This window comes from Symphodus melops (assembly GCF_947650265.1).
Source record: "Symphodus melops genome assembly, chromosome: 17".
NCBI classification, from domain to species: Eukaryota; Metazoa; Chordata; class Actinopteri; order Labriformes; family Labridae; genus Symphodus; species Symphodus melops.
The window spans coordinates 4,913,267-5,171,844 of record NC_136707.1 but is presented as its reverse complement, the minus strand read 5'-3'; the positions used below and the strand labels follow the sequence as shown (position 1 = coordinate 5,171,844).

Sequence of the window (258,578 nt, the reverse complement as noted above, 5' to 3'; positions counted from 1 at the left end):
TGGTGAGCGAGTATGTAGGATCACAACGACCATGTTTGTAGTGTCGCATGTGAGTAGGTGTGACAAGTATCTGATTGGCAGCTGATTCTCCAAGAGTCTGCCTCAGGGAAAGTTGCAAAGAGAAGTTGATCCAGGCATCATACAGGCCTCTTTGACCTCTGAGAGTCGAAAAGACATCTGGGTAGGAGGTCATATCAAAAGTAAGAACTGGGTGTGTTGCTTGTAAATTAGGACTTGGTTTGGGGGTATTTTTTGCTTGCAAGGGAAATGTGAGGGATGCAGGGCCTTTTGAATCACCATTGTTTACACTTACAGATGTGTTAATATGCAAAAAGTTCAAGTCAACAGTTTCTGACAGATTGTATACTTGTTCTGTCACAAGTCCAGCCACCATCCCATCCACAGCACTATGCTCAAACACTATCCCAGCAGTGCTGTCCTGAAAAACCACCAGGTTCACCACCTGCCAAAAAAAAGAAAAGAAAGATGGTTTTTACTGAGGTGTAACAGATACTGATAATTTATATTGATATAAAAAAAAATGCTGTGCAAAGATTGCAGATATTTAAATGATTTTGCTCTTTTGATTGATCAATTTGAAAATTTAAATAAAGATTCAAGTACAAGTGTAAATCTATTAAATCCAACTTTGCCAAACTGAAATACTGTCTCATCCTTAGTATAATGAGAGAATGTGTCAATGCAAGCAATAGTTAAATAATCTGAGTTCAGAGTATTTTTAAAATCCATATTTATCCATATTTGTTCTTCTACCTTGTCATAGTGTCTCAGACATGGATTGTCTCCTCCTCCTCCAAGTCTCACTGCATTGAGAACATCAGCTAGTTCAGAGGGTGCCTTGGAGTCTTCCAGACAGAGTGTAAGCACTGCACTCTCCATTTGAAGCAACGATGCTGCTGCTGCCCCTCCTTGCCCAAGGATCTCTTCTCGTGTCGCAGCCCAGACTTTGCGCTCAAGACTTGAGAGGCTGCAAATGATTGAGGGATCATTCTGTTTCCCTGCACTTGGTTGATCTATCACCTGAGCCAGCTGGTTGTAGATATCAATGAAAGGTCTGGCAGAAACTGGCCCACCTGTGCTGGGGCACCACAGTATGTCAACAGGAAATACTCCTCCAACACAGGTGATAATGGCGTGGAGGCTATCTGGGTAAACCTGGAATTTAAATAACAAAGAAGGTCAGATTTTTGTGTTCAATTGCTAACTTGGAATTAGACCAAAAAACTGTGATTTTGCAGACCTGTCTGACTTGATTACTGAACACACACAGCAGTGGTTGTGTGCTAAAACTAATCTCACCTTGATCTCATCTTGATTCCTGCCAGGAATCCGGCTGGCAGCGAACACCTCGGACTGCTGTGTGCGCTCCATTGGCACATTGCCCTCCAATAACAATGGCTCACTGTAGAGCTTTGCTGCTGCCCAGAGTAGAGCAGCTGCCCTCCCCAGCTGGGAACATGTCTTAAGCTTTGTTGGAAGAAGGACAACAGGGAGAGCTGTAGAGGTGGGTAGAGGGTCAGCACAGGACAGCAGACCTCTCTTAAATTGCTCCGTCACCCAATTCTCTTGGCCTGCTGCAATGGTTATTATTTTTTCCTGGGCCTCTTGAAGGAGCTCCCTCTGGCCTTCAAGTGTACTTTTGAACTCAGGATAAATATCAGGGCTTAGAGTGAGCTGCAGAACACGGCTAACCTCTTGCAATGTAACATCCAACTGCGGAACAGGGTAGTCGAGAAGGGCCATCCTGTTGAGGCTTGAGGAGGCTTGAAAGAAAATTTGAAAAAGGGGAGGGGGGGGGGGGGGGGGTTACACCATGTAATTCATTTGTTGTTTACTAGTCACTGATGTTATATATTACCTGCAAAAGAAATGCATTAAAATTACAAGAATGTATTCAACAAGAGACTGCTTTGCACACTTCCATCACACTGCCTTTGGGCAGTCCGCTTTTTTTTCTCTCCAGGTGTTATTTAAGCACCCTACCAGATGACATTGAGAACTGCATTTTTATCGGCAGCTTTAAAAACTGAAAAATCTGCTGAAAGATACCCTGTAACTTTGTAAGCCCTAGTATTGTAGCTCTGCTTTTAACTTGAATAATATAGCCTTGATGTGTTTGTGGGTTTTTATGATGTACTACACAACTGTGACTCAATGCTGAAGAAGGCCTTGTGCTAAAACGCGACTGTTGATGATCTGTATGCTGCTGCTCTAGCCAGATAATACACATACTTTGAAGGGAATTTAGTGTGATGACTTTTTCTTTGTCTCTTCTTTAGTCTTTTTGCAGTTGTGCACCTGAAATATTGTTTATTGTTGAGGTTTTCTCTTTTTGCCGTTTTGCAGTTAAAATTGAACCAAAGATGTACATTAGCCTTGAGCTTACTCTAGTACAATGCGAGAAGAAGACACTGACAAAGTGTGACATAACATAGTGGTCCATGGTCTATGCTAACTGGCTAACTATATCAATAACATTTTAATATATTTAGAAAGCACATTAAACTAAAGAAATCTTCAAAATGACATGTTGTTTGACATTTATGTTATGTAGCAGTTGCTTTGTAGTATAAAGACACTTTATGAGGCAAAAGTGAGACACGATGAAACTATCTTCATTTTTTTACTGCACTCATACTGCTAGCATGGCTCCATCACAGTGAATCTGTTTATCTAATACATTAGAGAGAATGAAATATAAGTCCTAAAATCTGTAATGATCACATCCTGTGCCACCATGATGTCAGCAAGTTTATTATCTGAATAAACTGAGAGTAAACCACCCCACATTTACCTGCACATGCACACACACACACACACACACACACACACACACACACACACATACACATACACACACCCATAGACACACAGATGAAGTACTACACAATATGTTCCCCTTCTCATTATCATTTACTGTATGTTTCCTTCACATGATGTCTTTGTCTCACTAGTTAAACCAATAAGTCAATCATCTGATTTATGGTAATGGTACTGCTGACTGCTGAGTCTAACACAAGTCTCTTTGTGGAAGCTTATAATTAGGGAAGCAATGGAATGTATCCACCTTTTGCTTCCCAGTTGGACAATACCGTCTGGATTCAGCGTGTACAGACCCTGTAATGACTGATAATAACTCAGCTCATCTGCTTACACGTGAAACCTGTTACTCCCCTTTTCCTCAGCAAAAAAAAAACAACTTAAGCTTGGTAATTTTTTTGTTCAAGCAAATGTATCCCTTGCTGTTGGAAAATTAGATTTCTCTAATGTCTTCTCATCAGTTCAATTCATCCAAACAATGTTGGCTGTCTGTTTCCTATCAGCAAGGATAGCCAACAGGTCTTGTGATTCTAATTGCTCAATTATTGGATGCCACCATACTACCAGCACTACTCCTAGCCTCTTAGATTTAACATAGATATTTTTCTTGTAAAAAAAAAAAAAAACTGGGATATTTGGTGTGGAATCGTTTCACACAATTTTGACAAGACACATCAATTATGTAAATTTGGAGCCTTATCTTCATTCAAAGGGTCGGTACACTTAAATCACAACAAAATGGTATTTTCCTTTTGGCACTGCGGTGTCAAGCCACACAGAACCTCTCTTTCTTCTGTTTAGGTTTTGCAGTACAAAACAAGATAAAGTTGACCATATTAGTCTTGCCTAAAGATTTTTTGTAAAACCACATCTATGAACATTTATGAGACAAGTCCCCAATAACTTGCAACTACATTCAAGAAAACTTTTTTTTTTTCAATTAAATCTTGATTTCTTTCCTTCATAAAATGTGATAGTACGAATCTCTCTGTATTTGTTCAGTTTGGGTACACTCTGAAGAAATGATCTTGATGTCAGCAGACTACAATCTATTCTGAGTAGCTATGGCCCTTCTTGAAGAAATGTATATCACATGTAATGTCTCTGAAGCAACATGGACTGACTCGACCAGCAGTGTAATGAAAGATTGTTCTAAATAGATGCTTGACATTCAAAGAGTAAAGGCAATATGATTCTCTCAACCATGTATAGAGGAATCTAAAGCTGGAAGGAATTTATGACGCATGCTGTGAACGGTATTTAACAGATGCACAGTGATCATTAAACTTAACTTGTAAATGCATTGTTATGAATATCTTTATAACATAATTCAAGTTTTTTTTTTTTCCATTGTCTTACCTCAACCTGGAAGTTTCGCTCAGATCAGACCAGTTGGTAGGACTGGAGAAGAGTGAATGGGAAGAAAATTTGGTTTGACGGAAAAAATAAGAGTTTCTCTCTAATATAGAGGCAGTGACTTCAATTATGCAATTCAGTTTCTTACCTTCCTCCCCTAACTCTCTCTCTCTCTCTCTCTCTCTCTCTCTCTCTCTCTCTCTCTCTCTCTCTCTCTCTCTCTCTCTGCTTCTCCTTTCTATCTGGATTTTGGGGTTTTTCCTCTGTGATTTCGATAGCATGTCATTTACAGCTCTAAATCACCATATGCAGGAATACAACCGAATGTTAAGACAACAATATGGGGTCAGTCTGAATACATTTGCCCTCATTTTACCTCAGCAATCAAAAAAATGTCTACTTTCCCTTCTCTCTACTTTATTGTCAGCTATTATTTCTACCTCTTTAATCAAGTTGTAGGAGACAACTGTTGTCAAAACGTAGGCTCGTAAGCATCCAGCCACTAACTAGCTAAAAGTCTTGGAAGCCAGGAATGGCTGGACGATAATATTACAGTTACAGTGCTGACTTTGCAAACTACTGTGAAACTATCAAACTGTAAAATAAGCATCCAGCCACTTACTAGCTAAAGTATATATTTTTTAAAAGTAGCTAAATATTAACTGTCGAGGAAATTATCAAGAGTTAACTCCACACAATAAGACTCCTGAGACTCAGATGGCTCACGTTGATGAAAGTTTATACATCATATGAATACTGCAGGAGACATGATTCAACATCACACTTGTGGTTCAGTGTCATGCTCAAACATAACTACCAGACACTTCCAAAGACTCCATATATTCAAAAGACTTTACCATTATCAGGATCATGCCACATTGACCCACCTAGACTAATCTATGATGTCAAGAAACCAGATTTGTATTTTATGCTTTCTGTTTCTTATCTTGTTTTCTTGACTTTGTAATGCCATCTTTGCCCCTAAAATAAAGGGTTTGTATATCAAGGACAACCTGCACTTTATTGAATCCATTAATGGAAATCTAACCAGTAGCAACAATTTCTCATGTTATATTAATAGTGTATATTCTCCAATACGGTAGAATACTAAGGAAGTCCGAAGCGTACTCAGGCCGTATTCACTAGTGAGTAGTGTTTTTTTTTTGTTTTTAACCTCCATTGATCATCTTAATGAGATGTGTAAAGATCCATTTTCCTGTGAAAACAAGTACATGTCTGTTGTTTTGTGGAGATCTCATCTTATTTTTCCATACATTTTATTGTACCCTTTTCCTGTGAAAACAAGTGCGTGTCTGTTTTGTGGAGATCTCAACTTATTTTTCTCGTTATCTCAGGATGACTGGTTTTACCATGATAATGAGATAATTTGTCAAGATCTGGATCTTCAACTTAAATGCTGGCCTCACTGTAATTACCGGCAGCATATGGAGCTGCACATGTCTCTATTTGAGGCTCTAGTTTGATTTCTTGTTTAATTTTAACAATGTTGTACAAATCATCTAAACCTGGGCACACACACACACACACACACACACACACACACACACACACACACACACATACTCAGTGCTAAGGCTTTGCTGTGAGCTGTGATACTCAACTGGTGCTCTCAACAACATATAATCTTGGAAAAGATAACATCCTGGTTTTTTTCATGGGTTTCTGAGCAAGTTGTTGGAAAGGTTTCAAAGGCTTTGCTTTTAAAAAAATAGGCATATCAGAGGAAATGTTTTGTATGCCACAAAGTATTAGAGGGAAGTTTTATTTGTACTTATGCATTGTTGAGTTCCACTCGGGAAAGTGTCCATTAACAGCTTCATATACTGCAGACTTTAGTCAGAGTTTTTGTCTTTGAGGCCTAAGTGATAAACCATGCTCGATACAAAAAAAAAATGTGTCATGTGACTCACAAGTGTCCTCATGGTACATTTCTCGATTGAATTCTGTATTAAGTTGTGCTCATGATTTTTAAAGGATCTTATCAAGGGCCCATCCCAGTTGCAGCTAACAAATGGGACACAATGTGCATTTCATATAAGTTACCAGCTTTTAACACTGAGTCTTCTTCTGAGTGCTCACAGAGTTAAGGTAAAGTGGATAATATGAGTAAATGGGAGGGAAAATCCGAATGCACCCAAGAACTATTAGGGAACTACAAAACTACAAAATAAAACAGGAAACACCATACACCAAACAAGAACTCAAGAATAAAACAGTAATCGGAACTGTACTCACAAGGAGTGAGAAACACAAGGGAAGGATCACAGAAAATCCACCGAAACAGAGATAAACAACAAAAGCAAACTGAACGAAAAACAAATACAAGTAGAGAGATTGTTAAGTAGATGTATAGGCCTTTATGTGCGTCTAAATAATCTCATTGTTTAATCACATTAGCCTTGCATAGGCTATTTGTCTTTGCATATTTTAGGCCTACATTTAATTTTGTACATTGAGAGCACAGTTCACCAAAGCCCCATTCCTTGTGCAAGCATAGCCTACAAGGCCAATATGGCTGATTCTGATATTGACCTAACTGGGTCACCTATTATTGGCATGTGTTTCTAGGCTATTTTATTAAAATCTGAGTTTTTTCTGCTCTTGTGAAGCACTGTTTTTTAAATATGTTAGACACAATTGTACTTTTACAGGAGGCTAGATGGCAGTTATTCAGGGTTTTTTTTTTTTAAAAATTTACGTATAATCTGCTTGATCAAAAGAGGAAACAAACACAGTTGTATCAACTTGTTTGTTTACACAGACAAATATGTAGGCGGTTGCTGCAGAGGTTGTTTGAGGACGGCAGCACTCATTCCCCCTGCTGCAACTATGGGCATGCAGGCTCAGGCTCTTGTGTCAGCTTCATGGCTTGCAAATTTGGTCAAACGAAATCTTGTCGGTCCGGGTCTTCGGATCCTGGATACGTCCTGGTACCTACCGATGATGAACAGAGACGGGAAGAAGGAATTTGCACAATCTCACATCCCAGGAGCGTCTTTTTTTGACATCGACGAATGCTCGGACAAGACCTCTAAGTTTGATCACACACTGCCATCCGAGCAACAATTTGCAGACTATGTTGGAAACTTGGGCATCGGGAATGACAGTCATGTGGTTGTGTACGACGCAAGCGACTTCGGGGCATTTTCCTGCACCCGAGTTTGGTGGATGTTTCGGTTGTTTGGTCACCCCAAGGTGTCGGTGCTGAACGGGGGTTTTAGAAACTGGGTCAAAGAGGGTCATCCGGTATCAGGGACTTATACCAAGCCTGACGCAGTCCGCTTCAGAACCACCATGAACCACTCGTGGGTGAAGTCATTTGAGGACGTGACGGAAAACGTTGCGTCCCAGCAGTTTCAGGTGGTGGACGCGAGGCCCGAGGCGAGATTCCGCGGAGAAGAGCCAGAACCAAGAGAGGGTAAGGGAATAAAGTCAGTCAATATTTTAGGCTCAGATAGGCTATTTGAATATTTTACATGTATTTTTTTCTGGCTTTAAAAAAAAAACAAACGCATGTAGCCTATAGTATTAAAACATAAAAAAAATAGGTAGGCTAAACTACAGCGTGATGACGTAATAAATCGAGGCAGAGGCCGAGTGGCTCTTCATGCTGCAGGCAGAGCTGAGCATATTAGATTAAAAACGTCAAACATTTATCAAAAACGTTATAGAGGACATATTGTGCCAAATTTTCACCAGTCTGGCCTATCAGCTAAATCTAAGTAGGCTTCTATTAAAAAAACAATTAATTTCAGTAGATTGGAGAATTTAAGTGGCGATGCTGAAACCCTCAAATTTCACAAATCTGTATCCACAGATTGCTTCAACATTTCTGCTGGCTGCCGTTCAATTGTTTTTTTTTTTCTTCCTGCACTTAGGCCTATTTCTAGACTGCATGACCTTTTGACTGTCTGTCACATCATTTGTCAGTTCAAAAAAAACAAAAAAGTAATAACATTGGCAGTCTCATCTCTTTGGAGAGTCCTAAGAAAATGAGAGCAGCTGACTTGAACACGTTTACTGGAAGTGAAATGTTCCTGCAATCATTTTTCAAATGACACTCACGTTGAAATTAAAACAACATGTAACGCCAATAACAAACGGTCAAAGAATTAACAGACATAACCCTAGCTGTAATATTTTTTGGCACTATGTAGAACTTTTTCTTCAGGCCTACCTTTTACTGTGACTTTTGTAGATATATTATTTTAGTTTCAGGAAAATTTATTGCACAAATGTGACTTTTGGTTTATGTTTCGGCCCTTAAACCAAACCATGGTGAGGTTAGAGATTTGTCATGGTTTGGATTTTTTCACAAAGAACCATGAAGTTTGTTTTCCAGCAGGACTCAAACTTCGGTAAAAATCACAGTTAAACTGCCTTTTTATCTTGATGCTACAGTTGAACACAAACTGCACACTTTGGAAACAATGCTCTCCTGACAACGTTACATATGTTGTACTACAGCATATGTAACATCTTCGTATACAGAATCAAATGAAACTGTTGTTGGGGGTTGTTTCACATTTATGTGTACTGAGTCTGTGAACATTGTGCTCGTCCCACAGGTGTTGATCCAGGTCACATCCCTGGCTCTAAATGCATGCCTTTCTTCAACTTCCTCAATGATGACGGCATGATGCTCTCCACAGACGAGCTGAAAAAGCTCTTTGAGATGTCACGAGTGGATCTTAATAAGCCGATATGTGGAACATGTGGCTCCGGCGTGACCGCCTGTCACATGGTGCTGGCTGCTCATCTGTGTGGCTTTCCTGGGGCGTCCGTGTATGTTGGATCCTGGTATGAGTGGTTCACCAAAGCCCCCCCAGAGCATGTTGTCTCTGAGGGAAAAAACAAAATTAGAGGAGGATAAAGACACAATCAGCACTCCATATAAAATGTTAATCACATACTTAAGTTTTATTCAGAGATATTTGAGCCTGAGGACAGACAGACAGACAGACAGACAGACAGACAGACAGACAGACAGACAGACAGACAGACAGACAGACAGACAGACACTTTATTGATCCCGAGGGAAATTCAAGAAATCTTTGCTGTAGGAACAGGAGTGTTTCACGAGAGCTTGTTTGATGATTTGTATTTATCACATAAGGTCACTTTATAAACAAGGCATGAATGTAGGGAACTTAAGTACATAAGTAGATCTGAAGATGACACTTCTAAAAGTAATGGGACAAGACATCAAAGTTTCATGTCAGCCATTAGATTGACCTTTATACTCTTTAACATACTCTAACTACAAAACAGTGTTCGTACCAAAGTGCTTTACACAAATTAATCACATACAGAAATAAAATACCAAAGCAAAGTGTCAATAAAGGTAAACAGAACTGCACAGAACTATCTCAAGCATACAGCAACAGCATTAAACATGCATACACAGACACACACACGCACACATTTTAAATGAGGTGTGAGGTATTTTTTTAAGCAGTTCACATGTGTAGCTACAGGTTTTTCCACAGTCTCGGATACAGAGATGACCCTGCCTCTAAAAATGTTTCTATTTGATTGTGGGATGGTTAGGAGTCATTGATCTGGTGATCTGAGGGGAGATTGGAGCAATGCCATGTTGGGCTTTGAACACAAAAAAAAGAGGATTTTGTAAGGTATTCTCTCCTAAACTCAGAGCCAGCAAGGATGCCCATAGAGGTGTTATTGTGATATGACTCCCTCTTGTGCCAAAGAATTCTGCCAGACGCTGCATTTTGAACGATTGTATGTGTACAGAGGCCTGATCAACATGATACAATGAGGTGCAGAATTCGAGTCAGGAGGATATCAAGGCATGGATGACATTTTCTAAATCTTTATGTCAGGGATGACCTGATCTATGAACCAGAGTTGAAGAAACTGGATTTGATGACTTTACTAATTTGTTTATCAAATGTCACAAGTTTGCCTTCAAACGATTGTGCAAACATTATCAACTGTACGAGGAGTTTTCCCTCTCTAATACAAGGGGGACATGTGTGAACTTTGTCTTCTCTGAACTCCCTTGCTTGTGATTTTGAACAAAATGTTCTTGGCATCACCTGCTGGTGCTCTAGTGTATGTGCACTTTTGTAAAAAAAAAAAAAAAAAAAAAAAAAGAAAAGAAAATAATAAATTAAAAATTAAAAGGTGCCTTGAAACTTTAAAAGTTCTGATTTGCACTTGAGTGTATTTGGAAGCAAACATGTCTTTAGATATTGCAAATACATATTTCTAATGTCTTTATTGTTTAATGTCTAGTTTAGTTTCTCAATAAAAGCAAGTGTAACAATGTATGCATGATATTGTTGTTTTACTTGTAGTTTGGAAGAAAAAAAAGAAAAGAAAAGGTTTTTACATTTAAACATTGAAAGTTCAAATAGTGGGGCGGATAGTTGGCAAATGTTGAACAGAGAGAGAGAGAGAGCTCACACAGGATCATTATTCCCTCTAGTGCTGGGAGTTTGTACTTCTCATTCTCCCGTCATGGCGGCTCAGACACGGGCTCTGGTGTCAGGTCAGTGGCTGGCAGATGCTGTCAGAAACAACCTGGTCGGTCCAAAACTCCGCATACTCGACACTTCTTGGTACCTTCCGAAAACAAAACGGGACCCAAAAGCTGAATTTGCGCAGAAGCACATCCCGGGCACCTCGTTCTTTGACATAGACGAGTGCAGCGATAAGACCTCTGCCTTTGACCACATGCTGCCAACTTCCAGCCACTTCTCTCAGTATGTAGGACAGCTGGGCATCGGTACCGACACACATGTGGTCGTTTATGACACCAGCGACTTCGGCTCGTACAGCGCACCGCGGGTGTGGTGGATGTTCCGCTTGTTCGGACACAATCTGGTGTCGGTTCTGGACGGAGGCTTTAAAAACTGGCTGGCGGATGGACATCCCGTGACATCTGATTATTCCAAGCCGGAGCAAAGAGAGTTCAAGGCGACAATGAATCAGTGCTGGGTTAAAAGTTATGAAGAAATATTAGAAAACGTCCAAACCAAGCAGGTCCAAGTGGTGGATGCCAGGTCTGCAGGGAGGTTCAGGGGGACAGAGCCGGAACCCAGAGACGGTGAGCAGGGTTCAAATGTACAAACATGTCTGTTAGCCTACTTCACTTAAAGTTAGTTAACCCTAAACTGAAATTTAGCTATTTGAGTATTAAAATGAGGAAAAAACATCAAATTTCTGGTCACAACCAGCTATAATGACAATGTTCTGGTTAAAGGTGCCATAAGAGTAGTTATTGTTGGGGGTCCACAACAGTGACACTGTAAGTCTCCTGGTTGCTTTTTATTTCCAAACAGTGTTTAGGGACTCATATTTTCCTTTGAATAAAGTTTGTTTATTTAGATCTGAAAATATAGCACTGAATTGTGTTACTTTTCCAACATTCAAATTCCACTACCAAAACTTTATAGTGCACCTTTTGAGGGTTTTTTTTTTTTTTTGTCTTTCAGGATATGCTACTTACTGCAATATGTACAATGATATTATTCGCCCTCAGATGCCAGTGTGATCAATTTAGGCCTTACAGTTTGTAGAAAGCCATTAATTTTAGCATCAAACAACCTATGCTGGGTTTTGTTTTTCTTACCTCAAACATAACCTGCTGCAGACCAGCGCTCGGTATGTAAGCAGCTACCATGACTATAGCTGAAAGAGGTGAAAAACTTTCAGGTACTGAAAACTCAGTCAACCATGAACCACCAAAAAGAGAGTAACTTTCACTCCTGAAAATATCTACAGTACATAAATATATTTCAGGAGGACATCTCCTTAAATTCTCCTGACTTGGCTGTTCATTATGCACTTCACAGTGGGAGAATATCTCTGACAAATGGGAGTCGCTTTAAAAATATATTAAAAATATATATTTTTAACTTGAATTTACTTGTCTTTAGTTTTCTTTTTTCTCATCTCTACTGTGTTTACAGCTTCTGTCTGGTTGGTCTAACTTGATCTTATCTTTATATAGATAACGATATCATTACTAACCTGGCTGAGGCATAAAAAGGTGCTACTAATAGTGTGTAAAAAGCAATAAAACATGGCTGAAATCTTCAGAAGAAATCAAGAAGCTTGATTTGTTTATCTATTTTTCCACAGACACGCTGCCTGGACATTTCCCCAATGCTATCAACATGCCGTTTCCTACGTTCATGGATGCTTCTGGGAAAGCGCTTGGATTGGACGGCCTGTCTGGACTGTTCAGAGAGGCCGGGGTGGACCTGGAGAAATCTTTCTGGGCTACTTGCGGGTCCGGTGTCACAGCGTGCCATGTTGTCCTGGCTGCTCACATGCTTGGGCATCCCGGCGTGTGTGTTTACGATGGCTCCTGGTCGGAATGGTTCAAAAGGGCGTCTGCAGAGCTGATTATCTCGGAGGGAGAGGGAAAGAAAGTGTGAAAGAGAGAGGAAATGATTTGAACTAGAGGATTGTGAAAGATTAAAAGCCTTATAGTGCACTTTGTATGTATACTGTGAAGTCACCCGAGATATGTTGATGGGCTCTAAAGCCAGTGTCTTTAATTAAAGGGGGGGACAACTACTGTTTGAGACCCTGCTTCTTCTTTCCTTTTTTCTTGTTTTTCACTAAATAAATACAATGCAGGTAAAAAGACGTAGCTCATATTGCAAAAGTTAAAATAAACCTAGACGTATTTGCTAATTCATTAAGAGGGAAAGCGGTAAACTGTGTGATTCGCAGTTTGTTTTAGAGGTCACTTGTAATGAAAACATGTCTGCATGGAGCAGCAGAAGTGTTTGTTTCAGAAGATATAATAAACATTAAAATACTGTTGTGTCCATAACACAGAGTTAAGTAATTATTTATCAAACATATTATTCTTCTGTGTGTCATTTTTGTGTTAGACAACTGGGGTAGTTATTCTTATCACAAACATACTGTCAATTTTCCAGTGTATTTCAGTGTTTAAAAGATATAGGATTCTTGCTGATTTAGGTCTTGCAGCAAATAAGAAATAAATTGATTAATCTACCAATTTAGTGAAGTGAATGTTTAAGGGTTTTATACTTCACATACTTTAAAAAGATGGAATTCTGAAAATAACAGCATATATATGGTTAAATTGAATAATCTGAGTGGTGTATGTACAAACATATCAAACATTTATTTGCTTTATATTATTCATTGAAATTATGTGGGGGGGGGGGGGGGGGGTTATTTGACAGCTGTTTGGGAGCAGAAAGAGAAAGTTCTTATTGTGCTTAAAGATCTGGCTACCTTTAAACTAATCATTAACATGTAACTCTTTCAACTTGAAGCTACTGGCATAAATGTTTAATATGCTGTGATTAAACTGCACTTTTCTCATTGATTCTTTAAAAAGAAAAATGTGCGCTAAGTTTAAAGAGTTTTCTCGGCATGTCGGCTACAGATAGTTTTAAATATGTTTCTCCCTTTTGAATGTTTAGATTTCATGGCCTTCAAGTCCTTTACTCAGTAACCAGAACAGTAAATATTTAGCTTTATGTGGGACACATGAAGGACACAAGGTCAGAATACAGTAGATGGAAGAAATATTAATCAACAGAATTGAACGTCTCGGTTCATGGAATTATTAAAAACTAATTCAATCTCTGTTTTCTAGACATAAGCTGAAATATAAAGGTTGTGATGCAAATCACAAAGTTCAGGTATTAGTACTGATGACTAAATATGTTTTAATTGGTGCAGAATAAAATTTAAGAAAAGTTTGTGAAAAGTGTAGCAGTTAAAGTACACACAAAGGGAGTGAAGTTTTTCCTGGGAAATGATACAGCGTATATATATTTAAAAAAAAAAAAAAAAAAAGGGATGCTGACGCAGAGGAAATCAAAACCAGTTCAGTCCGGTTCCTGTGCTCGATTTGAGGTGTCTGGCAAGATGCCCGATTTTCAAAACAGAAAAAAGTTTGTATATTTTGGCCACAGAAGTACCATGTGCGTCATTAAAATGTGAATTATGTAACTGGTGTGGTACCAGAAAATAAACATAAATGGGGAAAATAATTTCAACTTCTGTGAAAGAATCCTGTTTTGAAATGTTTTAAGGTTGCATTCAAAACAAATGCTTAATTCAACCTGTATCATCATAATCTTTTTACATAGGTAGTTTGGCCTTTCTATTTTGGGATTTTTAAACACAGGAGGAATTAGTTTTTTATACAATTATTCATGATGTCAGCTGTTGCTATGTTCAATTTAGGCAAAAAGAAAACTGTAGAGGGCAGAACAAACGAGCTCTTCCAGTGGGCAAACTGGAACGACTATTTCACTTCGAACGACTCATTTTCAACAATTGATCTGGAGCTGTGGACTTTGTGTCTGCAGGGGGTAGGTATGAAACCAAAACTCATATTCTCAGAGTGGCAGAAGCTTCATTAGTCTCTCTTATTCTTTAGGTGGGTGATGGTACTGTTATTCACAGTATCATGGTTCAAAGCGTACACTTTAGGATACATAATTGTACCTCACATAATGTTGCTATTATTGAAGATATTTAGATAACCACAGCACCTGCTGTAAGGAAGAATTTGGGATTCCATTGCCCTGATTCAAGCACTGATCTTTTTGGAGCAGCAGCAATATGTAGGCACTGTAAGCTGATATCCATGCATCAATATGTTTATCAAATGCATGGCATATAATAACATCACTAAATACATTAGTACTGCCAAATTTGAGTTAAGCCTCAACCTTCAATCTTGGGAAATTAAGCAAAACATATGTGTCTACCTGTGGCTGGCTGCAAAAAATTTATCCCCACAAGTGTTAAAATGCAGAAATAAATATATGTACAGCCTAGTTTAAAAAAGGCTTCTGGTCTTGATATATTGATTCTTCAATGTTAATAAATGGTATATAACAGTTATATATACATTTGCATGATTACATGGTGGCAGTGCTGAGTTGACAGTAGGCGAGTTGGAAAGTAAGAAAGTCTGGCACTAAATTTCTTCTGAGTTGTTATTCCCATTTGAGTAGATGTTCATGTGCATTTTAAAACCTGGAAACTGATTTTTTATAACGTGTCTGACACTACATGAACGCAGGGTTAGCAATGCATTAGATCCACCTCTTCGTCTTTGTGTGAACGATAGAAAACTAGTTGGAGATGCCATCGTTGGGCTTCAGAGAAACCGTCACTGAGATGTCTATATTTAACGTCTTAAAGTAAAAAATAATGACCCTGCTTTCTCCTTAAAGCATTATGGAAACTTCCTGACTGTTTCCTTTACCATATCCTTCGCTCATGTAGACTAATGTTTTCTCAATTTCACCCATTAGGGTTAGACTCTGAAGTTATAGTTTTTAGCCTGGGAGTGGGTCAAAAGAGATGACTCACTCCAGGAACGTGAACTTCTCAGCGCGAATGCCACAACAAAGATGGCCGACCACCCTTGCCATAAGTTCACTCGGCTGTCCCGTATGTGCCTGAAGGTCCTGACGAAAAAAACAAATTGGGGTCCTTTTTTCTTGCGAATAGGCTAGCTAGTCGAAAACGGCACGAAGAGAGTCACTTTGTTAAACACAACTGTGATAAATCCCCATAAAAAACAACACCAGTGTGTGTCGATTGGAGTGTTTGGGTGATGTGGTTACCTGCTCCCTAACTGACCAGGTAGTTTGTTGTTGTTTTTTTTTAAACGTCGGAGGGTGTGTGTTTTTTTTTTCTCGGAGCAGCGTTGCCGATATCAAGCTCACAGTTACCCCCCAAAACCCCACGCCACTATTTCTGATAGTTAGCTGAAAGATAAAGACGTAAGTACAAAGGAAATGAGACCATGTATTGTTTGTCAATGTGATGGAGTTTCTCCTTCTTTTAGGAGATTGACTGGCTTCAATAACTCTTTATATAACATTTACAGATACAGCTAAGTGATGTCTGTGATGTAATGTCAAGTCCCAATATGTGCTACTATTTTATTTGAAAGAAACCAGGCTTCAAAAATCCATCTATCGATACTGTGAATTTAAAAAAATTAATGTGTGTTTGGGTTTTTTTTCCACCACAGGGGGGCGTGAATGAGCAGCAATGTCTGGCATCGCTCTTAGCAGACTGTCCCAGGAGCGCAAAGCTTGGAGAAAAGACCACCCATTCGTAAGCTCCATTTATAAAGTATCAATATTTTGTCCTGGCACATCTCCAGACTTGCATGTGTAGTATTACTATAAGGTCTCATCCCCCTCTGTTGTTTTGTGTCACCTATAAACCATACAGGGTTTTGTCGCCGTTCCTACGAAGAACCCCGATGGCACCATGAATCTGATGAACTGGGAGTGTGCCATCCCAGGAAAGAAAGGAGTGAGTTACTCTCTTGCATTGACACCAAAGCGAACAAACTTCTTACATTACATGTCAAAAGCTACTGATTTATTGAGTTATCATAAATCTCAATTAATTGTTACACTGTATAATCTGTTATAGCATACTAACTTGGCATTAAGAATGAATGCAGATGATTACAGGCAGTTTGTATGTTACAGAAATGTTGATACAATAGTTCTACACCAAATCTAAAACAACTTTAGCTGACCAATAGTCAAGTGTTTCTGCATGTGCACATTAATACTACTGTACGCCTCTTCATAGTGCATTTCTTTAGCTTCAACATATCAAAGCATCACCTTCATTACTCCTTAAAACGTTCTGCCACAATGAAATCTTGGTGTCCCAGTCTGTGAATTCCTATTGCTTCACAGCACTGCAGAAGTGCGAGAGAGTCGGGCACTGTGGAGGCTCCGCATACACACAGAGCTGCTCTCGCCTGCATGCTCGCCAATCTCGCCCCTGTAAAATCTCGACTGCGGCTACATCGTTCTTTGCAAGTCACAAAAAAAAAAAAAAAAAGTGGGACGCTTTTGTCATTTATTCTACAAAATAAAAGCAACTACAAGTGCAGTTGCAGTGTGGTGTAGTGTTACAGTCAAAAGGAATGTTCTGCTCCCACACTCACCTCCTCTCTCCCTCTTTGCCAAAACCACTTGAACAGGTGAGTGTGGCCGACATAATAACCACCATCACCACGAAATTTCTGTTGAACACACACACACCACAAGAAGACCGGAAACACTAAACAAATCAGTAAACAAACCGTGAAACAGAACACACAATCAACATACTGACATACTCCTACAACCTCTGTTACTACCTCCAAAGTTGGCCTTAAACTCAGAAGGAAGACGTACTGGCTCGCACTTTATCATGGCATGTTTCATTAAAGTTCGTTTTCAGTTTAATAATTGTACAAAAATGACCCCCTCCCCCCCTCATATGTTTCCACACAGTGTTTCGTGTTTTGTTTGTGTGGTAACCTCTGTCTTCTATTCTTTCTTTATTCACTCTTTAGACCTTATGGGAGGGAGGACTCTACAAACTCAGAATGCTGTTCAAAGATGATTACCCTTCCTCACCACCCAAATGTGAGTATCATTCAAAACCTCCTATAAAGAAAGAAGAAAAGCTCTGAGGAACAAAAGAGTCGGGAAACGGAATCATCAATCATCTCGATCAATTTCTCACATGTTAAGCACGTTTTTTTTTATGTTTGTTCAATGGGAAGGAACAGATAATTTTGCTGATATTTCAGGTGGATGTATTAAAAAAAAATGCTTTTATGCTGATTAAATGCTTGCACATCATAATTTGATTGTTTTATTTAGCGTCCATGTAAACGGTACAAATTAACCCTTTTTAACAAATCTTTCCCTCAAGGTAAGTTTGAGCCCCCGATATTCCATCCAAACGTCTATCCATCCGGCACCGTGTGTCTGTCCATCCTGGAGGAGGACAAAGACTGGAGGCCCGCCATCACCATCAAGCAGGTGTGAACACTCGCTCATCCCCACTGTCTTAATCGGCCGCAGAGGTGATAGATGCACTCGTTTCTTTAGTTAATCATGTCTGTTCCTTGAATGAGCAGTCTAACGAGTCCACCACAGAGTCATTGAGGAATCACAACACCCACAGGCTTCACATTGACTCTTTAACCGTCTGTGCTTTCAGATCCTTTTGGGAATCCAGGAGCTGCTGAATGAGCCCAACATCCAAGATCCAGCACAAGCAGAAGCGTACACAATTTACTGGTGAGTGAGTCAGTCTGCATTATTTACAGAGTGACTGTTTTTAAAACAGGTTAAAGAGACATTACCAAGTGAACTATTTCAAATGTACCCCACGTTGACCCGCGTTTTAAGTATCTCTCTGTAATTCGTTCTCACATCAGATGATCTGTGTTTAAGGAGGCTTTTTGATGCTGACGCGTATAATAACGACATCCTGCAATACGAGTGCAGGACTGCAGGAAAAGCACCGAATCAAAGCGTCTGTTTGGACACATCGTCGTGTTTACAAGAGGGACAGACAGGCAGCGGAGACTCTCTCTCTCTCTCTCTCTCTCTCTCTTTGTGAGGCTGATGTGATTCTTCCCTCTCTTATTGCTGCGTCTTGCTAGCGAGCCTCTCTACAGGACGCCCGTCGGTTGTGAAAACAGAGTCGCAAGTGAAGCTTTGTTTTGAAATGGGAGTGGTGTTGTCGGCAGTTTGCAAAAGTGAACCCACAGTTTGCAACTTCATGCAACAAACTGTGGTCATTGTTTTATAAACTGTGCACACGGCTTTCCAATGGGAATCCTTGCTCTCACTGAGGTCTGGACGTCGATAATTTCCAATCCCAAAAAAATATTACCTTCTCTTGCCGTCTCTCTCGTGTGTGTTATTTTTACGAATACATAAAAGCAGATCAGTTATATACTTGGGCGGTCATAAATACTCCTGAGCGCTCCTGTCCATGTATCACCCATGTTTGTGTAGAAACTCTGCCTCATGTAATGTCACGATTACCTCGTCCCCCTAGTGGGAAATGAAAGTACTGCAGGCAACACAAGGTCATTTTCATATAATCAATAGAAATGTTGGCATTTTTGCCATTTGTAACAAACATGTTGATGTATAATTGATCAGCACTGCTGAACTGTAGGTAGGACTTCAGGTTTATAAAACACACATAGGGGAAAGTGACTGCGTAATTTAGTCTGAGGTGTTAAATCCGTTTGTGTATTTCAACATTTCAGTGGTTCTGAGAAGGAGTTTAGATTTCTAAGTGGGCCGCTGCAGTTTTTTTCTAAAGAAACGTGTGATGTGGTTAAAACTGGGTTTTTTTTCCTTTTTTTTCTTCTTTGACATCACAGTCAGAACAGGATGGACTATGAAAAGCGCGTACGGGCACAGGCCAAGAAGTTTGCCCCGACATAGAGAGGAGAGCGGGCCTTCACCCCGCCTGGGCCGCCTGAACTGATGATAGAGGTGACGATGAGGAGGCAGTGCACTCGAAGGACCACTCCAATATAAGAATCAAGTTTAGGTATTATTATCATCATTATACAGTCACGCAGGTGAAAAGTCAGCCTGTTTTTTTACTTCTCTTTCTTTTTGTTTGCAACAAAGAAACGTTCATGATTTAACACGTCTGCAACGAACTCTTGTGCACATTTGATGATCAACATGGTGGTTCACATGACCATTGCTTTAAGTAATCTTGTGTAGTCCATATCTCCTGTATTTTCATCATGGGCCATGTCTATATTACTACTTTAAGTTATGATAATGTAGAAACAGCGCTGTAGGGATAAGGTTTTATGTCCTAAATGCTTTCTTTTTCAAGTTCAGTACATTTTAGCAGAAGTAGAAGTTTCACTTTTTAATTCATTTAGTTTTCATCAATCCATCAAATCCCCCACGAGTATTATAGACAGTGTTTCATGTCTGCAGGACAAAGCAGTAAGACAATAAATGGAAGTACATCCTTGTATTGTTGCTCCCTTGGTACCTTTGTTTGACGAGTTTACAGAAAAGCTTCAAACGAGTTCAGAGAAGCCCGTTAGAAAGACCACATTGGCTCGTGAGCAATATCACAGATAGAGGTTGGAAGCTCCATCTCCTCAGAGTAGGGAGGAGTTGAAGATTTTTCTCTGAATTCAAGCTATATATCCGTTATAGTGATGAGGGAAATGCAGATTAAACACCAGCATCATCACCATCTGCTTCACATAGTTTAAAGTGAAGGAGTAGTTTAGAGGAAAAATTTTTCCTGTGTTTTCTATCGGCTCTGTATTATGAGTATCATTTAAAAAACAAACAAAAAAAAAAACCCATCTGTTTCAATAATTTCTCCTACATTACTTTAAAAAGTCAAACATAGATTTGAAAAAAATGAAACGTCTGTTACAACCGGGCGAGCAGAAGCTGAAGGATCTTTATTGGAATGGCCTCTCAACCAGCAGATGGAGGCAGACGAAAAGTGCACTTGACAAGTAAAGCAAAGGCTTGACATTGTTTTGCCTCTGAATAAATGAGTGCATGTACATAATATAAATAAAGACAAATTGTGGAAGTTATGTTTTATATTGTTTTAGCCAGTTGACATTTATGTGTGGTATTATAACAAAAAAAAAACATTAAATGGCATTGAATTGTGAAATAAAGTTGAATAAAAGGACATAAGAAATGTGTTTTGTTGTGAGCTTATTGTCATAGTCATAATAAAATGTTACGACTTAAACTTCCTGTTGTAGAAGGAGAAGACACAAGGTAAAACTTCTCGATGTAAATCTAGCACATTAGCTCATATTTAGGGGGAAGAGTACAAAGAATATATTATGAGTAACCCAAATCTGACATGAAAACAATTTAAATTTCTCGCATCTAGCAATTTCATTAACTTTATTTAATTTTGTATACACGTGGATAAGCATGAAGCAAAATGAACCTCTATAGTGTTTGTAGTGCAGGCTTATGTGATGTAACTCAAATGAGATTGTCCTTTATATTTATTTAAAACGTTACAAATTCAGAACAATCAAAGACAAATCATACAATAAAACCTTTAGTAAAGGTACTGAATTCAGACTGCCTGACCCTAATTCATTGTACAAAATTTAACTTAAAGGTCACATACAATCCTCCTCAATTTCCTTTTTTTTAATTTTTCTTTTAGGTTCTTGTGCCACAGTCAGGAGGCACCGTTTTGTGTAACTTTTTTGTACTTAAAACGTCTCAGAGCTGCCCTGAACATGCCTGAAGTTTCTTTAAAAAAATCCATTCTGACCCTGTTTTTGATCATGCTGATAAAACCCCCTCTATTTAAGCCCTGCTCAGAACAGGCTGTTTCTGTGTCTGTAGCTTTAAATGCAAATGAGCGGTGTCTGACCACGCCCCTTTAGAAGGGCTTGGGTGGCTCGGGTTTTCCTCCCCACACCTAATTGTTTACAGTAAAGGCCCTGACACACCAAGCAGGCGAAAAAGAATAAGTAGGGTCAAAGTCTGTGGCCTCTTGTCACATTTGTTCTTCGCCGAAAAGTTGCACTTGACCAAAACACAGACTACAGCCGATGGCCATCCGCCTTTTACATTCTGCACATACGTGGAAGGAAACAACTGTCCATGCCAGCAGGCAGTGGTATTCCGTTGTTATGATACGAGACAATCATTTTCACACCGCTGTCAGTCACCGCTTAACGATCTCCTTGGCGTGTCATTCAGAAGAGACTCAGAGGACCGAAAAAACACAGCGCTGTGAGAGAGTCACCCACCTGGGGGAGGGGTTACTGCCCTTTGTGATGTCACAAAGGTAAACATTTTCAGACAGCCTGTTTGAGCACACGTTTTCAGAAAAGTGGAGCAAATTTAGTTATTAGCTGTACGGTAATTACATCAAATTTACTCGTTATCCTGTTGCCATTATAAACACAAGTGTCTTGGATTCATTCGAGATGCTTAAAGTAAATCTTGAACTGTAAGTGGTTTACTGTGTTGTAATGGTGACTACGTTGCCTGATGGTCCTTTCCAAAACCGACCACGTACAAGTCAATTCCCCATTTTTTTTAAAATTCTTTTACATGACAAGCTCCTAATTCAGCCAGTAGATGATGGCTCTCTCAGGTTCCTTATCAGGGATTCCTGATGGGTACAGAAAACGTCTTTCTTCTTCTCTACAATAGAAGAGAGGTTCTTGCTTATTCAATCCAAGAAAGTTGATCGCAGTACAAAAAACCCCAAAACAACCAACCAAAGAGTTATTCTCATGTTTATTTAATGTATCTTATTTTGGAGGGTTTTGATTTATATTTTGTACTTCTGTGCAACAACTTGTAAATAATCTTTGGATTGTTTGTTTAAAACCAATCATAACATATTTATCCATGAAACTTAATAGTATGAGTAAGGAGTATTTTACACAATAGGCTTTACTGAGTTTTACTTTTGTATGTCATGTACTGTGTTATGTTTTCATATGTTTTGCATGACATTCTTCAAAAATGTAACACTTTTTTTAGTCTTGGAAAGTTTTTTTTTTTTTTTTTCTCAACATGACCTCTTTTAGCCAAAACCACACAGAGCCAGCAGTGACACAGGTTAGTAACATTAAATGTTTTTCCTTTTTTGTATCTGTTTATTTGCTTGTGCATGCTAACGTAGTGGCATTGTGGTTTTGTGTTTCTGAACATGTTGTGCTGGAAGTGAGTGCAGTAACAGCCCATCAGGTGCTGCCCCTGTCGCTGCCTCTGCATCTTGGGTCAGTCTGTTCAGGTCTGCCCTGCAGATCTATCACAGTTTGGGTCAATGTCTTTCCAGGTGTGTATTAATGTTTATCTACACTCCTTTGATTCTGCAGCAGCTCCTCCTTGGTTACACACTATATGTCATGTGTTGTTTTTTATTAAACGGCCAGGTGCAGGGAACAAAAACATTAGGATCAGGCTGGCATTAGCAGGCTCCAATTTGTACACTCTCAATTATAAATTATCAATTAAAAATGTTACAATGTATGAATTCACATCATTTATTTTGAATAGATAGAACATAAGTATATTTAAGAAAAAAAACTAAAGTCTAATAATAAGCAGGAGAGTTTCAAAAATGTCTCTTTTCCATTCAACTCATGGATGAGAAAAACTGCTCCTTTAAAAAAACATTGAAATCCAGATGTGGTTTTAGAATTTGTTGGAGGAACTCAACCATTTGCAAAAACTTTCTTTTTTTAAACCAGAAATATTTCATAATCTGGAGGGGAATAATTATTTATTTTAGCAAATACTATAATTACCTGATCTCTCATTAATTGTTTAACCCTCTCCTGCTAGGAGAATATCTGCTAATTTGATATTGACATTTTTAAATTCAACACACTACAGTATGTATTAGATATATCATTCTGTTAATCCATTGACGTTCAAACAGATAATAAATCAAGGAAATACAAAAAAAAATAAAAAATTGCGGACACAATTTGTCCACCCTGCTCATTAAGTTAGCTTAGATGTTGTCATATAAATTTAGCCTACTATTTGTTGTTGGTTGTTTATTTCATCTATGAATTTAAAAAGAAAAAAAAACCGCTTGGTAAGGAATAAACAACATTTTCCTGAAGAATAATTTCATTAAAATTTGGGATTTGGCAAAAATTTAACAGAAGAGTTTAAAAATCAAATTTATTCTCAGTGAATTATTATCAGCAAGAGAAAAGTTTGCCTTCCAGCTTTTAATAAACATCTGTGAAATAAATTTCTATTTCTTAATTATTTTGCACATAAATGATTGATATTTTTTTTACATTATTTGTTTCCCTCTGCTGTTGCCTGCCATGTGCAATGCATTTTTGCTACTTTTGCATTTATTTAATATCTGTACATCTAGACAGACACTGGTTTTAATACTACCTCATGTAAATACTCTGCACATACTTTGTTCATCCTTAATGAGAGTGTTTGTTGTTAATAATACTTGTTTTGTTTGACTGTATGTGTGCACTTAAAAGTTAAGCTTTAATTTTGTTGTACAATTTTATAATGAGAATAAAGACAGTCTATTATATTCTATTATATTCTATATTGTTGAAAGATCCCAGATGATTCACCTCACTACACCACACTGAAGCAAGGGACTGCTCATTGTCAACAGCTGAAAGCTCGGCTGACACTTTTACCCCCTCACAGGGGAATTTTCACTCAAGCTGAGTTCAGGCTTAATTTAGCTAATCACAATAGTAATTTTTTACTTTTATAAACCTTATCATAAAAAGTTGATATGTGTTACATGCATAATGTGTACTTATAACATTGTAAGGAGTGTCATATTATTATGTTTTAGAATAGTTGGCGGTCATAAAACCGCTTGTGTAAGTGCAGGCTGTAAATCTTATTGGGGGTACTGGACTGCTCACATAGTGGGGTGTGTATAAGTGCCCTGCAAGAGATAAAGGAGTGTCCTGCAGCTGCATGAGAAACACACATATAACCATATGTGTCTTGTTTTTGCTACATTCCTTTTGACGTAACCCAAGATAAATATTTAAATTTTCATGACGTAAATGTAGAGTCAACCATAGTATATAGGAGGGAAGCACAAGCTTCTCTGGGGGTTCAGTCTTCCTTTTTGGGACTTGACTTCTGCTCTACACTTGTTCTGCACCTGTGATCAACTGATTTATATTCTCTTTTATTTAGCTTTAGTCACTCACTGGGAGAATAGCACTCTTTTGTAGGATTTGTATTATTTTGTAATCTCTGTATTTAATCAATTGTATTATTATAAAATAAAAGGAAACCTTCCATTGTAAGGACTTTCCAACAAAAACCCTTTTCCTTTTAGATCTTATATTTTCTTCTTGTTGGACCACGACGGACCAAAGGGATAGAAGACTATGGTAAGAAGCTTTTTGTCCCCATTGTTCCAATACCAGAGAGGGAAGCATAGACTGGGGAGGGACACTCCGCTTTAAAGTGGTTAGGACCCACTAGGGTGTGAGAGACCCAAGGAGAGTCCCCTCCAGGTAACGGCTGCGAAAGAGGCCTTTCCAGTATTAACAGCCTATGATCTGACCATAGAGGGGAATGACTTCAAAACTGTAATAACTCAATAACTTTAAAGATAAACTGAAAACTGTGTATTTCTTTAACCGCTCCTAATAACCAATAGTGATGTTCTAGTTCAAGGCAGCAGCAATATCTTTATGAAAGGCAGTTATTGGTCCTCCTGACGTCTCTCCATTAATGCATGTCCACAGGTCCTGCTTGTGCAATTGTGTGATTTAGGCCTGTGTGTGCGAAAAGCATGTCTCTGCAATAATAGAGAAACAGAATTTCCCCTCAGAGGATTAATAAAGTATATAAAATGAAATAAAAATTTAAATTAAAAAAATTAACGTAATATATTGTGCCAGGAACAAGACTTTGAATAAGTCCAATTACAAATAATTTTAATTTAAAGACAAAAATGGGCATCAAGCGCTGTTGCTCCATCAATGGTCAGTCCTTGTCTCTTTTTACGCATGTCTTGCCTCATTAGACCAGAAGGTCCATATGTGACCAGGCAACTTGGGAACATTCATTGGCAGGTACGGGCACAAGACAGATGAAACAGTTATCAACCTCTGTCCTCTTGTTCCTGTCTCTCTCTCCTATCATTGTTGTTCTGTTGTTGTTCTTTTGTGGTTTTTATAGGTTATCTCTCACGGTTTATAAAATGTGTTTTTGTGGCTCATCTGCAGCTCAGTGGGCAGAGAGAAACTTCATGAACCAGAAGCTCACCAAGAGGCTGACAGAAATTGTAAGTACAAATTGCAAAGTGAGGTCTTGCTTCCTACCTCAAGACCACAACACCCCTCCCTGCCCCCCCCCCCCCCCCCACACACACACACACACGCACAAACTTACACTATGTCCTAAAGATGAAACACAAAAAAATAAAGTGTGATCTGAAACCAAACACTTTTTAAAGTTGCTGCTTATAAGGAAACAGGATGAGATGAAGTAGAACCATATTGTGTGCACATGTATATAACCTAAATAGACTGTGTAGACTGTACTACAGAGAGCTAAGTAAGCTATCTACAAAGGTAAACATGGTCAACATGTAACCTGCAAAATATCAACGAAAGCAATTAATTGCCCCTGGGTCCATGTTTTATACTGTTAATCATCTGCGAACAAAATATCCTGTCAGTTGTGCTCAGCTATTAAGTGTTAAGCCAATTACTGTTTCTTAAGTGCACAAGCCCCTTAAACCTTTTGATATCAAAAAAACATTTTTGGAACATTAAGGAACAAATTGCAACCTTTTAATTGAATTTTCGGAGGCTTTTGATATTGTTGACCATATCATTATTTAACATAGCCTAAACAGTCTCACATTTTCAGAACAATCTGTGTAAAAAATGTATCAAACAGATCTCAGTTTGTGCAAGCTGAAGGCAATAATGACCTTTTTGATCTCTGGATATGAATTGTATACATTTATATTTGGTGTCATTTTGTAAAATGAAATTCCCTTTTGCAAATTCAACTTAAATCATCTGACAAATTTTCTTTTTCTTAGTTTAAACCTAATATCAAAATGTGTGTTCCAAGCTAAGTATGCTATGGTTAACATTAAGCCTGCTAAACAGCAATATGCCAGTTTTATCATTGAATTCACACGTTGACATTACCTTTTAGCTTAAAGCCACACTGTGCAACCAGTTTTTTACGATTTGAAATTCCCTTTTACCCAGCGACAGCAATCCATAAAATGCTCTAATTATAAGACAACGATGTGGCTGCAGGTCTGTGACTATCTGGATACCAACACTGATCTTCTCACCAGTATTAAATGTTGGGTTGAGTGTTTAAGATCCTTAAATGAAAAAACTTGGATGGTGAACATCGTGAACATTTAGCATTGCCGAGACTTCAAATATTTTAGCCTACTAGCATTAGCTTTAGCTCAGAGCACCACAATACACAAGTCATAGCCCCACAAAGACTTGCTAAAGCGTGCATTGCTGTAGACGAAACGTTTTCTGAGATATAGTTTTTGTAATTATTAAAAGTGTGCATAAAACATGTTGTGGCATTCTAATACACCCTTTTTTACCACAGGATGTTCAGCTTTTTAACTCTTGCCCTTGATACCAGCATTTAACTTCTATATCTGTTTATGTTTCCCACTATACCTGAGTCATTAGCTATTAAATGGAAAGCAGATATCTAGTGTCAGTTAGTAAACTTTCTTAAACCTGTCATACATATACATATGGCTACATATGGTTTATTTAAAGAGCCACAGGTTTTATCGGTATGAGTGTGCCCTCACTAGTTACTGTTGTCACTTCCTCCCCACTGAGCACCTTCCCGTTGTTGCATACTGAGGATGGTGACAGTTTACTCACACAAACTCCTCTGTGGTCTCCACAACACCTCCCCACCTCAGGCGGACTTTGACCTTTCAAATAAAAAGAACACACTCTCTTGCTTACTCTACATCCTCTGCACTCGTAAGCGGTTGTCCCCCCCTTTCATTGCTGCTGATGCTGACACCTAAGTAACTGCAGGAACTTGCTTTAGGGGGGTTTGGGGGGAGGGGGGGTGAACCAGACTGATCACCTATGGCCTTGTGCAGATCTGAACCCGCACAGGGGCCCAAGCCAGACAGCTGCTGACTGTTGAGTTTATGCACATTGTGTTGCAACAGTTGTCTTTTTTATGTGTGAATGCTTTGTGAAGTGTGGATGACTGTTGCACAATGGCCCTTCATTGACCTTTAAGACTGAGATGAGCAAGATAAAAGTATGTTCGCAAAATCCTCGAAAAGATCTTAACTCTTCTGTCTGCTGCAATCGTAATTTCATTCTAAAAGTTTGACAGTAAGTCAGTAAAAAATAAAAAGAATACAAATGTATTTTTCATAAACCTTTTTCCCCCACAGCCGCAGCAGCATCACTATTCATATTGAGTATTATTCACATTTATTTTCATGGATTTTCTTTTTAAACTCTCCATAAGCACGCATTCATGTTCAAAGGAAAAAATCTTGCACAACACAATTTCTTTGTTTTTGGACCCTCCTTTTACCTTGGCCAAAATAATCAAATGTTACGGGTCTAAAAAAAAAAAAAAAAAAGCAACCCCAAAATGCAGACAATGTGATGTTGGGATTTGGTTTTATTTTCACAAGTAGTAGCATCCAGCATAATATGGCTAAATGTATTTGAAAGTAGTGTATTGCCCCGTATATCAAACTAAAGATATTAGTATGTTGAAGCTGTGTTATCTGCAGTTTCTGGCAGCTCTTACTCTTATTACGAAACTTTAAAAAGTAAACCTGTTACTCTTATTTTCTCTCTTAAGCTTTTTGCCACAAACGCTGCCACATGTACGCAGGAAGATGAGACCTGCTACACCCAGTTTAAATCGTATAAGTGTCAAGGCAGGTCGCTGTCAACCATTGAGTCTCTGTCTGCTCAAGGTTTTTGTCTGTTTGAAAGAAGTTTGTAACAATTTCTCTCCAGGTTTGTTTCCATTATGAAGTCCAGTTCTGAATGTGAAAGGAAGCGCCACCGATGGCTTTCTGTTTTTGCGAATGAGTCAGGTTTTTCATCTTCATCTTGTTTGTTTCTTGCCACTGTTGCTAAGTGTTACGTCTTAGACCTGATTTATGACTTTGTTTGTGAGGACCGTTATAAATACATGGCCCAAATTGAACTGAATAGTGGTTAAATTTTTATTTTCAAAAATAATGTCAACAAATGAGCATCTTTTTAAAGAAAACTTCAGCGATGTAATAGCTTTTTTTTTTCAGCAAAAACAAAGAGGACACATAGTTGTGATATAGAAAAAGTAAAGACACTTTTGCACCCTTTCCTTAAATAACGCCACAATGCATCTAACGTGAATTTAGATCACATTTGTCCTGATTTGGCGCTACATAAAGACAAATTGATTGATTTAAGCAACAAAACAAAAAAAAGATGTTGCTTTAATTAGAAAGTTATCGAAATGCATATGGGCATGTTTTTTTTTCCAAAACTTTTTTGATGAAACTATTCAGTTCTTTTCAGTAAGTTGTGTGTATTTTTTAAATATGAAATTGCACAATAGAAGCATAAAGACCCTTTATAGAGTTTAAATTAAAAAAAAAAAATCCTCCTTTTCGTCTTCTCATGAATAGTCTTAAAATGTATCTGTCTCCATAACCAAGGGTACTAACAGCTCATAGTAATGGCCAACTAACACTCAGAGGAAGTCTCTTGAGGCCTGTGGCTACAGAAATGAGAGGCTGTGTGACCTTTGAGTGACGAGCAGGCTGCAGGTTTAACTTACTGCCTCATTTCCTCTATCTCTCTGTAGTATCACTGAGGTAGGACTTAAGTGTCTGCAGTGGTTGCAGCAGTAACAGCAGCGGTTTTATCTCTGTAAAACTCTTTCACAAGGTGTTTTGCATCTTAAATAACCCCATGGTGCTATATCTGGTATCTTTAGCCTAATTTTCACTCTGAATCTTTAGTTTAAAATGAACTCCATTGACGTAACCACTTCATACGAAAAACCTCCCAGTTTACCTTTATACAACCACTTTGCGTTGTGATTGAAACCGGATGTGGTGTGTTTTGTATTTCTTGTTTTCTCTGCAATTATCTTTAAAGCTGTGATGGTGGTGAGGTCCAGGTAGCTGTTTCTCTACAACTGAGAAGTCACCCCCCCCCCCTCCTCCTCCTCCTCCTCCTCACTGCACGGGGTTCGTCCTCTGTCACTACAGCTCACAGCTTAATGAGGCTTCCTGTTAGCCTCAGACGCAGGCTGGCTGTGGTTGCAAGTGGAAAATGTCATTGGGCACTTAAAAAGAAGAGAGAGGGGGGGGGAGTGAGGAGACAGAGGGATGAACTCGAGTGACATAAAGAGAGAGAGAGAGAGAGAGAGAGAGCAAGTAAGTTATGAGCAAGTAGAAAGAAAGAGACAGAAGACGAGGAAATCTTTTAATAATGACTTTGACTGTGTCCTCTCTGGGACCTCCTGCTGCCCCAAGTGACTAAAACCTGTGAGGTAATGTATTTGTTTCAAATATAATATATAATAAATTATATATAATATATAATTTACCTGTATCCTAGTTCTAGTATGTTTTTTAGAGTCTCTCCATACAACCTGTTGTTGTAAAGTTTGATTTAAAGGAAACAATAGTTTTTTTATGCACAGTTAATATTAAAAACAAGTGGCTTCGTTTGCACGTCAGCGTGTCAATGCGTCAGACACGTCCCTATTTGATCTAAAGTCCTACACAGTTGAAGCATGAACGGAAAAACGATCAGCCTTTGACTCAATCTGACTCAGTGACTCAAACTGGTGACAAATTTAGCGACTTTACAGTGAATTTTTGGGTCAAACAATCAATCCGAACGCTTCGACTTTTGCCTGTTTTTATTTTCTAAGAGCAGAAATGCATGTTCACAGAGACTAAACATCAAGACATCTAGATGAAACCAAGAACAAATGTGCCATCTTTCCTCAGCTTTCTTTGTCAGCTGAAAATGTAATACGAAGTCAGTATATTCTCTGTTCTGCACTAGTACAGGTGTTTGCAGTCCAGTTTCACTCATAACTGCTTTTTGCAGCTGCTTCTCAGGTTGCGTGTGGATCTGGTATTGTTTTGAGTTTCATACCGAGGTAGAACATTGTTTTGGCAACGAGTTACTATGGAGGGAAAACCACCACTTTGAGTAGAATAGAATAACTTTGAGTGAAAAAGTCTATTTGCGTTATAAATTCACATAGATTCTGTTTTTAAACATGGAGGAATGTAAACTGTACAGCTTTTATTTTCCTAATGTCCACTCATACTCTGAATATGTTATTGTATTTAACAGCATGGATTCAGATGTTCCGTACTGATCTTCTCCGTTTACAGTAATATGGCGGTCGTGGCCTTGATGGAGCTCTTCTTGTCCTCTTTGGTTCTCGAGGTCCTCTTTCCTGCAGCCCATTCTCACGTCAACCTCACTCAAGGTTTGATTAATTATGTTCAAAGTTTTATTAACCCTTTCATGCAGCTTTTTTTCGTTTTGTTCTTTTGTGAAAAAAATCATTCAACTGAAGCTGCACGGTCTCTTTTCTCCTCACAACCAAAGTGTTGCTGTAAGTGATATCATCGCCTCCTAAGGATTTATGGACCAAGTTTTCAAGTTTCGATTCAAACGCCTGTTTTAACCATTTTTAAAACTAGAAACCCTGTAGTGCTGTGGTACGATCGTATGGACTGGCTGAGAGGAATAACCTCATAACAAGCTTACTTTGCCGGACTTAAGCTCACAGCCCCTATGAATGTAATAGTATGCACAATCCTTAGTACAGTTCAGTAAAGGCCAACAGACAGGATTTTTGAGCAGAACCAGAATCAATGGTGGACAACCATCTGCTACGACTGGATGAACTGAGAAAGTACTTAAAGAAAGAGAGATGCTGAAATAGTTGGATAAAGACAGAGTCAATCAAACCTCTCTATACATGTATATATACATATACATATACAGCACCTGTCATAATGTGTTGATCTAAGGATAGAAAATTATTTAAACAGAAAACTAAAATCCTTCAAAGGGGGATTTTTATGATAAATCTCATATATGCACATTGATCAGTAGTCTATCTGAATGTCCCAGATGAAGGACAAGTCCAATAACACTGATTAAGTTTTTTTCTTCTGTTGTGTCTGTCTCGCTCAAGGTCTCTCCTGTGTGAACGACTTGGTCAACAATGTCAGCTGCACCTGGTACGACTCTTCCCTGGCTGCTGGTGTGGAATGCTGGATCTCTGGAGTGAAGAAAGTCTGGATTAATCGAGTTCTCCAAGATAAGATGTAAGATAGCACAGATATGATCATCACTCGTGCTTGTAAAGTTCTCATACATGATCATATTTTCTCCATCGTCTTGAAGAATTCATCAAATTAAAGAAGCTGTTGTTTTGTTTTGAGGTTTAAATCTGACATGTGATGACATCAGTCCTGTCTGGTGGTCTAATCTGCAGCATTTAGTTATTAACAGTCCTTTTCTTTTTTTTAGGGAGAAATGCCAGATGAAACAACATGGGAACTCTCCTCCAGGCTGCAGTTTTGTCTTTGAAAATGAAGTAAGTCACCAATATATATAGATAAGCATATCTTATTTTTAACCTAATTTGCCCAGACAAACAAATCTGTCTGCACTGTTAAACTGCCTACTGTCTCCCTGCAGGAATTTAACTGTTATAGAACCATGCCTTACATTCAAATGGAGTGCGATGATGCATTGGTGGAGAAACTCACAAACTATGATGCATGCAATCACGGTGAGTAGATTTTATACCTATTCAGAATTACTCAGGTGTGCCAAAATGTAGTACATCTGTAGCACATCTCTCTGTCAGATGAGGGTAAATGGACTTGAGCTTAAATAGCGATTTTTCTAGACTTCTGTCTGCTCCAAAGAAATTTTCATTTTAAATTGGTGAACATTTTTAAAGCATCAGAAATGACTTAATTGTACACTTCTCTTCCCCCCCCCCCCCCCCCCCCCCTCCCCATATGTGTGTTGTGTCCCTGTATGATTGTGTGTGTGTGTTGGATTCAGTTCAAATGCATCCTCTCAGTGATCTTAATGTAAGCAGATCTGCCAATGAGACCCTGATATCATGGAGTCTTGGCACTCCTCACTCTATCTTCATAACTGTCATGACCTTTGAAGTTCAAATCAAACAAAAACACGAGGCATGGAAGGTGAGTGTTTTAAGCACATAGATTTATTAATTAACATTTTATAAATACATAACATATTTACTAAACTTACTATCATAACATGCTGCATTGGCATGATGGTAAATATGAGTCTGAATATAATTCAACATAAGTTGCTCTCTATTGAAATTAATTTGTCAAATAACTTGAGTTTCCTGTTAATATACACCCTCAACATTATCAGGAGGCCAAGAGGTTTTTCACAGAATACCAAAATCTAAGAATATGGTCTGGGCTGCCAAAGGGGCACTGCCAGGCCAGGGGGAGAGTCAAACCCTATGACTATAACGGCCACTGGAGCAACTGGAGTCCAACGACGTCCTGGCTAGAAGCGACTGACAAGGAGTCAGGTAAAAACAAGGAGTCAGGTAAAAACAAGGTTATATTTACAAAGGCTTGTATTTTGAACCAAGTTCGACATACCCAAGCTAACGTTTGTACATCTTGCTTCAATAAGCCTAAAAAGGCAATCGTGCTGAGGAGTCACACACAGCTGGTACTCAATCTAATTAATCAACCCAGAGTTTTCATGAGCTCCTTCACAAGAAGGAACAAACTTTTTTTTTGTATAAAAATTAAGGCAAAAAGTGTACGGCATGTACCGTTTGACGAAAAATACAATTTAGAGTTGCAAATATGCTTACTTTTATATTTTAGTAATACCACAACTACGAGACATTGGTACTTTTATATGTCTGTGTTGCAAGATACTATCAGTTCAGCATAGCAAAATTTACTTTCACATTTTAATACCTCATAATGAAAACTCAAATGGGAAAAAAATCTGGTGAGCAGTTCATTTAAGGTTTTTAATAAGCACTTTTTTCTTGTTTGAAGAAGTTGTAGTGGTGAGACTATGTAAATGAACGAGGCAATAGATCAAAGGGAGAGTAAACTTTATACATTTTACTTGTATAATGACATTATGCACTGTCTGTCTTAGATCAGGTAACGTGGAGAGTGGTTGGCAGCTTGGTTTTCTTCTTGGTTGTAACGCTGGTCCTTTTCCCATGTTGCTTGAGAAGAGGGTGAGTATAATGCCCCTGTGTATTGTCCAAAAATACTTGGAGTCATAGTCCCCTTTTAGTAATATAAATCTGAATGTGTGTGTGTACACTGTGCAGTGCGTCTAAGCTAACTCTCCTCTCTCTGTTGCAGGCTCCAGAAAGAGAAGTTGGTGCCAAACCCTTCGAAATACTTCCACACTCTCTACTCCGTCCACCAAGGAAATCTGAAGGTAAAAAACAAAGTTCTCAGAAAACATTAAGCCTTCCTAACACCATATCCTACCACATTCAATACGTACATTGACTCCAGAGGCTGTAGACGTTACCACAAAAACCTATTTATACATACAGGTAGTACAACATTCAGGTTGGATGTTTAAGTTACGTTGTTGCTCTGTGGAAGTAGGACATAGTCAAAGTTTCTTTAAACTACCTTTAAGGACATATTTTAATTCGCTTTTTTTCTGGAAGACAGAAAATGTTTTCTAACAGCTGCATCAAAAACTGTGATGTCATTCTTCTTTGTATGGGAGGGAGGGTGGCCAGTGCATTTTAGTAATAGACATCAACGTGTGACTGTGTTGCAGCTGATTTTCATGGCGTTGCACCAAGATTTCTAGCTAAGCTTGATTAAATGTACCCTTTGTTTGCACACATCTTATTGGATAAATGTACAACAGTAGACAATATTCTATGGAACAAATTCTATGAGCAGATGTTTTCACATTTTATATATATTGATGTTTTGGGAAAAAAATCGTCTACATGCACAAATACAGTTTTTTTGTTGTCATCTTGATGCAGTATTTTACAGCTGAATGTCAGTGTAGTAATCTTCAGGAGTCTTTCAGGAGCTGTCTTAATGGTGTCATGAAGGTGACTGACTTGAGCTCGTTAACAACTAAGTTGTAACAGAGTTTGTATCATTAAGAAAAAGGAAGGTGACAATAAAATATGATACTGATTTTATAGTGGCATAAATTACAAGGGTCCAAATGTCTGTGAAACTTCAATTACCTTATTTTAAGGCTTTCCTCTGTGTTTCTATCGGTCAATGTCCTCTAATGGCCATAATTTCTCTACAAGCTTCGCTTGCCGAACAAGCAGGATTTTGCCTACTAAATAAATTACCAATATTAAAAAGTAAAGGAGGAATAATCTTTGCTGTGAGGGGCTCTAAGTCATTGACTGACATCCTTGCACATTTTCACTTTGCTCTTTTCTATCAGACTAATGAGGGAGTGTCGGTGTGTGCCTGCTCCCCACTGAATATAGGAAAAGGATAGAGTTGTTATATCATGCCCCACATACAAAAACAAACAGTAAAGTTAAGATACCCCTTGCTGAGGTTTATCCTTTTGCTTATATTTAATCAAAACCTTAGATAAGAAGTGGATGATTTTTACAAAATCAAACCAATGGGAAAGCCCTGAATCTGTATTCTTTGTAATGACCAGAAGGGGGCAATGGCACTGGTTGCAAAAGACCAATTGCCTGGAACCAAATTATAAAATGACCAGACATCTCAGTCAGTTAACATCAAAGTAAATATTTTTCTTTTGAATTATTTAAATAATTGCTAGTTTAAAGTCTTCATATATGCATCATGGCTTTAATCTTCTAAATAATTCTCCCATTAGAAGTAGACTGAAGGGCATGGATAACTGAGGTTATCTAATGATAGTTATAGGTACAACAAGCAACCAAACATGCACTCACTGTTTTTAAAAATGTATGGCATAGTAATGATATGTTTCAAGAACACACATTACTTACAGTATGAAGTCATAGTTTAGCTGTTCACGAAATCACTGTCTTTTCCCCTAGAAATGGATGAACCCTCTCTCTGCCTCTGAGTCCTTCTTCACAGCCCTGCCCCGCGAACACATCTCCCCGGTTGAGTTGTGTGAAAACTGGGATGTTGTCTCCTCCATCTCTCCCTCATCCACCTCCACCAGTGCCCTGCTACATTTCCAATGCTCTGCAGGGTCAGACACCAGCGGGGTCAGTGAGAATACAACATCGGCTTCTTCGTCCGGCTTCTTCAACATGGGTTACTTCTCAACCTCCTCCAGGGGCTCAGCTCAAAAAGACCCCAACCCTGCTTACTTCACCTATCGGGATGACTTACACAATCTGCAAAACAACCACGCTCTCCACCTCTCCCTCTGCCCTTCATTTGACATCTCTCCAGCTTATGAGAGCTTAAAGAGGGAGCCGCAGAGCCCAGACTCTGGCTTTTGCATTGGGAAGGAAGATGAGGAAGACATAGATGACAACAAATTAGCATTTGTGAAAACAAAGGAGGAGTCAGGTGATCACCCAATCGCTCCTTTTCTCGTTCTCCCTCTTTGTCGGCCCGCCACAATGTGCCCCGCTTCGTCTCCTCAACCCCCTCCAAACGCTCCGAGTCCCGTTCAGGTGTCTCATGATAGCTTACAGGTGGGTGAACCTGTGGAAGCTGCTGCTGGTGGTAGCTACACAGCCTGGCCTTTGGCTGGTGCCATGTGCAGGTCATCGTCCATGCCAGTGGAAACCTGTAAAACAGGGTATCTGACCCTCAAAGAGCTGCAGACAACATTCAGCAATAAATCCATCTGAAAAAAAATTCCTTATCATGTATCTATTTTACATTATGGTCTGATCATGTGTGGAAGCCTTAGCATTGCAATGTGGAGGGTTTTGTACAATTTCGTGTTTGAAAAATTACTTATTGAAAATTCCAAAATTTGATGCTTTAATCCTAAATTGACAAATGTTTTGAGAGAGAAACTGAAGGCCTGCAGTGTATTATACAATTATCATCTCATTTAGTTATTGTAACAAATAGGTTCAATATAAAAAGTTGACTATATAGATATAACTAACAGATACGGAACCATATCCATGTGCTACATAACACCTTCTGAATGTAAATATCACACTGATTCTTAAAGCAGAATAACACATTTTCTTTTTCTTGCAAGCATTTCTTGAGAGTTAAAGCAAAACAGGAGGCTGGTATTAGTATGAGTGTGTTCATACCTAAACAAAAACAAATACATTTTTTTTGTATGTAAGTAAGTTTTTTTCTCCAGCAACATTTGAGCATTACAGTTGTTGATTCAAGTCTATGGCTATCTTGAGTCAAATAAAAGGTAGTTCTTTAACTTATTACCTTTTTTTTTCTGTCCTCTAAATAATGTAAACAGTGGAAAGATCTCATTTATATTTTGGTGCCCACTGTGGACAAATTGGTACCTTTTATATCTTTGCTGATCTGTAAACAAAATATCAACTTGCTGTCTCTTAAATGTGAAATATATCACTTACTTTGAGTTTTTCACAAACTACAAAATGGAAGAATTACTTATTCATTTTATTCAGTGAGGTTTGTGACACGTGTTGATTTTCCTCTCACTTTGTGTTTTTCAGTGTATTTCCGTTGCAAACAGTGACATCTGTGCAGGGACCGAATATAATAAAACTTCTGGTAGAAATGGGTCACCCTTTGACTTCCTGTCGTTTTGGAACAAGGGCTGATGGGTGGGCATGTGAGCGGACGTGAGAGAGCATGTGAGAGCCTGAGCTCTACGTGTGTGATACATGCGAGCGTGTGTGTGTTCTGAGTGTTTACATGTCCTGTCAGGTGGTCCTGGTGGTGTGCGTGTGTGTGTGTGTGTGTTCGTGAGAATAAGCGTGTGCATTAGAGTGTGGTTTGACATTTAACTCTGACACAACCAGCAACATCTGTTCAACTCTCAGGATTTACAATATTAAGCCATGTCAGTAAGAAACCACATAATGGGGTTTCTTGTCTTCTTTCCATTTCTCAAGAGCTGTTGTTACATCATACACACATTGTAAAAACACTTTGATGATTTAGTCAGAAAAAAATAAAGATGTTTTTAAAACAGAAAACATGTCTGCTTAAAAACTTTCCAGGTGACCTACTACGTTGCTCCAATTTTGAGAACAACAATTCACATCTGGTTAAAAACAGCAGAAGGACATTTTCTCTTGATGATTTAAATCTACGATACTGTAAATGTGTTTGTGTACTTTGTCCTTGCATACCCTTCTGTAATAAAACCTCCTATGTTAAATAACATCAATACAACACTAAATTACTGTGTGAACTTAACAGTTAACATTAAACCAAAAGATAATCAATAACAGTAAAGTGGGAAGCGATGACTCAATGATAAAAACAAAAGCTTCAATTTCACCTTAACAGTGTCACGTTTCAGAAAATTCTTTTTCAGTAAATATTTTACAAAACCAGACATGATTGACAATGAACTATCAATCATGACAAGTAAACAAACATCCAAAACAGCCTTAACACAGCTAAAACTTCATCCTTATTTTAAACTTGATCTCTTGTTACAAGTTTGTCATTGTACCACATTTGTTCCCAGATAACTACTTAAGCTTCTGCATCTTAAAGTCTTACCCATAAATGTACATGATAGAAAACCTTGTCCAATTTTATAGCTGAAACTGTTTTTTTCATGTGAAACACTACTTTTATTTAAATATAGAATCCTCATTTCCACAACATTTTTAATTGCTAGCAGTAAGTCAAAATAAATACCAAACAAAACAGTAGGCATCTGAAGGTCATTGAATTGCCAGCTCAATTTGATGAACGTGTGAGTGTGCATTAGTTTGAAATGACCAACCTTGAAGTGTCTTTGTTACACCATGTCTCTCCTGCCACTAGGTGTCATCAAAATACTAATCATAAACCCAGGGCTACATAACCAGGGATTCATGACCCCCCTGTGTCAGCAGCATGTCGAACCAATTTACATTCATTCCCTTTGGACTGCTTTAGTAAAATTAGTTTGTATCTTCTGAGTATGCTGGCAGCTCGATGGATCTGCAGTCTAAGCTTTTTTTAGATTTCCTCTGTGTGCTCTGCCAATCACTGAGAAAGCCTTGGTCTAGCAGGGCAGAGAGGGGGAGACATAAATCAAGGAGAGGAGGCACAAACTTGTACGTTCTGTTGAAAAACCACAGAGCTTGTTTTGGATCTGAGCCAGAGGGAAATAGGAGGACGTGAGGTCGGCATGACTGACTGTTTCACCCTCATAATGTGGAGAAAAAACAGAGAGCCAGACTGCTGTCAGGAGGAGGAGACATACTGGTGGGGGAGAACACAAGAAAGAGATTTCACTGTGAGGACAGCCAGAATGCTGATGATGGAGGATCAGTATATAAATAAAATATAAACAAACACTAGAGCCTGGTACATTCTACTGGAATGAGTCCAGCTCCATTTCAATATGCTGGTTTACATTACCTTCATCATTTGGTGAAACATGCTTATTTCCTTTCTTGCACGGATGAAGATAGAAAAAAACAACAACAGTTTTTCACATTTGTACGCTAAATGCTAAGCTAGCACCAGGAACATATTAGCTTAGCACAAAGCCTGGGGGACTAACTCCATACAGAAGCAATAACAAATCCATCCTTCTGCACCTCAACACGTCATCAGTCGAACAGTTGTCACCATGCCATACTTTTATAAGATTCTAGTAAAATATCGAAACTGCAACCTGCAGTGCTGAAAAATTAATCAAATGTGGAAGTGCAAAATCCTGCATTTCATTGAGAGATGCGTTTTATTTTTGTATGTCCATACTGGTCACTCATGATGTAAGCATCATATTGTTTAGTAAGCATAGCCGTCCCGTCTTCTGGAAAGCTAGAAGCTACAAAGAAGCATGCATCTTTTTTTTCCTCCTGAGCTCAACCACAAAAATGCTCAAAAATGCCTGAAGGTTTGATTTATCTCTTAAATACAGCCATAAATGCCATTCCCTGATGATTATGTCAGACACTAAAAAAAGAGGGATCAGGTTGCAGGAAGGAAAAATAAAATCAGCTGCAGTTCCAAAAAGTCTCTTCAGCATGTATTAGCTCTGCTGCTCCAGATTACATAAATATCTGATTGCCTTCATCTCAGTCGGTCAATAAACTTTATAAATGAAGCGTCAAATCAAAACCAATATTTTCCCATGACACTTTAAGGAAATAACAGCTCTCAACTCAACTCTTTGAAATGTTATTTAAAAAACCCAACATTAATCCACCAATTAGCACTTGGCAACAGTGGCAAGACACTTTTTTCGTTTGCTGGGTGGAAACCTATAGCAGACCCAGACTTGCTGTACAAATTAATTCCAATCCAATCACACTTCCACTCTGTGTTTTTCTTTAGGCTTACGTACTACCTAGCAGTCCCCACACCTACAAAAAATAATAGCTCACCGCAGGTCAAAGTTTGCAATGGGAGGGGGCAGTTGGTATTCTATAGTAAGATGATGCTAGTTCAGATAATTCGTGAGAGAAACTAGACTCACCCTTAAAAAACACCAGAGGAGCATTACTGAGCTCACACTCACCTCGCAGAGTTATGACCTACACTTAAAGATCCCATGAAACAACAGGTAGTAAATGTTTAAAGGCAGATGGCAGGAACGACGTCAGGTGTAATAGTTAACATCAGCCGGAAAGCCCGAGGAATCTTCTTCTGATTAAACTACCTAACGGTCTACAAAACTTAAACCTCAGTGAATCAACAGCTAATGTTCAACAGCTGTGCTCATCTTACACGTGTACACAAGTTCTTCCTTCACCTCTTATTGTTCTCTTAAAGCACTACGTCAAAGATAAAACACTTCGACTTATCTCATCTACCACTCCTTTTGCAATCATCAACAAAGGACCGTTAAGTCATTTTTCCTTTTATATGGTGTAATACTATTTAAGCGTACTGTTCGATGATGCTAGCTAAATAGTTTGAAAATGTGTTTCTTATAGGCCCAATGTCTGTTCAGTAATGAGCTATCTTTTCAGTGACTGATCAATCCGAACGATGTGAAACGACAACTATTTGCCAGATTGACTACATTTAAAGGGCTTGCAATCAGGAACACAGCAATATTCCTAACAACAAATTGAGGCTTTCAATCTTTCGTGAGTTTTATCTCATAAAAAAAGTAAAAACTCTGTTCTGTCTCAATCCTGTACTCGGTCCATAAATTACACTGCTCTTTCTGGAATTTTTCTCTGCCGTCGGCCTCTCTCCAAATCAAACCTGTGTTGGAACGCGACACACTTAATTACGGTCTGGAAATATAGATTATACTGTCTCTTTCCCTCCCTGCCTGCAGCTGCAGAAAATGAGGAATGGAGGAATTTAGCACAGAGAAAATGAGGACTCTTGGGAGGAACAACCAAGGAGTTCAGTGACTCTGTAAATAGTCCTTAGGTTCCTCTGCAAAAGAAAGAAGATTTAGAAAGACAAACAGACAGACAGATGGACACACAGCAAAATAAACAACATCTGAGACTTACAGTCAAGAGGACAGCAAATGTAGGGTTATCTGTAACTGTTATTTTGAGCTAGCTAGCTAGCTAGCATAAGCCTACTTGGATAAGTAGCCTCGCCATTTCAGACAAAATTTGGGGTTAAAGTTTTTCTGCAATCTGGTAAAAATGTACCAAGTTTGCAGCTAGCACAAAGTGGTGCATTTATTTCTCAAGAAAGTTTAACTTGTTTAGTATCCTGGAGAGACAACTTTTCTAGCTTCTTCTTTGAAGCTGTAGTAGGGTGTTTCAGTTTATTGAACATATGCTCTAGGCCTAAACTTGTGACATTTAGAGCTAAAGGCATCTCCTGGTTGTCATAGCGACAATATTTAGCTGTCTGTTTTTGTTGAGTTTTTGAGCTAAATGAAGACATTTGTGAGGAGAATATTTTTACATTAGTTGAAAAGAAAATAGGCAAGACGCATGCACAAGAAAACATGTTTTGTTATCAGTTAACAGGGTCACATAAGCCAACACATCTGCTTCTTTTTTAGGGGAGGGTGGGGGGGCTGTATAAGTGGCTGTATACTGCCACCCTCAGGTGCACATCGGTATTACAGCACCAAACACAACTTTTGTTTTAACTTCAATATTTTAAACTACTCATATTGCATTGTTGTGACATCCATGAGACTTTAAGGGATCACTAAGAGGCGTTGACTGCCATCTCTCAGGTGTTATTGCCAAATTAAAATGCGCATACACTTGCTGCCTGCATGAAACTAAAGCTGGGATCGTCAAGAAACAGCTCAGCTCCCTCCCACAGACAGACCGGGGGAGAGAGCCCTGCCGATTTAGGAGTCTCTCTCTCTCTCCTCCGTCTCCGGCGGATCAAGCTGCTACAGAGACAAGAACGAGGTGAGTTTCATTCAGGTCAAAGTGTCAGTTTTCAGTGGAAAGATCGCTGGATGTGATGCTTAATCTGAAATTATTTATCCTTTTAACATCATGAAGCATGAAACTCGTTGAATGATTGCCGCAACCAGAGGGCTAATGCATGATAAACTGCATAAAGAAAACGTCCATTTTCATGCAAGACATGCAAAATGCTGACTACAGGTGTAGTTATGTCCCAGTTGTGTTAGGGCCAAATCAAACACACTGAAGGGCTCTCTGAGGTCCAGGCTGGATTTCCTGTGTAAAGTTATTTGACATTAAAAAAGGCTCCTGATCTTCTACACTGAAGCAAGACCCTCAGACCAAAGAAAGTATTTGTGTCTCTAGAAGAATGTGGTGAATCTTTGAAATCTCTTATCATCTTCAAGGGTTGTTTTATGTTCTCCATGTTTCGCTCAGCATCTCTTTTGTGTTTTATTTTTTGTCTCTTTGCAGTCATTTCTCCCTTTGTCGTCTGTATATTTTTTCTGTGTTGGCATTCTGTCTTGTTGTAGTTGATCAGGCTCTATTTTGAATCACATAGCATGTCTTTGTGGTTGTTTTTGTGTGTGCATATTATCATTCCCACCACCAGTCTTTTTTTCTATTCATTGAGGTTTTATGTGTGGATTAAGTCATTTTGTGTTTGTGTGTGAAAGCTATATTATTGGGCTTTTATTCCATTTGACAGGGCAGTGGAAATAGTATAGCAGACGAGAGAGAATAGGAGGACAGGAGCCAAAGGTCTGATTTGAACCCAGGCAGTCCGCTTGGAGGACTATAACTTCTATACATGGAGTGCAACCTAACGGCCATTGGCGTGTCCTTTTTTTTTGTCTCTTTTGAATCAGTATGCATATCTTTGATTTGAGTTTAAGCAAGAATTAAAACAGTTATGTATATCTATTTAATTCCCTTAAGTTATGCAGACTTTACTTATTCTTCTGATGGTAGAACAACATGCAGCAGCTGGTATGAAATGTTTTAAGATTGAGGTCTGTTTGGAGTCTTTTTTGGGCTGCTGAGTCCAGTTGTGTAAAAAGGATGTAGCTATCAGTGTGGATGCATGCAGCTGTGTTGTATAAACACAGCAGCACACAGTGTTCCAGTTACAGTGCACAGAGACTGAACGACCAATAAGGGCGCGTGTGTGTGTGGCACACAGCCATTGAGAAATTCACATTTTGACATTCTGTTTGAAAAAAAATCCTCTGAGTTGGTTTCTTTGTTTTGCACAGACCGTTAAAATGACTCATTGCTTCCTAGGATAATTAGCGGTGATTTATGAGCTGCCTGCAGGGTCATTTTCATGTAATTTTTGTCCCTGTACCCTGGTCTTCTCCCACTATTTTACCAGATTCTCTTCTAGTGATTCTTGGATGCAATGTTTGACCTTTTCATAGTCAGCTATTGTGAAAGTATTAGCACAGTTTTTATATTGCATTTCGTTTTTGAATGATGGCTTCCCATTATTTGTGTTCCCACATTTCCTGGCTCCTGTTTCCAGTTGGAGGGGGTGGGGGGTGGGGGGGGGGTTCTCTGGCTCAAAGTTGAATTTTCCTTTCTCTTTCGCTGCTGCTCTGGGAGTGACATCAAGGACACATAACGGTCTGACTCTCTAAGCAGCTGCTTAACAACCAGTATTTTGAATACACATGTTTCACAAATCAAAGGAAACGGTCTTTGCTGCTGGTGTTTCCCCTCTTTCTCTATCGTTTCTAAGCAGTTTAAATACAACAAGAGATCAGAGCAACAGCATAACATGGCGGAAGTTCATCTTCTCTTTGTACCCTGGCATCTGCTTCAATACTGTCTCCAATTTTTAGCTTCACACTACCTGCGCTGGTGATGTCTCAAATTATCTGCTAGCATCACCGCAAGGTTGAACTTGTGGTCCAGTGGGAGTCATACCATGAACTGAATTTAATCCAATACACTCATTTATGTTCTCCACATGGTGAACCATCGTGAGTTTTCATCAAGCACAGACATCAGGAAAAACTTAAAAGCAGTCCAATATTTTGGTTAATGACTCAATCCCTGCTGTATTAATGGTATGCCCATAAGCAACAGATGCACTTGCATTACTTAAACCAGGACTTTAACTGACCCCCCCCTTCCAAAACAAGTCACTGCAGATTGAGCTATTCTCTTTATTTTGTATATTAATATAGTTTTGTGTCCCCCTTTTTTCTTTTTTTTGTATTTTGTGTGCATTTGTGATGCGTTTGTAATGTATTAAAACAACCAGAGGGTTTGTTTTTTTTCTCATTGTATTCTTTAGAGATCATAGCATTGCTTTCTCTTTTGTCACTGCAGGCACAGTGATGTTGGGAGTCCTCCTCTTCCTGTCCCTCACCTCCATGGTGGCCCTGGTGCCCCCTCCCAGCGCTCCTCCTGCACCCTGCAGGCGCTGCTGTGACCATCTGGAGCCAGAAGAGGGCAGCGGAGCTGAGCTTCCAACAGGAGGCTTCAACCATGTGCCAGAAGTACGCACCTACATCAACATGACCATCCTTAAAGGTATGTTATTCGACATCAAAGTCTCTTTGTCTGTACAATTTAAGCAGCTAATTTTGACTTTACAACACTTTATTTAAAGCAGCTTTTTCACTTTAGGCTACATGACAAACTTTGAAGGGAATAAAAAACTTTTAACTGAAAAAAATGCTGCTGCATTTTAGGTAAAAAGTCCTTATCAAAGCCTGAGAAATGTGATGACTGACCAGTTTTACTTCGTGCAGGTGACAAAGGAGATCGTGGTGACAGGGGAACACCAGGTAAACTTGGACCCGAAGGCCCTCCAGGCCCCATAGGTCAAACAGGCTCAAAAGGCTCCAAGGGCCAGGCCGGTCTTCCAGGAGACCCCTGCAAGATCCAGAACTCCGCCTTCTCAGTCGGACGTCGCAAATCACTCCACAGTCTGGAGTCCTACCAGGGTCTTTTGTTTGACACGGTTTTCGTCAACCTGGGAGACCACTTCGACATGTTCACGGGTAAATTCATATGCCATATCCCGGGGGTCTACTTCTTCAATGTCAACATCCACACGTGGAACTTTAAAGAGACATATCTGCACATCATGCAGAACGAGACGGAGCGCGCCATCGTGTACGCGCAGCCCAGCGACCGCTCCATCATGCAGAGTCAGAGCCTGATGCTGGACCTGCAGCTGAGTGAAGAAGTGTGGGTCCGTCTGTACAAGAGGGAGAGGGAGAACGCAATTTACAGCGACGATGTAGACATCTACATCACCTTCAATGGATACCTCATAAAAGGGAGTGCTGAGGGAGAATGAAGAAGAGAGGGAAGGCTGAGGATTGGACTGAGCCACACCATGCAATTCAGTGCAAAAAAGAAGTTCTCCCCTTCCTTATAGTAAAGGAATTCAGCATGACACACTTTGGTAGCTGAAAAATAAGCAATATCTCTTGAAAAAATGTGAAGGATGATCTCTGTCTGCAATCGTCCAGAGTAAAGTTGTCAAAATGCTCAAGTATCTAATGCAGAAGGAGGTTCATACTGTGATACTGCAAAGCAGCTGTGGCTACAAACATGATTATTTGTTATCTTCCCATGAGTTAGATGACCACTTCTGAAAATAAGTCCAAGCTTGAACTTGCAGCTAGTTAGCGTAGCTTAGCACAAAACCTGGAAAACTCCACACAAAGGTAACAAATCTGCCCATTGGCACTTTTCAGGTTAACTGAGGTTTTACTTAGATGGATTTTCTTTTTAATCTATGGTTTTGTTAAAACAAAAGAAGACACAAACTCAACTGTACCATTTGTTGTCCGTTTAGTTTTAATGAAGAAAAAGATTGTTTGTAAAAGCTAAGTCATGATTTATGTTATGGTTAGAAAAAGTAAACTCAATCAGGCAAAAATATCACTGGTACTGTCAACTCGATTGGAGTTTTGTATGTTGTGCTAAAAATGGTGCTAACTGAATTTTTGTTTTGTTTGAACTGAAAGTTACTAAAAATGCAAAAAATAAAAATAAAAATGCATTAATTACATTGTTTTAAACTCACTTGACTGTTGTGGGAACAAGCTTGCCAGAACCTGCTACCTATTAATAATGTGTACAACATTATATATTAATGTAGGCTTAGTTCTTCACATGACCACTAGAGGGCATTAAAACCCTAATTATCAAGTGCAGCAGGTAAAGTCCTTAAAGGATGTTTTATTGATGTTTCGCCTTAAAGAAGGGTAGAGATGTCAACACTGCAGCACACTCTGCCTCCAAATGAAGTCACATCAAAAGTTTGATATACATTTAAAAAAACAAAAACCTGTATATTTTGTACAAAAGAATTAACCCAAAGGCAGTAAGACGACACTTGATGGTGCGAACATGAACATCTTTAGTAACTTGTAGAATAAGGTTGCACAGACCATGTCCATATCACATACAGTACAAACCACAGTTATCCTGTGTGTTAGATGACAGACAAACAAATCCATGAGTAGACACAAGCGAGTCCTCACAGAGTCATAAAGACAGTTTGATCATTCGGCTGACACGTCTGTTTTTTTCCTTTTCTCTCCTTTTTATAACCACACATGATAAACAAAGCTCGGTGTGTCCAGTGCACCTCGAGGTGGCCTCACACAGCTCTCACTGCTTCGTGTTTCAAATAAAAATGTAGTCCTTCTACAAAAATACTTTTTTTTTTTTTTTTTTTGCTGTGTAAACTTTTACACCCAAAGGCACTATCTCATCTTTTCTGCTCTATGATCATGATGTGATCAATCCTGACCGTCCAACCTCAACTTCAAAACTGACAAGATCGCTGACCACAGCCTTGTTTTGCATCGATATAGAATACTGGCTGAACTTGTCGCATTGCATCGCACATACTGAAAACACTCCTTGTAGGCCTCGTAAAATGTGTTCAGCTACATGCTACAGAATAACTGTGTGCCATAAAAACCTGTAAAAGCGTTCTGCGTTTTTAGTAAGCAAGAGGAACAACACTGTCTCCTTCCTGGATTAACCAAATGTAGTTCAATGTTAGTAAAAAAAAAACTGTGTGTCAATACACATACATCAAAACACCATCATGGTAACAACAGGTAATAAAAGGACATGTTCCCTTTGATAAGCTGGCCTTTTAAATGCACACAGTGGCGAACCTGTGTACATCAAGCTGAGTTAAAAACACAAGAATGTCGAAGCTCCGGTTGAAAACCTCAAACACAAGCTGAGACAAATTCAGCTATGCAGAGCCAGAGCTGGTAGCTCCCCCCTATGACGAGGCGCAGGCTGTGAAATGTTAAAATAATGCAAGCAGTTAAAGTGTAGCCTGAAATGCTCCTATTCGTGTGATCCAATGCAGTTCATTACATCTGACATGCCAGGTGTGAAAAAGCTCACAGTGAATGTTGTGCATTATGTGATATGTAACATATAAGAATAAACTTTATGAGGTATGAAAAAATACAACCTTTTTTTTGTTTTTTTAAATGAATAGCTGTCATCATGAATATATCTGAAACATAAAAATCCCTTTCATGCAAACAAACATTGCATGTAACTTAACGTGCAATAAGTTAGACAGCCAAAATATCTAGTGCATTTTAAACTAAAACATGTACGCCTTGTTTTGACTGAATTTCCCATCTGCTAAATTTGGTTTGGTGTGTGCTCTTCTAGCGCAATAAAAGCAAATAAAATACTTGGGGGCGGGGGGGGGGGGTAATTTCTTATGGCACTGGATCAAAACATTGGTACCATTATGCTGACTGATATCTTATTTCAGGCAGTATCAGACAGCGTTGTATCTGTATTGGAACAACTCAAGTCAAAACGATGTGATGTGTGTGAGCATGGATATCTGACATCACTTCACCAATGCTTTTACCAAGCATGCGTTTCACTGTGGGTCACAACACAACTGTGACAACACAAATAAGAGGCGAGGCGTGATGACTAAAAATAGAAGTGCAAGGCCTCAGATCAGACAGTTCTTGGTTTCCCCCCCGAGCAGTGCGCCAACAACCCCAAATAAGTTTACTTCCCCATCGGCTGATGAAAATGTTTCTAAGGCGTTTAGAAACAAACTATAGAGGGCTTTTGTTGGATACCTGGAGCTACAGGACTTTAACCAATAAGTGCTAGACGAAGACATGAAGGGATAGAAGAATGTTAGTTTGGGGGGAGAGAGAGAGAATCTACATCATCTTAGAGGCATACTCTCAGAAAAATCCTCCTCATGTTTTCCCCTCAACTTGTGTGCTTTGTGTAATCTTTGTGATTCAACATCAGTAATAAAAGCTGCAACCTGGCGTACGTGTGCTTCCTCAGAGCTTTCCTGAATGTGCACATTCAGTGAAGAACAGATGTGACAGGAGGAGAGATGGAGGTGTTGCTGTTGAGTGTGGGGTTATTCATGACATGGATAAAAAAAAACACTGCGTCTGAGTTGTGTGATCAGCTTTGTAGAAACACGAGTCACTCGTTGAGGATCCAGTCTGGTCTGTCGTAACCGAAGAGCCTGAAGTCGGGCTCGTACAGCTTGTAGAGTTCTCTCCTCACCTCGACAGGCACTGTGCTGAACCAATCAGCCTCCCAGCTGCTGGCTGTGAGGTTCCTATGGGAGGTGGGGAACTCAACCACATTGTCCACCCGAAGCTGTCGCAGAAGGTGCTCCGCGTCCTCCTCTGCGGTCTCCAGATGGCCCACAAAGTCGTACTGAATCTGGCATGGGTGGCAGAGTCGGTACACCTGCCGCCAGTGCTCATTAAAGGGCATCTCTTTTTCTGTCTGAGGGTCCAGGAGATACTGGATGAAGTTGGAGAAGGAGGGGTGGACACCCACGTTGAACGCCTCGTCCACCGAGGCAGGAGGTGTTGGCTGGTTGGCGTAGCGGCGCAGCATGACCTGTGCGAAGCGCCGATAGAAGTCTTCGTTGCGTAACTCAAATTTATTCCTGTAGGCGGAGATGAGGCGCACAAAGGGGTCCCGCACAAAAAGAAACTTGGTGTACTTCTTCAGCTTCACCTTTAAAAACAATTAAAAAAAAGTGCATCAAAACAACAATACATTTTTAGCACACAAATAATTGACAATGAATTGAGAAGTCCAAAGAAAATAAGCAATCTTAAACACAGAACTTGTAACATGTTGTGTAAGAAGTGACTTCCACAGCACTCAGACTTTTTTTGTGAGGAGTCTGGAGCGGTTCCTCCCACAAAAAATAAATAAATGAATACAACTGATGTGGTTCTTTGTACTGTGTGGGAGGCACAATATCACCAAAGAGTAAATAAAAGCAAGCAGATTGAATAATATGACATTGATATCATGATGTGAAACTATCAGAGGATGAGTCTCCACCAAAGCTGTGCTCAGTAAGGAGCTGTGAATCTCCAAAATGTTGATGATATTTAAGCTGTCATTGTGTCGTTAAGCGATCTATGTAACAGAAGTGAAAAACAAAGAACTGTGTCATGGTCCACAGCACTGAATGTGTGCAGCTCTGAAGCTCTGCACCTGAGGTCTCCTCGTGCACCATCTAGCACATTTATTAAGCATTTATCACATGATGTGTTTAGGGTGTAGAACACAGTGTGTTATTCAACAGACCTTCATTAGGTGCTTTGCAAACTTGCCGTAACGTTTCCAGAACTTGTTGAACGTAAAGTGCATGCTGCTGTTGTGGACCAGATCCCTGGGGATCGCCAGCGGATCTCTCTGGGGAACGCCGTCCTGCAGCATGCTTTCACTGAGGACTATCATGATGCGCTTCCAGTTACTGCACGCTACCTAAGAGAGGGAATAGAAGAGTCAGTTATTATAGTGATATAGAGCAGGTCTAGGGCAAACAGAGACCCAACATCTAATCGCCAATGAGCGAGCACTTGTTGAAAACAGGCAGAAAGCTGGAGATGAAACAGACTAACAGTCATCTGTCGAAACAGGTCTGACAAAAATAATGGGATAGAGGAAGAGAGAGGCCAGAGAGAAATGTAATCTTTCGTTCATAGAAAAGGCGCTCGCCTGCCCTTTGTTGTTGTTAAATGTATGTCCTTGACGGTGTTATAAAAAACTCATGTCTGAGTGTCTGTGTGTGTTTGTCTCAGCATACATTTGGGGACATAACTAAGAGAAAAGACCATTTAATAGAGGACGTTGAAGGTGCGTCTTCAGGATATGAATTGAAGCTTTTCTATGAGGTACAGTATGTCAACCCCAAAATGACCCACTGCTAAGTAAACTTGTCTGCTTGTGTTTATGCTTTGGACAAGAACTGTAAACAGTAAGAAGCCTATTAGAAGCTTTTACATAAATATAAAATAAAATACGCCAGACTTGGACCATAATTAAACAAAATTCAACAAGAAGAAGTCAAAAAGATGAAGGCGTTTGCGTACCTTGGGAACGTAGCAGTAGATAATACCATGCCTATCGTCCACTATAAGATGATCCAGCTCCTTGTTGGGGATGTCATCAAATGAACGGTTTTTGCCAGGAAACACCACGCTGTCATTTGCACACATCTCCTGGAGTAACTTCCTCCGCTGCTCCTGTGATACATCGCAAACAAAGACTTTGTCAGCTTCAAATGAATTCAGAGAAATGCTTACTGGATCAACTCTATAATTAAAAAGTCTTTGCTCTACAGTTTAGACACAGAGTAATCCATAGGTCCTGACTTTAAGGCCCTTGAAAAGTGCAGTGGATATTTATGGGCAGGGACATTTTTATAGACATTGATTATTAGAGCTCTGCTAATGATGGAAGCAGGAGGAACTCCCCTGGAATGGAAAAAGGTCACCAACCTGCACAAACCAATAATAATGAATCAGGGGTAAATTCCCCTGGTCACACAAGCCCAACAAAATCAATAAGAGGCTCAGTGAGACTACCAACTCGCATAATTCACACATCCACATGGAGACGAGAGGGGAGTCATATTAAAGACAGTAAGTGGCGATAACTGTAACTTTTTTTTTTTTAAGTTTTAGACTGTAGTTTAGACTATTTATTATTTTTTGAAAAGTTCCTCATTTCGAGTCTCAATATTGTTTCGACATACATTTAATGATAATTCATATATCTATCATTAATACGGAGTTGAAGAGCTCAAAATCAAAACCAATCATATTCTGGATCTGCTCTCTTGAATAAACGTAGAGCTGCTACAGCTGTCACCCAATCTGGGTCCACGTCATTATTACCACTGAAACACAAAAAAGGCAAATATGGTAGTAATGACATTTGTGGTCTCGATACACATTATTTAAGCTCAACCAGTGAGTCAGCATGCAGCTTGGGAATGCTTTGAGTAAATAACAGCTGTTTTGAATTTGTTTTTCACTCGTCAAAATGTCTTCAGTGTCCAAGTCAATAATCCAATAAGACAAGCTCAACACACACTCAGTTCTACTCTGACTTTCATAAACAGCAATAGAAGTAATCATGATAATATCTAACATGAACCTGTCTTTCACGAAGCTCCGCTGCCAATGGAGTCAGATGAATCTTCCACTCTCTTCTCGGTATATACCGCTCTTCTGCTTTCTCTGATTGGTTACTTGTGTCCGGAGGGGCGGGGTCTGTGGGCTCACCAGTTCCTGGCTCTAAGAACTGGTTCACGAAGGCATCAATGTCAGACAGAAAGGACGGCGTTCGGGAGGTTTGAGGATGCTGCGGCGGAGGGGCGTGCAGGATTTTGGGGCCCGGCGATACGGGAGTGTGCAAATACAGGTGTGAGACTCCGACATCGTCCCAGTAGATGATGATGAGGAGGATCATGAAGGCTGAGCCCAGGACCACAAAGATGCGGAACATCCTTGATGTCCCCATGGCAACTGTTGTTTGCTACAGGATAACCATTGCAACTGATTTCACAGAGCGTCTCTACAGCGTCGACAGGGTCACCATGGCAACACAGTCAAGGTCCAGGAGCTCTTTCTCTCACCATGGTGACGGAAAGATGGCAGCTATAGCACAGTCTGTGTTAGGACGGGGCTTTTCATGATGCTGGTGCACTGCAGGTGTGAAACTGACCATCCATTGAAAGACTCACCTCTGGCTGATTCCTGCAGCGTCCTGCAGACAGAGATAACAGAGAAATAGAAAAGCACCGTTAGAACTGTTTAATATTCAACAACCACCTGCAGCTCTAAAAACACATTGTGTGCATGCCTTTTTGTTGTCAAGCTGAAAACAACAACTACAGAGATGACTTCATAAAAAGCCAGATCATTTCTTTATTTGGAACAAGGTTTAATATGATTAAACAAATACAAGACAGGAGGAGGGATTCAGCACTAAACAAAGCTAAGAATAATAATAAAAAGGCTAAAATTAAAATACAATATAAAACCAAAGCTGTGGACCAACACTGAAGTCTTTCCAAGTGCTGCTGAATTCCTTAAAATTGCTCCCATTCGAACGAAAACACTCAAGGTAAAACTCTTTCTTCAGAGCGCATGGCCGAGGTCTTTTTGCTGTCCTGGTTATAAAAAGAACGGAACATTTTGAGCAAAGCTGGCAAGTCTGAAACTTTAGTGCCATGAACTGAATTTGTTCTTCCCCTCTCTCAGTTGACTCAACTCCCACTCTCAGCAGTAAAATCACAGGTGTTTGTTAAATATCTGCATGCCACAGGGCTCTGCATACCATACTAACTTTTTTCATTGCACAAGTATCCCGCTGTACCAATACTAGGTTTCCTATGGAGTATGGTACAAGCATACTTAAATACTGAGTGCCTCTGAAGTAATAGAAGCCCCTGTGTAAGCAACCTTTGAAAGAGCCCCAGCAGCAAATATTCTACACACCGAACCAAGACACATTTTGCATGTAGAGAAACACACTGAAGCTCACTGTGCTCATGCAATGCACCAAAAAAGCACATAACGTTACTGGAGAGCTGCAGAAACACAGCATGAAGTGTGTGTGCTGCCTGCTCGTGGGCTTATCTAAATCACAGTTTGTCTTGAACTCCATTCCATCTCTCGTCCGTTGTATCATTTCTGGGCTAATTTAAAGTCACACTGCATCACTTCTCCGTTTACAAAAAATCTTCTACATTTGAGCTCTTATGCAACAGTCGTCATATTACTTCCTCTTTCCTGAAGCTTAGAGGGGGACCACTGACATGGAAAATCCTCGTTCCCCTCTCCAGAGGCCGCAGACAACTACACTCCTCTTCCTCTCAGCACACAAATGACTTTCTGCTGCTCTTTAATGTACACCATATCAGACATCAGGGGCAGATTACCCTAACAGCTTCTGTCAGGGCTGGATTATGGAATGATAATAATTGCTCTATTTTAAGAAGCGCATATTTACATTTTAAATCCTCTACATCGAGTTCACCACAAATCAGGATATATTGTGCAATTTACTATTCTATTTATCTCTTACGAGGTTGAAAAATTAAGATTCAGACAAAATAACTGAATCAATGCATAAAATGTGAAACTCTAAATGAAATATAGAATCAATGCATATAATGACTAACACCCTAAAAGTAACACAGTCGAGCAGTACACAAAATAGATAAAGCAAGCATTTCTTGGCTCCTACTCAACCAACAACATTATGACAATGCCTCTAACAAATTCATGTTGACAATTAAACATAACTAGGGCTGCAACCAAGATCTATCTTACATTGATACGTCTGCTGACCTCATTGATAAGCTATTAATACGATCAGAAACACATAAATAAGCATTGTGTGGTGTCTTGTTTAGCAGAACTTGTCTTAAATGTTCAAATACTAACCATTAAAAAAACTGAAAATTGCAGAACCTCAGTTTGTCACGAGAAAATTGCGACACTGAATCTCTTATTAAAATAGTTTATGATAAATTCCATGTAGATGCAGAATTGCTCAATTTATCCTCTTATAGTTCCATTTTTAATCATAAAGCACGCCCAGTATTACAATATCTGAATGATTTGCTTTTAGGGATTTGCAGAGATTTGTTGTCCGCTGCTCTTGTCAGTAGAGTTCATGTGCTCTAAGTCCACACAGGTTACGGTACTATACTCACAGCAGATGTCACCTCTTTTTTTTCCAGACCCAGCTTTTCTCTTTTATTACTCCTGACCAAATGTTCTATTTATTTATTTACAATGTCTTTACTAGAATGGAAAATGCATGACTCAAATAAGGTATCAATCAGCACAAATGACCAATCATTAATCTCACCATGCAGTGCAAACTATAGAAAATAAAGAACTATTTTCTTCAATGCACCACAATGTTAAGAGGGTATTATCTTGGCTTCTTCTAAAAACTCTGAAACAAATTATAGCCTATTAAATGTTTTCCACTTTTGCATTATCTTATCTACCTCTAATAAAGTAGACTATCTGACGAACACACTCCAACACTCTGCACAGCTGTTTCACCAATATATTCGTTTAGGAGGATACAGAAGATACAACGCTTTGTTTATACGAGCATCTTTCCTGTTTGACATTATGTCGGCTTCTGCACTACAGTGTCAAGTATGTCATACGGTAAAATTCTGCGAAGGAGCCTTGTGAATTATGTGTGAGTTGCTCCATCAAAGTGGTCAAAGCTGGAATAAAAAAAGAGAGCAGCACGAGCTCACCGGATGAATGATAAATCACACCGTCCTGTCCGCTGCAGCCGCCAGCGGATGCCAGTAGACCCGGCGGGGACACAAACACAATGTAGCCTTTGACTGGGAGCAGCACCGCGGGAACGGGCTGTTCCTCACCCCCGGATAGGCTTTCTGCTCCGTGGCTGTGGTTCAACAAGGTGTCGCGGCGTAGAGCCGAAGAGTCAAATGTTCGCGCGAGACAATGAACAAAGCAAAGAGAACAACAAGCTTCACGTTCAGCCTGTGGTTATCAAGACACGCTGTCAGTCACTGTGCATGCAGCCAGAGTAAAGGTGTCAAAGTAGTGTTCAGCATTTTCGCAAAGGTGCGTTAAAAAAAACAACGTTGTTGTTAAAATGTAGAAAATAATAATAATTATGGAATACGAGTCTAAAAACAACAATAAACCTTACCGTTTTAGGAGCCCGCGAGCTCTCAGCGCCGCGTCAGCTGAGCCTGTGATGAGAGAGAGAGAGAGAGAGAGAGAGAGAGAGAGAGAGAGAGAGAGAGAGAGAGAGAGAGAGAGAGCGAGCGAGAGACCCCTGTTTTTTTTCTCGGCGATGGAGCGTAAGCCACGCAAAACACCGCGAGAGTTCGCAGATGATGGTTCTGCAGAGTGAGCTCATGAAGGGAAAATTCACTTTCTGGGTCAGCTCCAGCATAACATGTCTCCACTCCGGGATGATTTATGTAGACAGCTTCCTCCCACTCCCAACACCCCCCCACCCCTTTGCCCCATAGGAGCAGCGTGCTGGAAATAACCTGCTGTACCTGCAAAAACAAATGTCACCTCCACTAGAACATCAAATATCAAAAAGAATCACAGTGAGGAACTGTGTCCGTGAGGACCTGTCTATTTCTGTTGCCTCAGGCTGATGTGCTCAAAATCCTGTTATTTGTAAACTCTTTTCATCCTGTGACATCAAACATAGCAAGGAGCCCCTACAGAGCAGCTGATTCGCTTTGCAGCACATCCCCACATACACACACACACACACACACACACACACACACACACACAGAGAGAGAGAGAGACAGACACACACACATACCAGCATCTGCTTTCAATCAGCTTCACACTTTTCACCCTGACCCAGGATTTCATTCTTAGCAATGTGTTTTCATGAATTTCCTTAATCTTTATTCACCGGCGGCAGACATCCTGTGAACACATTCAAACATGTACTAAAAACACAACGAGTATTAACAATGTACTAAAAACACAATAGTCCACAAGAGAAGGGAAATAAAGTGCAAATGAGAGTATTTGAGGTTTCCATTAATTACCTGAGGGAAATATCTCGTGGCCTATTATGTACTTACCAAAGGCCTTCATTTTCAGTTTTAGTTGATGATTTCTTTTTCTAGTATGCTGTGAAGATTGAAATTCTCTGCCTTTATATTACACCAATCGTGTCTCAAATGCAGGTTTAATGACTATAGTTGGCTGTCACTGTGTTTTCTTAAGCACACACATTTTTCATTTAGCATATGGCTGACATGATTATTCTGGGAATATTGCATATTGCTTGGTGCATGTCTTTCCTCCCAGATGGAGAGATTATCTCGCAGCCTTATGAAAGAGGTCTAAATCCCCCTCTGGCCTGCCCATATTTGTCAAATTGAACCTTCTGGTTGCGTTAACACAGATTTATAAGCTGTAATCAACATTGACCAAAGCCCAATGTGAGTTTACAGATTTAGATATGCAGAGTAAATTTAGAAAAAAACATTTCTCTAGACACAGGCCTGTGTCTCAGACTTGAAGGAGTTTAACTCAGCTGAGTTTTTCAGTTGACTGATAATCAGCACTGTTGCTCTCGGTACTTAAAAAGCCATGAAAATGTAAGGTTGTTTATTTTATTTTGTTCGTCTAACTGCTATCTTTAAAAGTTTAAAAAGTGTGAATTTGCATCCACTTTATTTACACATCTGGGATATTCCTCTGACGTTATTCATTGTTGGGGTGGCAGTAGCTCAGTTTGAAGGTAAATGGGTTACAAAACTAGAGGGTTGCCGGTCCAAGTCCCATATATGGTAGATGGAGAGGTGGCTCAACCCACCAGTGACAGTGGGTTTCGTCTGGCACCCCAGTTTTTGTCAACCTGGACGAGACCCCATTTGTTATGACCAGCTCGTCTAGGCCATAACAGTCATGGGAGTGAACTTGCTTTTAAGGTATATTTTTTTCAAGTTTAAGCTGTGGAAGCTCGGCTTACAGTATATGCTCTTCCACTCAGGTGAAGCACATCTGTAATCACAGGTAGGTGGACGGGATACTACCACCAGGGGAAGCCAAAACTCTAAAACACAAAAGAACAAGAGTACCAAGCAAGACACCAGGGCTGCCACATCAGCTGAAAAGAAACCCCTGATCTAGAAGATACCCAGTTAAACTGGCGATTAGGGCTCACAAGAAGGCCCTTTTTCATAACAACTAAACAAAAGTTTGAGTAAATTGGTTTACATCAATCATTTCTGTGTTTGACTTTGTCAAAGAATAATGAGGAAACTTTTGGGCGGCAGAAGCTCAGGTGTGCCACGCTCCCCGCTCTGACATCTCTCCATTAATGAATGTCCATAATGTAAGTCATATTTGTGTATGTGTGCATTTGTGGGTATGTGTGTGAGTGTTAGGTCATTTAATAACAGCGTGTGAAACTAAATTTCCCCTAGGGGACTAATAAGGTTCATAAAATAAAGAAAAAATGTGAATTTGAAAAGCTTTCCTGTTCACTAAAATAGACGCTAGTTATGTTTTCAAAAACTCAATCAAATATTCGGTTCAATTGTACTTTATCATTACCTAGATCCATTGAATAATACATTAAGGGAAAAATCATTGTCAAATAAAAAAATAAAATAATTGGATGGACATGAGTGTCTACAGTTTGAACACTAGATGACAGTATGATATAGATTAACACTGTCCAGAATGAAAGTGAAACTATAGCTTGGAGGAGTAAACATTTAACATTTAACTCATAATGTTGCTCTATTTTTATTTCTTATGTGTTACATTCTTTTCAATAAAAGGAAGCCACACGTCTATTTTTTATATGCATTTAATAGGGGCTCAGATACACCTTTACTTTTCATGTACAAATTGTTGTGAGTCTACAGGAGGTCCTGCTCCACCCACACAGTCTTCTTCTGCTCCTCAAGTATTCTGTCTTTGATGATCTTGATGAGGTCATCTGGCCCCGTCCAGGACTCGGGCTCCAGGCTGGCGTAGAGGCAGGGAATGACCTCAAGCTCCTTCTCCTTTGCTCGACACGATCTCACGAACTCGTCCTCCGACTCCACACGCAGAGGCAGCTTTCTGCGTGGACAGGAAACAGGAAGGAAGCAGGTGATTGTGGTAACTGTTCGTAACCATGTTGAGATCGTGTAGACACTTTGCAGCAGAGGTTTATGTGCTTTGTTGTTATTCTCAGAAAGATACCACTCATTGTCATGGGTTCAAAGAAGTACAGTATTGTCTGTTTATAGGTACTAAAAATATAGTCATCCCTCAAATGTTTCACTCACAAGTGATAACCAGTAACAATCCACTCATTATTACCAACACATCAGACATTTTCTATTTCCGAGAAGGCGCCAAATAATATAAAGAAAAGCTCTTCTTAGTTACTCCAAATATGGTTAAATGTTTTGTCTGCAGTCTTCCGTGTTTCCTCAAGCAGTAATCATATTAGCCAAATGCTTAATTTAAAAAAAGATAAACTCTGAAACTGTTCTTTTGCAACTTGAATCTTCTGTCAAATTGAAAGTTGCTGTACAAGCCTTGATGTGTACCTGCATTTGGAAAAAGGGTTGAGGTTTGCAGCTGTGGGTAAAATGTATGACAGTGGGTGAGATTTCATAGACCCACCGTAACTTCTTGACATTCTTCTCACAGATCTTGATGTAGATGATTATCGGGTGGATCTCTCTCCGCAGAAGGTCTTTGACACAGCTCAGCTCGGCCTCCAGCAGGCAGTGTTTACCCTGATGATGGATGGAAGAAAAAAGATTTCTCTACACAAACCTGTGTCTCAGTACATATGCTGCTGAATGTTTTCAACCCCCCATTAGCCTACCTTAGCAGCAACAGCTTCTATGTTTTCTCGGGTGATGCATTCAAATGTGGCATGTTTCTCTTTGTAGTGAATGAAGGGCTCCACGTTCTGCTTTAGATGAAACTCTTCTTTGGATAGAGTGTCTAAAGTATAAAAAGGATCAAACAGTAAAATACAAAAGAAAACTATGGACTGAATGTATATTATGTAATAATTGCAATACACATTTGTACAAAAAGAGTTTGTTAAAGTTTACAATCAACACAGCACGTTTGATAAAAAATAGGAACTGAAACATTTGACATGTGCTCTGGGGAACGTCAACCACATGTAGACAAAATGTAAAACCTGTTAACAACTCTGTGTGTCTCACTTGAATATTACGGACTATCGCCCTGGATGGGAAGCTTAAATGCTGTTAGAACATTTTGCTGATGTTTTCCTCATCATAAAACAAATGTAGTAAATCTAACAAATGATCGTCATTCCAATGCTTTCTTATCGATTAGCAACTACAAAGACAATGGACTTTGAAAACCTCCGCAACAGCGTGCCTTTTGTTTATATTACCCCACATGTTTAATAACCAATAAGCTACCATCAGACAAATGCTAAAGTTAGCATCTAATCGATTTCGCTCGCTAACAACACCATTCCTATCGGATATAATCACAAAATAATGTCAGTGTTAAGCCACTTCCTAGCAAGAGGCAATGTTCCTTAAGAAGTAGCTTGGTGCTAACATTGACTAATTTCTGATGATAGCTAACTTGTAATCAAATACAGTGTTGTAAATTATGTCCAATTGTCCCTTTGGAGTTTCTCCTTTCACTGTCTATTCTGAAGCTGATCGATCTGTATGTGATAAGATGATTTGTGGGATTTTCCTGTGGTTGTATGACTATCAATAAGACAAATTCCTTGGATGTGTAAATGTACATGAAAATAAAAAAAACAATTCTGATTCTGATTGTGAACATAAATACGTCACACTGCAACATTCAAAGTGCGTTTGATGGGTCAGCCTGTGTCACGTGAAATGTGGTGTTGACAGCTCTTGAAACTTTCTTACATTGTATCAAAGTCAGGTCATTTACAGTAGTTGTGGTCTTTAAATGGAGACTTAAGTTCCTCTGTGTTATTGCATCAACAGGCATCACTACCTTATCAACTAGGCCATCTTGCCCCAGCTGTCTCTCCGGTTACACTCCTTAGCGTTTACTTCACAGTGCAATACAATACCTGACCTGAATCCAAATAGTAGCTTTCTTTATTCTCCCTGCCCTCCTTAATTACTCTGCCTGGAAAAAAAGCTAACAAAGTGGACATGTTCCTTTGTAGAGAGGTTGCTTATTTCTGTCATATACAGACCTGGTTTACAGATATTATAGTCCATGGCTGCCCCCATGTTGAGTATTTTCTGGATAATAGTATTGGCGAGAGCAGTGGGAGTGAACAGGACTGGTCTTTTCCTCTGAGCCCGCTGAGGGGTGACGGTACTGTAGGGAATCAGGTTCAAACTCCTGCTTAGCTCACTGTCTGGGTCGCTAGCGTCTGTTTACAGCACACACACACAAAAGAGGAACATAGAGTCATGCATCTGTGGGCACAAGGTGCTGTGGTTTGTTGACCATGATAAACATACTCGATTATACACTGCTGTTTCAACAAGCAAGAAAAAAGCTTTTGCAACTTCCTTAAACAATTTAGTTTTGTACAGCTGCAATTTTCTTTCAGTTTAAAACTTCATTTTCTTTCAAGACTTAAACATCAATCTACTCTTCCAAGTTTATTTAATATTGATCTTTTGACTGTTATTTGGATTTTGTGGTACGTAAACTCAATTTTTATTCAGGTCTCGAGTACTGACACAGTCTGAAGACCCTATTTCAATTACAGAGTTTATTCCGCTTTTTCTTCGTAGTTCTCCATTTGTTCCCCCGACTTGTGTTAAAGTCAACATTTAAACTGAAACCTTCAGCACTCCTATTTAAAACTCAAAAATCTACTAAAGTCTCAAATAGTTTTCCCACTTTACAACATGTAAAGCGTCTTTGAGTTTTTGAAAAGCGCTCTATAAATAAAATTATTATTTATTATTATTATTATTATTTTGATCTTGTTTAGTTTTGTATTTTATGTATTTCAGAGTTTAAATTTCCTCGTTTCAATTTCTAATTCTTCCTGGTGTTGCTTAAGTTGTCATTTTCTGTCTTATTTGATAATTGTGTGTCCCAGTGTTGCTTGTTTCCGTTGTATGTTCATGTGTCCTAGTTTAGTCTTTAGTGTTTCCTGTTTTATTACGTCATTTCTTATCCTTCTGTTTCTCTATGTTCTAGTGTGTATTGTTAATGTTACATTCTTGGGTTCTCTGTGTCTTTAGTTTTATCTGATTTTATGTAGTTTTTATCTCCTGTGTATCATGTCTCTAGTGTTTCTTTCTGCCTGTGTGTTTCCCTCCAGCTTTGTCTCCACCTGTGTCTTGTTAGTCTCACCTGTGTTTGATTATCCAGTCTGTGTTCCTTCCTTCTTGTTGTCGACTCAAAGTCAGATTTTTTTCCCAGTGTCAATCATCTACTTCCTTTTGATTCCTCATGCCTCCTTGTGTTTTTTGTGCCTTTTGTGGGAGGTTTACAGTTTTGACTTTTTAAGAAGTAAGCTTAGTTTTGGCTTTTTTGTTGAAATAAGTCATTTCGCTTCTGCAAATGGGTCCGTTTTCATATTTTCACCTTTCAGCACTTCAACTGTCTCAATAATTTATTTTATTTTATTTTCCTTTTTCTTTTTTTTTAACCAGAAATGTTGCATTTTGAAGATGTTTCTTCGAAATCAGGTTGCGTTATGCCTCACTTTGTACTCACCCTCTGGTTTCAAAAATGTCTCAAAGCCTTGTCGTGGAAATGTGCCGCTGCTTGAGTTGACAATCCTCACGCGCTCGCTGCTGTTCATTCGTTTGTACTTGATATCCACCCTGCTGACAAACTGCAAATCATAACAGATAAAGTGAAGTGTTATTGGATGTTATGGCATGGTAGTGGTTTGGTTAGGTTATGTTTTAACAGAATGAATCTGTTTGAAATACACATGGATGAGAATACAAAAGTGAAGTCTGAGTTGTGAACATTTTATAGATGTTTGCAGTTTCAAATTCAAAATTAAAAAAAATAAAACCTTATTTGTCCAAGGGGGGCAATTCAAAGGCACACAGACCAGTAAATGAACGGCAGTGCTTGTTGTTTGTTATGCAGTTGCAAAAAGGCATGTGGAGGTAAAGCAACATTGTGAATTTGGCTTAAGTCTTTTTTTACCTGCAATATTTGAGTGAGGAAAACGCTGGCTCTGGACATCCGTGGGCTGGCCTTGGGATCAGGAGAGGGGCTGGCTTCTTCCGGCTGCAAATTGTTCTTCACAGACACATACAAGCATTTTAAATTTATCAAAGAGGCAAAAATGTGGACAGTACTTTTCTGAAAGTAACACACAGTTTCAACATAACAATTATGCAGACTTAATGAAACTATTTAAAGATTAGTTGAGATAAAATAAATAAAGAGGATTGGGACAAGAGGGCAAATGATTGAGGTTGTCAGAAATTAGAAATTAGCTAAAGAAAACTTATGGGTGAAAATATCAGCTTGATACAAGAAAAAATAATCACTTTGTAGTTTTTGCTTGCTGTGTTGCTTTATATTTCATATAAGTCAACTGTTGTCAATTTTGCTTTTTAGTTTGAGGTTTCTTACCCTACTGTTGCGGTGGATTTCATTCTCTTCTTTTCCCCCTCGACACACTAGCCTTTGAATCTTCACCAGCAGCAGCTGCCGGGCCCTGCATTCACACACATCAAATCAAACCAAACACTTTAACACACTGAAACAAATGCAAGAGCAAAACCCTTTCAGAGTGTTTCATATACAAGCATCTTGCTGTGCTCCTTGGTGACATCAACAGGTTGTGGGATTTAACTGTGAAAGTGGTATGAAGTGTGATTGTGATGGCCCTTTTTTAACCTTGATGCATTTAACAGATTAGTGAAACTGTGTGTGCTAAGGCCAGGTGGGCCAAAAACCCTGTGAAATTCGTAGGGTGGTTCAACAGTTACATTTTTTTTACATCATGCTCTGAATCCTGAAGCACTGAAGCAGAACAGACATCATTTACATCAGCTGTTTAAGGTGTCTTAAACACCACTCTGCAGTTGTAACACTCTCAATGTGCATGCTTCTTAACTAAAACAAGCTGTCGTTGTAAAAGGTCTTCTGGTTACCGTGAGTTGCTGGGTATGGTTCCACGGTCGGCCAAGTCAGAGCCAGTGTACGGGTCCACACGTGCGCACAACCATTCACAGCGGCCCTGGTGCCAGGTGTCCAGCACATGCACCACCTCATCACAGCGCACGCTCAGAGAGCAGCTGTCAGATTGGCCGGAGATATTGAGGTTGACCCGTATGTAAAAAGAGTCTCCAGAAGCCAACGTTTCCTCTGCTAAGTCTCTCTGAAGACGACGGAAGGCTGGAGCAAACACAAGCAATACATGTACTGTTAAAGAAATCTTATTTGAATTAAATCTGACTGGATATGAGGCATTCCACGAGTGCTGATATGATATACAGCAGTATGGGACTTTAAACATTATGTACCTCTCTACTACATGTGATTGAAATACCAGTACTTATAATAACAACAGCCATCTAAACAGACCCACACTTCGCAAAGATTTACATCTTTTTTTTTAGATAAGGAGGAAAAATGGACAACCTGGCTGATCTGTTGTATTAAAGCTGTCTCACGTTGTGCTGTTGTAATGAATGTAAGAACAACTGGGACTCATGCCTATTACTGCATCACACCGACACTGATATTCAGAACAACAGCCTCCCGCTTGCGTGAATTTTCTCAAGTGAAAAAGAACACCCACAGTCAAAGTTGGCTCGATAATGCAGCGTGACCGGTCCAGAGCAGTGCTGCAGTGTCCAATGGGCCTCTTCCTGAGTGCTGGTGTCCAATGAAACGCTTTGGTTCTCCCCACGTATGCATCCTTCGAGCTGCTCGGCCAAGTCACAGAACAAACGGCTAAAAGTTAACATTTTCATATTTTATATGACAATAATAATAGTATTTCATGCCTCTAAAATTTTACATATTCTTCTGGTAATGATCCTTGCTCTTACTAGTTGAGTTTAATGTTAGAGTAAAATAGTGAACCGTTAATCATCTCACAGCTTGCGTGAACCTAAAACTTTTCAAAGGCAGAGAGTAAACTACGTACCAACAGGAGGTGGTGGCCCTCTCGTAGCCCAGCCTTCTCAGCAATAGAGCCTGACTGGACAGATGAGATGAATATCCCGCTCTCATTACCTCCGACTAGAGTGATGTCCTTCATCAAGTTATCACCTTGCAGCGACAGTTCCTGTACTGGCTTCAGGGAAGAGCTGATCCTCGAGAAGGAGGACAGAGACGGACGAAACGGCCTGCATGCAGACATGCACAAGATTCACACACAACATGGTCAACAATGGAAGATGCTTCTTAATGAACTTGACTCAATGATTCCTGTGCTTTTGCTTTCCTCCCACATTTCACACAGCGGCCATTTTCCTTTGTCGTCATGCTCAGCTTCATAAGCTAAAATGCCCGTTTAATGATGCACTGCTATGTGCCAGGATGTTAACTGTTACATCAAAGGTGTCGTAACAATCATTAGTCCTAGACTCTCCCTGATTCCAACAACTGCAAAGACACATCAGCATAAATCTGATAGTAATCAAGCTTCATTTGAAAACCAATTAGCTGCTATCAGACAACAGCTAACTTTAGAAATCAGCCAGCTTGTATTACTCTAAGAAATGTTGCTAAAAGCTTATAGGCTATCATCATTTACCAGTACAATAAAAGATAAGTTTATGACTAGCAATCATTATATTAATTAGGAAGTTGCTGAATGCTAACATAAGATATTGGCTAATGGTAGCTAATATGTTCTTTTGAAAAATGACTTATATCCTCCCAGATTTTCACTTTCCCCATTAATTGAGAAACAATCAAATGTGTTGTCACAACAGTATGAAATCGTAAGAGCATTTCATCTCACCCTGAGTGTGACATTAGAGAAAAATGACTGCCATTTTTTTCAGCTGTGTAAACTGTACCTCTCGAGAGAGAGTTTCCTGAATATGCTGTTGACTTGCTCTAGGTCGTAGGTGTCCATACTTTCTGACTGATAGGACGAGGAAGATGAATGGAGAGAAGGTGGACCCTGCTGTACTTCATCCTCTAAGGGAAGGGAACAGAGAAAAGTTATCAAGAGATGATTAACTATTTAAATAGTTATATTTTGGAGGGTGTAGAAGTATACTTTACCAAACTCCATCTCAATGTTGTCACTATCAAAATCAGAGAGGCTGAAAGAGACAAAACGTTAAAGTGTTTAGGAAACGTTAGGAAATAAATATTAGTCTCATAACTTATTATGAGTTATATCATTATATTCACCTATCAAAAATACATCAACGATAACAATAGGAATAGGGATGAGAAAAACACGGCAAAAAATGATGGCCACCGATGAGGTAAAAAAAACCTCAACAATCAGAGCTACATTTTAAACATTCAGAAATAAACAAAGTGGCATGGACTAAAATTTTCAAAGTCGATGACATTAAAGGAAATCCACATAAAAGCCTTTTCGTAAGTTTGCATTATGAAAGGATTTAAAGGAGGAAACTGAGTTTGCATGTCTACTTTCCTACACGTGTAGATTAATCAACTCTGGTACTGAGTCTTAACTACCTGCGGAGATGAAAGTCGTTTTCCTTCTCCCTCTCTCTGCGGTAAAGCGATGATTTATCTGGCGGCTCAGGGAGTGTGGATTGGATGCTGGGATTACGGTAGCGCAGCTGAACAGTTTAAATGGAACAAAAACACAAGTTACAGACTCAGAAAAACAAAATGTGTTTCAATGCCTATAACCATTCATTCCAATACATGAATGGTTTGTCTTGAGAAAAACATACTTTAATAATGTGTTGGAGCTTTGAAGGAAACAGTCCCCCATCAACATGAGATACAGTTCTGTTTGTTACCGGTCCCAGTTCTGGAGACATTGGTACAGATTGTTGTGGGTTTTTTTTTTTTTTTTTTGGGAGGGGGGGGGGGATTTTTGCCCTTATTGGATAGGCGCACCAAGGAGAGACAGTAAACGTTGGGAGGAGAGAGTGGGGGATGACATTCAGCAAAGAGCCAAGGTATGTGTTTGAAACCATGGCTGCGGTGACGAGGACTACAGTCTCTGTACATCGGGAGTGAGTCTTAACCGCTAGGCTATCTGTCGCCCAATTTATGGACTTTTATTGTCCTCCTACTACTTTTAATAATACATTATGAAATGCATAGTAGAATACACATACAATACACACAGACAATACTGCAATTAACTGGTAAGTATTATTCATGTTTTTCTGTTTTAGATTGAGTGTCGAGCTCACCATATTTGGCCTGTTGGACGGTTCCACAGCAGAAAAGGGAATTGGAGAGGGGGTTGAGGGGAAGGAGGAAGAAAGGGGTGGAGCAGAGGAGGTAGGATATGTCGGGGACATCATGAAGCTCGGGGAGGGAGGGAGGGAGTTGCAGTTGATGTGGAAGTTTCTTGTCTGGATTTCAAGACAATCTCCGCCATTGACTGGCAGAACTGAAAGTTTGGGACGAATGTGCAGAAATGTAAATAAAGGAAGTGTGATGGTAACTAAAGAGGAAGCAATAAATGAGCTTTGACTCTATGTTACCTGCAGGTTGAGAAGCCTCTGACTCGATTTGAAGGTCTTTGGGTACACACACTGGAGACTTCACTCTGATCTAGAATGTGAAACATTAAGAATATTTTCAAGTCCATTCAATAAGTAGCTAAAAGGCTAATCCAACAGCAGCCATTTTGCCATTGCCTTTGCAAAGTGAGAGACCATGCACATTGGACCATGTTTCAAGATAAATCACAATACTTTGTTATAGTATAAACTAGCTAACATTGATTACATGATTCCATTGGTGGACTAATGAAAACAGAAACTCCTAATTCAGATATCTATACATATATATGATCATGATGGTCAACTATCTGAGCCAAGCTCGGCTAAGCTTCAGTTACAGAGAACAGTCTTAAGGTTATGGCAGCCTCCCATACAGCTATCAAGTTAAGTTTAAAAAATATTTTCTTTTTCTGGTAGGGTATAGCACAAGAAGTCAGGAATAGTATGTTGCTAAAAGGCTTTCAGTGTTGCCCTTGTGTCTAAATGTGAACGTTGTCCACCAAAAGGGGGAGGAGCTTGAGATAATGGGGCTTAATAATATGTGCTGATTTGATGGCAAAGTAGTTTGTCTTTGAACTGATGTACCTGTTATAATAAGATGACTTGAGAATGTATCCTCAAGGACCAACCTTAAACAAGTGCTAATTAAATTTGAGGTATTACTTCAGAACTAGTTTCATTCTTGGCAGTTTGGTAAAATATTTCGCAATGGCATAAACAGTATGCAAACATAAAAGAAGTATGAGTATTGGACAATGTCTTACCACAGCTTTGAGGTTCGGTCTACGTCTAAGGCGAGGCTCCTCCGGTAGGAACTTGTCCTCTGGTGACTCATCACTGGACCATTCTGATTGGCCAGGGGCTGTTTTTAGCTCTTCCCTCTTAGAGATGATGGCCAGAGATAAATCTCTTGGTAGACTCTGCAAGATCAGGTGAAGAAAATAACAGGAAACATTGGCACCTTTTTGAACATTATGGACACTAAAATGAAACTTATGATACCTATTAACCAAGTGGCTTTATTTACCCCAAGTTGGTCCAAAACAATATCTTTGGACATTCGTCTCAGGCGGGACTCTAATGTGACCAGCTTGGCTTCTTTTCGAACAATCTCTATTTGAAGTTCATCGCTCTTTTCCTCCAGCTCTCTGATCTGTTTGCGATACTTATCTTTGTCAATAAGACTCTGGGAGAATTGATGCTGGGCTTCGTCTCGGGCTCGAAATGCCTGCAGCCCCCCCCCAAAAAAAATACATTTATAAACACACCAACAAAGGAAAAGTGTAAAAGTAACAGTACACAAGTGCAACAACCTGCGTGTCTGTGTTTGCGTGTGTTTTCACCTGGTCCCTCTCCTTCTCCACTTCGTCCAGCTGGATGGTGATGGTGTCCATGCGATTACGATACATCTCACAGTCCTTTTGCAATGTAGAGCACTTCAGCTCCAAATCCTCCTTCTCTTCAAGATACTACACACACACAAACACACACACACACACACATGCGCACACACACAAATATGATTGATGGTTGTCATAGTTCATTCAAAGGCAGATACAGGAAGAGAAACACAGAGGTGGAAAGAAGAAAGACCAGATTACATAAAAAGAAAGGCTTGTGATGGGGTTTTTTACACAGGGTGTGTTTCACAGATTGTCTCATGGGTATTTGAAGCTCTGGTCATGTGTTGTGTTTCTCTGGGGAGTTTCTGTAACCTTTGTTGGTCAAGAACAAAAAGAGAACTTTTTAAGAAAGTGTTTCACGAAGGAAACTAGAAAATACACTGCCACTGTCTGTGGCAGTGTAGCCAATAGGTTTCAAAGCAAAACTACTAAAATTATTAATACAAGACAATAATTCATCTTTGGCAAGAATTCTTAAAAAGACAGATTAAATGCAACTAGATACGTACGTCGATCAACCCTAAGTATGCTTTGAATTAATCCACTTCATAACAGTCACACATGAACAAAGCTTACAAAATCCAACAGACCACCTCTTTGACCTCGGCATACTCTTTTGTATTTGCTTGTGTTTACCTTATCTCGAAGTTCTTCTGCCTGTCTGACTTCTTCTTGGAGGTTGTACAGGCGGTTGACAAGATCTTGTCTGTCTTCTAGCGCTTCCTGTCTGTCGTGCTCCAAAATGTCAAGAATGGCCTTGTCTGACGCAGGTAGGGGGCCAGGCTGTGTATTAAGAAACACACATAGTATTGGGTATGGGTCTTGTGTTCCAACTTAGTGGATGATTTGCATTTAAAGTCAAAGGGCTTCTCTGAAAGTGAAGTAAAAAAATCCATCCCATTATCTTGCTGGTTACAATGCCAACAAGCATTATCCCCTAATGCTGTGTTTCCACTCAGCTTTATTTTTGCTCTACACCTTTTTTCAATTCATTGTTTTAGTTTATTGCATGCAATTTACCTTTTTCTGTGACCAGGGGGCTGGCAGAATAAAATCCAGACAAAGTTTGGGGTGAAAAACTTAGCATGTTAGCATTCACACTCACCTCCCCCAGCCAATTTTTGGGACATTTTTTAGGGGTGTGTTAAAAGGTGTTGAATGAGCGGGTTTTAGCGTACTTGTATGATGGACTGCAGGTCCTGTAGTTTAATCTTAAGCATTTTGTTCTCTTTTTCCAGCTCAAAGATCTGCTCTCTCTTTGGCCGGTTCTCCATGTCATTCTTCAGCTTGAGACTCTGCCTCCTCTCCATCTTACACTCTTCCTCCACCTTATTCAGCCTGTGCTTCAGCTGATCAATCTAAAAACACAGAAAAAGAGAATGAAGAGCGACATTTTGACACTGTAAACCCCATATTTCTTTCTTATTATTTGTATCCGTTTGTACCTCAAGCTGCAGGTCTCGGCTCCTCATCACTGCCATGTTCTTCTCTTCACTCAGTGTGGCGTACCTCATGGCCAGTTTGTAGTTTTCATCTTTTACTCTCAGCAGCTCGTCACTGTAGGTATTTCTTTCTTCTCTCAATTTATTGTACCCTGGAATCACGTTCAATTATACTTTATCACACACGCGACGATTTTCATCAGTTCAGCACAGTAGAAGGGAATTAAATTGGTAACTTAAAAGTTTGTCATTATACACAAATCACATAGGTACAGGGCTGTGCCAAAACAGCAGACTGAGGAAGCTTTTTGTGGCATTTGAGCAAGCAAATCTTCTTCCTAAGCTTACTTAAAAGTATCCAATACCAACTCATGAAAACTTACTCTGAACTATAAATAGTTCAGAGTAACATATTCATAACTTTGTAAAATAAATAATTGAATGAATTTTGTGAAATATTCAAATTCACAGATTTGAGAAATACCGTAAATTCCGGACTATAAGCCGCTACTTTTTTCTCACACTTCGAGGACTGCGGCTTCTACTCCGGTGCGGCTAATGCATGGATTTTTTATGGGGGACAATGAGCTTCTGCCGCAAAAACATTTGACTTCGTCACGTCGGATCTTAATATCAGTCATTTTGCGCTTCATGCACGCACCCTCATGATGGAAAACACACGGAGAAATACATATGATGCAGCTTTCAAGTTAAAGGCGATCGACCTGGCTGTCAAATAAGCTAACAGAGCTGCTGCACGTTAAGATGACACTGACAGCGACAACAGAGACTGAGGAAGTGAGTAATGAAGTCATTCTGAGGCAGTGAATGGATGGACTTTTTCTTGTGAAATATATTACGGTCATCTTTTTCATCAGCCGTGTTACAGACACCGTCGGCTAGGCTTCGTATTGTAACGGTTCATGTTGTAAAGTCAGTAGTTGATAATGTGTTCATAATTCCGATTATGTGGAGAGTCAGTGAATGCACCAGCGAGAACGTGTTGAGTGGCTGTATGAGAGAACGCTGGGGGAGAGAGTTGGATTGTTACGGCAAGTTATGTGTTGCTCTCTGCTGTAAACGGCGTGGTCACGGCCGACAGTGATCGGGTTATTAAAAGTTATTATTTGAACGCTCTCGCCGTCCTTTAACGTCCGTACGGACGCTACAGTATTTGCGGATGTTACCGGTAGCCTAGGTCTGTGTAAATAGCTCTTGTTATAGCGTGGACACCTGCGGCTTATAATCAAGTGCGGCTTATATATGTACAAATACATTTATTTACTTATTTTTAGCCGGTGCGGCTTATATCCAGGTGCGCTCAATAGTACGGAATTTACGGTAGTTGAAGAAATTACGTTTTGATGAAAGGAAACTGATAATGTGTTTTTATCACACTGTTCTTTCTGTCTTTACAAAAACATCTATATTTAGCATTAATGCTGATTTGTAGTCAATAAAGTCGTCTTCTTTCTTATGCTATTCAAGCTAAAAGGCTGCAACCAAATGAAGCCAGTTAGCTCCTGTTAGCTACACAGAGCAACAGCTACATCAAACTTGTTTTTAATTAGCCAACCTGCTTCTATAAATGGAAACAGTGCACAGCAACTCTAAACCTCTTTCACCTCTGGACAGGCAAACCAAATTTCTTTTGCTTTTTCTTTGCTTCACAAAGCTTTTTATAGTCATACGCCAAAGCTTTTCTGATGTTAGCAGTGTTAGCTAGCACCTGTTAGCTTTAGTACGCATAAGGGGACAATAGTGTGTTGGTTGGCAACAATGCCTTAACCCAATTGTGGTGCACCGAGCATTAAAAACCCTCCTGTGCGGTGGGTAGCAGTTTCATTATAAGTTGGCAAGCTTTTTTGTTTGGTTTTATTCTGCAGCCATTTGAGACACTAAGCAGCACTTTAAGCTTGATCATTAACCATGGTCTGAATGGCTGCTGACTGTATGGTTGTAGCCTACTGTCTATTATGATTACAAATATGCAAACTAATGTTGTTGGTTTTTTTTTACTGTGTTGGAAGGTCTGCAACTCTTGATTGGCCAGCCGAAGTTTCTTCTGTTCGTCCTCCAGAGTGCAGTTTTTCCGACTAAGCTCGACTTGCTGCAGGGTCTTGACTTTAGACTGCTGCTGCAGCTTCATCACTTCATTCATCAGGAACTGTGTGAGACCCTCATGACCCTCCTCCACTGTAGTGAGGAAGCACACAGAGGATGTGAAAAAAACAAACAAACAAACATTGTGTCACGGGTCTCACTTCACACTGTACTGAAATCCTAAGATTGTTCAATAAATTAAAAATAAAGAGTATTGTCCATGAAACTAGCCGCAGTGTAAAGTAAAGACAACAAAAAAATTGCATGTATGTATGAATGTTGGTGAAATCCTCACCCACTATGGTGGAGAAACGTCGGGTGGGATCTTTCCCTGTGACCAGCTTGTACAGGTCTGGGTAGTAAAACTCCAGACTCTCCAGAAAAGCCACATATCCTCGCTCTCCTTTAGTGTGGAGGATGTCAAGTAGACGGCCTGAGGGAGGATAACAAAGTAGGACACATAAAAGCAACTACTGATGGCATTTGTGTTAAGGACAAGATGAAAAGTTAAGTCAAGTCTCATTCACTTAGACGTTCATTTATGAAGCCCTAAACTAACTCCATGGTGCTTCTCAAACTAGTTGCATGAACTGTCTGGGGTTATATACATGGAGATATTGGTGGGGGGGGTCAAGGCTAAATAACAAAATGCAATCCTTTTTGCACTGTCAGCAAAGCATGGAAAATGTTGAGGACTTCCAGCTAAATTAATCTACACCAGACATCACAACTACAAAACCAAAGTCCTATCTCTCGCTCAGCTTTACCTGTGAAACAGTGGGTAATGAAGAGAGCCTTTTTTTTTCTTTTGCCACATCCTACCTGTGTCAGAGAGGTTCCTCCGCAGTCAACACAATCAACACAAAATACAGATCAAAGCAGGAAATTGAAAATAAAGTAAGAGTGGCAGTCTCACAGCTGCATCACAGACTTGAGAAAATCTGTTGCACATAAGAAGCCCAAACCTGTTATTGATGTGATTGCAGGACTGAAATAGAAATCTTACATCTGTTTTTTTTTAAGGGGAGTTGTTCCTCTTGAGGAAGTCTGGTTTTAAATCTTAAATATTTGGAAATTTCATGTTGCAGTATCATTTTTAATAGCTTCCTTTGTAAAGGCCTCTTATTAGTCTTTTCACTTCGCTGTCACACACTGAAGTTCCTTTTCCAAATTGTGACACACATTTTTGAGATTATTTATAAAAATAAAAGGAATTTCATAGCATGTTTCGATGTACCTATTAATGATTAGTATGATGAGAATAAAGAGGCTATCTGCCAAAGGTTGTGTGACAAAGAGGCTGAGAAGCTCTTTGTTGGTGAATTAGTCTTGACAGAGAGTCAAAGCCTTTAAATGTAGGCATAGCATGGACTCACACTATTGCAATAAAGATAATAACAAGTGGATGAAATAATCAATCATCATATATCTCTTCTTACTTGTGCGGTTTGCTTTGGAGGGGAGCAGCATGGAGTTGAGGATCTCGTCTTCATCTTGTTCGTCCAGGACTTTGCACTGACGGAGGTACGGGGTGAGTTTTGCTGGGGAGATGATACGACACAGTTCATAACGTTTGCACTCCACCTTCTCCCACATGGCCTCCACATCGTTCTCCATCTGACAGCCTGAAAAGCAGTTAAATAAAATCTGTGTCATTTTACTTTTGAAGAACTGAATTAAAGGAGGCCAACTGTAAGGAAGGCCAGCTTTAAGCTAAAGCATCTATCATAGTTCACTCTTGATTGAAAAAATGGCATGTGGTTGTGTTCTGGTGCATTTCTCCTAAAATATATTCAGACCTGAGCACAAAATGATGCATTTCCTTTCAATGTTTAGGGAAAGTACAAACAAATGAGCTCATTTATTTAATCTTCTTAAGTGTTTAAAATACATTTCTTTGAGGTTTAGCAAGAAAAGCGTAAGTAAGAATTATCACGTATTCTCAACCACAGAAATGATGGCAGGTTTATAATGAGGTCATTTTCCTTGTAAATTGAATCATTGGTGTAGGGTAATGCCAGCCTTCTATCCGTTTTAAGAAAATATAAAGCTTGAGGGGCGTGTGTGTAAAAAAAACACCTATCACATAATGTTCTAAAATGAAAGCGGGGAGAATTGATGAAATTCAAATCTTTTGATGGAAAACCAACTGACTCCACCCTAAGAATACTTAAACCGGTCTCACATGATGGTTCATCGAACAGAAAAATTAGGAATAAAGTATAAACAGCTTTGTTTCACTATTTTGATTTTGCACTGAAGATTCCGGCTTTAAATAGCCTCCACTCACACAAAAAGCTACCTTCGTGAGAAGCGAAACTAAAGCCTTTTTTGGAGGGGAAAAACACAAAATGTGATCTGTAAAAAACATTAACACAATGGCCACTGATTATGAATGCTTTATCACTTGTCTGATGTCAATGCTAAAATATAAATACATTTTTGACTGATACATCCCCCCACTCCTGTTTTATGATGACAAAAGCATAAGAGGAGATGCGAGAAGGACAAACACGTAGTCTGATAAACCAACAAACTTCAACCAACCGACATCTTTCCATTCACCTTAAGTTTGTTTTTATTTTACTTTTTGACAATCATATATACAATCTCTATGTTCCTCTCACTCCTACATGTTTTCCAGTCTCTCTCTCTCTCTCTCTCTCTCTCTCTCCATCTCATACACACACACACACACACACACACACACACACACACACACACATACACACACACACACACCTACACACACAAGAATATGCACACTGTCCGTGCATCTCCTTGATTTGCATGCTGTGGGGTCAGTGGGTGTAATCCCACAATCCTTCTTTGTGACTTGCAGCCTACACTTAGGCAAATCAGTGCTATCAGACCCTATTCCTCATGTAAACACACACACACACACACACACACACACACACACACTCACACACACACACACACACTCACACACACACACACACACACACACACACACACACACACACACACACACACACTCACACACACACACACACACACACACACACACACACACACACACTCACACACACACACACACACACTCACACACACACACACTCACACACACACTCACACACACACACACACACACACACACACACACACACACAGTGTCACAAACAAAGTTTTGCATTTAACTGTCACCTGCAGCGAACAAGTGTCAAAGTTAGTGGTAGCAAACAGACAACTCAAGGTTACTGTCAGTGTGCCGCCATTATACTTTTTTTTCATCAAGATTTTTAATCTTAGGAAGTCAGAGATCCAAATCAATGATAAGCATTTTTTTTACATACAGCCTGCGACAGAAATATCACACCTTCAACACTTCAGCCAATTATTCTTGTCTTCAGTCTCAGTAAGTTGAAGAAACCACAAGTGCTTGCACTATCACACACCCATGCTCATGCACAAGAAGTGCACGTTGACAGAATACAAACACACTTTACAAGTGCACGCACAGAGCCCCCCTTAGTAACCACATGCATGTTCTCTCTTCTCTTATTTTGGAGCTTATTACCGAGAAAGCTCGTCCCTGCTTCCTCCTTTTCAGACCAGATGTGTAGTAGCTCTCTTCCTGTGCTCTCTTTTAGCCCTCTCTGTTGCATGCTTGTCTTTGTAGTAATGTGGTCAGGGGAGCCAATTGTGTTTTTTTAGAGCATTGTGTGTGTGTGTGTGTGTGTGTGTGTGTGTGTGTGTGTGTGTGTGTGTCTGTGTGTATCCTTTAAATTAAACGCAACACACAAACACACTTCTCACAGCTCGGTATCTGAACTTTATAGGACAATCATGCTTTGCCTGCATGTCTCTCACACGTTACTTTTAAAAGCGTTAGCTCTCTGTGGACAAAATTCAGTTATCCTGTTATTTTCACTCTAAACTGTCGTGTTTCCACTTGGAAATGTCAAACCACATGTTTCCAGTTCGGTTTTTATTCTGAATTTTGTTGACCACAGATTTCTTCAAAATAGGACCTTCCACCACCAACATTATATTAAACAAACTGCACTTTATGTATACAATGCAAGCATGTCATGTGTGACATCATTAAATTAAAACAGGACTGATTCCTTGTCAGAAAATGCACTTTTCTTTTAATTCACTGTAAATCAAAGCTTTGCTCTTCAGAATAAAACTACATTTAGAAATATAATTATATCTGTCAATCATGAAAAATAAATCAAGGATTCTTTTCACACAGTGTGTATCAGTCTGAGAGATCACGTTGGTTTTTATGATTTCTGTTGTTTGAAACCATTTCTGGTATTTCAGGCTCTCTGACCTTCGAGGTCAGTGATTGGATGTCACAAACTGCTTAATTTTCTGCCAAAGGCAAAAGTTCAGCCAACTTCTTCTTTTTTTTTTTTGCATTCTGCTCTGAATCAAAGATGAACATGAAGGGAAGACGACAGACACACCAAGTGGCATCTTCCCTTTTACCTCCTGTTTGTTTTTCTTTGACTTTTTTTTTTTACATTTTTGAACAGGGAAACTAAGTCGAAATCATGAGAATGTTCACATCATGCACATACTGTATATGAGAATATTCAATTTGATTAAACAAGGTGTATTTAGTTAGTGACATCTATTCTCCTTGTGCTCAAGAGGAAAGAAAACAGAACAAAATAATGAGGATCGACAGACAATTTCAACATCAAGAAAAAGAAACGTATTTCTCCGCTTGTTAGCAGTTAGCTATCCATGCTAGGCTTAAGATGCCTTCAAAGAGTATCCACTTTCACAAACAGAATGTCCCATAGCCTAAACTGATCTCATTGCAGTTCTTTGTCTCTTTATAAAAGTAGAGAGAGTTTGCTTGCTATCAGATCAAAGCCCTTTGTCTTCTCAAAGTCTGTCATTAGAGCTGATCCTGTACAAACTTTTCATGTTCATAACATAAACCAAAGACATGTAATGCACATTTTTAAATCAAATTATTCTGTATTTATTAGGGTTGCATCGATTCAGTATACTTGAGGGGATTATAACCTGCCTGTCAGTGTGGTTTGGGCTTATAATGTTTTTTGTCTCTCAACAAGCAGAGGATATTGGAGCTTCTCTTCGTGGTGTTGATTAAATGCTGCATCATTTTGGTTGTTTGTTTATTTTTTGTTTATTTAAAAGTGCTCTTTGTGTACTTCTCTGCCTCCTTGCATTATTTGCACAGTTTTTGTCTTGCCTTATCTTCTCACCTCTTTCATTTTCTGTCTTGGGGGAAGCCAAAATGCTTCCACACCTCTGACTTAAAAGACAGTGATGTGTCCTCAATGTCTAAATCTTGCTCTACAGCTGCTGACTGTTCATCTTGCCGATGTGAATCTTGACATCTTTGAATCGATTTATCACAATTTTACGATTCATCTTTACACACCAAGCATTTATAGCCTCCTGTTCCTGTTTTTCACTCTATTTTCATTTCTAATGTAATGCACCAAAAAAGACAAAGTCCTAATAAGTATATAAGTTTATATAACCCCAGACAATAAGTTTACATCTGTAGTCCCTGGACAGGAGTCAGAAATAAACGTCAGAAATAATCTGCACAATAATACACAACCACATTACAACAGTCTTAAATTCATCCACAGTCAGATTCACAAATGATATTTAAACTTGAAGAGGCTAAAAGCACTACACAAAACGACATACTGAATAATCACGACACATAGTTCCTCCACAATGGCATCAACCATTAATCCATTAAAACCCTAAAAAAAAAAAAGCTACACTGCAAAAACAGCAGTACCACAATATCAAATATCTCCATAGCAACATATCAACACTACCCTACTAAAAACATCAATACACTATACAACATTATCAAACAGATGTCATGAAACGTCAAGTGTTTATGACGAGTTGATGGACGAGTTGATTTCAGCCATGATTTAGTCATGATCTCTGATTTTACTTGGTTTGAAGTTCCAAGCAGATTTATTTCAGTCTCAGCCAATCACAATTACAGTCTGCATAGATAAACGATTCAGGATTGATGCGTCCAGCGTGTGGAGTGTAACTCTATGATTTACTTACATACAACGGTCACTGATCCAGGTTACAAAGACATTCAGATAATATTTGAATCCAAAGTTCGTCTGTTGCTGTGACAGAGAAATAACAGTTTGGTTTCTGTGTTAAGGCTCAGTGATCTATAGGGGCTGACTGTCGGTGTATACTGGACTGGGATTGGCCCGCCTTCTGCGCTGATGGTCAGATATTACTGGTTCAGGTGTGCGAACCATCATAGAGGCTCCATTGTGAAGCAAAAGAGCTGAAGCTTATAGGAACCTGATCTGCATGTGGGCTCAGAATGGGACTAAAGACGGAAAAGAGGGGCAGAGATTAACTACTTCTTTCAGTGGACGGCATGTGTGCACACATGTTTGTATGGTTAGATAATTCACTCAGCTTCCTTTAAAGATCATACAAAAAATAAGTATTTTGATTCTTTGGACTTCTGGACTAAGATCCAGGAGAAAGCATTGTCTGGGCAATAAATCTTAAAATGTGATATTATATTGACTTACAATTTCTAATTTTACTCAATCCACAGACTTTAAATCAGGACAATATAATGGATCTTTTTTTGTTTATCGTTGAAAATTATGGGTAACTGCATGCCAGAGCAAAAAAAAAAGGGGATCACGAGCAAAAAACAAATTCAGTTAAAACATAAAAAAGTATAAAAGTGTATCTCAGCCCATCAAGCATTAAGTAGCATTCAACTACTGGAAACTGTAAATGAATAAAAACAGATGCTTTGTTTTCACCAGGCAGAGGAGGAAAGCTTTAACAAAAACTTGTGAATTTGTTTGCTTGTAGATATATAATTAACGTTCACATACACAAATTCATCTGTGCTGTTGTTGATCTTTTTCATATCTTGAATTTCCCTCGGGATCAATAAAGTATCTATCTATCTATCTATCTATCTATCTATCTATCTATCTATCTATCTATCTATCTATCTATCTATCTATCTATCTATCTATGCATTAACGTACTGTTACATCCCTGCTTTTATTATATTAAATTCATAAAAAACCAACAAAGGACAGCATTCATTATTGTGTAACAGAAACTATTGCCTTTCTATCTTTGGCTCTGATGAAGAGAGGAAATCTTCCTCCTTCAACAACGTTTTTTTTTTTATTTTAATACGAACATGTGAAGGAATAGCAACAAAAAATAACAAAGTTGAGAGCAAACAAACAGTCTCAGCATGTCCTGTCATCACTCTACATGCCCTCTCACCCCTGCATGTCCCTCACATGCTTCTCATCTCGTTTTCTCTGCACCTGCTGGAATCCCAAACATTTTTGGATATAGCCATTATCTGGCTCTCGGGATGACAACCACTGAAAATGTCTTTATTCAGAAGCCAAGAAGATGTCGGAGCAGGTGTAACGCCGGTGCAGACTCTGATTTCGTGGAGATAAACAGGGTACAGGTGCAGACATGATTCAGTCAGAGGGTTCTCTGAGCAACTAAACGAGGGCTGCAGCTTCTCTCATATCACGTAAAAAAGCCTAATGACGTTTTCGTTCACAGTGGTGGACGTTTACAAACCTGCTTCGTGTGATTGTTTCCATGTATCTGAAAGAGTCAACACTTGTGCAGTCGAGTTTGTGTTTTTTTTTCCTACCTGAGATGTGACGGATTAGTTGAGTCCAAAGAGTTGCAGGCACACTTCGAAAGCTGTAAGGTGTGGTAGCAGGGTTGTTTTTTTGTTGTCGTAAAAAAAAAAAAAAAACTGAAATGAAGATTCAGAGCCTCAGGTTGTCTCCATATCTCCGACAGAGAGAGGACTTTTAACCGGACTGAAGATAGGATGCGACAGTGAGAGAGTGACAGAGAGAGAGAGAGAGAGAGAGAGAGAGAGAGAGAGAGAGAGAGGCGGAGGCGGGCGGCGAGTGATCGGATGGAAATCACAAGTTGAGAGGTGAGGAAACCTGTCTAACCTCCTGTCTCACTCTGTGAACACACACACACACACACACACACAATCCGCTGCTTCACATGAAAGGAAGGAACTATTCATTTCGTGCATTTTTAATGAAAGGATTCAACAACATTCACAAGCAGGGGTTTCACCAGAATTTCTGGGCCCCTTGAAATAGATTTCAGTGTACGGCCCCACTACCACAGCCAAAGCCAATATAATGGTGACTCTTCAAAATAAATCCATCAGGATAAAAGAATTCAAAAAAAATTTCTTTTTTTTAAGTGCCAACATTGGCTTACAAGACACTTGCAAATGCAGTTAATGAAAGAGGAGTAAAAGAAGAGATCCACTGTTACAGTACATGTCAAACAATAACAGGCTAAAGTTGGACATAAATCAGTTTCACCACTTGTTAAGCGCCTTTACTGTGACTTCAATTAATAAGGCTTAACGTGTCTTCCTGCACCATTCGAGAGTGAAATTGAGCAAGCTGAAACACCTCATGTGTGATTATTATTATTATATTATCAATACATGTTATACAATTTTCTTGCACTCTCAGGGCATAACCTGATTTGAACCCTGAACGATCATACTCTTAAGGCAAATAAAGCTCTGTACTTTCAGAGCTTTATTTGGAGACAGCCGGTAAAACTCTCGCTCCACAGGGTAATCTTCATCCAGGATTCCAGCCCCACATCTGGTTGTGGGACCCAGTGGGAGACAACCTAATCATTGTAGCTCAACATGGGTACACTAGGCTCTTTCTAGCTTTCAAACCTGGTGCAAGCATAATGTGATGTGTCAGTGCTATAACCACCAGAGCTTAGATGTTATGTTTTCCAATAGATTGTGGTAGTTCACAAATCATCACGACACCACTAGTCTGGCTTACGCTGTTCACCAGTAAATGTTTTTACTCTTTCCCTTTCTCCTCGAAGAAATTACATGAAGGCTGCCTTCTTGACATTATTTTACAATAAAAGATTTTCATGTCCCAACTCTGTACCTCTTTAATATTGTTTTTATTTGATGTTAAATCATTTATTCCTTCCTTTGGGCGATGGCAGGTTAGTGGGTCATGCTTCACCTCATATCATCCATGTGAGTCTGTACCATGGATTGTAAATAAACTTTTACGAAGCTTTAGTTAGTTACTGGCGCTTAAAGCCTAGATCATATTGGTCAATATGGGAAATGCTGTCTCAATATATTTTTATTCTCGGGAAACAACAGACAAAGAGTTGGAGCTGAGGCAGGTCTTTAGCCCAACAGTCCACCAGTCTCTCTCTTTGTGTGTGCCATTAAAGACACAAGCTATTCAGACCAATTTCTATTTTTGAACTAGGCAGTCTACGCGTTTACTTCTGCTATCAAAAAAACCCAAAAACAAGTATAGCACTTTTGAATGGGTGTGTATGTGCTTTCTGGGGCCCGTACAACCTGCCCCAAGTGGACACTTTAGGAATTGCATTTTTTTTTGTTACTTCAGCATCAGCTCCATTGTTCAACACAGGAAGTTACATCTTGGTCTGTACTTTCAGATCCTCTTAATTTCTATCTGAATGCATCTGTGTAGCAGTATAAAGGATAACCGAATTTATTAATTTTTATAAAATGCAGCTTTCTTTAGTGATAAAGAAACTTTAAAAGTGTTGGCTCATTAATACATGTCAATAAGGACTGGAAAGACATAATACAAAAATAATCATTTATATGATTATCCTGCACAGCCATTTATTTGGCTTTGTGAATGCCTTTAAAGCAAAATATATATATATATTTTCAAGACAATATTGATTGCACTATTTGCTAAACATAAGGGTCAGTGATCCACTGTGTGTTTAATATTTATGGCATTGGCAGCTGTTTCTTTTCTGAAGGCGGAACTCATGTGTTGCTCATGTGATTCCAGTCCGGGCCTGATTCGTGTGCGCACTGTTTACCTTCCGCTGCAGGCAGAACAAGAGGAGGAATGACAGACTGTCTCTTAAAATGTATTCGCACGGCTCCGAGAGTTTAATAAAACAAGCAAGGTAAGAGACAAAAGAAAACCGAGGACTTAGTCCACCTTACTGAACCAGTTTACTGTCCCTTTATCTACAAAGTCTCCCAGAAAAAAACTATACAGAATAAATGATACTCGACTCTACTGAAGTAAAAAAAATCGGTTTCTTTTATGTCATTATTTGGTCTCATTCCCTGAGTGCTTTCAGATCCCAAACATGTTTATCATTAATGATTTACGTCTTCATATATTTATTTACACAACGTGATTTTAAAATGTCTTATCGGGTTGCTCAACATTATATATATGTCGTGTTTTACACTCTACACTTTTTAAAGAGGTTTTCAAAGGTTGTTTTGGGTTTAAGGGTTTTCTCATACTGTTTGTACATGTCAATAAGAAAAATAATCCGATCTGATCTCAAAGCCTCTCAGTAATAACACTGTCTGTCTGTCTGTCTGTCTGTCTGTGTGTCTGTGTGTCTGTGTGTGTGTGTGTGTGTGTCTGTGTCTGTGTCTGTGTTCTCAGGGAGATCCATGAGCTCGAGCTGCAGAAGTTTCACAGCAGGTTGGTGAAGCTTCTTCAGGGGAAGGAGCTCGGTCATGAGACGGTCGACTCCCTGCAGAGGCTGCTCCTCATCCTCTCTGCAAACAAGGACTCCAAGACGTAAGAGCTCCAGCCTTCATACTGTATCAGTGAATATCTTCACCAGCACATTTTTATTTCACCGTTCTCTACATTTAACGACAGCACTTTTCATACTTGAATCAAATAATTACTGTAATTTCTGTAATGAAAAAAAAAAACAAAGTTAGTGTGAGCTTGTTGATACTGTACAGTTAATCTAAATATTCTTAAAAGTAAGATAGTAAAAGTCCTGTCAGAACCTACTTTTTAAAAATATTTTTTATTTACTGAATACACTTAAACCTGTAAAATATTAAAACGGTAATAAAACTTTGATGAGCTCTTAAGAGAGTAATGACCCGTATTCTTCTTCTTGACTTTATTTTACAATAAAAGGTTTTCATGTCCCAACTCTTTACCTCTTTAATGTTGTTTGTATTTGATGTTAAATCATTTATTCCTTCCTTTGGGCGCTGGTAGCTTAGTGGGTCATGCTTCACCTCATGTACGGATACCTTAGTCCTCCGAGCGGGCGACCTGGGTATCGAATCCAACTTGTTGCTCCTTTCTCACATTTAATTATCCTCTCTCTCTCTCTCTCTCTCTCTCTCTCTCTCTCTCTCTCTCACTCTCTCTCTTTCTGGTTTCTGACTCGATCCACATTCCTTTTGTGAAACATGATACTGAGCAGATGTCTCCAATATTGAACGTTGAATATTGTTGTATAAAGAGAAAAACAAGCCTGTACATATTGACAATAAAAACCTTCTTTTAACCCTTAAAGTATATGTCAGAGTGGTTTAACACCTGCTGTTGTGATTTACCACAGGTTGCCTCCAGAACTTCAGAGGAGACTTGTATCTCTACTCTCATCTTCTGCAGAGCATCTCCAGGTGCTGAGCTCAGCTGTGCTCAGAGAGACACTGCCCCTCTCTGGCCAGGAAGTGAACTACAACAAGGAGAACATCTTCCAGCTGAACAGCCATGCTGCTTCCCTCCTGCTCTCACAGGTGTGCACGAATGTAGACATCCAATTCAGATTTATTTTGAAACTTCTGTCCATCCTGATTGTTGCCTCTGTAGGTGTTGGAAACCAGTTTTGCCACAGGAAATGTGGAATAAGGAATACATTTAAAAACAAAAGGGCTGGTCAGTTTTGACATTAATGACATAGGAGAGACATTTTTGGCTAAACTCACAAGTTGAAATATATATATATATATATTTTTAAAATTTTTATCCCCACCAGGCTCAATCCAGGGCCGATCTGTCGTCCCTTTGCCCTCAGATCCTCCGCGGCCTCGAAGGCCGCCAATCAGAAGGATCCCCTCACTCTCTCACACACGCGCTGCCCATCCTCAACAGCATCCTCACACACAGCCCCGAGAGCCTCAGCGAAGGTAACGAGGGGCCGCCATTCCTGCAAAATCTAACACAAGCAATGGAGAAATTCTGCGCGCGCATGAAACCTTCGCAAGATCCTCGGCGTGCGAAAGAGATGATTTAACCGAGTTGTTTCTTTCCACCTGACTCATGACAGATCAAGTGACCCTCCTGAGTAAAAAGCTTGTGGATTGGCTGCGTTATGCCAGCATCACTCAGGGAGGAGGGGCTTCCTCGGGAGGATTTTTCATGGGGCAGAGGTCACGCCAAGTAAGCCAATTATTTCCAGTATCAGCAGTGAGGAAGTGGACTTTAGTTTCTTTATCACCCTTAAAAAAAAATTCTATTTGTGTGCGTGGACATGTGAAAATATCATACACATCCTTTAAAAAAAAAAAAAACTTGAATTTTTATTCTGTAGAAAATGCATTTCTTTTCTGTTTTCATCATTTCTGTATCAGTAACGAGAGAAGCGCTTTAAAAAAAAATCTGTGTCGAGATCATATTCAAGAAACAGTATGATGCCCTTTTTTTTCATTTGTAACCAGCAGTTTGTTCAGAAAGCTTGGAGTTTTTATCTGGAATTGAATACAGACGCCTTTCTATGAACTGAACCAGCAAATGAGATCACCAGCATGCCTCTTGCCTCTGCCGCCGGGTAAATGTCAGATGAGGTGATTGATAGCAACCTGGTGGAAGAGCTAAGCACAGAAAGAGATAAGAAGCACACGGCCAGAGTGTCTGAGACTCACCTGTTAAGCAAAGCATTTTAACTTAATATCTTTTAAAAAGGCACAATCCCGGTCACTACTTTTTCGAAGTATCATCATCAGTTCATTAGAAAAAAAATCCCAACATTTTGATCCCTCTGAACTTTTGTGATCGTTTGTCGTCCTCCGTCCTCCCTTTGTGTTTCTGCCAGCCGGTGCCGATAGCAGAGCTCGACGGGACGGTGTCAGGTGATTTCTTCACCGTGCTGTGTGTGGGTCAGGGATTCACTGACGACCAGTGGATGAACGTTTACTCCTTCTCCATGCTTCGCCACTGGCTTCTAACCCACCACTCCGTCACCAACGGCAACGCAGACACAGGTACAGTACGACCGCTGACGACCCCCCCCCCCCCTCCCTCCCCGGGGTCTGAAGACGCTTCATGTTTTCGATTTATTATTTAAGATTGGAGCTCAAAGCATCAACCCTGTAGGGCTTCATTCATATCAGGTGACCTGCTCTGTATTTTCATCGTCTCCAGCTCACAGGCTGCAGCTCAGCCTCTCCCTCTCCCACTCCTTCTCCAATGGTAAGGTTTGTGTGTTTGTGGAGATTCCCTGCATGCCTTCTAAGAAGCTGTGAAAACGACGCTAAATGAACACTTTGCATTTAACCAAAGGGTGGTGTGGGCCAACTCCCAACACCTGATCTCCTAAACTCATCTGATCACACGTAATCCTTTGTCTTAATCACACATCCATGGGTGTGTGCGTGCTCGGAAGTCTTTCTTTAATCTTCGGTGACTCTGATGTTTTTGTTTTTTCCTCTACACGCTATTGTGTGTCTTCTTTTTTTTAAAGGGATGGGATTGCATGTGTTATTAACCAAACGTACTCTAAACCTGCCTGCTTATCTCTCATGTTCACCCCTCAGCAGGAGGGTTAGCTCAGCTTGTTAGTTTTAAAGCTTGTCTTTACAGGTGGAGGAGGCTTCACAAAGCTTAAAGCCACATCTTGGTTTTAAAGTTGGCTTCATTCTCAGGGCAAATGATTTAAGAGGTACAGGGGAAAGGAAGGAGAAATGGTATCAGAACATGGAACATAAACCTAAATGACTGTTGCAGTTCAGAGTCACGTGTTGATACTGTCATACTAACATTTGTTCTTTCATTGCTGCGTTTCTAAATGTTTCTGCTGCTTTCTTCTTCTTCTCCTGGATTCTTTGAAGAGATTGACCTATGGATGCTGATGAAACTTTATTTAATCAGTGGGCGTGTTGGGTTCTCTCGTGTCTGACCTCTCTGCCTGCAGACGATCGGTCCGAGGTGGATGGATCGGTGGTTTCTATGGTTTCGGCGACTTCCTCCTCCAGCCGCTTGCTGCCTCCGAAGGAGCGACTGAGAGAGAAAGCTTTCCAGTACTGCCAGCGGCTCATCGAGCAGAGCGATCGCAGTGAGTGTGTGCGAGGTCAACGAGAGCACATACAAGGGTTTTATATGCTTTTTGTATAAACATGCAGTGTGTTTTTTTTATACCCTTCTGCTTGTCTCAGAGGCACAAAAAAGGATCGATGCAGATCTGCAGAAAATGGTGAGCCTGTGTACTCGTTCTCTTTCTAATTATAATATATATACACACATTTAAGCACCGTGTATGAAAACAAAGAAATACATCAATTCACTTCATGCTTTCATCAGATGAGCAATAATGAGTCAGGATCAAATTTACGACCTCAAAGCAATTTCTTTCTTTTTTTTGAAGGTTTATTTTGGGGGCTTTTATTTAGAGGTAGGACAGTGGATAGAGTCAGGAATCAGGGAGAGAGAGAGAGAGAGAGAGAGAGAGGTGAGTGACATGCAGGAAAGGACCCACAGGTCAGATCCGAACCCGGGTCGTCCACCATGAGGACGACAGCCTCCATAAATGGGGCTCGGGCGCTAACCGCCAGACTACCGGCGCCCCCGACCTCGAACCAATTGCAACAAAGTAGTAAAGGGCCGAGCTCAATCTCATCAATATCCACTCTAATAATCCAGTAAAGATTAAATAGAGTGTCACAGCGTGTCATTTTGAATTGTGCCCTTTTTGATTGATTGATGAAATCCTCTGTCAGTGTCTGGTGGAGGCGGTGTGTATCCTGGACCATGTGTGTGAGGAGGACGCCTCGCTGGTCTTCAGAACGTTCCCGTGTATTAAGGCGCTCTTTGGCCGGCTCAGCTCAGACCTGTCGTTTGCACGCGTCCTCCTGCCCATAGCGCAGTTCTACCTCCACCATGGTGCGTACGACCCACATCAACAACATCTACACTGATGGCACTCTCTTTCTTTCATTCAAACATGAACATTAGCCTCGTGAACCTGGAGCCAGCTAGCCCATTTCAACTGTTTCCATGGCCAACTATTTATGTCATAAGTACACCTGTGTTCTCATACAGTGTCTCCACAGCAGACACTGTATGTGGTTTAATACTGCATAATGTTGTGTTAACGTGTTCAGGTGAGACAGCTGCAGTGGACTGTGAGAGTGTCTGGAACCTGGTGTTTGGTCGATTTCCTGCCGAGCTGTTCAATGACCTCTTCCTGGCACACGAGCTACTGCGCTTCATTCGGCTGAACCTCGAGAGCCTGCAGGCCTGGGTCCCACAGTACACCCGGTCCTTCCCGAACCTGCTGAAGGTAAGTACCAGAATAACTCATTGACATGCTTTTTTTTTCTAAAATGAGGATGTAAAAGCACTATGCTCACTAAGTTTAAGTTCAGCTGTCGCTCTTCAGCCACTTTCACATGATGCAGACTGCCCCTGAAATCTTTTCATTTACATGACATAAAAAATCAAGAGTTTTTTAGCATGTGTGAAATCACCATTTCTTTGTTTTCTGTAGTTTTTGGCGTGGGACAGCCCGTCTGCGGTGGATGACTTTGTGGATCTGCTGCCCTCTCTGGTCACACCTGGAACCGCGGTGGAGCTCCTTCACACTCTGTTGGACCTTCCCTGTCTGTCTGCCACTTTAATCTTACAGCTCAGGTGCATGCACACACCCGAAAGCAAAACTCTCTGTGATTTGGCTTTTTCCCCTACCAACTCTTTGTGTTTGTGTGTGTGTGTGCGTGTGCGTGTGCGTGTGCGTGTGTGTGTTGCTTGCTGCAGGTCAGCTTGTCTGCCCATCTCAGATACAGGCGGACGTCCCCTCCTCTCCCTGGATGCTTTTCGCAGCCCGTCTTACAGGGGGCTTTTCCTCTTCCTGCTTCGAGGGGAAGCAGGTTCAGGTAATTGGAGGAAGCAGTTTTGCTTTGTTTATGCTAATCTAACACACTGCTGTTTTTATTTTATTTTTAACTTTAAAAGCAATTTATTTTACCTTCTTTATTTTAAAACGCACGTTAAGAAATATATTAATAATTTATTTGAACGTCGCTCCTTCATCCCAGGTGACACTATCGACCGACTGAGCACGCTGCATAAGCTGCTAGCTGAGGCTGCTAATTGGCCGAGGGTTGTTCAGTGTTCCCAGACAGTCCCAGTGCTCCTTCACATTTTTTTCAACACAGTCGCCACAGTGAGGAGATGAAATATTATTAATAATTTAACACACTGAACTGCTTGATGTTTTGTTTCAGTTTATAAGACTGATATGATGTTTGTGCCTCTTTTTTTTTTTCTTAGGTTGCCAACGATGAGCTTTTAGCGCACTTGATTCTGGTGATGCTGGAGAGAAGCAGCCTGCTGCTCAGTATCCCCCAATACATCAAAGAGACACACAGGTAAACACATGCAGGGGATTAGAAGTGTAACTGCTGCGTCTGATCTCTTGACTCACTCCATCTCTTCCTCCTCCTCTTTCTTCTCCGCAGGGTGTTTAGCTGCCACCTTTTAAGGCTGTGCAAGCTCCACCCCTCTCTGGTCGTCGACCAATCCCACGAGCTGCTGGAGTTTGCAGGGGCAACTGCCAATGTCTACAGCAAAGAAGACATCTACACACACGTGGTATTAAAGCGTTGTGTGTGTGTGTGCGTTTGCGGGTGACAGAGAGGAAGATGGCGTTGATTTAAGGATCAGTGTTACAGTATTTCTCTCCCTGTAGATTAAAATATGCTAAAAGACTACTTTTTGTCAGAAGTATGAAATGAGGCCTCACATGACACCACAATAATCTTGGTCTTTTAGGTGTGGGTGCTCGGGGAGTACCTCTCCGTTTCGCGTGACTCCCGCTGCTCCGTGAGGCTCATCACTTCCTGTTTTGAGACGTTAGAGGCTGTGCTGTTTGAGATCACTTCCTCTGCCCCAACACCTGGAGCTGTTTGCCCCGCCCCTAGAGTCATCACCACTTTAATGAGCGCTCTGGCTAAGCTGGCGTCCAGATCACATGACCTAATACCACGGTGACTGCTCAACGCGTTTTTTTACAACCAGAAAAAGTAGATAAAACTTAAAACTTAACCTTATTTCACCATTTTTATCTGTTTTAGGGTGTCTTTGTTCTTCTCCAAGTTGAGAACAGTGACCAGAGGAGGGTCGGTGCCCTGGTGCACCTATGAAGAGGACCTTGTTGCCATAGTAACAAGAGGAGAGGAGCTGTGGTCTCTGCTGAAGGCACCCAGTGTGGCTCAGAGCGTCCTGACTCCGCCTACTCACATCACCACACCCCAGTGGCACCAGGACACCAATGTGGCCATGCCACTGCAACTGCGTGCTCTCACCAGCCTCACACACCCGCAGTGACTCTCACACACACACACACACACACACACACACAGACTGATACACAATCAATCAGTATGCACTTGGATCAGAAATAAGCACGAATCTCTGATCGATTCCTGCACATCACTTTTGTAAATAAATGAAATGATTGGATAGAAACATTTTTTTCCCCACCAAAAAATACACAGATTCATCCAAATGAAATATAGACTCTTCTTTAATGCACAGAAAATAAAATCTGACAAAATAGATTCTTTGATTAAAAAAATAAAGACAACAGAAACACTAACTTCCTGAGTATTTGCTCTGTTTTCTAAGATTAAAAAAAAAAAACAGAAACGGTCAAACTACTTAATGTTGGATAAAACCCAGAAAGTTAAAACAGTGCTTTACAAAGTATTCAAATTAAATCTATAAAAGTAGAAATTTGCATATTTCATCTGTGATGAACACCTGTGTGTTCATTTATTCATGTTCAGAAGATTTTCAGAATCTCTATACATCACGACAGAGAGAAAAGTGCTCTGTGTTAGAGAGGTGAATCACTTTAACTAAACAGCTGGCACACAAGAAAGTCCTTTTAAACAAGAACATCTCTGAAATGTAACATCAGACCAGACTACACTGTAACATTAGCTCAGGTGTTCATAACGGTTCAGATCACATGAAAGTCAATCAGGGAGATGACCAGGCCACTTCTACAGAGGCCTCGTTTACTTACCAGTTAAGATTTTATCCGCTCCATAAGAGGGCTAACTAGTTGAATTTTAATTAAAGTTTGTGTTTACGCTGCAAGTTTGTTTATGAAAGCAGTGTGGATAAAAATATAATTCACTGACAATTTAAAACAATGCATTCTGAAGAACATCAAATATATCAGCCTTAAAACTGGAACATTGTTTGTTTACTGTGGTGCCAACTCTACATCTTGTATGTTTTGTTTCTGTGCAAAAATGGACAAAACTGAAATCAAATTAGAGTAAATTCAACAGGAGAGGTTAGCACCAATAAGTTGGAATGTGAGTGAAGTAAGTTTTGGCACATTTATGGATGGAATATTTGAAAAGGCTGAAGGTTTTGTCGCAAACTGTTTGTTTTTAGTTCAGTTACAAAGATTTGTATTTAAAGGAACAGTGTCACATTTTATAAGATTATTTGCTTTCTTGCCAAGAGTTTAACGACAAAACTTATACTTCTCCAAGACCAGAATAACAAATGGGAAGCTTCCTGTTCAGCCGTGAATTAAAGCGCTGACCTCCCAGAGTCTCCAGTCTCAATGAAGGCAAGAATCCTGGAAGTCACTGACCCCGGCTAAAGACAGTCCTGTAAGGGTGACCTGGTAGCTCACCTGGTGGCAACTGGCTGTGTCATTATAGCATCAGCTTGATTAACAGTCTGTTCACCTCCTCTGTTTACCTTCCCTGATTTTTTCTGACCCTTTTTTAGGATCACATAAAGGCCAAAAATGAACTTATCATTTATACAAATTTTCACACCCTGTGCTAAGCTAAGCTAACAGGGTACATTTTCACATGAAAGTCTTGTCACGTTTCTGGGGGATTGGTTAAATCATACTTCACTTGTGCAGAGGCGGTAGCCCTCAAGGGGACGGCTCTTGGTTCAATTCCCACCCACAGTGATTAGCCGCACGTTATCCCCCCACTCTCTCTCCTCCTGGTCTTCAACCCTATTCACTGTCATGTCCTGTCAACAGAGGCATGAAAAGCCCAAAAGCAATCTTAAAAAAAAAAAGAAAGTGGTGTCAAAGTTCTTATGAAGCTCTTGGCAAGAAAGTGAACAACGTAATTTCCCAAAATGTTTTTAAATCAAACATCTTTCAACTACACTTTCTTACACATCCTTTGTTGCCCTCTCTGCCGAAAAAAAAAAAAAAAAATCCCCCATGTAGTGATTATGTTCAAATATATATCCAGAGCTGCTTTCTAGTTCACTTTTAAAATGTAGTAAGCTGAAATATGTTTTTATTATCACAAAGAGTGTTTGGTCCCAGAGTTTAATCCAACCTTTAGCATGAGCACTGACGGATCATCTCAGCAGCATCTCTTGAGGTGTGGCCTCATAAGTTGGTGAGTTGTAGTCAGAACACGGCGGTCTCTCAGTGAGTATTGCGGTAAGAAACGATGTGGTCTCGGGTAAAAGCCACTAGTCATCTTGATGTCTGCAGCATTGGCCCAGGTAAATACAGGTACCTCCAGATGGCGTAGTAATGAATGCACGCTCCTGCTGCGACAAAAAGATGCCAGATGGCGTGGGCAAAAGGGACGACGCCATCGCTCTTAAAGAAGACCACGCCCACCACATAGAAGACTCCTCCCACTGCTAGTTCACACACACCCGCTCGCTCCACCTGGAACATTTCAAAAAGTCGTATCACAGGTCTGGATTATAAATGTATATACAGCTTGAACAAGTTTTTTTCAAAAATATGTTTGTTCAATCTGCAAAGAGAAAATGTTCCTCAAAATTATTTACTCTTTACCTGAACAAAAAACTGAAGGGCTGCTTTAGTAAACAAGTTTAAGCTTTGAGCTTAATGCTAATGCCATCATGCTGAAACATGCTAACAATGATACAACTAGATTTTTTTACAGTAATAGGCTAAGGAGTCCAAGGGTCACCATAGCGTTAGCACGTTGACGTATAAAGGAGCATCAAATAAGTGTCAGTACATGGAGCTTGGGCTAGCTCAATCCCCTCAGAGACCTATGCAGCAGGAAGAACTTGTTTACTCTTTTACACCTTTATTTAAGAACACAGTGTATCAAGCGATATCAGGGAGAGAGAATGGGAAAAGAGCCAGGACTCAGACTTAAACACCGACGTGCGCTTCGAGGTCTTTAACCAACGTATATTAGGCAACGCTAGGTTACCCGGCACACAGTCTCCTCTCTCATGACAACAGTACAGAGATTGAATTGTTACATATCCAAACAGTCTACACTAGTCTAGAATTAAAGTTATGTGTAATTTATAATAATACATATGACTGTTCTGAGTGACAAAACAGTACAATTAGCTGTTCGCTAACCGTCCTCTCAGCTACTCTGAGTCACTGAACTTGATCTCTCGTCCATGTTTTGTCACTTCATTAAGAAACAATAACACATGATGGTGAGGAAAAAAGTTTCTGCAAAACACTTGTCTACAAACTAATTACTCATAGTTTTTATTCCCGCAATTTTTGGTATGAATTTCATTCATTTAGCAACAAGGAATTCGATTCATTAAAATGTGTCCAGAATACCCAATTCACACTTGGTGTGAAAATGTTATCTGCAGTCCAGGTTTTGCAAGCAAGTTGTATTTACTTAACAGAAACTGATGAATCTGTGGAGAAAAAGGAAGTCAAGCTAAAAATACACGCTTTGGGAAATAGTTGTCAGTAACATTACGGTAAAAACACATGGTATTTAGGTAATGGACTAAAAAAAAAGTGTTTCTTTCAATGCCGACAGCGCCTGAGAGGCACACAATAGCAGGAAGCCTGTTTCAAGGAAAGAAAGACGGTTACACAGTTGTGGTTGGTGCTCACCATAGACAGGATGACTAAAGCAGGAACAGCCCCCATGGCCACATATCCAAACAGCTCAACCAGCTTGTACCTACAGGTATAAAAAACAACTTGATGCAATTGCTTTATGCTTCAAACAGCAGTTCAGTGTTTGCACTAAACATTCAAGGACAGGAGTTTGGTATCAGGTTAATTGTGTCACTGCGAGACACAAAGAGAGACTCTGTCTTTACCTCTCATGGAAAAGGAAGACATACATGGATCCAACACAAGCCATGACCCATATCAGCCAACGCATGTGGCACGCCCAGGGTCCCAGCTCCCTCAGCATTAACCTGAGAAAACACATCAGCAAGTTCACTTTCTGATTTCTTAGCCATGTGTTATGATGAGTGCAAATGATTTCAGTAATATGACCAACCAGGGTGAGTAGGAGGAAGCTATGAAGAAGTAGATGGCCATCCTATCGCACATGTGGAAACGCTGCTCCACTTTCCTAAATATGAAAAAGCGGAGGAGAGATGGGAGTTTGTTACTTATCATTCAGTCAGTGCCTAATGTTAATTAATTATCATTTAACTCGACAAAAAAACTTTTGGGCAGAGACTTCCCTCCATTCCCACAGGTGCCATTTTACTTCGCCACTTTAAGGGTGTAAAGCCTTAATTTTATTGATTTATTTTTCATTTTGCTTTGATGCAAGTCATACTGCTCTGTTCTGGGTTGTAAATAGCATGAATATAAAACATTTGATCATTTTGATGCTGCTCAATTGATTAGTAACTGAAAAGACGAGTGATAATGTCTTTGATTGGTGAAAGTACAGCCAGCTCACAATTGAACAACTTTCTGAGGAACTTAACTTTAGAGGATTTCTTCACTTCATGTAGAGCTTATAAAGGAAATTTAGCCACATTAACATATTTTTGAGAACTGAAGCCATGAGATGGGAAATCGACATGGCACACGGCCTCAATGAAGCCCTGGCCTGCATTCAAAAACTGGATATACAAAAGAGCTGCTCTCCTGGCAGAACAGTTAAAACTAAATGTGGAAATGAAAAATGTTGAAAATTGTACAGTCTGTGCATGAAAGTGTGTTTCCCTGTTTTGTCTTAAGAGGATTTGAGTTGAAGAAGATGTTAAGTACATTCATTACCAGGTCACATCTGTTCTTTGATCTCTGGCCCACTAGCTGTGCCGTAATTAACAAACTGTAGGTCTGAGTGGGAAGTAAACCCATAAAATCCTGATGAGTGTTTTCTCACAGAAACACACACACACACACACACACACACACACACACACACACACACACACACACACACACACACACACACACACACACACACACACACACATACACATACACACACACACACACACACACACACACTTATACCGGAGGTGGCTGATTTTCCAGGCAGCGGTGTGGAAGAGAGTTGATGTGACAAACAGGCCAGTGAGACCGCTCCCATAGAGCCAGGCAGCAACACAATGCCATTGGTCCACAGACAGGAAGTAGAGCACAGACCCCCCCACAAGACTAGGGAGAATCCACAACTACAAAAGACCAGAAAGACACAACATGATAGTTCTATTATCTCATTATACATTTCCCAATATATATAAAACTATTCCTTTAACGGGTATTGTATCTCATAATGTAATACATGTTTGCTAAAGATGGCTGAGTGGATGAATGAAGAAAGACAGAAATCATTGAAATATTTCTCAATAAAGCCTCAGCACTTTTGAAGCTTGACAGTCATTATTTTCATGTTCACTTTCATCTATTTTGGTCTGTTTCATTCACTGTCAGAAGCAGAAGCCCACGGGGATTACACCAGATTAGAGAAAGCTACAGGCACAGATTTTAGCAGACTGCCTCTACGGCCCAGCCAAAAATCCTTCGTTTTCCACCTTTGTTCGTACCAATCCACCACATTTTTTAAGGCATCTCGAAATGGACAAAGTCAGTTTAATTTAAACATAATTTACTGACTTAATTTTAAGATAAATGACTGGACATCCCATCGATTAAATGACATGTAAAAGCAGAATAAGATTGCATGGTCTCATGCTAAATAAAAGTAAATGAACTTGATGACTGCACCAATCCAGAGCTAGGATTAGTAATTCATTTTGCATATGTTTGCCTATGTTTGAATAAACTAATGGGATTTAAGTTGCAGTGGCATTAAACCAGCATATCGTGATGTTTCTTGGAAAGTAAGGTTTCATTGACTCACAAACATTTCCCTTATACTACACTTTCCAGGTTAGTTTTGGACACATAATAGCATCATCATAAATTACATGAAAACACTATAACATTGCATCATTGTTGCTTGGCCACAAATGAGCCTAATACAGAGATTCACAATAAACCCCAAATAGAGACGTCTTAATTCAATCTGTACACATACTGTACCTAACCTCGATGATTATTAGAGATAATACTAATAATAACACTAATAAATTAGCATAGATGCTGGTATTTACTCTGAAAGTGTGTTCCTACTTTGTTGAATTGTGCTTGTTTTGCTCACCCCATGTGTGGCACAGTTCGCAGCATGTTCGTATTCAGTGGGCTGGTATCTCTTACTGGCCGGTACCCTCGAGTTCATAAACCTGAGAGTTAGGTAAAGGGAGAGAGAGAGAGAGAGAGAGAGAGAGAGAGAGAGAGAGAGAGAGAGAGAGAGAGAGAGAGAGAGAGAGAGAGAGAGAGAGAGAGAAAGGAAGGAAAGGGAGTTACTCATGTGGTTGATGTAAAACTTTACGTAAAACAATCAATGCTTTATAAGTAAAAATGTCACTGTGCGTGTGTGTGTGTGTGTTCATGTGTGATGGTCATTCTTGGCGGATTTACAGGTCTCTAATCCACATCATGCTCTCTGAATTATTGTGTTCCTCGTCGTTTCTGGGGTGACTGTCTGTGTTTCTATGTCAACCGATGATGTCACACTTCCTGTACTACAACAACAGGATACCACTGACCACTAACTATTAAATGCATTTGCATTATTTGTCTCATTGTAATACACTACCGACGATGTCACATCTGTGTGTGTGTGTGTGTGTGTGTGTGTGTGTGTGTGTGTCTGAGTGTGAGCATGTGTGTTATGTACGCTATGTAATCAGCAGTAAATCTCTCAATCCCGGCTTACAGCAGGAAAAAACACACATCTGGAGATGTTACGAAACCACATTTTATACGTCAAGATCGGGCACACATACACGAACAACAAACACACACACACACACACACACACACACACACACACATTAATTTGCATGTGTGATTCTCATGCAGGGGCCACAGGTGTGTCTGTTTCAGTCAGCTGTGTTATTTGATTACACATGTAGGCCGACAGCTCATCATATCACACTTGGCATCACGGCTCATTCACATCTTTTACACACAAACATAGCTGTTTGTTGTAACGGTCTGTCTGCACCATCACAGGGGCATTCAAGAGGACATGAATTAGAAGAATAAAAAGCAGACGGTGGTCCAAAAAACTTAAAGTCAATAAAATAACAGGTTTCCAAAAGTCTTCATCAATTCAACATCCTGCGAACAGCTCTAAAATTAAAAACCTTTCAGTTTTAGTTAGCTAACTGGGTAGACTGTGTACTGTAGGCTACAAGTTAGCTTTTCCAAAAGATAAATGATTGGAAAAGTATTAAGTCCTGGCTTTAAAGGTAACATAAGACTTCCTTATTATATGGTGTTAAGCTTTTTAACTGTAATCTTTGCTGTCGTCTCAAGTTAGCTAATGAGTTAGCAGATCTGTTTTTAATGAGGCCATCCACCAAAGGTTTTCACTGACTAGTTAATTTACTTTTACTAATGTCATTCTTAAATATTAGTCTCATGAATGAGCCATAGATAATGTTAGTTGCTGACTCATTAAAAGAGAAAGTGGCTAAATGAAAAAGATGACTCCCTGGGTTTTAATATTGGATTAATACTAGCATATAATTTAACAAAATACTGGTTTATAATATATGTTGAGTCCTTTTGGCAGCTTTTTGCTATTTGAGAAGCTGAGGGTGCAAAACCAAAAGTAAATATTTTCAACATTGAGCGTGCACGGTATGTTTTCTTTTTCCAATTGTCATCAACAAGAAAAAAAATTGTGTAACTTAACCACATCTATTTCACATATTCATCATTTTCCTTTGAGTTTATTGGTTTGTAAATAATAACAAACAAAATCGAGCGTGCACGGTATGTTTTCTGAGAAGATTAAATTCTGTAGTAATGCCTGTGTGCTGTTTGTAGTTTTTAGTATGAAAACATAAACAGTTAAAATCTGGAATTGGGCAATATTTATGATTCAAACAGCTTACCTGTTGACCTTTGAGTGACTGTCTGACAACATTAGCTAACGTAACGTTACTGAATTTAATGTCCATTCAGTTTTTCATGACAGATAACCAGCTGGAACACAGCAGTTTAACATTTTCAAAATCACTGAGCCTCCCACCCTTCACATAATATAAGAAGAAAATGGGCTGGCGATGTAAAAGAGGTCAGGCCTGACTTTTGTCTTGTTCTCTCCTTCAGATCAACCATGGCCGTGCAAACTGCACAACAAGAGAGCAGTATCTTCCTGAGCACTGTTGTGGTATTGTCGAGCTATCAATGGACCTAAATGTACCAGTCTGATGTCCTCTAATCAGTTATGACAGTGTGTGTTTGTGTGTGTCTGAGTGTGTTTGTGTGTGTAATGAGCTGAAAGGAAGGCACAGGAATTCTCAGGCCTTGATAAAAGAGAGCATTGTTGTTACTTGTCATCTCCTAATTTTTAACTATTTTCTCTTTCCTTTATTCAGGTTTTCCCTTTCACACACTTTTTTTTCTGAACATTAGTGTCATTTGGTTCTATAGAGACTTACGTGTGTGTGTGTTGTGTGAGAGTTTAAGTGTATGACTAAGCTAGTGTTAAGTATAATAAAAGCTCATTATCGTACAGCACATTCCATACATAAATAGGATCGATTGCATCTAAGAGGATCACAACCTGTGGGAGGATCATGGATCATCTATAGGAATGTTTGTGTGTGTGTGTGTGTGTGTGTGTGTGTGTGTGTGTGTGTGTGTGTGTGTGTGTGTGTGTGTGTTTGGTGTTTGTATCCTTCCTGTAGCTCCAGGGCAATTCCTTGTACAGCAAAGATCAAGTTCATTTCTCATGGGACTCAAACTCCAGTTCTCACGATTATCACCAACTCCCGTTTACACACACACACACACACACACACACACACACACACACACACACACACACACACACACACACACACACACACACACACACACACACACACAATACACAGGCAGGCATACAGGAAAATACAGGCCAACAGGCTGACGAATCACGGTGACAAGCAGCAACAATCGTTTAAAAAACTAATTCATACTGAACTACAACTAACAAGGAACCTGTACAAAAAAAGTTCAAAAAGAGAAAGAACTTGGTGCAACAAATGACTGATTCTATAATTCAGTCATTTGAATCACAGTGATTCTGATATTAAAAATGATCATAAAGTGCTTTTCCTAGTTAATTTAAGATGAATGGTCGTGGCTACAACAAACATCAGAAGCTATAGCAAAGACAGACAGATTTTTACATGGTATGATTGCTGAAAAACCAAAGTGACCTGTGTGCCATTTCTGTCTGTTTCCAGTTTTGGCAAAAGAACTTTGGTTTACATGTCAAAATACAAAAATGATACAGTTGATCATATTCATCAAGTTTTATTACATACACTGTGGAAATGATCCCTGTCAGATGAGATATAAGGTGCAGGTCTCAGGAGACAGGAAAAAAAGGCGGATGAAGCAAAAGAGTCCTTCGATGGATGACAAGTTTTCACCTTTGCATCAATGCTGTTTATTGATTTACCAACAATATCAGCAAAAGTTAGAGAATGAAAAAAACAATTTGTCTATGCAGAAAACAGAATGAATCTGCTTTATCACTCCCATCAGTTGCTCACTTGTCATCACCCCCTCTCACTTCTTTATGATTTGCCTTAATATTTCCAGCCTCAATATTCTCTCACATAAACACGCTGGATAAAGTTAAAAAAAAAATCCAGGAAGTTTTCAGGAATTTTTGTGCATATGTGATGTGAAAACAATTAGCTTTCTTCTAATTCTATGCGAGAATTACAAAATCCTGATATGATCTCAGATTTTTATAAAAGGCCTTTCAGAGTTGGACAACTTACCCACTCTCCCCTATTCAAATACCTTTATACTTTGATAAGACAAATAGTGTCCTGGGTCAGTGCATTTCTCTCTCTCTCTCTCCCTCTCTCCGTCTCTCTCTCTCTATCACACGTACACACGCGCCCACACACACCCACATGCGCCCACACACACAAACTAATCTATAACATCCCTGTGATTGTCCTGTGCCAGCTTGTCAGTGCGCATGGATGAACAGGATTTGTGAACTGTGTGCCATATAATAGATGGAAAACTTTACTGTGAGATGAACCCCCGGAAAAAAAAACGAAACAAAGATTACCTTCCGAATTTTGTCTTTTTAAAGTCCATCTTGTGCGTGTAGACTTCGTGTGCAAGCCAGCGAGCGCGCATGCGACGGTGCGCTCGCGCTCTATTTACCAACAGCAGTGTCTCCTACGGATTCTCCATTCCGGATGTCCCACCGCCGCGTGTCCAAAACATGAACACATAAGTCCGACAGGGGGAAGCAACCCACAGGGTGAACTGCACAAACAAATGGACTAGTTTATCTAAAGTGTCGGGACTTTTTCTTAAGTCGAAAAGCGAGACATCCTGGTAAAGGCACGCGAGTTGCGGTGTGCGCGCGCTGCTGTTAGTAGTGAGGGGGGAAATGCACAGAGCTTAGTTCCCAGCCTCAGTCAGATGTGTTTGCAGGATGTTCCGCGGGACTGGGTTTGTAACCCCTCCTCTCCTCTCTTCTCCTCTCCTTCCCTCCTCCCCTTCCTTTCACTTTATCCTGCCTGATAACACAACAGCAAACAGCCAGCCCTCCACTACACAACACGGCTACACTTTCTCCTGCCTTAGTTTACTCTTATAACTGGCAAAACAGGTGTGGCGTTTAAATGTAGTGAGAAAAAAAAAAAAAAAACCAGACACCAAGGTCATAACTCAACCTCACTGAAGCATTCAAAACCTTAAAAAAAACACTGCAGTTTTATACCATCGGAGAACATAATGTAAAACAAAAAGTAAATAATAATGATAATAAGCGACATGTAGGCCTATTAAAGCCTTTTTATAATGCCAATTATGGTTTAAAAGGAATAGGCCCTAAAAACAACATTTATAGGGCAGAATCATTCTCAAATGTATACATTTTATTTATTTTTATTTGAACTTTATTTATCCAGGAAAGTCCCAATGATGTTAAAAACCCTCTTTTTCAAGGAAGTGCTGCAGAAGTTACACTGACAACATACAGACAGCTTTTTAAATGATTAAAAAAAACAGTTAAAAGCCATTGAAGTTATTTTTTAAAAAAAACAGTTAAAAGAGGAGGAGGTGGTCTCTTAAAGGCATTTAAAGAAATAAAAATACATAGTTTATAGGCGTATTCCGTATGATGTCTTTTTAAGCTTTATTTTTGAGTGCCACATCACTGTTTTCTGTATCTTTAGGTGTTCCGACTTTGTGACGCAGCCCATGTCACAAATCCAGAATCGCCATTAGACATTTATTTTTATTTTTATTTTTTTTTAAATGTCCGGTGGCGATCCTTGAGTCTTTTAGGGGCCCTACGCAAAAATGTATTGGGTGCCCCTCCAACCAGCGTTCATCACCATTATGTCTGCCAGTGTCCCAATAGTTATTCCTCCTCTCCTCTACCACATCTTCATTTCCTATTCATTTTCTCTTTTTTCTGAATTTCATTGGCAAACTGGTTTTCACATTAGAACTGCATGCTATGCTTAGCAGGGCATTGTACTATTATTGTTATTTTGTGTTATTTAGTTGACTGTTGAAAGATTATGTTTGTGCATTTTTATCGGTGCTTGCTGTAAAATCGCTCAAGTCAGGGTCCTTAAATACACTTTAAAGCTACTTGTATTCTAAATGTCTCCCACAGTAGTGTGTGTGACCATCCAGTTTGTTTTCAGATTAAGACTTTGTATGATACGTTTGTAAAATGGAACATATTGTTAAAGATTAAACCAGCTCTTGGCTTGCATGGGAAGCAATTCAGTAAAGCCGTTTGGGGTTTTACTTTCCAGATGTTTAGGAGTTCTTAAATGATTTATAAAGCTCTGTTTTTTGTTGTTGTTTTTTTTGTTTTGTTTTCTTTTGTGGAAAATGGATGCAATGGAAAACCTTCAGACCTATTGTCGGACAGATATCTTCTCCAACTGGATATGTTGAGCTGCATATACAATCCACATACAGTGTGCCATGAATTAATGTTGAAGAAGACGATTCTGTTCGTTACTGTTATCTCTGAATCTCTGAAGTGAGTTTGTACCCTTTGGCCGAAGTCATTCTCTTTTACATTGTTATTTTGCAGGCCTAATTCTGTTCCCAACAAACACAGACACAAACACAGACACAAACACAGACACACACACACACACACACACACACACACACACATCGCTCAGACTGAATGGAAAATTAAATATTCTCCAACAAAAACATCAGCAGCAGTGGCCCTGTGTGGCTCTGTGCAGCAGCTGTGTGAGACAGGACAAATACATCAAACAAACACACACACACACACACACACACACACACACACACACACACACACACAAACACACTTGTAACAAATGTGTGTTACACATTTACCCAGGCTGTGTTTGGAGATAAGAGTCCAAAATATTAATGACAGTGGTCAGAGTGTCACGTGTGCTGGTGAATAACAGTGGCCATCTGCCATCCAACTAAAAGTATAAAATGTAAAGTAAATATTGATAAGTATTATTTAAAAAACATTCAAACATTTTTTGTTTAAATTTGAATTTATGTTATATCTTCCATTGATTTATTTTCAGTTTATTTGTCAGCAAGCATGTAGGCATTGTTAATAAAGGTGGGAATCACCAGAAGCCCCGCGATACGATTTTATCACGATATTGAGTCACGGTAAAATATTATTGTGATTTTGAACATTTTGAGAAAGGTTGACAATCACAACTCGTGATTCCTTCAATGGAGTATTTTTATGTATAGTATATTCAAACGCTTAAAAATAGCTTAATAAATGAAACATTTCTGAAACTGATGAAGCTCTAAAAATTATTCCTTTGTTGAGTTTTGCAATAGGCTTTTGATTCAGTGTTTTTAGGGTTTGTTTGTGTAATGACAACATAGGCATCTCTGATGACTGAGTGGCCTGCCTCCAGGACAGTTACACAATACGAAAAAGGTGATAACATCATAGTGTGCATGCATAGCTGGGGGGCCTTAATGAATTACAAAATGTGATTTTCAGTCAAATAATGATGAAGTTCTATCACAAACATAGGTCATTTCGTTGATTTCACATTATGACACTATTGTTTTCTTTGTTGTTGTCGTCAACTAAAAAAAATTTGTATTTAAAATGTAAATTTTTGTACTTCCAAATAAGACTTTTTTTTTTTTTTAATCCTCTCATGCTCCTTTCCAGATAGTTAGTAAGTGATGTAACATGTCCATGGCTGACCACCATACCATTTAACCATCATCATTATCAACATAAACATGAACTTTTCCTCAAACAAAACAAGGGATGCATGCAGCTCTCCCTTCCCCAAACCTGGCCTCTGTCTGCCTGTCATGTTTATTTGGAGGCTCTGTCTTGTGTAAATCTAAAGGCCAGCAGCACACAGTGTGTTGGACCTCTGCCTGTGCTGACAGAGCTCTGGAAGAGAGGCAGTCACTCGGCCCTTCGAAAAACAGTGAACTGCAGAGGAAAGGACACAGAAACACAAACGCACAGGGACAAAGAATGATATTTAGATGTTTTAAGTTAAACAAAAGATTTAGAGTTGGATTATTGAAGGGTGACCCTGTAGAAATGTTTTCAGATTTCATAAGTTGGTTGTGTAAATAGTTCATCTTTGTCTGTTTGTTCTAGTCGCTATGTGTCTCTATGTAGAAATTTGCATATCTTTGAGGTTGTTAAAGTCTATTCTTAGAGGTTTGTGTATCTTTGTCGTTATTTTGGTCTCTCTGTGTGTGTCTCATACAGCGATTTGTGTATTATATGTATCTCTGTAGGTAATTGTGTTCCTTTTCATTCAGGCAAACACAACCTGTTGGTCATTTTTCAGCTCTGCCTCTCTATTGTCGATTTTATTTGTCATTGTTTACTTTCCGTCCACGTTGTTGTCTTGTGCGTGTTTTTTTCTGTGTGGTTAGATTTCACTTCTTTGTTGTGTTTTGTGTGAGTTCATGTGTGTACCTCTGTAGTTGTTTTTGGTCTCTGTAGTTTTTTTTTTGCATCTTTTTGCCAACATTTTTAGTTATTGTCATGGAATTTCTGTAATTCCTCAGTTAATGTGTAATGTTAATTCACTGTTGCTGATATCAGTCAGAGCTCAGCTTTATCTAGACACCAAGGACAGCGGAGAGAGTCGTCGGCTCTTCCCGGATATCTGCAAGGATGTCTGGGAGAGTTGTTGTTCGCTCCAGGGTTCTTGACGTCATAGATTAGTCTAGGTGGGTCAATGTGGCATGATCCTGATAATGGTAAAGTCTTTTGAATATATGGAGTCTTTGGAAGTGTCTGGCAGTTATGTTTGAGCATGACACTGAACCACAAGTGTGATGTTAAATCATGTCTCCTGCAGTATTCATCTGATGTATAAACTTTCATCAACGTGAGCCATCTGAGTCTCAGGAGTCTAATTGTGTGGAGTTAACTCTTGATAATTTCCTTGACAGTTATTTTAGTCATTTTTGGCTTTTACAATCATTTACAGTATTCTTGTCTGTGTGTCTACTTTTTGGTCATTTTGTTTTCTGAAGTTGCTTTTTAATATTTTTTTTCTGTTATTTCAGATCTACCTGTTTTCAATCTTTTGGCTGTCATCTTAACCAGACACTTTGCAGGCTTGTTTAGAGATCCTGGATGTGTATTAAAAAGAGACAGTATAGTAATTGTATAACAAATATTGTGTTTGTTTTAATTAGTTATTATGTGTTCCTTGATTCATCACTATCATGAAGACAACAGCAGGATTGATAAGACTTACCATGGTGGACCTTTTTATTCTCAGTGCAGTTTAGCTCTTGTTCTAATCTGTGTTTCATTTTATTCTTCCTTTCGTTTTTTCTGTAGTGCTTGAGCCATTAAGCCGATATCCTTTCTCTGTATTCTCTATTTTATTATGTAACTTCTTCTCACAGGATGAACATCCATAGTCAGTTTTCAGTCAGTCATTTAACAGTGCTGCTGGGCTGAAGATGTTAAGTGGATGATATCCATTACAACCTGACATGTTCAGACTCACACCCGAACAGGAATGAAACCATAATAGACAGAAACTATGACTCACATGTTAATTACACAGGGAACACATCAGCTCACTGACTGTTCTCTTCTCATCTCATGCATCAGCCGTCCCTTCTACAACCACAAGATTCACTTTTGTATTATGTTTTTATTCTCATTTCATGCAAGTAGAAAACATTCACTATGGGTTCACAATAGTGATGTTGTGACAAAGAAACAAACTCCAGAAAATTAAAATGAATCTAAATTATGATTTTCATTTCCCTTTGTTAGCTTTTGGCAAATGTGTTTCCAAAACGCAATTTAAATATAACAAGTCTTTTTAGATAGAGATACAGATTTTTTTTTAAAATTATTTCTGATTTGTGGGGGCACAGATGTTTAAAAGTACATACATGTATATAAGTATTTATATTTCTTTTAACATTGCAGTATACACCACGATTAATATTACAGAAAGTACACGTCTTTTGATATCTGTTGGTTGGTCTTATGGGTTAATTATTATGATTATTATCATAACAAAAAACATTAAAATGTATTAAAGCATATAGGCCTACACCGTGTTTTTCTTCAAAAAAAAACAAAGAGTGTATCATTATAAAACTTTTTGGCAATAATATCAGGAAATGGCTATGTTTTGTTTTCACAGTTGTCCTAAAATGAGATTGTAAAATAGAAACTTAAAACTTTCAGTTCCGTTTTGACAAGACATGAGCCTATTTGAACAATGGTGCTGTTCTCAACAACTGAAAATTAGCTTTAAAAAGTTTATTTTTTTGCTATATGAATGAGACAGTGAAATAAATGTAATTGAGTAAGAGTGAGGATAAAAAAAATAAAAATTTGCACGTTTATCTTGCATGTTGTTTGTGTATATTGACGGTGGAGGGCGCTGTTACATCAAACCAGGACTACTTTTAGTGTAGTTTAGTGTCTGTAGAGGGAGCGTTCAATGCATAGTGGTTAATCTATGTTGCAAGCCAAAATATCATACAAACATATCAACTAACAGTCGTTAAAGGTAGTTTTAAGGTTTTTCTTGACGCCTACTAAAAACTTTGCTGGGTCTTTAAACGCACCACGCGCTGCGTCTTCGGAGCATGCGCAGTAAGGGGAAGCAGCAGCAGCAGCAGCCCCCTATGAAAAACAACAACAATCACTACAGGCCAGAAAAGAAGAGATGGCTCCGTGAAGCTCAGCACGTCTGCCCCACTCCACACCTGTAATAGCAATCCCAGCCCGACTGCTGCTATTCCCGTGGGATTAATAAAGGTCGATGGTGCCGAGCCCATGAACCTGGCCAGTCTAAGCGGGGACGCCGGCGGAAGCCAGCTCCTCTTCGCCAACTTTAACCAGGACAACACGTAAGTCTGGCCTGTGTTGTCAGGCTAGCTGACGTTAGCTCAGGCTTCTCTGTGCCGCTTCGCTGGGTGACAGGACTCGATATGAAACGATCTGCATGTTGATTCTGACTTCAGGAAATGTCTACCAGAAAGCCCAAATGTCATCTAACTGTTAGTTAAAACTGAAAGTCCCGAGGGTTTTATTTCACCCGTTATTATTAGCATAGCTAGTTCCAGCTAACATGATGCTGTGGCTAACTTAAGCAATATGTACATTTATAGATTTAGTGTCATGTAAGCTTGACACTAAGTGGATGGTAAAGCAACACTTGTTGTGTTCAGTAAACTGACATGACTGGTTTTGAAGTGGTTTTGTGTTTATGTATTTATTGGACCAACGTTAGAGGAGGTGAATATGATGTAAAAAGTCTGAAACTGGGTCACACTGTATTTCTTTTTGTCACTAAAATACTCTTATAGTTCAAGGAGTGTTCAGACCCCCTACAGCAAAATATCTGTCACAGTCTAAAACAGCACATTCAGACCAGTGAGCCTGTGGTGTCCTGTTTAAAACGCCCCTGTGAGAGATAACGTGACTGTGTGTGTATGTGTATGTGTGTGTGTGTGTGTGTGTGTGTGTGAGTGTGAGAGTAAGTGAGTCTTTATTTATATAGCACTTTTAAAACAATTACTTACATGGTGGTTCACAAATGCAAAGGAAAATGTAAACAGAAAAAAAACTCACAAAAAAGTAAATATGAGTGAAGGGGGATTTGATTAAATGAAGGATTGTCTGTACAAGTGAGTTCTTAGTGTGTGAGTGTGTGTGTGTGTTATATCTTGCTGATACAATCATTGTGTTATGCTGTTCTTGTCTCTTTAGGTCTTTGGCTGTTGGCACCAAATCAGGATACAAGTTTTTCTCACTGTCTTCTGTGGACAAATTGGAGCAGATATATGAATGTAGTAAGTATCACCCTAAGTAAAAAAAAAAAAAAAAAAAAAGGAGACCTTTTTGTGTTTGAAATAGACTTTAAAGCGATTTGCTCCTCATGAACAGTATCACTTCTCTGTTATATATTTCCTGTCATATTTCTATTGTAGACAGGACTCACTGCGCCATTAGTGCTGCACTGTCGCTTTAAATATTTATATTAAGTTTGTCAGCACTTTTTCCCCACATGCTAATGCTCCAACAATACATTTCATCTTTACTATCGTATTCACTGAAGTTAATGTCTCAGCCAGGTATGCTAAGCTCGCTTACTCCTACCTTTGGATAGGCCTGTTTGATTTTGAATAGCCCATGCAAAGCAGGTCGTTGAACACTGACGTGAGTTAAACAGAGCTTCAGATGATTCTACAGGCTATGTATATGTAATTACACATAAATAAGTTAAAGTTTTCTATATATGAGAAACACTAAATTGCACACACACACAATATGGCTGCACTCTTTGGCTCTTTAGCTAAACATACTAATGGACAAGCATTGTTTATTTAAGGTTTCCTTTTTCTGTTGCACCTCTTAGCAAGTGGAAATTGTTACCACAAGGGTGACAGTGAGGAAAACGAATGTAAGATGAAGCATCCCGCTGAGGAAATGCTGTGGGTGATGACGACTTGTGTTTGTGCGTTCCTGCAGCGGACACAGAGGATGTGTGCATCGTGGAGCGTCTGTTCTCCAGCAGCCTGGTTGCCATCGTCAGCCTCAAGGCCCCCAGGAAGCTCAAAGTCTGTCACTTCAAGAAAGGAACCGAGATCTGCAACTACTCCTATTCCAACACCATACTGGCTGTCAAACTCAACAGACAGGTAGCTGAACGGTGCAGCCAAAGACGCGTTTGCACATTTTCTCCTCACATACTGTACATACTGTTATCTCGCCGTGGTGTGCAAATACATCAGTTAGAGTTACAGATGTACCCGACCCATCATTTTGTTATTTGAATCAGATGTAGTTAATGTTGATCTTGTTTTATTTGAAAGAAATTATGTTGAAAAAATTGTGTTAAAAAGTGCTTTTTAAACGTTTTGGATTTGTTCAGTTTTCTTGCCTCCATCACACATTTTGTGTCTGCTGCATTGAGTAAATCTGATTGGTTAAAAAAAAAATGGTAAAGAAAGTCGGGTCTCGATGTCTCTCGGAGGAGTCTGCGGTGCATCCTGAGGCTAGATGAGTTGAGAACCACCACTTTAATCTGTTTCACCCACTGACCAGAAGGTTTCAGAGAGTCGAAGTCCTTGAATATAAAAACCGTGTAATCAAAGAACGCTGCAGGGGGGTGGTGAAGCTTCAGACCAACAGAGCTGATGGGTTGTTGTTTTTTTCTGAATCACTTCGTATTCAGTGATGTGGATAAAAAAAAAAAAAAGATTTTCAATTTAAAAATCCCTGCCAATTTAAGTTGTCCTCCACAAAAGCTGAAGACATAGTCAGTGTTTTCCCTTCAATGTGATGTGTGTGATGTTTCGTCAGAGGCTGATCGTGTGTCTGGAGGAGTCGCTTTACATTCACAACATCCGAGACATGAAAGTGCTGCATACTATCCGAGAAACTCCCCCCAACCCTTCAGGTGAGTCGGATCTCCAGGCATGTAAGGTTCAGGTCGAGCAACACTTAGAATCCCTTTAGATAAAGGCTAGAGATGTTTTTATTACACTGTACACGATGCACACTCGCAAAGCTGAAAATCAGCGATCTGATTTTTCCTCGAGGCTGGAAAACTGTCTCAGGGATCCGAACAACGGCAGCGATATTTGTAGATTGAGTACATCCACAGAACAAACACCCACTCACTCACTCACTCGGTCAGCGCTGGTGCAGTAGATTTTTCACAGTTGTTCTATTTACCAGGCATTTTTGCAGTTCCTTTTATCCTCACACAAATGGAGGAATGTGATTAAACTTCATTCTTTTCTTTCACTTCCTTTGTTTTGTGTCTGTGATCAGGATTGTGCGCCCTTTCCATCAGCAACGACAACTGTTACCTGGCCTACCCCGGCAGCACTACAATAGGAGAGGTTCAAGTGTTTGACACAGTTAATCTGGTAATTGAAGCCAGCCCTTTTATATTCCATCGTTCACAGCAGCTCTGCTGCTCCTCCTAACTCTCCTCACTTTTTTTCTTGCTGTCTCTGTTTATGTGCCTTTATTAAATTGTTGTGTAACTTGTACATGGAAGCTAAATCCTTCCGTGTGACTGCTCATCCTGACAGTCACTTCTTCCTTTCTTTGGTTGAAGCTCTCTCTGAACTCGTGTCTGTATTTGTTTCCCAGCGAGCAGCGAACATGATTCCAGCCCACGACAGCCCATTAGCAGCACTGGCTTTTGATGCTAGTGGAACCAAACTGGCCACGGCCTCAGAGAAGGTAAACACTTTCTTTGCAGTCCATCGGCCATTTCATCTCTGCGGATTATTTTTGCGTGGGCTTTTGTTGATTTGATACTGCTTGAGTAAGTGTTGTCCTCTCTCTTCCTCTCAGGGCACGGTCATTCGTGTCTTCTCGATTCCAGAAGGACAGAAGCTCTTTGAGTTTAGAAGAGGAGTCAAGAGGTAGATTCTTTGGCGGTTCATGTACTGTACTATCTTTTGATTTCTTTAAAGGGGACATATTATACCCCTTTTCCACCTTTTCATACAGTCCCTCTGTGCTCTAAATGAAACATCTATGATGTGTTTTGGTCCAAATATAACATGAGTCAAGCAGCAGAGGAGTTTTGTGACCCTGTAGAAAACAGCTCTCTCAGAATGCTCTGTTTTGGTGTGTGTGTCTCTTTAAGTGCAATGATTCCCCCTGAGTTTTCCCAGTAGACATCACTCATCTCAAGTGAGACTAAAAGTGAGGGACCTGCACAAACGTTTGGTTGGAGGTGGAGTCTATGGGTGAAGAAAACAAGAGAGGGGAGGGGATTTTTTTTTTTTTTTCTTACCAGAATCCAACTTGTGATGTCACAAGTTGAGTAAATTTGAAACAACGCATTTTTCTCTGCATCGTAAGACTTATTCAGACCACAAACAAAGGACTGGATGGATTTATTTTAAATTTTGTGGCTCGATAGTCACTCAGGTTACCCAAATGAATGTTCAAAAAACACTGTAGAAGTAGATTTTTAATAATATGTCCCCTTTAAGACAAACATCCGTTCGTTTAAATACTGTCCTTGTGATCACTGTGATTTTAATTCAGGGTGTTCTATCACTTAGCCCCAGATAAAGTAGCTTAAATCTGTATCTGTATATACTAAATATGTGTGTTTTTGACCTCAGGTGTGTCACCATCTGCTCATTGGCGTTCAGTATGGAGGGCCTGTACCTGTCGGCCTCCAGCAACACAGAGACAGTCCACATCTTCAAGCTAGAGACGCAGAAAGAGAAATATGTGTACGTACCTTTCCGTCTCAGTTCACATTTAAAGAAGCTCCCGAGCGCTCGTGTTACCCGCTCTGTCTTGGAGACACACAGGCCTCTGAACGTTCTGTGTCTGTATGCAGGCCGGCTGAGGAGCCCACCACATGGGGAGGGTACCTGGGCAAGGTGTTGATGGCGTCCACCACCTACCTGCCCTCCCAGGTCACAGAGATGTTCACACAAGGGCGAGCCTTCGCGACTGTCCGTCTGCCTTTCTGTGGACATAAGAACATCTGCGCCTTAGCTGTGTGAGTACACACAAACACACTGTGGCAAACACACTGACACAGAAATGTTTGATCTATGTTTGATTGTTAGCTGCACTTTTATGCAGATCATCAAAACACAACTGATAGAAGCCAATATACCGTTAGTGCACATTGTATACTGCATCTTTCTGTAGAATCTATACATAGAGTTAAGTTGTTTGTTTGTTACAGTTTAAAGTGTAAAATCTTTTGCAGCACAACATGAAACAAAGGGGGATTTTATGTTATAACATCAAACAAAATATGGAAGCCTAAATCAGTGTTCAAAGAATCATGAGAGCAATGTTGTTGTTGTCTTTTTCTATTTTAGGATTCAGAAGATTCCCAGGTTGTTGGTGGCAGCAGCTGACGGTTATCTGTATCTTTACAACCTGGATCCACAGGAGGGAGGGGAATGCACGCTCATGAAGCAGCACAGGTAACGAACACCTCAACAGAGGAAATCCACAAATGATGTGCACGTCTCCGAAGACTTTAGTCGGACTTTTAGAACGCAATCCAAACCCTGAGCGTTGAGAGTGAGACTTCAATCTCTGCTGTCTTTAACTTCAGGTTAGATGGCAGCACTGAGCCACACAATGAGATCCTTGAACAGGGGACACATGAGCGCCCACTTGTGGCCCAAACCTACAGTGCTGCTGTAACTAAAGGTATGCCTCAGACACATTCACATGAAGTTTATTAGCTGATTTATATATCAAATTAACTTTATAAATTTAATGATAAATAAACTGATACTTTGAGGGTGGATATCTGTTCATCACCAACCATGAAGTTGGAGAGAAAACTTCTGACTTTGTAACAGAAAATGTCCTGTTAACTATTCCTTTGTTTCGGCCTATGATCTTTGACCTCTCGTTACCTAGGTTACTGCGATGAGCAAGGTGCCGTGGGAGGGGCCGGGCTAGAAGATGACCTCAACGACTTGCGCTTAGAGGAGGAGAACGAGCAACCACCGCTCATCCTGGAAACTGACTGACTGACTGATTTAACGGACGGGTGTACCCACCGATCAGAGGGCTCCTCTGGTGCTGCTATGTGACACAGAGGGGGCGGGGAGGGGGGCAGGATCAAAAACTGGGAGTGTTTTTAAACGCTCAAAGTGTCCACGAGCCTGTCTGTGAGTCCGTCTGTGCGTTTGTCCGTTCACATACATTTCGACCCCCCCCCCATCCTTCCTGTGCTTACTTATCCCTCAGTTTCGCCTCGTAGGCTGAGCTGACGCTTTGCATGTACATGTGCCAACCGCTAAAAAAAACATGCTCCAATGTGAATTCAAGTATCCGTGAGTGTGTGTGTTGGACATTTGATCAAAAAAAAAATGTAGCCGTCTCCACTTGAGACACACACACACTCTTGACGCAAGCACTGTGTTAGATGAAAGTGATGTGTAAGTGCCTCAATGCCCCAGTGTCAGGGTTTCTTCTGTTTGAGGGGGGGGGGATCTCTTTTCATTGGCTCAATAAAAAAGTGTTTTCAGTTGTTGGATCTTAACCGAGGGTGTGTTTAGTATCTTTCTTGACCCATTTCTTTTCTTACACACATTCACACAGTCTGTGGTTTGAGTCATCTGGCTCTTCCGGACCCCTCAATAGAATAATATGAAGCCTTTTGGCATGAGGCAGATGTGTTTGCGGATTAAAGTGTGTGTGTTAAAGTGTGCGCTCTGGCTGAGACCTCATTTGTGTGTGTGCGCGCGCGCTGGGCATGTACATTAGCAAACACTGCATAATTAGCCTTCACGTTCTCCCCTCCCTCCTCTGACCTCTTCCAAAATCAGGCTCAGTGGAACCGCCTCCTCCTCCTCAGGCCTGCAGTCATTGGATGATTTCAAACACTGATATTAATGATCTTTTAAAATCTACATAACCAATCATAACCAATGATGTGTCATGAAAACATGCATGGTGGTTTTGCCATGGTACTTTGTACATACATCGAAGATGTTTGGGTGGTGATGATTTACTCTGTACATTATCAGATGTGGAAAGATATCGCTGTACCATGTTATCAGGTTAGGACCGTGGCTTGTACACTCTCTGCGACGATGTGTGTGTCATTGACCCTGGAGCTCAGGCTGAGCGTCATCAACTGGTCCAGGATGCTGCATGGTTCCCCATTAATCCTGTGGCGTCTGAAGCTGCACCGCAACGATTAGCCATGGGAGTTTGGAGTGTCAGGCATTTTCTAATGATTTTGTACAAAATGTGAAAGGTTCATCTGAAACAAATGAAAATAAATTCCATGTTGATGTTTGAGATAGATGCCTTTTTATTTTCTTCTCACACCCTCACACATTTTAATATTCATGGCTAAAATTTTTTTTTTTTTTTACACAACTAATTCAGCATCAAAGCGAGTACAAGTGGAGAGGTTGAACTTAACGAAAACACTTTTCAATTAAGTGGCATTCAAACTGAAGAAATAGCACTAATACGCTTTTTAGGCATTCTGCCCAAGGATTTTTACAGGGATAAGTGTCTCACTCTTTATCAGGTAAACTGTTTGAGAATGTCTTATTTTTGTGGTTCACAGTTGTGACAGATGGCTGCCTCAGAACCACAGAAGGCTCACAAAGGTTTACACTGTGGCATTTTTCTTTAGATAAAATCAATAGTTGCAGATTTGTGTACCTCGGGTTGCTTTTTGTTTTCATTTGTATATTACCCTAAATCTCTCTTTAGGTATTTATTCTACCACTTGGGGGAAGTGCACCGAGGTTGAAATACAGCATTGGCAGATTAATTTAATACAAATCTCACTTCAAAGATCTCAAACCTACTCATAGCAGGCTCTCACTGGAAGTACAGATGCTGCATTCAGGTGTCCAGTGTGTTTAAGTTGATGCAAACTACCGTCAACTTAAACATGCAGAGGTTGATAGCCTTTGCCAGAGCGACAATAACATCCAAACACACGGCCTGGTTGTAAGCTTGCATTTTGAGTTTGGAAATTGCACAATGGACAAGTGCATTGTGTACACTTCACTTTAGTTGTAAATCATCTCATGTCTCTTCCAATACCTTTGGTCAAAACTTGTTGCTGTCCTCGACCTCTGGGACAGTCTGTTAGGCTGTTCTAGCCCAATAGTGAATTTCTATTATACAGGGTGACTTTGTGAGCCCCTATATGAAGGGATAGAGAGAAAGTACAGGAAATAAATGAAAAGATTTCCAAGACGTTAGACAAGGCATACTGAGGAGATTGTTCAGAACAGATGTGCCAAGGTTGTAGGGACCAATAAATGTTTGGACCTTAGACGAGGTGGACTTTTTATAGCCACAGTACAATGTTTGATATGACTACAGTCAGCCTACACATGCTCACCTGAAGGCTTTACAGAATGACAGAACACACAGAGGACAGACGAGCGAGCATCGTGAATAAAAAGCAACAGCACCATCAACTGGCCATGAATGTTCATGATTTCGCATAGAAATCAAGAAGGTATGTCATCCTTTTTACTGACTGAAAATCAGAGTATTGCATGAAACACTCAAGCAAGGCTTCTGAAAAGCTGAGTATTTTATGATAAAATGGGAATAATGCCGTACCATATGCCAAGCAGTATGTGGCACTGGATATAAAATACATTACTTCAACATGGGGCTCTTCACATTTTTTTATAAAACATTGACAGGTGAAAACAAAGTTGTGCTTTAAATATGTTTATCTGAATTGTGTTACAGTTATTCAATTCCATTCTGACAAATATCCTAGCTTTTCAAACAACTGAGCTTGAATTAAAACTTTAATTTAGGAAAGTTTGCCTACTTTTACCTATTCAGGAGGAAATACAAATTTGCTTAAGATATTTGAACTTGGGATTTTTGTTATTGTTGTTTGTTATTTTAAAGTGTTAACATTTTATTATTTTTCAATCCTATGTAGGCTACTTTTCTTTTCTATATATTCATTTGGCCAACTAGTTGTTTCAATCGATTTAAACATCATTTTCAGCCCAGGTATCATCGGATAATCTGTAATTCATCTGTGATCCCACACAAATTAACGGTTCTTCTACCCAAACCCTTAAACAGACATTGAAAATAATATTAAAAAGACTTAAAGATAAACATCATCAGGTTCCAGGTGATGTAATGTGAGGATCTGACAGAGCTGTAAAAGACAAATACAATCAAATAATGCACATGCTCACCATAAAAAATCCAGAGGAGAGCATGACAAAGTCTTCTTTATAAGTTTGAACTGGGCGTTTATGTTAGTAGAGGCTTAACTAAAACGGCCACTTTGATTTATCTATGTTGACACACTAAGTTAATGCAGAGGGATCCAGACACATAAAAATAATAGAATAATACACATGCACTAAAAAAATCATTATCATACCAACAGATGTACATGAGTATTTGTGTGCACACACACATGCATGTGTTTGTGTGTGTAAACATACACAATACAAGTTGGAGTGAATAGATGTATTGCTGTTCATAAAGAAGACACTACGAAAACTCTAATAACACAAAACCAATACATACATGTGTTTCCTGTCAATTTCTGTTTGTTTTGTCTGAGAGAAAAAACAAGTTTGTGGAGCTCAGCAAGCCGTTTCCCTGCTTATATGGATTTACTAAGTCCTGTAAACAGACTGCTGACAGGGTCTATTGTTCTGCCAGCTAATAAAGTGGCCATGCAGCTAACCCCAATGCTGCTAAACAGCCAAATCCCTCAAACTATTATCCACCACCCACCCAACTTTCCTTAACCTTAAATGGAGCATACCTGTGTTTTAGTATTCTGCACATTCTTGACAAAAGCACAGCATAGGAGATGTGTCATCTTCAACATGATTACAATGCACTGACAACAAGTGAAAACTCAGGTGATAAAGGCAAATCAAAGAATGTGATATCTCAAGTACTGTTAAGGAGTTAAACATTGTAAAACTCTGAATTTAGATTAGAAATGGAACAACACAAGTGTGTGTGTGGGTTCATGTGATTTTGTGCATTTTTTTAGATTATGTGGGAGGAGAAAAGAATCATTAAGATGCATACATCTTTAACATTCATGCATTCTGACAAACTCTGTACATCTCTCTTCTTGTATGAATACTAGTATTTTCTGGAAGGCAATGTTTGGAGAGCTTGAATTAAGACAGATAGACACTATTGTTTTGTCTTTTAACAGTGTTTATACAGGGTATAATAAATAATAAAGTTGTCTATCTATCTATCTATCTATCTATCTATCTAGTAATTGGTTGATTCTCACGGGCACGCCCACGCTTCTAAGACGCGAGCACGTAAGGTTATACCCGTTAAGGACATGACGTCAGTACGTGCTTGAGCGAAAATGTTCTCTCGTGTTGTCGGATTTCGAGGGAGCGCAGGACTTTGCGATGAAATAACACGTTTTAAACCGTGAGGGAAAAGGAATCAACAAAATAAAACCGCATGTTTTTAAATTGAAGTTCGTCGTGTTCCCATTTAGTGGTGAAACGGTGTTTTTTTGGAAGCGGGGGGACTCCCAAAAGGGGAAGTTTGTGTGTGATCGTTTCTCCCGGAGTGATGTCGAATCCTGGGACTCGGAGGAACGGGTCCAGCATAAAAATCCGACTGACAGGTAACAAAAAACATTGCTTACAGGGCATGTTTGAACCCTTAGCTCTTATGTTACACCTGGTATAACTGTTGTAATGTCTTGATGTTTAAACACGGCATGATGTCGTTCAGACTCTCAGCTCTGCCGTTTGCCCAAACATCCGGTTTTTGTGTCAGCAGTACAAGTGCTAGCTCGTTAGCTGGGATGCTAACCCAAAATTTAAACCCAACAGAGCTGTCGAGAAGCGTTCCACTTTCCTTTTCTGCTTTTACAGTTTCGACACACCACATTTGTCCATAGTCTTGGTGACATTTTAAAGCACTACCTCTGGCAAAGTCAGAAACTTTTATCTGTTGTTAACTCTTCTCTAACGCTTGGCTAACAGTAACACCAGTGCTACCAGTGTTGACCGCTATCGCTTGCTAGCTACACCCATTTTTTTTCAGCAGACCACCAGTCAAACTCATCGCTCGACTTGAATGCGACAAGCTCAGTACCTTGTAAATAAAGGAAATATCTAAACACAGCCTGTCTTAAAAAAGCAGTAAGTCTGTAGATTTGACATGCTAGCCTAGATTAGCTGCGGCAGGATAAATGTCTTACCCGTTCAATTAAAAAAACCTTAAACACCTTTTTTTTTTCTTTTTTACCCCGAACTCGTCTCTAGTATTTTGATGTTTTTTTACGAGTCAGATTCGTTTCTGTGAGGCACATATAGGAGTCTCTTTCTTCTCACACACACACACGCTCACAGCTGGAACAATGGTTCTTACTGTAGCTAATGTTGCTCCACTGTGCACCCAGGGGCGTCTATTCAAATGGAAATGACCTCCCTGTGCTGCTGGGCAGACGCCATGTCCTCCCTCCTGATCCAAAGCGACGCAAACACACACACACACCTAAATGTTCCAGCTGGAAGACTAGATGTCTCCTAAACAGAGTGATAGCGCATGACATGTTTGATTTCTAAGGCATGTTTTTTGTTTTTAAGTAAAATGCTCAGTTACTGCTCTTCACACGTCTGCCACATGCTGTTTGTTTTCACACTACTACTACCCCCCCCCATTTCTGAACCTGGCTTCGAAAAATACAACACATGCAAACTAAACCCCATAATAATACTATTAAACACAGTAAGGGACATGGGTACAACTAAAAATTGGCCTACACGAAAATACAGAAAAGAAACTCAAGCAAGAAAACAGACAAGATGTTTTTTTTATTTTTTATAAAAAGCTTGGATAGATAGTTGGATGAACTTTATTGATCCCAAGTAATAACCCAATCCCAAATAACCTACGACATTTGTAAGTCTACATTCAGTTTCACTGAACGTAAACATACATTGAGTAGATTAACATGTGCAAAAAACAGTGGTGTTCTAAATTGCAAAAACATTTTTATCAACTATTAAATTGTTTGGTGGGTCAGTTTTACCAATGAATATAGTTTGTAGAAAATGGAAAACATCTTCTTTTTAACTTGTCCTGGGTTCACATCCCCCGCTCACATTTACTTCTTAGAGAGTGGCTCAGTGGGCCCAGGTGTGAGGTAACCAGTCACATTGATTTGGCTGAAGTTTCTCTGCCTCATCTTTTACTTTTGCTTAAGTTTATATCGCTCGCACTTTAATCCTTAAAAAGAATTGCAGGTTACTTTATTCATCCTTGAATGGTTTGCTTTGGTTACGTTTTATTGGGGGGGAAATGAAAGCAAGACTTGTTTTTAGTCATTTGTAGTTTCTCATGCAAAGAAATCTAGTTTAACGTCTAGCCGTGTATGAAAATGATTGAGGGTTTTTTTTTTAGGTCACATCGCTCATCCCTAGGTGAAATCTTCTGTCCGTGTGCTTTAAGAGAGCAAATATCAATTCTCTTTGATGACACGGAGGTGTAAAGAAAGGATACTCACCTTTATGAAAATGACATCAGAGAAGATTAGTTTTTTTCTTTGTAAATAACTGGTTTTGACAGAAGTTGGCATTTAATTGTGCACACTTCCTGATACTTAAACTGATATTATCCTCCAAAGCGTTTCAAACAGTCCACCGTGCTCTAAATAAACATTTGTGCTGTGCTTTGGTTCAAATATAACATGAATCAAGTACCAGACAAAGTTTCTGACCCTTTACAAACCAGCTCTCTCAGAACGCTCCTTTTTGGTGTGTGTCTCTTTAAATACAATGACCCGCAGTCACCCCTCTGTAGAGACAATAAAAATGGCGGACCTGCACAAAAGTCCATGGGTAGAGATATCAGGGGAGGGGAATTTCGTACCAGAATTCAACTTGTGATGCCAGAAACTGAGTAAATTTGAAACGGAGCATTTGTCTCTGTGTGGTCAGACTTATGCAGACCACAAACAAAGGTCTGGGCAGATTTATTTCAAATTCTGTGGGTCAGACACTCTGGTTACCCACACTCTGGTAAAAGTAGATTTTTCATAATATGTCCTTTTTAAGAGTAAACTTAATGGATTGTGTCCACATCAGTGTTAAAGAGACGACATTGGAACAGAAAGTGCTTAATTTAGAGTTTTCAATTATGGGCAAACAAAGCTTTATATGCAACACATCTTAATCAGTTTGTCTAATTAAATTTACAAGTAATTAAGAAAATAATGAATAAATTAATCAAGCAGGAAAAAAAGTAAGTGAACAAAAATCAGCAGTGTAATAATTCGGTCAGTGCTCTAACAGAGTAAATCAAAGATTTAGACTCTGGAGCCTCTGGTGAATTTATCAGACACTTGTGTTTGTGATGAGAGGAAACAGAGAAAGTGTTTGGATGTCTTAGACAGCTGTGTGTGTGTGTGTGTGTGTGTGTTTAAGTTATGTATTTGGGAGTAAACCTCTCACTGATTATTTCAGCCTGGATGCAAACAAAGGTCATTACCCCTGACTGTGCCCCGCCCCCTCAGGTATGAGTGGAATTCTAATTGGGTGAGGAATGTGCGATGAGCCAATGGGAGTGCAATGGTGCCTGGCTGGCCTGTGCTGTGTTTAGTCTGTCAGTGTGAGGCCTTGTTTGGCCTACATCAGAGAGGAGTGTGTGTCTGTGGCAGGGACACACACACACACAGACACACACCAGGAAGGTTTCATACTGGTTGAGACTAAATGGGTGTACATGGACATGCTTTAGCTGGCCAAGAGGTCATTTTAGTGTCTTTCTGTTGTTGAGCTTTTTGAGAGTTAGCATTTCTCAGCTTGTATCATGAAGAAAAGTCACTTTGAACACTTCCCAAACACTCGCTTTTAGTAAGAAATCATCAAAAAACATGTTGTGATTCCCTGTTAGAATCCAAGTGTTGTTTAATATTTGACATAGTGTTGCTCTTTTCAGTGGATATTAATGCTGGAATTAATGTTTTTTGCTATTGATGCTGTTTATATTACCTGTTTTACTGTTTTTTTGAGCTGCTGTAACACCTGAACTCCCCCCATGGGGGATCAATGTAGTTTATCCTTATTCTGTTTTATATATGCTAAGTTTTGATTTAAGAAACCCTGGGAATGAACACAGTATGTCTTGTAATGATATAAATAAGGCATGGCTCATTTCTTGGTCTAGCTTCAATCTTCATTTCCATGCTGCTGGTAAAGTTTGAATCCCAGACTTGTGGACGCACATTGTGGATAAAGGGCATGGAAAATAGAAAAAGAGTGTTTTTGTTTGGAAAATGAATGAGCTTTATTGTGTGTGTGGGGGGGGGGGAAATCCTGTCTAATGAATGAAAGTCTCAGTGATTCAGACGGATAACGTTGATTTGTTCGTGGAAGCGACACGTGCGGCGCGCGTTTCGATGCCAGGTAGGCAGATTAAATGAGTGACTTGTGAAAGAGCCCAACAAAGAGGCTACGTCAGGTACTGAAGTGACCTGGAGACGTATACGGACACAAACGGCAGCTCAGAGTGAAAGAGAAAGAAAAGAAGGGAAATCCCTGTTACCAAGAAAGCACCAGAAGCACTTTTAATCCTCTCACTTTCTGATCCAGCAGCATGTCTGCCAACGCACACAAACACTGTCACTAAAAGCTCATCGGACAATATTGCTCGTAGAAGCACATGAAGAAGAAGCGCACACCAGTCTGCTCCTTTTTTTTTTTTTAAACCACTTCCCTGTTAGTTCCCTGGAACTATTATACGTCCCCTTTTTTTCTTTTTTTTTTTGTGTGTGTGTGTTTGGCAGCGGACACACCGATCCGTTGGTCATCCTGCGTGTGTGTTTGGATGCCGGTGCGGGCCTTGTTATTAAGTAGGTGAGATATTTGCTCACGTGCCCCGCCGGCTCTCTCTCTCTGTTTTTTTGGAAGCTGAGAGGGGAGATTACATCGCAGTAAGATGGGGATCTTAGTTGCTTTAATTCCTTCCATCAGTTCTTATAACTTCAATTAATCAGTTCCACATGCAGACAGGACCATAGTATACAAAGTTTATTCATCAACGTAAAAGGACAAGAACAAAACCTTGAGAAGGAATGAAGAATGGGATGTGCAGAACAAGTGCAGAACAACACTTAAGATGCCGTGCATGAAATGAATCAGGGCTTTTAACACTTTATAAACGGCTTTAAAAAGTCACTTACAACGCCGAGGATTCAAGGTCTTTGGTCGAGTGTTTGGAGGGAAACAAAACGTTCAGTTGGAGCTGCTTTACTCTTTTTTTTTTTTTTTTTAATTATTATTTTTTAACAAAACCGGGACAGAATCAAAACGTTAAAACAAGACGAAGCGCGTAAAAAAACAACCCCCGACTCACTGAACACGAGGTGCAGCTCAGCTCGCAGCCCCCTCACAGACGGGCTGTTCTTAAACCCCTCACAGCTCGATGTACGATCACAGTGCAGTTTGCTGTGTTGTTGATGAACGGCACTTTTGCTGACGCGGGATTCTGTGTTTTTTCGGCAGAAGAGGAAGTTGTGGGTATTTAGATTGGGACAACTTTACCTGAGAAGCCCGCTGTCTTGCAGAACGACTTCATGTATCAGGATGTTGTAATTCATCACGTTGGGAACAAAATGATTTCATCAGCACTTCAACAATAAGGAAGCGGTGGTTGTGGTTCGTCCCAGAAGGATGGAAGTGTTCATGTCGCTTGTCTACACTTGTCGATGTGTTGATGCAGTGAGCAGAGAGTTTGTTACATCCTGTTTTGTTCTCCTAAAACTCGAGCGTTACGTTTTCAACTGGAGCAGGTTGCTCATGTGCCTCTGAGCGTTTTATAGCTGCTGTCATCACCAGACCAGCGTCCAGTTTGTCTCTCTGCTTAAAATGCAGGAGAAGCTAAGTAGCAACCAACCTCCTCAGAGAGTCCGAGGGAGCCGGTTGATTGTGCGAGAAACATGATGTGACTTTAAATGTAGCAGAGGAGCTGCTAGCGTGGCACAGAAGCAGCTCAGTGTGTCGTCCCCCCCCCCCCCCCCCCCCCCCGAACTGTTTCGGCTTGTTCCCCTCAAGATTGCATGAAAAGGATTCTTTCCCCTGCAGGCTCTGTCCAGCTCTCAGTTTTTTTTTAAAGGAGGGGAAGTAAAATGACAAAAAAGAACAACAACAAAAAAGAACAGTGCAGTGGGGTAAATTGAGGAGCAGCTGAGCTGTATCTCTCTGTGTCTTCACCAGGCACGACCTTGGCAGGATGAGGTCTTTCCTGAGACGCTGGGAAAGGCTCGGTCACACACTCGATGCCACAGAGGAAGCTGGTCAGGCGGTAGATAATGAAGAGAGAGAGAGTCCCTCATTTCTGCCAAACAGATTGGAGGGGTGTAAAGCAATGACAGTGGCAGAGGAAGTCATCCTTTAAAGCGGATGTAGGGGTAAATTAGAACCCCCCCCCCCCCCCCCCCCTCTGTGTGTCTTTGATTGTGTCTGTGTAGACACGGTGAGGTCTCGGTGAGGAATGTGTGAGTCAGGAGGAGGAGGAGGGACCCGCAGGGTTTTGATGAGGAAGAGCGACGGATATCCTGCAGCCAATCTAAACGGGCTTAATCACAGCGAAGAAATGCCAGACGAATGCACATCACCACACCAGCTAACCACATCCTGAAGCAACACCTAACTGACTAACTTCCTCAGTGGGCGTCCGGGCCCGACCAAATCACTGCAGATCAATGAGAGGGGGGGCTGTGATGGAGTGTGATCAGCTGCGTCTCCACCCGCTGAGACAGGATTTGAAAGTGGCGGGTTTATTTATTTATTTATTTATTTTATTATTATTTTAGTTCAACATCTGACTCTGTCATGATGGCCGCTGCCCTGCCCTCGTATCCTCAGACAGTTTTCACCTCCACAGGACATGTCCGCCTCTTTCCCTGTTAATATCGTGAGCTCTCGTAGCTCAAGATGTCGTCATGGGAATTATTCAAGTCGACAAAGAGGCTCGCCCGTTTAAAAAAAAACCCTAACGGACAAAAGTTGTGGCCAAGTCGAACTCGATTGCTGCTTCTGTGAGATCAGACTTTACACCAGAGTGCAAGCCGGACACAGGACCTGTGCCGTTAATACATGAAACCCTATTTAAAGCCCTGGCAGATTAACACAGGAGGAAACGGAGACTTTAATAATTCAACCCATCGTGGGGACAAACCCCCCCACCACCTCCTCCTCCGTCCTGCCTCGCCTCTTGCTCTTCTTCCACCTCATTAGTCAGCCTCGTCTTTAAAAAGAAGAGCAGGCGAATAGAGACGAGAGGTTTTTTTTTTTTTTTTTTTTTTTTTCTCCTGTCACATTTCCCCCCTCTTGTTTCAGACCACTGTACGAGTCCATGGACTTCTACTAAACGTGACCGTGTGGAGCTTTAAGGAGAGAAGTGACTATAAGTGCCGGTGCATTCAGTCCCACGCTCCTCACTGAGGCATCGCTTCCGACATCAGTCATCCAGTCGAGCGATAAAAACAATGATCAAGAGGCTTTATCATCGGAATACTATCTTCACCCAACAACACAGGAGTCACAGCTCTTAAGAAGAGTTTACACCCAGAGCTCATTCTTCCACATGTTTTTGTTTGTTCTTTGACCATGTTCGGGCTCCAGTGGAGGCGTCATCATTGTGATCGCTCAGATGTTTGAACACAAAAACACAAAGGTTGTTTTGGCTCAGTCGGCACACCGCAACTTATAATGACGACTTGTGACCGGCCGGACTCGGCTGTGCTTCATTTTTTTAAAAAGGGAGCGTGCTGTTGGGGGGAAGCCGCGTTCGCTCATCTGCTTCCAGAGACACGTGACGCCACGAGAACACAACAAAAAAGAAACACGCACACGACAGGCCCGATACTTTAGCACACTTTTACATGTTCACAAAGTGTTGGTCAGTCTGAGTTCGGCTCTCTGAAGGCACAACGATGATGTGGCAGCGGAGGCATTCTGCCACTATTAGTGGGCGGCTCGTGTGTGTGTGTGTGTGTGGTGCGTGCGTAAGGATCCTGACCTCAGCCTCTATACTTTACTGCTGTCTCCTGTCTGCATGTCACATAACTTCTCCTGCTCGTTTCCATCTTCTGGCATTCAGACGTACTTCTCCTCACACACGTTCTGTGTTTGCACCGCATGCCTCTTGTAGCAGCCTACACACTGCGACCAACATTTCCATATTTCTCTGTGTGGCATTTTTGTTCATAACCGTTTTCTCTTTTTACAGTATTATGTGCCAAAAACCTCGCAAAGAAAGACTTCTTTCGTAAGTACCTCCTTTTAATATGTGCACAAATCTTTATGAACATTTCCATGTTGGGTGTACATAATGAGATGATGGGAGTGGGTCATTCAGATCTTTCCGCAGATCTGAAGCAAATTTTTGTCGAATGCTTCTTTGTGATTTAATGAACTGGATGCAGACGGCTAACGTGTGAATGGTTTTCCCTGCAGGCCTTCCAGATCCTTTTGCCAAGGTGGTGGTGGACGGATCAGGTCAATGCCACTCTACAGACACAGTCAAGAGCACACTGGACCCCAAATGGAATCAGCACTACGACCTGTGAGTCTCCTGCACCCCCTACATCTGTAAACATGTCATTACTGAATCCGCCCTGTTACTTTTCTAAAAGCTGGAGTTATAAGAAAAGGATTGAAATTCAAAGTGAAAAACAAAAGTGAAACGTGCTTGGGGTTTCATCGTGTGAGTGTGCCCAGACTTTGTTTTGAAACAGACCTGTGAGAACTTTTTTTTTTTTTTTTTTCCCCAGTTACATTGGAAAGACAGACTCCATCACCATCAGTATATGGAACCACAAGAAGATCATAAACGACAGGGGGCGGGCTTCCTGGGCTGCATAAGACTTCTTTCAAACGCCATCAGCAGGCTAAAAGACACAGGATGTAAGTGTGTCTTCATGTGTGTCGTTTTAAATGAACACACAAACACACTAACACAAAAGCTGACTGTTTGCTTTTTTATTCCTTCCAGACCAGCGTCTCGATTTATGTAAACTGAACCCCTCGGACAGTGATGCAGTCCGGGGGCAGATTGTCGGTAAGATTTGACACCAGGACACACGGTTTAAACTCTTCTGTTTGCATTGTTCATGAGTCGATCTGATCCTCTCTGATCTTTACTACCGGTCTGTTTCCAGTGAGCTTACAAACACGAGACCGCATCGGCAGCGGAGGTCCGGTAGTGGACTGTAGAGGACTGTTGGAAAACGATGGGTGAGTGATGTAATAAATACAAATCATCCATTGTCAGCTAAAAGCAAGTGGTTGGTTCTGTAGCTATCATTATTACTTGTGTTATCATTTCCTTATTTCTGAGCTCCAAATCTAAAATTAGTAGTTGAGTAATTATTTCATGTTTGTGTGTGACTGGGTATGCAGGCCTGTGTTCGAGGGATGCTTCAGTGAAGAGCCGCTTCCCTACTCGGACCCCACCGGTGCAGCGGGGGGCGGGAACTGTCGTCTTGACTCGCCCAGTCAGGAGAACCGTCTTCAAACGCAGCGAATCAGAGGGCAGGACTCGCGAGGCCATGGCCACACACCACAGAACAGACCCCACGGGCACCAACCGCCTGACCTCCCCGAGGGATACGGTAAGTCAAACAGAACTGATATGTTACACCATCTTCTGATTCTTGCTCTTATATGAACAGCTGGTCTTTTGTTGCCTTTTCGAAAAAAGGCCCATTACGTCTGTTCTTTTTTTTTTTTTTAAACAGAGCAGAGAACAACAGTACAGGGCCAGGTCTACTTTCTTCACACACAGACGGGTGTCAGCACCTGGCACGACCCCCGGATACCACGGTATGAACACACAACCACTTCACCTCTGTCGAAGCTAAGCAGCACATAGAAAGGAGACGAACCTTGAATAAACTCTGTTGACAAACTGGGTCATTGCAGCAGCAGAGGAGCGGGTCATAAAGGAGAATTTAACACAAAGACAGTACATTACACAGGGTCCCCTCTGTTCTGCACTCTGTTTGTGTTCCTGTTTGTTTGGTCCTTTGCATATTACATCCTTGTTTCATTAAATTTAGGTTAAAAAAATTGAGTTCAAACGTGATGAATTACAATTAAAAATAGAAAAAATAGGATTAAATGTCATAAATTAAACATACAGTGTATGTGGGTAAGCTGAGTGTCTATCAACCCACAAAATTTGAAATAAATCCATCCAGTCATTTGTTGTTTGTGGTCTGCATAAGTCTGACCACACAGAGAAAAATGCTCTGTTTCAAATTTTGTGACATCACAAGTTGGATTCTGGTAAGAAAATCTCCTCCCCTCCCCTGATATCTAATCCTATGGACCCCACCTCCAGCCTAGAGCAAAACTTTTGTGCAGGTCCGTCATTTTTATTGTCTCTACAGAGGAGCGATGTCTACCAGGATAACTCGGTCATAACATTTAAAGAGACACACACACCAGAACGAAGTGTTCTGAGAGAGCTGGTTTCTACTGGGTCACAAACCTCCTCTGCTGCTTGACTCGTGTAATATTTGGACCAAAGCACAGCACAGATGTTTCATTAAGAGCACAGGGGGACTGGTTAAAAAGAGGTATCATATGTCCCCTTTAATGGAGAGGTCTCAGAGTGAGGGGGCTGCTTACAGCGAGTTTTGGTGTTTGGGCCCGGGACTTGGCAACTCGGGTTCCCAACCCAAGTCCCTTCAGACTGAGCTACTGCCGCCCTAAATATTGATATTTTAATTTAATGTTTGCCAAGCTGCCTCTCTGCCTCCTTCACTTGAACATCTGTAGATTATTTAAAACTTTAGTAGTACTATCGGATGTTATTGATCATTTCAATAAAATCGATTGTGTCTTTTAAAACCCATTGGATTGAGAAGTGTCTGAAAGCTTTGACAGCCTCAGCCTGTGTTGGAGTCTCACTGTGGTTACGTATCACCCGAGCAGGGATCTGGCCAGCGTGAGCTGCGAAGAGCTTGGGCCGCTGCCAGTTGGCTGGGAGGTCCGAAGCACCGTGTCTGGCCGGATCTACTTTGTGGATCACAACAACCGGACCACTCAGTTCACAGACCCGCGTCTACACACTATCATCAGGTACAACTTTCCCACGCTCTCGACCTTTTGGAACCATCTCCTGAACCCTCCACTAACAAAAAAAAAAAAAAGAAATCCACCTACACCTGAGCGCAGACATCGCTGCTACATCCAAAATAAGTGGTTTCAAGACTAATCTGTCGTTAATCTAATCTCTCACTGGACTCATTCTGCTTCTAACATGACCTACTAACAGTCGGCGCTGTTAATGATGCACAATTGTGCGATTTACAAAAATGTGGCTTCAGAGTACTTTTAACTGCTGTGGCTAATCCTGCCTGCTCTTTTTCTTCCCCTCACTCTCTTCTCTCTTCCCTCCTTTTAGCCAGCAATCCCAAGCAAAGGATTCCTCCCAAGCCCCCCAGATGGATGTTGGGGGCGAAGAGGTGGGAGGTGGAGGTGTGGGCGGCGGTGGAGGAGGAGTAGGAGGGGGAGAAGGAGACGTAGCAGCGCGATACGAGAGAGACCTAGTCCATAAGCTAAAGCTGCTCCGACACGAGCTGTCCCTGCAGCAGCCTCAGGCAGGACACTGTCGCATCGAGGTGTCGCGAGAGGAGATCTTTGAGGTGAGTGCAAAGGTCAAACCGGGAAAGGAAAAAAAAAAAGAGAAATCACAACATTAGTCGAACATGGTCAGTACATAACACAGATCCACATCCAATGTTAGTTCCAGTGTTTACACTCCAGGGACCCCTCGTATGGATGAAGAGTAAATTTATTCGGGCTTTTAAATCTCAGAGCACTGAAATGATCATTGACAAACTGTTCGAGACTTCTCTAGAAAAACAAGAAAAACTCCCCGCTGGGAGCAGCAGTTCAAATGCCACAACTTCAGTTCCAAGTTAAAAAAAAAAAAAAAAAAACCTACTGAATGGCCTACTGTTTTCCATTCGAGTGTCTGATGAAGTCAAAAGTTTGTTTTTAAAGTCAACACGACCATGCATTGGGAAAAAAAGGCATTTATTAAAACAGTTTAAAAGAGAGTGCCTTGGTGTTTGTCTAATACTTTTTTATTTTTGTAAATTAATAGAAACCGTAAAGCAAACAGTTGGTCCTGTATTCAGATATACTGTGCAGCGAGATGACAGCACAACAAAGACATTATACTCTCCATAATTTTTTTTTTCTCTTTTTTTTTGGGCTGACTTTCTTAAACCTTAAGTATTTGAAGTGTTGCGTCGTCTTTTCTCCATCAACTCTCACCCCGTCATCGATCGTGCAGCTGGTTTCTGCTCCACGTTAGTAATGTTACAGCATGCTGTTAGTCTGCTGCTGTAAGTTCCTGTTCGTCCGAGTCACACTGAAAAGTGCGCCGCAACATTGCACCGATAAATCGTCGAGGAAGAACAGTCAACACATTCATCGAAATGTTTTGTTACCTCAAGAGTTTTTCTACGATTTCATGTTTTTACATCGGAAAAGATTCCCGAACACTGACTTAAAGTTTAGGAAGCGCTCCTTCCTGCAGTTTTGTGTAGCAGGATTAAAAAAAAAGAAACAGAACGTCTGTAAAATCAGAACGTCTGTTAGTCGCAGGTCGTTGTTCTGTACTTCACTGCCCTCAGTGTTACTGGATTGCAAACTCCACATGTTGAAAACAGATGTTACCAGAAAGAGCTGCACAGAAACTGCTGTGGACTGAACGCTCTGGATTTCCTCAAGCAGGAAGACCGTTAAACCCTCTCAGAGACCCCCGAAATCCAGACTGCCTCTGACATTGAGGATTTTCAGGTGCTTATAAAACATTGTAATGTTAAAAGGAAGTGTGGTGTAGGTGTCCATGTTCCTTTCAGAATTCAGGATTATGCTCACTGGAGGGAATGGAGCAGTTTTGGCAGACTAAATAAAATTTTTCTGAACTTGTTCTGAAGTTTTTTTTGGAAAGAAGAAGAGGAGCGTTCAATCTCAGGAACTCTTGACCTAAAATCTGATTCCTCTACAATCATTTTCTACCTCATTGCCGAAAGTCTCAGTAAAGTCGCACGCACCCTTTCAGGATTTTACAAGCACAAGTTTAAAAAAAAAGATATAGAATAGAGATCCCCTTCATCAATTTAATCACCTCTCTCCACTCTATGGATGAAATACTTCAAAAGAAGAAGTGGGAGGAAAACGTTGGGGAAAAAGAGATTGCTATAATCACATAGATTTAAAAGTATTTTTTTGTTTGTCTGAGTCTCTCTGCAGACTTCATGTACTGTCCCCGTGTTTCTCCTCTTCTCTGAATATGCTGACACGTCCTCGCTCTCGCGCGCTCTGTGGAGTCAAAAAACAATCAAAGTGTTTGCACAGGAGCTATGAAAGCAGTGTGAACTAAGTGGGTAGTTGTGAAAGTTTTCCTTCGCACAGACGCATCCACAGTGTTTGACTCACACAGTCACAAACACCTTTTTGAGTCACCTTCTCTCTGGAGCAGCAGGTTGTGCTTCATAAACAATAACAGGACATCCAGGGGTCTAAAGGGGCCGGGGGCGGGGTTTGCTCACAAGGTCTTCATTTGTGGTGTGTTTTCTGTGTTAGGAGTCATATCGGCAAATAATGAAGATGAGGCCTAAAGACCTGAAGAAGCGCCTGATGGTGAAGTTCAGAGGAGAGGAGGGTCTGGATTACGGGGGAGTGGCCAGGTAAGAGTTCATCTCCCGTGTGATGTCATCGCCGTTGAACGTCTGTAAATCTGGTCACTGTACTTAACTTACTCTGGAGGGAAAGTTCAAATGGATGTGTGCTGCAGGCGTACATTTACGTCATAACCACGACTTTAGTATCACTGTAAAAGATCGACAGTGATTCTCCCCGGACAGCTGAGGATGAAAACAGTCCACGCCTTTAGATTCTTATGAAAGATGCGGTTATTAAGCTTTCCCCCGGTTCAGGCTGTGATTGGTTGACTGCGGCTTCGGCCACTCCAAAAGACACAATGAGTAGGTTTTCTCACACTAGGCCCGAGTTGTCCCGTACCAAGCTTCAGCGTGATTGGATAATATAGTTTAATAAATAACAGTGTAAAGAGCAGTGACACTTCAATGGATGCTTCAAAATATTTTCCAGAGTCTTAAATTGATCAACTGAAGGATTTGGCTCCCTCTGTATGCATTCATGTTTAACTTCTACTCCTAAGAGTTAGTCAGTTTGTCGTTGCAGCTCCTTTTCGTCTTTTGTTAACATGTTTTTGTTTGGTTTTTTTTCTTCAGGGAGTGGCTGTACCTGCTGTGTCATGAAATGTTGAACCCTTATTACGGCCTGTTCCAGTACTCCACAGACAACATCTACACACTACAGATCAACCCCGACTCGTCCATTAACCCTGTGAGTACACGCACCAACAAACACGGCGGACTAAAGGAGGGACTCTCTCCTGATCACGCGCCTCACTTCTTCCTTTCTTCTTTCAGGACCACCTGTCGTATTTCCACTTTGTGGGTCGAGTCATGGGCCTGGCAGTATTTCACGGTCACTACATCAACGGGAGCTTCACTCTGCCCTTCTACAAACAGCTACTCGGCAAACCCATCCAGCTCAACGACCTCGAGACCACCGACCCCGAGCTGCACAAGAGCCTCGTCTGGATACTGTGAGTGAACGCGCGCCTGACCGCACATGAACTGTTGCTCATTCCCCCCCCCCCCCCCCCCCCCCCCCCCCCCCCCCCCTCCGCTGTTCCCTTTTCAAGTGTTTTAAGTATTGCGTTTCATGCTTGTGCAGAGAGAACGACATCACTTCAGTCCTCGACCACACGTTCTGCGTGGAGCACAATGCCTTCGGGAAGTTTTTACAGCATGAACTCAAACCCAACGGTCGCAATATCCCCGTCACTGAGGAGAACAAGAAAGAATATGTCAGGTAAGAACAGTTTTTCGGTTTGCACACAGATTGCAAACACAATGCTTTTGTAAATATTTGTATTTAAAACTGCATTGACTGTGTGTCTTTCAGACTTTATGTGAACTGGAGGTTTATGCGAGGAATTGAAGCCCAGTTTCTGGCTCTACAGAAGGGATTCAGTGAGCTCATCCCCCAGCATCTCCTTAAACCTTTCGACCATAAAGAACTGGAGGTACGTGTGCCGTCACCCCCAAAAATAAAAACAAAAAAACAAGCCTTTCTTTTTCTTCATCTTAACACCTCCGCCCTCTCTCCCTACCAGCTCATCATCGGCGGTCTGGGGAAAATCGACCTGGCGGACTGGAAGACGAACACCCGCCTGAAGCACTGCACGAGCGAGAGCAACGTGGTGCGGTGGTTCTGGCAGGCAGTGGAGGCCTTCAGCGAGGAGAGGAGAGGACGCCTCCTGCAGTTTGTCACCGGCTCCACCAGGGTCCCTCTACAGGGCTTCAAAGCGTTGCAGGGTGGGTCATGGACTTTCTCAGAGAGGTTTAAATGGATATAATAAATGACAACAGCGTATAAAATAATGAAAAATTAAGCCGAGATATTTAAAAAAAAAAAGTATATTCTTAGACAGCCTTGATAACACGAATAAATGCACCTAAGATGAGGTTAGAATTAGAATGCCTTTATTGTCATTATACAATTTTACAACAAAATTATTTGGCGTTACCTTAAAGTGCACACAGCTAAAAAACAAGAATATTAAAAATAAAAAAATTAAGTAACTAATAAATGTCAGATGAATTATGTATGGTAAAGTTATTTACAGGTAGCAGAATAATAAATTACAAGTAAATATTGTGTAGTGTGAAATGTAAACTATCGCAGAAATATGAAAATATAAATATTGTACGATAGAAGTAAATAGTTGAAGATTTATAAAAGTATAAACATTGAACAGAATGAAATGTAGAATATTGCAGAAATATAAAAGCACAATACAAAGGTTGGTGGTAGATTAAGGCTTTTGCCGTTTAACAAGATACATCTTCAAGCATAACTCGGGCAAATGCAAAACACATCAGAATCTTAACTATGTTAGACTGGACGCTACAGGGAGGGCGCTAAAGATGCTAATCAGGGTTTGACTTAAAATACTGAGCGCTTTGGCTGATGTATGGGAACCTTTAGAACCCAGTGTGTGCTTTGACTGTACAAAGACTGATGTGAGTAGAGCAGTGATAACTAGAATGTATGTGTGTAAGGTTCTACAGGTTCTGCAGGACCAAGACTCTTCACCATTCATTTGATAGACGCCAACACAGACAACCTGCCCAAAGCTCACACGTGGTAAGGACACACTCAAAACGATGCTGGAGTATTTAAGAGCCTAAAATTGTGTTAACAAAAAAGCAGAAAGTTTCACCTTTTCTCCTTCTTGGTCTGCAGTTTTAACCGGATAGACATCCCTCCCTACGAGTCTTATGAGAAACTTTACGAGAAACTGCTGACGGCTGTGGAGGAGACCTGCGGCTTCGCTGTCGAGTGATGAATCCAACAACCGAAAACCTACATACACCAGTTACACTTGCGCTTGCACTTGCACACAACTATTTGACGTTTTACATACAGTATATAGACAAAAAAACACACACACACATCAACAGAATATCACGTATACACGGAGTATACGGAGCAGCCAAGCATCACAAGGACAAACAAAAAAACCCTCGCCACCTCTTCACCGCTGAACCTTGGGGGGTTACGGAGGAAGCACAGCAGGAGGGGGAAAAAAACCCAGAAAAAAAAGTTTTAAAATGTTTTCAGATGTTTTGAAGAAACATTTTTATCCTTCAGTTTTAACAAGCTATGATGTCATTCTTCAGAATGTCCGCCCTGGACGGAATCGGCCAATCACACACAAGCCTGTGAACATTTAAAAAAAACAGGAACATGTGAAGAACAAGGCGGCGATCGATTGTCTTTCTGTCTGACAAGCTGATTGATTGACCAGTATTCATGCATCATGATTAACCACTGTTGTGTATCAGAATGTGTGCATGTTTGTTAGGTTTCAGTATGAAAGTGAGACTATTTGTGTGTGCGTGTGTGTTTGTGTCCGTCTGCGAGCGCCCGGTTACGCTGTAAAAATGATCAAATGCTCCTCTGTTTGTTAGCTTTTTGTCTCCTCTGTTTGTATCTGCGACCACTCTGATCCACTCTGATATTTTTATTATTTATTACTAAGTGATTACTGACCAAGCTGCTATATGCTCCACAGAGAGCCCACACTAATCTCTTCATCCCCCTCCCTCAAAATAATTAAAGGGGTCAAATTCACTCAAAAAATCAAGTAATCCAAATGAGCATTAATGCATCTTTTAAACATTTTAAGCATTCATATTTTTATAGAGAAATACTCTTGTCAATGTATGAGAACTGTATGTGTTTTGGTGTTTTAAATGCTATTTTTGCATTTATTTCACGTGAAAGGGATTGATCTCCCCCAGCCCTAATTTTCAAAATCTAACTCTTAAGTTATGGAGACGGAGAGGTCGAAAGGTTTTTTTAAACAAAATGAGCCATGAGGAAAAGTAGAAAGCAGTCACCTTCAGGATTTTTTTTTTTTGGGGGGGGGGGGGGGGGTGTATGTGACATGTATGATAAAATCTCAGAAGCCTTTCATACACGTATCATGATCCATTTCATCCATCTTTTTCTTTTGTGGCCCTGATGTTTCATCGCCTCTCTCTTTTTCTCCATAGCCTGATCGTTAGAGGAAGTAGTCTTTGTTTGAGACCACCATGAATGAACAAAATTCTCTTTGCAGTCATTAATTCCTCCGTAGACGTGAATGAAATCAAAGAAACAAAAATGTGGAAGGGGTTATGATCTGTTTTCGAACGAGTATTGAAGACTGTTACGCAGTATCGATTCAATCTGCATTTTATAGGTTCTGAGTTCACTGTGTAATGGATGCAAGAGTATTGTAACTTACTATGTACTAAACATTTATGAAAAAATACAATGTAAATAAGATTATATTAAAAGAAATTGAAAATACATTACTTGTTTTATGTGCATTATTTTGTATCGATGTCATGATAAAATTGTCCAAATGAACTGTATAAAACTGCATGTAATAAGTGTTAACTTACTTAATAAGTGCAGTGTGAAGTTGTGGGTTTACATTGCTGGATATTATGAATTCTTCCTAATATCTCCGTTTATGTCAGGGTCTTCTAGGACTACATTTCCCAGAGGGTCTTTACGTTGCGGAAGAGATTGTACGCGTGACGTAGCTTCTGTTCTTGTTTTGGCAGTTTGTTTCGATATTCACGGATTGCTAGTCCAACAACAAGACGCTTTGTACTGGCAGTCTACACAAAGCTGCGGTATTAAACAACTCTTTATGCGTTATTTTACACTGTTAACTTTTAGACTGTGCTCGTTTGTTCCGACGCGTTGTTATAGATCCCGACGAAAGGCAGCTTACTGTAAAACCTGCTAGCCAGCTAGCTCGCAAGCCTAGCTAATTACCATTAGCTTAGCTCAGAGCTTTGAGAGGTTTGTTCTGTTTGTCAGCGCGGAAATGATCGATTGAGGCTCTCATATGTTGTTATTTTTATCCATAGCATTTTAAAGGTTTAGCTTATAAAACAAACTTGATGCTGATGTCACGATCACGAGTTAAACTTGCATTAATATAGAAAGTATTTAAAGCTATGCAGTGTTAGCGTCGACTCTTTTACATCCAGTCAGATTTATACAGACTTCCTCCCAGCTTTAAGTACATTTAATAAGAGAAGTAGGGCTGCTTTGGCGTTTCAGACACCTCGAATTAACTTTGGGTAAACAAGATATCGTCTTTTTGTCAAGTTGGTTGCACACGTTCATTCTTCTAAACTCTGTTCGTCAGGGTTTAGTTTTCTGTTTTATAGTCAGTCCTCCTCGTTCACTGTCTTTTTGTTTAAATTTCTGTTTGTTTGTTTGTTAGTTACAAGGAACCACTGACCTTTCTCTTGTTTGATAAATGTTATGACGACTGATGGTTTATAAGTGAAACTGTTTGTTGGTACTCCAGTTGAATACCTGTATACCTGTTCTAAGTGTGTGTGTGTGTGTGTGTGTGTGTGTGTGTGTGTGTGTGTGTGTGTGTGTGTGTAGATGATATTAAATGAGTAGTGGCTGTATGTCTAAGTGGGCTGATTCAGGGAGCTGGTAGGTTGTGGGTTCAACATGGCAGATGGAGGCAGCGACGACGAGGTCATTCATCTGGCAAGCTTCAATGTCCACCGCAGCCAAGGTGCGACACAACCTCATATCCACACAACCTCATATACACACTCCCGTTCAAAATCGATATAAGCCATTTGCTTCTGTTTTAGAAGAAATATGTCATAACAGTCATGTTTGCCCTTATAAAGATTCAGTTCAGCCACAGAACGGGATTTTCTGTTTTTCCTTTCATGACTGTGTCTGCACAGGTTCTCGTCCCAGGAAGAGAGAGCTCATCACCATTTCTGATGATTCTGACGAGGAGCCTGTAACGTTGGTCCCTGGCAGCCCTGTTTTAGTTCCAGACGACGCAGATGATGATGACGTCAGCATCCTGGAGGTAAAAACTGTTACTGATTTGACACTGTTCAAATCTGTCGTTTGCCTGACACAGACACTTTCCTTTTATTTAAACAGAACTGTCAATGTTGCTTTTTGTCCTACAGTTTAATTCATGCCTCAGTGTGGCGTCAATAGCAGCCACTGCAAAGCTGCAGAAGTATATTTACAAGTTTCATTCATGTCCATTTATTTTTGAATGTGTTTTTTATTGGTTTTTCTTTTGTGTCTTCCTGCAGGCGCTGACTCCTGCACGCAGACATGTGATTCGCCCAGCAGCAAAGTGGAGCGGAGCCTTACACAAACCAGTTCATGATACAGGTCATAGTAGCGCAACTTCTGGGGTTCCCACGGGGGACCCTGGTGCTGCCCCCTCTACCTCCAGAGATGCCAAGGCGGCCTCCTCCCCAGTCAGGCCAGCCGTACGAACGTCAGTTCAGCCCAGCAGTTCTGCACACACACAACCACAGGCGGGCTCGTCGTCACACGCACTATCTCAGCCAAAACTTCACGCAAACTTTCAACAAAAGGACGGTACATCTGCACATGCAAAAGTGGAGCCTCATGCAGTTTCTTGTTCGGTTCAAACCCCGTCTACCTCCACACATGCCAAGGCCAGCTCCGTCACATCGAGAGCGTCTACACGAGAGCTCATTCAGCCTAAGCCCAGCACATCCGGAATCATACAGCAACAGACTGGCTCTTCAGCACACTTCATGGCGGAGCCCCAAGCAGGAACCTCCACCTGTGCCTCGCGATCTTCTTGCGCTGCCGCGACAGCTGCATCAAGTTCTTCTACACAGACTCAAGAGAAGGCTGGTACAAGCACTCATTCACAAGACAATCCTCAGGCCAGCACTTCTTCTGCACAGTCCCACACACAGACTCAGTCTCAGCCCGGTACATCGACACAGATCCAGTCCAGTGGGACGGCAATCCTACAACAACACCAAGTCATCAAGGTGAAGGGGGTGAACCTCGTCGTTCTCCCCCATCAGCCGAACATTCAGGCCTCTGCTCTAATAACCCAACCCCAGCTGCAGATCAGGCCCCAAAACCTGCTGCATCCCGTGTCCTTCAGTCGCACGCAAGGAAACCTCATTCAAATCGAACTTAAGCCCCTTGCTCATTCCCCGTCCCAAACCCCAGTCCAGGCTGCCCAACCCCTTCAGGGGACATCGGTGATCCCCCCTGCGGTGCTTGTAGCCACAGCCCCAGAGAGACTAGGACCTCCAGAGGCAGGCCACCGGATCATCTTGGGAAGCCAAGCACCTGGCGGGGCTGTTCCCAACCCCCCGTCAAATTCCGCCGGCCCCAGTGCGAGCGCGCCAGCGACCGGTCTCAATATCAGGGTGCCTAACATGGACTCAAACCCTCCTGTCCCTCCAGCTGCCGCAGCTTCAGTCCCGCACAATGGGGAAGAAGCTCGTCTTGTTCTGGCTCCAGCTCTTAACCACGAGAGGGTCAACCCAGCTCCTGGCCTGGTCGCCGTCCCTCCTGCACCGGAGGAGATTCCTCTCATAGAGGACGCAAGGCCCGGCCCCTCCGCACCACGAGAGAGGCCGGAGCATCAGCCCCACATCAGAGCGCTAATCACGGGTGTTGTGAGTGTCACAGCAAAGTGTGCAAACAGATTCACCTTTGCATCTATTGTTGTTGTATTGAGTTGTGGTGCTGATTTTTGCCCACTCTGCTAACATGCAAGAGGAGAGCAAAATATTAGGAGCACCTTTTAATATAATAAACTCCAGTACATCACCACTACCCACTACAACTTTGATAGTGAAGTAGAATTATCACCTGTCTGACTGAAATTGTAAAAGCTTCTTTAAAGGGGACATATTATGAAAAAATCTACTTTTACAGAGTTAGTTAGTAGATTTCTGATCTCCTCTGTCCTTTCTATATTCAGTCTATTCACTTCTTTGTTTGTCCTCCACAGTTGGATCTCCTTCCAGATGTCCAAGAAGCCTTTGTAGCAGAACTAATCCAAAAGAATAATGTGAAAGACTTGAATGTGTAAGAGGCATAAATACTTTTGGTTTGGTGTGTTCCCTGCAATGTTTTTAATTCCTTTTATCTGCAGCATGTATGTGCTTCATTTGTCACAAAGCGTCACGGGTACATCATTGGTACTCTAGTGTGCATCGTTTTCCTCAGTGCTCAGCTCGCTGGCTTTAATATCCGTTTTCAGACTTCATCCAGTTGATGAAGATTCCTTGTTAGAATTCAGCCCTGACTTATTCACAAGTCACATGTTGGTTTTTGCAGTGTGAAATACAAGCTCTACTTTTATAACCCATTTAAAGTGTTTTTATAGAATTTTTCAAACTAATTCAGATAAAGTCAACCATGGTTTAACTTTGATCTTTTTGATCTTAGTTAAAAGCTGACTTAAGGCTGCAACCTGTGTTTGAAGGCCACAAACCAAAACCGTATTGTATTAAAACTGGAGGTCATATGTTGTATTAGTTTGACATATTTTATCTGAAAGACTATTCTTTTGTATGAATGTAAAATGTTACATGTACATGTGTAATGTAAGTAACTGTATTTGGTTTGTTAACATGCAGCTCCTCTCTGCTGTGTTTGCAGTATCTGTAACCTGCTTCTGGAGAACCCAGACTATCCCAGAAGAGAGACAGCAGCCACAGCAGCTCCCACCAGCATCCTACTGGAGTCTGGAGACAACCAGACCGAGGTGCAACGGCTGATCTTTATTCACAGTCATGTGTCAAAGTGCACTTCAACAGTGGCAATTCTCACGTTCCTTTGCTCTGTGCTTCGCCTCTGATCGGGGGTCTTTTCAGGTGACAGAGGACCTCTTTGACTATTTCAATCTGGGAACGGTGGGTCCTGAAGCTGTGATGCAGGCTGCCGACTTGCTCATGGCAGACTTCAGGATGCTCAGCTGTCAAGACATCAAATGGGCCCTCAACGCTCTCAAGGGACACTATGCAATCACACGCAAGGTACCTGCTTGTTGTCTTTTAGTCCATCGTGTATTTCAGCAGTGTAAGCCCATTGAAGTACTTGAGTGCCGTATCCCAAGAAGCACTCGAGGTACGCTTGTCAGAAAGGAATTAAACCTATGAAGAACAATCGGGGGGGAAAATGGCATTCCATAAGGAGCCTCCCAGGGTCCCCAGATAGTTTTTTAAAGGCAGAAATTCATGAAAAATGTTGGTTTCTTCCACCACATACATTTCCTACCAGCATCTCAGTCATCTGCTTTTCCTAGCGGTAGGTCAGACTTTTAGAGGAAAACTTAAATGGCCCCAGTGCAAAGACATTCTTGGCTGTAGGAGTCTGGTTTCTACAGAGAAATGATGTCAATTTTGACCTCATTTCACCACAATGTTTTAGCTCCCTTTTACTGTCTTTCTCTTTTCTTTAAAATCTCTCTTTACTTCCAGGCCTTATGTGAAGCTCTGAAGAAGTGGCAGGATTCAGGCGACCCCTCAGGGAAGAGACGACGGAGCAGAGCCTCCTCGGAGCGCTGCTACATCGACTTCCATTTTGAGCATGGTATGGAAACGTTTTAGACTTTTCTCTCCACGTCAGTGTAGTAGAGAAATTCATAGCGCAGTGCCTTCCTCGGCCGTGATTTAGTGTTTTCTTAGTGCCCTGTGTCTTGTGTAATTATTATTATTTTATTTTTTTCCCCAAACTTGAACTGGCATGCTTTCTTTTCCTCATGAAATAAATATAAATCTCAAGAGACTTCCTTGTGAAACAGACTTTAAATTCAGGATTTATTCATCATCTTTTTTTTTTTTCTTTTTTTTAAGTGTTCTACAAAAGCGCTGAATATGAAATCTCTTTCCACACGCTGCCACTCAATCAGCTCTCTTCTGTCTTATCAGGCTCAACAAAGTTTGACAAGAGGATGTATTTCTTGGAGAACGACCGTCGCTACTGCCGGACGTACAGCAATCTGGAACCTTCTCTGCAGAAGGAGCTCTCATTCTACCAGCAGAAGGCCAAAGAATGGGCAGAGGTACACACACCCAAAACCACTCACACACACACACACGTCAAACAGAGGAGTGTACTTGTTTGTCACTTGACTGTATTAGATGAGCCATTACTTCATTTAATTGTGAAATATGATGCATGTAGACAAAGTGTTATAAGTGGCAGCGTGTAACGCCTTCTTCCTGTTTCTGCAGCATGAGGACTTCCTGCTCGCTCTGCAGGTCAATGAAGACGAATACAAAAAGGTAAGAAAGGCACCGAGGTCTCGTACTGTGTGTGGTCTAAAAAGAAAAACAAACAGGCTCCTGATGAATGATGTTTGTGCGTGGATTAATCCAATAAATCAATCCATCATTTGTAGAGCGCTAATTCACAAGACTAGAAGACATGAGAGCTCAGGATGATGGTGAAAAGTCTCCTTGTTATCACCACAGGCTGACGTTGTCAGACTAGTCGCTGTATGTGTATTTAAAATAGGTCAATTGTGTTTTTTGGTCGCATAAAACAGAATAGATCCTTTAGTGGTTCCCCAAAAGTCCAAATACTATCCTAAATATCTTCTTTAAGTTCAACATGCAGAAGACGTGTCAGACTGGATGCATGAATTGCTTGTAGTAGAATTAGAAACAGCACAAGTCTTAAGCTGGTAACTGAAACTGATAAAAAAAAGCCTCTTTAAAGCCTCTTCGTGTAATACAATATGTTTTTTCTTTCTTCTTCTTTATTTAATTTAATTTAATTTTTTATTATTTTTGCAGGACGGTCAGCTGATCGAGTGCGGCTGCTGCTTCGGGGACTTTGCGTTTGAGAAGATGACTCAGTGTTCAGACGGACATCTGTTCTGTAAAGAGTGCCTGATCAAGTACGCTCAAGAGGCCGTGTTTGGCACCGGGAAGGTAAGAAAGCACAAACACACACACACACACACACACACACACGTTACTCACACTGGAAAGGATGCAAACTCATTTATATGTTGCTTAGTAACTATATTTAATGACTTATTCTATTAAAACCAATGTTTTCCATTTTCACCTGCTGCTCAGCTGTTTTTTCTAAAACCCTTTACCGCTGAGGTAGAGAAATACATGAATGAGTTATGACAAATTAAACCTTAAAGAAGGGGATGTTGAAAATACTGAAACATTGCACTCACCTCATTGTGCATGTGATCAAATAGTTCTGGTGATATATCCCTGCTGTAAATGAAGATCGACCTCTCCTGTTTAATATAAAACAGATTATTTCCTGACAAGTGTTCCATGTGCACATGCATGCTCCAGTTCTTGTAATGTTCTGTGGAAAGTGCTGTGTGCAGGGGATCTATAAAACCAAAGACTGTCCCTTTTTCTTTTTAGGTCTTTTTTAAAAATTTTTTAATCACCTGTGAAAATGAACCTGTGAACGCACCGTTTTGTCTTTGGAGTCACTGTTGTTGTGTTCGTCTCGCAGTCGGAGCTGAGCTGCATGGAGGGAGGCTGCCTTTGCTCCTACCCGGTGTGTGAGCTGGAGAAGGTCCTGCCTGAAAACATACTGTGTAAATATTATGAGAGGCAGGCGGAGGAGGCCGTCGCTGCCACATGCGCCGATGAGCTCGTGCGGTAAGTGCGCTTTCGACTTGTTACACTCTGCAGCTCACGTCTTTAAGATGCATTTTCTGTTCATCATGCAGTGCACAAAACGTTGAGTTCCTTAGTTGTTGCATCCTTTATACAGCACAAACAGTTCTCAGTTTAAAACGATCATTCATAAACCAAAAAAAAAAGAGAATCTTGCACATTTTATTTCACGTGCAAGAGTACCAACATCTCGCTTCTCACGTTTAGATTTGTTGATTTTGTTAGTAGAGTTGAGATTGAACACTTTCAAAGTTTTCTAATATTTTAATGTAATATCTAATATTATTGATATTATCTGCTTCTATTTTGGAGACATTTTAAAGAAGGGGATGCTGACTTGCTCTTTTTGCGTGCGACACACAAGCAGCTGAGTGAAGCCGTACGAACGCTGCACTAAGTCCGCTCAGATTCGTGTTTTCAGGGCGTCTTAACTCTCTCTTGTGCGACTTTAAACAGTGATTTTTTTTTTTTTTTTTTGTCTGGAGCTTTTTGTGTCTGACATCCAACATTTCTAATAATCCTCTTTCCTCTCCAGGTGTCCGTTCTGTAACTTCCCAGCTTTGTTGGACAAAGGCATGTCTCTGTTCAGCTGTCCCAACCCACGCTGTCGTAAGGTCAGTCCTCCTCTGTTTAATTCACGGCTTCCAGTGAATGTTTGCTTTTTGTATCCCGTCACTCTTTAAACACTCGCCTGGTCCTCTGTTGTAATCCCATGTTAGAGGTTAATCTGGTGCCAACACACAATGAATTTTAAGTTGAATTCGAGTCGACACATCGTGATTCATGCAGTCCAGCGTGACGTGAAAACCGAGCAAACTGGTAGAGCAGCGTCCACCTCTGCATGAGTCACATCGGTGCATTCCACATAGATCCAAATCAGGGACAGAGGACAGATTGATGATCAGTTTTTTTTTTTGTTTTTTTTTTTGAATGGAGACGATTTCATGGTCCTTACTGGAGAGATCGCCACCTCTGTCTCCCTCCGTGTTTATCTGCAGCCTCCTCCCCCTGACAGAGGAATGCAGGGGGGAGGCTTTGCTTTGTGTCTGCCAAAGCCGTCGCATGAATTCCAGTCGGAAAAATCTGTTATTCCGCAGAAAGTCGCAAACATCACACCAACAGTCCTGTCTCACTCTTACCGCACAAACTTTAACCCTCTCTTTATATTCTCTCTCTGTGTGTCTTTGAGTCTGTTCTTTTAATCTGCAGCAGCGCCACAATCCCCGTGTGACTCAAAACAACCGAAACACACACACATGGTTTTGAGACGTAGTTGTACAAGCATCCTCAAATCTAACAAAAAAAAAAAAAAGTATTTCTTCACGCTGTGGCATCAAGACCTCAAGTAAGAATGAACTAACCCACCTTGAGGATTAGGCCACATTATATTTAAATTAGGGACGTCCCGATACGATATCAGCACGATTCATACATACTTTTATTTTCTATTCTACTAATAGTCAGAAACAGTAGGTATGAGAAAAAGTGACCCATTTATTATTAACCAGTTGGTTACATACATTTTAACCTTCAACATAACATTTACAGAATGTTTTTGAATAAAACAAATGAAAATATGAATTAGAAGACCCTGAAAAATAACCTAAATGAATCCAATAAAAAGCTAAAATGAGATTTTTGTCTGATAGTAAATCAACATGTTTGTAAATTGTTACTCTTTAATGTGGTCACATGGTCATTAAGTCAAATCCAAACTTTTTAGATGCCTCGAGGTTGTGAAAGTTGCAACCAGCAGAACAACATTTTAAGTGTGACGCATCTTGTGTGAAAGAAATATAAACGCTGTGTTTCAGCTCCCCCAAGTAGACAAGAGCACAGTGCCTGACTCCAGTTGCAGTTGTCACCTTGCACCAGTAGGTGGAGCCAGAGGTTCATCGTGGTCGCTCTAGAGAGACGCTGCACAGCTGCATCACATCACATTCTCATACACGCCCAACATGGAGCAGAACATGTTGCTCAAGGTTTCTGCTGGTTCGGTTCTTTTCAGATTTCAGCTCAGAAGTGAAAAGGTGCAGAGCTTGGAAAAAAAAAGAATTGTACAGAAAGTCAACACAGCTTGTTTCCTGTTAAATGTCAGGAAGCATCAGGATGTGAGACTGTGCCACTTCCTGTCCCACACACACACACACACACACAAAAATATCATTCATATTTCAATATGACATGTTTTTTTGATCCTATTATTAATGGAAGCTCACTGTAAGACGGCTGCTGTACAGTCAACCCACAGACCCACTCGGTCCACGAGCAGGGAGGGGCTTCATTATGTAACTGACACACTTCTGTGAGCCCACCCGTCTTTTCTCACACTGTCGCCTCATTGGCTGGCTGCCCTGTCCACTCCCCTCGTACTGGTCCCTCACTGGTCACACACACTTCCTCCTCCATTTGAAATGTGGTTCAGATCAAGTTTGACCCAGATTCCCCCCCCCCCCCCTCTCTCTCTTTTCTTTTCTTCTGCTCCGCTTCCCCGAGCTCTGTCTGACCCACACACACACACACACACACACACACACACACACACACACACACACACACACACACACACACACACACACACACACACACACACACACACACACACACACACACATACACACTTTTGCACACAAGTAGGGACTTACCAATGTATTCCACATGTGGTTATGAGGACATTTGTACAGGCTTGTTCCTGGCCAGCATGTGATTACTTCATGAAAGCTGAGGAATGTGAAATCGAGGCTGTCATGGTGTCAATGAGAGCGGGAAAAATGTGTGTGTGTGTGTGTGTGCGTGTGTGTGTGTGTGTGTGTTGCACCAGTTGGCATCTTGGAACATTTTCACATCAGCTCCACAGATATCTCAACAGATCTGAATGGACTCATGTTACACATTCATCTTTTTCTTTTCTGCTCGCCATGTGGTGTGTGCTCACATTTTGATTGCAGTAAAAGACACCTCCCTACAAAAACAGGCTTGTGCGCGCGCACACACACTCACACACACACTCACACACACACACACACACACACACACACACACACAAGCTCAATGCAGCAATCGGAGGCTCTGCATGCTGCTTGCGCTGCCTTATAAGGGCTGCTGCAGACTGCAATATAAGAGAAGAGGCAGAATAAGAGGAGAGATGAGGAGGAGAGGGACGGGGTGAAGGAAGACAGAGGAAGAGGATGGTGTAGGGTGCAAGGGAGCAAGGAAGGAAAAAAGAGGCTAGGGCCCAGGAGAGAGGAGTGCAATGAAGGCAGATGGAGAAATGTTCAAACAGGACGAAGAAAGGAGGAAGTAAAACCAGCAAGAATTGTGAACATGTGTGCACATGACCTTTGTCACACATCAGCGTCACACTATCACTTGAATTTGACACCCGTAGGGCGGGGAAGTCACACCCCCGTTTAAGGCTTGTCTGCGACGTCACCGGCTGTATTTTTAGAGTCACTATAAGAGCTCAGGTGTGTTCCTGCCTTTCGACAGCTTGTCAGACAAGTCACTCGGACGGCTCTGTCGCTCGCTCTCTCTCTCTCTCTATCTCACACACACGCTGTGCCTCCTCCCAGTCTGCTCGTCTGCCACTAGGGGGCGATCCTCCACCACTCTGCCTCTCCGTCTTTGTGCGATCCAGCTTCTACTGACACTTGACTCCTTTTTCTAACCTCCTTACTTCCTGTGAAAACCAGATATTAAAGTCCAAAGTGTGTCCTTATTATTTTGATTTAAAAAAAAAAATAAAAAAAATGTTTGCATTTCACACACTGTGTTTCATAAGTGTGTTTCATTGCATGTCTGTGTTTGGACACTCCTTTAGAGATCAGAACTACCGCAGACATGGAAAGAACATGTGGTCTACTTTGAAGGAAAGGCTTCTCTTCAGTTGGGAAAAAAAAGTCCTTGTGTGACTTTCAGAGACTCTTCAGTGTTTCCATCGAAACCGCTCCAGCTCCCCACCCTACCCAGCCACCCACCCACCCCCACCCTCTGGCTGACCTTGCAAACACCAACCGTCCCTGAGAACTGAGCCTGTAGCGGCTGAAGCACGGAGCGATATCACACACACAAAAAAAAAAAAAAAAACCCAGACTGCAGAATGTGTAAAGAGCGCCGAAAAAGGCTGTGACGAATGCAAGGTTACTTTCCCTGAGGTTGAAGGTCAGGGGGAGGGGGTTGCTGGGAGATGTATTGCTCATATTGTGCTGCATCAGCTGTCACTAGCCACACTCTTTAATATTTGATGAAGAGGCTCAAATATTGATGGTGACACCACTTAGCTAAAGGTTAGCGAGGGGTGGCAACCACCTCGCTAACGTGCCTTTCTGCCGCCTTTTTCTCTCATCGTCTCAGACTGGAGGGTTGGAGGATGGAGTTGCTGTTTCTAGGCAACCGAGCAGACAGCCAGCGAGAAAATCACACTTTTGCTGCAGTCGCACACACACACACACACACACACACACACACACATTTTGCAGGGAGAGCCACACCTTGCTGTGTCTGTGCAAGTCCAAGTTCCTGCAGTGGCAGCACCAGCAGCATATAGAGCAGCGTCAGGATCCAGAATCCAGACCGCATGGCTCCAGTTATGAAGCAAAACCTGGAAGACTGTCAGAGGGAGGAGTGACGGATCATCTCTGTGTTAAGGCCGCACGTTGAAGCAACTCAGTGATGAGCACACGTTACAAAAAGATCATTCAGGTTTCCCCCTCGTTGAAGCTCCTCACCGCCGAGTTCTCATGAAACTTTTTTGTTTTTTTGTTTTTTTGTCTTTCTCCAGGAGAGTTGCAGGAAGTGTCACGTCCAGTGGAAGCAGCACGTGGGGAAGACGTGTGAGCAGGTCCTGGAGAGGGACGAGATCCGCATGAGGGTGCTCTTGTGAGTGTGTTCAACAAACGGGACTCGGGTTGAACCCCTTTGTCTCGCACTCATCATCTGAACAGATTACGCTTCTCTTCAAACAAACGAACACAGATTATTATAAAGGAAAAAAACCTGTTTCATTTATGTTCCAAATATTTAAATTATTGAGTCACAGCAAACCAGCCAGTCTCTCCTCACTACAAGTGTATGACAGATCTTAAAGAAGGAGTTGCAGTTTCCTCCATCTTGGTCTCTTTAAGGGCGCACTTATCCAAGTATGCATCACCCCTGAAGTCTGCCGCCTCTCCTTCTGCTTCTCTCCATACAAAGCTCCAAACATGCACGGCAGACATGATCACTGTTACTGTTTGTTCCAGCCACCGGCAGCTGATCAATAAAGCTTTTAAAAAAAAAAAAAAAGTAGCAACAGGTGCTGTGCTCTCTGCAGCGCAGTGATGAGGAGAGAGAGAGAGTCATGTAGAAGTTAGGAGATCGTCTCTGTGATTTGGCCACAAGCTTCTTCAACCACAATAATTCTGCTCACTGCGGCTTTTAAACCAACAAGACGACAGCGCGTAAGAACGCAGCGGAGAGGAGTAAAAAGACAAGCACACAGGTTCAGATGCAGGTCTTTTTACTCCATGTTAGAACATTCAAACAACAGGCTTCCTTATAAAGCAGAGAGGATGCTGGGTAAACGGTACACAGGACGAGACAGCAGGAAGCGGACAGGCCGGCTGCTTCCTGTGAAACAGCTGGCTCACAGGCGGTACTTCCTGTTTTGAGATCTTCTGACTTCCTGGTACCGAAAGAGACGTGGAGCATTCTGGTGGAGAGATCAGGATCATTCAGAACACTTCTCATCACGTGAACAGAAAAGTCTTTTTATAAGCCTCCATGTTAGAGAAGACAAACATGAACCATGAGTCCTTTGAGTTTGTTGAAGACGGTTCAGCTCGTGTTCCTCTGCAGAGTTGGAGACATTATTCTCTCCTGCACTCGCTTAACTTTCTTTTTTTTTCTCTTTTTAAAAAAAACAATGTTTTTCTCACCGTTTTTATTTACCTCCTTTTGTTTCCATCCTTTTTATTCCAGCGAGGAGCGGATGACGGCGGCTCGAGTCAGGAAGTGTGTGAAGTGCGGGACGGGTTTGGTGAAGTCGGAGGGCTGCAATCGGATGTCGTGCCGCTGCGGCAGCTTCATGTGCTATCTCTGCAGAGAACCAATCAACGGTTACAACCACTTCTGCCAGCACGCACGCTCGCCTGGAGCTCCCTGCCGCCACTGCCGCAAGTGTTCACTGTGGACCGACCCCACGGTAACTCCTCTCGACACAATGTTAACAACACCATCTATGAAAACGGTGACAATTATGATATTGATGCCTCCCTCCCATGTACAATAAGTAGAGTCTAACGTTTCCCTTGGTCACTGCTGAGATTTCAGTCGACCATTTGAACGCATGGCGTCCCACCGTGACCCGGCCACAGCGTCACTGCCAGCCAGAGCGAACAATGAGAGCCCGAACACTTAATGAGCTGGAGGCTCTCCAGAGACGCAGCAGAGCCTCGGACGCATTACCAAGAAACGGACAAATACTGAGAACCAGGGGACTTTTGGAAGTGTTTGTCAAATAGGGGGTCAGCGGCAGCGTTTGTTTGAGTTGACACACAACACATCTCGGTTCACGTAACTCTTCGGTTTCAAGGATCGTGGCAGGGGCCGGTTTAGCTCAGCGGTCGGAGCATTTTGCTGCATGTCGTCCCTGCTGTCTCATCCCTGTGTTTCAGTCACTCTTCACCCTCCTGTCAAATGAAGGCAAAGGGCCAAAAGTAGGATCCTTGGGAAAAAAAAAAGATGTGAACCTATTTGCAATCTGACATTAAACCTCAAATCTGAGACCATCATTCTTTATCGGTTCGACTTCCTGCGACTGGCGAACGTCACTCCTCCGCCCTCTCTCCACACATTCCTTTGTCTCTTTTCAGCTTGCACTATGAAACTCACAAATGACAGAAAGAAAAAAAAAAAAAAAAGATGAGATATTTCGGCTCATAAGCCACCTCGTTCACACATGATGAGTTAGCTCATGCTTACAGCCCGTCTTTATACTTTGTCTGTCTGGTGAGATGTGGCGCAAAATGTGCAGGGAGCAGCATGATTCTGATTCTGTTCAAATCTGTAAAAACAAACTGTAGTCCTAAAAACACATTGTTTTCCATTAATCGTAAACAAGAAATAAGAAGCTTTCAAAGCTCTTACAGTAATTAAAAAAACAATGGAGTGTTCATACAGAAACGGACGAGAACAAAACAGTAAACTAAACCTGCCCATGTTCTCTTAACTCTGCCTGGTGAACCACTGATGTCATGCTTGTTGTTTCCTGTTAGCCTGAGGCGTCACCTGACGTCACTCTGATTAGACACTAAAACAGGTGTTCTGCGTGTGTGTCTCTGCAGCAAGACGACGAGCGAATCATTCAGGAGATCCAGAAGGAAGGCGAGGCCGAGCTGAACAAGAAGAGTACAGGTCAGCGCTGAACTCGTCAAGTTTTCAAAAGACGATGTGAATGATGTTCCTTCGCAGGGAAATGTTTCACTGCAGCCCCGCTGTTCCTCCTCCCTGCTGCCAACTCTTTGTCTTTTTTAGTTGTTGGATGTTTATAAGAGATACCAGCAGCATTAGCAGCCGGGCTTCCTGTGTTTTGTTTGTTTGAGAGTGTTTGTGTAAGGGGGTATTTTTTGGGTCTGATGAGGCTGCGCGAGGTAACGTTCAAAATCACAGTTCCCGTTTATCCATCTTTCAGATACTTCAGGGAAGCGGGTTGGTCCTCCACCCGAGCCGGTCACAGAAGCCAAGAGGCCTCGCGTGGGGCCGCCCCCCGAAAATCCACCAAACCCCCCGGCCCCTCCCCATCCCCATCCCCAGGCGGTACAAGCTCCCCTGTTTGTACCTCCACGCGGCCGGTACCCACCTGGTCCGCCTCATGGCCAAATGTACCATCAGGTGATCCTGCCCCGGCTGCCCCCAGCCCCCTATGTGCCCCCCCTGCAGCCGTTGCCCATCCTGAACAATAACAACAACAACCACCATCACCATCATCACCACCACAACAACGCTCCTGTTAACCCCCATCACCACAACATGGACATGATGGACCTGCCCATGCACTACGGACCCCCGCAGCGCTACTACAGACGCTTCTAACACACACTCTGTGACAAGTGTGTGCATTCCAGTGCAGTCCAATCATCCATGGACACACACACACACACACACACACACACACATACATACATAGAGATGTACTTTTCATTTCAGGCCTGTTATTGAGACTGATGGTTTTTCGTCTTTCAGTTTGTTACCCATCGTCATAGCTCATGTTCAGATTGTTCGATTCCCCCATCGTTAAGTCTGAACACACTGAAATGGAAAGTACAAACACATTTTGGACTTTGCCTTCTCCCGCTTAATTCGGGACCTTAGTAGTGAAGTGGATCTGTTCTTATACTCGTCATTTTCTGTTCTTTGTCGAGGCTGAGCTGAATGACAGTTTAGAATCTTGAGACAATGTATCTCCGGTTTATACAAATATTTTTAAGTACATATTTGGAAGAAGAAATAAAAAGGAGTTAGCATTCCCTTCTGTATCTTTATTGTGTGTGCGAACACACATTTTTTTTAAATAAAGGAATAAGTCACGTCTGAGTAAAAAATGAAACTTTTGGTTTTTTTTAATGAAACGGTTATTTTTGTCTTCCTCCTTAAATCTCTTCACTTTCTACCCGTCTGCCTCTCTGTCTCCTTCAGTCTGTTTTGCGCTCCCCTCCTCCCTCTCTCAACGCTAAAAAAGGGGCTGACTCATGATAACTGAGCCCCCAGGCTATAAACCAATCACATGACAGAGTGTCTGCTTTCCACCAATCATGATGCTGCAACAGCCGTGCTTTGTGATGTTGCAGAGAGAGAGGGGACTTCTTTGTTCAGCCAAGTGTGCTGCGAGTGTGACAAATCACTTTGCTCCACACACTCATTCACTGCCTCTTGTCTCTGCATGTAGAGTATGAAAGTAGCACAGAAAACCCCCGTTTTAGCCCAGGGGTCCTGATGGTTTTAGTCATGGGTGCTATAAGACAGATTGTGTTTGTATGAAGGCCAGAATTAGGTTTTAATCACATTCAGGATCTTTAAACACCAGCCAAGATCGTCATAAATGACACAATGTATTTACCAGAGATTCACAATGACATGGAGGAGATCCATGCAGTCTTCATGAACCTCAGTGGCATTTTGCAGTAGATATCTGCTATGATATTAATATAAATCATTTTCATTTTCTTGCCAACTGCTCACTTAAAAAAAAAAAAGTAGTATGATGACTATAACAAGAACAACTGCAACAAGCTACATGAACAAAACCAAGCTTTGTGCTGATGTCAGTGTGCTAACATGATATAAAGGTCACATATGATCCTCTTCAACAGGTTTGTTGCCAAAAACCCACATGCTTCATGATTTTGCCGATGAACCCCTTTATTTCAGCCCTGCTCAGAACAGGCTGTTTCTGTGTCTGTAGCTTTAAATGTAAATGACCACGCCCCTCTTTGGAAGAGGGTGTGGCCCGGTCTTCTCGCAGCATGCCCACTCAGAGAGCAGAACACCTAGCTGTAGGTGTGTCACCCACCTGGGGGAGTGCTCACTGCCCTTTGTGATGTCACAAACCATGGTCCAGACTTTTTATGCAAGTACACAAGATTGAACTTTATGATGGCACCAGAAGAAATGAAAGGTTTGAAGTAAGCAGATCGACTTTATTATTACATTAGACCGACACGTTTTGGCTTTTGTGTGGTTCATGTGGTATTCAGATTTTCAATCTAATCTAAGATAACTCATGACTTCAGGCATAATAACAATGACAACCAAACTATATCTATTATATCTACATTATGTCATCTGTTTTTATTAGCAGCACTCCTGTGCATGATTAAGTCAATGATTTAGTGAAGCAAAATAGGTTCTCTCTACAGTTTGTTAACACATGACATTTTCTGTGACCATTGTGAACATGAGTCATGAGTCATCCCTCTGTAAGGTCTAACCTTAACCTTTAACCTTTTCCTCGGACGCCTGAAGTCTTCTGAAGTCAAAGTCTGGATCCTTGAAGAAGTTACGCCTTCAGGAATAAATCAATCCAATTTTAAAGGCTTTAATTCGTTTGTAGTTCTCAGACACACTCCGGGGATTGCAGGGCGCAGTGTGTGGGTCATGGATTACAGCTGAGTAGTATAATAGAGTCTAATCTGGTTATGAGTCATTTAAGTGAAAGAACAAAGCACTCGTTTAAATGACATGATAATACTCATTAAATCAGATTATATAGAAATCAATTATACAAAGCTCCAACAATAACATGGAACATAAAACTAAGCATATTTTGAAGTTAGAGGTGAAAACATGAATAAATGTCATTTTTTCATTTATATTTTGGACGATTTTGCCGTCATTGGCTAGAACAGCTGCAGAGAGACAGGAAGCGATTAGAGGTGAGAGTGGGAGATAACATGCAGCAAAGGGCCAAGGCCGGACTCGAACCCATGGCAACTGCAATGAGGACTGCAGCCTTTGTACATGCAAGGTCAGTCAGCTGCCATGAAGTTTAATTTAAAATACTGGGAATTCACTGTTTTATAATCCCAGAGAAGGACTCATATGGGAGTCTGTTTCCAGCAAGAAAAGAAAAAATGGTCCTATCAGCCTCAGATGTTTAGTTTAGTTTATTTCAAACATGTAAAAAGAAAAGAAAAAGAGAAATGAAAGCAAAATATAAAAAAAGAAAGCAAAATGTAGAAAAGAAAGCAAAATGTACTTTTGGTTTGTCATGATTAGCAGATATTGGCAAACTTACAGCATAACTAATCTTGTAAACATGGTATAAAAAATGCCTGCTAAACATCAATATAGTAACCTTGTTAGAGCATATTAGCATCCTGACGTAATCGAGCATTGTTGGTCTTTCTTGTTATCGCAGTTATTCAGTTGTATAAAATAGATAAAGCATGTTCAATAGTCATTGTTTATGAAATGTTTCTCCCTTACTGCCCTCCTTTTATCTGCCTCGAGATACAGAAAGAGTAAATCAGTTAGATAAATACCTGCAGCGCTTTAACCTTTTCAGGCCTCTGGAAACAAACGCTGAGCCCTTTCAGTGAATAGCTGATCTGCCGGTGTGGACTTTTTTTTCTCTCAATGGGTTTTTGATGAGATACATTAGAGCTGCAGCTTAAAAAAATATGAACCAGACATGACCTGCATATCTGCTGGGAAACACACAACCTCTGCTGCAGCTTGATATTATGTTATTATGGATTCTTGTTTCAGTCAGAGCTTATGTGACTAGGAATTTCCCCCAAAACGTTTACATTTTAGCATCATCTGTTGTGACCGAAACAACCTTCACACCCTAGAAATCACAAATCATTTGTCTTTGTGTGTCTGTGTGTGTGTGCACGTGCATATTAAAGACCTCTGCTGCCTCATCCACAGGGACCACTGGTGTCTGGCAGCATTTGCTCCCCTGGCGTTTATTTCTGCTCAACCTCCGCTGGCTTTATTTGTGTCTCTTATTGTTTGTGTGTATCTTTAATGAGTGTATATAATTTTAATGAGTGTGTGCTTTTATCAACTGTGGCCTTAGGACAGCTGCTCTTACAGCCTTTTAAGATGTTTCATAACTGCTCTGCCGCTGATATACAATAATACATACTTTAACATCATTTATTTTTATTTAAAAAACATAAGGTTCTTTAGAAGTAAAAAAAAAAACACGAAGTAATTACACTTTGCCGCTTCAAGTTTGAGGAGCATTTCATACATTCTTTTTTTTTTTTTTTCAAACATTTTAAGATTAACAAACTTTTTAACCTAGAAACAATAACATAATAATCTGAGCTAACCAGATACTCAAAGGGTTACTAGAATGGGAAACACTATGACTACCCGCTTAACTACAACGGTTACGAATAAACTACTGTCAGCTTAACCAGAACGAAAGCAGAAGGCCTAGCATATGGTTCACGCACCATATTTACTAAGGCCACTGTCCCCAACCTCAGTCTCATTTTTCATGTTTCTTTGGTCTTCAACTGATTGAGCTATAGTTTATAGTTTCATTAGTGACCTAGATTAAACCAATTTAATATGCAAATAAAGTTGTTTTTTGAAAAGCAGTCAATTGATTTTTCTTCATTTCATTTCTGTATTATTATTTTTTTTTACCTTAATGGTGCTACTTTTGGCGAAGTTAGCATGCTGGACTACTCATAAAATCTGCTAGTTACATTTTTTGTTTTCGAGCTTGTTTGATCTTTATTGTAAATGATTTTAAGGTCGTCTGTGCAACATTCACAGTAAATGTGAAGTATGTTCGTGCCCTCTGAATTTGTCACAGTGAGTCAACCTGCAATTCATCCTGCACACACCCATGATGCTCATTCACATCCCCTAAAGAGATTACTGACTGACCCAGTGATCTATTGCCTGACCATGTGAGTGATGACATTTTTTCAAATGGATGTAGATTTGATTAGAGCGAGGAGAGTCTGTCGACAGATCAAAAATGGATGAGACCATTTACACAATCTCTGCTGTCAGGAAGATGGGAGGGATACACAAAAAAAGTAGTTCAACTGAGCTTGGCCTTGTGCTGTTTCCTAAATGACGAGGTCTCTTCTGATCAAAGGCAGATACCCCCCTCCCCTCCCCTCACCTCCTCCTGCTTCTCCCCAGGGCTCCTCATCTTAACCCCCTCAAAGCTTTGTGCACCATCCGCCTCCTCCAACACCCTTCCTCTAGTCTTCGCTGTATCGGCCTACTTTTTGAATGTATAATTAATATTTTTTTTTCTCCACAATTCTGTTCTCAACAATGCCACACACTCGCTCGCCTCTTTGATTCAGACCTCTCAGCTTCTGGCTGCCAGTGTTCCCATGGTAACAAGGCGGTGGAGATGGCGGCCATTCCGCCGCTCCTCCCTCCCGCTTACCCTCCCCCAACCCTCCCCCTAATTTTCTTCTGCATGCAGCCTGACATTCTATCCACAAACCTCTGCATCCATTTCTGGGGCACTGGTCATATTTTGAGTGACTCATCTTTTCAGTAGAGTTGTTGAAATGAAATGAGGGAGGAGGGGAAAAGAGGGAGAGGGAACGATGGTTGGAAAAAGGTCAAAACAGAGAGAGAGAAGTGGAAGAAGGATTAGGTGGTAGGGGACACCAGACAGCAGAGGGGATGAGATTAGATGGAGGCTTGGTGTGTGTTTGTTTTACTATGTTGGGTGTTCCTCTGGGATCTGGAGTGGGGGGTTAGAAACCTGCTCCAGAGGCTCCATCATTACATTACCTCCCTGAGTGATGTTCATGTGTGCGTAAAGAGAGGGTTACCCTTTCTCCCTGCTCTAGAATAAACGTTCAAACACAAAGGCCCTATTCATGAGACAGGAAAAAGTGTGTGTGTTTCTATAAACGTGTGTGTAATTGGGACAGCACATGGAGCCACCGTGGTCAAAAACTGGCAGGCGACCAAGCATGAAGCACTACTGTTAGGCTACATGAGAAATGAGCAACGTGAGAAAGCCTGTGAGTGTGCAGATTAAACTGTGATCATAATAGTGTTTCGTGGAATCAAACAAGAAAAAAGACTTAAGGCTGAGATCCTCTTCTTCATGGCTAAGTCTTTCCTTTGTCTGTCCTGCCAGGTTTATTCACATTTATTTGGAGTTTAACGTAATATTGAAGAAAATGTCCATGAATATATCAGTGGACATTTTTCACAATAATGCAAAAAAAAAAAAAATACTTTAAGAAATTACTTAAGAGGCACACCAGGGTTTTTTTTTTTTTAACTGCAAATGTATACAAACTACTAAATACTGAATTTAATGTCAAGCTCATACACCGATTTCTCTTTTTGAAAATGAAACCTGAAGTTTAGCTTAATAACAAAAATCTTAACCAACAAAACTGGAAAAGTGGTAGTTTATCTTTCCAATTATTTATAAAGCTATAAAAGAGTTGCTAACCTCTGTTGCTGAGTATTTTGAAATTATGCAGCTACGGTTAGCTGAATTAGCAAACCAACAACAACCCTTGAATTTAGCTAGTGAGGAATAGGAATGGGCAACACACTGATTTTAATATTTTCATTGTATAACATTAGCTACAATATTGTGTCAACAAGCGAGTACACATTATTTTAAGTGTACTTACAGGTAACATAAATCAGACGTTCCCTTTATTTTGCCGTTTACAAGTTATGACACTTTTGGTTGCAACTTTAGCTTAGCAGCTACACAAGGTTTTGAGCTGATAAGAAAAAAATTAAATCTAAGATTTTACAGGTTTTAGATTTTTTTCTTATTAAGCTAACAGTAGCTAGCAAAAAAGGAAGATGTATTGTTCAATGTTATGCTAAATAAATATCAGGATTCGAGTCTAAAAAAAAAAAAAAAGTGACAGTAAGCGACGATAGAGACCTGTTGCGTTCCAAATACCCTTTTTATTGGTCGTTGGATTTAAGGTGAACCAATGGCACGAGAGAGAGATTAACCCACAATATCAAAAATTATACAAAATAATAATACAAAAAGAAGTTCCAGTTATACAAAGCAAAGATGTGGATTTTTCCTTTTTTTCTTCTGCCCATAAACTCGTGAGTAAGGCACAGTCATTACCACATGTTTACCCTTCCCCATCCGTTTGTCTAAGCATTGGTCTTGGTTATGGTGGAGATTTTGTCCCTCCTCTTTTACTTGCTTGAGCTTCTCAAACTTTCATGCAAAAATGGTCAAAACTCTGTGAGGGAATCTGACTGACTTGTTGAGGAGCTGGCTACAATCACGTATCATTTCATCAGGCTACAATGATTGGGTTTTCATTCTTAATATCACATCAGAAGAACGTTTGATGAGGATGAAAATGGATGGGTAAGCCTTATAATTAAAGGCCCAATGTCAAAATAATCTTTGCTCTACTGTATACATTTTATGGAAGGGAAACGACTGCTGATTTATGCGTTATGGAGAGTACAGAATCAAAGAGTAGGGACCCATGGATGCAATATGCTACATGACCGCATGATGGACATTTCCGTTAAATAAATTCAATGTCTGCTTCTTTACTTTCTTTTTTTTAAGTGTCATCACCTCACTGACAAATCAGGAAAAACAAAAACATACACAATCATATCAATTCTTAGTGAGGGCTTTCAAAATCCTTTTCAAAGTTCAGACGGAAATTCAAACCAAACTAGAAGCAGGTTAAGGTAAAAAAAAAAAAAAAAAAGAAAAATCTGAAGTGGGCAGAAATGCAGCAGAGGAACACAATTCGAGGCTCTCCGGACAGTTGAAATGCGTTATTATAGGAGTTAGTAGCACCAGGTTCCAGTTTGGCCAGTTTTGTTTGTGTGTATGTGTGTGTGTGTGTGTGTGTGTGAGTGAGAGTCTATGACAGCTTGTTAATCCAGTATCAACGGTTTGGTCTCGATAAAGGTAGAGATGTAAACGTTTGATTGAGGGAGTCAAAAAGGATCTTTCATAAGGTCTATAAATCACTTCATGTCTAACTACTGTACGCTTCCTCATGATAATGTCTGTGCCTTGGACATAGAAAAAAAATCAATCCAAATGTGTGTCAGCAAGTGTTTTCTTGTTTTTCCAGTAAGACATGTGTGCAGTTAACATTTGTGTACACGTTCTATTTTTATTTTCCCTCACAGTGTTCTCGGGACAATAGGAGTGGAGACGAGGACGAGTGTTTCAACTTCCTACTTCCACTTGGGGAATTCCTCGCCAACCAATGAGAACACATCTAGAGAACAACACAGGAAACAGGTTTAACATCTGAATATCTTACAGTTGAGATGAAAAGGGAGAGAAGAGGGGAAGGCAAAGGGGGGTTAAACCCGTCATTAACATCATCTTCATTATCATCTTTATCATTACTATCATCAGATAAAACTCCAGTTATACCACAATGTCATCACACAGAGGCAACAGGGCCTGGTCAGAAAAACAAACACTGAGCAGAAAATCTGTTTCTACGTGATCCAAACACACAATAACAGACACACATCCTCCATCTTTTATGTCCAGCTGACAGGAAGCAGCTGCAGCTGGTTTTATCTGGTGCGAGATCCTGTTTTTTGTGGATTAGATCAGGTAGAAACGGATCCAGCAGACTGGTTCAGAGACCATAAATACTGCCGCCATGAGCTGCTCACACAGACAAAAGAATGACAAGGCAGGGTTAAACTCAGAGAGGAGGAGGGCTTTTTAAACTTGGCTCTGCTCTGCTCTGGGAGAGGGATGGCCCAATCGTAAGGCAAGGAGGGAGTGAGTGACAGGTCGAGCAGCGAACCAGATTGGAGCAGAAAAAAAAGTGCACAGCCCCTGGGTAACTATGGCAACATATTAAGGGAGAAAGGAAGCATGAAGGGAAGGAAAGGGAGGCAGGAGAGAAAGGAGTGTCTCACTTCTTCTATCCATCCTGTTCTCTCTGTGCAGTTTATCGACGTATAAAGTACAGATATAATATAAGGAATGAAAGGGGACGGGGGACAGGTAGATGTAAGGACGGGTTTTGCTGCATAGCCACTTTTCATTCATCAGCAATGCAGCAGCAGGTGACAACATCCCTGCCTCCCTCAGTACTCCCAGAGAGTGGCCGTCTCCAGGTCATCCGCATTGGCCTTGAGCACGCCAGCGTGGTCACCACGGAGGTACTTGTTGTCTGCGGCGTGGCGCACGGCGAGCTTGTTGTAGTCGCAGAATTCGAAGAGGAAATCGACAGGTGTGTCGCTGCTGCTCACCACCGCCTGTTCGTTTCCCACCATCCAGTATTTTCCTGTTGAGTCTTCAAAACAGAAGCATAAGAAGAAAAAAAAAACATTTTGAAAGGAGTTAGTAACTGTTGCTGGATGTAGTGGGGCGCACAAAAGGTTTTAAACTGTTTTGTTTGAATTACATAATGAGAAAAGGCTGAAAATGTATCCGGATCAAATCCTTCTTTTTGGCACAGAAGCCTTAGAGTAAACCCATAATGAGAATCCCTTAAAGAGAAAATGATTTAATCCCTTGTGCGCCTGCAGGAGGTCCTTTCACCGGCTCTGTGTAAAGCTGCTCTGCGTGTGAGCATGGCAAACAAATCTGATGATTTGTAATGTCAGCTGAACACCTGAACTGACCTTGCAGGCTGTAAGCTCCGTCTCTGAACTCTAAGGTGAAGTAGTCGTAGGTAGAGCGATTTGAGTCCAGAGTCCCCGTCACCTTCCTGCAGCCTATGAAGCCGTGCTCGCCGCGCAGAACGATAATCGGGCGGTTAATCAGCTTCATGAGAAACTGTTCGGACTCACCTGGATAGAGACAAACGATGAACAATGAGGAGAAGTCAAAGTGAAAACAACAAAGACAAAACAACATCAGCTTTTCATGTCGTGAAATGCTTCAATAACTCATTTAAATTAAGACAAATGTAGACACAATATGGTTCAAAGATCGGTATGAGTCACCTTGAATAAAAATAAAAAGCATTTATATTTTGGCAGAAACTTCAAAAAAGCAACTGAAACAAATTTAGATTGAAAACCACTTTCCACAACTGTTCAGCCATATAGTGCAGGCCGACGATATAAATGATATCATGAGAAAGTTATCATCCCCGTGACTCAATTACAAATACAACAAGAGCAGGAACATGGCAGAGGAACAATAGAAAATAGTGTAACTCAACCGTTACAAAACAGAAAAGTTCTGCTGAGAAGTGCTGAAGTCTCTGGAGCTTTGAGACAACTGGAAATTCCAGCCTGGCCTGCATTTCATTCCTTAACTCTAACTGTGCTGAAATCCCCCCGCCCCCCCCCCTGCTGAGGAGTGAATCAGTCAGCTACGTGTCGTCGTCGGAGGGGCTGAGTCAACACATCTCACTCACCGGCAGAATCGATGGTTGCTGCTAGCTGGCCGTTTTTCTTGGCGGCAACATATTTCCCGTTCGCAGCCCGGAGAGTCAGCCTCTTCCCACGCCACTCGATGTCAAAGTAACAATTAGTTGACCTGCAGACAGAGACAGAGACAGAGAGACAGAGACAGAGACAGAGAGAGAGAGAGACAGAGAGACAGAGAGAGAGGTAAGACGGTTGATTAGGTTTACATGGCTGATATTTATCAAATAGCACACTCTGAGTGTCACTCCGAGACACGCTAAGCTCTCCTGTTGCTCCCAAAGTGGCACCTTTCTGGTTTCTTCAGCACTGAAGTAATTGTTAGGTAAGAGGAGGAGACGCTTAATTGTGGTCTTTAGTTAATTTGAACCCAGGAGCTTGTTAATCCTTTCTCTTGGCACACAGGTGGCTTTTATTTTCCTGCACAGGCGTCACACTCTGGGGCCAACAGACAGTTTATTTCCCATGGTTTCATTTACCAGAGAATGATGAGATAGATTCTCCAAAGCGTCCCTCTAATTCATAGAAGACTTGCAGGGGAAAAATGTTTGTGGTCTGATGGGCAAAGCTTCAAATCTGAAGAATGTGAGAGTGGAATTCAGTTTAGTCCCTGTAAAGATCTACGCAGCGCGTCGATGAGTCTTAAACCTCAGCGTGAACTCAGGACAAATGTTTTTCAGATCTATGAAACTGGATTACATGTATTTGGACGGGTTTTTTAGACTTTAACTGACATATTCTATAATAGTGTTTTCACACATCTCGAGGCAATTCCCCTTCAGTGTTAAGTCTGTTTTTTACGTTGCTCTGGATGCATTCTTTTATCAAAGGAAATTTAAAGGAGGAAAGGAATCGTGTTGTATTTTGATTGGCTGGTACAAACGTTTTTGTAGTGACCACAGGCCCTAAATCAGTTTGGGGCCTCACGGGAAAATCGTTCAGAAGCACTGGGTCAAGGGTCAAAGGTCAGGGGTTAAGAGCTAGCAATCTGTGTGGATCGAACCGCAGCACATAAAAGAAAATCCCTCCCTACAGGTTATACACAAAACGCACTCACTCTCCCGCGACTTGAAATGAAATCAGTCCATGTCCACCTCCACACACCAAGTCCTATATCATGTCACAGCTCAAGTTGGGAGCTGACACACAGACGCACACACACAATGTGAATGGACTGATTTAAGCAGGTGTGTTCATCGTCGATGAGAGACATAGACGCGCTGTGTGTGATTCTCACTTGCTGGAGGCGGTGCACTGGAGGCCTCCGTTAGCAGTCAGGGTCCAGTATTTCCCAGCCGCGGTCCGGAAAGCGCACTTCCTGTTTTCGCGGCAGATTTCCACCTGGAACACCTCCTGGTCGCCCTCCTCGTCCTGATTGGCTGACAGGTCCATACCTGGGCGGGGTAAGACAGTTGGAAGGAAAGGTTAGCTGAACTGCAAGACTACTGGATCATTTATGAGTCCATAGAGTCTGCGGATAGGAGCTGCAGATGAAGACTATTAAAATCCACAAAGTCCAGATGAACTCAAGAATGCAAGAGTTAAACATGCACACCCACACGTGTCCTCTGATCGGGATCAGACGAGCCAAATGAGCAACATCAGGCAGCTTGGATTAGTGAAGGATTTCACACAGCTGCACACACACACACGGCCACAACACACATCCGCCACAATCCAGACAGACCCCTTCATTAGTTCAAAGGATTACTCACCAGGGTCACTATACACATGACACAGTAATGCAGTTGCTTTAAAACGCTAACAAGTTATAAAAAAAATAATGCAGAATAATTTTCTCTGTGAATAGTAAACAAAAATGTTCTGTTAAAATACTCAACTTTAGAGCAGCTTATTAAATGGTGTTGATGGTTCGTTCATGAAAACTGAAAGGTGATTATTTGAGTCAACATACGATTCTGTATAATAGGAGGCAGGGTTGTGTTGTGCGAATGGTGTTTGAAATATGATAAATAACAAGCACATTCACCAGCTAAGGAATCACCCATCGTCATTTTTGCCCCCCTGAACAACTTCCAGCAGTGTCAGGCAGCGGCTGTATGAAAGGAAAGGTTTTTAAAAAAAGCTATTGGGAGGAACTGATGGGTGGAGTCATCATGGCTACATCCATTATTTATACATCTTAATGTGTGAAATCTTAGCTAGTTAACATGTTAACCATCAATCATTACGCCAAAGGTAGGTACAGCTGAGGCTGATGAGAATGTTTTCCAGACGTGAGTCGTAAACCCCGTACCGAACAGAAACAACCTTTGACCATTTCTTTAACGACGACAAGTTTTATTCATTAAATCAAAAGGAGTAACCAGCAGATGAATCAATATCACAGAAACAATCCTCAGCTGCAGCTCTGAAGCCTACGTTTACAGAACAACAAACCTCATTAAAATCCCATCAGCCCTACTGAAGCACTTAAGAGCAACAAAGAGGTAAACAAACACAAGTCAACTGTGGCATGAAGGCACGGAGAACCCTGCATGGGACCGCTGCATTCGCAAACACTTGATACAGTACAATGTGCGCTATTGTATATGATGATGTCATGGCGTGCAGCGACCTATAGCCCGAGGGCTGATAGACACAGAGATGGACTGTCTTTTTGGTCTGCTGTGTAAATGTGTGCAGAGCATGAGAGGCCAACAGACACAGAGAGAAAAGACAAACAAACCAACACAATCATGTGTTCTCCATTCGTCTCCCTCTTCATGTGTGACCCCTCCCCCACTTTCCATTCATGTCTGCCTTGTTCTCTTAAACATGGCTGTAGCGGTCATGTTGCTTTAAAATGCTCTCAATATTAAAAAACAAAAAAAAAAGCATCATGTGTTAGGGTTAGGGTTAAAGTACATCCTCTGCTCAGGATGTATCTTCAGCTTAGGAACAGTTATTATTCTGTTTTGCCAAAGACAGAATCGAAGGCAAAGAGTATCTCCTTGTTTTCTTGTAATCATGTGTTTTTTCCCCCCAGTTTTATTGGAGGGGAAAAAAATAACTGGAGAACAATATGCCTGTATGGTTGGTTTTTTATTTTTTTTTAACCAAATCCGACACATTACACATTTTGTGAAAGATTCCAGACCTCTGCGAAAAGATCGAGTAGCTGCAAAGATATGTGGTGATGTACGGGCATGAATGAAACGCGCACTGATGATGTGAAGGAAAAAATATAACAGCTGTAATGGGAAACACATGAGGCAGATGAACAGTGTGTTTAGCTGCAAGAAGACAAGGAGGGTTTGAAGAGGGACATTAGAGGAGAAGGAGTAATGAAAGAAATACAAGGAGAAAAGAGGGTTGGACTCTTCTCGCCTCCACAGTCATCAGTCACATCTCTGAGCTCTCTAATCTTCTCCGTTTCCTGTTTGGCCAACACGGATCGTCTGCACAGTAGCTGGGAGAGCTGAGCTATAACTCTGCCCCACACAGCTGCTGCATGCTTCTGCACAACAGGAACCAACAGAGCGAGCGTGCTATGAGTAAACTCTTTCAACAATAGTAGTACGAAAAAAACTAAACTACTCCTGTACCTTCAATATTTAAGAAAAAATGATTTTAAAATGTAGAAACGTTATGTACACCTAAGAAAATGGCCTTACAAATCATGCATGTATTTAAAGTTCAGTATATCCGAGTCTTTCAAGCCTAACGATACCACAGGAGGAGGAATGAAATGTGGCTCTCTGTGGCAATGGGGCAGACAGTGTACGGGAAGAAGCTTATCTCCTCTTTCCAGACACACAGTGACACACAGTAACACACACACACACACACACACCTTGAACTGATCACAAGTTACAGTACATCTCAAGGACAGAAAAATACTGGTGGGTACACACACACGAAAATACAGGACTGACAGAGACAAAACACTCCCACAGAGGCCTCAGCCGTGACCCAGAGAGGGGTGGGTGTGTGTGTGTGTGTGTGTGTGTGTGTGTGTGTGTGTGTGTGTGTGTGTGTGTGTGTGTGTGTGTGTGTGTGTGTGTGTGTGTGTGTGTGTGTGTGTGTGTCCTTAAGGCTCACAGGGTTAATCGAGGAGGAGGGAAGAGGGTCAGCAACAGCACATACACCATCCCTGTCCTCCTTGAACAAACCACACCAAAAAAAAACAATGACCACACATCCAGAATCCACCCAGACCACACCAAACACACACACACACACACACACACACACACACTTGAAAACAACCTCTCCATCTTTCTGTCCACCCCACCCACTGCATTCAGCCTGATGGTGGCAGGCACAGATTGTTGGCCCCCGTTACTGTGAGCCAGCAACTGAAGCCTGCTGTGAACACATGCAATTGTATCCAGTGTGTGCGTGTGTGTGTGTGTGTGTGTGCGCGTACGTCTCCTATTGTTCAGCAGGCCTGGCTGAGGAGGCGGTAAGCTGGGGCACAAATGGGGAGCCAGATCACCGGCCTTTGTTCTGATCCAAACTTACAGTCAGCCAACTTTCACTGTAAGACTGCTGCTCAGTATGCAATCACTGTACATATAACACTTTAACTGACCAAATTCAGACAGCAGCTGTTCTCCTCCGACTTCACACTTAGGATGAAAACTTAAATACTGTTAAAATGTCAAACTTCCATGTACCTTCCATGTATTAGGTTGAACAGTTCAAATGATAATTTTACTGCATCTAGATTGAAAAGACATGGAATAAGAAAAGTCTGGAGGTAAATCAGACCATATTTCAAGTTTTTAGCTTATTGGCTTAGACAGATAACACCTAGCATTAGCATTCAGCTTCTGACAAGCTAACAGACCTGTTAGCTAAGCAGTTGTTGAATGCTATATTACTCCTGAAAGTGCTAAAACAACATTTACCTTTGCAAATAAATAAAATGTTTATGGTATCAACACAGTGGCCATTTTCCTTTGTTGTCCACTAAAGAAAGAGAAATCATCAAGCAGGTTTTATAAATTGGAGGTAATCCGGCAGTTAGCCAAATATGTTGTCGTGTTAAATATTCTGAATAGTCGGCAAAGTGGAAAACAGATGGGTGAACCATCTGAGTTTTGCATTCTGACTTTTTCGTCAGAGAGAAATGGCTACCGTGTGAATATGCTGGATAACCCTATTTCCACAAACAATAGTAAAATGAGGTCAGACATGGGAGATACTGTCCATCATTGTGCGAGGCGATGTCCCAAATCTTTCTGGTTAATTGAGTCGAAGTTTGTTCTGTGTCCAGTGTGCTGCAAAAAATGAGCTCAACCACACTTAGACTGAGTTAGTGTCCATTAGAGAAGAGGAGACACACCCAGAGATGAGTACAATGACACAGTGGAGACCGGCTGAAGCATAACCTATAATAAAGAAGATAACAATATAAAAAGGAATGGCTCGCCTGGCACTCTCTTAACACAAACAATCTGAAAGCACGCAAACAAACTGAAGGTCTGCAAACACATTCAAGCCTAAATGTCAGTGGACTCTACCAAAGATGCATTAATTCCTTTTTTTCCCCCCATTCGGGTGAGTGTGCCAATTGTGTTGATGTGTTGTAGCAAATCACCACCCTTTACCCTGCAGGGATTAACACACACCAGCCAAGGTCAGAGATGTGTGCCTCATGTCTCATTTCCTGCCAGCGGGGAGGAGGGGTGAAGGATACAGAAAGGGTGTCAGGGCTGCTGAATCATGGCCAGACACAACAGAGCCAGTGTTTGTCTCCTTCTTTCACCACACAACCACAACGCATCATTTAAAGCGCAATTATAGCTCTGATTTCACCTGATTTCAACGATTCTGAGAGCATCACATCGTTTATCATTTTTGTCTGTAATCTGAATACAGTTGTTTGCTTTGAGCTGGTTTTCAAGAGAGCTGACAAAAAAGGGCAAACTGTTACCTGCAAACCGGTTGAATAGTTCATCATTTTGGGTATGAAAATACTGTTTGTCATCTCCTCAAATTTGATCAGAATATTGATACCAATATTAAGTCTGTGGGGTTAAAGGGAAGCTGCAGTCAGCAGCTCATCGACTTAGCATAAAGGCTAAGATGAGGGAGAGCGGAGCTCTAGCTTTGCTCTGTCTGCAGGTAACACAAGCCAACCCCAAGTATATACTATAGGCTAATTTGCGGCCGGCAGGGAATTCCTGAGGTAATGTTGTCTAAGAGGTCAGGCCATCCAGCCAAGAAACGGTCCTGCAAAAGTTACTCAATCAAAATGTTTGTTTTTGTAGAGGACAAGTCTCCTTTTCAGTCCCTATTCTAAGCTGAGCTAGCCAGCTTCCTAGCTACATGTAGTTTGAAATGGGACAAACAACTGAAAAGGATTCATGAATCTTTTTGAACCGACGGCGATTCATTAGGGATCCATAAATATCATGGTATGGTGCTGTAACTTCTATAGGTCATGTCTCAGGAAGTCACTGCAACTGGACAAGTAATAGTCCATAGAGAAGTAGCATTTTTTTAGAATAATGTTTGGCCGCGTTTTGAATCCCTATGATAAGCTAGGGTAGCTGGGGATTTATATTGCACTGACATTTTTATAAAGTTTAAATTTTCATCTCTCACTCTCATCAGTGGTTTGTTCCGTTTTTTCAAATATCAAACTGGGACTATTTCCTGGCCTGGTGCGGCAACTTCCTGAACTAATCTCATCAAAGAAGTCACCACAACCGGCCAAGAAAAAGTGCCACACAAATCTAAATTAAAGGTTGTGGTTGTTGTTCAGAGGACACAACAAAGTCAGCCGTTTGTCCCCGTGTCCAGAAAGCGATATATTCTAAACGGAGAAAAACTCTGTTGGGGCGCTGGATAGAGAGCAGCCAACCCATGTACGGAGGCTACAGTCCTCGTTGCAGCCGCCATGAGTTTGAGTCTGTCAGATCCCTTTGCTGCGTGTTGTCCCCCACTCTCTCCTCCCAACATTTCCTGTCTCTCTTTATCCTATCCAATAAAAGGCAAACATGGCCAAAAAAAACATATACCGTAAATTCCGTACTATTGAGCGCACCTGGATATAAGCCGCACCGGCTAAAAATAAGTAAATAAATGTATTTGTACATATATAAGCCGCACTTGATTATAAGCCGCAGGTGTCCACGCTATAACAAGAGGTATTTACACAGACGTAGGCTACCGGTAACATCCGCAAATACTGTAGCGTCCGTACGGACGTTAAAGGACGACGAGAGCGTTCAAATAATAACTTTTAATAACCCGATCACTGTCGGCCGTGACCACGCCGTTTACAGCAGAGAGCAACACATAACTTGCCGTAACAATCCAACTCTCTCCCCCAGCGTTCTCTCATACAGCCACTCAACACGTTCTCGCTGGTGCATTCACTGACTCTCCACATAATCGGAATTATGAACACATTATCAACTACTGACTTTACAACATGAACCGTTACAATACGAAGCCTAGCCGACGGTGTCTGTAACACGGCTGATGAAAAAGATGACCGTAATATATTTCACAAGAAAAAGTCCATCCATTCACTGCCTCAGAATGACTTCATTACTCACTTCCTCAGTCTCTGTTGTCGCTGTCAGTGTCATCTTAACGTGCAGCAGCTCTGTTAGCTTCTTTGACAGCCAGGTCGATCGCCTTTAACTTGAAAGCTGCATCATATGTATTTCTCCGTGTGTTTTCCATCATGAGGGTGCGTGCATGAAGCGCAAAATGACTGATATTAAGATCCGAAGTGACGAAGTCAAATGTTTTTGCGGCAGAAGCTCATTGTCCCCCATAAAAAATCCATGCATTAGCCGCACCGGAGTAGAAGCCGCAGTGCTCGAAGTGTGAGAAAAAAGTAGCGGCTTATAGTCCGGAATTTACGGTAGACTATTTTTTTTAAAAAAGGAATCAATTCTGTTTGCATGACCATATCTAGAGGAGAAAATTTCTTGGCAGGGTGCAGTTACTTCCTTTGGTCATGTCATGCATCCAGCCAAAAAATAAAAACATCCATGAAAATGTGTTTCTTATATAGAAGACAGAACCAGGCTTGTTTTTTGGCCCCGTTTTCTAAACCAAGCTCGTCGGCTACTATAGGTTTAGCATCACATAGAGCAGACTAATAATAAGCTTCTCTAAAGCTCGTCAACAACTAATTCTGTTCCAGAAGTCTCCAAGAAATTATCTGAACACATGACTCGAGTCTTTCAGTTGCTTGGCATTTTGAGTCTTCTGTCATATTTAATAAGACTGAGGAGAAGCTTCATGCATTCATAACACAAATAAATCGAATTGTTCAATTTACAAAAGGAGGTTGGTCACAGGACGCAGTCAGAGAACATTAGATGCTCACTGCCTTTCCATGAATTTCACTTTCCACTGTTTTAAGAGCGGGGAATCAGTTACAAAGAGTAGTTGGCTCTCAGTGGTCACACCAGTAGCCTACAGGATATGATGGGCTCTTATCCAGTTAGCTGACAAAACCAGCACTCTGTCTCACATGTACACAGATTAAGAGGCAAAACAGGCCACTAAAAGGCCATTGAGCTCCAGGCTCACTGACTTTGAATTGTTTCTCAGTCCATATGAGGGTCTTTAAAAAGTCACTCAGGGAATTTGTGAGCATGTTCACCCCAGGGTTGACCGCAGGGTGAACAGTTAGAGACAGGAAATAAGCAGGTCAGGGTTATAAATGGCAAATATGAGTGATGCAAGCACAAGCCAACATGACAAGCTTTGAGAAAAACAAAAAAACAACCTGAACTTATCGATTTAAGGGCATTGGTAAAATGTGTACAATAATCTCATCTCAAAACATGACACTACTTCTGAAGGACATCACAAATAATTAAAGAAGAATGATAGATCATGTTAAAAGGTTTACTTTCTTACAACCTTTTGGATTCATGGCAAATACAAAGTGCATGACAACCTGCAATGATCTGAGAAGATAAGTTCAATGCAGTTTGATATATATATATTTATTTTTATTTTTTTAAGCTAGGTAGACTTTGAACAGAGGTTTTTTCATTAGGTTTTTTTATGCTATAAATCTGAGCCATTTTTTCCATTTTTGTAGCCTTTTGTGACCATTTCTATTTGTTATGATACTTTTAATGTACCGTCTCCATTGTTCAGATATAGGGATGAAGTCGGTTTTTGAAGTGCATCAGAACGAGCACCAAAAGAGCTCAAAGCCACTGAACTTCTTCAATTGTGCTCCAATCCAAAGCTCAAGTACATTATTATTCCTTAACTTTAATGAAGAGTTGCATGTAAGCCTCAAAAGTCTTAATGGCAGAAACTCAACATTTTGGACTGATTAAAAAAAGTTCCTGCTACTCATTAATCAAGAACATCTAGACTGGATTTGTTTTAAACATCAGTGAGAATTAAAAGCGAAACACAGAGTTGAACGTTTCGATTGGACAAAGCAGCTTTTGGACTGACCTACTTCAGGTTTAACCCTCATGCCTTAGACCTCTGGCTACTAATAAAAGCCAGCTGACTTCAGCTGCCATCTTGGCTCAAATCTGTCAGGCAGAAAGTCATTGCAGAGAGCAGCTGTACGCTCTGTAAAACATCTGGAGACAGTTTATTTCCATTCCACATCACAATGACATTGGTTGGAGGTTTGAACGAGGTTGTCATGTGAAGATTCAGACCCCCTTCTTTCTCGACAAGACATCTTTGTTAAGGAAAATCTCAAATAAAGCCGATCTTCACAAAACCTCAGCACATGCATCGTGTAAGAGGTTTGTTTGAGTCACAGGTGCTATAGGTCAAGACAGGCTCGTTGCAATAGCAGCAAAAAGCCACAAATAACTCGCAAAGAAATGTAGGAAATCAACAAAGAAGACCAAGACTACAAAGTTGCAAACTGATATAAAACAGTTTAAAATGAATAATGGTTGGAAAGTATCTCTCCTGTGTAACCCTATGAAGGACAGAACTGTAAAGTATTCCTTAGTTATATTAATTTATTTTATTTAATTAAATTAATTAAACAGAAGGATCAAATGCCATGTAATACATAAGGTTTCCAATGCAAGATTCTAAAAACACGTTAATTTTTATATTCAGAAATAAGTCCTGAATACACGTTTAATTAGAATGGTTTAATTACAACGTAAGTGGGATGTTTGACGGTCGGATGTTTCTGTGGCATTAAAGACGATTAATCCCTCATAATAATAAAACACAATCTGATTTAGTCTCACAGACGGACATTATTTTTTTATTTCCATGTGGGATTAAAAATTGCAATCTGTGCCTTCATGACAGTGAACGTCATCATCATCCAACATTATCAGGTCAGCTTAAAAAATTTAACAGTTTATGTAACGTTTCATGTTGTGACGGTTTTCATCCAAAACTGTCCTCCATTTTGAGTCTAGTGAAGAGAAAGACAAAAAAAAAAAAAAAAAAAAAAAAAAAGGAACGGAGAGAAAAGTGGATAAATATCCTGGAGACAAGTAAAACCGACCAGGGAGACTGAACAAACAGACTCAGTGTGTGACAGAGAGACAGGAGCGAAGAATGAAAGAATAGACTGATCATACTTTACGGAAAAAGGAGGAATGAAACCACCAAACCGCACTGTGTTTTCACCAGTGAGCTCCAGTAAGACCAGACGCTAAATATAGATTTAAAGAGCATCAATTAGTATATTGGTATCATTCATTTACAGCAGGCAGAAACCACCACCGTCTATACTTTCTCAAACATTTTTCCCAGTCTCTGCCACCATCACAGTCAAGACCTGTTACTGCTGAGTCAAATAGGTTTTTGGAGCATTATTCATTACATTTAAGGGATTTTAATTAATTCATGGCTAAAATCCAATGACTCATGGTCTATTTAGACACCCATCAACTGTTCAGCAGAAGGGATGCCTCTGATAATGACCTCAGACACACACACACGCACACAGCAGAAGCCAGACCGAGAAGAGGAGGGGGGAGGAGGAGAAGCCGTGCAGAGAGGATAAGGCATAAGGAAATGAAAATAAAAAGTACATGATGAAAAATGTAAAAGGGAACATTTTGGGGAAGAGTGGCAGAGCAGTCAGTGAAGAGGTGAAAGGAGGTGATGGAAAAAGTAAGGAGGGGTGTGATGGGAAAAGGGATGGGAGGAAGGAAGAAGGTGGAGGAACGAGCTTGTAGCTTTGACCAGTCGTACTGCTGAAGACCAGACACACGTGCACAGAACCTCACAAATAAACACACACAATAAATGTGAACACATCATCAGGGCTATTTATCTCTAGCGCTGATCGTCATAGGCTCATCATTCTTTACTGTGATGACTCATGTTTTGCATTTGAAGCAAACTTTACAACAGGAAAAACAGTGGAGGTTTCATAGGAGGTGAAAATGAACGTACAGTTCTCCATAAAATAAAAGATTATGATAACTTCCGTTTTTGAAACCCGAGAGGTCAACGTGCTGGTCACCATGTTGGTTTTCTGGAGCCATATGGAGACTATATTTGGACAAGAGGGTTGCAATGGGGAAGAGCCATTGTGCCTCAGGAGATTTTGTGTGTGTGATGTTTGCTAACCTGAGTTGTTTATAAAAAGTGAAGAACCTTCAGGAGTGTAGCGAAATGAGTGTGCTAGCAGGGAGCTGAACACGCGTCTGTTGATTCAAAGTTACAGGTCATCTCGTAGTTTCATGCTGCTGTTCTGTCCTCCACAAATATACCTTTGTATAACTAAAAGCTAAATGCTAACAAGCCAGCCTCAGTCAGTGGAGACATATTGATTGTATTTAAGAAGATTCACTTTAAAAGTAAAGCTGGGGTTCTTCTAGCAAAGGCGACTTGGACAGACTATAAGTTACAAACCGCACTCAACAAACCATGTCCATTGTCCCATAAGTGCAGGGAAAATGCCTGAAAGGCCGCTATAAAAACCAGCTGATGATCTAAATAAGACCGCGCCTCTAACTGTAAACCTTCATATATTTCAAACCCATAAGGTTTGTGGAAATCGACTGTTTTTCTGAGTTGGGAAAATATACAATGACCAAAACCTTTCCTTATACAAGGCTGTACGATGGAAATTCTGCTGTAATAGACATTTTGAGGCCTCATGGGGAAGGACTCACTTTTAGAGCCAACCTCAAGTGGCCACTGGAGGAACTGCAATTTTCAGACTTTTGTACTGGGCTTTTTTTTTGTCAGCACTAGACATCGATGTTAGATCTGTCATCATGAAACATCTGGATTCCGCCAGTTTGGCTTTGTAATGTAGCCGTGTTTCTCGTATCCGCTAACTGTGGAGCTGTTGCTGCTTTAAAGCCTTCTTCATTCTCTTTGCCAGTTTAAAGCTGTTTTACATTTGAATGATGGCACACGTGCACATAAAAAAAAAGTGAGGACTCTGTGCCCTTTGTTACACTCTCGTCATAGAAGTCTGTAAAACCCTGACAGCTAACCCTCTCACAAAGCTTTTATCAGCTTTATTTTCTCCTAAAAGTATTCGAGGCTTGTGTAACAGAAGACTTCAAATGTAATGGATTAAGCTCCAGTCTTTGTGTGTGCATTTGCCTGCAGTTATCATATTGATGTCATCATTTTAATATTTCATGTATAACAGGCAAATGTGCAAACACTCACTGACCTGTTTTATTTTATGCAAATGATGCAAAATACAGTGTGTGTGTGTGTGTGTCCTGACATTCCATCAGTTTAACCCTTGCTCTGCCAGAGGATGAGATACCAACACACTCACACACAGGACCACCAGGCCTTCACCCACCTTGCCGGGTGGAGACGTTCCTCTCGTTGGCGGCGGTGAGCACGACCTGCGGGTGGCTTTGCTCCAGCACGAACAGCTCGTCCTTTCCCACGCGCGCGCTCTTGCCAGACTTCATGGTACCAGAGGGCCCGGAGGGCGCCAGGTACCTGCCGCTACAGTCCCTGAACGCCACCTTGCCAGAGCGGAACTCCAACGTGTAGCCTGTGCTCTTGTCCGTAGTTGCAACCAGCGCGCCATCATTTCTCAGGAAGCGGTTGTCGGAGGTCTGCAGGTGGTAGCGCTGCTCGCGGAACACCAGCGTGATCATGGAGTCCACCCCCCATGGGACGTCCCGATCGATGGCGATCTCGTCCACCTTGGAGCTCAGGTGCGCGTACCGCTTGCGCGTCATGCTAAAGAGGTTGACTTGCGGATGCATGGCGATGTGCACGCTCCATTTCTCCGCCACAGAGGCCACCTGGGCAAAGCAGATGATCCGGTCCTCGGTGCCGCCCAGGTAGCGACCATGCTGCTCGGACTGCAGGGACCAGCGACCGTCATCATGCGCGGTGATGATAAACCGGCACTCCGGGCCCGGGGTCTCACTCTCTCCGGTGACGTTCCCGTCCTTATCGGCTGCGATGTACCGGCCCAGATGTGACTTGAGGCAGAACACGTTGCCGTTGGACTCGTCCCCGCTCTGCTCCAGAGTCCAGATCTGCTTCTTCTTCATGCTCGTGGCTGAGGCGTTGATTTTGAAGCCGAAGGTCTCTGCCGTGAGGTATTTGTTCCCGCAGTTGATCAGACCGAACTGGATCTGCAGCATGTCGCTGGTTCCGTTTGTCGCGCCGTTAGTTGACATGGTGTCTCTGTGAGCTCGAGCCTCGGTCCGGACCGGTTCTGTATGAGAGGGATGTTTTTCTTTTTTTTTTTGGGAGAGGGGGGGGGCGGTTCTGCAAGTGAGCTCGCGGCTGAAAGGGTGGGATGCTGTGCTGCCTCGCGTGCTTCTCTTTGTTTGGGGAGTGTGTGTGTGAGTGGCTGAGAGGGAGTCTGTGAGCGCGCGCCACCGGTCCTCTGTGCTCTGCCTGTCTCAGCAGCGCGAGCCCGTCGCCACAGCTGCAGCCTATATAACCATTAGTGACGTTGAGTTCAGGCCACGCCCATTGTGATGGACAGAAATCTGGGAGTTTCATTTTTCTACTCCTTTCTCCTTTTACTCACTTTTAATGTTTTCATTGTTCATTTTTCTCCCTCCTCCTATTTTCTTCTACCTTTCTTTCTCTACTGTTCTCTCCTCTCCTCCTTCATCTTCTCTCATTATTCCCTTTTCTTTACTTCCTCTCCTCTGCTATCTTTCTATCTCATCTCTCCTTCTGTCTCTTGTCAATAGTTTAGGGTGTTCATAGCCTAAAGAATAAATATTTAAAATGAGGATCCAAGTTGAACTCTCAAGAGAGTTAAGCTTAAGAAGTAATGTTGACATTCTGGTCCATAGTAATTTCTGTTGCTTCTTGGTTTTTATGCCTCAAAGACTTTTCATTGGGTTTTTATCGTCTACTAACGGGGTCGGAGGAAAGAGGGTGTTTGATCCTGTACATATTGATGGTCTTTGAGGCAAATTATAAAAACAAAGTGAATTTGCTGCAGGGCAAGAGGAAAAACATTAGCTTGTCTAACCATGATATTCATCCTCTTTACCTCACTCACATACAGCCTATCTTTGTGGGAATTAGCTCTCCGGCCACTGATACTATCATATCAGCTTTTCTCTCTCACTATCACTCGCGCTCTAGGACACACTGATCAGATGGACTCAGCAGTCAAATCATGAGGACGGGGAGTGTGTATGTGTCTGTGTGTGTCTGTCCACACAAAAAGCTCTATTCATGGCTTGAGCACGCACATCAGAGGGCAGGAAAGGCCTGGCTCGATAAACAAAGAGGCCAAACAGATCACACTGGCATCTTCTCAGTATGTGTGTGTGTGTGTGCATGAGCTTGCAATCAAACACATATACTGTATATGAGTATACAACGTGTGGGGACATATCAGCATCATGCTGCACACATGTTTCTTTTGATCAGGAAGCACACACACACACACACACACACACACACAGATCAAAACAGAGAAGTCCTATGCCTGCCCTGTCCTGCACCATCACCAACACTAAACACATTTCTGAATTCAATGGTGACAGGAGCTGAGTTTACATACATGTTGGTGAGCTTATTGAAAATGACTTGCTGTGGTGTAGCCTGACGTTCCATCAGTTTAACCCTTTCTCTGCCAGAGGATGAGATACCAACACGCTCACACGCAGAACCACCAGGCCTTCAAACACAAACACACACACACACACACACACACACACACTGTCTGTCTGTCTTTTGCATCAAATCGGACCAACCCGACCACCTTGCTGGGTTCCTCTCGTTGGCGGCCGTTAGCACGACCTGCGTGTGGCTTTGCTCCAGCACGAACAGCTCGTCCTTTCCCACGTGCTGTTGTGACAAACACTTAAACCAGATCACATTTCTTGCTCATTGGCTTTCCATCATCTGCAAACTATGGGGCTGAGATAGGAGGCCGATGTGGAAATGCTGAAAACTGCAGTTCCTTAAAGGGATACTTCACCCATTTACATGAAGCTGTGTATCATTACAAACATGGTAGTAGTGTTGAATGGTCATGAATCCAGCCCTCATTTTTCTTCATGTGATGCAAAAAGCGTCATATTGCATCACATGAAGAAAACTTCCATATTTTTCTCGTCTCAGGGCAAAATGAGGGCTGGATTCATGACCATTCAACACTACTACCATGTTTGTAATGATACACAGCTTCATATAAATGGCTGAAGTGTCCCTTTAAGTGGCCACTTAAGGATGAGTCGACGGAAGTCCCATGTTAAATGTCTAATTATAAAGAATTAAAAATGTCAACAGCCTGCTGATATTATTTTTACAATCATGACAGCTGAACAGTTTATGATTGTTTGAATAGTGTTTATTAATTATTTTATTTATTCTTTTATTAATATTTTATTTATTCACAAAACAAAAGTAATATGACTCCAAGTAATTGAATCAATGTTAAATCATCCATCTCTTTCCTGCTGCCTGGATAAAACTCCAGGCAAACATCTTTAAACAAATTCAATCTTAATGACATTTCAGCTCCAGGATCACACATAATGAAATCACCAGACCTGCTCTGATGTATTTTTGCTCTTCCCTGTTGTGCAATATTTATTTCTAACAGCCTCAGTAAAAAAAAAAAAAAGCCAGATGTAAAAGAAGACTACAAACGTCCGAGCTGTTTCCTGCAGTTCAGCTGCATCCAGACATAAGGTGTTATGCTGCCTGTAGGTCAAGAAAAAAAAGACACAATAATGGGATAAAATGTCTCCATAAACCAAAACATTTTACCCACCCATTTCAACACAGTAGATGTAAGATTTGGACAGAGTCCAGTAAGCTGTCTTCATGCTTTGCAGTGCTTGTTACAGGTTATTGTTCAGGACAGACCATACACAAGAGGAAACCCATACAAATTACACACAGTATTAAAACTGTGTTGTTTATTATAAACATGTTTATATTGAGCATGGCTTCATTCACTGTATTAATAAAAAGCAACCTAATGGGAAGATTTAGTGAAGCTCCACAAACCACATTTGACTTTTTTCTGAACCTTTTTTAAAAGTGTTGCACAAAGCAGATGTAACTGAAGCACAGAGCTATATGCTCACTGCATCCATATGCTTTAAGCCTTTATGCTAAGCTATGCTAAAAAAGGTCCATGGTAAAGAAAATGTTCTGTATAAAGACAAAGAGAGGACATGCGGACAAGAAAGAGTGGCATCGATCTTATCAATCACCAAGATCAAATGGATCTCTGCCTTTAAACCTGATGGTTACAATAAGGGGTCCAAAGACACCTGCCTCTGCAGAATACTGCCGACTGGTCCTAAAAGGAAAGGAGTCAACTCTTTGGGATTGATTAATCAAGTCTGGCACAGCAGCATCAATAAGCTTTTTCTGCTTTCGCAAGCGTAAATCTTTTAAATCCTCCTGTGAAGGCTGAAACAAATTGTCTCCTGAATACGCGTCCATCCCTCCCTCCAGATAGATACTTCTGTTGCTGCAATTTCAAATTTAATTGGGTTCAAATGTAGATGCTCTGCTCTGTCATGACACACACACAAACGTCCACGCATCCACATTCAGACTGTGCTACGATATTAGCAGTGATTGTTGATTCCAACACACGTTCATCCAAACACAAACTCACTCTCCCTGGAGAGAGCTCGTCACATCAGGTGTTGGTGGAAAGAAAAAGCAGGGAAGGAAGCTATCTTTGTTCTCAGGCCCAGGCTTTATGGATGGTTGCTATGGAGACCAGTCTCTGATGAAGGCCAGGCAGTCTGCTGCATCAAGCGCACACACACACACACACACACACACGCACACACACACACACACACACACACACATACTGACACACTGACACACTTGCTTTACTGCACCAGGGGACGCAGAGCTGACCAGTCAGCACCCTCATCTGAAACACACCTCAGAGGATCACCCAATAAGAGACAGTAATCTGCCACTGCATTAAACATCAACCAATCAGGAGGTACCATTTCCAGATGTGGCTGGAAATGATTGGCCATCCGCAGGCCAGATTATGAAGACATTATAACACGACTTGAATAGTGATCAGAAGACGTCTCACCTTTAACTTTAATTTTCTTTTTAATATTTTGCTGGCAGAAGAGGGTGGATCACTTTGTTTCTACATCACTCCTCTGCAGCATTCAGATTGTAGGTGAAACCTGACGGGGTTAAATATCGCAGTTTGAAACGGCAGTCTGAATCTGGCTGAAGATAGAGCCGCTGTGCTGCGGATATCAGAAATGAAACGTCCCCTTTTTCAACCTAAGATACAGAAGTACGGTATCAGCAAGTACACCAGTCAATGCACAGTCCAAAACCACACATCTATTTGCCTCCGTAAAATAGACTTGTTACTTATTCAGCAAAAAAAAAAACCTTATACAGCATAGCATTTAAAATGGTGGTATCGAGCAACAACTGTTTATGATGACAAAGAAGAACAGCGCTATAGGGAAGACGTAAGCATTTGTCAATGCTTGTAAAACATTATATAAAGGAGCCACTGGTTGGACTTGAACCCGGGCTGCCCACTTACAGTACATGGGGAGTGACCTAGCCGCTTGGCCACCCTCCCACCCCCCCATATATATATCTTTTATCACATTAGTATTCGAAGTTTATTGATTTCAAATGTTCACGTCTTGGGAGCTGAGCACCTCTTACATATTCAGAAAGGAGCAGAGGATGAGTGAGCTACCAGTATCATATATATTCAATCTGTCAACCAACCAATGTGCTACAGCTGAAGAGAGTGTTATATGGTTGAATATTGTGGGGATTATGGAGATGTCCGTGTGCACATGGGCTAACAAATTATCCACATAACATATTAGGTCAGCTGAGATGATTTCACATTTAAGTAGACATGTTCGATTGAGCCGGTTGGAGTTTATCTGATTGATTCTAAAAACGTAGGATGAAAATGTGTGTCACCTCTTTTGCATTAACCCACATTTCACTGTCATATCCAACCAACTCAATGGAGGCAAGCCAGAAAAATCATGTGACAGTTGGAGGCATCAATATCTGTGTCCATGAAATTCAAATTATTTCTAAGTGTCCCATAACCACTCACTCTCGAATGTGATGTGTTGTGGTGGGCAGATTATCTGACACTTCTAGTGCTCATCCCAGATTACAGCTGCTCTGTCCATTGATTGTATTGATCATTTTCATGACGGCACATGTCCTGAGACACAAATCTTTCCCTCTCAGATCTCTCTGCACGCCTGTTCGGATCATGTTTTCTCAGAGAGCAGAAGAAAGACAACAGCAGAAGAAGTTTGGTTTGGTTTGAAAATGTACAAATATAATCATTCCTCTCTAATCTGGACTTCTTATTGACTTGTCGCCATCTGTGAGAGTGTATTCAAATCAGGTACAGAAAGTAAGTACAGTACAGTCAGTAGGTCTTGTAAAACAATTTGTTACATGGTGCTTCACACATGCAAAAAGTATAAACAGGAAAACACACACAAAGAAAGACATTTAAAAAAAATAATAAATAAAAAAGTGCAAAATAAAAGTAGGCATGAGGAAGGGTAATTGGTTACATGAAGGATTGTCTGTACAGGTGAGAGTAACCTATTCTACCACAAAAAAGATCAGATCAAAACCTCGACTAACTAATAACTCAAGTATTTGTAAAAGAGAAACAATGATGAAACGATTACAAGGATGGCTGAGTGAGACATGTGTGCTGGTGTCTCTTACAATCACTAAGGAATGTGTGTGTTTGCTTGAGAGATTGTGTGTGTGTGTGTGTGTGTGTGTGTGTGCACTGCACACAGCTGCAGCCCTACCGAGGCCTCCTCTCCACCAACAAAGAGCTGGAAGCTGGAGCCACTGGGGAACACCACACACTCCCTGCTTGCCTTTGCCTCCATTCTATACGCAGTCGTCAGGTTAAAGGTCAGTGTGTGTGCGTGTGTGTGTGTCTGTATGCTTTGGGGGTGCCCCAAGCTCCCCCAACCTCTTGTCGTCATGGCAACTGCAAAGCTGTAGAGCCAAAATCAGCAGAGGAACTCCATAGCTGCTTCTTCTGTTTAACACATCATGAAGTGATTCTGTGTGTATCTATGTATATGTGTGTGTGTGTGTGTGTGTGTGTGTGTGTTTGTGTGTGTGTGTGTGTTTGTGTGTCGGGGGGCACAATGCCTGTAGCCGACAGAGATATATAGGTCAGACCGTAGAAACAGAGCAGTGAGGCATGCGCTGTAGGGTGTTTGGTTTGTGTGTTAGAATGTGTCTGTGTGAGTTTGTGTGTTACAGTCATGTGTGTGTGTGTGTGTGTGTGTGTGTGAGCATGATAGCATGACAGTCAGCTATGCGTGCGACTGTCAAATCATCTCATTTTCAACCCGTCCCTCCACAGCAGACACACTGATTTGAGATGAAACAAGACGCAGATTTTTTTTCTCAAGGTCATGCAACACACTACATCTGTTTGTGTGTGTGTGTGTGCGCGCGCGTGCGTGTGTGTGTGTGTGTGTGTGCGCGTGCTCGCAACTTGAATTGATTGTGAGGGTTGATTGGTGCCCAAGCTGACTGCAGGGAAACATGATCAGGATGTCACTAAATATACCCCATCCTGCCTCTCAGTGAGGGCCTGTGACATCACATCCTGTCCTTATGAATGACCACGGTTACTGTGGTTCCTTCTTGTTCTAAATCCCCCGTGCAGCTTCTTTGATCACTGAGTCAGTAACAGACAGCAAAGTGTAATCCTAGAGTGGACGAATGGAAACGATCCATTTTTATGAGTCAGTTAGTGAACCCTTTTAACAAAAAAACATTAGTTCGTTGTTTTGTAGTCTTACATCAATCAACCTCTCTGAATCATGACGTCCACCTATCAATCGATCTTTCAGTGGCACGGAGAAAGTTACCTGGCTAATTATCAACACTGCTGTACATCTGTCCATCTTCAAAAGTTGCTGAAAACAAAGAAAAAGACCGCTAACACACCGCAGGGCTCAGACATTTCAGGTCATTTAAACTCACCAGGGTGATGATATAAGCAGACCTGCTCTTCATCAGATTAAGTAACATAGTACACACAGTCACGTGATCAATCTCAGATAAGTCACAAAAAAAACCTGTGTACCTACAAATAAAGAAAAGATATCGTCATATGAAGAATATTGCACCGTAGAAACTCTTAAATTCCATAACTAATAGTACAATGTGGTTCAAGATTCAAGATTACTTTTTTTAGTCCCGAAGGAAATTTGCCTTGGACGTACCTATAACACATAACACGACAGAATAGAAAAATAGGGGGGTTTTTTTTGTTTTTTTTTCGTATACATGTAGACAAAACAGGGTTTAACTTCAATAACATCAGGGCTGTTTGCCGCCATAAAGGATGTGAAACTCACTAAATATATCCAATATCTGGTGGTGTTTGACGGTCAGAGATACCGAGGCCTGGAAGCATTATATTAATAATCATATTGGATTCCTTACATTGATATAACTTCCAACCTGAGGATATGCAATTATATCTGATATCTGCGGTGTCTTTCTACTACAAATGTTGCTTTATAACACAAACAGTTAAAACTATAACCATATGAAGTTCAGACAACATATCTACAACAACGCTTTTCCCACTAATATTCAATAATATTCACGTAGAAAACTCTTTTCTAATGTCTTCTCTCCAATGGTTTTCCCCTTTTTACATTTCTTAACATTCCGTTAAGAAATCCGTTTTCTGAACTTTTATCCGTGTCAGTCTCCCCCTCCCAGTCAAGATATGTTTTATCTAATTCAGAGTGATGATCACTGTTCAGTTGGTGCTTGTGTGTAAATGCACTTCTGCACACGTAGCGTCTAAAGGAGCTCTGTAGCTCCACCAACTGGCTGCAGAAGCAAACTGCACCACTCTTTTTTTTTTTCTCCTCCTACTATTCTGGATCCATTTCATGGTCCCACACCCACACAGCTGCAGAGCGAGAGCCACATGTGCATCCACACACACTGGCACACATAAACACACTAATTTAAATACACACACACACACACACACACACACACACACACACACACACACACACACTTCTCTTCACACTTCACATTTTAGTTTAACTTGCAGGTGTTGCTGGTCACTGCCACCACTTCCTTGTTCTATCATCTATCCCCCCCCCCTCTTCCTCTTTCTCGCCTGCTGCCTTCTTCCTCTCCTCATCCTTTTCATCTCTCTTTCTCTCTCTCCTCCAATAAGGACTTTTAGATGCTAATAATATACCCTCTTGTGACAAAAGGCTCAAAGGCCCCCCTTCCAGGGCCTCATTGGACGGACACACACACACACACACACACACACACACAGATGACCAAACACACATCCTGAAGCACAAACACCAGCTGTTCTCTGCTTGCCTCTTATTACATCGACCCCCTGAAAGATTAAGCTACTCTGTTTCTTCTTTAAATAATGAACACACACACACAGAGACATTATAGAACATTTCACACGTAAAATAACACACTCAAAACACCTGATTCAAAAAATGATTTATCAATCAATTGAAGATGAACATTTTGGGGTGAATTGTTATTGATTCGAGTGGGTCTACAGTAAATGCGTTTCATACATTCTTTATTGGTTTCTTAATCTTCTGGTGTGAATAATTGATGATTGGGAACTGATAATGGATGACAGCATGTGTGTGACAGACACACACCATCTGCTGACACACACATGCACACACAAAGACACAGAGGGATCATTAACATCTGGCACAGATGGCCATACAGGAGGTACACTGGTTTACACACAAATACAGGCGATTTCTTTGAGTTGAGGGTTTTACGAAACTTCTTTGACTTTGCATTTCAAATAAGTGTCTTTTTTTTTCATTAAATGTTGAGTATTTTATTTGATTTTATTGTTTTATTAAGTGAATAAGTTGTTGGTGTTTATCATTGACTTCTCGATTAAATCGTCCATACCTTTCTAATAAGTGGCCACAGGACCATTTCAGTACAGTAAAATAGCTGAAATCTTTTCTTTTTTGATAACTTAAACTTATGAGTTTACAGAACAAGTGTGCTTGACCAAATTCTGTAATTTTTTGAAAATGTTCATAGAAAAATTCTCTACAATTTTGCAAAAAGTACAATTAAAATACATAACATTTTTTAATATTTTCCTTTTTGAATTTCAATTAAATGTTCTTAGAATGTAAAGAAAACTATTTTTCCATAATTTCTTTTTTTGAAAGGTCGAATTAAACTTTAAAAAGTTTCCTAGTACCTAGTTTACCTCGTACTGAACATTTCCAAAGAAACATTTCTGAAAGTTACCGATGTAAGTTTCAAATAAGAGCACCAATGTTTCTGAAAGTTCCCAAAAGCATTACATGAACTGAATGATCAGGACTCAAGTAAATCAGAATGGATGTTACAAAGAGAATTTACGATAACGCAGTATATACAGATACAGAAACTTGTTCTATGAGTCATCAGAACATTAAGATGTTTTAGATCATCTCCATGCATAATTTAATTTAATGCATAATTTCTTCTCACTTTCCCACAATAAATAAACTTCTTACTTGCAAATGTTTATTTTCTTTATTTTAATAACAAATACACAACCTCAATCAGGCTGCAAAGGATCATTTCTTCATGTGAAACTTTGAATACTTGCAAAGAAAACATTTGATCCTTATCCTTAAACCTCCGTCCTGACAAGTCAAGCAGGATTTTTTTCGCCACATACTGAGCGGGACAAAGCGGCATGTGATGTATGTCAGCGTGCACAAATAATTGAAAGGTTATACACAGGGATATGTTGTGAAATTAGGTCAGAGTTTATGGAAAAAAAGCATTTCAGCCATGATCCACACAGACGCACACTCACAATGTTCCATTTTCTTCTCAACAACAGGGCAGACACAAGAAAATTCCTTAAACATAAAAAAAGACAGTGTGACTAACCCAGTTATACTCGGTTAGCATAGAAACGGGGAAAACAAGACAGAAACCGGTCTGATTATCATTTTCACGCACACACATGCACACTTACACACCCTTAGGTTGTCTTCTTATGTAAGAGCTTTAGAGTACGTCCCAGGCTATCAGCTTACAATCAGATGAGCCAAGAAAAGAAAACGTCCCTCAATGTTCACAATCCCCCCCCCCCCCCCCCCCACACACACACACACACACACACACTTCACTTTCTCCAGTTCTTTTTCCTTCGCCCTGTGTCTCCTTGTGTAACGAACCAGCAGGAGGGGAATTAAGTAGAGTTTGCAGAGGTTAAAGGCATAAACACAACAATTACAAAGGTGAAATAAATGGGGAGAGAAGAGGAAAGACAAAATAATAGACATGAGGCTTTTCCAGTACTTTTCTGAGAGGGCCACATGGTTAGAGTAAGGTGTGAAGGTGCAGAGCATTTACATTTCCAACCTGTAAAACAAGGACCTTATAATGTGTATTCACCTTAAAAAAGTATATGTTGTTATTTCCATTCAACATGATTTCATACGCTGTAAATGTGTTTTTTTTTTTCAATGTTTGTTTTATAGATTTGTTGTAACTTTGTTCATTTTAATCTCTGCTATGTAAGGTGACCTTCAGTGGCACCTTTACACGTTAGTCATTTTTAAATTATATGACCTTCATTCAGTCCCTGAGATGAAACAGCCTGGGTTTGAAACTTTTGTTTGGTAATAAAAAAGTAAAAACAGACCTAGCTAATGAGGGTGCAGAAGAGACTTTTATAAAGTAATCCTCTGGTAATCTAACAGTATAGATCCACTTAAACGTATGTAAGCAGGCTGATTCAGTTAAACCATAATCTTACCTTTAAGTCATTAAAGTTCTGTAGAGTCATATAGCCTCATCTCTCAATCTTTATTCATGTTTTTGTAGTTTCTTTATCAATGCGACGATGGGCGTTTACATTTACGAGCCTAAACTTGACTTCAACTGTTCGGCTCTGTCAAAGATATGAGAGGTAAAACCTCCAAATGGGTGTTCTTTCTAACATCTTTCCGTTCATCTCCCGGCACGGACCAAGTCTGGAAATTGGTTTGGTCGCTGGAGAGGTGCCAGTCCACTGCCTGAGCACTGCCCAGGTGTCCTTGAGCAAGGCACCGGACCCCAAAACTGCTCTGGAGCACTTGCTGTGGGCACCCCCCTCACTTAATGGAGACCTCTCCATTAATGCATGTCACTCGGATCCTGTTTGTGCATGAGAGTGTATCTCGGCGTGTGTGTTCATGTTCATTAGACAGAGTGTAAACCGAATTTCCCCTGGTGGGATTAATAAAGTATAACTGATAATGACAGTTATTATTATTATGTATATTTAGTTGTGTATGTGTATATATTGTTAATAATGGTTGAAGATACAGATTATGGTTGAAAGTACCTGCACAGGCGGTCTGTTGAATATGTCTGATGTACTGCTGATCCTCAATGAGTAATAAAAACCTGAACTATGACCAGAATCTCCCTACAAGGACATCCAGTCCAGGTGATAGCTGCTACTGTTTAGCCAATCACTGTGCAGCAAACAATCTACCTAACACACACACACACACACACACACAGCAGTCAGCAGTCTTTGTGTAGAGTTGATGTACTTAAGTTACTTGCAAAAACGTGCAAAAATGAATGTGAATAAATTGTGCTTAATTTGACTGTATGTTTCTTTGTTTAAATAGTTGTGTGTTTTTAATTTATTGTCCAAATATGATCTTGTTCTTTAATGCATCAGGAAAAATGTTTTTCATGAAACTTTCCTGCCATTAAATACATTTGATCAAATTGAGCATGAAAAATTACAGCTGTAGGTTTTCTACATTTGCTTACTCTGGATGTCTTTCCTTCACATCAGCACAGTCTCAGTCTAATGTTGTGTATCTTGGCATCCAGGATCCAGCTACACATTAGTGTATTGTGAATGTGTGTGTGTGTGTGTGTGTGTGTGTGTGTGTGTGTGTGTGTGTGTGTGTGTGTGTGTGTGTGTGTGTGTGTGTGTGTGTGTGTGTGTGTGTGTGCGCGTGTGCACGCGCATGGTTATGCAACAGCACAAGTACAACACAAGGCGAGGAAAAGGCTGTGCCTCTTGACCTACATTTTGGGGTTTGACTCCATCCCACAGCTCAGGGAATCCCACATTAACACACACACACACACACACACACACACACACACATGTAGGGACACACACATGCACGTACGCACACACAAAGCTTCTCCTCATTCTCATGGCTCTTGTTTCTTCCTTTTCTTTCCTTTTTCAAAGAAACATACTTTAAGAAAAAAATATAATAAGAGTCTCTCTCGCGTCTTTATGGGAAGTGAATGTGCAAACTGCAAAGAGGGAAACAGGAGTAAAACTAGGCCACAGAGTTGTTCATAGCTTGTGGAAATTGTTAAAATTCAAAGAGGAAGAGCTAAGCAGAGAGAACAAGGAAAAAGTGTCAAATGTGAAATCTAAGAAACAGCTAATATCCTACATGCTATGGATGAAAATACATTCGGCGAGTTTGAACTTGTTTACAGTGAATCTTACATCTGTGGAACACATTACATATTCAATCATTTGAAAGGTTGTCACATCAACAAAAATAAATGTCCCATACATTCATTTCCTTATTTTGCCCATCTTATTTTTAGGATCAGTTATTTGCAAATGGTGGGTTTGAATGATTTCTAGGATATAGGGGCCAAAGATAAAAACACAAACTGTATCAAATATGTTGACAGAAAGACAATAGTGATTCATGCATGTTCAATATAAGGACAATTAATTCCATTTTACTGTCAGCAAAACCATGCAAACACAAGTCTTATACAGGAACCAGAACAATCGAGATTTAAACCAAAGTTACCACAAAAACATCTTTAAACCGGTTTACAGAATACTTCAGCTGTTAGCAAATAGGACTGTAGAGTTTAATATGGTAAAGCACACTGATTGATCTTTTCAGTGACAACAGCCATACCTACAGTAACTCCTGCTAGCAAGCAGCTTCATGCCAGCTTTGGTTAACGTTAGCCCGAGAAACAAAGAACATAGAAGGAGTTCACTTTCAGCTCACAGTGCGAACTTACAGTATTAATGCAGCTTATTCAAGCTGTCCTCTTTTTCATCCTCCTCATTACTCTCCATGTTTGGCAACACAATGTCTCCACCACGTTAGCAATTAGCATCCATAATTTTTAGGTCAGCAGTATGTAAAAGTGGCCACTGACTTTAACCACTCAGCCCCATTTCTCGTTCTCCTCCCTCACACAAAGATTGGGGCCTGAAAACTCACATTTTTATCTCACAGAATCAATTGTTTACTTAAAGTCACTTAGAGAGAAAAAAAATGGTTAGAGTAACTTATGTTTATAGAGGTTTTTTGGTTCTTTGTTCAGACATTTGGTGTAAGGGTAGATGTTGCTCTTTATCCTTTAATTTGAGACAAAAAACGTCTACAGTAATAAGAAGACAAGATTAATGTTTTTGAGCTAACTTATGTGGTCATCATGAATCAATCAATTATCATGTATTTATTAAAAATATAGTTATATACAGTAATAATGATGTTTTTTAATCTAGACAATTATGAATGACTGTCTGGCATCACTAGTTTCTAGGTTTCTCCAACAACAAACATTTTTACATATTTAAAGAAAATATGGTAACGGCAACAAGCAGAAAGCCGCCTATGTTCTTCTGACGGATAAATTAACACTGGAAATAATTATTCGTGGTGTTATGTTCCCACGTTTATTGCTTTTTTTTTTTGCCCTTGTTGTTCAAAGCCAAGAAGTGTTGTTTTTTTGGACTGTAACAGGCTTGCAGACCACACAAAACAGATGGTGGAATTGATTATGATGCCAGGAGACATATCAAAGAGATGAGAAAGAGCAACTGAATGGATTAATGAATGAAGAGAGCAGTTCTGATATAAAAAGTGTCGAGAAAAGAGGAGCAATCGACTGCTGCCTATATTCTCAAGGAGGTCAGTCAAACATTACGTCACCTCCCATTTCCTTTGGGATGGGCTTGTTGGGCTGGCGGAGGAAGGAGGGGTAACACTAGAGGGAGAGGGCTCTGGGATGTTGGAGGGAGGAGGAGGACGAAGAGAGGTGGCGGGAAAGAGCCAGGTCCTAGATGGCTTATGAATGAATCCAGTGTATTTGTCCTGCCTGTCTCCCTCTAACTCTCTCACACTCGTCTTTTTCTGGTCTTATTTCTGTACTTATCCATCCACACAGATCCATCTCTCCTCCTGTCCTCGAGTAATTTTTTTCCTTTCCTCTCACTCACTAAATCCTCTATATGAAGGAGGTCAGGTGGACATGATGTAATGACTCAGCGTCTACATAGTTTCGAGGTCAAACACAAACAAGAAAACTGCAGAGGGGTGAAAGATGCTAAAATTGGAATATGCTTACAAACCTTGTGAACTGCACATTCCTCAGATGAAACACAATTAAAGTGCAGCAGAAGAAAAAAACTTTAGGTTGAAAGTCAGCGTTGTTCCTCAACCCTTTTCATTTTCTGTGTAAACATTCATTCATGTGGAATAATCAGAAAAAAGTGCTAATGGACAAAATTGCTTGGTGAACAATTTGGATAGTGTTTTGGATCCCAATTTGACAAGTGGGCAGGATTGCACGCTCTTAATGAATATGTGATCTATAGTAGTATAGTACTAGGAGAGTTCAGGAACACAGAATTTGGGATGAGATTTTGGGATAAAGAATCTGAATGAAAGCTTTGTATTTCATTTTTTGGGGTTAAAAGAAAATGTGCACTAGTGGCTTAAATTGGACTGAAATGTCTCAAAAACTTTTGGATGGATGATAATTGTTAACAGACATTTTTACTGCCGTGACCCCACGTAATGACATAGATTTTCTTTAACACCACCAAGAAGTTGACATTTATAAATTAGATTTAAACCTCCAAATGGTTAATAGGCTTTTTAGCCTTTTGGTTTTTAAGGAGCTTCTTTGTGGTAAAGGAAAGTGGTAGCAAAATCATCAAATTAGTTGTGAGCATACTAAAGTTTGTTAGTACAAACAAACAAACCTGACACTAAGTTTTAAAACCTTTACTTTAAATGCAGCTCACATCAACATTATGACGTGCAAACCTCCGAGATGAGAAAACAGGAAATGTATTTTCAAGAGTAAATGTTATTAAGAGGGAAAATGAAAGTGCACCAGGGTTTAACCTTTATACCACAAACATCTTTAAAGTTATGAACATTTAAAAGGCTAAAACAGGAACTCTTACACTTTTGGTCCAGTTTGGAAAAACACAAACGGTCGACTATGCTGATGACAGCGAAAAGGAGTTGCCAGGCTGTTGCAGTCTCATGATGACTAACAAGCTCAGACATGGTACAACAGATACAAGCAAAGATTGTACAAACACCCTCAGGCTGCCCAGATATGGCTTCCTCTGGCTCCATCAGTGCCAATGCTCCTAAAGGGGGGTTGTCTGTCTATACCTGCCAATTGTTAACCTTATATGGTGCCAGAGTGTAAATAAAGAGGAAGTCCCTTTCTGTGTGTACAAAAAGGGACAGCCTTGTGGTTTCAGTCGACGTTCCATCTGTAGGAGGCGGCAGAGAGCATCAGCTGCAGCCCACATCATGGCTTCAGATTTAGGAAGTGGTTTAAGGGCTGATTCTCATTTCTTCTTCTTTCATAAACACATGTGCAAAAAATTAAAGGTTTGTTAATTTCATCCTACACTAGGCTTAGATATGGTAAAACAAGAAGTATGGGGCTTTTTGTTTTTGCTGTTTATTCTTTTACTTTTAAAGAAAAATCTGATTTTATGCTAAATAATGACTTTGAACCAGCTCCCCTTTGTACCTAAATGACTCACAGTCAGTGGCCACTATCACACAATCCATCACAAACACACACACACACACACACACACATACTTGTTCATCTGCTGTCTGTAAAGGAAATTGGAACGTCCTCCTCTGCAGTTTCCAGTAACTGAAACATAAGAGAAGTGAAATCTCTCGAGCTGCGAATTCCCCTGTAGTCACACACACACACACACACACACACACACACACACACACACACACCACACAAAAACACAAAAGTCTTCAAAAAGGGCGTACTGATACACTGTACTGATACACTGTTAACAATAAATTGATACATGCATGTAAGTAGAGGTAGGTGCTTTCAAATAGGAGCACACTCCTTATGAGCCGCACTCCCACACACACACATACACAACAGTTAAAAGGCCTTAGGGGGTGAAGCTGATTTCCTCAAGACACCATCCCATGTGACCGCTCTCGCATTCCTCAGATTGTTGTCATGTGACAAACTTAAAGATCTCCTTTTATGGATGTCAGAGTTTAGAGGGGGGCGTGGTCTGGTTAATACACAATCTTGTCAACAAATACACACAACACAAACACACACACACACACATTAAGACTTCACCAAACTGCACACAATAACACCTCGCACACTCCTGACAAATGAAACACAAACAAAGCCTCAGAGAAGGGGGGGGAAAGGAATTGCAAAATCAAAACTGTGGCACTTTCGTCGCCCGCTAAGTCACTCCACAGGTACAACCTGAATCTGGTTACCTGCAAGTTTCAGGCAAACTGATGCATTTTCCTGAAGCCTGGAACACAATACTGTATGGGTTCGACTGAAAAGGCCAACCGTGTATACATGAATATATACATATACGGTAACCATTACATATTTTATTGATTTAGCGTCCATGTTGTTTCCACATTCTGTCTTGAATCTTGTGAACATTTCCTAAAGTTGAAAGAACCTCTTGCAGCAAAAGCTCATCCATTTCTCCATTCACACCCTCCAGCTCTCCATGAAGGACCCATTTGCCTGCTTGGATACTTAATCTCCCAACGTTGCCCTGGGTATGCCCCCGGGATGTCCTCACAGCTGGGTGTGCCTGGAACACATTCACAGTGAGACGTCCAGGACGTGTCCTTATCAACTGATTAGGACGCCTCCATGAACCGACTCAGCGAGTCAGCTTTGAAAGGGATGTTGTTATTCCTGTTGTTGTAGAATAACATTTTCAGGTTGGGGAATCTAGGTTGCTCAAAGGTTATTACATTTCACATAGTTAGCATTAAATAATGTAATCAACTTAAAATAATCCCAGCACGTGTTGATTTGAAATTGTTTAGTTCTCCATGTCTCACCCTGACACATTACATCATACTGAACTCTTACAACAATCTGCACAATGGCAACATGTGCCGCAGCTGCTGCTGAAAGCTCGAAGTGGACTTTGCCCTACCCTCGGCTGTAAAATAAGGCCAGTCTGCTGCTCTAAGCTGAAAGATCGCTGCCACGGGTGATTAAGAGGCTTCCAGGCACATCGTCTGAGCGTGTTTCTAAGTACAGCAGGTACTACACGGGCGACTGGCTCACACACATTTTTGAAAGTGCTAATCGGTGGAGGATACTGAATCAGGAAGGAGAGAAGTGGAAGAAAACAGAGGAGAAGAATACAAGAGGATGATGAATGAGAAATGTAAAGACATAAAGGAGAGGATAGAATCAATAATAATATGGTATAAGCGTTGAGTTGATGTGATGTAAACTGAAAAAAGAGGAAAGGATAGAAGGATGAAGGTGTGGCAGTTTCTTGTGAATTCTCGATAGGTTGCATATTCTGCTGCCGGTCTGCAAGAACCGGCTCTCCACTTCCTCTTTACCCCACTTCCTGCAGCGGCTGCTGGCCCATGCCCTTATATGGCAACCATCGGCAGCCAATCAGAGCTGAGCAGGCTGCTCATTCAAACAGTGAGTGTGAGAAGGGTGGGAACTGCAAATAGAAATGAACTGCCCCTCTCCATACAAAACAATAAAGCACACACATACATACATACGTATACACACACACACACACACACACACACACACACACACACACAAACACAAACCTGCTGCTGGCTTTAAAACAAAAAAGAGATGCTACAATACAACAAAGCAAAGCAACGCATGCAATCTTTACTCAGCAAATGAGGGCCACTGGGTGCATGAAGTTGTTTTTTTTGTGTCCAAAAACAAGAGGGTGGGCTCAGTTACCATGCAGAGGAGAAGAAAGGAGAGGACAGGAGAGGGGACATCTGAAATTATGTTTTGTCAGAAAATAAAATAGAAAGAAAGATAAAGAGTCTGAAAGAAAACAAAGACATGGGAAGATACAGTATAAGGACATGTGCAAATAAATCAGGGAGGCACGATGGGCTGTGATGTTATGTAAGGAACATTGAAACAGAGCTGACTGCCAGAGGACTGCAGACCAAAGTGCATGGGCGTGTGGAGGTGGCTGACCTCTCACAGGCTGCAGCTGAGGGGGAAGCAATGGAATAAGGAAGATCAGGAAGCAAAAGGAAGCCCGGTACCAGTCTATAGGTTAAGAAATGTATCAAAATGAGCCAATCGGAGGGCTGGCTGCTGTTGAAAGAGCCAATCTGAGACAGGGAGCCTTCCCACCAGACAGAGACAGATGGCAAAGGATTGATAAGCCTCCCTGGGTTAAACAACCATGCAGGGGATAAATAAGAAGTGTGTACGTGTGTGCGTCATAGATTTAGACACAAAGATAGAAAAGTCATTCCTCTCTAAGTTCAAGTTTTATCGATTCACATTTGTAAGCGTGCCACTCCCGTTTTACACACATTTTTGGTGCATTTTTCCCCATTTCCTGCAGTGCTTCTTCTTTTAAATCTCACAGCTTCATACATGTATTTGTGTCTCTCTGCAAAGCAAAAACATATAATTCTGACATTACTTCCTTGAATGGGTAAGACGACAGAAGCTGTCACCAACCCCCTAAAGTCTGCACGAAACCTGTATAAAAATGCACAGCCTTAAAAGGCACCTCATGCTCTGTTTTGAGCCAATCAGATGACAGCAGCAAAAGGAAGTGAGGTGTGTGCACAGGAACAGGAAGAGAAGAGGAAGAAAGGACAGGGGGCCTGTGTTTATGAAAAAAACACACCCATGAAGTTGTTACTTTTGGTCGGCCATTAAAGAGAAGCTTTCTTGACAGAAATAAAATGTCAGAAAACTGGGTTACACACTTCAAGCTTGATTAGATTAACTTGTAATATTCACAATTTCAAAGAGCCTAGAGGATTCACACTTGCAGCATCTGACTTTCGTGGATTACTCACAGTACATGTTTTGTATTTATGTGTTTTTGTGAAGCTGGGGGGAGACCAACACAAGCTGAATGACACAGCTTAAAAAGAGGAAATTCCTGTGAGTCAACCACAACGTGCCAGGATCCTTATAATAATTATATTCAATCATTATCATAGACTTATTGCCCAAATAAAAGTCAAGACAATACATGGAATATAAAATCTTCAAAAGCACAATGACAGTGACAAATATGTGCAATACTAAATGCTTGTGTGGATAAGAAACATAAAAACTGGTGTAAAGGTTTTATCAGCTTAGAGAATTTCAAAGTTGCATCACAAGTTTGAAGATGGGCATCAGATACATGTCAGGATGCCATAATGAGGCGAGGCCAGTGTGTGTGTGTGTGTGTGTGTGTGTGTGTGTGTGTGTGTGTGTAAGAAGTGGGGGTTGGAGTTAAGGATCCATTTGGGCTTTAAATGGGAAGCTAATCCAATCGGAGCACGAACAGGCCAGCTGGTAGGCACAACACACACATACACACACACACACACAGCTGGTAACTGGCCCGTGCCTCAGAGTCAGACCGTCACCACGGTGACCCAAAGATCAATGACACTGCAGACGACCAACCTATTGGCTGTATCACAGGATGGGAGGAGGAGGAGGTCAGGCAGGAAGGGGGTGAGCCAGTCTTGGTGAATGGGGCTTCCCTCTCTGAAACTGTGACCGATCACAGATGGCAAACAATTGGCTGACCAAAAAGTTTTCAGCAGGCTACAAAGACGAGAGAGAAAGAGAGGTCGTGAAAAAAGAGGAGAGGTGGAATAGTCTGCTTAGCAAGCAAGAAAGAAAGAAAAAAAAATAGCCTCTTTCAATATATCCCAACAACAAGGAGTCAACGTTGCTTCATTTAAAGATCTGCCTCAGTACAGAGTAATAGACAGAACTAAGATTTATCAATCTTGTAGTTCTTTTGAAGCTGATTACTATGTCAATTTCCACAACTATTCCTTTAAAAACTCACTTAAGACACAACAAACTCCCTGTGAAAACTGACCACACATGACTCCGACTTCTGTCCAACTATGCAGTGAAGCAAGAATGAAACTTATAAGTGTGACAAAAGAGTTGCATTTCAAACATGATATCACATTTCATATATTTCCCATCATCTTCCTCTTCTCTTTGTCTTCACACATCCCATTTGATGGTTTGATCTCAGTCTCATAGTTTCCCATCATTCGTCTGACGTCCACGTTCCGATGCTTTGCCTTTTAAAACCTCACTCAAGACTAATTGCAACTAATGTTTTTTGTATTGAGCTGCAGCCTTTCAGTCTGGGAGCAGTTCGACTCAAGATGGCAGATGTTTAAGTCAGTCTGTGTGTCCGTGTTTGTGTGGATAATAGATATTGTACTCATGTCCACCCCCTATGGCCAGCTTTACCCATTAGCAAAAGGCCTTTCATGGTTACTCTCCCCTCCCCCGCAACACAAGCCCACATACACAACAAAATGTCCTTGTTCACTACCAGGACTAGCCGCTGCCTCAGTTACAAAATATCAAATTCTCCATTTCATGACAGCGACAGAAAGAGGAAGAACAGGGGTCGCTATAGCAAAGAGGCAGGAGAGATAAGGAGGTAGAGGAGGAGATTAGCCAATGATGGGTTCCTCCACAGGTTGAGTCAAAACAGAAACTAGGGGCATCTAAACTCATTGAAGGAACAGGAAGTCATGGTGGGATGGGTTGTAGTAATGCAGGGTGTGGCAATGCTGCAGAACTGATTGCTTGTTCTGCTGCCTTCTGGCTACCATATTTGAAGAGAAAATCCTGAGCTAATGATGTCACAGGAAGTTGTACCAACAGACTCAATTCACTGGTAGACTTTGAGACTACACAGACACTTAGAAAGAGTGATTGAAGACAATTCACTATATTCTTAGAAACATCGTTCTCCCCATATGTTGTGCTGAAGTCGGGGCGCTAAAATTTGTTAAAATTATGTTGTACAACTGAACTCCAGGCCGCAATTCATTTACATGTTTTTGAAAACCTGCTATTATATAACAACTCCATTTTGTATGCTGTAAAACAACAAACAGTAAAGTTAGCTAGAAGGTATTAAATGCTAATGTTAGCTGTTGTCTTAAAGTAGCTAAGATGTCAAATAGCATGGCTGCTAACCCTCAAAGCACATTGAGCATTACACTCTTGTATATTTTGAGGGCGCTGAGCTTCACACAAGGCTAAAACATCACTTTTAATCGCCCTTGAATGTACCAGTTATCATGAGAATCTGTTGGAACCATACAGGTTTGAACTTTTTTGACGTGTGGAATAGCAACTCATATAAATCATAGAAAGGCAAGTGCCTGGGGAGCAGCCAATCACAATGGTTTGGGGATTTTTTTTTTGACAACCCAGGAAAAGACTGCAATTGATTAAAATGAATATGAATACTTCTTAACCTCCTTCCCTGAAAACAAATCTCACTTCAAGTTAAATTCAAAAGTTGGCAGCGCTGTGAATAAGTTTTTTGAGCTTGAATTATGGCTAATATGACTGTCCATTGTCTTTTCAGTTGTTGGTCATATCAGATTCACTCAGCTTTTTTGGATTTGCTAATTTAGTGCGCAGCGGTCAATATAACAAAATGTAAGCTTCCCATCTGAGCAGGAAGCAAGGGCAAAATATCCTGTGTGTGTATGGTCGGATGGTGAATTATTTGATTAAAGTGATATTATTTTTTTGTATAGTTGAGGGGTCAAGTTAGATCGCATTTCCATGTAAAGCTAACTAGCACTGAATTACTCATTTACATACTTGCAAGGTCAACACAGATTGCCTATGATTGTGTTTTCTGTTATCATTTTAAGTTGTTCAACCTTTGAATCACACACGCACACAAACATACACACACTCATATAAACACATGTGCTACAATGATCACTGGGTAACTGATTCACTTATCACATGGCAATGGCAAAGTCAAGGCAAGGAAGTAATGGGTTCCTGTCATTTACAATATGATATAATTAAAGTTGATACAGCTGCTCATTGTTTGTATAGCATAGCATAACTGAATGGATAGTCAGAAACGTAATTTATTTCCCTATAATATGTGTACTGATATCATTTTGCAACGCTTTTTTGAGCTATTGCTTTTTGAGAAGATTAAAACCATCTTTGTGTCGGTATGGTACCAAATTAGCCAGCTAGTGAAGCCTTGCATGAAGGCTAAAAATAGGGGAAAGAGCTAGCTAGGCTGTATCAAATTCTAGGCTAATAAAAACTGACCCTCAGTAACTCCCTTATCACAAACAGTATTTATTTGTTTCCACCTGTTGCCCGAAAACTTGTCATGTCCATAAAAAAGCTGAGAACGAAGACTCAGGATTATCAAGAGGATCAGGATTTTCTTGATTCAGACAACAATGTAATTGTAATAATTGGTGTAATGTTGTAGGAAAGGTGGCTCACAAACAGTGCTTTACTTCAAATGCAAAGGGCTGATTGTGGGATGGCTAAAACCCAAGTCAAGGTATATGTTCCCTTTAAGGGCAGGCTGGAGCTGAATTAACCCAATGTCGGCTCTGTTACGAATTTCTAATGCTGCAGTTTAAGCCCTCAGCCATACAGAAATAACGTGAGGTAAATACAACAATAGCAGCTAAATCACCTGACGAAAAACCTTTGAACCTGCTGGCTGTGGCCCCACATTGGCTTCCAATAGTCGGACAAACACAGACTAGGTGTTTTTGCCAAAGAGCATAGGACCTTTGTGGCTAAATTATGGTGATTTTCAGGAACTCTCTTCCCACCTTTAAATGACAGGTCTTAACCCTAAACTTCCACTTGTTGCTCTCATTAAAGTGTCACTTAGATTGAAAGTGGTTTATTTAGACAGCCGATACTAACAATAATATTTATTATACACACACGTCAAGTGGCTGTATATAAACTAGTGCCTGGGTTTAAAGCAACTTCTTAAGGTGGTTCTTCTGCACTGAGCATCTTGGCAGCAAAGTCCAGGTTTTACTGCCACCAAGAGTGTCAACACACACACCCACACACACACACACACATGCACACACACACACACACACACACACACACACACACACACACTGTTATGACACATGAGAGGAGACTTTCCAGGACAGTATTTAAAGCACTTGGTTAGTCGAATTCCAAATCAAAAGTGTTGACAACCACTTAAGTGACCTCTCACTTACAACCTGTATACATAAACACACACATACATACACACACACGTCTAAAGTCCTGCTTACCTAATCTTACTGATTTGTAATACAAAAAAAAACACTTTAATGCTTAAATTAGCATTAAATGAAGAAAAATATGTCATATTAAATGTTTCTTCGATGAATAGATTGGGCTGGCACTATGACTCAGGGTACATAAAATGTACATGAACACACACACACACACACACACACACACACACACACACACACACACACAGTGAACTTGAGAGGCGGCACTCCCTTCAGGCTGGATTAAACATTGCCCAGCCAATCCCTGTTTACACCATTACAGCGTCATCGTGGTGAAAAAAATCCTCTCAGCTGTCCAAATCTCTGTTAACAGCGGTCACCTGGAACTTTTTTTTTATCCTCGGACAAAAATATGCAACTTGAACAGACAAATTGGACAATCAGGCTTACATAGGTCAGACAAGGTTTGACAATTCACCAAGCCAGGCCTGTAAAAAGCAAACTGCAGCCCAGCTGACCTTTGATCGCCTTAAACACCATTCCTTGTATTGGTAAACCCTCCTAACATGTCTGTAGAGTCAAAACCGAATTATTATTTACATTAATGAGCAAGACAATAACTGGTTTGATCTAAAATGTGCTGAATTCAGGATCTGCAGTTTAAGAGACGCTAACAGCTACCATCATCATCTACACAATAAAACAAGTGAAGCACTGTCACTGTGTTGCATGAACAACGTGATAAACCATATTATGTCCTTTTAAAGCCAACTTGCGCATGAATGAAGACAAGGAAGAGAAGAGAAACCACTCAGAAGTAGGTGCTACTGAGAAAGACAGAGAAAGGAAGAGGAAGCAACAAAGAAGGAAGAGAAGTTTCTGCATGTCACTGCAAGCCAAAGCTTAAAACGCCATTTAAATCTCTCAGCCACTCATCTCATATGATAGGTTTAGAAGCAAAGTGTGAATTAAAGTCTGCTGCCAGATGGAAATAGATAGAGATGGAGGATGAAAATAATATACATATTTCGCATATGCATTAGTCAATTAGTCAGTCAAATGTAACTTTAATATGGGGATAAAGGATTGGATATTGTACTTGCTGGCAAGCCAGTTGGTATTACCTTAAAAGAAATGGAGTGTATGACACCCATATAGACTAATATTTTGCCTATAATTTAATCGTCTTTTGGCTTTAAATCAGATATTTTGTCACAGTTAAAATCAAATGTGCTTTCTTCATGAAACGATTTAATTCTCTTTTACTATCTAGAGCTGTTACATCGCAAATAGCATCAAAAATCTCATTATGCTAACAAATCCCATCCTCTCCTGAAATGACACACCTTCGGGCTCTTGCATGTCAGGCAGAGACAGTGAGAGCATATCCATGGGAGTCACAAAGCATGAGTACTCGTTCAACAAATTAACATAGTCAGCAAACCGTACATGGAAGATATGGCCTTTAGTGGTCATCCCTACGTTTATGACAGGGCAGCTCAAACACCCTTGTGTGTATGTATTATGTGTGTTGTCTGTCTGTCTGTCTGTCCTGGTGATGCAGTGGCTGCAGTCCCAACTGAGTTTACAGCAGGTTTTTCATCAGTAACATATCCTCCACCCTCTGTGTTATTCAAACATCAAATAGCTTTAGGTTCATCTAGAGTAAGGAATACCTTTAAGTCCTGGGCCTTTGCAGCTTTCACAAGGAGGAGTCATGTTTAGCTGTTAATTATCATATGTTGAACAACATGGAGCAGGTGTAGGGGAGACATGTTCACACGTAAGGGGGTTAAAACATCAACATGCCTGTATATAAAATACATAATATCAAGAGATTAGATTTATTAGGCCTCACAACATCAATCCCGTCCCTTTTATTTTCTCCAATCCTTTGCTATTATCGCCTCCCTCTCTCTCGCTCAAATCGCGAGAGCCCAGTGCAGCACAGTGTGCACGCGACGTGCCCCAGTGCATGACGCTGGACCAATCAGAGCGCACAATTCCGAAAGTTTACCTTTTATGGCTCGAGCCGGGCAACTGACGCAGTATAAAAGGCATGCGCCCACTGCTAACGGATTCACTCTGAGCGTCGTCTTACGCAGCTCGTGCGGGATATCATTTGCCTGAAACCGGTTCCCTTAAAGCGAAAAGCCCCCCCCCACTCAAAGGTAAGAGACAGACACGTTTTTATGTGAACTTCTGAGTTTTTTTCATTAATCTATTTAGTAAACAATGATTGCAATTGTTTATGATCGTGCAATCGTCATTTTTGAATGTGAAAGATGTCGGGGACCACGAGGGTCTTTGTCCTGTCATACACCAACGATCTGCTAATATGCCATAAAGAATAAAAAAAACAGAAGTAATGATGTAAACCAGCTTCTGTATTTTACTCTTGTATTTCACATTGTAATGTTATAGCAGGGATGGCCGCTAAACTTCCGTCTGACAGGTGCTTTTTTATCTTGGCTTAACAGTTTTACACTTATGATTTCAAATCAGTAAACTATAAACGGTTTTAAGTGTTAAATATCATAGTTGTGTGGTATATTGGCTTTACATGTCTGCATTAACAGGCTAGTCTGGGAAAGAAGCTTTTGAGTTGAGGTCGTCTGGATACCGGCTGCTCCCCTTTGTGCGCCCGATGCGGCGGGGTGTGACCTACTTTTTTTTCTTTTCACATTAGCTTAGCCACACTATGCTAACTCCACCATGGAGACTTGCACCAGTTGCATTTTTAAACTATTTTTTTTTTCCTCGACACTACATAATTTTTTTTTTCAAGGACTATTTTGTGCCAGTGTATCATGTTTGATTTGTGTTCTTGCAGGCTATATCCCCTGTCGTTAGGGGATGTGAAGGATTAAAAGGCCTGCATTTTATTAAATAGATAAAGGGGGTAATTTAAAACACCTGTCCTATTCTTTTTCTTTAAGCACGAGGCAAGGGGAGGAAAATGACTAATCATCTCCTCTTAGAAAAGGCGTGGCCTTCAGGAAACTGAGCAGCAGTAAAAGGACGTCTGCCCCATTCATGAGTCAACAGAAAATCATTATGCAACTTTTTTTTTTTTATTCTTGAAAGACACTAGAGTTTCTTTATTGTTGCAATGGGGGGCTACATGCAATGAATGAGGCTGTTCAAGGCTGATTATGACGTTGTGACGTTAAAGCGAATATTTGTGCTTGTAGCATTAAAATTCAGTATGACTCTGAAATAAGGAGGAGGAGGAAGTCAATTGTAGCGAGCAGAAGGGAGTGGTCGCGCGCCGCCGTGTCACATAATTTTCTTGATGTGCCGCTCTGGCCGCGCGCCATGGCGCCGGTAGACTCAAAGCTGCTCGAAAACCGAACCATGTCCTTATATGGTAATAACAGAATGCAGCGCCACTTCCTTTTGTCTGGCTTGGTCGGAATTTGGGGGCACGAGCGCCACCCAGAGGCAAGCTCGCGAACTGCTGCTAGTTTGCACAGGAAGTGAGAGCTAAATGAATCAGCGCTGTGGCTGTATAAAGACGGCTGTAGAGCTCGGCAGTAACTTTTTTTTCTTTTTTTTTTCTCTCACCAGTTCAGCCATGGAAGATGAAATCGCCGCACTGGTTGTTGACAACGGATCCGGTATGTGCAAAGCCGGATTCGCCGGAGACGACGCCCCACGTGCTGTCTTCCCCTCCATCGTTGGTCGCCCCAGGCATCAGGTGGGTTAATCTACTTCAGAATTAAGCTTTAACGCATGATTTATTAATTTTCTGGAATTTTCAAATTCATATATGACTTCAAAATGCATTTAATGTAATTTTAGTTCTGAAATTAATTAAAATATCTGTCAATTGTATTTATTTAACATCAGGTATAAATGTAATTAAATTAATGTAAACATGTAATTAAAAGGCTAATCTACTTAAATTTGAGGTTCCCTTATTTATTTTTCCTACATTGAATTCCTACACCAAAAAAAACTACATTGAAGACGCATGTTCCTGTAACTAAGTCAGGAAACCAACTCTTGAAATTAGTTAATTAAAGAAACTGAAATTGTTTGTTTCAGGGAGTGATGGTGGGTATGGGCCAGAAGGACAGCTACGTTGGTGATGAAGCCCAGAGCAAGAGAGGTATCCTGACCCTGAAGTACCCCATCGAGCACGGTATTGTGACCAACTGGGATGACATGGAGAAGATCTGGCATCACACCTTCTACAATGAGCTGAGAGTTGCCCCTGAGGAGCACCCTGTCCTGCTCACAGAGGCCCCCCTGAACCCCAAAGCCAACAGGGAGAAGATGACCCAGGTATGAACTCCTACATTTGCCCAAGATGATTAAATCATTCCAGTTAAACGATACATTTAGGTAGTTCCTGTCAAACTATAGTTGCCTCATTTCCTTCTTAGTTTTCTCCTTCATTCCAATTTCACCTGCTCCTTCCTCTACCTCTCCCCCAGGACCTCTCTCCTATAAGATGATCTATCATCAACAGGTCTCTCTACTGTGTGCCTTTTACTCTGCACCTGTCTGATTAGCTGAGTCATTAGATAAGCACCTAATAGACATCTGACATGCACAAGTGTGAAGGGATGTTGACTTTCTGCACTGTTTTCCCCCAACTAACTTCATGTAAACCCCACTCTGGTGCATGTAGTGAGTGCAGTGTGCACACAAGCTGCAGACAGTCAATGATGATCTATACTAAGAGTCTTATCTTGTTTCTACAGATCATGTTCGAGACCTTCAACACCCCCGCCATGTACGTTGCCATCCAGGCTGTGCTGTCCCTGTATGCCTCTGGTCGTACCACTGGTATCGTGATGGACTCTGGTGATGGTGTGACCCACACAGTGCCCATCTACGAGGGTTATGCCCTGCCCCACGCCATCCTGCGTCTGGACTTGGCCGGTCGCGACCTCACAGACTACCTCATGAAGATCCTGACAGAGCGTGGCTACTCTTTCACCACCACAGCCGAGAGGGAAATCGTGCGTGACATCAAGGAGAAGCTGTGCTACGTCGCCCTGGACTTCGAGCAGGAGATGGGCACTGCTGCCTCCTCTTCCTCCCTGGAGAAGAGCTACGAGCTGCCCGACGGACAGGTCATCACCATCGGCAATGAGAGGTTCCGTTGCCCTGAGGCCCTCTTCCAGCCTTCCTTCCTCGGTAAGTTTCCCTGCTGAAGCATTAGTTATATGCTGTAACGTACTTTCTAAGGTTTACCCCAGTCTTCAAATGTCTGACCAGTGTCTTGATTTTGCTCTCAGGTATGGAGTCCTGTGGAATCCACGAGACCACCTACAACAGCATCATGAAGTGCGACGTCGACATCCGTAAGGATCTGTACGCCAACACCGTGCTGTCTGGAGGTACCACCATGTACCCCGGCATCGCTGACCGCATGCAGAAGGAGATCACAGCCCTGGCCCCATCCACCATGAAGATCAAGGTAAGTGGTGTTGCTGCAAACGCAGAACCCAGAAAGTGATTGGTTGCAGCATGCATATGATTTTTTTATAATGCCCGCATGTCCTGATAAGTTTTCCTTGTGTTCTCACAGATCATTGCCCCACCAGAGCGTAAATACTCTGTCTGGATCGGAGGCTCCATCCTGGCCTCTCTGTCCACCTTCCAGCAGATGTGGATCAGCAAGCAGGAGTACGATGAGTCCGGCCCCTCCATCGTCCACCGTAAATGCTTCTAAACAGACTGTTCCTTCTCCCCCTCCCCGACCAAACACCCAACAACTTCAGCTCTGTGCAAAACAACCACACACCACACATTTCTCATACACACTCAGGCGCAGAGCCTAGATGACCAACTCATTGGCATGGCTTCAGTTATTTTTGGCGCTTGACTCAGGATTTAGAAAAAACTGGAACAATGAAGGAAACGGTAATGTTTTTGGCTAGGTTAAAAAAAAGCACCCCAAGGTTCTGCAGTTGCATCTGGGGACTTACAAAATGTACATTTTGTTTTTCTTTGAGTCATTCCAAATGTTTGTTAACTGCATTGTTCAGACACATGATTCCAAATGTTAACTGCATTGTTCAGACACGTATTCGCCTCTGTGAAGGCTGCCCAGTGGTTGGCGCATACTTAAACATGGTTGTAGTATCGCTTGTATGTAAATTATGTCTGGGTTTTTTGTACTTTCAGCCTTAAAAATATCTTGGTCCTGTTAATTTTTTTTGTTTTTGTTATGCAAAACCCAATCGTGACCTCTTCTTCCCCCTGTTGGAAGTTTCATCCCCGGGGTGGTGGGGCAAGGGGTCTCGAAGTGATAGGGTAACATGGGGTGCCAGACCGGTGGGGCCAACCTGTACACTGACTAAACAATCCCAATAAAGTGCACATGTGTTCCGACATGACGTCTGACTCTTGTCCTTTCTACTCAATCTTATGACTGTGAATAAGTGTGGTGACTCCATAAGCTGAGTGAGTTTACAACAAATGACACTAGACCAGAAAGGTCAGGTTAATTTAAATCTTCCAGATTCCATTACTTCTGCTTTAAGTATGGTTACATAATCACTTGAGTAGCTAATATGACGGTCACGTCAAGCTCAATTTGTAGAAAAGAACAAATGGTGCATCACTTGAGAACCATCTTCAATATCTAACTTAAATCTGACAGGTTTAAGAAGACTCTTATTTTGAATGCCTTTTTGAAAGTGAGAGCCATCTAACAATATACATGCTAAGAACTAAACAAACTTTCTCATACACCCTTTTGACTCAACTTCCTGTCCTTTAAATAAATGCTCAGTACACAAAAGGCTACCTAATTAGTGCTAAGTGGTCTGTATCCATTTGAATGTGTTGCTGAAGGATAATGGAAAGGGGTAATCAGTCAAATCTTATGTACATTAAATGCAAACATTTCCCAGACCAAGTAAATGTTGCAAAACACATTTCATGGAGTAAAGCAGAAAGCTGCACCTGCTGCCTTTACTGCCTCGCCTTCTCATTTAGCTCCGGATGCAGTCCCAGCAGTGACGTGCCTCTGGATTCATATTGAAAAAGGAAATTATATAACTGATGTGGCTCCCATTTAAGCTAGTTTTTCAGCCTGCGTAAGGTCAATTTAGAGAAAATCCCCAAACATTTTGAATCTTACTGTTTCTCAACAAGCAGCATTATAAACCCTGAATGAGTGGAAAATGCTTTCAGCTTGCTGGAAATTAATTCATAATATATAAGCTGTTTAAATTATAAATCTGATCACACAAACTGCAACATGTTCCATTCGTTCAGCCACAATCTTTAGCATTTGATGCAACATCCCCAAGTATTAAAACATGAATATCTGTCAGTGAAACGGCTGACAGGCATTCAGTTCTGTAAGCACTGATTTCTCACTTGAATAATATATTCTGGAAGACTGAATGTGTGCGGGTGTATTTTGTCTCTAAGATGTACAGCTCTGGAATGCTGTTACTTTTTTGTGATGTATTATTTCCATGTGATGTTTTAACTGTGACCTGCCATATGTAAATGAGTTCTCTGGTACAAAATGTTAAATAGCAACAAGATACCAACAGTGTTATCTAACAATGACATGACGAAACTTCACATCAGTCAGGTGTAAATCACCAACATGTTCAGTCATGAGTGAGTACAGTCAGCATTCGCTGTGTCGTAAGGGCCCGTGTTGATACTTGCCTTTTGAACGTGTAACCATTTTTTAGAATTCCTTTAAGTCTTAAAAGCTTGAAATAAAGCTAGTTAGTAATAGTCATTTAATGTTGTCCAGGTTGATTTAACAGGTTCTTCTGAATTACTCTTACCAGAAAAGCGACAGTCAACTCTTATTGCACTGATAACAAAATAAAAGATGAAAAATGCATCAAGTACAATCCAAAGTAGCTGATCTGCTCAAGTTAACACACGCAGTAGTAAGGGGAGATTTTTGCTTTGGCTTACTTTTGATTCACAGCATTCCTGATATGCAGCATAACAACAGTCTCTCTCCTTGTTTAATCATTTATGCGTTAAAAAGATAACTGGTGAAGTTCATGACTGGTATTTCCTCTAACAATGGCAATTGACTTAACTGTGGCTGTAATCAGAACATTTTTAAAAGAGTATATGTTTTAGAAAGTCATCACTCTCATCTGTTTTCTACCGATATTATGTTCTTGTACAGCTGAACGGATGTAAAATGATGATCTCATGTCAAAGGTCAGTGCAGGCTCAGAGGACGGGACCCAATGAGGTCATTCAGTCACACATGATGTAAGTCAGAGCTTAGACCTACAGTTGTGCTCATAAGTATTCATACCCCTTGCATCGTTTTGCTATTGCTTGTGTATTTCTTTGCTAAATTCATTTATTCTCCAACTAATTACATAAAAAGGTTGAAATAGGCTTTCACAAATATAACATATGTCTTGCTGACAAATTTCATTCTTATTTCAGCTTTATTTAACAAATTGGCAAAAAATGTCATGTTCAGAAGTATTCATACCCCTGTTTCTAACATGATTTAATACTTAATGGCATAGCCTTTATTTGCTATTACAGATTCAAGACGTCTCCTGTAGTTTACTACGAGGTTCTGGCATGTTTCCACTGGGATTTTGGCCCACTCCTCCTTTGAAATTCTCTCCAGGTCCTGAAAATTGGTTGGTTTTCTTGCTTTGACCTTCATCTTGAGTTGCCTCCACAGATTTTCGATAGGGTTGAGGTCGGGGCTTTGGCTTGGCCATTTCAAAACATTGATTGTGTTGTCCTCAAACCATTTCTTGACCATTTTGGCGGTATGTTTGGGGTCATTATCCAGTTAGAAGATCCATTGTGGCCCCAGACCAAGCTTTGCCGCTGACTGTCGGATGTTCTCTTGGAGGGTACTGATGTACTGTTCCTTCCTCATGATGCCATCCACCTTAACGAGGTTACCGGTCCCACTCGCTGAGAAACAGCCCCACAGCATTATGCTTCCTCCTCCATGCTTGACAGTTGGCACTGTGTTCTTTGGTTTGAAAGCTTCACCCTTCTTTCGCCAAACATAAGCGACATCTCTGTGCCCAAAGAGCTCTATCTTTACCTCATCTGACCATAGAACCGACAACCAAAAGGCCTCTTCTTCATTCAGGTGACCTTTGGCGAAGTCAAGACGCGATCTTGTGTGGTTAGGCTTGAGCAATGGAGTCTTCCGTGGTCGGCGTCCATGGAGTCCTGCCCTGTTCAATGTCCTCTGGAGTGTTTGTCTGGAGATACTGGTTCCTTTGTCACTGATACCCTGCAACATCTCCTTGGTGGTGATTCGTGGGTTGATGGTGGCGGCCCGAACCAATTTTCTGGCAAGTCTGTCTGACACTTTGGGCTTCCTTCCAGGTCTTTTAAGGTTCTTCACTGTGTTGAATGCCTTAAACTTCTTATCAATACTCTGGACTGTGGCTGCATGGACTTGAAAACACTTGGATATTGCTTTGTAACCCAAACCTTCCTTGTGCGCCTCCACAATACGGGATCTTAGGTCCTCACTCAGTTCTTTCTGCTTGACCATGGTGTCGAGTCTGGCATTGATGATGAACTGACAGTGGACTCACCAATACTCCTTAATTTATAGGGCCAGTGAACTTTCTGGCAACCAATATTCACTTTCAATTGTTAATTAATTAATTGGACACACCTATGAAGTGAAAAAGTACCTGAACCAGGAAAAATATTTACCTTTGTACTTCAGAAGGACAAGGGTATGAATACATTTGAACAGGGGTGAAAATAGAAATACTATAACAAATGACATAATCCTCATCAGCCCATTTAAAATGTGTTCTGGATTGTTGTGTAACAACTGTGTCTCCCTTAGTATAGGTGTATCCGCAATATCCAAGCTTAATTGTAGAAAAGAATTGAGAATTAGTTAATTTTAGTATGGGTATGAATACTTATGAGCACAACTGTACATCATCACCTAAGAGCTTAGGCTCTTATTGTCCCAAAAAAGCCTTTTTTTTGTAGATCAACCTCTCTTCTTTCATGATGATGTCATCTCTGATCATGCTCTCCTCTGAGGTTATCACATGGCTGTTTATCAGTCAGAAATGAACAGAACATATGCAAGATGAACAAAGGGTGTTGTTGTGTGACATACTTATGAGGCAAATATCTTATTTCTGCAAAGGAGACAATATTCCCAAATGTCAGAGATTTTAAAACAATGTATTTCAAATGAGAGCAACATTTCTAGCACTAGAAAATGACCAAATGACCAAATTCCACATTTTTGGTCAAATCTCTGCTGAAATTCTCAAATCACCAGCTGCTAGGGATTTTACAGCAGTTACACAGTTCAGACAGAAGGTGGCAGTAAAGGTCAACTTTAATTTAGACTCAAAAGGTTAGTGACAAAACAGTGTAACGCCAGTATGGGGGGCGGGATTAATTCAACGTGATTATGATAAAAACCTTTCTCAGAGATAGGTGGAATGTCAAATGATATCAGAGGAGGGAAAACAAAGGGAGACAGAGCTTCACTGAAGAACAAAAAAACCCTGATCAGTACGGGGGTTTCAGGGTGAATGGTTCTGTAATGTCCATGCTGACAGCTGTTTGAGATGCTTATGATGTAAAAGCCAATTTCTCTCCAAATTAAATATGTAACTGTGTGCCATTAAACCTTCTTGAACTCCTGTTAAATATGATGCAAAGAGCTAAATGTTGGAACTTTGCCTTTAATGTTCAACTTAGTGTAATGTTTGGGGACTTCCATCTTTGGTTAATGAAGTACATTTGTAATCTATTTAATGGAGGACAGTGACTATTGGAGTGTGTGTCCATTACAGCAGTACAAATGAGGTGGATGAAGAGGAAGGCGGCCATTAAAGGGACTGAGCCGCTTTATGTTTTCCGTCAGCTTTCCTAGAATGTGACCCTCTGCTGATTCAGGCACTTTTTACATCCTGCCCACATCTAAAAAGGGATTGAAACATTTGCATATAACACTGATGAAAGAGGATAAGATTGATTGTGGACCGAGCTGCCACACCCTCATGTTCTATGCACCATATCCTGTTTCTGTGTGTCACGAGGATCCAGCTGCAGCCAAAGTCCTGCTGTGTCCTTTCATTAGAGTGTTCCACTTTCTGCAGTGTTCTGGGCTGCATCTGGTGATATACGAGGAAGAGGTTGGAAGGCTGATTTAGGGGGGGGGGCATACAGGCCTGTGTGCACGCATATGGTGGTGTGTGTTTGCACTGATATGAATTCATGTATGCATGCAATGCATTAAGCCCAGACTGCCCCATGCACACACACATACACACATTGAAGATCAAGTGTGTTTGGAAATGTATTCCATCTCACTTGAGGCCCCCCACCGCCTATGATTCTGCTGAGACTGCTTTGCTCTGATATCCTTTTATTGCCACGCCAGCAAAACACTCACTGGCAGAAAGACTTGGCATGAGTGCAGCCATTTTTCAATGCTTGGTGAGGCTGCGAGTGTGCACGCTCCAGCACAGGTGTGAGCACTGCAGGTGTTTGTGAAGGAATCAGACAGAGGGGGAACAATTTGTCAGAAAATGAGACTTCCTGTGTTCCTCCATTTACAGCAGCTGTGCAGCCTTCACGTTATTGGTTCCATCAGCCAGGTCACTGCTTCAACCTGCCTGCGGCTTTCATCTTCCTCCAACAGGTGGAGCCACTGTGCTACTTGTATCTGTCTTGCACAAGAACTGGGTGAAAGGGAAGTGAGGCTAGTAGTGATGACAGAAAGAGGCCAGCAGAGAATAATTGATCATATTTATACAGTAGCTCTTTTTCTGTGTGCCTCAGAGTGATCTGCACTCTCCTTAGGGGGACGTGTTCACTGGATGTGCTGCACCCCACCTCTACACTCCTCTCTCTGTGAATGTTATCTTCTTTGACTGTTTGACAGCAGTGTTTTCCCCCCTGATTGACAGATGGGTGCAAAAACTGTCAATGGAATTGGTCAGAATGAACTTATGTATCATCATTGCTTGCTATACAGTCTATATTTGTGCACCAAACTCATACTGTACACTTCATCATCCCCTCGCAATCGAATGAGGGTAATGTCCTGAATATTTCCTGCTGTGTTCTCACACTAGCTCAACTCGATTTCAAGCAGAAAATTCTCTAGGAAGCCCTCTGGGTAAAGTTGGAGTGAAATATTTGGCTGTTTGTGTTCACACATGTATGCAGAACATGTCAGGACCATTCTAGGAGTATTGTGCATGTGTGAAAGCACATTATATATTAAAATCAGGAGGGATCTCATACATACTTAAGTCACACACATATTGGAAAACCTAAAGCTATTTGATAACTACTTACATTAGCATTTAACCACTTCCTATTATACAATACGATAGAAAAGGTACCACATCCAAGCAACTATCAATGCTAGCTAAATAATGTAAAGTTTAACATAATGTTAGCCAGGACTTTGTAGAATGCTTGGCTGTCTATTGTTCCTTAGCTTTCAGTAGTTTGCATTAGTGTTACACAACACAAAAGAAGATGTGCCAGGTTGACTAATTAACAGGCACGTCAGCTAGGAATTGATGGAACGTACAACTTACCTTTGGTCTGACATTGAGCAAACATAATTTAAGATCCCATTTCAACATACCAACCAGTCATCACAGCCTACTTAGTATTCAATACATCTTTATTCCAAATTAATGTTTGAAAAGTGATGTTCACCACATCTAGCCAATATTCACATTAACTAGTTAGCAGTGGTGTTATTATTGGTTCATTGTAGTTGCTAAGTTACATGTCTGTAGCCAGGGAGGTATCGAAACAACATTGTTTACTCATTCACTCAATGAGCTAGTGATGTGAAGTTGAATAAACGGGTTTAAAGGGTTTATCCAATGTGTTATCTTAACATGAAATATTGCATGATGTCTTTATAATCTTTCACCCACCATTGTCTTTTAGTTGCCAATTTTGCGATACATTTATTCAATTCACAACAGGGAGCAGGAAGGCATTAGTGTTGCTCTTAATCAGGGAGAGTGGCCACCTTGTGAATAGAATGAACTGACTGTAGGTCATGAAAAGTGTGAATATTAATGGTGATCGTTATCACCAGCAATCTGTGCATTCAGGCCATGGGATTCAGTCCTATTAGTGTCAGGATGGTGTTCATGTTTCTGCTTTTTCCTCCCCCACCTCAAGCTGTGTTCTCAGTATAAACCCTACAAGGTACTGTCTGATGATTGACAGCTACCCCATGAGGGCTGTGTGTGTGTACGTGTCTGTGTGTTCTTCAAGGGGGTTGATGTTTGTGGTGATGTCAGACTTGTTTATTTCATGTGGGATTTTTTTTTTATACTGCATGTATATTTGTTTCACTCTGTCAGTAAACATGACATTGCAATTAGCCTTTTTACACAATGATGTTGCAGGTTTGTGGAACTGCAGCAGACACTAGAAAAACAATACGGTAGTTGTGTTGAGCATAAGACAACGTATGATAAATTATTTAACCCTGTGAGGATGTAGGCACTTTGTGTGTGTGTGGTGAGGAGTGATAGGGAGGGGTCACATATGGACTATGAAAATATTATGTAATATGGTAGGGGATGTGTTTAACTGTGACAATGACCATACATTCAGGCTTTATTGGTACCAGCCCATATGTCAATGCGCAAACTCTGTTATTGTTAAAGAGTCGGATTAGGTGCTTATGCTGGAAAAATTTCTCTGTATTTATTTATTTGTGGTTTTCTTCTGCAGAGAGGGGTGAACCCCCTCCAGATGGACTAATCAATGCTGTGCCTTTGCTCCAGCCCCTGTGGGTAAACGTTTCACTGTCTGGCCGACAAATCAAATCATTTACCCGATCCTTGAAAAGATAGGGACAGAAATAAACCTACAAACCCGACAATGATATTTAGACAACTACGGTCCATTTAAGTGTAATGCAGAGATGGCATGTTGTTCTGGCAGTGATGAGAGCTGAGAAAGAAAAAAAAACAGTTGGGGATAACAAGTAATAAAAAAACAATGTTCTAGTAATGAAACATTGGCTGTGGTTTTATATTGACTCAGCAGCCTTGAGGCTATAAATCTCTGTACTTTTCCACTGCAGTCCCAAAGAGAGGACGGGCTTGGAGCTTTAAGTTGGACCATCCTCAAACAGCCCAGTTGGTGTATGGGCTATAAAAAACACACAATCTACCAAATGGTCCCATCTGCTCCTGCTGTAAGGCATAACATGGATAACCTAGAAATAAACGGACAGTGTATCTGTTATATGATCAGGTGCGAGCATGCAGTCGATAAAAATCTCTAGACCTCATATTATATAAAAATCTTATTTTGTAATTTAGCAAAACAAAATCAAATGGCTACAGTTAAATTACTCTGAACTCTAAACTTGATGGATTAATTTATAGGCTACTATTCCCTTTTCATATGAAAGGATCCATGTCTTATCTGTTCAAAAAAAAAATACCATTAGCCTACTAAAACAACCACTATACACTCCTGCAGCAAAAAACCCACCTGAAAGTGGACTTAACCCCCACGGCAGTTGACAAGAAAAACAACAAGGAGAAGAAGAAACCTGCTTCCAGCCTGCAGGGTGAAAAGAAAGCAACAATAGGGCTCTAATCTAAAGGCATTGTCTAAATTCCCAGTCGGAGCAATTTTGGAGAACAAAGGGCCGCTTGGTCCCCTCGGACGGGACCTCACCGTGATCTCCGCCTAGTAATTCCCTCCCCGGGTCTAGTCAGAGAAGGTCAGCCGGGTGAGGGCGGACACTGAGCGGCCTCTCTGCTCGGCTCAGTGGCACCGTTGGTTGAGAATCAAAATATGACACGAAAAAAAAACAACAAACCGACTTTAATTGAGGGCTTCTCGGAACCATCAGCAAACCAACCACACAGCGAGTCAGTTTTTCCGCAGCTTCGACGGAACTACAGCCGTCCTCTCTCGTCTTCTTCCGCGGTTTGCTCGCTGTTTTGGAGGCTCTCTGTCCCCTATCGGAGGGCGTCCTTGAAACCGACTCACTGGAAGAAGGAGGGGCTGGAGAAGTAGAAGGAGGGGGGGGGGGGACATGGGGGAGCTTGAAACCGCTTCGTGTATTTTTTTTAATCAACATTTTTTTCTAACTATGAGCGGTTTAACTCAAAGGGAAATGTAAATCTTAAAAAAAAAACCTAAAGAGTAATACAGTATACTTTTCACGAGGGGGGTCATGTGAGAGGGACTTTCAGGACCCTAGTTTACATATAGGCTCAAGGTCTGGTTCACACACCCCCTCCTTTTCTGAATTTCAGCTTAAAATAAAGCACTAAATGAGTGCGCCACTTTTCCCTTCTCTTCTTATGCAAATCTGTGTCCGTCCCTGCTAAGACTCCCGGCAGATTGAACACCAGGAGACATCCAGTGTATAGCTTCTCCGTCCTTGGGGCCATTTGCATAGGCCTACAGAAAAGAAAGGCTGGCATTCATCTGAGAAAATCAAAATAACATCCATGAAGAATCAAATATAAATAACAAATATTTATTAATGAAAGTTCACTTTACTTTTAATGGACTATTCTGAATTATGCATGTTAAATCTTTAAATTATAGCCCATACTTACATATCTTTCAGGGCTAAAATAAATGAGTAAAGATAATTCAAGTACAAACTCTTAAGGGCTGAACTTTGTAATTTGTATGTTCGGCCTGATTACTTTATGTCTTCCTGTTATCTTCCGTATATATATATATATATATATATATATATATATATATATATATATATATATATATTTGAATCTGCAATCAAGTGTATTTTTTCCAATTATAATATAAACACATAGCTAAAAAAAAAAGTTTGACTGTTTTAGCTGATTCTTCCAGTGAGAAATTGTAAACAGTAACCATATTATTAAATGTGAAACAACGCCCCCATACTTTTGCCCCATCCTATAGCGTCTATTATAACAAGCATGAAAATGGTAATGGGGGGGGGGTCGCCTTGAAACTCGTCCCCACCACGACCAACATCGTCCCTCTTTAAAAAAAAAAAACAGAAACCCACTGTTGTTTTGATCACTCAAGTCTTGAAGGGAGAGGGGACCTTGAAACGGGCTCAACCTCCTTGCTCCATAATTGGTTTTGTAGTGCTGGCGCGAGGCCAGTATGTCTTTTTTTAATGCTGGGACTTTGATTGACAGTTCGTCCAGCCAATCGGACAGCAGCTTTGCAAACCATCCAGGGCTGGGCTCGGGGTTGGGTGGAAGCGAAGGGTAGGTGGGCGGGGCCTGCAAAAACAATGCTGTGTTTCATTGCTGAAGAGTTTACGGACGCGTCAGGGTCTGTTTCTCCCCCCACTAGTTATCCCTTCAGTTTACCTTCGGACGAGCCAGCAATGGACTACCGAAGTCCTACGAACAACCACGACGGATTTTGAGAAATATTTTTTTTCGCTTGCTCCTCAACATTTTCTACTTTGAAGTAAGCGATCGGCATGTTTTTTTTCTTGTTGGTCTACTTTTATACAACTAAATAATCCACGTTGTTATCGTGTTTAATAGATTATGGATAAACAAATATTTATGAAAAGGGCGCGGAGATTATAGCGTTGACTATTTTGGATTTATAAGGGGCTTCTTGTCGTTGTGAAAAGTCCCCTTTTTTTGTTGCAGACATTTCCGCCGAGAAAGTTTTTGCGTGTCATTTAATGGAACCGTGAAAAGTTTGAAACGTGGCTGAAACGCCGTGCTCCTCTTCTGCCGTGCCGCATGCATCAGCAGGGGGAATGGATGCATTTATTACAAACCACCAGGTCTATTTCAGATAGCTTTGAAGCCGACATTTGTGTCAGGGAGTGTTTTTCTTTTTTTGTTGTTGTCGAAGGAAACATGGTTTATTGTGATTTCTTCTTGTCCCGCCTGTAGCCTGTTTATCACGAGTCATGTGTTTGGGCTTGCAGCTTTTTTGAAGGTTATCTCGACTTTTCTTTCTTGTTTTATTTTTAATCCGAAGAACAAATAGTGTTTGAATGGTTCCTATTTTGGGTGTAGTTGGAAAATAAATAGAATCAACATGACATCATTTTTAATCCTACCCGCACGGATAAAGTCACAATTGTAGGCTATGTTGTTATTTTCTTAAAGTTAGGTTTCTTATCATCTATTTATTTTCAAAACTTTCAGTATGACAAATATCGATCCCTGCGAAACATGTTCTCACAATCGGCTATATTTACATTAAAATCGACCTTTTATCAGCTTTAGGCGCATTGCTTAAAACGATAGGCTATTACAGATTAAACACACCGTATTACGCATCTTAATACGAGTTATTTAAGCTTAGTGCCAGATGCCAAACCTTCACAAATTGTGTTTTCCTAGTTTTAAAAGTGTTAAATGTTTAGATTTCTTTTCTTTGGGAAGCAACACCCAGGTCCAGCTGTAGCCTGGACTCCATTCGCTTCCATGGGGGAACAAAACACCGATCACCCCGCTGCTGAATGATGCAGCCTTTTGCAACCTTATTTATTTTTAACCCGTTTGAAATTTATATTTGATGCGCTTTCAGTAGGTGGTGTATTGGCTTTCAGGGAGACTCGAGCAAAAGCGTATATTGCTGGTGTAGGTAAACAGCGGTGTAATCGGAAACATGTAGAAATTGTTGTTTTAAAATGTGACGGTGTGCGTTTCCATTGCGGGACCAGGAGGGTGTTTTCATGGCCGGGTACAGAGCAGCTGGCCTCCCCCCTCTCTCCTGCATGTGTTTCCCAGGGAAGAGCAGCTCCAGAGCGGCTGCTGCGCGTCGAGCTGTGTGTGTGTGTGTGTGGAGGGGGGGTGGAGTGTAGATAGTCCGCTAAAAAAATGTTAGATAATAGAGTTGTAGAGATAAGTTAACCCTTCAATTAGTCCCGCAGTTGATATACATCAGTAAGAACATATACTATCCATCTGTCGACAAGCTTTATGCAACGTTCAGTTTTTGAAGTGCATTTCCAAACTGCGTCATTGCGCGGCTTGGACCGCCTGTTTCGCTGGAAAGAGGAGAAATCCGAAAACAATCACTTCCAAAACAGTTTGCTCAGTGTCCCCTTTGATTGTGTATCAAGCGATGTTTTTCTTGTTGTGTGTTTTTAGGTCAGCAGGATGGCTGAAAAGGAGCCCGACTCGCCAAGGAAACTAAAGACATTATTATAGCCAACATTGGCTTTTTTTTTTTCCTTCTTCGGAACAAGGGGCCTATCCGAACGGACTATTTCTTCCCCTAACTTTCCTCTCCGTATATAATGGATGGCAGAGATTTTGGACCCCCCCGATCTGTCCACGTACCACCTCCGTTGTTGGCGGGGCTCGCAATGGAGTCTCACCGACTCGGAGCAGCAGCAGCAACCGGGAGGATCCCTCCCTCGCCCGGCCACTTGGGCGCGAGTCATCCGCCGCCTCTCCACTCTGGAAAATTCTTGTCAACGGCCATTAACTTACATCCACACCACAGTAAGTGCATGTTGTTTGTTGTATTGCGTGGATGATGTAATGTTACAACCCCTGAAGTGATCAAAGATTAACTTGAAAATAGCGCTGCGCCAAAATGCGCACAGTTTGTGTCAGCATGTGCGGTCATCACTTGGTTGTCGCCACGGTGTTTGTGTGTGTGTGTGTGTGGGGGAAATAAACCCAGATGTAGGTCTCGTAAGGAGGTGTGGCTGTTAAAGACAAGTAACAGATGTAAAACTGTGGGCTCAAGGTGAAGGTACTTTTGTCGGCTTCGGGGAAAATAGAGGCACACAGCGATGGTTGTAAAGGCTCGATCGGAGCTGCCTGTCGCTGCCTGTGGTGCTTTGGTGGGTGTTGCTGCAGCAGAATGCAGGTCAGGGTGCAATGGCACTGGAAGGCATGTGTGCAATTTCGGCGTCATTGCTGTGAGAGCAGAAAACATTATTTTTTTCGGTGTGTGCAAAGAGAGGGTGGGGGTGGGGGGGGGGGGGGAATAAAGTTGTGGGGATGACAGATCACTCGTGACCCTTTCTGAGTGTTTGTGTGATCTGTGGTTCAGTGTTTGGAGTGAAAGCATCTCCACTGGACACACTTGGTGAATGACTGATGCTGATGTTTACTGCATTTGTACAGATTCTGTTCGACACCAGCCTCTGCTGCTTCGAAGCACATGAGAGGGTGTGTGAGAGGGTGGAGAGTTTCCATGTTCCATTAAAGAAGCAGCGTCTCTGTAAAGTGAACCAACATGTGTTTGTATAAATGTAGTAGGAGTGTGTGTGTGTGTGTGTGTTGTCCTGTTGAGCATCTACAGTACATATGTTAACTACTGAGCTGCTTATTTCCCTTTGGACTCACTTTGTGCACAGTGAAGTGTGCTCCTGCTGTCAGTCACTGACGTCATGAAATGACAGCGTGTGTCAAAAGTAATGTTACACCAGGTTTGTGGTGAGGGAGAAAAAAAAAGGGGAAAGAGGTTTGCTGGAGAGTCTGAACAAACACTGACTTACTTCCCCTCGGAGGAAGTCATGTCGCTGCAGAAGTAGTCAGCTCCAGTTGTTTTTTTTGTTTTTTTTCTTTTTATTCAAAGGTAAACCCCAGAGATATTTAAAAAAAAAACAAAAAAAAACCAACCCCTCCTTCGCTGTTCTCTCGGTGTTGTTGCAGAGCGTGGGGTTCAATGCAGCACTTGTCATTTCGATCATGGAGTACCAGAAGGTCTGGTAAAGCAATGCGGTGCTCCCAGGGCAGGGCTCTGATGAAGCGTTAATTTGACACACGGGCAGAGTCCACACACTCCACTTACACACACACACACACACACACACACACTTACACACACACACACACACACACACACGTGAAGAAGCTGTCAGAGATGAAATCAGCTCACAGCAGGGGGGCGTGGGGATGATTGATGGGTGAATCGCGGCAAAGCGACGGGCCAGGGCGCAGCTTATTGCAGCGAGTTGATGTGATTTTTTTGCGGGCTGAAGGTGTAACGTGGAAAATGTGTTCAGGAGGAGCGATTAGATGTTTGGATTTACTCTAAACCGTGCAAATACCATCTCTCTGAGTGTGTAGCAACAGCGGAGGGATAATGTCCCACCTCCTGTGGCTTGTGAAACCAGCTGAAAACAGCGTGCAGGTGTGTATTTTTGTGTGTGTGTGTGTGTGTGTGTGCGCGCGCGCTCGAAGTGGAATTGACCCAACCACTATTCCAGCATGGATTGTCAGCTTAAACACTTTTTTTTCTTCTCTCTCCATAAAACGGGATGCATTTTATTCAGCCCACACACTGACCTTCTCATCATCTCCCCTACGCAGACTCTCATCCTCCACCCACTGAAACACACCACCACAGCTAACGTACGATGCAGGTCATTTAGCTTTATGACCCCCCCCCCCCCCCACACACACACACACACCCACCCTTTAATATCAAATCCCTGCACATTACATTAACCAAACTCGACAGAGATCTCAGCCCCGCGCCTGTAATAACACCACACAGGCCTGTTACATGATAATTACCTGGTAATTGCTTATGTTCATAATGGTCCCATTTAACTCGCGATAAACGGCGTGAACCCAGCGCTCGAGGACCCCCGCAAAGGAGCCGAGGTCGCCCCTGGTGCTGTTTTTTTTGTTTACATTGCGTTTCGAGCTTTTTTTTTTTTTTTTTTTTTTTTTTTTTTTTTTTAATGCACTGTTGTTTTTGGCTGACCCGGTGACAGCAGAGTTCAGCAGCCAACACAACTTCACGTCCCAGCAGGATCTATTACTTTCTTTATTTTCAAGTTTCTTTTTTTGAAAGGGTTTTCCACCTCACTCGATAGAGAAGCCTGTCTGCGTTTTTTCCCTTTTCTGTGTGTTGGACATAGTTTGTTGACCTTGGTGGGGCCTCTCATACATTTTGAACCTTTAGTCCTTTTTTTCGTAATCGCACAAAGGTTCAATCTAAACACGATAAGGTCTTTAGTCTTTGTTTATAAAATGGCTGTAAATGGTCCTCTTGTCTACTGGAGGTCTGCCGGAGCGTCCGTATGCAGATTGAGGCCATCTGTTCTCTCCCCTTCCCTCTGCCTCTGAGCACAGCAGAGGTCGGACCCCGCTGTAATGTGACTGCACCTCGGAGCGATGCAGGAGAATAGCCCTCACTGTTTCTGCTGAAGGTGAAGGCGGCTGCACATTATCTGACATCATTTCTCAGGAGATCTTCTGATACCATACTTCCTCCCTGATATCAATTCGGCTCCCTGAACGTGCCAATCAGTGGACACTGAGTATCAAATAGTGCGACAGCCTCAAAAACAGCAGCTATTAGCATTATGTGGATGTGATGCATAAAAGTTTTATTTTGTACCGCGTACGCAGTAAGGGTGAGCAAAAATCAAACATTCATGAAAGATCTGAATCTTCTAAGATTTTAAATAGATTCACAACTTCCTTTTTTGGGGGGTAATTAGCCACTTCCTGCTAAGTGCTAAGGCTAGCTCTTTAGCTATGTAGAATTCAAAATATAGCAGCAAGAAATTCAGCCAGTCTCAAAGACGGCTGCGGTGGATCCTGAAGTATGTACTCATTCAAAATGTCACTTTGAATCCATGAGTCAAGAATTGTTTTTGAATCGAAAAATAAATTAGAATCAACCTCGAAATCGAATCGTGAGACACCCGAAGATTCCCAGCCCTGGCGTGCAGCATCAACCGCGAAGAATGCTAACACATCTCTACATGTCCATGTTTTTTCCAGGTTTAAGCTACCTGTGGTTTGTTTGTTTTTGGATTTGAATAACTCTTTGCGGTGAATCCATCTAGTTAAAAAAAAAAAAAGCACATGCAAACAAACTTAAGCAAATGTAGGCGACAGTCCAAAAAAAATGTCAACCAAAAAGGTCGGATAACCCATTTAGACCTGATGAGACGTCGACGTCTCATGAAACGATGAACATGAGTGCAAAGAGGAATTTTAAATGTGCAGTTAAAGCCAATACTTTAAAGCTTTCAAATGTTTTATTTTTCAGTTCTCTTCTTTTTGTTTTGGGCCTCCTGGGGTCTAAATGGGAGAAACCCTTCCGTTCAGCTCTGCCTGTAGTTACATCATCCTAAAACGATGTTGTTGTTTGCTATCTTTTGAATGACAACTCGCCTTAAGTTAATGTTCCCTCGTTCTCTCTCATGGTGTTCATGTCACTCAGACCAGCACGTCAGTGTTTGGAGACGCCACATTTGAAGCCTGATTGCATCCATCCGCTACGTCGACTCGTCAGTCTCCCCTTCACTTTTGTCAAACTAAAAAAAAAAAAAAAAAAAAAAAAAAAAGCTAAGAGACCCTTAACAAACGGTTACATCACACTCCACCTGCCAATCAGGTTGCCTCTTGGCCTCGTTGTCGAGAAATCCGCTGAACTGACTCGGTAAAGTAACTTCCCTGTGTTGCTGTTGTATTCAGCTCCTATTAATGACGGGCTCACGCGGTACAATGGCGTTCTCACAATACCTATTTTTATTCATCAATCCTCGTGTTCATGCCACAAAATGCTCACAGGGGAAAATAAGCACGTGGGAGTTGTAACAACCTAAAAGTGGCTGGAGGATAAGATGGAGAACGAGTAAAAGATGCGAGAGCAACAATCGTAAATGTGTCTTACTTGTGCTAAACGCTCTTTTATAGACAGATTTTTCCACTATGACATCTTTTCCCCAGGAATATTACCGGCTGATGTGTCAGCTCGTCTTCTTCCAAACAAACACAAAAAAGGTGAACTGTGGTTGAATCATTAAAAAACCTCACATCCTGTGAACCCGGCAGCTCTTTGCAACGCCTCACCACCTCCTGGAAACTCAACCCATCATGAAATGGGCGTAGCTTGAACCTCCTCGTTGTGTTACATGATTCGCCCCATTGTTTGCCAGTATTATTTCAAAGTGTATGGACGGTTTAGTTTGTTGGACGAGTGGAGGCTGCGAGAGAGCGAGGATGGCGTTCAGGGCGGCGTCCCTCATCTGTAAGACTTAAGGATAACACGTCTGTATGGGGAACTTGTTCTGCTCTTTTGTGTCTCTCTCTCTCTCACGCGCACAGAAACACGTTCAAACACTCTCAGTATTCACTAAAAGGTAGAGTAAGATACGAGTGAGGCACAGCGGTGAATGTAGATGCTGTACTGATGTCAGAGAAAGGAAGTCAATAGAAGGAGACAAATGGTAAAGAAGAACTTAATGGGCAGAATCCCAAAGGGGGGGAAAGTGGTGGTGGTTGTTGTTTTTTTTTTTTTTCTACAGATAAGAGCTGAGGTTGTGTGTGTGTGTGTGTGTGTGTGTGTGTGTGAGGGAGGCAGGCAGTGTAGATGAGAGGATTGGGTTCTTGTGTATGGGAATGGGAGCATGTGATTGTGCTTAGTGCAGAACAGCCGGGGTTTCCCCCTGAGACGCTCTGCAGAGACGGAGAGAGAAAGGAAGAGATTTATCCTGACCACAACACATTCATACTTGGCTAGATAAATGTGGTGGCCCTCTTTCAGACACACACACACACACACACACACACACACACTGAAACGCACACACACACACGCATGCAGAGGAGTTTGAGTATGATTCATGCAGCGAACAGGGCAGGGTTACCAGTTTTTCTTCCACACTGCTTGGTTAGTGTGTCTGTTTACCCTAACATTAATGTGGTGAGTGTGTGTTTATACTGTATGTATTCAAGACACAACCCCCTCCTCTGTGTGTGTGTGTGTGTGAGAAAATAGCTCGGACACATCCCCTCTCAGATTAATTGAATCCTTCAGCAAAGAGAAAAAGGCTCCTTAAAGCACAAGGCACCGCTGCCCTGCTCCAATAAACCCGTCATGAGGCAGACAAACGACACAGTCACGCGCGCGCACACACACACACACACACACACACACACACACACACACACACACACACACACACACACACACACACACACACACACACACACACACACACACACACACACACACACACACACACACACACACACACACACACACACTCAACTGTCAAACACAAGAGTGATAGGCGTGTGTGTTCGGTGAGAAAACGAGCATGCCGTGGCATGTCGACATACCTGAAGCATGAAGTAAGTGGAGCTCTGTGTGCCAGATTCTTCTTTAAGTCAAACAGCACTCAAAGGTCACTCAAACACACACATACGTTAACACACACACACACACGTTAACACACACACACACACACACACACGCCGTCTGTCTAGTCTTTGCTTGGCCCCTTACATAAGCTTTATGATATTCCTCCGGGCATAGGCGGTGAAGATTGTGTGGTTACATGAACGGCGACGCGCTGAGCAGGTGGAACATGAGCAGCGTGGTGACATCACGGCGTCCTACCTGCACAAACGTCTCATTAATGGTCGTCCAAAACCCCGTTCTAATAACGCGTCGCCGTCGCCTTTTTAAAACACGAAAGTCAATGACATACATTTCACCGCAAAAAAAAAACACGCCAGCCAACAACCACTCGACGACTCAAAGAAGAATTCTGGTGGCTGAATTTATGAACACAAGTTCTTAAATGTGGAGACATTGATCCAAAAAGACAAAACGACGAGGCAAAATGCGATTTTTATGTTTCGAGATCATCTCTTGTAAGAAGGGGAACACAACCTGCATGGCCGAGCACATCGGCATTGTGCATCGAATTAAAGAGACGCAGCACCGACTGTAATTCTGTTTCAGGGATTTAAAAAAAAAGAGAGAAGAAAAAACGATCAGCGTCCTTTTCCACTCGAAGCAGCCGAACTTTGTAACAAGTCCTCGATTCTGTCAGAACTCATAATCAGGATTATTTTTGACTGATTATTAAAATCACAATTTATTAAACTTAAAATACTTTAAACATAATGTAATAAACTTTCTGAGTTTCTGAGACAGCGATGATGACAAAATAAAAGAGAAAAAAACCCACGTTTGAGCTCCACTATCTCGTTTCTTTAAAATCACGGGAGGCCAAAATTGTCGTTCGAATTTTTAACTGTTGATTGTCCTGCTGTAAGTCTAAAAAAACACCCAAATAACCTGTGATGAACTCGGCGGGATAACAGGAAGTGGCGACATGCGTGTAAGAAGTGGGCTCAGTAAATGACTACTCGGCCAAGGTAAATACGTAGATAAGATAGATTTGTTTGAAGGAGAAAACAGTTTCCCCCGGAGATATCGTGGAGGGAATTAAGAACTGATTAACTTCCTAACACCAGCTCTAATCAGCTTACATCACTCATACTGCTGATGCTGAGATTTTTCTAAACAATCGCTGAAACTAAGATATGATAGTTAATTTACGCAGCACTATTAAATGATTAAAGTGTCTCACAGTGACATCAGTAGACGCTCCAGTCTCGCTGGCGGTCTGAAAGCTCCGACTTGTACAACGGTCAGATCGATTCAGTCAGCCGTCGCCTGGACCGTTGTTGCTCACTTTTAGAAGAAGAAGAATTGCTCTTAGGAATCAGGTATCTCATTCACACAGTGTGTTAAAGAATAAACATCTTGGGGCAGCGGTGGCCTAGTGGTCAGTTTGTGCCCCTAATGTGCGGAGACTGTTGGCCCCGGGGTCAAATCCAACCTGTGGCTTTTTTCCCCTGTAAGTCACTGCCTGGTTTCTGACTCTATCCCCGGTCATATCTCTTAAAAAGTCCCAAAAATAAACCTTCAAAAGATTTCAAAATTTTCACAGACCACAATTTGTTAACTCTTTAGAGGCTGAGGCACTGTGGGGAAACTGTGCAGATCTTTTTTTTTTTTTCTTGTCATTTAAAGATCAGACCTCCCCCGTCAGTCAGCAACCTCAGAGGCTTTGTTTTCGTTCCTCCTTTTGAAACGTTTCAAGCAGAAGTCATCTCAGTCTGAGTTGCAAGCGGAGATGTGGTTGTCACACTTTCTTCTTGAGGATGTGTGCGCGATTGTTTCACTGCAACTGTGTTACCATGCAACTGTGCATGCCAGTCTGTCTTTGTGTGTGTGTGTGTGTGAGTGTGTGTGTGTGTGTGTGTGTGTCTCCATTCACTGGTATGGAGGAGTTTGTCAAAACAACACCTGCCATCTTCACGGGAGATTTCGGAGGCACAGTGAGGCTCAAACACACACGCACACACACACACACACACACACACACACACACACACACACACACGAGGTGTGTTTCCTTCAGAGTGTCAGAGAGAGTTTGTTATTTTCAGGAGGATAAAATCATACGCCAGACTTCTAAAGTCAGTTTTAAAGTCTGGTTTTGTCTCTGCTGCTGCCTTATTGTCACTCCGTCACGGTTTGGTTTTAGGAACACGCCACTTTAAAAAGTAAAGAGAGAAGAAAAAGCAAAACTATGAGTGAAGACGTCGCGTGGATACGCCGTGATTGATAAGCATATCTGCTGATCCGAGTAGATTCAATCTGTGCACGCCTCACACCTCATGACCATCCGTTTGGACAATCTTCAGAACCGAAGTCCCGTGTCATGCAAGTTACTTTCTCGGGTCAGGCCGTTATGACGTTTTTTTGGGGCCGATACAGATTTTGAATTGAAGGAGAGAAAATAATCGGACAGCGATGTATCGGTCGATCTCTCTTTCTTAGATCTAAAAAGTTAGATATACATATATGTACATATTAATTATGTTGATCCCTCAAATGCAGTTATCAGAACATCTCTGGAGAGTGAGAATGTTAAAAGGGCTATTTGACTGGCCAATAAATCTAATTATATCGGCCGATATTAGCCGACACCGACGGTCACTGGTCAGGCTGTTATCTGACTTATCTGTCATATTTGACTACTTTCCCATAGTTACTTAATGCCCTCGACGAATCAATTTCTCGTTGACCAACTTCTTCTGGAAAAAGTGGAGACTCATCAGATATTAACGTGTCCGTGTGGTTTGACGACTGTTCTTTAAACGCTAACCTGAGCAGATGAAGCTGGAGGGGAATTGATCCTGTGCTTTTCTTTTTCTTTTTCTTTCTTTTTTTTTTTACTCTCCGAGACACAGACAAAAAACATTCACTTGTCGCGCTCTCTTTTCTGCCAAACTGTCGCTTAATAGCAGCGTGCGCTCGTTGGGGACACTTGTGAGGAACATTTTTGGATCACTGTGTTCCCGTTTTTCAAACGTGTTTTGGTATTGGTTTTGCATTCTATTTTTTTTTTTTTTTTTCGGTTTAGATTTAGTTACAAGCGAGGCTCTTGTACCGGAATTCTTACTGTGTGTGTTTGTCCTCTCCGACATGGAGATATAGTGTTTTATGAGGATCTGAAAATAGAGGCTCAGAACGTGTTGGGAGTCAGAGAGCGTGTTTCTTGGCAACCTTCTTATCCCAATACAGCAAACAAACTGTCTTGTGAAGTGGAAGCCAAAGTGTTTGTTTGTGTGTGTGTGTGTGTGTGTGTGTGTGTGTTTGCATTGGGGGTCGGAAAGCAGAACAGAGTTGTGAAGGCAGAGAGAGGAAGGAAGGAAGGAAGCAAGGAAGGAAAGGGCTGGGAGAAAAAGAGAGAGGGCGGCAATAAAAAGAGTAATTCCAAAACATTTAAAGAAGCGTTTCCCTCTCAGCTACAGGGCGGAGGGTTTATTTTTTCTTTCTGGAACGAGGAGCGAAATTGTTTTCCCTCAATCCACCAACGCCCTCTTCTTCCTCCCTCGGACTGTTCAGGAAGGGGAACAGGGAATTTTGGAGTTGTATTTGTTTTCCTGATAACTGGCACAAAGAGGAACACAGACTGTTGGAACCTGTGTGTGTCGGCGTGTGTGTGTTCGATAAATGTCCTTCAGGGCAACCACAAAGCTGAAATTGATCCATACCCTAGTGGTGTGTGTGTGTGTGTTATATATATATATATATATATGTGTGTGTGTGTGTGTGTGTGTGAGAGAGAGAGAGAGAGAGAGAGAGAGAGAGAGAGAGAGAGAGAGAGACCCTGGTGTTTGGCCTGAAGGAATGGAAACTGCTGACATCCTATGAGAGCCTTGACAGGTGTGTGTGTGTGTGTGTGTGTGTGTGTGTGTGTGCGTGTGCGCGTGTGCGTGTGCGTGTAACAGTATCTCTGCTTTGTTTTGTTTCTTTTACACACCAGGTAACGATTGGAAAATAAGTCGTACGTGAGTCATTTTTAGGACAAATGTTGGAATGACTGCTGGCACTGACGTGTAGTTAGCTAACACTTTGATGGGTTTATTATTACTCTCATGATGACATCATGAAAACGTCATGAGGAGCCATTGGGACGCAACCAAGGAATCAATAGTGTTGAAGCTAGTCGATACTGACACTCTGGCTCCTAAATGGGTCCTTTTTACGTAACGTCATTTTTTAACATCAAATCACAGTCACTGGTTTATAACGATGGCCGTGTGAAGAGATCTGAAGTTGAGCTTAATTTGACCGAATTTGAAGATCAGAAGGAAGTCAAATGTAATTTTGAAATAATTTCTTGAAGTGGGTTGGGTGTAATTTGTGTTGACAGGGCAGCGAGTTGGCTTTTTAAAGAAGGTCACATTAGGGTTTTTTTTTCATATTGGGTCAGTGAAATGGCTATAAGAGGTGTGTTGTTAGTTTGCTGGCTGTTGTCCTCCAAGCGGACGCCGTGTGGCGGCAGTGGTTCAGTCTGTTGAGTCGGTCGTCTCTCAACTGGAAGGACGGGGCGAGTCGCAAAAGTGCTTTACGTTATCAGAACAAGCTACACAAGCTTAAGTCCAGTTACCCGTGTTCGAACCCGACACTTCATTCCCTCGCTCTCTCTGTCCTCAAACTTCTGACTTGATCCACTGTCCTCTCTCTCTCTCTCTCTCTGATAAAGACATTAAAAGCCCAAAATAAGAAAGTAAAATGACCTTTAGGCAAACGTAAAGACAACGTGATGTGTTTAAATCATCGGTCAGGAAAAAAGAAGAAAAAAAAAAACAGGTTTTATGTGAAATTTGGAAAGAAAAAGAAGAAAATATCAAACATGGTAAAAGATTTGTCAACATGAGCTCCAATCAGCTTGTAAACAAATCATTGAATCCGCAGTCGCCAAGACTTTTTAAAAAGCTAAAATGTCCAATTTGATTACAATAATTTATTTCATAGTCTGTATGGTATTTTTGTCTCGTCTTTCCACATAATTCTAGAAAAGTATCTGCGGCGGTATCCATAAAGAGTGATGCAGCGTTCCATTTGATCTCGGAAGTCTGAAATTCCGAGTTTAGAAGAAGCCTTCGACTTTAAAGATGCTCTTTTCACACGCAAAGAGCCCGAAGAGAAACGAGAGGAAACGCTCCCATCACACACGCGGTCGGATTCAAACAGGAGATCTTTAAAACATAATCAATGACAAGTGAATCTGGGAAACCGCGCTATTTTAGAGTAAAGAATCCAACATGGCTGTGTGTTTGTCGGCAGCTTAGTCCTCTCTTTGTGTCATTAAATCTGTTGACGCGTCGTCGAGTTATTTCTGCGTGTAAACTTTCGCGTAGTGCGTACGAACGTTGTCACTCCTGCCGTCGTCCATGTTGCTTTTCCAACTGGAATGCAGTCAAGTCGGGTGTGACGTCGTTCCCAGAGTCTTCAATCTCTTCATCTCATCAATATGAATAAATCAATTGACCCCCTGTGTGGTTTAACATTTGCTCACGTACGGAAACGTTTGGACACGTTGGACACTTTCCTCGTAACGTGGCGGCCCACGGATAACTAAAGGTTATAAAGAACGCTTTATCACTCCTTTTTACCTCTTCCTTTTTTCTTCTGTGCTCTGTGTTCAGAGAGGCGGACTGTAATCAGTTCAGTGTGATAATGTCCCCGCTGTAATAAATAATGGAGGACACTTTGAGACGCAGTGTTGTGTGTGGGAGGGAGGGGGGGAGGAGGAGTTCCAGCAGAGTTAACGTACCAAGACTAACTAAAGGTTAATCACAGTGTGTGTGTGTGTGTGTGTGTGTGTGTGTGTGTGTGTGTGTGTGTGTGTGTGTGTGTGTGTGTGTGTGTGTGTGTGTGTGTGTGTGTGTGTGTGTGTGTGTGTGTGTGTGTGTGTGTGTGTGTGTGTGTGTGTGTGTGTGTGTGTGTGTGTGTGTGTGTGTGTGTGTGTGTGTGTGTGTGTGTGTGTGTGTGCTTATTTAACGTATTACCAGGAACTGACGGGATGGTGGGATTCATATCTCTGTTATTACACATGTGTGTTTTTCTGTGTGTGTGTGTGTGTGTGTGTGTGGAGCTCCCACTCTGACTCAACGGGTCTTCGCTCCGAACCCTTCACACAACTGTTTACACATGTCAGCGCGGTCACACACAGTGATGCAGTGAAGCCACTTCAGAAAAACACACACACACACACACAGACCCTGAATACACACACGTGCAGCAAAGGCACACACACACACGCAGGCAAACATGGAAAGGCTTCAATAAATCTGTGTGTGAGCGCACCGAGTGTGCAAAGATCCTCCTACACAGTATTTTAAAAAGCAGAGGACACACACACACACACACACACACACACACACACACACACACACACACGCGCAACATCAATGCTGCATGCGTGTGCACGCCTCAGTTTGTGATTAATTGGTACGCTGCATTTGCTATTGATTTACAGACGCACTCTGTGTGTGTCTTTGGTTTTAATGTACAGATTTAGATGCAGAGGGAACTCAGTGAGCACAGCATGTTTCTCAGATTCCCACAGGACTAATGCACACACACACACACACACACACACACACACACACACACACACACACACACACACACACACACACACACACACACACACACACACACACAGACCCCTCCCCCCTCTCCTCCATGTATACACTGCACCCTTTCCCCTACACACATGGTTAGTTTTATCAGGGTAATGGCTGAGCAGTGTGTCCAGTAATGGGCGGGGAGGGGGAGAAGGTGTGTGAATGTGTGTGTGTGTGTGTGTGTGTGTGTGTGTGTGTAATCTTTTCCAGCTCTTATGTGGCTGTGATTGGCTGCGGCGGTAATAGTCTAAGGTTCAAATTTGACTAATGACTCACACGCAGGGAGTAGAGAGCGTCATATAAAATCAATGGATCAGGATATAGTATTATTGATATGAAATGCTTTATGAGGGTCTCAGCTCTCTTTGATGTTTATAGTTCATCGTTTTTATGGTTGTAACTTCTAAAAGTCACGTCGGACTTTTAGAAGTCTTTGTGGTTCTCCGTCTTTGTTCTGATTCCATTAAAAAAGTAAACGCATGCTTTGACAAACAGTGTACGCGTCTGCCTGCATTGTTCTGATTTCTGATTGGAGGGAGGGATGCATCGACTGGCGTGCTGACAGAAATTGGACTTCAGGCCGATACTGACACAAACACGGCTCGCGTGCTGAAACGCTCCGGGCTGCTTGTTTTGTATGAAAAATGCTCAATAACAATAAAGTTGAGTGGATTCAGACAACATGGAAATATCCGAATGGGTGTGTTTTCAATCAATCATTACCCAACGTGTCAGGGCATACACGTAAAAAATGACGTATACAAACAATACGTATACCTGTTTCGATACCGTGGCACCGAATGTTTGAAACTTTTGTTTTTAACCGACCTGCATAAAACGCTGCCACAGAAAAAGTGACTGAACAAATACCAACTCTTTTTGAAATACTGTAAACACAAGGCATAAAAACATCCTCCTTTCTTTTCTTTTCTTTTTTTTTTTTTTTTTTTTTTTTTTACTGTGAATTTGAACGGTCTGTGTGAGTCATGGCTGACGCACAAAAAGCTCTCCTCACAAACAAAGTGCTCCTTCTTCTACGTTTCGGTGGAAATGTCGACATGTTTATGAGTTCTGTAGAGTGAAACTCACTGTGAAACGATCCTCAAATAAGTATCTCTTTCTTTCACTGCTTTGCTTACAAAAGTCTCGCTCGCTCGCTCCACTTTTTCCTCTACGCTGCTCAACAATGACGCCGCTCCACTCTTTGCTCGCAGCGACTTTAGGCTCCAGGAGCTAGCCTGCTAGCCAAACAGCGCCCTCTACTGGCACAGCTTTAACAACGTCTCTCTGTCGTTAGCGTGCGAGCTGCTCATCAGTCAGGTTGTGTTGTGTCGTGGTTACGATTCTACGGTTACACATTAAAAACACCTGTGAAGTAAACTCTGAAGACGTGAGTAAAGATGTAATTTGACTTTTTTTTCTTCTTTTTTTTTTCCCACTTCTTATTGACCACTTGATTCTTTGCTGATTCATGGTTTCAGTTATTTGCCTTCCTTCCTAAATCTCGTGCTCCTGAGCTCGCAGGCTTCGCTCCAGCTGTGATGAGCGTGCTTTGTGTTCGGCGGTTACATCAACTGTCCTCTTCTTCAGCGCACTCCATCCGTGGTCTGTGTTGTGGAAATGGAGTGCATGGTGGCTCAGTAATAATGTGATTACAAGAGACTGCTTCAGCACAGAGCCGTCGGCATGCATCGATTTCATACACACACACGCACACAAAAACACACACAAGCACACACAAAAACACACACACACACAGAAACATACACACACACACACACACACACACTAGTAACAGCTGATGCAGTCTTAATCGATCATCTTTGTCGTTTATTAGTTTTGTACTCGTGGTTACCACGGTGACTGATGGCCTTCATTCTTCCCTCCTAGGCGAAGCCTTCCAGGCAGGCTCCAGTCCCTTCCTGCCGGGTTATCCAGGCCCCTCCTCCTTGACCACTGACCCAGCGTACAGAACGGCCAACCCCAGCAGTTTGCAGATGGCTCAGCTCTGGGCATCACACGCTCATGAAGGTAGATGACGACTCTCCTCAGCGGACATCTCTCGCTCTCGCTCTCTCTCTCTCTCTCTCCCTCTCTCTCCCTCTCCCCCTCTCTCTCTCTCTCCCCTGATGCACCAGGCGGCCGATATTATCGACATATGTCTTGGTCTTGATTGATTGATTGATTCTACTGTAGAGGCAGCTGAATGTGTGCAGCACTCAGGTCCGAGACAAAGTGTATCGTATGGTATCACAGTGTCGTCCCGCAGGTTGTCCAGCAGAGCGTCCTCCTCCCACATGCTTTACAAAACTCAGAGCACCGTTTGCAGTGAGCAGAGCAACATAACACCAACCAGTGAATACATCAGTTTTTCACGCATTTATAATCTCAGGAAGCCGAACAAATAAAGAGGGTCGAGAGGGAACTCTCGGCTACACGGCCACTTTCACACGTTTGAACTTCAATAACCAGAGTGACAATAAACATCTGGAATCTTGAACCGTCCTCCTGACTCTCTTATTCAATCAAGTTTTTCATTTCACCTTTGGGGGAAAAAAACCAAACAAAATACAGCACTCCAAACCAATTTCCCCGCCAGCCTGACTCGCCACATCACCACTACTTTACGACTCCTCACGGTGGCACCGGCGGCATGAATGAGTGTCGCGTGAGCAGAGGTCAAAGGGTCACAGAGGGAGTAGAGAGCAGAGTAGAAGAAGACGGCAGTGAAAGGATTCTGGGTCAAACTGAAACTGAACTGCAGTGACTAAAAACATAACTCCTGTACTTTTCTTTTCTTTTTTGGAGGGTGTTTTTTTTAATATATATATCAGATGACTTAATGCGTCACTAGATAATTGTCCTGCCACCTCTCGATTATGGGTCAGGGTGTCTGACTCGGGGTGTTGCGAACAGAAGCGATCATCACTTCCTTGCGATTTCTCCCCAGTCTGCTCGTGTCCAAAGCCCACGAGGTTCGTTCCTCTCCGCTCCTCATTGCTCACTCCAGCGGGATCCTGTTCCATTTCTGTCTCTGCTGGTAGCTGTGCTCCCGGCTCTGTCCTATATGCGTCTCCTCTCCTCTGTCTCTGCCCGGTGTCTTCCTTTCGCCTGTCATACATTACTGTAATCTATCTTCCCTCTCTCTCTCTCTCTCTCTCTCTCGGTTCTTTTTTGAGCTTTCTGTCCAGTATGCACTTTGTCTTTGTGTGTCCTTCTCCAGTTTTACTGTCCCACTTTACTACAACGCACCTCTCCTGACCTAGCTCGGGAACAATGTTGGAAACTTCCAAAGACTTATTTATAAACTCTACATACATTCTTTGTGTGCTTTTCTTTTCCTTTCTTTTTTTTACGCGTCCCTCCCTCGGGCCTCTCTGTCCTCTCTGCTCAGTCAGTGATTGAATCTCCGTCCCTTTCCTCCGTTGTCCTTTTGTGTCTTCTTATCAAATCTTTACTGGAGTAGAAGGTCACTTCAGAGGAGACGTATATCTCGCAGCATTTTTTTTTTGGTCACGGTAAAAAGAGGAGATTTTTGTCTCAATGGGACTTTCTTGGATTCACAGCGGCTCGTGCTTCTGCCCTTTTTCTGCTTCTGCTTCCCCGGCAACTGCTCACAGCTCAGAATAGGTACAAGAACATAATTCACCACAAGGCTGCGTTTATGTTATTACCCCCTTTTTATATTTATTTATGGAACGAACCGACTCTAACTCCCAAGCTGACAAATCTCCATCTGGGCCCTTCAGGTGTAAGAGACAGCGTGCTACATGCTCCCTGATGTGTGTTATCGAGGAAACGTTCCACTTCGTACGGCAGTTCGGCGTCGTCAAATCAGAGTTTTATGCGAGTGCGTGTAACACGTCGTACTCAACATTTGGGTGAAGAGAATCAAACGTCCTGCTGATTACAGAAGCGTCCGAGCCGACCGACTCTAATACCAAAATAAAGTTCCCACGGCCGAAAGAGAGATTCTTAAAACCTGGTGGCAACATCCCGAGGATCCATCGAAGCTGCTGAGGAACGCCGTATCAAAGCTGTTAGAGATCAAGGTTAGCCGTTAGCGGTAGGTGAAGGAAGCTTTGCAGAAACCTATCCTGCATGCCTTTTACTTTTCGTCACGTCGTTCCTCTTGTATTTCTGTCTCTCTTCGCCTCCCTCCAACCACCGACTTCCCTTCCAGCTCCTCCTGCTTCTTCATTTCTCTCTCTGGAAGCGCAGCCAGGAGACAGATTTATTCTCGGGGCCGGTGCTCCGTGCTGGAATGACCGCGGCGTCTTTGATTTTTCTTGGAGTGGCCCGAGTGTGGGAACAGGGAATGTCTCACCCTCTCTGGGTGGCGGACCCTTCATTTTTTTCCTTTTTTTTCCCCCCATATACTTTTTGGGGGACACAAGCCAGCGTCACAGTAGCAGCCAGCTCGGCCCTATCATAAAAATCAGACACGAGGCTCTGTCTATATTAAGACCTTGTCTCTGAGAGCAGCAGCTGCTCCGGACCAACCTCAAACTGACCTCATGACCAACGGGTGACGCGGGGTCGAGTGTACCTGGTTGAATATCCAATCGGTCAAATCTGTTGACTCATGGTGCGCTGAAGGCGCAGAGGTTAGTGCGCGCGTCTCATGTTTACAGGCTGTTGTCCCGGTTTGAATCCAGCCTGTGCATCCTTTTACTGCATGTCAATCCCCACTCTCTCTCTCTCTCTCTCTCTCTGTCTGTCTGTCTGTCTGTCTGTCTGTCTGTCTGTCTGTCTGTCTGTCTGTCTGTCTGTCTGTCTGTCTGTCTGTCTGTCTGTCTGTCTGTCTGTCTGTCTGTCTGTCTGTCTCTCTGTCTCTCTGTCTCTCTGTCTCTCTGTCTGTCTCTCTGTCTCTCTGTCTCTCTGTCTCTCTGTCTGTCTGTCTGTCTGTCTGTCTGTCTGTCTCTCTCTCCCCCCTGATTTCTAACTCGCTGTCACATCTCTCCAATAAAGGCACAAAAAGCCCTAAAAAAACAACAACAATCTGTTGACTCATGTTAGTAACAGCTGATGTCACTATTAGAGTTTGGGTTTATAGCCAGGTCATTCACTCGTATAAACAGGTCTGCACAATGAATGTCTGTCACAGCAGTCTGAAGTTATCCTCATACATTCACCTTCTTACGTCCAAGCGTTCTCTGTTTGAGCCCGTTTAAGTTCTGGGTGTCATGTTTGTGCTTTTTAAACCAGTTGGATTAAGATAAAGTCAATGCTAGTTTTTTTTTTTTTTTTTATTTTAAAAATGACCCAACTATAAACTTTTGAACTAATAGAATTTCTTTTTTTTGGGGGGGGGGGAGACCTTTATTCATTGTGTCTGTTTGCTTATGATTTGAAATCATCTCGCGTCACTTCTGCAGACGTTTTCAGAAGCTCCAAACGCCCCTTTTTATCTACATTTTCCAAGCTGTCCCGATTTCTAAACGGGGACAGAGCTGCAGAGGACATCATTGAACGGTCTTCTTTCGGGGTAAACTTCAGTGCATAAAATGTTGTTTCTTTTTTAGGCTACCCTCCTCTGCCCGGCAGCCTGTACTCCAGCTCGTACCTGTCCCTGGGGCACCTGGATCCTCCCTCACTGCCCTCGCACCCTCTCTACGACTCCCATAAAGGTCAGTCAATGTCACTTCTCATTGCATCCCAGGTGGCCTGTCTCTGTGTGTCTGTGTGTGTGTGTGTGTGTGTGTGTGTGTGTGTGTGTGTTGTAATTATGATGTTGTGTTTTGTTTCAGAAGGGTTTTACGTGCCGACCTCGTTTGGCCAGTTGCCGCTTCACCCTCCATCCGCTCCCCAGATGGCCCCATCCAGCTCCACGCCGCCGCAGAGGACGTCACGGGAGGCTGCGAGGGAGCGACATTTCCGCGTCGAGCGGGACCGAGAGAGGGAGCGGTCAAGGGAGGAGCAGAGGCCTCACAGCGTGGTGGACCTGACGCAGGACGCGAGGAGCGAGGAGGAGCGCCGGGGGAGGAGCGGCGAGCGGGAGCGGGATCGAGATCGAGAGCGGAACTCGGAGAGGGACAGAGACAGAGACATTTGGTCCTTTAATCCTCACCTGAACCAGCCCAAGTCGCAATCCATAGCGGAGCATAGATCCAGGCCGTCACCTCCTCGGCCCTCGTTTCCTTCGAGTGGAGGTGGGGGTAGTTTTCATGGAGCGGAAACGGACAGAGGGGGTCGAGAGGAAGAGGGGGGCTCTCGACCCCACAACCACATCTCGCACAACTCGAACCCCGACCGGCAAAGGAGGAATGACTCTGCGGCCGCGTCCGCCCACAACCTCCATGTCTCCTACGCCCTCCCTCCTGCGCTTCACCTCTCCTCCGCAGGCCTCCCTCACCCCTCCGCGCCCAGAGACCCGATCCGAGAGCAGCGAGTCAGTGCACCGACATATGTGCCTTCTGTGGAGGTTTATGACGAGCGGGCTGGGCCGATTCAAATCGCCTCCCAGGCCCGGGACAAACACGGCGACAAACACAGGGAGCGAGAGAGGGAGAGGGAGAGGGAGCGAGAGAGGGAGAGAAACAGGGAGAGGGAGAGCTACAGGTTTCCTGAGAGGAGCCTCGTGGAGCATCCTCGTCTCTCTGGCGACACAAGCAATCATCGGGAGGAAGGTTCCGTCATTTGTTCGAACGGTTCCAACGGGAGACGAGGCCAGGAGACGCCTTTCCCATCCAGCCAATCAAGGTTCAGCCCGGAGAGCAGGGACGTCTCCAAACACTCCGCACGGTTGGCCGTAGAGCGGACGGGGGCGGAGCAAAAGTGGAATTCCACGATCAGCCCGTTAGCCAACTATGCTACGAGTCACATGGCTGCTCTGGCCGCCCAACACGGACACACAATCTCTCCCACGCACACACAAATGTCGCCGCACACAACCCATCGACCCGGTAGCAACACACACTCCCCCCTTACCCATCCTTCCCAACACGGACACACGGGTGAGGAGGGGAGCCAGAGGGGCTTCCTCGACCCCGCAGCGCTCTACAGACCGGGGGGGTCGTTAGTGGGGGGGTCCAGTAGTGGAGAGCGAGGGGGTTCGGATCCCACGGAGGTCTCAGCCATGCAGAGTCTGATTAAGTACAGCGGGAACTTTGCTGCCGAGGGTCCCGGCTCATCCCGGCACGCCGCGGAAGCCCGTGGTCCCTTTGGCGGTCTGGGCAACATTGGGCCCGAGGAAAGAGAGAGGCAGAGAGAGAAAGAGAGGGAGCGGGAAAGAGAGCGACAGCTGGAGAAAGAAAGAGACAGGGAGAGGGTGTCGATGGGGTCGGGGTCACTGAGGGTGCCCCCCCAGCTGAAGAGGGAGCAGGAGCGACCGGACAGCGCACGCTCGTTCGGCCGGGAGGGCGAAGGGGAGGTGCGGCATCCTCCAGTGGGCATCGCCGTGGCCGTGGCCCGGCAGAGAGACAGCGGGAGCAGCAGCAAACCGAGCAGCGGACCCTCAGACACACAGAGGACCCTGCTGCAAACGGCCATCAAAGGTAAACCTGAGCTTCATTCTGACGACTTTCATGACTGGAACTCATCCGAAACAGAACAGAGTTAAATGGATTTAAAAGCACTTGATCCAGTGCTTTAGTGCTTCCCACCTCTACACACGGCAGGGCGACGCCTGAAGGTCACGCGCCGTTAGAACTACGCTCACACTAAAACACACCCGCGTACAATCACATTTACCTCGGAACATCAAAAGCTTTCAGGTTGTTACTTCAGGCTGCGTTGACAGTAAACACGGCCGATCGTTTGTGCGGGAGAGTCTTAAAAAAAAAACCACACAGCTGGTTAAGCTGGCAGGTCATGTTGTCAAACTTGTTGGGACGTTGTGTTAAATGTGAAGAGAACATATTGCCCTATATTGAGTTGAAAGAAGCACGAAACCCAAAACACGCTTGACATTTTGAAGCCGAGAAACGTCATTGTTTCGCAGAAGTCAAAATGCCCAGTTTTGAATTTCGATGCCAGCCACACTTTTCAGAGAAGAGTTGAAACGGAGACGGGAGAATTTCCGAGGCTGCACAAACTGTGGTGTGCTGATCTTGTTAACACGCTGTTAGCTTTCTGGCTCATATCTCAGCTAACACCTTCACATGGCGCTCTGCGAACACTCCAAAAAATCTTGTTTTCTTTCACTTGAATGCGAGAGGTGCAAAGAAACAGGAAAAGGACCCATGCGTGAAGGAAGCATGCCGTTAACATTCCCCGAGTCTTATTTCATCTTTAATAGTTTCTGGGAAGCTAAATAAAGGGCACGTCCTACTTTCTCAAACCCGTTTTAATATGTTTCCTGCAGCTTTTGCTTTCAGCTCCGTCTCCTCCGCTCTCGGTGTCGATCCCCTCGGCTGTATGAACCGAGAGCAAACGACTCCTCTTTTTGGCCCCCATGAATAATGAACGATTCATTTTGTTTGGGATTCAAAGTCGTGTTTCCTCAGCACTGATGGCTGTGAGGTGTTTATGCATGATTAGAGGGCAGAACCCCCCCCCCCCCCACACACACACACACACACACACACACACACTCCAAACTACTGATTGCTTCTTGGATTGAAGTCGTTGAAAAGCTCGTGTGTTGTTTCTCTGCACTTCCTTTGCAATTCCAGCCGTGCAGCTCTCTATTCTTGGACGTCAAGGTCATTCAGCCACATCGCTCTCGCTCCATCTCTCACTTTCCACTCATTTCTGTTTCGCTCTCCTCTTTCTGTCCCCTCTCTCTCTCTCTCTCTCTTTCTCTCCCCCCTTCCCTTCAATGCCCTTCCTTCCACTTGTCCCAATTCAAGCCCCCACTTTCTCCCTCCCCTCTTCTCTCCAGCTCGACCAATTCCACCCTCTCTGCATTAAACGTATCATTACAGAGTGCAGCTAAAAGCTACAAACAAGCTTTGAATTACAATAAGACCAAGGGTGTGTTGCTAAGCAATGGATCAGTCTTGAGACTGACGGACTGTGTGTGTGTGTGTGTGTGTGTGTGTGTGTGTGTGTGTGTGTGTGTGTGTGTGTGTGTGTGTGTGTGTGTGTGTGTGTGTGTGTGTGCGTGTGCGTGTGCTGTTGTGTTTGGGGGGCGTTTATTCATTCCTTTGCTCGAGCAGAATGATTGGTCTAATAGCATCAGACTCTCACGTAAAGAGCAGCTCTAAATAAAACAGCCGAGGATTTACAGAGCAACACAAACAAACATTAATGAGTGGACGGACGGAGGAAAAGAAGGCGAGGCTCGTGATGAGGGATGGGGCGGAGATCGATTGGTTGATAGACGGGAAGAGAGAGAGAGAGAGAGAGAGAGAGGTGTGTCAGGAAGCGTAAAAGAGTGTGTAAGATGGAGAGAGAGAGAGAGAGAGAGAGAGAGGGGGCGTGCAGCGCTAATCACCGGCTCTCTGATGCAGGAAGGATAGCATGTGGGACAGGCTCCCCCGTAACCTTGGAAACAGTCTTGAAACCTTTCCTGCAGAGCATGTCAGGGTTGGTTAGAGTCTCTTGTCCCTTTCCAGGCTGCACACACACACACACACACACACACACGTGCACACACACATGCACACTTTTAGAGCAGAGCTGATGGGTTGAGCACACTTCCAGCTGCTCAGGGACCTTCAGCCTGAGCGGATGAGTCGGAATAACGGGAAGAGAAGCTCCTCATGTTTATTCTGCTGTGCTTGGACGAGTGCTCCTTCTTTTATAACCCAGGCAGGATGGGGGGTTTTAAGGCTCTGTGAGGGGTGTGTGTGTGTGTGTGTGTGTGCGTGTTTGTAAAGTGAGGCAGTAGTGGTATGTTCACACGTCTCCTGCGGCTCTCCAGTAATAACTGATAAGAGCTGACACCCAGAGTGAGAGCTGTCACTCCGTTTCTATTTATGCTCGTCGTACAGAATGTGTGCACGCGCTCTTTGGCCCAACATATCCTGTATATTTTTAGCTTTTCTCTCTCTCTCTCTCTCCCTCCCTCTACTGTAGCTCGCTCTGTCGTGTCACCCTCATTGAGCCAGTGTCATCCTTTTTTTTTTTTCTCTCTCTTCACCACATGGGTGCATCTAGCATTTTCTTCTCCCCCTTACTGCTCACAGTTAAAAAAAAAACCTGCTCCCACGTGATAGTATAAATGAACATTTCCAACTTCTCCTACAACTTTTCTGGTGTCCATTTGCTCTGATGTTGTGACCCAGATTACAGATTGCAGTTTCTGAATGTGTGCTCAAACATTCAGCACCTTTTATTTTATTTTCTGTTTTCTCCCCGTGTTTGCCTGAGCACAGACGAGGAGCGAGTCGAGGAGCGAGCTCGCCACCACGATGAAAGACTGCTGGCGGGCCGACTGGAGCGCGAGCAGGAGAAAGTGCTCAGGTGTGTGGGAGTGGCTGATCTGAAGTTTGTTTTTTGTTCTGATGGTTTTCTAATGTTGAACTTTGAGCTTGATATGTTTGTCAGATAATGTTTGTGTTCATTTGTTACTAAAATGTTCTTCTAACCTTCTGTCTAACCTTCCAGCGAGTCCAAGGAGCTGGCAGAGTTCACTCAGATGCACCCCACATCGCTGTCCAATGGCTTGACACCTAGCATAATGACCCCTAGCCTCATGACCCCGAATCTTATGGTGACGGGAGGGGCAGCCCTGGCGGGGGCAGGGCGATGGCCTCCTGACCCCTCAAATCTGACTTCTCATCCCTGGATGACCCGGCCTGGAGCCCCTCCAGTCTGGCTCTCCGGCTCACCGTACAGTATGTGGAGATATTTTTTTCTCTCGTACATTTCAAGAACTGAACTGCTTGTATCTGGGGAATATTGCTGGGGGAAATAATTATCCAGTCAGTAGACAATCAAGGAATTAATCAGCGGCATTGTTTCAAAGATCGTATGCATCTTAAAACTGATGATTTTATGTCTGCGTGCCTTTTTTCTTTTTTTTTTCTCTCGTTTATCTCTTGATTTAATCCTGATTTTGTTTTTAATATACACATTACTCACATTACTTTTCATGTCACATTACTTGAAAAAAAACTTGCAATGGGCTCTTGAAAGTTTTGTGTGGATTTGGGTTTTCATGCAAAAGAAGAAAAAAAAAACAATAACCCAAAAGCACTTGCCCTTTTCCGTTAACATCTTTTTCCTTTTCTCTGTTCTAAACGCCGTCGAGAGGTTTATGCTCAAAGTTGTACTTGAACCTTTTGTAGCCTGTTGTGATTGTTGTAGCAGAAGAGGGCAGTAAATTCTGTCTGTCTGACTGTCGAGCGGCTCGTCCAGCAGCAGCCTCCGGGGGTTGAGTTGCTCAGACATTCCTGATCTTTGCAGGACATTCCTTCTACTTCAGCGCTCGCTGTCAAAATAAAATATAAACGGCATCAAGAAAACACACATGCTTACACAAAGCTCCCCAAGGTCCTGCTCTGTCTAGACACTGATGTCGAATAAACAAAAGCTCTCAAAGAAGCTTAATCCAGCAGGTTTTCTTGCTGATGTAACTCCACTATGGGTCGGACATTTTTATAAATACTGACTGAAGAATGATGCCGAGTGAAAGGTTTCTTTGACGTGGCTAAAATTATTTTGTGTTGTCGTCTTTACCATTTTTTAAAAAAAACACTTTTTCCCCTTCGTACCTCTCAATCAGGCCTGGGTCCTTCGTCACTCCACCAGTCCCTCCCTCCAGGATACCCACCCTCTCTGCCAGGCTCCATGCCCCCGCCCTACCAGTTTGCCAGGGACCCTCAGTCTGGACAGCTAATAGTCGTCCCCACTGAACACCTGCCTCACTACGGTATTAAGCTAATCTCCCTTTATACAAATGTACCAGAAATTAAAACAAGAAAGATCAAGATAGTTAGGTATATCAGACTAGTGAACAACCTTTTCTAACAACTGCTTAAGTAGTTACGTAGCTTAATATAATGGTTAACAGTGGTACTAGTAAGCTAAAAGTTGATCAAAGTACAGTGGCCTAAAGCTAAGTAAAAGCCAAGAGTACAACATGCATGTTTAAAATAGTTGGTGAAAAGTAACAGTAGAAATAGTTGGCTAAATGCAATGATTCAAACCAAACGGTTAACCTAAAACAAATTTAAGAACAAATGTTCTTAAATACATGAGCTACTATCCAAACAGTAACCAAAAGGAATCGCTAAACAGCTTAAAGTTAGCCAAGAGTAATATGTAGGTTAGCTACATGTTGTGGCTAAAAAAAAGTTAGCTACAAGTCATGGTTAATATTTGCAGATGTCAAGATTAAAATGTTTTGTACGAAGTCAGCCAAAAGTATACGTTGTAGTTCTTACAGAATTATCATGCATCCATTTTGTATTTAGTAAAAGGCCACCAACACAAAAACTTTGCTAGAAGTTAAAGTTAACAGGTTAGGTAGCTCCAGGATGTCATATAGATTTTTTTATATTCTGTCTTTTTCCATAGGAGGTGATCTTCTGGATCGTGGAGCCCCAGTGTGGTCCGGGGTTTACGGTACCAGCAGCTCCCTGCAGCACGCGGCTCAGCTTCAGCTCCTCTCCCAGCAGCAGATGCTCCGACAACAGGAGCTGCTCATGATCCAACAGCACACAGCGCAAGTCCTCGAGCTGCAGAGGAACGCACAGTTTGTCGTGAGTGGATTCACCAACTACACATTTTCTAAAAAAAAAAAAAAAGAAAAACCACAAGTGACATTACCATATAATACACTACATGAAAGATAAGGATTTTGGGTGTGCACAAAGTTTTATTAAACATTCAGGAAAGGACCACTGACAGCACGTTCTGTCTCTTTCTCTATGTTTCAGGAGCGTTTAAAGGCCAGCGAGCACCGGCCGGAGATGGACGATAAATCAGACAAGCGGAACGCTGACCCAAAGCCCCGCCCCTCTTCCATATCTTCCCATTCGCCATCACCCATCATGCACTCTCGCAAGCCTCCCCCTCGCTCTCGCTCTCCAACCCCATCCACTTCTTCCCTCACACCGCTGCCTCCGCTCCCTTCACCTGTGACCACCCTGAAGTCCGAGGAGGGCGGGCAGAGGGTGCTGTCCCACCCGGCGACGATTCCCTTGCCTCACCCGCCTTCGCCGCGCTCAGCCTCTCCGCCCCCATCCTCGCCACTGCGGCCTAAACAGGAGGCGACAGAGGAGGGGGAGGTGGGACGGAGGGAGCAGAGATGTGGACAGAAGGCGACTTCTGCGCCGTTTCAAGGAATCTACTCGGGTGAGACGGCTGCTTCTGCTCAGTGCAGGCTATTTGCTGACGTGTCAGCTTTTTGACTACCTGAGAAATGCAGGAACATTATTTTCTTTCAGAAGCCTTTAAAAAACATAGTTTGCATGGAACTCTGCAAACTATAAATAGATAAGAATTTATAGTTCAACTCCCAAAAAAAACCCTCACACGGGAAAGTTTTGGCCTTTTTCATCCCCTACTCTCTTCTCTCAGGATTTCCATTATTCTTTGAGTCGTCTATCATTAAAAGCTAAATGGCCTTGAAAATATCTCGCAAAAGTAATCAAACTTGTGCAGAGTTTATAACTTAAGAACAGAACGGCAGTGCAGCCAGGGTTAGGTCTTTGGTTTGATGGGATGTCCTAAAAGTGTATTTTCTGTTTCTTCGTCCATCTGCAGATCTCTCTCCAAGCTACCCGTACCAGTCCATTACTGCACCATTTGGCTCACCTTTCCCGCCTTATCACGTCCCAGCATCCGCTGGAGGGAACACAGGCGTTTTACCACCGCACCACCACTCCCGCTCCCCTGCACCTTCAGCCCCTCCTCCAGCAGCCCACCTCCATTCACGGCAGCTGGACGCAGACGTCAAGCCACAACAACTGGAGCCCTCAGAGGCAGGATCTTTCCTCAAGCAGGAGCCCAGTGCTGAGCAGCAGCTCTTGGACATGAGGTCAGAACCGCGGGGTCCTCTTCGGAGGAGCTGTAGTCCAGCACTGGCCGTTGATGACAGAGTGAGAGAAGTCTCAAAGCCCCTTCCCCAACCGCTACCTCTGCTTGTCCCCAGCACTTCATTGCAGCAGGTCGAAAGACTTAAAGAAAACAGGGAGGAAGAGAAGGACAGAGGTGAAATCAAAATGGAGGTTTTATCTTACTCCTGTCAGGAAGCTTTCCCCCCACCTCCTCTGCTTGTAGAGAAGCCTAAACCAGAGGTAGACAAGAATCCACAGCGATATCCCTGCATGGCTTCAGACCCAGACAGTGAGGAGTCTGCTCTGCCACTGCTACAAACCAGTGGGTGTGAACAAGAACAGCCAGACACGCATATCAACTCACAAACTCTCATTCAGAAAGAAACTGTCACTGAAACTCCTGTTTATCCTCCTCACCACTCCAACTCCCGGCTTCCCCTCCTCGCCAATGCAGAGGATCCCATGGCTGGGATGCTTGCGCTGCTGACAGCCACTGAGATGGCTCAGGCCCACTCCAGCACCCCACCTGCCCCGGCACTCTTACCACAGATAGAAAATGCTCCGTTAGGCTTAGACTGCAGCAGCACTGGTGCTTTGGAGATGGTGGCACTGGAAGGGATGGCGCTGCTCAGCCAAATGGCCCAGCGAGAGATGGAGCAAATGAGCCAGGGGCAAGGTGAGTGCATTTGACGGAGTGAGAGCAGGAAGGAATGAAGTCAGTCTGAAATATGTGGTAAAAAATGTTGTTGTGGTAATTTAGAAACTGTTATTAAGTTTACAAGATGGACATATTCCTCAGGTTCAGGGTACCTAGCTTAAATACAGTGGAGTCTTATTGTGTTTCAGTTAATGAATGAAGGAAATCGGTCAAATGAATAATCATTTCACACCCCCAGTATAGCTCACCTACTTCAAGACATGAACAGTTCAAATTCAGAGTCGCACTATTTGCAATATTTCAGGTTTAAACTAAATTATTGAAAGTCCTTTTAGCTTCCATCAAACAGCAGTTTATGTGAGCAATTAACCTGTTCTTCGCTAATTTTGCTGTTCGCTAGGAAGTGAATAAATGCTAACATATTTAGTAATAAAAAATCAGGGCATAGTCAAAATAAAAATAACGCATTACGTTTGTGAAAAATCATATCAAATATTCATGTTAGCATTTAGCTAGTAAGAAGAGTAGTAGTGCTATAGATACCATCAGAACGCAGATAGTGTTACATTTAACCACCGCTGAGCTAAAATTACAGATGATGAACAACCTCATTGAGGTTTTTTTTTGTTTGTTTATTTATCAGTTGAAAACTTGGGTATGATGTCAACGGAAACTGATGAGCATGTGCATATTGTGACTGTTTATATTTCTCTGATGTATCATCTGCATCCCATTCAGATCTGACTTTAGAGGGTTTGGACTGTCTTCTGGAAGCAAGCAGACAGATTTTGTTGGAGGCCATCGAGAAACAGTCCCATATCGACCTGGCCAGAACACTGGACCCCAACAAGAAGTACAGCTGGAGGCAGAGAAAGGAGGAGCCGGTAAGATGCAGACAAGCGTCACAGTCACCAGAGAAATGAACATGTAAGATTTTGTGAAATGTCCTCATCTTTTTTTTTTCCCCCCATCTCTGCAGCTCTTCAGTAAAATGTCTCTGGATGTGATGGACGCAGTGGAGGTGGAATACCGCGTCCGCCTTGCCGAGCTGCAGAAGACATACAAGGAGAAGCAGAGAGATTTGAGCAAGCTGCAGAGACGCAGAGACAAGTGGTGAGTAAAACTTAACACACTTGCATGGCTGCTGTTATCAAGTACCTGAAAAATTCACGTTCCCCCCCCTTCTCAGTCACTTTTCTAACTCTTTTGCTTCCAGTGAACGGCACCAACAGGAGGATGAGAGGCGGAGTCTGACCAGACGGGGCAGAGGACGACCCAGGAAGAGAAAACACCTCTCCACACCTCCGAAGCTGGACAGCAGGCCTGCAAAGTAAGTGAGATTTTTGTTTTCAGACCATGTCTTCAAGCGTTTCTTAATGCATGAGCATTTTTTGTCTTCATTTGCATGCCATGCAGTGAACATTTTTTTGTTTTTGTCTTAGGGTCAGTAGGACAGTGCAATACTCTGAGGACTCTGAAGCTGGGGATGGACAGAGGAAAAGGTTCCAGCCTTCCCGAGACGAAGAGGACGTCGAGACAGGAAGCGTAGGAGTGAAGGTGAAAAAGAAGAAGAAGAAGAAAAAGAAGAGCTGGAACGAGCAGGAGCCGTCAACAAGTCATGCTCAGGAGGTAGGCCTTTTTCAGCTCCATATTTAGTCAGTAGTCTTATTTTTTACGACAATTTACTGATGAGGTTTTACTTTTCACTGGTGGTCAGGTATTGAAGTCAAAGCACAGTCACTTGTGTAAGGAAGAACAGCTGGCATCAGACCTCAGCAGAGCACTCTCCCTGTCGCAGCTCAGCTCGCTCAACGTCGCTCGCAAACTCTCCTCCAGCTCCAAGTCAGACAAGTCCAAAGGCAAGTCGACGGAAAGTCGGATGAAGGAGCGTGGCATCCGCTCATCTGCCAAGGCGGGGAAACACGAGATTGCCGCCAAGGCTTCTTCTTCGGAGAGCGTCCGAAAGCTGAAAGGTCAGAAGAAGTCTGCTCTGTTCTCTCCAATGAGATCAGAGCTCAGCAGCTGCTCCAACAGTGAGTACACAGAGGGCAACTCTCCGATATCACAGATTTGTATCTCACACTGCCATTGATCAAAGTCATTCTATAGATGCAGCCAAAACATGAAAGTGTCCTCAGCTGCTGACTTTCTTTTTTTTTTTTCAGACCCTATAACAGTTAGACCCAATAATCTTAAATTTGAAGAATTATGTAAGCTTTGATTGGAGAACTTTTTCAGAATCCAAGTGACAAAGTGCTTCAGAAAGTCTGTACAAAACAACACCGGTGATAAACATGTTTTAAATACAAGAGATATCATACAATTGAGGCTGATGAGACTTTTTTAATCAAACTTTTATTTGTGCCCAATTCTTTTTTTTAAATGTTCAGGCACTTGAGGGCAGGGTCGAACGTATGTGAGCTTCGAGTTAGGCTGACCTTAAATTTGAATGAGGGAGTTTGGGTGAAATCTGAAGATTTATCTCAGTGAAGAATTTCAATTACTAACCAAACCTTTTCTGCACCAGACTCAGATTCAGAGGAGCACAATTCTGCTCGAGGGGGCTGGCCCTCTCTTTCAGGGACGCATTCACACGGGAACCTGAACAGGAAGAGGCAGTCTGCATCTTCGCCAACCTCCCTGCTGTCCAAACAGAAGTCTCAGAAGAAGAAACACAAGCACTTATCCCTGCTGCTGGAGGAAGCTGGCCTCAGCTCCTCTGACGACTCCTTCGACCAAGGTTACTGACCAAATCCCCCCCCCCCCCCCCCCCCCACTCTGACCCCGCCCCTCGCTCTAGTGTCAGAAAGAAGTGTCTCTGAGCCTTGTCACAGCTTGTGTCTTTGTTTTCATTAAGCTATGGCATCCTCTCTTCAGAATGTGCGTTAGCTTGACCGTCCCTACCTCTATGGCTTTTCTGCAAAGCTGCCTTTTTTTAAGAAAAAACAAACAAACAATTGACCTATTTCTATGGTGTTTTTTATTGCCTGGATTGCAAATTTTGTAGCATTTGTATATTGAACATTTGTGTGAATTGTGAGATTTTTTTCATGAAAGTTGTATTGCAGTTTTGGTACCTATAAGATTTATTAAAGGTGTTAATTTGATTGGCACAGAAAGTGAAGCGCTGTGGTCCTTGTGTCTGCTTCATCTGTCCGTCTGTCTGTCTCAATCTGTCCTGCAGCACCTCACACATCCTTTAGGCCGCTCTGTTTGTCAAATATCCCTCCAGAGAAAAAACTCTCCTCAGGTTAAGGTTCATTATTTAGGTAAACTGACTAATGTGCAAACGATTAGTTCAGAGAACAGAGTTGAATGTGAGTTATTGAACAGGATTGACTTGTGTAAAGACAAATATTACTCCTATTTTTTAAGCATTGTTTGGTTAGTTAAAATCCAATGAAGTGTTTTTTTGTTTTTTTTTTATGATGTGGTCCAGTTTATTTTGTTGACATAAAAGCGCTAGAGCTCAATTCACACTTGCAAATCTTGGATTTTTGGGGATATTTGGACAATAGAGCTCCTCCTGTGTGTCTACTAAACCTTCAAATAACCCTTCTCCCTTTTATGTTGCTCTCAGACACCTTGCTCTGTCTTCTCACCTTTGCCTCACCCTTCCCCCCCTCCTGCCCATGTTGCTTTGAGTGTCTCTTGTTCCTGTTCCATGTGCTTGTGCTGCTCCTGCAACATTACAGAAGCTTGACTAGCGCTATTTCGCTACAGCTAGTCTCTGCTGCCGTGGCTAAAGCTTTGCTTAAGCTTGACTGCGCTAAGGCCAAGCTACGCTACGGCTAGGCCGCCGCGCTGCCCCCGCCCTGTCTGAGGCCACACCCCTGTCACCTGCTCTGTAAGTAGGAAGTGCCCCTCCCTCTATTCTGTATTGACCGCTAACATGGGCTATGCTGAAATTGAACAACATACACAGAATTAAACCTTTACCATTTTATTGATCTCACAAATTAATTAACTTATGAATCATGGTTACTCCACTGTCCCAGTTTTTTTTTTTTATTTATAATAAATTGGGAAAAAAAAGGGTTTTGAAAGGGACAGGGTGCAAGCATGATTTCAAACTTCATTTGAACATTGTGTCAAGGGGCCTCACAGGGCTGTCCTCTCAGTGCCCGTCTCCTTTGTCTTCTGCTTGCTGCCGTTAACACAAAGTGGATTCACAGTACAAGATGTGAAATGGTTATTAAAAAATACTTTATATGCATTCACAATATGCATATGGTCAAATTATACTTTTTTTTATTATATTCTCCTTGTCTGAAGCATCAACAGATCTCTTTAACCAATTAAACCAAGTATTGTTAATTTGGTTGAAGAGAAAGGTTGCTAACTTGCAACAACAGAGGCTTGCTTGCTAGCTAGCTAGCTGACATGAGACATTTGATTTCCAGAGTAAGACTTAAAAATAGTACCATTGAATACCGGCTTGTTATTGGAAAGCCTTGTACTGTGTATCCACTCTCGATGTTAACACTAACCCCTGTGGAGACACTCCTCCTGCTCATCTGCTGCCACAAACCTAACTGCTAACTGCTAGCAAAGCTAACAGCAGTATGCTAATGTGTGTTTTGTGTGAGAAAAAAAGTGCAGTTTCCTCTCAAATGATGAACTACATCTTAGTCTACTTCAGCTGAAATGTTCCAGTTACTCTGTGTGTGTGTGTGTGTGTGTGTGTGTGTGTGTGTGTGTGTGTGTGTGTGTATGAATCTCAATTCATCCTGATGTGTTTTGTTAACTCAGCACTTAAGTGTTAGTAGAAGCTGCAGTGGTTTGGACAGTCAATTTATTCGCTTTCCACTTTTTTTTTTTTGTCTGTTCAGCCAACATGTAAGACACAGATAAATGGGATCGTGTGTGTGATTTAGATTACCCGATATTATAATATCTTGGCTTCTTTATTTCCTCTTTCTACAGTGTACAATTAAGGCCTAGTTGTACGTAGAAAAGTGACATGGAGACAGTGTTCTTACATTTTTTATCTCTATGGTCCAGTCTGTGTGTCATGGGATAGTTTTTGGCCTTTAACCCTGACCCGTTCTCCAGTCACATGTGTCTCTGAGCTGAAAATCTCTCTTCTGACTCAGAAACCTCTGAGGAAGATGATGAGGAAGATGAGACGGATTCGGAAGATGACGGCGTCTGTGAGGAGAGCGGGCTGGGTCTGCTGGCTAGGTTTGCGGCGAGCGCACTCCCTGTCAGCTCCACGCCGTTAAGCCTTCTCCACGACGGCAAACACAGAAGCCTGCAAAGCACTCTGGGTATGTCAACACAAAAGATCCCAATGTTTCTTGTGTAAATGAGTCGGAGTATGAAATGTCTTTTTATGGATAAACTTTAGAAACTTTTATTGATCCCCCCCAATGGGGGAAATTCGGGTGTTTTGGTGGCTGATTAATCAGGATTTAATCACCTTAAGTAGTTGATTTTTTAGCTCTATAATGTCAGAAAAAAGCAGACAACTAAACTTAGGGAAGGAAAACCACCAGGATATCTTAATCTAGGAAAACGTAAATATGCCTTTAATATGTAAGGGAACACTAATAAAAATCCAGAGGCAGGTGATTGTTAAAACCCAGTAGATAAGCCTGCTTGTTTCTCTTGGGATACAAGAGTAAAAATCTACAAATAATTCCAGTTATAAATGGAAAGTGAATAAAATAAAAAGTTTGGATGATTGTCTGCTTCGGGCTTCCGTACAAGATCACATCCTTTCATGTATTTTTTTTTCCCACCACTCAAATATATTCAGTTTACTGTTAAGAAGAAAAACATTGAAGAAGCTGGAATTGGAGAAAATCAAAACCACATACTCAATTGCTTGATTGATCTTTGCATACATGAAAAATGATAGAAAACACGGTGATGTGGCTTTTCGAAACACGTCAACTCAACTACATCTTCTCACAGGTTCCCCTGACAGCTTTTAGCACATTATTGTAATTCTTTTTGCGGTTGAGCGGGTTCTCCGCCTGACCATTTCTCTAGGATTGTGTTATTGATTCATGGCTACATATTAATTTATTTCTAATTGTCACACAAGGGTGCATGTAATGATCCAGTCTTGAAATTATGTATGGATTTGAAATGTGATCAATACTCCAGTTCCTGGGTTATTGATTTCAGAGAATTGAACACCTGGCTTTATTACTGTCTGCATGTTTTAGGGAGGGGCTTGTATTTTTGTACAGTGTGTGTTTGTGTGTGACGACATCTAACATGACCCTCTCCTCGTATTTCTCAGGGTCTTCAGAGTGCGAGTGGTCCGACTCTGGTTCGGACCTGCGGCTGAGGAAGTTCCCCTCTCTACTTCACGGCAAACGCTCCGCCCCTGAGCTCCCCCTTTTGCCCCCTGTGACCCGCCGCAACGACCAGGCCAGTCCCACGAAGAGAGATGACGCACTGCAGATCAAACACAAGCCTCTACCCAAACCCCGCCCCTCAACACGCTCTCCACGACGTTGTAGCCTGGATCTGAACACGAGCTGCGGGCTGTGGGGCTTCAGCGAGGACGAGGGCTGGAACAGACGACGCAGCGAAAGGATTTTCCTTCACGACGCCACAACCTCGGCCGGGCATACGTCCACACCGACCTCTTCTTCCACCAGCCAGAGCTCCTCCTCTTCCACCAGCCAGAGCTCCTCCTCTTCCTCCTCCTCCTCCAGCCTTCCGTCTCTCACACCGAAGCCCGCCTCCAAATCCAAACCCATCACACCCAGCAGAGAGGGAAAAGATGTGGTGAAAGTACGTCAATAATTTATTGGGCTGTTATGCACCAGCTGAGACGAAAACAAAGAGCCTGCAGTGTTTTTGATCTCCTCTTCTCTTTGACATCTTCCTTTTCTTCTCTCTTACTGCTTTTCTCTCCTCCTCCCTTAAACTCTGCTACCCTCGCATTGGCCCTGACACCCCTGTGTGTGTGTGAGAAAAGTGTGTTTAAGTGTGTGTGTGTGTGTGTCAGAGTGCCAGCAGGGTATCCCACTACTTCAGTCACTGCAGCACCCCCCTGCTGTCTGTGTCGTGTTGCTGACAAGAAAGGACAACTGCAGGCAGCATCCCACCCTTAGAGTGCGTGTGCGTGTGTGTGTGTGTGTGTGTGTGTGTGTGTGTGTGTGTCTAAAGACATAAATCTGTCCAGTACATCCTCAGTGTAGTGGTTCATATGCAAACCTTTCTGTGTGTTGTGAAACTCAGAAAAAGAAGCTGAAGGACTCTCCTCTGCCTCTGAGCCCAACCTCTCTGTGCAGTCCAATCACAGACGTCCCCGCACCACTGAGCCTCAGCCCGGCACTCAAGAGCCAACAGAAAGCTAAAACCAAGGCCAGAGAGGTCAGTGGCATGATGGATCTGCTGTAGAACCGTCGTAGATGTGAACTTAATTATCCCGGGAAGGACAAAACCAGAATGTTTTAGCTATTAGACTGAAATTGGCACGCTCACACTCTTGCCTTACTGACTGGCTTGCAAACACATGCACACACAATAAATCCTGAAAGTCTAACTGTTGACTTCTGTTCAAATCTGCTTTTTATCGTGTTAGTGATAGAAAAAATAATAAACTCCATCTGCCAGCAGCCGAAACTTGAGTTTATTTTGGAAACACTTGAGGCGGCTACAGTGTGTGTGTGTGTGCGCAGCTCTTTGTGGTGGCGGAGAAGAATGTGTATTCAACAGTGTAAGTGCTGTAATATGTTGAAACGTTGATGAGTGGTGTGTGTCACGGAGCCTTTAATTGACCTTAAGTAGCGGGATCATTTCACCGTCATCATTTTTTATTCGTTTTCGAGGCATGAAGAAACACATTTCAAGCAGATAATTGTACCTCTTTAAATGGATAATTAATAGTGTTGAGGGGAAAAAACGTGTTCCTGTTTATTAGATATGAAGGAACTGATTTCCCCTTTAAATAGAAGTGTTAGTAAAAAAAGAGACTACCTTTATTTCAAGCGTGTGTGTGTGATGAATGAGTTCTCAAACGTGTGAATGTGTTTTTTCAGCTGATTTGTTGTCGTTTTTTTTACTTTAAAGCATCGTGAGTTAACAAAAAAAAGTTTCTTTTCAGCTCAAATTGATTGAACTAAACACAGATAATTACTCGAAGTTAATGAAAGACCTTGTGCGTGTGTGTTTCTGCAGCCGCCCAGAGGAGCGGTGAGCCGGCTCATGGAGAGCATGGCGGCAGACGAAGACTTCGAGCCGAACCAGGACAGCAGCTTCAGCGAGGATGAACTCCTTCCACAGTGCAGCAAGAGTGTTTCAGAGCGCTCGTCCACACCTGGTACAGACACAGACAATCGAACAGCTCCTCCACACACACACACACTCGGCTCTGAGAGGCTTATTTATTACATGTTTTACACGTTTTGTGGTGTTCCAGCTCCAGTGCAGTGTGTGTTGGATAAAGATTCTCTGGTGGACGGACTCCGAGTTTTGATCCCCATGGACGACCAGCTGCTGTATGCAGGACACGTGAACACTGTGCACTCCCCAGACATGTGAGTAATCAAGAGACCAATGAAAAGTGTATAAAAGTGTACTGCTTATAAATACCAAGCACCATGCAGTGGACACCATGTTTGTATTGTGGAGGTTGTATCCAATCCAATCCAACTTTATTTGTTAAGCACTTGAAAACAACCACAGCTGACCAAAGTGCTGTACAGTACAATAAAATACACAACAGCTCAACAGCGATTTAAAAAAAAAAAAAAAAACTACTTTTTGAAATACAAAATAAATTAAAAGACAGAACGTGAGTCAAGGTACGGAGTGAAACAAATAAAATAAACCTGTTATAAGCTGAAGACGACGCAGATCCAGCCTGCTGCGCATCATAACGGATAATAAAGATCAAATTTGAGTGACCTCGAAATGACCCCGTTTTCTCACGTCGTCTGTGTGCAGATACAGCGTGGTGGTGGAAGGGGAGAGAGGGAACCGACCGCACATCTACTGCTTGGAACAACTGCTGCAGGAGGCGGTGAGTCAGAGTACATCTCTGTTTTGGTAACATACTGTATGTGAGACGTAACAGGCATTAGAAAAGCGTTTTGTTCACTGTCTGCCTGTTTGAATCATCTCTGCCTGAGCGTGAGGACGGTGGATGCCGTGTGTTCTGTGTTGACATCTCAAAGTTCTTTCGTTGTGTGTTTGTGCGCAGATCGTTGATGTGAAGCCTCCGTCCGTGCGCTACCTCCCGGAGGGCACCCGCATCGCTGCCTACTGGAGCCAGCAGTACCGCTGCCTTTACCCCGGCACTGTTGTCAACGGTACTGCAACAACATGCAAACAAACACGCAACACCTACATGATATGATTCATTATCCTCTCACATGCACCGTTTAATCGTAGCTGGCAGCGCAAACAAATGGGAAAGGAGCTAACAGAGCAGCTCGTACAGTGTGCAGGGCAGAAGGATGTTAAAGAAACATGACTGCGAAAGGTCTGAACAAATGTTCCAGTCAGCAATGACAAAGACGATTCAGCAAGTGTTATCATCCGTCATCAATACCTGAGTCTGCTTGTGCTCTTTGCAGTCAAATCTCTGAGTTGTTGTACAAAAAGAAACCGCATCGCAAAAATAGTCAGAATTAGCTAAAATGAAAGCCTCATTATTATTATTATTTTTTTGGCGGGGGGGGGGAGGGGATTTTTGGGTTTGTTTGTTTTTTGCTAACCTTTTTTTTTCCATTATTTTCTCTTTTTATCAAACAGGGAGTTCCGATATCGATGAGAAAGACGACCTCATCACGGTGGAGTTTGACGATGGCGACACGGGCCGCATCCCGCTTTCACACATCAGACTGCTGCCTCCAGACTACAAGATCCACTGTGAGCAACTCTTTGTAAAAAAAAAAACATATATATATATATATATATATATATATAAAGTGAAGCAAGTTGTTACCAATTTAGTTTGCCAGGACTTTCTTTAGGTCTGGAATCAGAGTCTGTAAGTCCATGTAGTTTCATTACATAGAACAAAACAGTATCTACACATCTGTAGTGTCTCTGTTTATGTAGATGTGAGAAGCTGGTTTCACATGGTTCAAATCAAATCCAGTGAACAACGAGGCTTCCTGATGGAGAGACAAACATTCTGTCTCAGAGGACAGAATTAGTCCTCGCTCTCTCTGGGAAAGCTTTTGTTGATTTCTGCCTTGAGAAGCCCGTATATAAATATTTTCTTTTTCAAAGAAAGTGCTTCCAAACTGTTCATTCTTTTACAAACAGTGCAGAGTACACACACACACACACACACACACTCACACTCAGAGCTGATCTTGCACCGAATGAGAGGTCGGCAGTAACAGACAAGTGCATGCCTTTATTCCGTTTTTCTCTCGAATAGTTGAAATTCCCTGCAGCCGAGATGAAAGAGTGAAAAGCATAAAGGTTGAATCCTTCAGATAAACTAAAAGCCCGCTGGCTTCTGTGCTTCTGTGCAGGCGCTGAGCCGTCTCCTGCCCTGCTCGTGGCCAGCTGCTCTCGGAGGCGAGTCCGCAAGTGCAGCAAAGAAGGCAAAGAGGCGGGGAAAAAGCCGGAGGAGAGCGCTCCCAAGATCAAAGGAAAACCCGGACGCAAACCTAAACCTAAAGCAGGTGAGCAACTCAGCCCGCTCTCTCTGGAACGTCTTTATTAGTCATTTCTTTATGTGCGAGTACCATCCTTCTCTTTCTACATGATCTGAGCTCACTCTTTTGTATCGGGAGAATTTAACAGAAATAATTAAAATTAAAATTAAAGAAGAACGCCTTCATTTGAGATGAGTTTGTTTTGTTATATAGCTTAATTTTTTCTTATAACTTCTTCATATTTATTTCTAAAAAGTTTAGAAGTTTTTACCCTCTATTTCAATGTATTATGATAATTATTATTATGAGGTGTCTAAACATAGTCTAGAAGGGAGAAAGACTTCACATGACTCAGTATTAATAGAAGTACTGACACACTGCTCCCCTATTTTGACTTAAATATATCATAGAGATCATTAAAGAGCTCAATTTGTTTTTTTTAAGTCATTCATGTTCAAATCTGTCTTTCTAGAACAACACAACTAAAATAGATCGAGGCTCAGACAGATCTTTTACCAAACGTCCCGTGTTGGACCACGGCTGTCGTGTTTAATGAAACACTTTTGTTGTTGTAGCTCAGAGTTGATTACTTTAGCTCTGATGATGTATGGCACAGTGAATGTCTGATTTGCACTCGCTGCCTTTGTTTCTACTGTATCAGCAGTTTTTTCATTTGTCGAGCGCTGCGAACCACATAAAAAAAAAAATCTTAAAAAAAAAATCATGCAGCTACACAGTGAAAACGTCAGCACATCCGGCGTGAACCCATTCGAGGGTTTGAGTTTTACTTATTCTGTTGCCACAGACACCTCTATGAGCCAGGAAAGCCACGAGAAACCGGATCCTCCGTCCTCCTCCAACCAGCCCACCGAGAGACCCCCGACTGCTTCCAAACCGTCTCAGGACCGATCCTCCTCTGTCCAGAAAGTGGCTAACGAGAAGCCCCGCCCAGCATCACGGCCAACGATGCAGGCGAAACCGGGCCGCGCCAACTCCGCCCCGACCCCAACAAGCAGCCCCACCCTGCCCAACCTTGTGCCCAGAAAATCGAGCTCCTCCCAGCTTCCTGCTCTTAAACCGTCCCGCTCTCTCCCTCCGTCCCTCTACCCAAACACCTACGGGAAAGTCCTGACTGTGGATCTGTACAGTGAGCCCAACCTGAGCTCGTACAACAACCAGCGCAGAGAAAATCCCAGCAGCGTCAGTCCGTCTAATAACAGGCCAATATCCAGACCCAGTTTGGTGACATCATCATCTGCCTCCAAACCTGGATCCTTACCCAGACCCTCTTCTGCTTCCAAAACTAAACCCTCCTTGGACCACCACAGCAGCTCCAGACCTAGCCTCAGCTCAGGACTCGGTTCCGTCTCCCGGCTCCCAACAGGCAAACCTTCGTCCTCGCTGACTCACAGACCTTCATCGTCGTCGCTGTCTTCGTCATCGGCTCCCAGACCCAAACTGAAGATTCCGTCCGAGCAGCTCTCCTCCGTCTCCAGACCCAAATCTGGATCAGGGAAGAGTGACATGGGCTCTTTAGTGAGGCGCAAGTCATCCGAGCCCCTGGTGAAGCTCGACCACGAAGGCGTCACCTCCCCGAAAACCAAGAAGACGAAAGCTCTGATGCTGCTGGAGGGGCGGGGTGTCAGGCGAGACCACACCCCCATCGCCACAGCCAATCAAAAACTGTTAAAGGTCAAACCAAGAGCTCCAGATCGAGGGGCCGTCCTCCCAGAGAAAGACTCCTCCTACAAAGCGTCTGTGCTCGCTAAGGAGAAGGCGGAGTGCCGTGGCGGTGCGGGAAGAGAAGTGGAGGTGAGAGAGGAGAAAGTTAAAAAGGAGGAGAGGAAGCCGCCGGAGAAACGAGAGGAGAGGAAGGTGAAGGAGGAATCCCAAAGCAGCAGCAGCTCGGAGTCGGAGGAGGAAGGAAAGAAAGGGAAGATGAAGAAAAAGAAGAAGTGCACGTCGAGTTGCTCCTCCTCCTCCTCATCTTGCTCCGGTTCCTCCTCCTCGTCCTCGTCGTCTTCATCGTCGTCGTCCTCGTCCACTGACGACTCCTCCTGCAGCTCGGACGAAGAGAGGACCCCGACTTCGGCCCCCGCCTCCTCTCCTCCAGCGCCGGAGAAACGCAAGGAAGAACCGAAAGAGGAGGAAGAGGAGGAAGAGACTGAAGACGTGGAGAAGGAGGTGGAGTTAAAAGGAGAAGACGAAGAGCTGTCTCCGACCTCGCGATCTTCCTCCCCTTCGTCCTCTCCAACTCCCGATACTCAGGCTACGGCGAAACCTGCTAAACCAGCGACAGGGAAGGGGTCTGGACAGAGGGGGCGGCCTCCCAAACCGAAGCCCAGCGGAGGAGAGGGGAAAGTGGGGAGACCCAAACGCAGAGAGGGGGTTCACCTCCCCACAACCAAGGAGCTCGCTAAGCGTCAGAGGCTCCCCAGCGTGGAGAACCGGCCCAAAATCTCCGCCTTCCTCCCTGCCAGGCAGCTGTGGAAGTGGTTCGGGAAACCAACGCAGGTGAGAGAAGTCAAGGTCAAATTCTGAGGGGGGAAAGAAAAAAAATGTTCTTCTTCGATATGAATCAAACATGTCAACGTTGACAGTCTGTGATGATCCTCTCCTGCTCTCGGCAGAGACGCGGTATGAAAGGAAAAGCTAAGAAGCTCTTCTACAAGGCGATCGTGCGAGGCAGAGAGATGATCCGAATCGGTGACTGTGCCGTGTTCCTCTCCGCCGGCCGGCCCAACCTGCCCTTCATCGGCCGCATCCAGAGCATGTGGGAGTCGTGGGGCAGCAACATGGTGGTCAGGGTCAACTGGTTTTACCATCCAGAGGAGACGAACCCGGGCAAGAAACTCACAGACAAGAAGGTAGGAGCTTCTGAATCTTAGCTCGAGTGTTCAGGTGGATTTTCTCAATCGGGTTTATATTTCAAAACATTTAGGGGAAAAAAAACCAAAGTCAAAACACAGCTGTGTGTTGGCTGATTTAAACTGAAGTGTTCATCATTCTTACTCGTTTCACACGACTAACGGAGCATCACTTTCAGGAAATGTGATTCATCAAAATGAGAATCATCTGATTACATTTTACCACTACAAGAGTCGCACCACATTCACTCAGTCTTTGCTGTATCGTAAAAAAAAAAAAGAAAAAAAAGAGCATAATTTATGACGTGAACATTCATTCACAGAACCACACTTCACCCCGAGTGTGTTTCTTTCCTGTGTGAAAAGTTTGCAAAGGACTTTTTCTTTCTCTCTCCAGAACTGGGACCAGATGTGCGGCCAGTCTCTACCAGCAGCTCTGCACTCTTCTATCCAGAGGAAAGACTTCATGGAGGTGAGGAGGAAATCCACTTTTACTTATCATGTGCTTTTCTTTGATTTTGCTTCTGTTTATCCGCTCGGATCTTCACGCTTTAAAACCCCAAATCAATTTTGTCGTCAGACCTCAATGTCGAGGTCTCACAAAGAGGAGTGTTGATTGTCCCAAAAAAAAAAAGACGCTAAATAAGACCGTTGGATAAATAGATAAAATGGGGATTAAATATTTGTATAAAAAAAAACAAATTAAGGAGCGCCAGTGCCCTATTTACTCCTCGAACGCGAGCTCATCATCTCGCATTGTGTAGAAATCACTTCTCATTCACACTAAACTTTATCATAAACTTTATCATTTGTGAAAAGAACGAGACTATTTTTCTACTCACAACAGCCGACGACAAACTGGATCAAAATCCTAAAAAGTGTATCTGGAGGAAATTACCAACCCTGCATTTGAAGCTACACACTTTAAAAAAAGTGTGTTATTGTGCATACACTTTGTTTACTCTCTGTTTAAATCATTTCGGTAAAAGTTCTCTTGAACTCATGAAGTTTTGTGTTTTCCACTCTGGATTTCGTTGCTCTACATTTTGTTAGTTTTCAGGCTCTGTGGACGCTGAGACGTTGCATTAAAATGTCTTCATGTTTCATGCCAAACATCGACGAATAAAGTGTTTTTTTTCTATCCTGCCTCTGTCACAGCGCGCCCTGTACCAGTCGTCTCACAGCGACGAGAACGACGTGCAGACGGTCAGCCACAAGTGCCTGGTGGTGAGCGTGGAGGAGTACGAGCAAATGACACACACGCGGCGCTATGCCGACAGCGAGGACCTCTACTACCTGGCCGGCACCTACGAACCCACCACCGGCATGATCTTCAACACAGACGGAGTCCCGGTCATCTGCTGAACACAATCAGGACCCGACTGTGTACTTTTTTTTTTTTTTTTTTTTTTTTCATGAGGGATCTTTTACAGCTCTACAAACTCAACCGCTCCGATACCACAAAACACTTCAGACTGTGACGAACATTTTCTACTACAGAGACAGGAGAATCTTCAGACAGTATTACAGCAGTTCTCCTGTAACGTTTGCACGCACACAAACTCCACGAAACAAACTCCTGCTTGTTGTGTTCATCGACGAGCCCTCCGGTCTCCTGTATAACATGCTAATTAACCCTTCATGAACTGACACCTGCACAGACACATGTAAATACACACCTCCGTGTACTACACACAGTAATAACGAGGAAAATCTGAGTGTTTTATTTTCATGTAATAGATTTATGTCAGAGTACTTTTTTCTAAAACAGCCGAGAAGCTTTAATGAACTGTGAAAGAAGATACGAGAGAGAGAGAGGCACGTTTCCGTCCGTTTCTGGATGAGCCCACAGAGACAGACATGCACGCCGGTGATGTGACGTTGTGATTATGATGTTGCCATGGTGATGTTAGTCATGTGACAGTCCTATAAATGTATCTACAGAACAGCAGGAGCGACAGACAACAGAGGCAAAGAGAGAAAAAGAGGCGCACAGAAGCAAAAAGAGAGCGAGGTCGAGCCTCCTTCCAACCGAAAGCACTTAACTTAAAATGGAAAACAAAAAAAACTAAAAAAATCAAACACTTCAGCTCTCCTGAAAATGTAACGCCCTTACAATTTTGACAATCCTAACTTGTGCAGGAACAAATGTCCGCATGCTACTCAAATTTCTTACTCCCTCAGAGACTCAGGCTTAAAGAGAGAGGAAGGACTTTTGTACTTTTTAAAGCACTTCCCGTTTTCATCCCAGAATTTTGTCTTCAAGGAAAAATCCACCTTAGCAACACTATAAAACAATAAAGCTGCTGATTATTATTATTATTATTTTATGTGAACATGAGGGAAGATGGATTCTAAAGGAGTCAAAGACAAAAATTCAAGTCTTTTGGGTGTTGAAATGCATTCTGGGAAATTTTAAGAAAATAGGATATCCTAGAAAAATAAACACTTCTTCATGACTGAGTGCGTCAGAGCTTGAAAGGGTGGATTCTTCCTTTTATATTTTGTAATGGTTTGAAACATTGCAGTCTGTCCAGGACGCAGCAAGGTCGTGGCACTGCTCATCAGTGACGATGAAGCTGCCAGCACTGATTAGATCATAAACATAATTCAATTTTTAACACTTATTTGGCTTCACTTAGCACTGCAGTGTTTTCAACCTCTAAACGTCCTGTGTTCAATATAATTTTTTTTTTTTTTTTTTTTTTGCTTCCGCTGTATGAGTGGATGTTTATTTTATCTCCTTATTTTTGGGCTAGATTTCTCCCCTCTCAGCAATCCCCTTTGGCATGAGTGCACTTTGGTCGAGCTCCTCTGTGTGCGGGAGTTTTGTATATGTCTTCCTCGAGTATTCACTAAACCCCCCCCTCTCCCAGTGCTCCTTTGGGGGTTTTTTTTAGAGGCAGATCAACAAACACACCTTACCGTAAAGTCAGACGCTGCTTCAGAATTATTTTTCTACGTGCCTAATTTGAAACGTTTTCTTTTTTTTTTTTCTTTTTTCTTAAGCGTGAAACTTTTGAATGTTATGCTCAGGATTCGTGAGCGATTGGGCGGCCTTACTCCCCCCAGGCCTTACGATGAAGATGATTCGCCAAATCTCGGTTAAGCCCCTCCCCCTTCCCCATGCATCTTAAGATCTGTATTTTTCCCCAGTCTGCTGACACGGGGAACGCCTTTTCTTGATTAAGCTTGTAAACTTGTCCGTTCCTGGAGCTCTTAACTCACTTAGCTACACTTTGGTGTGTAGAGATTGTATTTGAATCCTTTTGCAGTGTGTAGAGTTCTGCAAACAACTTCAGTCTTTATTTTATGTTTCCCTCTTTCGGCTTTGCTGCAGAGACAAAGGATTGTCTTGATGACTCTACTTTTTTGGGGGGATTGTTTGGTCATGGTCGATTTGTCTGATTTTAGAGGATGTGTCATACTTTAAATCACTCTGAAGTTCATGTGATGACTGGAGGATGACCCAAGATTTTAACCTTTTCAGGATAAAATGACAGTAATCATCTGCATGTGTGGCGACATTTAAGAACACTTACACGTAAACTCGAGACTAAAAAAAAAGCCACACATTAAAGATATGTTCGATTAATAAGCTGCTAAAAAGTTCTATTGAAAGAGTTTGAAGAAGGTACACCGTGACTACATGTGCTGTTTTGTTTTTTCAAGATTATTTGGGGGATCACCAGAAAATGTTAATTTCTATCCCCCACCTGCTGCTCAAGCTTCTGCTTGAAACTCACATTTTGTAGAAAAAGTTTTGTGGGACTGTCGGCCAAAAAAGGATCTTCGTGTTGGTGGGTTGATGGGTACTTTGTCTTTTTTCACGTGTTCACAGAAGTGAGGTCGTGAAAGCCCCCCCGTTATGAATGTTTGTTTACCCCTTGAGCTGCTCAAGCACTTTTTTTCCGTGTGTGTTTGTGTGTTTGGGAGGGAGGCTGAAACACACATCACTCTCTTATTCCCTGGTATGAACACAAGCACACACGCCGTTGTAACCGTTGATGGTGTGTGTTATTGCCTTCCAATCTCTATTCGCCCCTTATCTCCATCCAAAGCCCAGCCTTAGGCCTTCAAACAGGGTCCAAACACACGCCAACACATATCGCCCACTGCGCCTTCATTTTTATTTGTCATTTTGTTCAAGAGCCTGATTTTGTATTTGTTCCTTTTTTATCACCGTTTGTCTGACTTTTTCTTCTCTTCAAAATGTTTGTTTTTGCTGTGATTTATTTTTTTACTCTGTGTTTTGGTTTGCATGTTTCCCTCTTCTTCTTTTTTTTTTTTTTTTTTTTTTTTTCTTTCCTTTTTTCCCCTCTCTGAACAATCGTCCAGGCCTCTAAAGCAATACCGCTGACAGGCATTTGGAGCTAGCTGCTAGAAAGAGAGAGAAAGGAATGGGAGAGAGAGCGAGAGAGCATAAGAGAGAATGGTAGAGAGAGAGAGGTGGACTGGAGGCTGGTTCTTCGTCTGCTGTTCCTTCAGTATCGTTATCGTCCTGTTACAGATTTTAGAAAAAAGATTATTTTGAAAAGAAAAAAGAAAAATCATCTAAGTTTTGTAAATGATCCTTCACTGTCGAGAGGTGAATAAAGCTATCAGAATATACTTTGTACACATGTCTAATCTTGTAAAAATGCAAAAAGAATACATTTTAGAGATAAATCTGACACAGATATATTCTGTCAAACTATACTATATGTGTAAGGAACTGTTTTTCCTTTTTTTTTTACAGACAGCAACCACGTTTATCAGTGTTTCTTTTAAATTGTTTTAGTAACTCAATATTTTATAGTTAATCAATAAACAGATGGAACTGTATCAAATGTATACTGTGGGTCTCCTGTGCCAACAAATCTTTGATTTCTTTTCTTTGCATGATATATTCACTTCAGTCTCAAAAAGTTTTTTACATCTAAAAAAAATAAAATTCCCTGGAGAGATTTTAGGCAACATAAGGAAAGTAAAGCAAATTTCAGCAACATCGTCACATTAAAGACGTCAAGCCACCATGAGGTACGGTGGCCCTGAAGGTCAGCTGTCAAAATATTTCCCCTGCAGCGAAATATATTTCACAAACCGGAAAGGGTGTGCCCATAATACTTGTAGTGACATCTTATAATAATAATGTAATGATCATATGGCTCTGGGATTGAACAATATCACATCCTTAAATATGTACAGTCTGAACATTAATACTCAAAGATTGAAAGACTAAGCTTGGAGCAATGGATTATTATAAATGAATATAATTTACTC

At 41.7% G+C, this 258,578-nt stretch overlaps 15 protein-coding genes across 21 annotated transcripts; 11 read left to right on the top strand and 4 right to left on the bottom strand.

The window, feature by feature from the left end:
• The first annotated feature begins 7,008 nt into the window (after positions 1 to 7,008).
• LOC306838345 (thiosulfate sulfurtransferase-like) lies at positions 7,009 to 10,509 on the top strand. The gene is made up of 2 exons (XM_079366460.1): positions 7,009 to 7,636; positions 8,787 to 10,509. Exons 1-2 carry the CDS (start codon positions 7,048 to 7,050, stop codon positions 9,089 to 9,091), a joined length of 894 nt encoding a protein of 297 aa, XP_079222586.1. The 5' UTR covers positions 7,009 to 7,047; the 3' UTR covers positions 9,092 to 10,509.
• Positions 10,510 to 10,647: 138 nt separating this feature from the next.
• On the top strand, positions 10,648 to 13,030 carry mpst (mercaptopyruvate sulfurtransferase). Its single transcript, XM_079366462.1, has 2 exons — positions 10,648 to 11,290; positions 12,328 to 13,030. Exons 1-2 carry the CDS (start codon positions 10,702 to 10,704, stop codon positions 12,624 to 12,626), a joined length of 888 nt encoding a protein of 295 aa, XP_079222588.1. The 5' UTR covers positions 10,648 to 10,701; the 3' UTR covers positions 12,627 to 13,030.
• A 2,634-nt stretch (positions 13,031 to 15,664) lies between these two features.
• LOC306838170 (SUMO-conjugating enzyme UBC9-like) lies at positions 15,665 to 20,731 on the top strand. The gene is made up of 7 exons (XM_079366186.1): positions 15,665 to 15,983; positions 16,238 to 16,323; positions 16,444 to 16,527; positions 17,573 to 17,645; positions 17,938 to 18,047; positions 18,229 to 18,308; positions 19,412 to 20,731. The coding sequence occupies exons 2-7, from the start codon at positions 16,258 to 16,260 to the stop codon at positions 19,473 to 19,475; spliced, it is 477 nt and encodes a 158-aa protein (XP_079222312.1). The 5' UTR covers positions 15,665 to 15,983; positions 16,238 to 16,257; the 3' UTR covers positions 19,476 to 20,731.
• A 9,060-nt stretch (positions 20,732 to 29,791) lies between these two features.
• Positions 29,792 to 37,096, top strand: il2rb (interleukin 2 receptor, beta). Its single transcript, XM_079366778.1, has 10 exons — positions 29,792 to 30,077; positions 30,940 to 31,037; positions 31,755 to 31,887; positions 32,093 to 32,159; positions 32,264 to 32,357; positions 32,639 to 32,784; positions 32,987 to 33,152; positions 33,746 to 33,830; positions 33,961 to 34,039; positions 35,637 to 37,096. Exons 2-10 carry the CDS (start codon positions 30,944 to 30,946, stop codon positions 36,408 to 36,410), a joined length of 1,638 nt encoding a protein of 545 aa, XP_079222904.1. The 5' UTR covers positions 29,792 to 30,077; positions 30,940 to 30,943; the 3' UTR covers positions 36,411 to 37,096.
• Positions 37,097 to 41,655: 4,559 nt separating this feature from the next.
• Positions 41,656 to 45,823, top strand: c1qtnf6a (C1q and TNF related 6a). Its single transcript, XM_079366700.1, has 3 exons — positions 41,656 to 42,032; positions 44,370 to 44,573; positions 44,795 to 45,823. The coding sequence occupies exons 1-3, from the start codon at positions 41,891 to 41,893 to the stop codon at positions 45,346 to 45,348; spliced, it is 900 nt and encodes a 299-aa protein (XP_079222826.1). The 5' UTR covers positions 41,656 to 41,890; the 3' UTR covers positions 45,349 to 45,823.
• Positions 45,824 to 46,213: 390 nt separating this feature from the next.
• Positions 46,214 to 55,117, bottom strand: LOC306838495 (carbohydrate sulfotransferase 12-like). 3 transcript variants are annotated; one of them, XM_079366699.1, is made up of 6 exons: positions 55,062 to 55,115; positions 54,637 to 54,791; positions 51,501 to 52,112; positions 50,432 to 50,584; positions 49,644 to 49,823; positions 46,214 to 49,058 (listed from the first exon to the last, which is right to left on the bottom strand). In XM_079366699.1, exons 3-6 carry the CDS (start codon positions 51,864 to 51,866, stop codon positions 48,510 to 48,512), a joined length of 1,248 nt encoding a protein of 415 aa, XP_079222825.1. In that variant the 5' UTR covers positions 51,867 to 52,112; positions 54,637 to 54,791; positions 55,062 to 55,115; the 3' UTR covers positions 46,214 to 48,509. The 3 variants fall into 3 exon arrangements, with proteins under 3 accessions (XP_079222825.1, XP_079222824.1, XP_079222823.1); XM_079366698.1 differs by lacking the exon at positions 54,637 to 54,791 and having other exon boundaries at positions 55,062 to 55,117; XM_079366697.1 differs by having other exon boundaries at positions 54,637 to 55,066.
• Positions 55,118 to 57,717: 2,600 nt separating this feature from the next.
• On the bottom strand, positions 57,718 to 79,311 carry card11 (caspase recruitment domain family, member 11). The gene is made up of 25 exons (XM_079365639.1): positions 79,125 to 79,311; positions 72,898 to 73,083; positions 71,754 to 71,891; positions 71,375 to 71,551; positions 69,359 to 69,507; positions 69,092 to 69,271; positions 68,550 to 68,696; positions 67,854 to 67,979; positions 67,538 to 67,738; positions 67,275 to 67,430; positions 66,490 to 66,559; positions 66,193 to 66,395; positions 65,498 to 65,604; positions 65,069 to 65,109; positions 64,858 to 64,981; positions 63,978 to 64,179; positions 63,627 to 63,753; positions 62,977 to 63,220; positions 62,453 to 62,537; positions 62,018 to 62,113; positions 61,571 to 61,691; positions 60,081 to 60,263; positions 58,731 to 58,852; positions 58,523 to 58,638; positions 57,718 to 57,970 (listed from the first exon to the last, which is right to left on the bottom strand). The coding sequence occupies exons 2-25, from the start codon at positions 73,073 to 73,075 to the stop codon at positions 57,766 to 57,768; spliced, it is 3,498 nt and encodes a 1,165-aa protein (XP_079221765.1). The 5' UTR covers positions 73,076 to 73,083; positions 79,125 to 79,311; the 3' UTR covers positions 57,718 to 57,765.
• Positions 79,312 to 81,327: 2,016 nt separating this feature from the next.
• On the top strand, positions 81,328 to 90,702 carry ap5z1 (adaptor related protein complex 5 subunit zeta 1). Of its 2 annotated transcripts, XM_079366139.1 has the most exons (18): positions 81,328 to 81,460; positions 81,961 to 82,098; positions 82,889 to 83,069; positions 83,309 to 83,459; positions 83,600 to 83,712; positions 84,365 to 84,533; positions 84,694 to 84,741; positions 85,463 to 85,603; positions 85,704 to 85,741; positions 86,265 to 86,427; positions 86,649 to 86,827; positions 87,035 to 87,177; positions 87,301 to 87,419; positions 87,582 to 87,709; positions 87,817 to 87,914; positions 88,005 to 88,137; positions 88,318 to 88,532; positions 88,620 to 90,702. In XM_079366139.1, exons 1-18 carry the CDS (start codon positions 81,420 to 81,422, stop codon positions 88,870 to 88,872), a joined length of 2,451 nt encoding a protein of 816 aa, XP_079222265.1. In that variant the 5' UTR covers positions 81,328 to 81,419; the 3' UTR covers positions 88,873 to 90,702. The 2 variants fall into 2 exon arrangements, with proteins under 2 accessions (XP_079222265.1, XP_079222266.1); XM_079366140.1 differs by lacking the exon at positions 84,694 to 84,741.
• mmd2a (monocyte to macrophage differentiation-associated 2a) lies at positions 89,054 to 99,331 on the bottom strand. The gene is made up of 7 exons (XM_079366184.1): positions 98,934 to 99,331; positions 94,938 to 95,019; positions 93,788 to 93,948; positions 92,808 to 92,882; positions 92,620 to 92,721; positions 92,408 to 92,477; positions 89,054 to 91,222 (listed from the first exon to the last, which is right to left on the bottom strand). The coding sequence occupies exons 1-7, from the start codon at positions 99,002 to 99,004 to the stop codon at positions 91,022 to 91,024; spliced, it is 762 nt and encodes a 253-aa protein (XP_079222310.1). The 5' UTR covers positions 99,005 to 99,331; the 3' UTR covers positions 89,054 to 91,021.
• Positions 99,332 to 104,856: 5,525 nt separating this feature from the next.
• On the top strand, positions 104,857 to 112,154 carry wipi2 (WD repeat domain, phosphoinositide interacting 2). The gene is made up of 12 exons (XM_079366178.1): positions 104,857 to 105,235; positions 106,098 to 106,180; positions 106,860 to 107,029; positions 107,694 to 107,790; positions 108,168 to 108,265; positions 108,495 to 108,587; positions 108,702 to 108,772; positions 109,487 to 109,600; positions 109,711 to 109,875; positions 110,207 to 110,314; positions 110,449 to 110,546; positions 110,763 to 112,154. The coding sequence occupies exons 1-12, from the start codon at positions 105,162 to 105,164 to the stop codon at positions 110,873 to 110,875; spliced, it is 1,284 nt and encodes a 427-aa protein (XP_079222304.1). The 5' UTR covers positions 104,857 to 105,161; the 3' UTR covers positions 110,876 to 112,154.
• A 3,017-nt stretch (positions 112,155 to 115,171) lies between these two features.
• On the top strand, positions 115,172 to 132,847 carry smurf1 (SMAD specific E3 ubiquitin protein ligase 1). The gene is given in 19 exon segments (XM_079366582.1): positions 115,172 to 115,482; positions 123,099 to 123,137; positions 123,326 to 123,434; positions 123,643 to 123,692; positions 123,695 to 123,775; positions 123,864 to 123,929; positions 124,030 to 124,105; positions 124,271 to 124,482; positions 124,609 to 124,693; positions 125,810 to 125,956; positions 126,282 to 126,522; positions 128,477 to 128,580; positions 129,148 to 129,262; positions 129,349 to 129,527; positions 129,659 to 129,796; positions 129,890 to 130,010; positions 130,101 to 130,302; positions 131,059 to 131,134; positions 131,234 to 132,847. Coding segments are annotated over 19 exon segments (2,196 nt in total). The 5' UTR covers positions 115,172 to 115,427; the 3' UTR covers positions 131,334 to 132,847.
• Positions 132,848 to 133,037: 190 nt separating this feature from the next.
• Positions 133,038 to 148,562, top strand: rnf216 (ring finger protein 216). The gene is made up of 17 exons (XM_079366581.1): positions 133,038 to 133,179; positions 133,952 to 134,090; positions 134,272 to 134,402; positions 134,641 to 136,005; positions 136,344 to 136,420; positions 136,997 to 137,102; positions 137,212 to 137,373; positions 137,818 to 137,929; positions 138,268 to 138,401; positions 138,574 to 138,624; positions 139,138 to 139,275; positions 139,832 to 139,980; positions 140,534 to 140,612; positions 144,779 to 144,876; positions 145,957 to 146,179; positions 147,321 to 147,390; positions 147,668 to 148,562. Exons 2-17 carry the CDS (start codon positions 134,024 to 134,026, stop codon positions 148,066 to 148,068), a joined length of 3,363 nt encoding a protein of 1,120 aa, XP_079222707.1. The 5' UTR covers positions 133,038 to 133,179; positions 133,952 to 134,023; the 3' UTR covers positions 148,069 to 148,562.
• Positions 148,563 to 154,396: 5,834 nt separating this feature from the next.
• On the bottom strand, positions 154,397 to 171,655 carry fscn1a (fascin actin-bundling protein 1a). Its single transcript, XM_079365880.1, has 5 exons — positions 170,567 to 171,655; positions 159,092 to 159,248; positions 157,845 to 157,966; positions 157,102 to 157,269; positions 154,397 to 156,770 (listed from the first exon to the last, which is right to left on the bottom strand). Exons 1-5 carry the CDS (start codon positions 171,405 to 171,407, stop codon positions 156,562 to 156,564), a joined length of 1,497 nt encoding a protein of 498 aa, XP_079222006.1. The 5' UTR covers positions 171,408 to 171,655; the 3' UTR covers positions 154,397 to 156,561.
• Positions 171,656 to 196,681: 25,026 nt separating this feature from the next.
• On the top strand, positions 196,682 to 200,977 carry actb2 (actin, beta 2). Its single transcript, XM_079366138.1, has 6 exons — positions 196,682 to 196,792; positions 198,192 to 198,321; positions 198,672 to 198,911; positions 199,334 to 199,772; positions 199,874 to 200,055; positions 200,167 to 200,977. The coding sequence occupies exons 2-6, from the start codon at positions 198,199 to 198,201 to the stop codon at positions 200,308 to 200,310; spliced, it is 1,128 nt and encodes a 375-aa protein (XP_079222264.1). The 5' UTR covers positions 196,682 to 196,792; positions 198,192 to 198,198; the 3' UTR covers positions 200,311 to 200,977.
• A 9,860-nt stretch (positions 200,978 to 210,837) lies between these two features.
• Positions 210,838 to 258,145, top strand: tnrc18 (trinucleotide repeat containing 18). 4 transcript variants are annotated; one of them, XM_079366775.1, is made up of 30 exons: positions 210,838 to 211,040; positions 212,693 to 213,049; positions 227,207 to 227,347; positions 230,842 to 230,946; positions 231,070 to 232,812; positions 235,579 to 235,666; positions 235,811 to 236,040; positions 236,931 to 237,077; positions 237,725 to 237,909; positions 238,087 to 238,504; positions 238,916 to 239,884; positions 240,605 to 240,750; positions 240,846 to 240,979; positions 241,056 to 241,196; positions 241,309 to 241,495; positions 241,584 to 241,899; positions 242,394 to 242,606; positions 244,963 to 245,136; positions 246,120 to 246,619; positions 247,070 to 247,204; positions 248,012 to 248,153; positions 248,253 to 248,370; positions 248,780 to 248,855; positions 249,036 to 249,144; positions 249,590 to 249,706; positions 250,324 to 250,476; positions 251,255 to 252,963; positions 253,080 to 253,316; positions 253,714 to 253,788; positions 254,475 to 258,145. In XM_079366775.1, the coding sequence occupies exons 2-30, from the start codon at positions 212,842 to 212,844 to the stop codon at positions 254,679 to 254,681; spliced, it is 9,123 nt and encodes a 3,040-aa protein (XP_079222901.1). In that variant the 5' UTR covers positions 210,838 to 211,040; positions 212,693 to 212,841; the 3' UTR covers positions 254,682 to 258,145. The 4 variants fall into 4 exon arrangements, with proteins under 4 accessions (XP_079222901.1, XP_079222902.1, XP_079222900.1 ...); XM_079366776.1 differs by having other exon boundaries at positions 231,067 to 232,812; positions 241,083 to 241,196; XM_079366774.1 differs by having other exon boundaries at positions 231,067 to 232,812.
• The last annotated feature ends 433 nt before the right edge of the window (positions 258,146 to 258,578 follow it).

What these genes read in the sequence shown, in the direction of transcription:
- LOC306838345 (XM_079366460.1), top strand. Translation starts at nt 7,048, where the DNA reads ATGGGCATGCAGGCTCAGGCTCTTGTGTCAGCTTCATGGCTTGCAAAT. An exon ending in AGAGCCAGAACCAAGAGAGG is followed by an intron (nt 7,637 to 8,786) that starts GTAAGGGAATAA and finishes CTCGTCCCACAG; the next exon opens with GTGTTGATCCAGGTCACATC.
- mpst (XM_079366462.1), top strand. Translation starts at nt 10,702, where the DNA reads ATGGCGGCTCAGACACGGGCTCTGGTGTCAGGTCAGTGGCTGGCAGAT. An exon ending in AGAGCCGGAACCCAGAGACG is followed by an intron (nt 11,291 to 12,327) that starts GTGAGCAGGGTT and finishes ATTTTTCCACAG; the next exon opens with ACACGCTGCCTGGACATTTC.
- LOC306838170 (XM_079366186.1), top strand. Translation starts at nt 16,258, where the DNA reads ATGTCTGGCATCGCTCTTAGCAGACTGTCCCAGGAGCGCAAAGCTTGG. An exon ending in GGAGAAAAGACCACCCATTC is followed by an intron (nt 16,324 to 16,443) that starts GTAAGCTCCATT and finishes TAAACCATACAG; the next exon opens with GGTTTTGTCGCCGTTCCTAC. An exon ending in GAAGCGTACACAATTTACTG is followed by an intron (nt 18,309 to 19,411) that starts GTGAGTGAGTCA and finishes TTGACATCACAG; the next exon opens with TCAGAACAGGATGGACTATG.
- il2rb (XM_079366778.1), top strand. Translation starts at nt 30,944, where the DNA reads ATGGCGGTCGTGGCCTTGATGGAGCTCTTCTTGTCCTCTTTGGTTCTC. An exon ending in AAAAACACGAGGCATGGAAG is followed by an intron (nt 32,785 to 32,986) that starts GTGAGTGTTTTA and finishes CAACATTATCAG; the next exon opens with GAGGCCAAGAGGTTTTTCAC. An exon ending in TCCACCAAGGAAATCTGAAG is followed by an intron (nt 34,040 to 35,636) that starts GTAAAAAACAAA and finishes CTTTTCCCCTAG; the next exon opens with AAATGGATGAACCCTCTCTC.
- c1qtnf6a (XM_079366700.1), top strand. Translation starts at nt 41,891, where the DNA reads ATGAAACTAAAGCTGGGATCGTCAAGAAACAGCTCAGCTCCCTCCCAC. An exon ending in GCTACAGAGACAAGAACGAG is followed by an intron (nt 42,033 to 44,369) that starts GTGAGTTTCATT and finishes TTGTCACTGCAG; the next exon opens with GCACAGTGATGTTGGGAGTC. An exon ending in CAACATGACCATCCTTAAAG is followed by an intron (nt 44,574 to 44,794) that starts GTATGTTATTCG and finishes TACTTCGTGCAG; the next exon opens with GTGACAAAGGAGATCGTGGT.
- LOC306838495 (XM_079366698.1), bottom strand. Translation starts at nt 51,866, where the DNA reads ATGGGGACATCAAGGATGTTCCGCATCTTTGTGGTCCTGGGCTCAGCC. An exon ending in CGGAGCTTCGTGAAAGACAG is followed by an intron (nt 50,585 to 51,500) that starts GTTCATGTTAGA and finishes GATGTATCACAG; the next exon opens with GAGCAGCGGAGGAAGTTACT. An exon ending in TTGCAAAGCACCTAATGAAG is followed by an intron (nt 49,059 to 49,643) that starts GTCTGTTGAATA and finishes TTGTTTTTAAAG; the next exon opens with GTGAAGCTGAAGAAGTACAC.
- card11 (XM_079365639.1), bottom strand. Translation starts at nt 73,075, where the DNA reads ATGGAGAACGATGTGGAGGCCATGTGGGAGAAGGTGGAGTGCAAACGT. An exon ending in AGGAAACTCTCTCTCGAGAG is followed by an intron (nt 64,180 to 64,857) that starts GTACAGTTTACA and finishes GTCTGCATGCAG; the next exon opens with GCCGTTTCGTCCGTCTCTGT. An exon ending in GACATTTTTGAAACCAGAGG is followed by an intron (nt 60,264 to 61,570) that starts GTGAGTACAAAG and finishes TGCTGTAAACAG; the next exon opens with ACGCTAGCGACCCAGACAGT.
- ap5z1 (XM_079366139.1), top strand. Translation starts at nt 81,420, where the DNA reads ATGTATTCGCACGGCTCCGAGAGTTTAATAAAACAAGCAAG. An exon ending in CAACGGCAACGCAGACACAG is followed by an intron (nt 84,534 to 84,693) that starts GTACAGTACGAC and finishes CATCGTCTCCAG; the next exon opens with CTCACAGGCTGCAGCTCAGC. An exon ending in ACTTTAATCTTACAGCTCAG is followed by an intron (nt 87,178 to 87,300) that starts GTGCATGCACAC and finishes TGCTTGCTGCAG; the next exon opens with GTCAGCTTGTCTGCCCATCT.
- mmd2a (XM_079366184.1), bottom strand. Translation starts at nt 99,004, where the DNA reads ATGCGCGCTCGCTGGCTTGCACACGAAGTCTACACGCACAAGATGGAC. An exon ending in AAAAAGACAAAATTCGGAAG is followed by an intron (nt 95,020 to 98,933) that starts GTAATCTTTGTT and finishes CCTAACTCTCAG; the next exon opens with GTTTATGAACTCGAGGGTAC. An exon ending in GTCTTCCTTTTCCATGAGAG is followed by an intron (nt 92,478 to 92,619) that starts GTAAAGACAGAG and finishes TTATACCTGTAG; the next exon opens with GTACAAGCTGGTTGAGCTGT.
- wipi2 (XM_079366178.1), top strand. Translation starts at nt 105,162, where the DNA reads ATGAACCTGGCCAGTCTAAGCGGGGACGCCGGCGGAAGCCAGCTCCTC. An exon ending in AACTTTAACCAGGACAACAC is followed by an intron (nt 105,236 to 106,097) that starts GTAAGTCTGGCC and finishes TTGTCTCTTTAG; the next exon opens with GTCTTTGGCTGTTGGCACCA. An exon ending in ACGCTCATGAAGCAGCACAG is followed by an intron (nt 110,315 to 110,448) that starts GTAACGAACACC and finishes CTTTAACTTCAG; the next exon opens with GTTAGATGGCAGCACTGAGC.
- rnf216 (XM_079366581.1), top strand. Translation starts at nt 134,024, where the DNA reads ATGGCAGATGGAGGCAGCGACGACGAGGTCATTCATCTGGCAAGCTTC. An exon ending in ATGACGTCAGCATCCTGGAG is followed by an intron (nt 134,403 to 134,640) that starts GTAAAAACTGTT and finishes GTCTTCCTGCAG; the next exon opens with GCGCTGACTCCTGCACGCAG. An exon ending in TGCGCCGATGAGCTCGTGCG is followed by an intron (nt 139,981 to 140,533) that starts GTAAGTGCGCTT and finishes TTTCCTCTCCAG; the next exon opens with GTGTCCGTTCTGTAACTTCC.
- fscn1a (XM_079365880.1), bottom strand. Translation starts at nt 171,407, where the DNA reads ATGTCAACTAACGGCGCGACAAACGGAACCAGCGACATGCTGCAGATC. An exon ending in GAACGTCTCCACCCGGCAAG is followed by an intron (nt 159,249 to 170,566) that starts GTGGGTGAAGGC and finishes TACCCCGCCCAG; the next exon opens with GTATGGACCTGTCAGCCAAT. An exon ending in CGGAGCTTACAGCCTGCAAG is followed by an intron (nt 156,771 to 157,101) that starts GTCAGTTCAGGT and finishes TCTGTTTTGAAG; the next exon opens with ACTCAACAGGAAAATACTGG.
- actb2 (XM_079366138.1), top strand. Translation starts at nt 198,199, where the DNA reads ATGGAAGATGAAATCGCCGCACTGGTTGTTGACAACGGATCCGGTATG. An exon ending in TTGGTCGCCCCAGGCATCAG is followed by an intron (nt 198,322 to 198,671) that starts GTGGGTTAATCT and finishes TGTTTGTTTCAG; the next exon opens with GGAGTGATGGTGGGTATGGG. An exon ending in CTTCCAGCCTTCCTTCCTCG is followed by an intron (nt 199,773 to 199,873) that starts GTAAGTTTCCCT and finishes TTTTGCTCTCAG; the next exon opens with GTATGGAGTCCTGTGGAATC.
- tnrc18 (XM_079366774.1), top strand. Translation starts at nt 212,842, where the DNA reads ATGGATGGCAGAGATTTTGGACCCCCCCGATCTGTCCACGTACCACCT. An exon ending in TAACTTACATCCACACCACA is followed by an intron (nt 213,050 to 227,206) that starts GTAAGTGCATGT and finishes CTTCCCTCCTAG; the next exon opens with GCGAAGCCTTCCAGGCAGGC. An exon ending in GGCAGAGAAAGGAGGAGCCG is followed by an intron (nt 240,751 to 240,845) that starts GTAAGATGCAGA and finishes CCATCTCTGCAG; the next exon opens with CTCTTCAGTAAAATGTCTCT.